The following is a 278,302-nucleotide window of genomic DNA, read 5'->3' as shown; positions in this document are numbered from 1 at the left end:
CGGGACCCTCGTTGCTCCGCCATATTGGAGATACTCACTGTAAACAATGGGAGACGCCAGTGTTTACAAACCGTGACGTCACGAAGTCACGTGATTACCGCGCAGGGTTGGCAAAAGGAACCAGAGGAACAATGGCGGCTGATAACAATGCGAACTATCCTTCCGTGAAATTGTCCGATTATGCTCAATCCTTATCACCTGAGGCCCGACAAATATACGTGAGTAAGCTGAGATATCAGGGAAACGGTAAAACCTTGCCAGATCCCTACAATTTGAAGACTGAGTGGGTTGACGATCCTTCATTGTGGCCGGACATTTCCTTCACCGACATTTATTTTTACTTGATTGACACCGCTGGGCAGTTCACCCACCCAAAAATATATAATTATGAATTAAAAATAATATATCTTCTGTTAATCTTCAACAAGATGTCAAAGAAACGTCACGACGTTGCTGTATTTTTTGTCTGCAGTATGGCTTCTATGTAACAGTAACAGACCCACAGCATTGGTGATCGAAAATAGGACAATTCTAAAAAACGATGGCTAGACGCATAAAGAAACAAATATGGTTACAAATAGGAGGCTGCTGGCTTAAGGAGATGTTATTGAATATGCTTCATTGGACTTTAGTATACTTTCATCGCCTAAAAAGCGATCGGTAACACATGACAACACTGAACCAAACCGAAAGTGTAGAGACCGCTTCACGTGAAGGATGCGACACTAAATATCTTTTGGTAAATAAGCTCAAAGTTGGACATACTAAACATGCTAAACTGTTGAATAGTTTACCTGAAGAAAAGTGGGGGCCACAAACACGATCTCTGCTGCTTACTGGGGTACAATTTTTCCCGTTGATGGCTGAAGCCACCGCCATCTTCTCTCTCCTGACATCGGTATTCGGTGAAATTTCAAGCCTGATCCCTTCTCAAAACGCTTCGTACAACCAACAACTACACATGATATTACCATTGTGGTAAATACATGTGCAATTTCATTCATGAAAAGTGATAACTTTACGTATTTGTTTCAAACCCGATACCGTTCTCGTAGCAAGCCGTTATGTTACTGCCGGTGTTCTTGCCAACCAGCAGCGGTCTTGTACCACGTGACCATAGCAAATGACGACACGTTAGCGTCTCCCATAGTACTGAAAGCAGTGGCGACTTGTAGTTTTTGGGAAACGTTTTAGTGCGTAATGCCATGTCAAAAAGACTCAAAAGCTCGGCAAAACGCATCGAAGATGCATTGGAATATCGGGAAGGACTTGGATCGCTCGAGAAATCTCGATATTTCGAGAAGTTGCGGTTTATTTGTGGCGCAGATCCGCACGAGTTGGCTCCCTCCTCCTGGACCCACGACGACCCGGCCATTCTTCCTTCAATCACGTATCCCAATATAGTCAACTACTTAGTTTTTTCACCGAGTCCATACACATCGGAAGACCTAAAATCTTATAAAGGTTTGGAGGCCTACAACCAGATGGTGTGTGGATGGGTGAGGGAGACCCAGTACCAGGTCATCAACGACCATTGTGTTGTGAAAGCAAAGGTAAGTGACGTTAACGTTATTTCATTGTTAGTTATCAATCTAGCCTGAACTGCATGCTATGATTACGATATTCAAAGTACAGCCTAGGGACTGTTAATCTTCTTTATATATATATATATATATATATATATATATATATATATATATATATATATATATATATATATATATATAAGACCCCCAGTTTGCTATCCGCACTGTAGGCTACACCATCGGAGTTCATTTCATAGTGTTTTAATTTAGTTTATTCACTTACCCATGCCCAGAAAAGCTAAACAAAATTCTTTTACGCTACATGTCACACACGCGTTGTTCTTGACCAATAAACATCCTTGTGTAAGCACTGTTAGATGGGAAAAAGAAAGTCCTAACAAACACTTTTTTAAATCTTATGTTTTGTTTTCTTGTCTTTTATTCAGGTACTCCATTCTCAATCAATCAAAGAGAAACCACTGGAACCCTGGATCATTGCAGAGAAGTCTGGACGTGTACTTGGAGCCCACTGCACATGTATGGCAGGCCTTGGAGAGACATGCTCGCATGTTGCTGCATTACTGTTTCTTATCGAAGAAACAGTAAAGTTAAGGGACTCAAAGACAGTGACACAAGAAAAGGCTTACTGGTTGCGGCCTACTGCAATGTCAAAGGTGGACTATAAGGAATGCCAGAAAATTGACTTCACTGTCAAGAAGAGGAGTCATTTAAACGAGTAGGCTATATGAATTGTGCCACTCATGGACAGTCACTTGGAGAATCTTCTAGTGTTCATTCAAGTGTTCCAGTTAGGAAAACAAAACAGCCAACAAGTGATGAGATCTCATCACTTTTTATTGCTCTTCACAAAAGCGGATCCAAGCCTGCTATTTTGTCCCTGATTGAGCCTTATTCTGACAGTTTTGTACCCAAAGTGATTGGAGAAAACTTTCCTCCTGTGTTGACTGAACTGAGAAAGGATGAGGCAATTCTCATGGACTATAAAGATCTACTGGCCATGTGCAAAGGCATTGACATTACATTCTCAGAGGAGCAAGCAAAGGCAGTTGAGGCTGCAACAAGGGGCCAAGCTTCCTCTAAACTGTGGTTTCGATTTCGTGCCGGTCGAATTACAGCATCTAAAATGAAAACTGCATGTTGCACTGATCCAAAACAACCAGCACAGAGCTTAGTCAAAAGTGTGTGCTATCCTGAGTCCTACAAGTTCACATCAAAAGCCACTACTTGGAGATGTAATCATGAAAAATTTGCTCGTGACATGTTCATAGATGTGCATAAGAAATCTCATGAAAATGTGAAAGTACATGACACAGGTTTTTTCATTAATCCAAGTGTGCCGTTCTTGGGTGCTTCGCCAGATGGCTTTGTTTCTTGTGATTGTTGTGGTGTCAGTGTACTAGAAGTCAAATGTCCATCTGTGTGAGAAATGACTCAAAGTTAGACAACTTAATATATTTGGATAAGGACAGTGAAGGGAAACGGACTCTTAACAGAAACCACCAGTATTTCTACCAAGTGCAAACTCAACTTGGAGTGTGCAAAATGGAGTCAGCTTATTTTGTTGTTTGGACTGAGAAGGACTTGCATTTTGAGCAAATTTTTTTTGATGAAGAATTCTGGGGCATGACGTGTGAGAAGATCAAGAACATTTTTGAAACAGCCATTTTGCCTGAGTTGGTTGGCAAGTTTTACACAAGGCTTTCTTCAACCTGTGCCGATGCCTCCGCACAACCTGGAACATCTGTTTCAGATAATTCACATGACTTCAATTGTGCTGCAAGTGCCACTGCACAAGATCAAACTTGGTGTTTCTGTGGCCAAATTGAGTTTGGAAGACTGATTCAATGTGACAGTGATAAATGTCATATTAAGTGGTTTCACTATTCCTGCATCAATTTAAAGGTTGCACCAAAGGGAAAATGGTTTTGTCCTCAGTGCCGAAAGCTACCTCAGTTTATTACAAAAAAAGCAAAGAAATCCCCAAAGTAAAAAACAGAAAAAATATACACATTTTGGTTAGCTGCTGTGAAGTTTTGCTCATCAGACTAACATTGTATGTTAAATTATTTATAATTATATTGTTGTGCATTTGTTTTGGTAAATGCATCATGTTCTGTACTATTTTTGATATTGAATTTAAAGTTAGATTTTTGTAAACCTCTTCCAGTTTTACTGTGACTTCAGTTTATGACACATTAATGTTTAAAAGTGTGATAAATTTTCTTTCCTTAAATAAATATGTGCAGTGATGACAGTGATATTCTGTGTGTTCTTTTCCAAAACAATGACTTAATGACAGTAAAAATAACAATCATGTATTGATAATTTTAGGTTAGAAACTTTTGGCTTGTATAGACACAATCTTGAAATGGACATTATTGGATACTTTTATTGACAAGGTTAATATAAAAATACACTTTAGTCATAGTCAACTACTGATGGACAAAGGTTCACCAGAGCACAACAAACAGGTCCAATCTTATCTATGGTACAATAACCATCACTGTCTTTGCACATCAAGAAGTCAATCGGTAATACCCCTCCAAAATAGTATATTTCTGACGCACACAGCCAATTACACGTTCAACATGAATCCTGATGTGGGCAATTTTCCTTGTGGTTTCTAAGTCAACAGGAGCCAACTGTGACTTTCCACGCGTGAAGGCTGGAATTTTTACATGAGCCATCCTACAAGCTAAAGTGGTCTGAATATTAAAACCACGGTCAGCTAGGATTAGATCACCAGGAAGTATTTTTTCCAGAAAGCCACAGTTTTCCGTAATGTATTTGTCACTTGCTCTTCCTCCCCATGCATTTGAAATGTAGGAAACTGTGCCCTGAGGTGTAATACCAATCAAGAATTTAATTGTGTTATGGTGCTTGTAGGATGACCAGGTTTCTGCTCTCGCTACAAGGTTTGACGGGCGTTCTATGAAAACCTCAAAACAGTCGATAATAACAACACATTTTGTTCCAAAATGTTTCCTGAATTGCATTGGCATGGTTTTTTGTAATTGCTCTCTTTCTGGCCATACAATAAGTGGCTTCATGCGAATAAACATGACATCAGTGACATCACTGACCACTCTTGAAGCAGTAGCTATTGACACGTTAAATGCATATGACAGGAAGGTGGTGGAAACATTAAGTCTAAGGCGCATCAATGTCAGAATCAACTGCTGGCGTCAGCGTCGTCGTCATCATCAGCAGCAGCAGCAGCAGCAGCTTCAGTCTTCTGTTTCTGCTGGGTACGAGCCATACGACGTTTGTAGCGTGAGTTCCTGGTTTCTCCGGTTGATTCAGGAGAACCTCCTTGCTGCCCTATCAGTCCAACAGATGGCACCCAGTCTGGGTCATCCTTTTGGTAAAGGTCAGTCTTTTTACCTGAAATAATATGAGAAATACAACACATTTTAACTAAAGTCAGTCATGAGCTTGATATGAATTATAATGAATCAACGTCAGCTTCATTTATATACTACAATCAGAATAGCTAATGTCCTGACAAAGTGCCTGACAGTATTTAGAATCAAAATATAATTATCATTACATAAGAAAATTTGTTTGGAACTGATGCACTCTGTTACACTTACCCGACAAGAAATGTGCCGAACAAAGCCTGATGTCCAGATTTTTCCCTCATAGATCTTGGTTAAGCTTCGCTAACCACAAGCACCTCCGTTCCTCTGATAGTTTCTGGCTGTCAGGGCTCCCTCCTCACCCCCGTCCTTCCCACCCGACATCCCCAATACCCCCTTTCCCATCTGGTTCCTCTCTTCGGTCTCCTGTCCACTCCTCTTCCCCTGTCTCTCTCTGTCTCCCATCCACTCCTCTTCCCCTGTCTCTCTCTCTGTCTCCCATCCACTCCTCTTCCCCTGTCTCTCCCCCTACAGCTCGGTGCCTGAGTGGAGTCCAGCTTCCCAGCTGACTCCACTCAGGCAATCAACCACCTCTACGGCTCCCGGACAGCTGAGGGACATCACACTGATTACTCACCTCAGCAATAAGAACCGGCTCATCCTTCCACTCCCTGCCAGATTGTTGAACAAAGACCCCACAGTCAGTTCGCTCTCTAGCCTCCTGTTAAATCTGTTGAGTTTTGCCTTACGTTGTTTTCTCCTGCTCCTCGCCCACAGTTCAGCTGTCCGGGATCCCCGCCATCCTCCTTCCCCTCCGGCTCTCCCCAACCCATTTGTCACCGGTTTCCCCCTCACTGGACCCCCTGTTCCTGCCTGGACCCCCCGACCTGCTTCCCTCCCAACCTCCCGGAGCCTCCAGACCCACCTAGCCAAGCCCCCTCCACTACATCAGCTGCTCCCCGCTCCTGCACTCTGGTTTTCCCCCCTCCGAGCCACTATTCAGCCCCGACAATAAAGCACTTTCATTCCAGCCAGCCTTGGTAGTGTGGCTCTCTGCTCGGGTCCAACCTGCTAAGCCGTGACACTGGCATTCCTCTCCCTGATTTTTTTATAACTTTTGGAAGTCTGTAGAATTCCAAATGTTTTTCTCGGTCTGACCAATTGGTACAACCGAAGAAACGGCAATAATTAACCATTTCTCTAGACGACGATCGGGATCTTCCCAGGACTTGCTTTGTTGTGGTACAGAATATCGCCAAGATGGCGACTTCCGGTCCGATGACGCGCTTGATGATGCATCGTGAAAACCCTCAATTCTGGAGCTAAGTTATGGGTTTTTCTAGTTATTCTGGCGTTGGCAACGGCCCACAGTAGCCTGTGCGAAGGTTCAATAAACCAGCAGAGAACCAGATAAAGTTTCACTCATTCATCATAGAGGGTCGTCATTGAACTAACCGTGGAGGGAGGCTTCAGAATGGCTGCATTCAGGGTGTGGGAGAAATAGAGATAAACTAAAACAAAACAAGCTAATGTTAGGTTTTATTATTTTTAAAGGCACTGCTAGCCTAAAGCTGAAATTGGTATCACATATGAGTATTACAAAATTGATATTAATAATCATTTATTGTGCAATTAATGCATGAATTATGCTTGGTCTGTCAAGGCAGAGATGTGGATTCAGGTATTAACCCTATCTGTTCACTCACACACACACACACACACACACACACACACACACACACACACACACACACACACACACACACACTGAAACACACACACACACACACACACACACACACACACACACACACACACACACACACTGAAACACACACACACACACACACACACACAGTGTTTTCCTATCCTTGTGGGGACATACCACTGACTCCCATTCATATCTAACCCCTAACCCTAACTAGCCTAGCCGCGCTAGACAGCCCACAGCAACGAATTTAATTCTCTGCCAGGGTGGGTCTAGTTACCCTCCATAAGGCTTGAGGCTGGATTCTCCTAAAACTGGCCGGACCAATCACCATGAAGTGTAGAGTCAGAAGGCGGGCGTAACTAAGTGACGACAGAGGCGCGACGATTCTGACAGAAACAACCAGAAACAACTAGCCTAGCCGCGCTAGACAACCCACGGCAACGAATTTAATTCTCTGTCAGGGTCGACAACAAAAACGACAACAGTGGTTGAGCTCCATTAGCACCGACTCTGAATAATCTTTCTGTTAACATGTCTGTAATATACTTGAGCTTCACCCATTGACTGTATAAATAAGGCTTCACTGAACTACCGCATCCTCTGATTTCCGGCGCTCTAGGAGCCTATTCGTTGCGCTGATTGGTTGTATACCTACCCAATTGCTGCAGAGTGATTTGATAGGCAATCTTTTAGCCCGCCTCCCTCCCTGTCGAGTGTGCCTAGACCCTTGCGTCTTCAGAGCATGGGTCTAGCGCAGCTAGACTAAACCCTAACCTTAACCCAGACCAAAACAATGGCTAACCCTAAAGAAACGTTTTTGCACTTTTACTTTTTTCAGTAACAACAACATGGCCAAGAAAACACTGTTTCCCCTCATGTTAACCCAAATGAGGTACCCACAAATGACATTTCTTTTGGTTTTCCCACAACAATAGCCACCACCTGATCACACACACACACACACACACACACACACACACACACACACACACACACACACACACACACACACACACACACACACACACACACACACACACACACAGAGCGGCTTCCAGACTATAGGAGATGATCGGGATGCCGTAGCGTGCGGTAAGAGGAGAGGTGGAGGACTTGCTTTGCTTGTGAATGACAGATGGTGTAACCCTGCACATGTTACCATCAAAGAACAGATCTGTAGCAGGGACATTGAACTGTTAGCAGTTAGTCTGAGACCATACTATTTGCCATGGGAGTTCACTCATCGTTGCAATTGTTGTTTACCTTCCTCCTACTGCGCATGCTGAAACTGGAGAGACCAGGTCGACCATCTCCTCCCACCCTCATCTGTCAACCCAAACTTCTATTTTCATCCTTTCAAGCTTACCCCTCTTTCCTCTCCCACTAGCTCTGGTGACCTTCAACAGCTCAGTCCCCTCTCTCCTCCTTCTCTGTTGTCTCGGTTGTCTGTGTTAACATGCTGCTGTTAAAAATAATTTCCTTAAGGATCAATAAAATATATCTTACCTTTATCCTTTTTCCTTAAATAATCCATTTCCCCCTCCTTAGCCTATAGATAAGTTGCTTCTGATGTTGTCCCTGGTTCAGAAATGGCTTGATATGGCTTGGTGGCTCTTGATGCACTGACACCAGCATCAGTCCACTCCTTCTGAAGCTCCTCCAATGTCTTGAATCAATCAACAATCCTCAATTAATTAGTTGATCTACATTCCAAACCTCACCAATGGTCATGAGCTCTGGGTAGTGACCAAAAAATTATATCAAAAAGTGGTTAAAAAATTCCTTAGAGATAGGGTAAGGCGCTTGGACATCCAGAGAGATCTCAGATTCACTTTTCCTTTGGCTTGAAAGGGCTTTGTAAAGGTAGTTTGGACACCTGATTAGGATGTCTTCTGGGCAACTTTCTTTGAAGGTATTCCCGGCACATCCAGCTGTGAGGAAGTATCTGGGCAGACCCAGAACTGGCTGGAGGAATTATATATCTCATCTGGCCTAGAAACACCTTTGGATCCACCAGCAGTAATTGGAAAGTGTGGTTGGGGAAACGAATATCTGGAATGACCTCCTACACCATAAGATGTCAACAGCTACAGCAAAACTGGAGGTATGAGAAACAATTGGCTCTTTTTCATTAACAACTACTCCACTCGACTCAGTTTGTGTTGTTTTCCATTACAATTGAGTACCACCACATTGTGGATGGAGTCATCATCGCACTGCAGTTAACGTTGATGGCTAACTAACTAGCTTATTGTTTGCATACAGGAGACACTGACGTTACTTTCAAAATATACTTGTTTGTTTAAAGTGAGCTTGCCACCAATGGGATAAGTAATGTAAAAATTTCTGGGAGTCACAAATTACTCACCGGTTGTCGTGAAGAACCAGTGTGTCATCACTCCCTGTCCAATCAGATGTCACAATATCGGCTCAACTCAGCTCGCTTGGAACCCCGGCTGAGTAGGTACTAAAATACTACCTGGTACCAGGTACTACGTCCTAATGGAGTAGAGTCAAGCCAAGTCGAGCCGAGTAGGTGCTAATGGAAAAGCATCAATGAGTGTTACTATCTCACCATAAAGCATACCTTCACATCTTGTATTTTTGTATCATATGGGTACATATATATATATATATATATATATATATATATATATGTATGTATATATTTTTATTTATATAATTTTCTTTTATTAACATTACTTTATAGAAATCTGTTTTCACTTTGACATTAAAGCATTTTTTCCAATAAATTTTTGTGTTAAGAGAGCCAAATTTTCTTGACCATGATTGATTTATGAAAGCAATAAAAGGGTAAACCATCAAAGGGGGTGAATACTTATGATAGGCACTGTATGTTTCTTTTTCATGTGCTTGGGTTTATATTTTAAAATTCAATTCAATTCAATTCAATTTTATTTATATAGCGTCAATTACAGTCAACTCGTCTCAAGACGCTTTACAGAACCCAAATGCCTGGCCTGAAATGTATAGAGTGTAGTATTTCTGTTAGGTAGATCATATCATAGACTGTTCTACTCTATTCATTATCACCTGTTCTTCCACAGTCCTGCTGTGGTCTCCTCCTGCTTAACCTCCTGCAACGCAGTTCTCCAGGGGCCTCACCTGTCAGGATGGATGTGGATGTCAATGTATAGCAGATCTGCTAAATGCATCTAGCCACTCTGATATCTGCCTCTAACTACTCCCACCCCTCTGCCCCTCATCCCCCTGCTGCCACTATTCACACTTTCATCCCTCCTGAGGGCCATCAATAATGCAACATGGAGCTTCTCAAGCAGTGTATGCACACACACCAAGTATATCAAGCCACACAAACAAGCCAAAACACGCAGTAGGCTGAGTTTGCTCTGTGCCCCCTGTGTGATTTATAGACGGACACTGTTAGGGACTCCTACAGTGGAGGCCATTATCATGCAGGCAGGCACATCTGCAGACATCAATAAGTAAGGCAGGGGGTTGAAAGGGTCCCAGGGTCACCGTGGGGTGCCCCTGGTGTCAGCAGGATTCTCCTCAGTCCGCAACAGCCTTTCACGAAGGACTCCAACAACAAATAGCGCCTCCTCGTCGTTGTTCTGCTATGGCTGTCAGTCACTTGGTTGGCGGTTGAAGAAAAGAGCAAGGGGCCTCTCTAGGACATGAGTATTAACAGGAGAGAGGCCAAAGAGCAGCTTCAAAACATGTGCACCAAGGCGTAGAATGGAGCTGAAAACTAGTCTTCCATGTGATTCAAACACTACAACTTAGACTCATCAGAAAAAATAGCTGAAAATCATGAGCTGCATGGCTCCTCAGGTTGTCTCCTACGCCAGACTAGTTAGATTCTACACTTAAAGACAACTTAGCTTTAATGTCTCTGTAAGCAGATGTTTTGAACTCAACTTTGCGTTCAGACATTGAAACATCATTAAACATCTACAGTTCCATGTTAACTGAGCAAACTCCATCTGCTCAATAAGGCCATGTGATGCAGTGTCTTGCAGATTCTAAGTTCAAGACGAAAACTGGTGCCAAGTAATCAAATCAAAATTAAAGTCAAAATCGAAAATTTGTTTAATGTTAGAATCATGTTAGATGCAAGTTTATTGGAAAACTATATTCAGATGGAAACTAGTTTGGATTCAGGCTGCAGGCAATAAAACCCAGTGAAGCAGATCTGGGTTTGGTCTACCTTGTTCCAGAAACAATATTTTCACTTTTCACATTGTGTAGTCTGTCAGTTATTCAGAGTAGAACACAAATTTTGGGAAGACTCTTTGCTGTTGTGAATTTTAAGTGAAATGCTTTCATATGCGGCGCACAAATGAACTTCAGCAAAGTAAGTCAGTACATAGATAACATTAGGGTTACTGTAATTAGAAATTAAATTTTGATTTGGGTCAAAGAATGTACAAATTTATAGAGGTGTGAAGGTGAAAACATATTTGAGGAGGGAGGAGGGCACTGACCTGGTAATGTAACTCAACACTCCCTGTTAAATTGTTGTGATTACTATTGAAGGCTGAGCAGCAAAACTCTGCCTTGCTGAACTGGATGAATGGCAGTAGTTGTTGGGATGGCATTAGTTGCCATGGCAACAGCAGTACTACTAGTAAAAACAAGGTTTCTAGGGAGAGTAACGAACACATTGATGCACATCACCTTTCAGCCTCCCGATCATCCCTAGAATTAGATATGGCCCAATTCTTGTCTGGTATTCTGTCTTTCTTATGGAGAGAACTGAAACAAAAATGTGGCTATTATACACTCATTTACATATGGTCTATAATTGAGCAGACTGCAGACTGTGACGAAGAGGAGAATACGTGCTAGCTTAGCGCAGCTGTCAGGAGCTGACTGCCACCAAATCAATACTGCTCTTTTCCTCCTCCACGTCTCTGGGTCTCTCATGCCTCTACCCCCCTTCAGCCATCAGATTCTCCTGCCGCCGCTAAATCAATGCGTCCTGAAGCTGATTAGCAGGTTCAAGTGCAGGTCATTTCACACAGCTGGAGGACATTTTTTACCAGTAAATACTGTATAATCATATTTACTGTAACTGCACACTGCAAGCACAAAGATATTGACATCTGGAACTTCTGAGAATTTGGTGACTAAAAGTTCATTCAAACCCTCAACTGTAGGCCTATATACAGTCTATGATTCAAACACACATTTCTTCCCTTTTTAGCTTGCAGAGCAGACAGAGATTCATCTCCTTAGGGTGAAGTACCAACAGTAAATTCACATGGATAAAAAGTTTGGTTTCCTGTGTGTTATTGGGTTAGACAAAAAAGAAAAAAACACAATATCCCTGTTGTGTGAGGAAAAATCATTCAGGATTAGATAATACAAAGGATCTACTGTACTCTATTTATTTTGTAGGCCTGGCCCATATTCTTATCGACATTTGTGGAGACTTGCAAGGCCATGATTTTTATTATTTTATACTTTTTTGACCCGTTTAGCTCTTAGTTTCAGTGTCCAAAAGCTACATTCACATACTGAGCAGAGAAGCTGTTTTTTTATATAAAACCTTACTTTTAACTGATATTAAGTGCCAACAGTGTCAATTAAACAGAATTAAACAGACCTTTTAAATGACAAAACTCACAGTATCTTTATTGTTTTGATCCTGCATTTGTACTATAAACTTTCATCATAATGTCCTAAAACTACGTCATGTTTACCTGTTAAATACAAACATATCATTTTCAGGTACATAATTTGGTGTTCATGATAAAGGAACTCCAGAAATGATGAGTTACAAGAGAAACTGTTTGGACTCCAACGTCTATAGAATGTTCATCTGTAATAAAAGGTGCTCCTTAACCAAAACTCTGGTCTGCATCATATACATTTATTAAATGTGTGCTCTTATGTTTCAGAAATACAACAGTCCAACTATTGTTTTCCATTAACAGTTCTACAGTGCTGACATTGGAATTGATTAAGCATTAAGTAGAAAATTATAAGATTCAGTTGTATGCAAATTAATAATGGTTAACAAACTAGGTTGTTGCTAGAGGTACGGACCCGTACCCGTAGCCTGTGGACTACGGATACGGCACTTGCCATTTGCCAATCAGATACACGAGATCTGGTCACGTGACTCCCGGTAGACGCTATCAGTACGGACCCGTAGCATCGGTACTACAGGTATGGACCCTAAACCTAACCCTCTAACTAACCCTAACCTTAACCTTTGCTTACCTTTCAACAGTTTGCAGTGGTTAGCAGCTTCTTGACTCGCGAGACTCGCGTACGGGTCCGTATCTGTCTGGCAAATGGAAAGTGCCGCATCCGTAGCCCACAGGCTACGGGTACGGTCCGTATCTGTAGACACTACCAAACTAACCTTCAGAATTTCCTGTTCTTAATTTCTGGGGGGATTTTGAGCTGTGATACTTTATAGATCAGCTCAGTCTCTAAATATTCATTTAGCTGATGTTGATGCTGCTTGTTGGTTGAATTGCATTTTTATCGATGAACTCATAAAACAAACTTTGTTGAGTTTTTTTTATGAAAGTTTTGCTCTTAAATTTCGGCCACTCATTTCTTGGTTACTTACAAATGGAACTCCACCACCATTTTCACATACCAGACCTCTACTGTACAGATTGTCAGTTATTGTATTTGTTCATTTCTCCAGGAAACTGATGATACTGATGTTTGTTTAAGGATTACTTTTTAATTCAAACTTTCATATTTTTCTTCTTCAAAACTTTACAAGCAGCGAGCAACAACAACTAACCAGCACTCCCTTTCTTTTACAGTGAACACTAAACTGTGTAGGGGTTTCTTGAAAATATCCCTTTAACAGTTTTTTTAGGAAATTACAAAGAATTCCTACAAGAAATTGCATAGAATATGTGTTGCTGTTACCACATATTCTTTGTTATAAACTATAAAAATATGTTCACGCTCCCATTATTTGACTTAATCCAATGATCAAGAACAGACCTTTGATATAGAAAATATCTGAGAGGAAACTTTAAATCAGAATTTGGCACCATTGTTAAGTCACTCCAGCAAGCCTTAATCTAGCGAGCAGTGATCTTTGTACAACTGATATCATTTCTTCAATAATGTGTTTTTCATTTCACATGTTTTTCCAGCTGATTATGCACCATGTAGAATACAGGATCTGCTAAACACCAGCAGCGCATATTTCCAAACAGATCTTAAATTAATCAAACTTCCACAAAGAAACTGACATATGAATCAGGGGCCTTTGGGGCCTTTGGGGCCTTTGGGGCCCTGCGCACTCTCCTGTTTTGCATTAATGTTCATTAAGTTCACCTTTCCTTTTATTTACTCCAACATGAGCTTTGCAGCAACTAGTGAATAATATTAGCTCTACAGCTCATGTGCAGATCATCTTATTTTTGTCTGAATGTTCAGCAGAATGATTTAATCTAACAGTGCTGCTGGGAGTCCACTTGATGCATACTAAGTTGCTGTTCATTGCCCCACAGTACAAGTCAGTGAAGAAAACCCAAGTCAAACCTATTTAGCTTCACACTAATAGAAATCCTATAGCACCTCCGAGTGGTCATATGGGTACACAACAAGCATTACAACGAAAGGTGAGGCTGACAAAGCAGAAAGAGTGAATCAATGTCTGTATTCAGTGCTTATTATTATTAATTCTCCAGGTTTACTTTCCAGCTGTAAATCTAGAATATACAGACTTAGACTACTGCTACTGTAGAGGAGAGTTTCCACACTCTGTTGTCCTCTACTACACAAATTCTTAACCCATTCATGGCCCCATCAAGACCACTACTTGTCCACTTTGCTCCTTTAAGCAGGTTAATAGAGACAATCTTCAGCACATAAACATTACCACTGTCCAACCAGTAGCCACTGATTCCCCATCGGTTATGGCTTCTTGCTAAATTGTGCTTAAAATGGCTTTTTTGTTTTAACTTGACGTGTCCAAATAACTTACATAAAAAAAGATTGATCTTATTTTCCAGGATCACTGCCAGCTTGGTGCACTATGATAAGAACTGTCATGGTGGTGGCTTTGTGAGTGTCTTACCAGCTTTAAACGAGGCGATCTCCACCTGATCTTGTTTGGTTTATTATATGATTTTAAACAATCAATCATATTTTTTAAAGCACAATTCCCAGAACTTTGTGTTTTGAAATATGATATATTGGTTGTTTGCGGTGATTTTAATATCCACATAGATAATTTCTCAAATAGTCACACTACTGACTTTTAAACATTACTACATCCTGTTTAATTTTAAGCAGTTCATTTGTGGACCAACCCATAATTAAGCCACACTGGGCACCAGTTTGGGCGACATTCAAAACTGAACATATATAATCACTCGTTAGAAAAGCTGTGATCACTGAAACAAGGCTGAGTGCTATGATTTCCAGTTACATGAACGAGGTTATAACATGATCTGCAAACACCAGAATTTTTCACAGTTTTGTTCAACAGCTTGTTGAGTCTGTTCTGTCCTGGCAGTGGAGCTGGAGTCTGTGGTGGAGGATGCTGAGGACACTGCTCAGTGTTATGAACAAAACCTGCCATCCATGGTACGTTACACTGTTATCACATCAGAGCAGCTTCAGACGTGGACTGAGACCACTGAAAGACAGCACAGAATACTTTCCTAGCTGTGGCCATCACACTGCAGAACTTTACGTTCTGCAGAAATGACAGCTAAATGACTGGACACGTAGAGCTAAACAATAATTAAATATTGCTTCTCAATAGCGACAGTGCAGTATTTGTTTCTGTATCGTGTTCAGCCTTTCATTTCATGTCCAATATGCAACGTGCAATATTTCACATTTTCATTTCTCAGTTAGAATTGTTCATTATCATGTGTAATTCCATTTTCATTTGCAAATTTCCCTTTCATGTACAGGATTGTCAATATGTGCCATATTTAATTTTTATTACATTATCATGTATGCAAGGGCATCAGTTTGTTTTTAAAAGTGGGGGCGATGGAGACCACAGCACTTTGAGAAAATGTCGAAGAACGGCGGCAAAATGCCACAAACTGGACTCAAACTCACAACCACTGCACCAAAGGCAGAGACTCAACCTGTTGAGCTATCGGTACATGTGGGTAGAGGGGTCTGTGGGCCGCTATAGTACTAATTCTCCCGGGCCGAAATTTTGCCCCTGCACGCCTCTGGTCGGAGCTTCCACTTGGCACGGGCGCAAATTTAGCATCTGCACGTTTTTTTTTAACCTCACGAAGGTGTGCTGCATGTCTGTGCAACTCTCGGCCGAGTGCGGATGGTGCGTTCAGGAGCGTCGGAATTTTCTATACTGCTGAAAATAACTGGGTTTACAACGGCTTACATGTGAAGAATTTGAATGTGTTGGAGACAAAATGACCCCTGACAAAAAGTGGGGGGGGGACATATCCCCACTGCCCCCCCCCTAAACTGACGCCTATGAATGTATGACATTAGGGGCTGTACCGTGGCTCGATGGTTAGCACTTTGGCAGCATGTTCTCTCTGTGCATGCGTGGGTTTTCTCCGGGTACTCCGGCTTCCTCCCACAGTCCAAAAACATGCTGAGGTTAATTGGTTACTCTAAATTGTCCGTAGGTGTGAATGTGAGTGTGATTGTGTGTCTGTATATGTAGCCCTGTGACAGACTGGTGACCTGTCCAGGGTGTCCCCTGCCTTCACCCGAGTCAGCTGGGATAGACTCCAGCACCCCCCATGACCCAAGTGAGGATAAAGCGGTGTATAGAGAATGGATGGATGGATGGAATTATTCATTACCCCAGTATAATTGCCATGATTACTTTTTACTGTTCTATTCTAGCCTTATTTTTGCTGACTTACTTTATTTCAGTAATGTATTGTACTTATATCTTACTGCTTTTTACTTTTATACATTGCTTGTCTTATCTTGCTCTGTTGAACTTTGAAAAAAAAATTTGTATTCTAAAAAAGAGAACAGGTGCAGTATTGGCAAATTTATTTGGAATATACAAGCAAATGAAAACTGTTAAAACCATTGTCGCTCAAGTACAGTGTATGTTATTCAGGAGAGGATATACGAGAACATACAACACCAACCAGTAAACAAAGCTCAGTGATTAGTATTACAAGTATGACGATCTACATTCCTTGGATTGTTTATTATACTGAAAGAATAAAAAACACATTAAACAACAATGTATAGAAATGTGGAAAGTCGGTGTGACTGATGAAGAGGACAGAGGCTTTCAGCTTTTTCTTTTCGCTGACACCGTCTTCACAAATCCTGACATGTAAATATTTCCTTTAAGCTTTGCTTTTGTCAGAGCCGTCTTGCTCGGTGCTCTCTGCTCTGCTGCCAAACCTCTGCTTCAGCTCTGACGTCAGCACTGAGCAACAGGATTTCTGTAAAAGAACAGACAAAATTTACAAAGGACAAGAAAAAATAAGAATGAAATACTTAATGGCATAATTACACCATGTGATACTCTGCCCTACCATGCCATCCTTCGCCTGATGACGGGCCGTGGATAGGAGCTCTAGCAGCGCCAGCAGGAGCCCAACACCCAGTCCCACTCCCAGCAGGAGGAAGAGACTACGAAGGTCATAGGGCAGCAGGGCCTCCGAGACATGAGCCCCATCAGCACTCATGCAGCTGCTGGCCCACCATTTGTCCCGCAGGTACGTTAGTTCACCTGACTCACTGAGCTGGAGGATAGCATTGGTTAGGTTCTTCACCAGCGGGGAACCTGGTGGAGCACAGACACTCAGTGTGACAAGAGAAGGAGGCTGTTGGACATCTCTCCTCAAAACCACAACCTGCATACTTCATTCTTCTGGTATCAGACTATCCATCACATGTTGATCTGCTACAGAGGTTCGGATCTCTCACCGCTTTCAGTTTAAATTTTCAGTATGAAAAAGTAGTTTCTCCCCACATGTGAGGCTGCTCCAGGTGACCAAGTATACTGACAGTCAGTAGAAACTTTGAGGTAGAACTGTAGGCAGAATTCTACTTGTAGGGGGGTTGTAATTATTCATGGTGGATTTACTGATGATCTAGTGCCCTGGTAGTTGAGATAATGATGAGTTGTCATTTTGTCACGATTCATTGCACATGGGTTGGTCACTTTGCAAAAGTGAACCAAATACACACCAAGCAATACTCAGTGAGTATCTGCACAATGTGAGAATGGGTTTGAAGGCCTATATAAAGGCCCAAAAAAGGCCACCATTGTTAGTCCAGTGAACAGCATCATGCCGCGTCTATCACATGAACAACGTCTCCGGGCACTGGGTATGGTGGAGGCCGCTTTGAGCTACAGTGATGTAGCCAGGCGTATGGGCTGTTCCCAACCCACAATCAGAAGCCTGGTCCAAAGCATGCGCCGACGGATTGCTGCCTGCATCCAAGCAGATGGAGGCCATACTCGGTATTGACTGTTGTGACTTTGTGTTTGGCAGGTGCCGTTTTCTTTTGTGAAATTCTTTATTTTGAAATCATTCTTGAAACTTTAGATTTTTGTTTCTGTATGCCAATATGCTAAACAAATGATTCATATGAAGAAAATCCAGTTTGGGGCTTCAAAATAAAAATTATGTTGAAAAATATGGTTTCAAAGTTTCTATTGACTGTCAGTTTACAAAGGATTAATACTGAATTTGACATTAGAATTTAGGTTTTATCATTAGGAAAAGAAACAACAAAATCCTGAGGAATGAAAGCCACTCACCCAGAGGCGCTGCAATGGAGTAAGCTCTCATAGAGATGACTTCCTGTGAACGGGTCAGTTTGCAGTGTCGAGCCACTGCCAAGTCCAAGGACACTGCTTCACCGATAAAGGCAAAGTTTCCCTCCTGGGTGCGGCGAATGCCCTCCTCCATGCTGGACACGTAGCTTTTCTTACGCTCCATGTGCTCGTAGATTCGGCGGTACACAGGGTTGTTAGAATTCTGTGAAATAAAATGATGAAAAACACACAACATTTATTCCTACATACATTTACCTCAGAGATGATTGAGCAGCTGTACTGATCTTTGGCTCTACTTAGGTGACACTGATCGTGCCTTAAAGAAGAGCATGGTCGATCCTGCCTCAACCGTGCCATAATCGATTACATCCTGGTTCGCAAGGTCTTCAAAGCTCTTGATGGAGATGCGTTTGCTGTTGGAGTGCAACATGGAGTGGAAATTGCCAAAGTAACAGGCCAGCAGCAGCACAGCGAAGACCCACCAGATGGCGCTGACAACACGTCCAGAGAGGGCTTTGGGGTGAGGACCAGCACCTGAGAGAATAAACACACCAGAGGAGCTGCAGCTGAAGAACAAAGTAACCAGAGTGCAGTTTGTTTTCTGCATGCATATGGGATGACATCCTAAAACAGAATACAAAAAAAAAATGTGTGTAGTTCATAAAGTGAGGCATAAATAAGGAAAGATGCAAGAACTAGAGAAGTGACATTCACTCCAACATCATTTCCCGGTCAGTTCTGCAGTAACTAATGATTATTTACTAGATAGTCCTGGCTGAGCGGCCACACATCATTAGTGAAATATATCCTGATTCATCTCCTCCTTTAGTTACTGCACACGTTTTGGTTTATTCAATTTTAAGCTGTTACTTCATGTATTCTGAGAGCATGCAGAAAGCACGTGGGTTTCTGTGCCTGTGGTTCCGTTTAGCTGACTGCTGCATTACCTTGCAGGGTTAGAGCTCCTGTGATGTACCAGAAGCTGTGCAGCAACGTGAAGCTGTGCTCGTCTGTGTCTGGCTCAGCCCATTCAGTGGGACTGATCCTGCAGAAAAACAAACGGCTTCATAACCAGTCGTTAAAAAGCTGCAATTGAAGCAAGGTTCATTTTTAAGCTTTACTGGGTGAAATGCAATACTCATTTCTGAAGATTTATTAACAGGAAATCTGACAAATAGGAGTCTCTGTGAAGGCAACACATTATTCCGTATTTCGTATTAAAATGAAATGAATAAAAACAGAACATTTTACATTTTGTACTACATACACTACAGCTCAAAAGTCTGGGCTCACTTAGAAATGTCCTCATTTTTGAAGGAAAAGCATTTTTTCCCCAATGCAGATAACATTAAATGAATCAGAAATATGGTCTCAACATTGTTAATGTGATAAATGACTATTCTAGCTGGAAATGGCTGATTCTTAATGGAATATCTACATAGTGGTACAGAGGCCCATTTCCAGCTTTCTAATGTTGCATTGTGTTAGCTCATGGTGTTGAAAGGCTCATTGATGATTAGAAAGCCCTTGTTTAATTATATTAGCACATGAATAAAAGTGTGAGTTTTCATAATTACTTGGTGACCCCAAACCTTTGAACGGCCGTGTATGACAACATGGATTTGTGTATGCACATATATATAAGGCCCACAGTCCTCCTATACACAGAAGGAGCAATAACTCAGACCAAAAACCTCAAAACAATTAGAAGAGCATGGCTGTGTGATTTGTAGCCAGTTATTGTCTGGATTTATGGTAAGGTTGCATGTTGTTTTTTGGGTTATTTTTCCCCACTTGTTTTTGCTAATTTTTGCACATATGGAGATCAAATCCAAATGAGATTTCATTTGAACTCAGCCACATGTAAAAAATTCCCTGCTGCTCTGCTCATATATGTGACTGCAGTTTGTGCTGGTATTCACAGGTTACATGCAAATCAGGGTCAGTCCTGATCCGGTCCACAAAGAGGTGGTGCAGCTGAGACTAACTGACAGAAAATAACTTCTGCACTTCAGCAGTTATGTTACAACAATAATTGCCTTCCAGTTTTACAAAGGCTATCTTGCTCATGTAAACCTTCTGTTTATCTCAGCAAACCTCCTACAGTCCAATCTATGAACCTCTTTTGTTGGGCTGGGGGCCAACAGTGCTTTTCAGAAGGAGGATATCACTGAAGAAGACCCACTACCGTTACATCAGGGTATTTTTACTGGAACTTTATTTGGTGTCACAAGAATAGAGCTGGAAGATCATGCATGTATTTAGAAAATCACACACAAAGTTATTTGTTATATATCATTATGTATTTACACTGACATACTGTTGTGTAAATGTGAAAGTAAAGATTATAAATGTGTCTTGGAGGACGGATAAATTATGTATTTTCAGCAAATGACTTGAATGTTTTCCAGACGCGCTTGTGAGAGGTTTGAGAAATATGGTTTCAGTTGGTCTTGAATACTTTTTTGATATACAGAGACTTTTTTGGGATGAAATAGTTACCTGACCTGAGATACACAGTCACCCAGTGTGGTTGTTATGCATTTCTTGGTTCTCTAACAAAAATCTTAACTGACACTGCATACTGAGTTAGGCGTGCTCAGCAGGCTACTCCATCCTAATGAGTCTGCTGCTACTACTGTCTGGTCTTACAATGTTATGTTCTGCAGAACAGACTGGTGTGGCATACGATCATGCTATACAGGGAAAAAAACACTTCAATCACACCATTCACAGTCGTTGTGGGCAGAGGTAAGCTACAGATGTGCCTTCAGTGTTCCCTGAAAGTAGTGACAAGTGGAATTGTTTTGTTGAAGTATCTGCATGCAGGGAGATGAGCAATGAGTTTAAAAGGAGAACTAGCAGGGCTGCCTGAGGTTGTAGCTCAGAGGTTGGTGTTATTGTTGTTCTCTGCAGTGAAAAAAATGGTAACATGCAGATAGTGGAAGGAAGGGCAAAGCTGTATAAAAATGACTGGTGGCTTATACCTGCATGCCACATCCAGTGAGTCCCACTAATTACTTTGTGACTGTAGTTGGGGTGGGAGGAAAAGAGATTGACAGAGGGCCAAGCCAACACCAACCACCCCTCTGGCTTGGCCTCTGCTTGTGACCATTGAGTTATGGCCTTTTAAGTTTGTTGCTTTGAGTTAAAGTTCATTTGTGCCATCCCAGTGTAACACTGCACAGTGTGCTCCAGAGCTGTGAAACTAAGAGGCAACAATTTCAGTGACTCATATGATGAGTCCTTCTCTTTTAGGTTCAAGATAATTTGACAGGTGCATGAAACTAAAGTGTTAATCCTAGTTTCATGCTCTAACAATCCAACTAGTATCAGTTGTTTGAGTTAACGATATCAAGCTGTGCTCCATTTGTGATTTCATTTTATTTAACTGCCTAAAAACACTTAAAAGCAAACACAAACCATTGTGTGCAGGTGAGGTTCTGTTTCTATCATACATTGCAATAAAAACAGCTGTTGTGAAAGTATCAGCCAGTAGTTTTTGGGGAGGGCGTGTTTAACCTTGAACTTACCTGCCCACCAGGTATATGCATAGGCCCGTTAGCAGAAACGCAATGAGGACACCAATCCACATTTCTGTGGAGAAAGGTGACAGGAAGCTAAAAGCACTCTCTTCAGAGGGCGCGTCTTTATGCAGGATGAAGGCGATTCCCGTTTGCATGAAGGGAGTAGTCATGTCCACAAACTGTTCTCTGACTGCAGTGAGGGTCAGTGGGGCCACGGCCAGGTCAGCCTCCTGATGAACGACACAGGCAAACATATCATGGGCATGAACAGCCACATGGACACAGAGCAAAATGAATACACATAGGAGACAAATTAAAGGAAAAAGAATGGTGGTCATTTTAATTTACATATTCTATTAATTCCGCAAAAGAAAATCTCTCTTCACATATCCTAGATTGTAAGGAAACTGTGGTCAAAGCACAGGATCAGCCGCACTGAGGCATCCCTGGAGCAGTGAGAGTTAAAGGCCTTGCCCAAGGGTACAACAGTGGCCGCTTGGCAACGACCTCTGCCTATCTGATCAGTAGCCCATATCCACCACTAATATGATGACTCCAGCAGAGAACCAGAGATGTGGAGAATCAAAGCCCAGATTCACTAAAGCTGTTGTAGAAGCATGTGGTGGCCCAACATCTAAAAAAGGTGCTTTATTTTAAGTTTTCATTTAATTTGTCACAGGTCAGTAGCTCATGCAACAAGCAGAAAGATGCAGAAAAGATCCCGGGAAGGCCAGGACATGAACTGGGGATCTTCTAACTGCAAGGTGAAAGTGGTAATCAGCACACCACTATAGCCCACCTCATAATATGAGAACTGAAATATACTTTTTATTTCAAACTTTTCAGCTCGCTTACTGATAAGATTGAAGAATTTTAGGGCTTAAAAAGCTTACGGTTGAGAAAAGACGAGTAAACGCAGTGAAAAAAGATACATTACGCTGTTTGTCACAAAACACATGTTGCATTGCATTGAGGTAATACTGGTGTATTAGATACTCAGTGACTTACCCCTCTGATGACCTCACCAATCATGCCGTTCCAGTTGCCACTGGAGTCGATGGATCCGTATCGGTTGTCCTTCACCTGGTGTAGTTTGTACTTGAAGCCCAGCTTCCTGGAGAGCTCTGAGATCAGGTCAATGCAGTAACCCTCCAGTTCAGAGCCCTTGCTCATGGTGTACGGCTCTTGCTGAGTAAACAGACGGGGTTTAAAGATGAACAGAATACATATTTAAAAAGAGTGAGAAAGAGGATTTGATTGTGAAATAAAATTGCTGCATTTGGGTGTAAATCTTGTATTTCAAATGTTGGTCATGAACAATGGAAAAGGTCAAAAACGTGAAAGACTGTGCAATGTGTGCTAAAGACAGCTCATGTGTCATGGTGTATAAAGGAAAATTCTGCTTTGTACTCCTTAAACATATTTTGATATTGTTGACTGTAGACATGATAGAAACCAACAGCTTATCCAGAGATCTACATCACTTTATCTGGAGGTCAAACTTAGGATAGGAGAATCTAAAATGCTTGTGTCTGCATTGTGCAAACAGTGATTATTATAGTAATGTAAAGGTTTCAGTGAAGAACTGTCTGACAACTGTGAAAATGTCCACAGAGCCACAGTTTTCTAAAAAAAATATATAGATTTTATTCTGAGCTGGGGAAACCAAGGGATAGTTAAACTGTGCTGACAGCTACACTGTCAAATCTACTTTTTGGTTGCAAACCTATTCTGTTTGATTGCATGATGAAGAAGTAAAACCAACTCCATAATTTCATACCTCAGAACAAAGTGTAACATGAGTCAGTTTGTCTTTAATTATTACTGACAGCATGCATCATTTTTAAGGGCCATATTTCAAAAACAAGCCCTAAAAATGTGAAAAATGTATTCATTTCTGTATTTCTTTTCTTTGCTCTGCTACGCTGCAAATATGCTACAGTATGAATTTTGTGTACTGCCACACCTTTGAGCGTAAAATGAAAAATGTTTATCGAGGAGAGTCTGGGTAACATTTTACTGTAAGCTTTTGGTGGCTCATTGAACATCTCTTCAAATTATCCTCCAAAGTTTAGTTAACGAGGAGGTTTGTTTCCGTCCTCTCTGACTGTCTGGCTACTTGTGTTTGTTTACTCCTTGAAAGTTTTGTGTGACGTTGACAGCTAACTTTGTGAGAATAACTTCATCACTCCTAATAGAAATTGTGGATAAACTACCAAATAATGCCTTTGTTGTATTTAGGGCTGTGCACCTTGGACGTCTAGCCTGGGAAGAGACACAAAGCAAGAATACCTTTATAGTGGTGATGGATAACTCCTTGGCATCTAGAATGGAAAACAACAAACACAACAATGCATTTTTCAATCCAGTAATGAAGCAACTGAACACAATCCAGCATGAGCACCAGCACAAAAAGAGAGGATTTAGTCGAAGTCAGTTCTTTGCCTAATTACTGTTCCAGATAATTATGCAAATGTGATTTTTCCTTATTGTGAAGAGGCTTTTTGCTTAATTTTTTTTTACTAAAATTGCTTTTTTACTATTGCAAAGGCCTATTGTGAGAATTATTTGGTAGTTATGGAATATTTTTATCGTTTAGAGGTGTAATAATCCAATTTTCTAGAATATGACTGTTCCAGATAATTATGCAAGTCAAATATAAAATAAACAAAGTTCAGTTTTAAAAGTAAACAACACATTTATTTTATACCAACAAGTATATAACATTATAATCTTTATTTTTAAAACAATATTCAACAATGGTATAATAAAAAATAACAATTTTAAACAATATTTAATTGGTCAGTGAGGTTCCCTTGGTGGCAAGAGAAAAATAGCTTTACCTATATCTGTTGCAATAAATATGCCATGGGCGTAACGGACGCGGGGTAGCGTGGGACATGTCCCCCGCACTTTTTTCAGCCGTTACAACAGCTAAACCCGTTATTAGCATCCAGTAACGTGTTTTCCCGAGCCGTCTTTGAATGCACCATGAGCGCATGCTAACGCAGGTGTTCCACAGGAGACGTGCTGCTGTGCTGAGCAGTGCTGAACGTGAGTCTGGAGTAATGTTTAGCAAACCAGCCAGAGCCAGCAAGAAGCAAAAAAACTTTACACAGTTCTTTCCAAACAAACCGTGTAAGTTGTGTGACCTTGTTGGATGCAAACAATGTTAAACTTGTTAGCTAAATGATGACAAGGTAAAACGTGGCAATATATCAATATGTTAAGCTAGTTAATTATTTAAATGTTGTTGCCTCTGTTACATTACTGCTAATTAGTTTATTCTTGGAATAAACCCAGTCCTCTTTCATTTCTGGGCAGAAGATGTGCTCACAATTGCTCTCCATGTATTGAAGTCTTTTGGTCCCAAAAGAGGAGTCAGGGAGGAGAAAAAAGAATAGGCTATCTATGGTATAAATTTACAACTATTTTCACTGCTTCTCTTTCTAATTCTATCTCAGAATTTTGATTTTCAGATTTTTTTAATGATTATTTCCATAACAAAGAGCAGAGTCAGGCAGGAGATGGACCAGAGGCAGCAGTAATGTGACCATGCAGGGTCTGCAGAGGTGAAAAAAATATATAAGTGGCTGAGAAAAAAAATACGTATCTATGGGTTAAAGTGATTTTGAGGTTAAATTCTTCTGCAATTTTAACTCTTCCTAATGCTATTTCAGAATTTTTCTTACCACATTTTTTATGTTTATTGCCATAACAGAAAGAGCAGAGTCAGGGAGGAGATGGATCAGAGGCCAGCAGCAGGGACAAGGATGTAGGGTCTTTACAGGTAAGGAGAGATTATAACTTCCTGAAAATAAGATATCTATTGCAGAGAGAAACCAGGCAGTACTGATCATTTCATGTTCAGTGTTTGGCTCCTTTGGCTACTCGTCCAGTAGATGTTCAAGGGGCATTGTTGTCAACTCAACTAGAGTTTGGCCACTAAAACTTTAGATTTTATAGTTTTATACTTTATAGTTTAAAGAACTAGCCTAGTTGGTCCCCTGGTATTGTACTGTGGCTGTTAGGGATTATGTGGTTCTTTAGCCACTAAGGACGGTGCAATTAAATGTTAGAGAATGATAAATCGCTCTGAAAAATTTGTCCCCCTCACTTCTGAGATGGTGGTTACGCCCATGAAATATGCTGTGGCCTTCTTAAACAAACTGCGAGCAAAGCACTGTAGGCACGTTGCACTTATTAGTCTTACCTGCAATGACGACCCATGCAGTCAGGGCAGCCACACAGGACAGCAAACCCATATAGACTGCCATGTTAACACAACCTTGAAAGTGACACGGATGAAATTGGATTATTCTATACCTGATAACTGACATTAATGATCTTGACATAGAACATTTACAGTAACTGCAGGGATGATTGTTTTGCTATTATAGGGTTATTTTACTCCGTGCAAAATTTTGCAGAAAATACTAAAAAAAAATGCAATCAAGTTTCTTACCTCAGTTATATCAGGAATACTGTAGATTAAAACCTTGATTTATGTAAAAGGTATGACTCCAAGAAAATGTGGAAGCTGTAATGTGAAGAAATTCACAACAAGTCTTGTCTTGGGTAGTGGGACGGACTGTACAGCAGAATGTAGAGGGGGTTTATATGGGGAGCACAGGGAGGGAGGAGAGAGGACCTCTCAGGGATTGGTGGGAATGTGTTCTGTCAGGATAAGGTCTGAAAACAGAGGATATCAAATTTCTGGAGCTGGAGAATATTTTTCTAGTGTAGAATAATTTCAACATATTCATGTCCACACAGGTTCTGAGGCAAAATGTGTTTTCTTTGACTGTGCCAACAAACACACTGAAGTAAATAAATTCCAATACACTCCTGTCTCAGGTAGCAGACATATTTGGAAAGAGTGGTCAGATTTAGCCTGCTACTTCTGGACTTTAGCATAATTACCTAACATGCATCATGGTAGGTTTTGCAAAGTTATATAAGGATCTTTGAAAAAGTGGGGAGGCGTTGGGTTGTTGTGAAAACCTTGGCATTTGACAAGGTAGGCTGGGGCAGGGCTGCAATGAGATTACAGATGGATAGAGATCCCAGATATCCACAGGAAGAGATCATTATGGAATACATTTCTATTCCTCCTGACTAACCACGAGGGACTCATATTTTTCACGTGTCCTGTAATGCAGTAACTGTTCAAAGATCTGATCATCACAGAAAGGGACCGAAAAAAATGTTGTTGCCAACTGTCTTTCAATTTAAGATCAGATTGATAAATAAAAATAAAGCACAAGCTATTAATACTATATTTGGCATCTTGACTTCATGCTGCTGAACTCAAAACTCAAACTTCAAAAATATTTTAGTGACTCCAAAGGGGTTTTATAATCTACAATAAAATTCACATTTTCAAAGTAGAATTCACAAAAGTCTATTCGGTCTCTAGCCTAGCCGCGCTAGACGACCCACGGCAACTAATTTAATTCTCTGCCAGGGTGGGTCTAGTTACCCTCCATAAGGCTCGAGGTTGGATGCTCCTAAAACTGGCCGGACCAATCACCATGAAGTGTAGAGTCAGAAGGCGGGCGTAACGAAGTGACGACAGAGGCGCAATGATTCTGACAAAAACAACCGGCGCACAATAAACAGTTATCTTTCGACTCGGCTTTGGCCACAGCCCTTAAAGATTTGAAGCTAAAATTCAACTTGAAAGATAAACAAAGGACGGCACTGAAGTGTTTCATTGAGAAGAAAGACGTATTTGGACTTATGCCGACGGGATATGGCAAATCCTTAATATACCAGTTGGCTCCGCTGGTTGGGAAGCTAATGGGACTTAGCCACAATCCGCCGGTGCTCTCGGAACTACGTCAGCCTATTCGTTGCACTGATTGGTTGTATACCTACCCAATTGCTGCAGAGGGATTTGAAAGACAACCTTTTAGCCCGCCTCCCTCCCTGTCGAGCGGCCCTAGACCCTTGTGCCTTCAGAACATGGGTCTAGCGCAGCTAGGCTATTCGGTCTCATTATCTTAGAAAGATTTTTACACCACAGGTATACCAACCAAATTAATTCATTTGAACAAAACCTTTGAAAACAGGCTGCATTCACTATTTGTCAAGTTAGTTCTCTCCAGCCTGCTCTTCCTAACTTGAAAAGGAAGCTTTGTTTTAAGGGTCCAGGGTCATGCAGGAATTCACTCAGGCTAGGCAGTCTTCTTCCATTTTTTTTTTCTTCTTTTTATTGGAATTAAAAATATTTCATTTCATTTAGTTATGGCTGCTTATCAGCCGCTCAGGTGAAAAACCTGAAGAAACACAAAGCACATGTGTAAGCAACAAACCAACAGAATAAAACATGCAAATAATACAACATTTCACCGTGTTAAATACACTAATTTCATTTTAAATAAAGATAATCATCTTAGCAAAAATATTTTGAATCCTACCATCCAAGCACATGCATACATGACTTCCACAGCAATCAATTAACATTTAAATTTACATCTGTGCATAAACTCTGTCAATCTGACTCAATCCATTCACTGAGCATAACAAGAACTACGGGACAAAACCACAAATCCATTCATTCAAAGACAGATGCTGTGTGCCACACAAACATTTAAACACTCACGCAAACAATCAGAAAACTAACACCAACCTCAGCTTCACACCGCAAAACCCGACTTGCTAAAAGAGAGTGATTAAACTCTTACCGGCTGCCTCTCCAGACTCTCAGCAGGCTTAGCAGGTTATGCGACTGAGTGCTGTTTCTTTGTGTGCCGCTAATCAACCAACATTTAAAACACCTGTGAAATGAAGCCGCGCTGTGAGGTGATCAACTCACCTGTGCCCATGAGTGCCGTCAATCACCACTAACACCGACAGCCACACCCACACATTCAAGTTTGACTTCACACTATTTGAGGCAAAAACATTCTTTCAGGCCTGAAGTGCTAGACAGAGCCTGGAGGTTTCAGCTGAGAGGCCAAGACTTGCCAAACTGTCTGGATAAATACGCCTTTAACCCATAAGACCCCAGACTCGTTTTTCCTTAAAGGACTTAATGAGTTAAGGTCAGACATGAAACTTTACAGGAAGAGCCTTTGGCACTCAAAGTGCTTGTTACACTGGTGTCACCGTGGTTTTCTTGGAATCCTAATGAAGCTGTCTTTTGTGTTTGTGTGCTGGCTGGAGCAGAGTCTGTGGCGCTAAAATGAGCATGTCAGGCTTCACAAAGTCTTACAGAGCTGAAGAAGAGGCCTGGCAGTGTCGGACAGCTCGACAGAGGTGGCTGTCAGCTTTGGAAACCACAGGCCTGACAATGGACGAACCTTTGACTGACAAAACGGTGTCCTGAGAAACCACGGAAGGGCTACACAGATTCTTAGATCTCAAGATCCTGGTTTTGGGTTTGAAGAGCTTTAGAATCAAAGGACATTAGGCTAAGGGTGAATCCAGTATGCATAATTCCCTAATTATTCTTAAAATTATAATCAGGTTGCAATCGATGTCTGAAGCTGTTCTGAATAACATTCATTTTTTATGAAGCAATCACTGAATACTTTAGTATATATTCATTAAGAAAAAACTAAGTACGTTTGGATTTCATTCCAAATTATAATCTCTAGCGACTAAGAACGTTTTAATAAATAGTTTTGCAGCCCTAAAAATCCAATCTTGGTTGGCAAGTGATGCTGAAAAGATGTTTTTCCATCCCTGAATGACTGGTTGAACTTGTCTCTTGTTCAGACTCTTTGTTCTGGAACATTCCCCCTTCCTGCAGGGGGGTTTGCAGATTTTTTCTTTTTTGCTAAGAGAGGTGATGGCTGGTAAACACAGACTCAAGCAGGGTCCATAATTAGAGCAGCAAGCAGACCCTGCCAAAACCAAGGCCAAAGGCTTTTACATGTCAGTTTGTATAAAGCTCAGTTTAATTGGTTTGTTAATCGGCTGTCTTTGTCTCTGAACTAATACAGCTACAGACAAAGAGCAGATAAAATAAATGAGCTGTTAAAGATGCAATAATGTTCACTTGAGATTTATTCACATCACAATTATACAATTTTTGAATAAAATATTGTACTTAAAATTTTGCACAAAGAGCTGGCATGACAGGGAAAACAATACAGCAGGTCGACAATAAACGTGCTTCGATACAGATCATTTCTGTTAGGATGGTCGGGGTGGAGAACCCAAGCGCAGGCAAAAGGTGGTAATGAAAAAGGGTTTTATGTAACAAAAACTCCAAAAACACGACTACAGCAACTAGAACAGGGGCAGCAGGGCAAAAACAGACTGAAGTAATCCAAGCGACCGGGTCCAAAAGGGAGGGGTAATCCACAAAGGGAAGAAGCAGCAAAGGTCCAGAAACAAAAGTAGTCCATGGATGGGGAACAGAGGCTGTGGCAACATAGTGAAGGCGACCAATGATCCGGCGAAGACTGAGGGAAGCAGAGGATTTATATAGCTGAGGGAACAGGTGAGAGGAATTGACTGATTGCCTGCAGCTGAAGCTCATGCAGCAATCAGGTGGCTGAGTGCAGGGAGACAGGGGCGAGCAACTGGGAGAGAGAGACTAGAGGGAAGGATGGCATAAGGAGACACAAAAGCCAAAAAACACACACAAAGGGCAATAATGGGGAAGAGAAGGAAAAGGGGAGAAAAAGGGCAGAAGAAGGACCTTACTCTGAGGCCCGCCAAGAAACAACAAGTCCAAAACTAAAAAACCATGCCAATGACTGGTGCAAAACAAAACAAAGTATATTCCACAGGTTCCAGTCTGGGGGCCGTCGGAGACGGTGGCGAAGACGCTCTGGGGGCCGTCGGAGACGGCAGCTGAAGGCCGTCGGGAACGACGGTGGTGAAGGTGCTCTGGAGGCCATCGGGGACGACGGCAGCGTAGAAGCTCTGGAGGCCTTTGGGGACGACGGCGCAGACGCTTAGGAGGCCGTTGGTGGCGAAACCACTCTGGAGGCCGTCGGCGGCGAAACCACTCTGGAGGCCGTCGGCGGCGAAACCACTCTGGAGGCCGGCGGCGGCGAAACCACTCTGGAGGCCGGCGGCGGTGAAACCACTCTGGAGGCCGTCGTCAGTGGCAGACGAGACGAGGAACCTCTGGCGGACAGCAGCGGCGGACGAGACGAGGACCCTCACGAGGCCGGCAGCGGCAGACGAGACGTGGACCCTCGGGAGGCCAGGCTGGAGGCCGGCTGCAACGTACGAGACGAGGACCCCTGGGCAGCCGGGCTGGAGACCAGTTGCGACAGGGCCTCGCTGTAGGCTCAGAAACAGGGGGAGCCGCTGCAGTCAGGAAGATGTTCTTGTCTACTGACTCCAGTGGCACAGTCTCTAGTCCAAGGAATTGGTCAGCAGTCCCAGGCAAGGCATGCTTTTGCCTGAGGGGTTTGTCAGCCATTACTGGCTCTATTGTCCCGGGGTCGTGGATTCAATCAGCTGACCCAGGCTCAACAGTCTCTGGGCAGGGGGATTTGACAGCTGACTCGGGCCTGACCGTTTCTTGGTCAGGGAATGGTCCCGTTGACTCCAGCTTACGTCCTCTACTGGGAGGGTCATCAGCAGGGTTTGGCCGGTTGGAGGTGGAGCCGACCCCCTTGGGAACTGAGGCGTCAGAGGCTGTGGCGACAGTGTCGACCCGCTCGGAGACGTGGGCTGTGGAGGCGGAGTTGGCATCGTCGATCCGCTCGGAGACGTGGGCTGTGGAGGTGGAGTTGGCATCGTCGATCCGCTCGGAGACGTGGGCTGTGGAGGCGGAGGCGGCATCGTCGACCCGCTCGGAGACGTGGGCTGTGGAGGCGGAATCGGAATCGTCGATCCGCTTGGAGATGTGGGCTGTGTAGGCGGAGTCGGCATCGTCGATCCGCTCGGAGACGTGGGCTGTGGAGGCGGAGGCAGCATCGTCGACCCGCTCGGAGACGTGGGCTGTGGAGGCGGAATCGGAATCGTCGATCCGCTCGGAGACGTGGGCTGTGGAGGCGGAATCGGAATCGTCGATCCGCTCGGAGACGTGGGCTGTGGAGGCGGAATCGGAATCGTCGATCCGCTCGGAGACGTGGGCTGTGGAGGCGGAGTCGGCATCGTCGATCCGCTCGGAGACGTGGGCTGTGGAGGCGGAATCGGAATCGTCGATCCGCTCGGAGACGTGGGCTGTGTAGGCGGAGTCGGCATCGTCGATCCGCTCGGAGACGTGGGCTGTGGAGGCGGAATCGGCATCGTCGACCCGCTCGGAGACGTGGGCTGTGGAGGCAGAGTTGACAGCGTCGACCCGCTCAGAGACATGGGCTGCGGAGGCGGAGATGACAGTGTCGACCCGCTCAGAGGCGAAGGTGTCAGAAGCGGAGGCGAAGGCGTCTGAGGCGGAGGCGGTGTCGACCCGCCCTGGAGCGTAGGCGTCGGAGGCAGTGTCAACCCGCCATGGAGCGTAGGCATCGGAGGCGGTGTCGATCCGCCCCGGAGCGTAGGCGTGGGAGGCGGTGTCGACCCGCTCTGGAGCGTAAGCGTAGGCGTCGGAGGTGGTGTCGACCCGCTCTGGAGCGTAAGCATTGGAGGCGGTGTCGACCCGCTCTGGAGCGTAGGCATCGGAGGCGGTGTCGACCCGCTCTGGAGCTGTGACTGGGGCAGCGTCGGCGATTACTATATGATTTTGAGAAACCACGTTGTTAACTGTCTTGTCTTTTCACTTTTAGAAACCTTTCCCAGTCCATACATCCTGGACCGTGGAAAGAGCCAACTGGTTTGGACATACAGGTAATAGCATGCAGCATTTGGAATCTACATTAAACAGCTGTATAAAATCAGTGACTGACTTTTTTTCTTTGTCCTCAAAGGGTTTTCTGAGGCAGCTGTACAGGAATGACTGTGGCATCTTCATGTTGATGGTGGAAACATTATTGATCATTGGTTATCGGCTATTTACATGTGTACTTAAAAGATATTAACGTAAAAATGTGTTTTTTTCATAGTATGCCCTATACACCGTACTAGATGCCCCTTTTGATTTCACTGTGGTAAGCTGATCTGCATATTCTAAGTAAACTGTAAAAAGACCTGGTAGCATTTACTCTGGCTTTCAGTGCTCATCATTTCTTTTCAGATGGACATGCCATCTTTACCAAAGTGGTGGTGTGTCATGCTGATGGAGAACTCTGACCTTGGAAGGTGAGAGGACAAAAAAGTTTGACATTTGATTGATTGTCTTGGAAATATGAACACCTTATTTACCACCTTCTTTGTTATACCTATAAACCACTTTTTATGTGACCTATGACAAAATGTTTGCCCACTGGACAGACAATGCAAAGGCCCTCCTGCAACCAGTGTTCCACCTGAAGAAGAGGAAGATGGATGACATCGCTGAGGTCAGATTTTAGTTAGCTTTAGTGTAGATTCTCCTCCCCCTTTAAATTACACAGGGGGACAGAAGGGCTTTTTGATGAGTTCCAACAATAGCGCATGTTATACTCGGTCAAGGATAGACAAAGCTTAAAACTAAGGACACAGGGATAAACAAAGCTGGGTTTGTTTTTATTTGAATATATATAAAAAAAAAAAAGGAGTCGTGTTTTTTTTCCTCTCCCCCATTTCAGACCGAAGAACAACAACCTGCTGCACAGCCTCACCAAGTGAGTGTTGTAAAAGATGTTGAGATGACAATGGAAGTGGTTTGCATGCTTACCTGTTTTACACTGAAGTTATTCTGACTAAAAGCTCCTTTGGAAGTGTCCTTTTGCTATTTTCTATGTGCTGTAATTTGTACATTATCAACTTATGGCACTGTTGCTATAGGAAGACTAATCGTTTTCTCTCCGTCTTTTCCGTAGGACAAAGACGAGGCCAGGGTAATCTCAGAATGCAGACAAACAGCAGCTTGGGTTTTAGAAAACCAGCACTTGTTTGCAGACAAGGTGGAGTTGCCCTGTGCCCTGACAATGGCAGAAGAGGAAGTGGCAGAGGCTGTGCAGCAGTACCAGAGACTTTGGTCTGAGGATGAAGGCTCCATTATTGATGACCAGGAGAAGGAAGAAATCTTGGAGACATTTAAATTCACTTTCTGTAAAGTGGAGGACCTATGGATCTTCTGCGAAGAGCTTGCAGACCGACGGAATTTTTTGATATATGCCGAATGCAAAACTGAGGAATAATTCAATAATCTGTACAATTAAAAGCAGAAAAAAAAAAATGTCTTTTCATTTTCATTATTCTTAGATCATGCACACATAATTTGTTTCTTATATCATGAACACAGACAGGTTAGTGTGTTTTAAGAAAATCAATACAGTTTTAGCTAGAACTATGCTGACATTTTTAAATGTAATAAAATCTGATTGGCTTCTATGTCTTCCATCTTCAGGTGTAAAGTGTGACATACAAGACATAGCTGGAATCATTTAATGTGATAGTAGACTAAATAATATAGTGTCTAATATATATTAGCATGTTATACATTATATACATGAGATGTTGAGGCTATGAAAAAAGCTTTATTCATTATGTTGATGATTTAATTTAACTACACTTCAAAAGAGCGTTAGGTTCACAATGTAAACAGATGCATAAGCACATTTAGTTCAAATCTTTACAATAAAACAAACTATTCAATTATAAATTAATTATAAATGACAGGCATCCAATCAACAAGCGTTATTTTTCTGTATGAAATAGGCACTAGCTGTATTGACGGAGTTGTAGTGCAGATGTAGGCTCATGCAATAATGTTGCTGGCAAACATCTAACCATGCTAAATGCTACGTATACAGAATAGGCTACATCAACATGCATTCTACATTTAATAAACAGGCTTTTCACATTACACTGTTGAGTCATCAAATATAAATCCACGACAAAACCGCTTTCTTCGAAGTTGTCAACATGATCTTATTTTGAAGTTCCTGCCATGCACTTCCTGTCCTGAGCAAGGAGCCTGCAGCATAGCGTTCTCAGGCGGGAGGTCTGCAGCCAGACTCTCTTGACAAGAAGTGTAAGTGGCAGAAATAGGATGGGACATGCATTTCAATGGAGTGTTCAAAAATTCCAGTATGTGATCTGGCAGGTGGCTCATTAGCCAGGACATCTGGGAGGCCACCCTGCAGCCCCGAGAAGCCAGATCTTCTAAATGGTTTTGACCCAAGGCTTTGGTCCACTCGCACCATAATTTAAACAATGTATGATAATATTCATTGTTCTCCTCAGATGAAAAGAAAACGGCGAGGGATTCTGGGGAAGGGACAGTAATTGTCTGTTTGCCTGCTGGGTTCAGGTCGGGCCGGATCATTCTGTTAGGATTGTGGGGGTGGAGAACCCAAGCGCAGGCAAACAGACAGGCAAAAGGTGGTAATGAAAAAGGGTTTTATTTAACAAGAACTCCAAAAACACGACTACAGCAACTAGAACAGGGGCAGCAGGGCAAAAACCAAATTACCTAATGCTGTGGCACTACAAGGCTCCATACAACAAAGCAGAGGGGAAGTACTCACACTGCAGAGGAACTCAAACGAGGGAGCAAAAAACAGACGGAAGTAATCAAGCAACCGGGTCCAAAAGGGAGGGGTAATCCACAAAGGGAAGAAGCAGCAAAGGTCCAGAAACAAAAGCAGTCCATGGATGGGGAACAGAGGCTGTGGCAACACAGTGAAGGCAAATACTGAGGGAGGCAGAGGGTTTATATAGCTGAGGGAACAGGTGAGAGGAATTGACTGATTGCCTGCAGCTGAAGCTCATGCAGCAATCAGGTGGCTGAGTGCAGGGAGACAGGGGCGAGCAACTGGGAGAGAGAGACAAGAGGGAAGGATGGCAGACAGAGGTAGACAGAGACATCCATCCATCATCTATACACCGCTTTATCCTCACAAGGGTCATGGGGGGTGCTGGAGTCTATCCCAGCTGACTCGGGTGAAGGCAGGGGACACCCTGGACAGGTCACCAGTCTGTCACAGGGCTACATATACAGACAAACAATCACACTCACATTCACACCTACGGACAATTTAGAGTAACCAATTAACCTCAGCATATTTTTGGACTGTGGGAGGAAGCCGGAGTACCCGGAGAAAACCCACACATGAACAGGGAGAACATGCAAACTCCATGCAGAAAGATCCCAGGCCCACCCCAGGATTCAAACCGGGGATCTTCTTGCTGCAAGTGCTAACTACTTACTCCACTGTGCAGCCCGAGATAGAGACACACAAGTCAAAAAACACACACAAAGGGCAATAATGGGGAAGAGAAGGAAAAGGAGAGAAAAAGGGCAGGAGCAGGACCATAACTATAACAATTTCCATCTTATTTTAGTACTGTGGACCAGTGAGAACACAGGGTTTCAGACATGATGCTCTATTGACCATGAGACAAGCCAACAAAGTTTGGAATATTAAATCTTCATATAAAAACTCTTGTTAAAACAAAGCACAGCTCCAGGATAAACATTGCAGTGCATAAAAGACATGCAGTTGACATAAAAGAGCTAAACTTGGTATGGAGTAATCTATCACTGCTTTAAAGTATAAGATCTCAGTGCTGTGACATGCCACAGATTGGGAAGTTAGCAACATATTGGCAACTTAGTCAAATTACAATGCAACTACTACACAAAAAATACTAAAAAATGAGAGCGGTAATCCTAGCCTAGCCGCGCTAGACAAAGTATATTGTAAAGTCTCTTGAGATATGCAAAAAAAATTTCATAGTTGCAAATGTGTAAAGCTGTCTGAAAATTACATTTGTACAGCAAAGGAAACAGTTTTTCATCCATTTCCTGCTGGCTTCATTAGCAGTACCTACCTTACCAGTGATGTCATTCACAGCCACATGAACAAAGATGGAAGCCTCCTGCATACCTTCCAAGTACACATGGTGATAACCTAAATAAAAACACATCACAGAGACAGCCACAATTATCATTGTGTGAATCAAACTTATTATTTGTTGCAGTTGCATTCTACTTTAAGCACAGACACCATCTTAAGCTGCACATATGGATGGTAACTCCATTATTCAAAATCAAATCTACTAAGGGAGTCTATAATATAGACCTTGAGTAGTGTACATCCTGTCTATCATACATCACCAGATAACAGGCCATCATATTATTGAAAGGTATGCTGTATCTGAAGGTTGGGCACTTCAACCAGGATTATTCTGTATGATTCTGTTGGACAGTCAGATTTGTTGTTTCAGCAAACATTTTCACTTCTACACAGATGACATTCAGCTTTCCATTTCCAATCATGCAATTTTAACATTCAATGTACTCGTGTCGCTGTAAAAAGCTGGTATGACTAACAACTTTCCTGTGAATGTAAATAATAATCAAATACAAATCTCTCGAGAGGCTATACAGAACCTTGATCCAGTTTACTATATAATAAAAGCAGTCAGTATCCTTATAGAGTTGGTGTGAAAATTGCAGTGTGTTGTTGTCTGTAAAGTGCATATTTTTAAGTAACAATTTGTCCAATCAATCATCAGTCATATATCGATAGTCACATAGTTTATGCTTTGACTTCAGGGAAACAGAACTACAAATAAAGACAGAGGTTTTGGATGGATGTTATTTTATTTGCTGTGTTTGACAAACAGAGGTTTTGGTTGTTTTTTTTTTTTTACAGATAAGTATGTAGTAGTGTTTGCAAAAGTTGGAGACGCTATAAAAATTGCCGAGCAAACGGATAAGTTGTTGATTTTCACAAACCTGCATCAGTTTTTTGACCCAAATGTGAGTTTTGAAAGACCCCCTTTGGCAATAATTCTTTTTTTTTTACCTTGTTAATATGGTGATATGGTAGTTTCCATATGTTAGAGGACACATCATGAGAAAAAAAACTGAGAAAAGCAGTCAGTGCCATGGCTGAGCACTTCAACTTTGAAGCTGCTTTGTATTGATAACAGTCTAAAAAAAACACAGATTAAGACTTCTAGGGTTTCATATGTGACAGACCGAAGGAAACAATCCTTTCAACTTGCAGGGCTGGCTTTATGTATCATAGAAAACGCAAAAGTGGCGTCTTGTCATTTCACGTTTAGACGAGCGGTTTTGAAGGAAATCTGCGTATATACGGTGACTCTATAGTGTGTGGAATTCGATTGGATATGCATGCCAGGCAGCTGGGTGGCGCTGTGATAACCCGTCAACGGGCCATGTCTACGCGCATGCGTACTATCTCCCTTTTCGGATCTCCGCCGCGGTAAATGTTCATGAATGGAATCTGTACAGATTCTGTACGTTTGTTCGTACGACTCCTGTAGTGTACATAGAGCTGCCAGAGTTGCTTGAAGGTACGAAGGATGGAAATAATCACACATCTTTGTTTACTTCCTTGTACCGGCCGGCAAACCAAAACACCGGCGCACGTATGTGACGTAATCGCGTACGCGACGTGGTCAGATCTCAGCAAAGTTTTGCGTTTTGCTGTTTAGACGGAAACGTAACGGCGGAGAGTTTTCTACTTTTCCACTCTGGAGGCCGGTTTCAAATTTTTGTGTTTTTAAGCCCCCAAAACGCCGTCCTCGTATAAACTATAGGATGTTTCGTTGAAACATTTTGACGCTTCTACCTGCAAGCATCCTTGTGTAAATGGCTGCTGTATGTGTTTTTACTGTTACCAGGGTTCAGTTTAGCATTCAACATTAATTGTGTGTTTAAATATCTGAAGACCTTACCCAGCAGTGTGCACAGCAGCTACGCCCAACATGGGGCTTGAACCCACAACCCTGAGATTAAGAGTCTCATGCTCTAAAGATTGAGCTAGCCGGGCTACTGAAGCATGTGGAAAATGTCTTTAAAAAATTCTTATAGCAGCAAACGGTTACTACGATTAAAGGGAGCTGGGAGGAACTGATAAAGCATTTAAAGGCTTGACAAATGTCATAGCGTCACACAGTGGTTTGGAATACTTGTACACATTTATCTATGGTTCTGTAAAGTTATCAAGGCAGCAAAGCATCTCCACTTTTTTCTCCATCATGCCACTGGGACTGCAGCATTTTTTTTACCTGGTTGAAAAACAATCAAACTGTAGGTCTGGCTAGCTCAGTTGGTACAGCATGAGACTCTTAATCTCAGGGTTGTGGGTTCAAGCCCCACGTTGGGTGTGCTAAACTGCATGTAATATCAGATAGTGGAAGTCTTCTCTAAGGGATGATGTAGTATGTAACTTGACTTGTCATAGCTGTTAGTTTTGCATGCCCAACGTGGGTCTCAAACCCATCACCCTGTGTGTGTGTGTGTGTGTGTGTGTGTGTGTGTGGGTGCATAACAAGCTCCTCCCTGTATTTCTTACCATCAAACTTCTTCTGGTTCACAGTCAGAGTTCTCCTGCTTCTTTTTCTGCTTGTTTGCATCTGACCATTTGTCTGTTCATCGACAGATTCGTCCCCTCACGCCATTGCACACGTAACCAGACAAACAAATGACCAGAAACTTTTCACATGTTGACCCAGCTCCCCCCAAAAGAAAACAAACCCAGAAAATGTCTAAAGGTAATGTTTGGCTGACACTCAGCGGTCAGCTGACCCCTTTGACTTTGTTCAGTTTTAAAACCAGAGATGTTTCTCAGTGTTCACCTAGAGAATTAGCATTTGGAAAAAGTTTTACATTGGAAACACATATGTATTGTGATATTCTGAAACTCTCACAAATATTTCAGCAAAATGTGGTTTTGTGTTTCTCCATTCAGCAGCAAAATATGTACTTAGGGATGTGTTTTGAATGCTCTTTTTATCTCTGTTTTGGTCTTAACCAGGGAAACAGGAACATTTTTGTCTCTTTTAGGTGCTAAATGCTTCACTTTGCTCGTCATTTCCTGCCATTTGGTGCTGGACAGAGGGTGTAAAATGTGTTTTAGACCTTTTCACCAAAGGCTGGAAACAACTTTAGGAGCAGTAAGGTGTGAGCTTTAAAACCAAAACTATGAGCAGAAAGATGGGCCTGAGTTTACACATGGTCTAATGATTCATGCTTCATATAAAATTAATGAATAGTGCAGCTTTAAATAGATAGATTAAACCTTTATTAATCCTATAGCGGGGAAATTTACAAAGGTCTGTGTCAGGAGTGGGATTTGAACCCACGCCTCCATTTGGAGACCAGAAGTCCCATCATGTAGGAAGGAGATTACCTTAAGTCTGGCACCTTAGACCGCTCGGCCATCCTGACAACTGTCTTTGAGGATTGGGCCTTGTGGAGCCTCTGCAGAGTTATGAGACGACAGGCATTGGTTCGTTTGTCTTTTAACAGCATCACTCAAAAACAGACCAATGGATTTGGATGAAATTTTCAGGGAAGATCAGAAATGACTCAAGGACCAAGTGATTAGGTTCTGGCAGTGATGCGGCTTATTGTCTGGATCCACGGATTTGTTAAAGATTTCTGTATCATTGTGAGATAGCAGCACAGCGTCACTGTAACCATGACAACAACGGAACACTACATGATCATCAATAACTCATAAACAAATGCTGCATTTCCACAAAAAAAATGCTGCATTTCTGACAATGCCATATGAGGGAATGAACAGCCTTTGTGGAGTGCTATGCTCTCTGAGTGCTTTGGTTTTGGCTGTTATTTCTGCTGGTAAGAGTCGGTGTGTTTATTTATTTTTAAAAATCTATGACTAGACTTTCATTAAAGTAAGAGTGAAGGCACCAAACACACCTACAGTATCCATTCTGACATGAATGTAACAGAAGAAGAATAGTCACTGGAGTATGAATGCTTTCCACTGAACACATTTTACCATACTATACATAAAGTACGCCAGAAAAAGATTTATAATATAATATCCCGACACATACTGTGTCAAATACAGTATGCCAAAACAGGAGGATGTCCAGAGGGACAAAATCGATTTCGCCCCAAGCCAAGTGAGCATGCGTGAGTGCGGTGGATAACTGTGACCATAGACATATATACGTAGACGCCTCATTGACTGCGGCTGCCCACTCGAGCGATGTGCCTGCAGCGCCGCCATCTTGGACCGGGGCCAGCCGAGGCAGCGGTGCATAGAAATCTATGGTGGAGAGAGGTACTGCTGAATCTAAAAGTGGAATTATTCACCGAATTTTGAACCGATTGCCAAACTGTTTGATTTTTAGAAACGTCACACGTGTAGCTACGATACAAGGTGCTCGGATATTTTTTACAATGCAGGTTTTGCCATACTGCTATTATTACTACTGTTAATAATAATAATTATTATTATTACTACTCTTAATATTATATCAATTATTACTATTATTACTATTATTTTATCATTATTATTACTGTTATTATTACTATTATATCACGTGTATAAATCACGTTCTTTGGGAAAGCTTAAACATGTGAGAAAAGTAGCTAGAGATAAAGAATTGTCTCCAACAAAAATAGTTCCATCATAAATCAGGGCTATTAGATCAATCAGATGCTGTATTCTAACCCACAAATTACTGCAGTAAGTTGCTAGGAACGCTAGATTCATAACATCGAATTTTAAACAAAAAATGGTCTCAGATTAGTTATTTCACCGGTAAGCAGCTGAGTAATACACAGGATGATGTAGAGAGCTGTTAGATCATGGGTAGTAGAAGCCAGACACGGAGCTGAGGGGTTCTATCCGTCTTCTCGGCGTTTATTTCACTCTAGCTATGACAACCTGCTAACAATGTATTATTCCTTACATACATCTTACATGTGAAAAGTAATCCCACATGCTCTTGTTCCCTTACAGCGCTCATTAGAGCATCCATAGGCTGAACAGAAGTCCGGCATCTAAGTGTTGAGTGGCAAAATGCATTGTAAAAAAATATCCGAGCACCTTGTATAGTAGCTACACGTGTGACGTTTCTAAAAATCAAACAGTTTGGCAATCGGTTCAAAATTCGGTGAATAATTCCACTTTTAGATTCAGCAGTACCTCTCTCCTCCATAGACTTCTATGCACCGCTGCCTCCGCTGGCCCCGAAGCAAGATGGCGGCGCTGTAAGCACGTCTCTCGACAGCCTATGAGGCGTCTACCTATGGGAGACGCCAGTGTTTACAAACAGTGACGTCACAAAGTCACGTGATTACCGCGCTGGTTGACAAGAGGAACCAGAGGAACAATGGCTGATGATAACAATGCGAACTATCCTTCCGTGAAATTGTCCGATTATGCTCAATCCTTATCACCTGCGGCCCGACAAATATACGTGAGTAAGCTGAGATATCAGGGAAACAGTAAAACCTTGGCAGATCCCTACAATTTGAAGACTGGGTGGGTTGACGATCCTTCATTGTGGCCGGACATTTCCTTCACCAACATTTATTTTTAATTGATTGACACCGCTGGGCAGTTCACCCATCCAAAAATATATAATTATGAATTAAAAATAATATATCTTCTGTTAATCTTCAACAAGATGTCAAAGAAACGTCAAGAAGTTGCTGTATTTTTTGTCTGCAGTATGGCTTCTATGTAACAGTAACAGACCCACAGCATTGGTGATCGAAAATAGGACAATTCTAAAAAACGATCGCTAGACGCATACAGAAACAAATGTGGTTACAAATAGGAGGCTGCTGGCTTAAGGAGATGTTATTGAATATGCTTCATTTGACTTTAGTATACTTTCATCGCCTAAAAAGCGATCAGTAACACATGACAACACTGAACCAAACCGAAAGTGTAGAGATCGCTTCACGCGAAGGATGCGACACTAAATCAATATCTTTTGGTAAATAAGCTCAAAGTTGGACATACTAAACATGCTAAACTGTTGAATAGTTTACCTGAAGAAAAGTGGGAGCCACAAACACGATCTCTGCTGCTTACTGGGGTACAATTTTTCCTGTTGATGGCTGAAGCCACCGCCATCTTCTCTCTCCTGACATCAGTATTCGGTGAAATTTCAAGCCTGATACCTTCTCAAAACGCTTCGTACAACCAACAACTACACACGATATTACCATTGTGGTAAATACATGTGCAATTTCATTCATGAAAAGCGATAACTTTGCGTATTTGTTTCAAACCCGATACCGTTCTCGTAGCAAGCCGTTATGTTACTGCCGGTTCTTGCCAACCAGTAGCAGTCTTGTACCACGTGACCACAGCAAATGACGACACGCTGGCGTCTCCCATATATGTCTACAGTCACAGTGACAAGAGGAAGGCTTGGCTAGCTGGATCTAGTCATGCAAATGCTTTATATTGCTTCCCGTGTTTGCTCTATAAAACGGCTGGGACAGACACAGCGTGGACTGTTTCAGGAGTAAGAGATATGAAACATTTATCTGAGAAAATAAAGAAACACGACAGTAGGAGGGCACATATGGAGAACACCGTTAAGCTAACGATGCTAGGCAAGGCTAACATTGCGACGCAGCTAGATGAAGAGATGAAGAGTGACACACAGTTACACACTGAACTGTTCTGAAGTGGCCTCCAATGAGCCCTGATCTGAATTCTACTGAACATCTGTGGAAGCAGCTGAAACATGCAGTCTGGAGAAGGACAGCCTTCACACCTGAGACAGCTGGAGCAGTTGTTCACCAGGAGTCCACAGGTGCAGAAGTCTCACTGAGAGTTACACAAATCACCTGACTGCAGTGACTGGTTTAAAAGGGTGTACAACAAAATATTAAGTTAAGGGTACCATCATTTCTGTCCAGGCCTGTTTCATATTCATGCAAAGTAATCTTCAACAGCAGAGTACTGTCTGTCTGTATACACACATTTATTCCCTTGACCAGATTTTTCTTTGTATAAAGTTGACTTTAGCACATCATCCATAATGTATTGCAGTGAGAAATTTGTGGATATTTTGTCTCAATAGTATGTGTTTGCTTATGTAATCTGCTCATCATTTTCTGGCTTGTTCACTGAAATGTTGAAATCATTAAAATTGTTGCAGATTGTATTTTTCTTTGTCTGCTAATTGAAAAATCACTTAATTGTTGCAGTTCTGATCAGTTAGTAACATTTAGCTTTATCATAAATTACTGTACAGTATTTTTCTGTTCTAGTATTAACTCCAGTTGTTTCTGTAAGACCAGTGTTTACGGCCAAACCATGTAAATTGATAATGTGGGGACCAGTATTCCAAGTAAACATTTGGAATACTTTGTGAGAAACAATTTTGCTAATGTAATGTTAGTTACACAATGAATCAATGTGCAGAACTTACAGCTATGACAAGTGGAACTAGATACTATGTTATCTCTTAGAAGAGACTTTCACTTTTTGTTGCCAGGGTTCAATTTAGCATTCAACATTATTGCTGACACATTAATTGTGCATTTAGATATCTGAAGACCTTACCCAGCAGTGTGCACAGCAGCTACGCCCAACGTGGGGCTTGAACCCACAACCCTGAGATTAAGAGTCTCATGCTCTACCGACTGAGCTAGCCGGGCTACTGAAGCATGTGGAAAATGTCTTTAAAAAATTCTTATAGCAGCAAACGGTTACTACGATTAAAGGGAGCTGGGAGGAACTGATAAAGCATTTAAAGGCTTGACAAATGTCATAGCGTCACACAGTGGTTTGGAATACTTGTACACATTTATCTATGGTTCTGTAAAGTTATCAAGGCAGCAAAGCATCTCCACTTTTTTCTCCATCATGCCACTGGGACTGCAGCATTTTTTTTACCTGGCTGAAAAACAATCAAACGGTGGGTCTGGCTAGCTCAGTTGGTACAGCATGAGACTCTTAATCTCAGGGTTGAGGGTTTGAGCCCCATGTTGGTTGTACTAAACTGCATGTAACATCGGATAGTGAAAGCTTTCTCTAAGAGATGTTGTAGTATGTAAGCTTCACTTGTCACAGCTGTCAGTTTTGCATGCCCAACGTGGGTCTCAAACCCATCACCCTGTGTGTGTGTGTGTGTGTGTGTGTGGGTGTATAACAAGCTCCTCCCTGTATTTCTTACCATCAGACTTCTTCTGGTTCACAGTCAGAGTTCTCCTGCTTCTTTTTCTGCTTGTTTGCATCTGACCATTTGTCTGTTCATCGACAGATTCGTCCCCTCACGCCATTGCACACGTAACCAGACAAACAAATGACCAGAAACTTTTCACATGTTGACCCAGCTCCCCCCAAAAGAAAACAAACCCAGAAAATGTCTAAAGGTAATATTTGGCTGACACTCAGCGGTCAGCTGACCCCTTGCTGACTTTGTTCAGTTTTAAAACCAGAGATGTTTCTCAGTGTTCACCTAAAGAATTAGCATTTGGAAAAAGTTTTACATTTGAAACACATATGTATTGTGATATTCTGAAACTGTCACAAATATTTCAGCAAAATGTGGTTTTGTGTTTCTCCATTCAGCAGCAAAATATGTACTTAGGGATGTGTTTTGAATGCTCTTTTTATCTCTGTTTTGGTCTTAACCAGGGAAACAGGAACATTTTTGTCTCTTTTAGGTGCTAAATGCTTCACTTTGCTCGTCATTTCCTGCCATTTGGTGCTGGACAGAGGGTGTAAAATGTGTTTTAGGCCTTTTCACCAAAGGCTGGAAACAACTTTAGGAGCAGTAAGGTGTGAGCTTTAAAACCAAAACTATGAGCAGAAAGATGGGCCTGAGTTTACACATGGTCTAATGATTCATGCTTCATATAAAATTAATGAATAGTGCAGCTTTAAATAGATAGATTAAACCTTTATTAATCCTATAGCGGGGAAATTTACAAAGGTCTGTGTCAGGAGTGGGATTTGAACCCACGCCTCCATTTGGAGACCAGAAGTCCCATCATGTAGGAAGGAGATTACCTTAAGTCTGGCACCTTAGACCGCTCGGCCATCCTGACAACTGTCTTTGAGGATTGGGCCTTGTGGAGCCTCTGCAGAGTTATGAGACGACAGGCATTGGTTCGTTTGTCTTTTAACAGCATCACTCAAAAACAGACCAATGGATTTGGATGAAATTTTCAGGGAAGATCAGAAATGACTCAAGGACCAAGTGATTAGGTTCTGGCAGTGATGCGGCTTATTGTCTGGATCCACGGATTTGTTAAAGATTTCTGTATCATTGTGAGATAGCAGCACAGCGTCACTGTAACCATGACAACAACGGAACACTACATGATCATCAATAACTCATAAACAAATGCTGCATTTCTACAAAAAAAATGCTGCATTTCTGACAATGCCATATGAGGGAATGAACAGCCTTTGTGGAGTGCTATGCTCTCTGAGTGCTTTGGTTTTGGCTGTTATTTCTGCTGGTAAGAGTCGGTGTGTTTATTTATTTTTAAAAATCTATGACTAGACTTTCATTCAAGTAAGAGTGAAGGCACCAAACACACCTACAGTATCCATTCTGACATGAATGTAACAGAAGAAGAATAGTCACTGGAGTATGAATGCTTTCCACTGAACACATTTTACCATACTATACATAAAGTACGCCAGAAAAAGATTTATAATATAATATCCCGACACATACTGTGTCAAATACAGTATGCCAAAACAGGAGGATGTCCTGGTGCTGTTTTGCAACATGAAAGTAAAACCAACATGCTTTTCTAACCATTCTGACCTACAAACCCTGCAAGAGGAAGATAAATCAGCATCTCACCCAAATAACGAGCTTGCACAACTTTCACACTGCAGACTAGGATAGATATATGAGCAAAGCAGTGAAAGCTTAAGGTGCTATGTTATAATGAGCTACTATGTTCGAATTAGACTTTTTAAAGGCAGCTGCAACATGTACCGAATGGAAAAAGAAGATGTTTGCAATCCGAAGTGCGGGGTACGTTTTTAGTGCGGCCTAGCAAGCTGCAAGCTGCAAATACTCACTTAGCACCTCTCGATTCAAGTCAGTGATATCACCCAACACCAACATGTCTCCTACATCACATATGTGCTTTGTTTCTACTAAATAGATTTGTGTATGTAGGTGGTATCTCATGTAACTCTGTTGTTAGTGGCTGCAGTGTCAGCTGCCAGCTGACAAAAATGTAAAAATCTGTGTTATTTTAAACAAACCATAGATGTTACCAAATAATAAGTTTCATGTGGCAAGTTTTCTCTGCTGCCTGCTTCCAGTTTTATAGAAAAAGACAAGTTTACAGCCAAAATTATTGGAGTAAGCAGTAACTGCACACGCTGGTCTGCTGCCGTTAAGTCAGCAAAAGAGAACTCATCTCTCTGTCGCTGCCTTCCTGCTGACTCTTCCTCTCTGTGTCGCTATCTGTTTCTCTTCATCTGCTTTTCTGCTTTCTTCCTCTACTCACCCTAAATGGCAGTTACATAAAAACAAACAGAAAGATGATGCCTTTAGGCAGAGAGGGCTTTGGAAAAATGCAGGAAGAGAGAGAGAAAAAAAAGAGGAGTCAAATACACTAGCAGTGAGTGAAACAGACAGACAGACGGACAGTAAAAATAAGATGCTAAAAGAAAACCAGAGCTCCACTCCTAGTTGGGCTTCCCTTCCCATTGGCTATTAAAGTGACCAATCAGAGTCCAGGGGAGGAGCACTTCCTGTTAAGTTGAAGGGGGCCCTCCCATGTGGTCTCATGTGTGTGTAGTAACATGTTTTTGTCTATATTATTGGGGCAACTCCAACACACATGGAGCAACATTCTGTATGTGCCTCATAAAGACACACAGCAGCCATGAGTGTCTGTGGGTTGTCGGGGTCGGTGTGTGTAGGTGTGCGTTGTGTACATTGTGTGCTATGGCTCTGAGCCCACAGTTGGAGATCAGAGAATTTCAGGAATGGCACTTTTACAAGGACTCTGCATTTCTAGGAAAAGTTGGCTGTATAAATACAAACCATGAAAGCCAGTCAGAAGGAAAATAGACTTCTGTGTACAGAAGCACGGTTTACCTGCTGTGCAATGTAAACAGCCACATTATGTGTAGGAATACGATCCCTGTAATGGACTGTTAGTCTAAGATGCTGTACGTTGTTATTGTGCGCCTCTGTTTGCAAAGCTAGATGGCGACACTGAGACACTTTGGTCTAGATCAAATATGAACTGAGTGGATGGTTATGAGATTTCATACACACATGCATAGTTCAGAAAAATATCTATCATAAAGACTCGGGTGACCCCAGGATGTTTTTTCTAGAACCATCATGGATTTGACTTTTTTTTAGCTGAATTGTCCCATCACATATTGACCCAATTAAGTTCCATACATCCATGATCTATACACTGCTAAACTGAGATGAGATGAACTTTATTATCCCCGAGGGGAAATTAAGACGTTCCAGCAGCACAATGCAATAGTGTCAATAGCAATAAGCATAAAAACATAAAAACTGAGCTAAAATCAACAAGGACACAAGAAACACAGCGTACATCACACAGAAGACCAGGGCCAAAAACAAGGACAACATTGCACTTCGGGAGAGAGTTCTTAAGAGTTGTACAGTTTTATGGCGGTGGGTAAAAAGCAGGCGTGAACTAACCGTGACGTCACCCGTTGGTTTCAACGCCGAGAAAATGAAGCCCGGATTTGCTACTTCCTGGTCGCCATTTTGGATTTTTTGGAGCCAGTGACGTAAAAAGCGTCATCAAACAGACTGGACCGGAGAGCAACTAGGGGCAGGATTGGTCAATGGGACTGTCTATCAAGTATAGCCACGCCCCCTGGCTCCGCCAACTTTAACGATTTATTTAAAATTCAGTATTGATTTATTTTAAGATCGGCCACCTGATCTCTCATTTTGACCATGAAAACTAACGGGAAAAAAATCCTGAGCTGTAGAACATCAGTCTATCAAATTTTATTTTTTCTGGTGATGAATTGGGGTCTATGGAGCAAAAGCTTTTTGGAGCCAACCCTAGCGGACGGCGTGATATTGCAAGTTTTTGACACTTCCGGGTGGGCTTCAATTCTGGAGCCAGATGCTACGTCCATCTTCATATACAGTCTGGTAAAAAGGAAAGTCTGTAGCGCTCCATTTTAATGTTCGTTTAATATTCTCACACCTATGGACAATTTAGAATCACCAGTTAACCGCATATACATGCGTGCATGTGAGGATTATCTCTACACATGCACAGGGACACCATGCAAACTCCATACAGACAGACCCCAGGCCCAGGATCTTCTTGCTGCAAGGCGACAGTGCTAACCACTGAGTCACTGTACAGGCCCCATTCAACTTTGCTACAGATATTTATGTCCATTAAAGGACAAATTATGACTTTGGTGATCCCCAGACCTTTCTTGTATTGTCATGTGCAGGTAAATTATCCCATTAAATCTGTTGGCATCTACAAGATGAGTTGTTTTTAGTCATCATGAGGTTGACAATATGTGCTTTAAGTGAAATGTCATCACATTATGTCCAAACATTGATGTATTTCTCGGTGTACATTGTAATAACTTTGACCTTTCATCAAATCAAGATTATATTTTCTTCATTACTGTGATTTATAACCCAACACCTGTCCAGCAAAAGACATCCCCAAAAGCCTCAAATGTACTTTATGTAATGTGCTAATCAGCAGATGTTAATACAAACTAAGATAGAGATCATGGTAACAATATACCTGACATTACAGTAGAACTCTGTTGATAACATTCAGTTTTAAAGGGGACAAAATCACAGTGCAAAAAAAATACTTCTTTAAAATACAACCCTGCTCTGGTGTGCTTTCTTCAGTCTCGAAGACTGAACGCTATTAAACACTATTGAAGACTGATGTTTAGTCCCTAAATCATGACCAAAGACTCAGCTCTCATTAACATTGATCCTCGACATTAATGCTGCCTCACTTTGACACAGAATTTGATGTTTGCTTTCTGTGTAAACTTGAGGTCCACAGTTAAACTGCATATGTGCCCCTGCAAGTGGTGAAAACATAACCTCCAGGGCACATTCCCAATGTGGCAGGAGCACTGGGGGCAGAGTATCACTGCACAAGAAGACTATGTTAAACAGAGTAACATCCATCTATGATCTATACACCAGTTAATGCTCATTAGAGTCGCAGGGGTGCTGGAGTCTATCCCAGCTGACTTAGGGTGAAGGCAGGGGACACCCTGGACAGGTCACCAGTCTATCATGGGGTTACACATACCCTAAACAGGGTAACAACTAAATTTAAAAGAGGTGCAGATTTTACGTTTTTATCAGCGCGGTCGTAGAACTTTTTGATTGCGCGTTGTAAAACTAAAGAGGATACTTTCAAAAAGAATTTCAAGAATAGTTTGTATTTATCATTTAGCTTCATACAAAGTGCAGACAACAGCAAAAATGTCAGGATTCCCCTCTCACCCCACTCCTTCCTGACACCCCAAATCCCCTTCCCCTATCTAGTTTTCTGCCTCTCTTCCTTTCTCATTCTCTCTCCTCTCTGCAGGACTCGGAGTGGAGCAGGTCACAGCTGATTCCTGTTGCTAATCAGCAACCTCCTCGGAGCCTGGGCAGCTGTGTTGAATTCCATCAATCACTCCTCTGCAATAAAGACTGGCTGAACTCTCCACACCCTGCCAGATTGTTGTACTCGACTCCTGCAGTCAGTGCCTCTCTAGCCTTCTCACCTTCTTTGAGAAAAGATGCCTTTGCTAATTTTTGCCTGTCTTCTTTGCCTTGCCAGAACCAGCTGCCCAGAACCACCTGCCAAGCCCAACCGGACCCGCTGCTGACCTCGCCGCCCTCCGAGTTCCTGTCCAGAACCCCTTTTCCCCTCCGAGACACCTCCAGAACCCTCCAAGGACCTAGCCCCCCTCTGAGCCCACCTGGACCCATTTCCCTCTTCCCAAGGACGTTCCCCCCCCCCCCTCTGGCTCCTTCACAGCCGGGCTTGGAACTCCAAGAGTTCTGAACCACCCCCGGATCGCCCCAGCTCTGAACCCTTTCTTCCCAGAACCATCTCCTCTCCTCCCGGTTTCCTAGCCGCCGGGGGTTTCCAGTCTCCCTGCTCCACACTCTGCTCCCCCCGCCTCGCTGAGTGTGAGCCTCCCCAGTCCCCAAGGACTCTGTGAACTGGACTCCTCCATTTCCCCTCAGATTCATCTCCCTTCCCCGGCTCACTCTCATACAAATTCATTCCTCCCTGTGCAATAAATCCTCATTCTCCTCACTCCTGCCTCAGTAGTGTGGTTCTCTGCACGAGTCCAACCTAGTTCTGTGACAAAAAACTCATCAACATTTGGTGTTACCATCTTTTGCTTTAATAACAGCGAAACCAGATGGTGCTGCGTGATGAATAAAATGTAAACATCTGAAGTGTTCAGTTCTTAATAGGCACTCCTTTCTCATGTTTTTCTGCAGGGGTTCTGACATGATAGATGCTTTTTAAGAAGTCTGCATGATGGAAATCCTTTCTTAATAGTAGGTCACATTCCATCCATGAGGCTGAGGTGAACACTGCACAGTCTGGACTCTCCACATCAATCTCCTGATGCATATGCTGATCAATGAAAGCTCTAAACGTCCTAGGACGGACCGACTGCAGGAGTTTATTTTTCATCTTTCACATCAGAATGCATTAGAAATTGAATTCTGTTTTAGGAGATACGCAATAAAAGTCTTTTTTTCAGGAGCATTTTATTGATGCCTCCTTAAAAGCAGCGTAATAAAATGAAGAGGAAGCATTTTCCCATTCCTCAAAAGCAAACATGGAGTTGCCGTTGAGTCAAGCAGTCACCCCAAACCCTCATGATGGAGCAGCTCTGAGGCCGTCTGGTTGTAATTCAAAGCTTTGGAGGGTAACTGTGCGCTAATCTGCTGACCTCCTGCCACTAATTCTAAAAAATGCTGCTGCAAATAAGGACCTATCTCAACCCCCCGCGTATCTGATGAAACAAAAGGCCAAAATCATAATTTAAGACCATATTTGAATAAATCAAGGTAAGTGCAGATAAAGCATGATAAAAGCACAGTCAGTACATTTAGAGAGACATTACACTGTGAACACACATGGCCCGTAAAACTGTGTCGGCCATTCCAGTGTATTGGTTGTGGTGTGTGTGTGTGTGAGATTGTGTGTTTTGGCAGTGGGCCCAAGACTGATGTTGATAAAGTGTGACCACGAGTCCCCAAAGGAGAAGCGATGGAAAGATGCCAGTATATATACATATTTTTTCTCCCGTCTCTCTATTTCTAACGTCGTCCTTTTTCCCCCCTCTCTGTGTTTCTTCCTCTTTTCATTCTTCCCCTCTTTTTCGTTCTCTCTCACATACTCAGAAAAAACATACAAAAAGTCACGGTACACTTGTTCACATGTGCTCTGACAGTCTCACAGTTCTAGGAATTGCTGAATCGTTTCTGGGAGATCTATCCATGTCTGGTTCAAACTGTACTATAACAGCAGCTTTACGGGGGATGAAATCAAGACTTCCAGCGCTAAAATACATGACGTGTGGTGGTTTGATGGGATTAACAGATTTAGGACAGCTAAACCGTCCACCACAGAAAGGTGTTTAATTAGATTTCAATTACCGTGGGATTAGTAAACATCTGAATAAAGTGCAAGGTGCAGATTACACTAAAGTCCCAGCGGAAGAAAGAAAAAACACCTTTCCTGTTCGGTAAAAGGGGCGGTACGTTTTGTGAAGCAGAGCCTTAAACCAACATCTGAAAATGTCAGCATCAACAGCTTGATCCAGAAATTGGATCATAGTTATGACAAGCAACAGATCTCATATGAACAGTGTCAGTGAAAACTATTTGTTAGCAGAGAGCACCTGGCAACCCACGCAGAGGGAAGAGTGCCACGACTCCTGAGTGAAAGGGAGAGAAGTGGATGTAAACACAGTCACTGAGCTGCTTTTGTGGTAAAACAATTGTCTGGAGCGTGTGGAAGACACCAAAGTACATGATCTCAGCCCTTAAGAACGCCGTGTTTACATCCTCCATGATGTGCATGAATACCTCGCCCATGAGAACTTAAGGGATTCCATGTGTGCACAGATAGCAAACTGGAGAAATGGATGTGCTGCAAACATGAAGATTTGACTTGTAGCTGTCATACAGATCTGAGCCAGAGGGGACCAATGGTTATTTATTATGTGATGAAGAGATAAGCTACCTGAAGAAGGAGAGAAGAGCGACTGAGAGAGAGAAGTTGCTGCTTACATACGTACCAGTGGTATTTACAAAGTTACACTAATTTGGTTCAAAAGCCAAATTTTAAAGCAACAAGAGTTCAACCAAAGTGCTGCACAACAAAATAGCAAGTTACTGAACACAAAAAAACTCAATGGCTAGCAGACATATATATATATATATATATATATATATATATATATATATATATATATATATATATATATATAAAGACAAACAAATAAGGAGAATAAAGTCTTCCAGGCCAAAAAGAGATGGTCCCAGGATGCAAAGGAGAAAATATGGGTCTTGAGCAGGAACTTACAAGTTTCTAAAGCCTGAGCAGGTCTTATATGACTAGATAGACTCTCCTAAAGAATAAAAGTAGCTACTGGAGAGGCCTGACCACTTCTGTTTTTGTGCCTTGATCTTGGAACATTGATATATATCTGACTTGTTCATCTCAGTGTAAGTGATGGAGCAAGAGTTCTGCTAAATAAAGTGCCAAAAGCCCATTTAACAGCTTAAAAATTCAATATAAAATCTTAAAATGAACTATGAAACAGACAGGTTGCTACTGCAGACAGACAGACTCACGGCTCTGCTTGAGAATACAAGCCCCTAAAATAAGAAAAAACCTCACGGGCTTCAAAGAAAATGTTCAGGTTCGCTGCAGCAGGAGGGCGTGACAGATAGATAGATAGATAGATAGATAGATAGATAGATAGATAGATAGATAGATAGATAGATAGATAGATAGATAGATAGATAGATAGATAGATAGATAGATAGATAGATAGATAATAGAATAGAGTAGTAGAAAAGTTCAAAAAAGTACAATCTGAAGGTAGACCTACTATAGGAAAGCAGCATATAGGACATGCATGGGTCTTGGTGGGCCAGGATTATTGGGTTCATTGCACAACTGATTTGAGTAGTTGAGTTGAAAAGATGACTGCACATACAAGGAATTACAAAAATCAAACCACGCAGCATCAAGGCAAGAATAATTTTGTCAAACTTTTTGGGAGAGAAATTGGCCTTCACTTTGCCTAATAGACTGAACTTCAAAAAAACAAACAACTGAGCTCTTCTGTCAGATTTGAAGAAACTGCTGAAGATCACTCCAAGGTTTTTCACAACAGATCGATACTCTGAAGCCAAAGGCCCAAGAATCTGACTGACCAAACATCTTCTTTTATTGAAGATCAACATCCATCCAGATCTTTCCAGTTGTTGTCAAGGTTGCAAAAACAAGCAGGTGGTTGGGTTCATGGAATCATCATGATCCTGCTTCAAAAGACCAACAATGTTGATTGACCGTTTAAAATGGGAGTTAAAGTCTAGCATCTCATGAGGACTCGGTCACGAATAAAAACAACACTGTCAGCTGCTACACTCAGTTTCTAGAGAATAGCACAGCATTATTCAAGTCCTTCATCCCATCCATCAATTTTCTCTTCCACTGCTTCTTGCATCTCTTCTGGGAGATCTCACCACTAAGTCCTTATTTTTTGCTGAGTCTTTTTCCAGTTGGGCATGCCCTAAACACCACTTGAGACTGGACTGCTTGCAACTAATATTCCATGCAAACACGGCTTGATTTGTGCAAAAATAATGCTCCAGTGAAACTAAATGTAACAGGCTGTAACAGTCTGGTTTGCTTATGATGCAAACGTAAGAGCCAATATTCTGTCAATGCAGCCAAGTGCTGTTTTCTCATTTTCAAAGCCAACCAGACTGTGTTTAGACTCAATTAGTTCCAATGTCTTCTTTCTTTTTGGCAGTGCATTGTAGTCAATAGTTCCACATTCATTGGCTCCAACATCAAGACGATCTGCTTTTTTTTCAGCCGCTATCGTTTAAAGTACACAAAGAAACTCCACTGCTAACTGGCATTTTGATGGTGGAACTGTAGTGCAAGACAGACATCAGTGCACAAGTATGAATCCTCATAAAAGCATAGGTAACGTGCACGGACTGCATGGATTCATTACAAGAGTATAGATGAAATTTAAGGGTGAGCACAGACACTTTGGACAAACTATTTTTGATGTTATTCTTTCTGTTACTGTCGGAGCTTAGATCAACCAACAGTCAATCATTCTAAAATATATGTATAGTTATGGTAAGTTTTTGTGCCAACAAATGATATAATTCAAATTAAAACCTGCTCGGCCCATGCATATGCTGTAGTAATACCTGATAGACAAAAGCCATAATATTTGAAACTGTTAATTTACAGTAGCTTTAAAGGTGTACGTTTTTTTGCAGAAATAAAATATAATATTTGCATTTATGTTGATGTAAAATGCTGAAAATATGAATGAATGTGTTTTCACTACCTTTAGATGAGCTTTTCATAAGTTTTTAATGGCCATCATTGGCTTGAAAAAGTTGCAATATTCAACCTCACCACTAGATGTCTCTAAATCCCGCACACTGGACCTTTAAAGAAGTGAAGCGGCTGTAAAGTTCTGCTAAAATGTTGGAATTATATTAATATATTTTATTGGGACATTTGTCATGTCAGTATTTTTGCACCATGTTTGTCACTTGGCCAATGCCATGCAACATTCATTAGAACCAATTACAGTACAGTGATGTTTGCTTGTATCGTGCTAAAATGGAGGGGTGTACTGGGGCTTGGTGGTTAGCAATTTCGTCTTGCATTTTGCGTCTCAGCTTTCCAGGATCTTTCTGCATGGAGTTTGCATGTTCTCCCTGTGCATGTATGGGTTTTCTCTGGTTCCTCCCACAGTCCAAAACATGCTGAGGTTAACTGGTAATTGGTGATTCTAAATTGTTTGCAGGTTCAATATGAGTGTGATTGTTTGTCTGTATATGTAGCCCTGCAACAGACTGGCAATCTGTCCAGGGTGTCCCCTGCCTTCACCCTAAGTCAGCTGGGATAGGCTCCAACCACCCTATTGAGGATTGAGCGGTGTATGAATAATAGATGGATGGATGGATGTTAAAATTGTGATATAATTCATCCATCCTCTATACACCACTTTATCCTCATTAGGGTTGCGGGGGGTGCTGGAGTCTATCCCAGCTGACTCGGGTGAAGACAGGGGACACCCTGGACAGGTCACCAGTCTGTCACAGGGCTACATACAAAGACGAACAATCACACTCACATTCACACCTACGGACAATTTAGAGTAACCAATTAACCTCAGCATGTTTTTGGACTGTGGGAGGAAGCCGGAGTACCCGGAGAAAACCCACACATGCACAGGGAGAACATGCAAACTCCATGCAGAAAGATCCCAGGACCACCCCAGGATTCGAACCAGGGATCTTCTTGTTGCAAGGCAAAAGTGCTAACCACTACGCCACTGAGCAGCCAACATAATTTATATTTATCACAATAAACCATGTTTACATTTCTGCCATTTCATTTGAGTAATTGGTCCTGAAAACATGTTGGTTTGTGACTCAAGACATCACGACACAGTTACTGACCCCAAAACATGAAAGTGTCAAAGTTTACTGTTTGTGGTTTAAAGTGATTTATTTGTGCATATGTGGAGCAGCAGTGACTCAGGAAGACATGAATACAAGGGACTTCACAGAATATAAAATATAAAAGCAGACGCACAGCGAGGCTGCAGGGTCAAACAATTACTGTACATGTACAATGTCAACATTATGTTTATTTTGGAGCTGCAAAGCACATTACAGCACAATGAGGTCGTAAAGACTCGTGTGTCCCTTGTGTTTACATGATTGACTTCATGTATGTGATATATGTCTTCCCTAAGTACATCTCTGTTTCTGTGCAGACGAAAGAAAAACAGACAGATTACAGTTTCACTGACACAGCCTGAGGAAAAACGATCCATTTGTGGACAGAATACTTTCATCTATAGCTCAGTCTTAAGTAATCCAATATGTGTATCTGCAGTCGGAGTGCTGTAACAGGATGATAATTAGATTTAGAGAATTTTAGTCCCTGACATGTGCCATGAGTCATACAATAAGACCTTATGTAATGATGTTGAATGTTTTCTTTTCCCTGTCATCTCTCCACACATACACACATGTCTGGTTCTTATATCGCTGTGGGGACTTACCATTGACTCCCATTCATATCTAACCCCTAACCCTAACCTTAACCTTAACCAACACCAAAACAATGCCTAACCCTAAAGAAACTTTTTTGCACTTTTACTTTTTTCAGTAACAACAACATGGCCAAGAAAACACTTTTTCCCCTCGTGGGGACCTCATTTTTGATCCCCACCGTGATGCGAGTCCCCACTGAGATAGCTTGGAGTCAGGCCAAAGTCCCCACCGGTATAGATAAACACGTACACACACACACACACACACACACACACACACACACACACCACAGCATGGAGTGGTTCTACACACACATTACAAAAACACACAGAGGTTTTGCTATGCCTCACAGCAGGGGCGGATTGAATGTTATTTCATTTGGTCGTTTGACCGAAGGGCCGGTCCACATCTGAGCCGGTGCACTGGTATTTATTACATAATTTTGTTTATTGCCCATATATCTCATCGGGTTAAGCAGGCCACCCATGTACAGGGACTGGTCTCTAGCACAGTGGCCCGGGTTTGATTCCTGCCTGCGGCCCTTTGCTGCATGTCTTCTCCCCATTTCCTGTCACTCTTCACTGTGACTATCACAATAAAAGGCCAAAAAAATAAATAATTTTGTTTGTTTATTTATCCATATGCGGCCGAATGGGATGAACGTTCAACCATTAATCAGCCCTGTACAGGCACACAGGCTCACATGCTTCACACCACAACCACACTCAGCCCCGCCCTCAGGTGACAGCTCTGGGCTGAGTAGAGTTTAGACTTGATATCGTGGTGTTTGCAGTAAAGCCCAGCCAGGCAGTTGGAGATGGAGAAGAACGTCAAAAAACGTAAAGGAGGGGCTGAAAAGCTCAGAGAAAAGAGAAGAAAAGCTCTCGAAGCGTCGGCCGGACAGAGTACAACCATAACAGAAATGTTTGCTGTAGCCGCTGCCGGTCCATCACAGGCACAGGGGCCACCTGTTGATGAAGAGGCTGAGCCAACAAGCGAGGATGAGGATGCAGATCGATGTGAAGAAAGCGAGGCTGGAGTGGTGAGCATGAAAGAATCCTGCATTTCACTATATCTTAGAGGATGTCTGAATATGTTGCCTTTAGTAGAGAAATATCAAGCTGTTAGCATCGGTGGTGTAAACTCTCAGCCTAAGCTAAAGGTCTATCCACGGTAGCCTTAGAAGCTAATTGGCTAGTTAGCCAAATGTAGCTGTCTCCTGCAATACAAACGCAGCTCGTATTGGGTGTGTGTGTGTGTGTGTTTGGAGGGGGTGGGGGGTCGATTGCACAGGTGGGCTGGTCTGGTCCAAAAAGTCCCAGGCTGAATTAGACTCCCAATCCTGCCCTGCCTCACAGTATATTCCTATTCCCCTAAAAGGAAACACCAAGCTGCACTGAAACTGTTTATTTAAGGTGGGGAACCATAACAATCCTTCCTATGGGATATCATCAGTACATCAGTAGCTGCATCACATCACTGCTAACAAATTCGAGGAAATGACAGGTAGAGTTCTTCTTACAGGGTGCAGCTCTTGCGTATTGAATGGATCGTATGCCAAGAGACATGGACATATCTGTGCACCAACCATAGGGAGAACTGAGTCTAACCATGGTTCATCCCCACCTCCTAGCCATTCACATTTCATCATTTGAATTCTATGTGTAGGCCTTAGCCAATCACATTTCACCATGGAGAATAAAATGTTATGTTCACGTTCAAACTTCATCCTTTCTGGGGGGCTGTTCCGAACAGAAGAGGTCCTTGTACAAGATTTTTTGAGACACTGATATTAGAAAATAAACAGCTTAATTTGGGAGAAGTAGTTTGTCTTCTGTCTCAAATAAACACATGATCCCACACTAACAGCCGCACAGAAGTAGTTAGCTATAGACTGCATTCTGATTATTAGTGTCGAAGATGTTGGTCAGACCAACGAATGGCGTCAGTATGCGCCTCAGCCTGCATCACTGGAAGGTTTTTAGTGTGACGACATAAACCAGGACGAGAGTCCCCGATACAGAGTTAGAGTCTGACCCACGGCCATTTGAGATTCTCCCCATGATTCCTGTCACTCTCCAGTGTCCGATCATAGACTGTATATAAATATAATAAGCTTTATGTACAGTCTATGGATATAACAAATCCTAAAAAGGTAAAAAAAAAAAGCAGTCCAAACATGGACTTCACAGACTAAAAAATCTTCTGCGATCAGTCCCAGTTGTGTTCTTTTTCACCTCACTAACAGGGACAGCTGCTGTTGAACATAGACTGATGACTGGTTCTGCTGCTCCCTGATGAAAGAAAGATGTTTCTGCTGGTACCAGAGAAAAAATAAGAATACATATCTATAAATGTTAACTTGCTGTTGCTGGAAGGGTTCTTGTTATAAGGTTTTATCGTGGCTTGAATCTGAGGTAACTATGTGTGTATATATATATATATATATATATATATATATATATATATATATATATATATATGTCACATGGCAGTTGGGACTGGTTGTATTGTTGTTTTAGAGATGAATTTTGCATGTTGCATGTTTTGTGTGGTTTGAATTATTGGTGGTTTAAGTTGTACTGCATGTTTTTAGATATCCCACAGCCAGTGAATGCCTCTTATGAGAAAATCTGTTGCACCTGCCAGGTTCTCCCTTCCTCCTTACAGGAGCCAATGGACGGTGGAGAAAGAGGCTCTGGGCTGGAAGGAGAGAGATATAAACGAGCCTGTGGAGGACGATGGGGGGACGGCAGCTGGAAAGAGTGGATGAGAGGAGAGAGCACGAGGCTGGGAATGGAGGCAGAGAGGGACGCCGAGGCGAAGCAGAAAAGAGACCCAGAACGTTACAACGCGACACACTTGCAGCTGCAGGTAGTGATGGTGAAATCGAAGCTTCATGAAGCAATGAACCACTTAGACACATTGCTTCGAAGCATTTGACACAACCAGAAGAGTGACATCTGCTGGTCCTGTGTCAGAACTGCATCCAAGTGGAAAAAAATGGAAAAAGCCTCAGGACTGCTTGTCACACTGCTTTGTACTTGCAATAAATGTTTTAAAATGTTATATATGTATGTTTGTGTGCATATATTTATAGTGTTTCTATGAATGAATATGTGTTGTGTATGAGTGAATCTATGTGTATGTATCTGTATGTTATTTAATGTATGAAATGCAACTAGATATATCTAAACTAAATTCTAACTAAATGTATACACTCCCTAACTTCTCTCAAAATGGCAAATGCACTAGCACAGTGGTTCTCAACCCTGTTCCTCAGGACCCCATGTCCTGCATGTTTTAGATGTTTCCTGCTCCAACACACCTGATTCAAATGATCAGCTCGTCATCAAGCCTCTGCAGAAGCCTGATGACGAGCTGATCATTTGAGTCAGGTGTGTTGGAGCAGGAAACATCTAAAACATGCAGGACATGGGGTCCTGAGGAACAGGGTTGAGAACCACTGTACTAGTGTGATCTCCTCTTCTCAAAAAACCCATAATTTGAGGAGTGAATCAGACCCCTTTGCCTTTTAAGACCTGGACAGATTGAAATGTCCAACCCCTTCAAAGTTCGCGCGAAGCACCGCGACACGTAATGAGGCCTCGTTCTCGATAGTCGCGTGATTGTGGGCGTGCTGAAGCAGGGATCGAAACACCGTCTCGGAACACTTTCGCTTCAAAAGCTCGGCACTCTGTCGAGCAAACTGGCTCGAGTGTAACATCACTAGCGGCAGGGCGATCAGCTCTGCCTGGCGTGCGAGTATCCCTTTGGGGCTTTCCAGTAACGTTCGGGGGTGATTACATCTTCGTGGGAAGGTTGGCGGTGTGCGACTTCCGTACTGGCAGTGGGTCTGTGTCTTACAGGTGGTATCCCCGCAGACGAGTCCAGGCCCAGGAAGAAGGTCACTGGACCCCGCAACTGCTGAACCGTATGGCAAGCCATTTTACCATTTAATGCCCAGACTGGATATTTGCTACAGATATCTGTAATTCAGTTCTTCCTAGTCGAAAAGAACGTTAGAGATATCAACAACTCTATTTCTCCTATCTGTAATTATCATTTCAGATATCCACAAATACATTCATCCTAAGAGAAATGTCACTTTTGCCATTGATGTGTATGGGTTATTTCATTGCGCCTATCCGTAATTTAGTTGTAGATATCCGCAATATGAGTTACGGATATCTACAACTGAATTACGGATAGTCAAAATTCCAATTCGAGATATCGCCAACCCCTCCTCAATTACAGATATCTATATGTTCCTTTGTGGATATCCATAACTCAGTTTTGACTAGGCGGAGTCTGTTGTAGATATCTTAAATTAAAGTAACGCCTAGTCAAAATGGCATTGTAGATATCTCAAATGGGAATTACGGATAGGCAAAACTTGATTGTAGATATCTAAAATTACATTAGAAATATCTTTATTGAATTTTGATAGATATCTAAAACTGGAGATATCTGTAATTACAATTCTGCCTAGGCGAAATGTAATTAAAGATATCTTGAATGACAGTTTTGACTAGACGAAATGACGTTGCAGATATCTGTAATGTCGTGCTGTTAGTCCTCTCACTTTCAGGCGGAAATGCTGATTTGAACTTTTGACGCGCCCATGGCCTCCCGGCTGGACAACGTTTCCCTTTTTGACAGATTTTTCAGTACAACTACCCGTGCTTGACAGGAACTGGCAGCAAGAGAAACGGATGATATTGTGGATGCAACGAGACGGCTATTTCGCCGTCAACCCCAACTCCTTCAGAGTAAGTGTTGCTAGCATAGGCTACATACACCGAACTAGCAAAGTAGCAAAAGCGTGGTTAAATACATTTCATTTTCTGGCTATAATTGATTCAATAAATGGCAATCAAAGTTCTCCATCTCTGCTCTCTGCTCTTTATCTCAGGTCTCTGTTTCTGCGGTTGCCTAGGTGCTGCGTCTAGCGTCTTAAAGGGACAGTAACATGCGTTCTATGAGTTGCTGGTTTACTGTGTGGGTTGCATTCACATCTATATAAATGTCTTTTAATGGTGTACAAACTGCCCTTTGCACCACCGTATGGTGCACACTGTCACTATGCACATCTTCAATGTATAGGAAATGTAAGTTTTGTATTTCTATTTTGCTTTATATTGTACTCTATATCTTCATGTAGTTTAAAACTTACATGCCTCTTTACCATACTTATCTCTCCCCTTTTGAGCTACAGTAAATGCCAATTTCTCTTGGAGATCAATAAAGTATCAACCTGATCGACAGGTTTGATTGATCAATGTATCATGTCTTGTTTTCATTTTTACCTTTACCTAACACTGCAATCTCCCCATGGGATGAGCGTTGTTGTGGTTTGACACGTGGGCCTGCATGCCTGTACAGGTCTGATGAATGGTTGGACGCTCATCCCATTCGGCCGCATATGGATGAGTAAACAATTATTTTTATTTTTTGCCTTTTTATTGTGATAGTTGCAGTGAAGAGTGACAGGAAAAGTAGGGGGAGGACATGCAGAAAAGGGCCACAGGCAGGAATTGAACCCAAGCCGCTGCGTCAGAGACCAGCCCCTGCACATTGAGCGCCTGATTAACCCGATGAACTATACGTGGAGCTACTGAGTGCCCCATAAACAAAATTATTTAATAAATACCAGCGCACCGACCCAGATGTGGACCGGTCCTTCGGTCAAACGACCGAATGAAATAACGTTCAATCCACCCTGCCTAAAATAAAGCAACGTCATTCCGACGAGTCATAGTGACGTTTAAGATATCTTTAACTTACATTTCGCCTAGTGGAAAGTGAATTATGGATATCAGTAATTTCATTTAGGATATGTGATGCGTTTCATGACGTTTCAGTTACGTCATTAGAGATATCCGTCATTAACTTTCGACTAGGCGAAACTGAGATGTAGATACACACGTGGACAAAATTGTTGGTACCCCTCAGTTAAAGAAGGAAAAACCCACAATTCTCACTGAAATCACTTGAAACTCACAAAAGTAACAATAAATAAAAATTTATTGAAAATTAAATAATCAAAACAGCCATTATTTTTGAATTGTTGATTAACATAATTATTTAAAAAAACAAACTAATGAAACAGGCCTGGACAAAAATGATGGTACCTCTATAAAAGATTGAAAACTATTTGACCAGAGTGACATGATTAACTCAGGTGTGTCATTTAATTGACATCACAGGTGTTTCCAAACTCATAATCAGTCAGTCTGCCTATTTAAAGGGAGACAAGTAGTCACCCTGCTGTTTGGTGAAAAGGTATGTACCACACTGAACATGGACAACAGAAAGCGAAGGAGAGAATTGTCCCAGGACATCCGAAAAAAAATGATAGACAAACATCTTAAAGGTAAAGGCTATAAGACCATCTCTAAACAGCTTGAAGTTCCTGTGACAACAGTGGCTCATATTATTCAGAAGTTCAAGACCACGGGACAGTAGCCAACCTCCCTGGACGTGGCCACAAGAGGAAATTGATGACAAATTGAAGAGACGGATCGTTGGAATTGTATCCAAAGAGCCCAGAGCAACCTCCAAAGAAATTAAAGGTGAACTGCAAGGCCAAGGTACATCAGTGTCAGATCGCACCCATTCGTCGTTGTTTGAGCCAAAGTGGACTTCATGGAGACGACCAAGGAGGACACCGCTGCTGAAAAAAACTCATAAAAAGCGAGACTGGAATTTGCAAAAATGCATGTTGACAAGCCACAAAGCTTCTGGGAGAATGTCCTTTGGACAGATGAGACCAAACTGGAGCTTTTTGGTAAGGCACATCAACTCTATGTTCATAGACTCAAAAACCAAGCATACGAAGAAAAGAACACTGTCCCTACGGTGAACATGGAGGAGGCTCAGTAATGTTTTGGGGCTGCTTTGCTGCATCTGGCACAGGGTGTCTTGAAAGTGTGCAAGGTACGATGAAATCTGAAGACTATCAAGGCATTCTGGAGAGAAATGTGCTGCCTAGTGTCAGAAAGCTTGGTCTCAGTCGCAGGTCATGGGTCTTCCAACAGGACAACGATCCAAAACACACAGCCAAAACACCCAAGAATGGCTGAGAGAAAGCGTTGGACTATTCTAAAGTGGCCTTCTATGAGCCCAGATCTGAATCCCATTGAACATATGTGGAAGGAGCTGAAACATGCCATTTGGAGAAGACACCCATCAAACCTGAGACAACTGGAGCTGTTTGCTCATGAGGAGTGGGCCAAAATACCTGTTGACAGCTGCAGAACGCTCATTGACAAATACAGAAATCGTTTAATTGCAGTGATTGCCTCAAAAGGTTGTGCAACAAAATATTAAGTTATGGGTACCATCATTTTTGTCCAGCCCTATTTCATTAGTTTGTTTTTTTAAATAATTATGTTAATCAACAATTCAAAAGTGATGGCTGATTTATGATTATTTAATTTTCAATAAATTTTATTTATTGTTACTTTTGTGATTTCAATGATTCATGAGAATTTGTGGTTTTCTTCAACTGAGAACAATTCCACTGTGTATTATTGTGAGAAGTTAGGATAGCAATGGGTAATAGAGCATTCCCTTGCCCTATGTTTTCCAAACGTTCAGATGTGTCTAGTGGGTTTGCGAGTGTTATTGAACATGTACACACGTGGACAAAATTGTTGGTACCCCTCAGTTAAAGAAGCCTCTCCGAAAAACCCACAATTCTCACTGAAATCACTTGAAACTCACAAAAGTAACAATAAATAAAAATTTATTGAAAATTAAATAATCAAAATCAGCCATCACTTTTGAATTGTTGATTAACATAATTATTTAAAAAAACAAACTAATGAAATAGGGCTGGACAAAATGATGGTACCCATAACTTAATATTTTGTTGCACAACCTTTTGAGGCAATCACTGCAATTAAACGATTTCTGTATTTGTCAATGAGCGTTCTGCAGCTGTCAACAGGTATTTTGGCCCACTCCTCATGAGCAAACAGCTCCAGTTGTCTCAGGTTTGATGGGTGTCTTCTCCAAATGGCATGTTTCAGCTCCTTCCACATATGTTCAATGGGATTCAGATCTGGGCTCATAGAAGGCCACTTTAGAATAGTCCAACGCTTTTCTCTCAGCCATTCTTGGGTGTTTTTGGCTGTGTGTTTTGGATCGTTGTCCTGTTGGAAGACCCATGACCTGCGACTGAGACCAAGCTTTCTGACACTAGGCAGCACATTTCTCTCCAGAATGCTTGATAGTCTTCAGATTTCATCGTACCTTGCACACTTTCAAGACACCCTGTGCCAGATGCAGCAAAGCAGCCCCAAAACATTACTGAGCCTCCTCCATGTTTCACCGTAGGGACAGTGTTCTTTTCTTCGTATGCTTGGTTTTTGAGTCTATGAACATAGAGTTGATGTGCCTTACCAAAAAGCTCCAGTTTGGTCTCATCTGTCCAAAGGACATTCTCCCAGAAGCTTTGTGGCTTGTCAACATGCATTTTTGCAAATTCCAGTCTGGCTTTTTTATGAGTTTTTTCAGCAGTGGTGTCCTCCTTGGTCGTCTCCCATGAAGTCCACTTGGCTCAAACAACGACGAATGGTGCGATCTGACACTGATGTACCTTGGCCTTGGAGTTCACCTTTAATTTCTTTGGAGGTTGCTCTGGGCTCTTTGGATACAATTCCAACGATCCGTCTCTTCAATTTGTCATCAATTTTCCTCTTGCGGCCACGTCCAGGGAGGTTGGCTACTGTCCCGTGGGTCTTGAACTTCTGAATAATATGAGCCACTGTTGTCACAGGAACTTCAAGCTGTTTAGAGATGGTCTTATAGCCTTTACCTTTAAGATGTTTGTCTATATTTTTTTCGGATGTCCTGGGACAATTCTCTCCTTCGCTTTCTGTTGTCCATGTTCAGTGTGGTACACACCTTTTCACCAAACAGCAGGGGTGACTACTTGTCTCCCTTTAAATAGGCAGACTGACTGATTATGAGTTTGGAAACACCTGTGATGTCAATTAAATGACACACCTGAGTTAATCATGTCACTCTGGTCAAATAGTTTTCAATCTTTTATAGAGGTACCATCATTTTTGTCCAGGCCTGTTTCATTAGTTGTTTTTAAATAATTATGTTAATCAACAATTCAAAAGTAATGGCTTGTTTTTGATTATTTAATTTTCAATAATTTTTATTTATTGTTACTTTTGTGAGTTTCAAGTGATTTCAGTGAGAATTGTGGGTTTTTCCTTCTTTAACTGAGGGTACCAACAATTTTGTCCACGTGTTATATATATAATATATATACGCACATAACAAACCAGATAAAATGTTAATGTCACTGCAGTGACAAATAGATTTGGTTTAATTTGATTGCATTAATGTTTAAGTTGAGATTTAGTAGAAATTTAATGGCTGCAGTGTGAAGGGAATACTGCTGTTAAAAAGCACTTTACTTGTTAAAGTGTTTGCAAAGCAAATGTTACTGTATTTTTGTTTATATAGCAGTACTTTAAAAAATAAAAGTGCAGAATACACTACTTTTAAACTCACTACTATTTAATTGTACACATAATCACAGAAAAACATGCAATTAAATATTTTAATCTTTGCCCAGCACTAGTTATTGTACAAATGTGTCTTACTAATAAATACAATCCAATGCTATATATTCATATAAATACAATTTTTACTATATATAAATTAAAATCAGCCTCTGCAATATTATTTATTATATAATTTTTCCTGAGTCATCACAAAATTGGCATTAGCAATAATATTTAAATTAGGCAATTCTATACATAACACTGTATGATATTAAGATCCCATAATAATATTAATTCTGCAAATTTGTCTGATTAATTTCAATATTAAGCTTTAGTCACTGTAATATCATCGATAATACAACATATTGAGATTAAAACATAAACAGAATGTTATTTATTATATAAATTAACCTGATAAACCTAAATATTGAGGCTAAGAAGCTTCAGCATTACATTTTTTTAAAAAGTATAATATTATTTTAATTATTTTGTGTTTAAAACCTGCTGTATGTGTTTTAGCTATACTTTGATCAAACTATTTGTGGATGTTTATGTTTTTCTTCCTCCTTTGACCTTCATGCTGGTTCGTCGTTTCATTTGACTCCGCCCTTTCGGAGAGCAACCAACCAAACAGGTAATATATCCTCCAATCAGTGACTTCCGAGACCTTCATCTCGTCCCTTCACCGCCGACCTCACTATGCTTAGCCAATAGTGTTTGAGTATGAGCGTTACATCATGAGCGCAAAGACACGCCTTCGACTGGTCGAGCGTTCGACATGACTGACAGATGACTCCACCAATCACTTATGCGAGTTTTGATTCGTTGTCCAATAACAACAGATTCTGGGAGAAATAGGCGGGCCGTAGCGTCACTCTTCTCTTTGGTGCTACAAGATTCAAGTTCCGGCTTCATCGTCCTCTGGAAACTACAACGTGAGTAGCACTGTTAGCTGACATTTATCAAACCCCAGCTTCCAGCAGACGGTCCGGTTGGTTTAGCGGTAGCTGCTGCTTCACACGGCGGACTATGGTTTCTCACTTTGGGCAGCGGCGGGTTGTTTTAACGCCGGGGAAGCTAGCTAGTACCATGCTAACCTGTGCACTGAGCGGTGCTAATGAGCTAGCTTAGCTAAACGTTCTCACACCTGAGGGTTCATTCAAAGTGTTAGCCTCATCTGGTTCAGGCAGCAACTCCAGAGCTCTGTTCTCTCTCCTCATTCAGTCATTTAGCTTCACGGTTACTTAAAGTCCTTCATCTGGTGTTGGTTTGAATGAGCTGTGAAAGGTTAAAGGGACACTCCACCACTTCTACTTGTTCTCTGATTAATGTGTTTCTCAGCTTGTGGTTCTTCTGGTTCATGTCTTCTTTTGCTCTAAATGAAGCTTTACAGTCCAAAAGAAAGAAAGAAGCCATCTCTGAACAGGGGTGGTGCTGCGATTTACAATCAGGTCCTTTCAAAACTCCCCAAAGGAACTACTCGGCAGACTCATGCTAATGACAACCATTAGCACACAAGGGCTCAGTCATTTCAACGACCCCCACCGATACTCACAACGACCATCGTTGAGTAGTCAGATGACTTTTGTTATCGGTCGTTGGAATAATAGCCCTGGACACACCTCACAGAGGTTTAAAAGCTGAGGCAACACCAGCCACCACCAGAACTGAAGAAGCCTCTTGGATGAGAGGTGAAACGTCTTCAAGGAACTTTCTTAAAGTCCAGTGGATTGATTTAAACTACTCTGGATTTGCAGTCCAAACTAAATAACCCTGATGCTGTCATCAGACTGTGCTGCCTTCTTCTTCTAACTTAATTTCCATAATTAAAAGTTTCTGATTTAGAAGTGACGTTAATGTTGACATCAGATCTCTCTGGTGGATCACATCTATCAGACCTGAAGGCTGAAATCTTTCTCTGGGCACTGATTCTGTCATAGTAACTTATGTATGTTTAAAGAAATTGGATATTTACATCTCAATATTCAAGGGGTCAATATTAAAATGACAAAAAATGAGACAAACGACACAAAACAAAAAAGGTACAAGCAACAAAAAATGGACCAACGAGACAAAAAGGAAACAAAGCGACGAAAACATGACACAAATGACAAAAGTCAGACAAAAAATAACAAAAACAAGACAAAATATTACAAAGATATTACAAAAATATTAAATAGACAACACAGGTGAGACAAAAAGGAAACGCAAAACTACAAAAATGAGAAACAGCACAACAAAAACATGAGACAAACAAAAAAAATCTGACAAAAAATGAGAAAAATGAACAATGTGGTATTTTGCTTTCTGATCCAAACAACTTGTCATGGTCTAGAAATGATTTTAAATTCATAGTTTTACTGCTTTACGATCTGCAGTTAATGTCTTCTCTGGAATTTTTACACTTTGAGGGCCGGATTGGACCCTCTGGAGGACCACTTTTGGACCATGGGCCTCATGTTGGACCCTCTGGAGGACCGCTTTTGGTCCACGGGCCTCATGTTGGACCCTCTGGAGGACCGCTTTTGGTCCACGGGCCTCATGTTGGACCCTCTGGAGGACCGCTTTTGGTCCACGGGCCTCATGTTGGACCCTCTGGAGGACCGCTTTTGGCCCACGGGCCTCATGTTGGACCCTCTGGAGGACCGCTTTTGGTCTATGACCTCATGTTGGACCCTCTGGAGGACCGCTTTTGGACCATGGGCCTCATGTTGGACACCAAATACTCTAGAATGTGCCGATCTCTCTGTCGACTCGCTGCAGCTCGATCACGCCAGCTCACCCACAGCTGTGCTCTACTGAAAAACTGGAATAATTCTGCCAAACACTGATTCTAAAAGCTAAACCCTGTACTCTAACAGGTTTGGTTCTTTGTGTTTGTTCTGTATTTTTGAGCTTCAGGATGGAAATCTACAACCAAGACTGTTTTTTAGCCTCCTAATGTGTCTTCTGCCACCTAAAAACTCCGTATCTCCCTGTACGCATGTTAAAAAGACTTGATTTTCACTCAAACGATTTTTAGAAACTTCATAAAAGCCTCAGAAGTGAGAAATAAAGGTGATTAAACTAGAGAAAACACAGCGTTATGGGTGGTGTGTGGTTTAACTTGGTGGTGTGAACGCTGAACTAGAGATGAGAAACTTTAGTGGAAGCAGAGCTGCAATAAATAGTTGATTAATCTTCATTAATAGTTCATTAAAGGCCCATCTAGTGCACATTAGCTATCTTCAGCTTTTTTAGAGAGCTAAATTAGGATTTCTTGTTTCTTAAAATGCGAATCGGAAGCTTTTCTTTGCTGACGCTGAACATCAGCTGAACTATTTGTGGCTGCTGCTCAGACTAAAGACACCTAAAGTGATTCTTTTGATCAGTAGAAAATTATATCAGACCTTTTCTATTTTACTGACAAGACAATGAAGTACAAAGTCTTCTGATAATGAAACGGAAAGCTGATAAAAGACCCGACTCCATTATTATTCTATAATAAACATCCAGAATGTTTGTGACTGAACTGGATGACAAACGTCAGAACATCTTGACATCTTCAGGTCTTTGTTTCTAGTCTTTTTGGCTTCACATCTAGATGCTGTCTCTCTGTTTAAATCTTCTGTCCTCCTCAGGATGGGCAGTGTTCTGGCTGCCAGTTCCCCCAACCCTCCACCTCCGGCCCCCGGCGCCGCTGCTGCCCCCGGGTTGACGGTGCCGCCGGCTTTGGGATGCCTCCAGTTTCCCCAGTTATACCCCCGACCGGGGCAACTTCTGGACAGCGACAGGAGGCAGAAAACCCTTTGCCGAACCCGGGAGCGTTTGATGAATGTCATCGCAAATGTAAAGGTATTCAGCAGAACTGACCGAAACGTATAAGAAGATAATTATATAATAAAACTAGAAAAGCACTCAGAGAGAGAGCAGTCCTCCTCCAAGGCTGCTCATTCCTCCACATGGCATTGTCAGTAATGCAGCATTGTTACTCTGCCAAGGAACACAGTGGAGTTATGTGATGATTGACGTCTGTCTGTCTGCAACATCACTCAAAAACAGACAAACGGATTTGAATGAATTTTTCATTGAAGCTCAGAAATGACACAAAGACCAAGTGATCAGATTCTGGCAGTGATGCAGCTTATAGTCTGGATCCATGGATTAGTTAAAGATTTCTGTATCGTTGCCAGATAGCAGCACGGCATCACTGTAACCATGACAACCAGTGAACACTACATCAGCTGATTGTGATCCTACTACAAATCCACCTCTGAGGACTTATCAGGACTTATCCATCAGAAATGATCCAAGGAACAGCTGATTAAACTGTGGGGGTGTTTCTGAGTCCCATCAGTTCCTGCTACATATTTAGGTCACATGATCCGGTATCCGTACATAACATACACATGCAGAACACACGCCTGTACTCAGAGGAAGGTCATTTAGTTTGTGGGTTCATCTGTGTTAAATGGACACATTCTATGTTGCTGTGATTTCTGATCATCAATCACTAATAAACAAATGCTGCATTTGACGTGGGGAATGAGCAGCTTTGGAGGAGGACTGAACTCTGAGGGCTTGTACGATATGTCATAATTTCCCTTGAATTCTATATAGATGGGTCCAGATTTATCACTTTTTAATGGACTTTTTCCATCATTTCTGAGCCTCAGAGCTTCATCAGTCCAGCAGATAGAACCAGGACATTTAGGAGGAGAAACGCATGACTTCTGGTAGAAACTGACACCAGATCAGTTTTGATCCATCCAGGAGTCTCAGTCTGAACACTAAATCTGGATTCTGTTTATTTTCTCAATAACCAGCTGTGATCATCAGTATTATGGGATGTATCAAAGTGTGAAAAGTTTAGAGTCCTTGAAGCAATCACTGGTTCATTGATGTGTTTCTGTTTTCTGATGATTCACCAGAGAAAACTGTAAAAAGGTCATTCTGGGTAAACTTTAAGGCTCATATCAGCATGTTGGTAGTTGGTTGGTCAAAACTATTAGAAGCCACGGAAGGATCATTTTACTTATATTTTGATCATTTTTGATAATTTTGGGTCCTTCTGGAGAAGTTTTTTCATTTTTGGTCAGAAATTTAGTGCTTTAGGACTCGTTTCTGATCATTTTGGGTGACTTTTGGCATCATTTTGGAGGTCTTTTGACTCATTTTGCACAGTTCTTGAGTCATTCTGCGCAAGTTTAGGGGGAAAAGGTCATTCTGGGTAAACTTTAAGGCTCTTAGCATGTGTGATGGTTGTGGTGGATGGTCAGCACTATTGGAGACGCTGGAAGAAGAAACCGGAATCATCTACTAGCTTCCTTTTAACGGAGCGCAAATGTGTTTTTCATCATGTCTTTCTTCTGTATTTCTGAAGTTCTGATGCTCTGAAATGAAAAAAACTCAAATTAAAAAGCATTAATTTGGACTCTCTGTGTAGCCATGTAATAAAGTTATAGTACAGAAATGATCAGCTGATTCTGAGGACGTCAGGGATGAAAAAATGTCTGAATGTTTTTCCTCCTCAGAGGTTTTTCCGATGCAGATGGAAGGCGTCCGGATGGTTGTCAACAAGGGAATCAGCAACCACTTCCAGGTGGGTAAACGCTCTTTTTAAACGCCACCTTTAAAGCTCAGGTTTTACTGTAAATGAGTCGGGTTCGTGCTTTGTGTTTTGTTGTCTCCAGGTGAATCACACGGTTCTCCTCAGCACCTCCGGAGACTCCAGCTACAGGTTCGGTTCTACGTACGTCGGCTCCAAGCAGACGGGTCCAGCAGAGGTGAGAAGCAGTGAAGTCCACGTGAACTATGGGATGTTTGCTCTTTTATCCTCTGAGCCGTAACATTAACAAACGCTGCTGTTCAGTTCTTCCCCGTCATGGTTGGAGACATGGACAACAGCGGCAGCCTCAACGCCCAGATCATCCACCAGATCTCCAGCAGGATACGATCCAAAGTGGCCTTCCAGGTGAACTCTCATCACAGATTTAGTCAGCAACGTCCCGATCCAGCCTTCAAAAACAGAATCGGAGTAGAGATGTGACGTTTGAATCAGTCGTTTGAAGGGCTCTTTATATTGGCGACAGGAAAAAAAACACAAATGAGACGCTCAGTGGCTAAAATGAAACAAGAAAAAAAACAAGAAGACTTTGTTACAAACTAAGAAAAACATGAAACATAATTACCGCAATAAGACACAAGATGTGACAAACGAGATGCAAATTTTGGGAAAAAAAAACACAACCACAAAGAAAAAAATGACAGAAAACAGGACACCCCATGATCAAAGCAAGATGTTAAAGATAAAATAAGAAAAATCGAACACTAAATGGCCAAAACAAGACACCAAATGAGAAAAATGAGACACAAAATGGCTAAAATGAAACAAAAAATGATAAAATTTGCTCACAACAAAAAAAAAAGAAACCTTATTACTGCAATAAGACACAAGATGTGACAAACAAGATTCGGATTTAGGAAAAAATGTCAGAACACAACCACAAAGAATAAAAACGGCAGAAAACAGGACGTAAAATAAGAGACCCAACACAACCTATACGAGATGCAGGAGATAAAACAAGAAAAGTCAAACATGAAACGGCCAAAACAAGACACCAAATGAGAAAAATGAGACGTGAAATGGCTAAAATGAAACAAAAATCAAGAAAATTTGGTCGCGACTTACAAAAAACAAGAAACATTATTATCATAATAAGACACAAGACATTACAAGTCGAGGTCTGACAAACGAGTCAGTGGTTTAAAGTGAATGATGAGAACCAGTTCAGTTACGAGTAGTTCATATGTGCAAACGGCCCACGCTTTCTTCATGTGAACGCAGCTACACACTAACATTGAAAAGTTTGGGGTCATCCAGACAATCCCAGGTTTTCCAGTAAAACTCCCACTTTTATCCATGTGCTAACATAACTGCATAAGGGTTTTCTAACCATCAATGAGCCTTTCAGCACCATTAGCTAACACAATGTAGCATTAGAACACAGGAGTGATGATTGCTGGAAATGTTCCTCTGTACCCCTATGGAGATATTCCATTAAAAATGAGCTGTTTACAGCTACAATAGTCGTTTACCACATTAACTATGTCTACACTGGATTTACCATTCATTTAATGTGATCTTCAGTGGGAAAAAAAATGCTTCTCTTTGAAAAACAAGGACATTTCTGAGTGAACCCAAACTTTTGAATGGTAGTGTAGATTTTTACTTTGCTGATTTATTTCTACTTTATCGTTCTAAATTTACATCAACATCTGTCTTCAGACACAACAACACAAGTTTGTGAACTGGCAAGGTGACGCTGAGTTCAGGGGAGAAGATTTTACTGCGACCGTCACACTTGGAAACCCAGACGTCCTCGTGGGTTCTGGTAGGTCAACAGAGGATCCACTCACTGCTAAACCAAACCCTAACCCCCTAACACTACTCTCCTAACCCTACCCTACTAACCCTAACCGGATGTGCTTCCATTGACATCTACCAAAGCTTACTTCTGTCTTCATGTAATAGTTTTAACGGTTCCTAAAGCAGTGCATTAAAACCAGCCTGTTGTCGTCCCTGTCAGGTATCGTCGTCACTCACTACCTCCAGTCCATAACGCCGGCTCTGGCTCTGGGAGGGGAGCTGGTTTACCACCGCCGGCCGGGAGAGGAGGGCTCAGTGATGTCTTTAGTGGGCAGGTATACAGGTGAGACAGTAGTCTGGATTAAAGAGTCCGGCACATTCACGTCTTCATAACCAGTCCTGACCAGTTGGCTTTAATCTGCAGGCAATAACTACATCGCCACGCTGACCTTCGGCTCAGCGGGAGCTCATGCATCGTACTACCACAAAGCCAATGACCAGGTACAGTCTGCAGGTCAATAGACTCAGGATCAGCTGGGTTGGTTCATGTCATTTTACAGAAATGTTGGTAAATGTCGACCAAAGTTTGTATTTTAGTGCAAGTATGGACTCATCCTTTTATATGCACTTACAGGAACTCTCTGGGGCTCCAATAGCAAAAAAATTGCAATTTTTCTATTTTCAAGGTCCAGTATTCAGACTTTTGTCCTCTGCTGAAGCAGTTTGATCATTTAGATCTGCTGCAAACTATTTTGTCTGTCTTCACCAAATTTCATGACTGTAGGGGTTTAGTTCTGAAGATATTGAACCTTAAATTAGTTTCCAGGTTACATGTTTGAGGGTCAAAATAAAAAAAGTCTGAAAACATGGAAATTCTCAAAATTCAACCACAGTATTTTACATAACTTAGTTTTAGGTCCCAAATATCTCCCAGCTAAACTCTGAATAAATCTCAACGAGACATCAGAAACACCGTCAAGCACGTAGGTGGCAGCATCATGAGGATGTTTTATTCCATTTTCATGGACCAAGAAATACTCAGTTTGACCTTAACTGAAGCAATTTGACAATTTAGATCTTCTGGAAACTGTTCTGTCCGTGTCTTCACCTATTTTCATGGAAATGTGATTTTTGCTTCTGGACGTATTGAACGCTTAAAGTGGCTTCACAGGTAAGATGTTTGTTTAGAGTGAAAATACGAAAAGCTGAAAACATGAAATTCTTCAAATTCAGCCATGATATTGTACAGAATTTAATTTTGAGTCCCAAACGAACAATTAAATTCTTGACAAAGATGATAATTAATATAAACTAGAATTTCCCAGAAGGTACATGAGACACTCTGAAGTCAACTCCAACAAGATTCTTTGGTCAGATAAGACCAGCATTGAAACAAACATGCTGACCCCACTTTGAAGCATGGTGGTGGCAGCATCATTGGTCCTCTGCTGGGGCCATTCAGACATCTGAACACGCTGGAAACTATTTTATCCATGTCCTCACCTGATTTCATGGATGTGGGGGTTTTATTTCTGGAGAGATTGAAGCTTAAATTCAGCCTCCTTTTTTATTTACAGAACTTAGTTTCAGGTCTGAAATAAGCAAATGGAATACAATCTGAAATGGTGCAGCAACATATTTCTGTCTGAATTGACTGACTGACCTCATGTTGGCTAACGTAGCTTCCCCTTGTTTTAAATGTGATTTATTGTCTTCTGCTGCCTTCTTGGTAAATCTCTGCAGCTCTACTTGTAGGAAATGGGTTCCGCTGTGAGCCAGTAGTTCACGTTCTGCCTCCATCAGGATCTAACTGTCTTTGCTCTTCAACAGTTGCAGCTCGGAGTCGAGTTCGAGGCGAGTAGCCGAATGCAGGACACCAGCGTGTCGTTCGGCTACCAGCTAGATGTGCCTAAAGCTAATTTACAGTTTAAAGGTATGTATGATGGGAGCAGTTTGGTTTGTCTCTGGACACAAAAACTATTCCTGTTAGAATCATTCCAGTGGTTTGGTTGTATGTAAAGTAATGCTAACCAAATGTTTTCCAAGTGTACAATCTGCATGGCTTTTACCTCATCTCGCTTTTCAAATGCTTTTTCCTTTGTGAAATCAATTTTTCTGAATCAGTTTGTTTGTTGTTTGAATAGCTTTATTGTCATCATACACTGGAACATGATGAAAATATAAATAGCTGCAACTGGATGGTGCATTGATGACAAGCTAAATAAACAACAAGAAATAGTGAAATCAAATGTACATGTAAAACAAGACTATATTAAGAACTACAACATATGCAAAAGAGACAAGATATATACAATAGAGTGTGGGAGGTAAATGAGATACAAGAAAATCCAATAAAATAGAATAAATATAGGCACGGTGGTGAAGCACAGTGGTGGCAGCATCATGACTTGAAGCACGGCGGTGGCAGCATCATGACGTGAAGCATGGCGGTGGCAGCATCATGACTTGAATCATGGCGGTGGCAGCATCATGACGTGAAGCATGGCGGTGGCAGCATCATGACTTGAAGCACGGCGGTGGCAGCATCATGACTTGAATCATGGCGGTGGCAGCATCATGACTTGAAGCATGGTGGTGGCAGCATCATGACGTGAATCATGGCGGTGGCAGCATCATGACTTGAAGCATGGCGGTGGCAGCATCATGACTTGAAGCATGGCGGTGGCAGCATCATGACTTGAATCATGGTGGTGGCAGAATCATGACGTGAAGCACGGTGGTGGCAGCATCATGACGTGAAGCACGGTGGAGGCAGAATCATGACGTGAAGCACGGTGGTGGCAGCATCATGACGTGAAGCACGGTGGTGGCAGCATCATGACTTGAATCATGGCGGTGGCAGCATCATGACGTGAAGCATGGTGGTGGCAGCATCATGATGTGAAGCATGGTGGAGGCAGAATCATGATGTGAAGCACGGTGGAGGCAGAATCATGACGTGAAGCACGGTGGTGGCAGCATCATGATGTGAAGCACGGTGGTGGCAGCATCATGACTTGAATCATGGCGGTGGCAGCATCATGACGTGAAGCATGGTGGTGGCAGCATCATGATGTGAAGCATGGTGGAGGCAGAATCATGATGTGAAGCACGGTGGTGGCAGCATCATGATGTGAAGCACGGTGGAGGCAGAATCATGACGTGAAGCACGGTGGTGGCAGCATCATGACGTGAAGCACGGTGGAGGCAGAATCATGACGTGAAGCACGGTGGTGGCAGCATCATGATGTGAAGCACGGTGGTGGCAGCATCATGACGTGAAGCACGGTGGAGGCAGCATCATGACGTGAAGCACGGTGGTGGCAGCATCATGACGTGAAGCACGGTGGTGGCAGCATCATGACTTGAATCATGGCGGTGGCAGCATCATGACATGAAGCATGGTGGTGGCAGCATCATGACGTGAAGCACGGTGGTGGCAGCATCATGACGTGAAGCACGGTGGTGGCAGCATCATGATGTGAAGCAGGAGGTTGTATGTAAGCTGCATTAGAACCATTAAGGTGACACTTCCTGTTTTGAGCTCAGGAGTCTGATGAACCATTTATAAGGATCTGAGTCTCTTCCCAGGGTGGCTGCTGTCTGTCTACATCTTCTCGTTTGTTCTTTCACCCTCTAACTTCCTGTTCCTCCTCCAGGTTCGGTCGACAGTAACTGGATCGTCGGCGCGACGTTAGAAAAGAAGCTGCTGCCGTTGCCGCTCTCTCTGGTCCTCTGCTCTTTCCTCAACCATCGTAAAAACAAGTTCCAGTGCGGCTTCGGCGTCACCATCGGATAGATCCGGCTGAACGGCGAGTTGTCGGACCTGCAGACGGACGGACTCTCTGTGGACGAACGGACTGAAACACTCCGTCATCAGTCTGCCGTCTTTGGTTCCCAGATCATGTTTCATCTCATGTGGTGAACAGAAGCTGTTAATGTCAGTAAAGTGTAAAGTAGAGATGAACTCTGAGGACTCTTACAGGCAGGATGTTGGAGCTCTTTGTTTCTGAGTCCGGTGCCCGTCACGTTTGGGTTCCAGCTTTGATTTTATTCTTTTTTTTGTTTTTTTACTGTAAAGTCTGTCTCGATGTGCAGTGAATGAAATGGTCGTCATTTGCTTGTTAAACGGTGATTTATTGGTTCCAGACGAGTTGTTCTAAGGAGTGTACTGTATGTCCTGTTCACCACCCATCACTTGTTTCGTTGCCTTTTTTATGTTACGTACAAATGGAGCAGCATATATGACCTGTATATACCTCTGAGACACTGATAAATCCATTTCTTACTAAAACACCTCGGCTCAGTGCATTTCTTCAGTCCACCACATTAACTGACGTTTTTCTTCTTGATGTTTTGATCCCTAACATCCAGATTTTTTCATTGTTTCAGAGTGCTAATCCCTCTATTTCTGATGTTTGGTACTCTAGTATCCAGGTTTTTGATGTTATGACGTGTTAATATTCAGATTTTTGATGATATGGTGCAATAATAAGATTTTTGATGCACTAATGTTCAATGTTTTGATGATTTGGTGAATTCATATAGAGATTTTTGAAGATTTGATGCACTAATGTTCAATGTTTTGATGATTTGGTGCATTAATATTCAGACTTTTTTGCTTCAGTGCACTAATATCCAGACTTTTGATGATTTGGTGCCCTAATATTGAGATTTTTGATGTTTTGATGATTTAGCGTGCTGACATCTAGAATTTTGATGTTTTGGTGCAGCATTATACAGATTTTTGGATGATCTGGTGCGTTAATATCCAGATTTTGGATGTTTTTACATGCTAATATGCAGTTTTTTTGGTAAGATTTATGTTTTGTTACACTATTATCTAGATTTTTGATATTTTGCTATATTGATATCCAGATTTTAATGTCTAATTTGCTAGTATACAGACTTTTGATGATCTGGTGCATTAAAATCTAGATTTTTTTAAAATGTTTTAGTGCAATAAATAACAGAATTTTTATGTTTTGTTGCACTGTCATCTCGATCTTTTAATACTGGGGTGTGTTTATATCCAGATTTTAATGTTTTAATTTTCCAATACGCACATTTTTGATGTTTTGGTGCATTATTATTATTATCCAATTTTTTAATGTTTTGGTGCACTGATATCCTGATTTTTGATGATTTGCTGCATTAATATCCAGATTACTGATGTTTACATGCTAATATGCAGATTTTTCATATTTTGTTGCAATAAATAACAGAGTTTTTGTGTTCTGTTGCAGTATCATCTAGGTTTCTGATGTTTCAATGTGCTAATCCCTCTATCTCTGATGTTTGAGACACTCGTTTCCAGGTTTTTGATGTCATAGTGCATTAATATCCTGATTTTTTTTATGTTTCAGTGCAATAATATCCAGACTTTAGATGATCTGGTGCATTTTTAAATTTTTTTTGATGATCTGGTGCATTAATATTCAGATTTCTTTTATGTTTTTATATGCTACTATCCAGGCTTTTGATGATTTGGTGCATTGATATCCAGAGTTTTTATGTTTTGATGCAATAACTGACATTTCTTTGTGTTTATTGTGCTCTCATCTAGATTTTTGACGTTTCAGTGTGCTAATATTCAGATTTTTGATGATCTGGTGTGTTAATATCCAGATTCCTGATGTTTTTATATGCTAATGTGCAGATTTTGGAAGATTAGAATAGAATAGAATCTTTTTTTTCATACTCGAAGGGAAATTCAGTTTATGTTCTGATTGAGTAATATCTGGAGTTTTGATGATTTAATGCTTTAATATCCAGGGCTTTTTATGTTTTCACTGCGCTAATATGGCAGATTTTGAAGATTTGGTCCATACAGAATTTTATACTTTGTTGTACTATCATCTAGATTTTTTATTTTTTATTTGCTAATATCCAGATTTTCCGATATTTGATGTTTTACTTATTATTTATTTCACCTTTATTTTTAACAGGTAAGTTAGTTGAGAAACTGGTCTCGTTTTCAGAGGTGGTGTATAAATATATTGATGTTTTCATGGTTTAGAGTGCTAATATCCAAATTTATGATGTTTTGCTGTGATGATTTTAAAAATAATTTTGTGAGCTAATATCCAGTTTTTGATGTTTAGTGTATTAATTTCAGGTTTTGCTGTTTTTGCTGTAGTGGACACATCCTGGGATTAGTACAAATTACTTCTTCAAGGTTTACAGGACTGATTTTTGCTGCTTTGAACAGGATGAATCTCAGCACTGCTTTAAAGAACAAACTAATGTACAAATATGTACAAGACTTTTCTATTCAACTGCTTAGGCTTCTTTAGTGAAACAACTGACACAGCTCTTGTGTTGTAATCAGATTTTTATTTATTAAAATAAACACTGGTTGGGTGAGAATAAATACTTGATACATTGAGGCAGGTGGAGGTGAAGGTTGTGAGGTTGATGAAAGCTTTACTGGGTCATCTTGGTGAAGGTCTCCCACAGAGCGGTGAGCTGGGCCTGCATGTCCTGAGCGCTGGCGTCCAGCTTGGCCTTCAGCTCCTCCCGTATGGAGCCAGTCTCTGCTGGATCTCCTGGGTCTTCTGGACCAGCTGGGTCTCGAAGCTCTTGGCCAGGGGCATCATGCTCTTCTGGAACTCCTCCATGTGCTGCTCCACGTTCTTCCTCATCTCCTCAGTGTAGGGAACCATCTGGCTCTGCAGCTGGTTGACGCTCTGGTCCAGCTGAGCCTTCAGCTCCTTGCTCCTCTGCAGCAGGACGGTCTTCAGGGCCTCAGGGTCCATGGACTCGGCGTAGGGGGTGACCTCCTTCTTCAACTCCTCCACTTTGGCCTGCAGCTTGGCCAGCATCTCCTCGGCGTAGGGCTGCATGCTGGTGCCGGCGGCGGTCAGGTCCTTCTCCAGCTGGGCCTTCAGCAGCTCGGCCTGCTGGGTTAACTGGGTCAGGAAGTCCTCAGTGGCCGGAGCCACCTGGGCACGAAGGGCGACGATGTACTGGTTCACGGTGTCGGCGCTCTGGGCGATCTTAGTGCTAACAGACAGGAAGTCTCCGTTACTACACTGAAACACAACACAGGACATTTCTGATTCCTTCAGTCATTATTCTGAGTCTTACTTCACTTCCTGTCCCAGCTCGGACTGTCTAAGCTGCTTCAGGGAGTCCTCGGCTTTCAGCGTCGCCTTGGCAACGTAGTCCCAGAAGGCATCTTTCACCATGTCCAGGTTGGTCTTGGGCGGCTCCTGCCACAAGATGTTGGCATTGCAGACTGTGGACGAAACAGGAGATTAATGTCTGGGATTTTAAACGGAGCTAAAGTTTGATTCAAAGAGAAAATGAACTCACCGGAGAGAAGAGCGAGAAGCACGAGAACCTTCATGATCGATGCTGGTGGAAGAAGAGATTAAGAACATTAATGTACAGTTTGAGACTGGATGTAGTGAAGTGAAGGAAGTCTGGAATGGTAGAATATTTACCTTTCAGAGGCAGCTGCACTCTTCTTCGCTGGTGGTTGATTTGTGCTGTTTAGTCGTCGGAGCGGTGGTTTTATAGCCATGCTGAAGGGTAAAGTCCTCCTCCGGCTGCCCTGCTGGACACATTCTTGTCACTGCTGGCACTCCACGTCATAATGCCAGTGTCATCGCTTCTTCATCTCATGATTCATAGGCTCTGGTTTCTATTTGTTATGGTTTACAGACATAAAACTATCAAACAATGAAACAGTCACACGTAGCAGCTGAACAGAAAACAATCACTAATGGGGACAACTGCTTTCAGATCCTTTAAAGAAGTTAATCAATTTAATTTTCAAACCAATCAAAGAAAGTTCAAGATTCCTTCAATAAGGTCATGGCCTTTGTGGGGAAGAAAAACCACCACAGGTCAGGGTTTTAAAATCAATCGTATCACTTAATCTGGTGGTGAAGTCTTTGTTATTTGGGACCCAACACTAAATATTGTGGTAAAATTACGAGAATTTCTGATGCTTTCAGACCTGGGAATTTCCCTTTTGTCTTTAAAAAACATCTGTAATCCCATTTTAAGAGTTCGGTATCTCCAGAAATAAAACTCCCACAGTCATGAAATCTGGTGAACAAACAGACAGAATAGTTTCCAGGAGATCAGAATGACTGAATGGATCCAGCAGAGGACTCATTTTAATCACTGACAGTGAAAATGTAAAATAAAACAACATCCCCATGTCATGATGCTGCCACCTCCATGCTTGTGTTTGTAAAGATGTGCAGTGTTTAGTGTTCACCAAATATAGCAGCTAGTCTGATGTTCAAAGAGCTTCATTTTGGTCTCCAAAGACCAAAGAACCTTCATCCAGGTGACTTCAGAGTCTCCATATGCTTTTAGGTCAAGATGCTGGTGTTCACAGGAGTCTAGATGTTGGTCTCCAGGTGTTTCCGAGAAGACACAGTAAATAGCTCAAACATATCGGGACAACAGGCTGAAACCGTCACGTCATCTTATCATCCATGGTTTTGGCTCCGAGTGTTTTAGGGTTTCAGCTCGTCACTGTCAGGAAAATTCATGTTTCTTGTTTTTTGCTGTTTCATTAAAACTAGAATCTTAGTAAAGGCGTTTCTCTTTCTAGATGTTGGTGTTCATAGAGGTTGATGGAGAAATAGCCCACTTATTGTCACTACTGTTACATGTCACCAGACTCCTCCTTTGTTACTGTCTGCCATACCCCGGTCTTACCTACTGTTATCACACCTTTACTATTTGCAAGTGTTCACCAGACTCATCCTTTGTTTGCGTCTGTTATACCCCCCCGTCTTACCTCCTGTTACCCAATTGCCCTTTTGTTCTGTTGTCTTACCCTCTATTGAACTATACACAAATTAACCACTGCCTACCTTAGTATTTACTTACAACTCCCCAACCCTTCCTCTGAGACGTTCCTTTTGTTTTACCCTCTGTATTTGCACACAGCCCCTCCCTACCCTCTGATCCACCCTCTGACATCCTTATAAAATGGGAAATCTCCAAATGTTCTGGGTCGGCTTACCTTCACAGGCTCATGCTCTGTGTTGGTAAGCCCACCGTATGCCGGAATACCAATAAACACCCCACTACAGCAAATTTTGCAGAACCAAGAGTGAAATTTCCTCAACAAGGTCTACATGTTGGTGTTCATAGAGGTCTACATGTTCATAGGAGTCTAGATGTTCACAGAGGTCTAGATGTTCATAGAGGTCTAGATGTTCATAGAGGTCTAGATGTTGGTGTTCACAGAGGTCTAGATGTTCACAGAGGTCTAGATGTTCACAGAGGTCTAGATGTTCACATAGGTCTAGATGTTCACAGAGGTCTAGATGTTCATAGAGGTCTAGATGTTGGTGTTCACAGAGGTCTGGATGTTCACAGAGGTCTAGATGTTCATAGAGGTCTAGATGTTGGTGTTCACAGAGGTCTAGATGTTCATAGAGGTCTAGATGTTCATAGCGGTCTAGATGTTGGTGTTCATAGAGGTCTTGGTGTTCATAGAGGTCTAGGTGTTCCTAGAGGTCTACATGTTCATAGAGGTCCAGATGTTCATAGGGGTCAAGATGTTCACAGAGGTCTAGATGTTCAGAGAGGTCTAGATGTTGGTGTTCATAGAGGTCTAGATGTTCATAGAGGTCTAGATGCTGGTGTTCAGAGAGGTCGAGATGTTGGTCTTAGATGTATGAAACTATCTCAGAGTGTTTGAACACGTCATGTGAAAACAAAGGCTTATCAGGAGTACGTTTATCAGGAGTTTGACGACTTCAGCTGCTCTGTTGTCAGCGTTTCAGGAGGGAACTGCTGTTCAAGAACCAGAGATAACTGGTTGGATGTCCCGGATCAAAGTCCTGCTGAGCTGCTCTGACTAATAAAACCCTGTTGGTCTCCAGATGTTTCCTGGAGGTCACAGTAAATAAATCAAACATTGAGGACAACAGGCTGAATCCGTCACGTCGTCTTATCATCCATGGTTTTGGCTCCAAGTGTTTTAGGGTTTCAGCTTGTCACTGTCAGGAAAATTCATGTTTCTTGTTTTTGCTGTTTCATTAAAACTAGAATCTTAGTTAATGTGTGTTTTCTTTCTTGTAAATTTACAGATTGTACAGATTTCACATTATAATACTGCCACCACCGTGCTTCATATTATAATACTGCCACCACCATGCTTCACATTATAATACTGCCACCACCGTGCTTCATATTATAATACTGCCACCAGCATGCTTCACATCATGATGCTGCCACCACCATACGTCATATTATAATACTGCCACCACCGTGCTTCATATTATAATGCTGCCACCACCGTGCGTCATATTATAATACTGCCACCACCATGCTTCACATTATAATGCTGCCACCACTATGCTTCATATTATAATACTGCCACCACCATGCTTCACATTATAATGCTGCCACCACCATGCTTCACATTATAATGCTGCCACCACTATGCTTCATATTATAATACTGCCACCACCGTGCTTCATATTATAATACTGCCACCAGCATGCTTCACATCATGATGCTGCCACCACCGTGCTTCATTTCATGATGCTGCCACCACCATGCGTCATATTATAATACTGCCACCACCGTGCTTCATATTATAATACTGCCACCAGCATGCTTCACATCATGATGCTGCCACCACCGTGCTTCATTTCATGATGCTGCCTCCACCATGCGTCATATTATAATACTGCCACCACCGTGCTTCATATTATAATGCTGCCACCACCGTGCTTCATATTATAATGCTGCCACCACCGTGCTTCACATTATAATGCTGCCACCACCGTGCGTCATATTATAATACTGCCACCACCGTGCTTCATATTATAATACTGCCACCAGCATGCTTCACATCATGATGCTGCCACCACCGTGCTTCATTTCATGATGCTGCCTCCACCATGCGTCATATTATAATACTGCCACCACCGTGCTTCATATTATAATGCTGCCACCACCGTGCTTCATATTATAATGCTGCCACCACCATGCTTCACATTATAATGCTGCCACCACCGTGCGTCATATTATAACACTGCCACCACCATGCTTCACATTATAATGCTGCCACCACTATGCTTCATATTATAATACTGCCACCACCGTGCTTCATATTATAATACTGCCACCACCGTGCTTCATTTCATGATGCTGCCTCCACCATGCATCATATTATAATACTGCCACCACCGTGCTTCATATTATAATGCTGCCACCACCGTGCTTCATATTATAATGCTGCCACCACCATGCTTCACATTATAATGCTGCCACCACCGTGCGTCATATTATAATACTGCCACCACCATGCTTCACATTATAATGCTGCCACCACTATGCTTCATATTATAATACTGCCACCACCGTGCTTCATATTATAATGCTGCCACCACCGTGCTTCATATTATAATACTGCCACCACCGTGCTTCATATTATAATGCTGCCACCACCGTGCTTCATATTATAATGCTGTCACCACCATGCTTCACATCATGATGCTGCCACCACCATGCTTCACATCATGATGCTGCCACCACCATGCTTCACATCATGATGCATGTTTGAAGCTTTTCAACAAGCTTTTCTCAGAGTTTCTTGCAGTGTTCTGTAGTCTTCATGGGGTAGTTCTATCCATAAGTATTGACCCATCAGAGGCTGGACCTTCCATATCCAGGAGTCTTTATATGACAATTGCTGAGATACATTCACTGACCTCAGATCATTTTTATTTTACTCACTCTGTGACTTCTATCACCGGCTGACTTCACTGAGTTCAGCTAGTTGAGTCACTTTAAAGGCTGTGACTGGTCTTTGTTCTAAATTCATGTCAAAAAGACAAATTAAACTGATTCAGTGTTGAAAAGCAGTAAAAGGTAAACTTCCAAAGGAGTGAGGGGTTTTATAGCCACAATAAGTACATCGATAGATATTATCCTGAACTGTACATGATTTTAGAAATGTATTTACAGTAGTAAACTTGATGGTTTTCTTCACTCAGAGGGCTGAACTCGTGTCCATGAGGCGTGGTAGAGGCTAGACGTGTCACCGATCACCCCCGTAGTGATGTGGAAGCTCCAGTTACAGCACGACACTCAGCGCTGGACTTTATCCTGCAGATGGCCAGACGCTTATAAAAACCAGTAAAGAGAGCAGACAGAATCAACAGCTGACCGAACAGGAAGATCATCCACACAGGTAGGACTCCACATTTTACACTGTTCAGGGCATAAAACAACCTGAATATTACATACTTTAAAAATAGTTCTCAGCTGACTGTCATTTTATAGAAGTTAATCTCAGAAAATAACTAGTAAAATCAGAAAAAAGTATTAATTTACAATGACAACATAAAATCATAAAATTAATTGTAAAAAAAGGATTATTGTTGTTAATAATAATAATAATAATAATAAAACAGTAAATAAAATCCGCATAAAAATTCAGTACTTTTATAAAAGGTAATATTATCTTTTATGTTTGAGCATAAAACTAAACAGTTTTATTATATTTTAATTGGCTAAAAACATTTTTTTTGCAAATACTGGCCGTTATTTATAAGAAGAATTCTGTATATTAACAGTTGAAAAATCATATATTGCTGATATTTACTATGATTTTAAAATAAAATTTTGTATATTATGAATTTAAAGTTAAATGTTCAATAACTGTTAAATTACAGATAAAACTAGTAAAATCAGAAACATATTTGCTTGTGAATAACATCCACATCAAAATTCTGATCCAGATTTTCTTCCTTTATATTTATCAGTAAATTAAAATATTTTTACTGTATTAAATCATCAATAAATATCCTTGTTTTTCAGAAATTTTCCGTTATTTGAAAGAAAAGTTATGTACAACAAGGACTGAAAATCTCTTTTTTGGCTGTTAGTTTACGGATTATTTACATGTTAAACCTTTTAATAAAATAAATCAAAACTGTAATCTGTGTGAAAAATCTGAATTTTCACAGTAATACGTCAATTTGTTCATTTTCAGTGTGAGACTGTAAAACTTGACTGTTTACCATCAGCTAAAAATAGGATTATTTTTCAGATATTTGCAGAGACTTTCATGATTTTTACAGTTTTTCAACATTGCAGTGATCCACAGCTTAGTTTCTGCCACCAGATTCTCACAGTATTTTTATGGTTTTTCTGGTTTTCAGCATCAAACATGAAGATCCTTGTGGTCCTTGTCGTTGCAGTTTTCACTGGTAAGATGATTTTAAACTCTTTAAACGTGATTTATTCTGCAGGAACGCGTCAGAATAACCTCTTTCCTTTGTTCTCTGTCAGCCGGCTGCAACGCCAACATCGAGCTTCAGACTCCATCCAAACAGCAGCTGGACATGGTCAAAGATGCATTCTGGGATCACGTCGCCAAGGCAACCGCCACCGCCGAGGACTCACTGAAGAAGATCAGAGAGTCGGAGCTTGGACAGGAGTTCAAGTAAGACCCAAGAAACCGATTAAAACATGTATTTACACTATGGTTCTAGAGTTTGGGGTCATCCAGACAATTCCATGTTTTCCATTAAACTCCCACTTTTATCCATGTGCTAACATAACTGTACAAGGGTTTTCTAACCATCAATGAGCCTTTCAGCACCATTAGCTAACACAATGTAGCATTAGAACAGGTTAAAATTGCTTTACATTAGCTAAAGTTGCTCGAAAATGAGTTAAAGTTCCTCTATACTAGTTAAAGTTGCTCTATATTAGTTAAAGTTGCTCTATATTAATTAAAGTTGCTCTATATTAGTTGAAGTTGCTCTAAATGAGCTAAAGTTGCTCTGTATTAGTTACAGTTGCTCTATATTAGTTAAAGTTGACCTGTATGTGTTTATCCTTTATTATTATGAATATTATTTTCATTTTTTCAATTAATTTTATTGTTTTTAAATGAGTAAAAAACTTCATTTTCTTACAAAAAATTCTTGCTTTTCTTTTTTTTAAAGAAAAGGTTTAGATATTTAGAGTTGAAATTTTTTATATTTTTGCTGTTTTTTTTTACAGATTATTTACAAACAAAACTTTTAAATAAATAAATAAACAGACCAAAAGTCAACATAATATCTGAATCAGAAATCTGTATTTTTGCAAATAGTAGTTTCTATTTTTTGTGTGTGAAACTGCAAAATGTCAGAATTAAATACATCCAGAGAATCCAACAATGAAAAACATAAAAATCTAAATATATACGATACTGTATGTTGAAGACTGGAGTGTTTGTGGTCTTCTTAAAGCCGTCTTGCTTCTCTGCAGCTCGCTCATCGCCTCCCAGGACCTGGTCTCCACCTTCTCCCAGGAAGCCGAGCAGCTCAAGGCCCGTTTGGAGAAAGGCCTGCAGCCCTACGCCCAGGAGATGCTGGACATGCTGCAGACCAAGCTGGAGGAGCTGAAGAAGGAGATGGAGACGTCGGACGCCGAGGCCCTGAAGGAGCTTATGCTGCAGAGGAGCCAGGAGCTGAAGCTGCAGCTGGACCAGAGCGTGGAGCAGCTGCAGACCAGGGTGGGTCCCTACGCCGAGGAGATGAAGCAGAAGCTGGACCAGGGCATGGAACAGCTGCAGACCAGGATGGTTCCCTACGCCGAGGAGATGAAGCAGAAGCTGCAGGAGAGTCTGGATGGCTTCCAGAGGAGCTTTGAGGTCCACGTGGCCCAGAAGGCCCAGGAGGTCCGGAAGCAGCTGGCCCCATACGAAGAAGAGCTGAAGGCCAAGCTGACCAGCGAGAACCTGAAGGCCCAGCTCGGTGCTCTGTGGGACGCCTTCAGCAAGCTGGCCCAGAAGACGGACTGAACGGGTTTAATTCAGAACATTTAATTTAAGTGCAATACGTCATTTCCTGTTTCCTGTTTCCTGTGTTTCGTCTGTTGTGTTACTGTTGACAAATAAAACATTAAAATATCTCCAACGTAGTCTGGACTCTGTCTGAAACAGAAAACAACCTGCAGCTGAACTAATATGATCCTGAGCACATTTAAAGTCTTTTACTCTGAAATTCCATTAAATGTTTAAGATCATCAAACAAATTTAAATATTATACAAAGGTAACCAAAGTAAGGACAAAATGTAGTTTTTCAATGATGATTTAATGCTTTCAGGGTAAAAAGCGATCCAAACCTGCCTGGCCATATGTGAAAAAGTAATTGCCCCCCCTGTTAAATCATGAACGAACTAAATGAACTAAAATGTGTCCAAAATAATTGGAAACCTGTCCAAAGTTACTCAAAAATATCCAAAATTAGTCAAAATCCTGTTTGAAAGAACTCCAAATTGAATTGAAGCCCGGCCAACATCACTCAGGTAGTCAAAAATGACATTACTGTATAATTATTGGATCTTGAAAATGGAATAAAAGTGCAAAATGTTTTATTGAGGCTGGTACTGTGTCTCCATAAAGTTCATGTAAGTGTATATAAATGGATGGATCCATATTTCTACTCTTGACTCTTTCGTCAAAATTGGTCAAAAACTTTTGAGGCTCTGACATCAGTAGAATCTGGTGTGTGGTTCCAGTTTCTTACTATTTTGACCTGAAACTCGTCCAAAATTAATCTAAATGGTCCAAAAATAAACCCAAAGACCTGTCCAAAATCAGTAAAAAAAATTGCCTGTAATTTGACCAAAATGACTCTATCTTTTTATCCCTCATTAAAGGCATTAGAGGAGATTTAATTTCTTACGACCTTGAACGTAGCATGCGCACATACAACCTCTCCCTCACCCCCCTCTAACCTCCCCCCTCTTAACATTTACGAAGAAACGCCCCCCTCCAGAAACTTGCGTAGGACTCGTGAAGTTGTCTTTTACGGCTGGGTCCCCCTGGATCTTTATCTGCCATTATGTAAAAAAAGATGAGCAAAACAAGTCGCCAGCTAACTACGAAGCTATACCAAAGCAACACATACAGAAAACACGCAAGTCCAAGGCGTACGTAATCTACGTAACGAGGCCTGAGCCGGAAGATTTTTGATTGACAGGAAAGGGAGCAAACCAAACGCCTCGGTCCGAGCGCAATGATTGGCTGATGTTTTTCAGGTCCTGCCATGTCCACAGTTATTTTTTTTAAATTTTTTATTCTTTTAGAGACCAGACATACAAGTCCACTAAAGGTCAGTATATTCATTTTATGTGAGTCAGACAAATTAAACATCCTCCATAATGCCTTTAATCCCACAAGGGGAAGTTTTAATTTTCGCATATCCCCCCATCTGGGGGGAATCAGAACATAGGGTCAGCCACAGCACACACACACACACACACACACACACACACACACACACACACACACACACACACTACGCCCCATCAGGAGCAATTAGGGGTTAGGTGTCTTGCTCAGGGACACCTCAACATGAGCACAACGGGCCAGGGGATTGAACCACAACCCTCTGGTTGTGAGACAGCTACTCTACCTACTGAGCTATGCCACCCCAACAACTTGATACATGTCCAAGGTTTATTACAAATATCCAGGATTTCTCGACTGAACAGGTCTGGAGGTGATCAGGTTAAGGTGTGAGACCAAAGTAGAACTTTTTCGAAGGCGTTTGTCTCGTTCCATCTAAACAGAACATCATCAACAGTCCAGCATGGTGGTGGTAGTGTGATGGTCTGAGGTCCTGGATGACTTGCTGTGATTGATGGAACCATGAATTCTGATCTCTAGCAGAAGATCCTGAAGGAGAACGTTCAGCCATCAGTTCCTGACCTCTAGCTGAAGCTCACTTTGGTTCTGGGTTGATGTTATTCGCTAAAGTTGCTCTAAATGAGTTAAAGTTGACCGAGGGCTGGGCGATATGGCCAAAAAATAAAATCTCGATTTTTTTTTTTTGTTTAGTCATCTTGGATGATTACGATTTTAATCCATTTTTGTTTCTTTGTGGTCTGTTTGCTATGGCTAGTGCTAGCCATGCCGCACTCCCGTAGCCGCCAGCACTCTTCCCATTCTTTAGGATGCCTCTGCTGGAGGTGCTGAAAGAGGTTAGTTGTGCTGAACCACTTCCATATAATCGATGGAACATGAGGCCCTTTTCTCGCGACCAACTCTTCGTCTGCTGTTCTGTCCGCCATGACAGGGGGGGTTTGGTGGAAGGAGATGAGTGGCAGAACAAACGCCAGTGCACAAGTCATGAAAGGCAGAAGAAGAATCTGTATTGTTATATATTTAAGCTCGCCTCAATTTTACGATTTGGCAAATTTTCAATTGTCAGGTTTTAAAAACGCAAATTAATCGAATTAATTCGATTTATCGCCCAGCCCTAAGTTGACCTATATTAGCTAAAGTTGCTCTAAATGAGTTAAAGTTGCTCTATATTAGTTGAAGTTGACCTATATTAAAGTTGCTCTACATTAGTTAAAGTTGCTCTAAATCCATAACAGATCTCTGCTGCCTGACGTCAGGTAAAGTTATTGATTGATTGATTGTTCTGTGTGAGAGGTGATTGATTGTATAAATGTCATTAACAGAGACTCTGAACCCCAGCTGATGGACAGTGAAGTGATCAGAGTGACTCTTGACCTTTAATCAGCTCTAAACTCTGAAGAACTTCTGCTGAATAAAGGCTGAGTTCAGATCATTTCATACCTGAGAGGGAAACGGTTGGAACTAAACTTCATTCAGGTTCATGGGAGTTTAATCTTTTGTTTTTGGTTTTTCCACAGCCTGGACTCTGTCTGAACATCTGCAACGTGGAGCTAAAACTACTCAGCAATAAAAGAGTTCAAGCTGTAAAGGTCAGAAAAGCTGCTGACTTTTATTGGATCGGATCAGTGATACGTGGAGATTATAAATACTGAGCTCATCAGCTGCTCAGACATCACAGATCTGATCACCGAGGTGAGATTGGACTCTTCTACAAACCTCCAGCAGCTCGTCTAATCTGAATTATTCACATTTTATTCGACTTTAACTCAGGGAAATTACAAAAAACTGGATGCATGTGGGGAAAAAGTCACATTAACGACTGAGGAGTGGGAAAATATTGACTAAAATCAACAGAAAAGGTTTTTAATCCGAACTAGCAGTGAGTAAATGTTTTAATTCTTCTATTCTGTTTAATTTTACAGACGTATTCATCATGAGGGTGTTTGCAGTAATCCTGGTGCTGGCCGTCCTCTCAGGTGAGTTCTACATTTCATTAATTAATTAAATGTAAAAGAAAATACAAAGTTAAATGTCAGGTTATTGTCCAAAAACTTCTGGAAAACAATTGGAAAATGACATATTTTTAAAATAATTCATTAAAATGCAGTTTCCAGGGTTAATTTTACATAATTGCTATTTAAAATCCCATTTAATGAAGGATATTTATAATGAATTTCCCATAAATTTCATTGAATAATGTTATAAATCCAAATATTAATGCAGAAAAATGCCATTATTACTTTTTAATTGGGTTTTGTTATAGAACTTGTGAAACAAATCTTGTAAAACTGTCAAAATGCAGTCATAAGACTAAATATTTGGTTTGGTTTGAGATTAAATCAAGTAAGAATCTGCTTTTCTTATGCTAAAAACATAAAATTAATGGATTTACTAATAATAATGATGATAAAAACGGTGATTAACTTGAAATTTGTATCATATCAAGGATAATAAGAGTTTTTACACATAAATGTCCATTAACAGCTTTGTGAACAAAGTGTGAAAGTAATGGATTTACTTTAAAATAAAATAGCAAAACAGACATTTTTAAACAAATTTTTATATTCAATATATGTAATAACAGTTGACATTAAATACAATAATTCATTAATTGTTAATTTTAGGTCATATCAAGGATAATATAAGTTTTTTTTTACATTTAATTTTATAATCAAACCTTGTTATGAATCTTTAATGTTAAAAATATATCTGTCTGCCTGTAAAATAATGGATTTAGATTAGAAAACTTACCACTGCTATTTAAAAATATATTTATTCCAATAATGAGGTGTGTTTTATGTGTTTTAACTCAATAGAAAAGTTGTATATTCCACAGATTTTTAGTTTTTTAAATGTGTCTACTTTCCAAAATGAACAGATTTGTTCCTGTTCTAGCTTTTTCTATAAACTGATTCAATCATCATCCAGTCTGATTCCTTAAATCTTCCATCTAACAGTTTGAAAAGTGACTCTTTGTGCTGTTTTTCTGCTGAACCAGGCTGCAGCGCTCGCAGTATTCCTCCTCAAGACTTCCTCAACTGGGAGGCTCCTCTGGCCAAGTTCACCGCTTACTTCTCCGACATGAACGATAAAACCGACGATCTGCTGGAGAAAATCAGGAGCTCCGAGATCAGCAGAGAACTGGAGTGAGTCCACAAAAGATTTCAGTCGTTCAGCTGCATTTAAACCAGTAAAACCTGCAGCTAAACTGGTTCCAGTTCAGCGCTGTAGCCGAAAACTTTAATTTAAACCTTTTAATCTTCAAGTTTAATGTAGAATTTGCTGTCATGGTCTCCATAAACAAAATAATCCCACTTCTGTGCTACAAAAAATACAAAATGCAGGTCAAATAATAAGATTTTCAAAATTCTGAACATCAAATTCCTGCACTTTTGCTGTAATATCTCAGATTTAAGGATCAAAAGTCAAACTTTCTCTGTAAAAACAGAGCTGGTAACAAACATATTTATATAAAAACAGCAAGAGCTCAAAGTACTGCCTGATTAAACCATAAAAACACAATAAAACAAACACGGTGACGTGGATGCACAGAGAAGTAATACGATAAGAACTGCAAGAATGTGCTTTGAATTTTCAAATCATATCAAGTATAATAGGAGATTTTAAATGTAAATCTTGTATTTGAAAGATATTTAATGTTAAAACACCACGTTCACCTATAGATGAATGGATTTATATCAGTTACTAAGATTAGAATTACAATAACGCACTTTAAATCTGATATAACATCAAGTATAATTACAGTTTGTACGTTTAGATACATTTTAATACATTAAATACATTTGTTGTAATATTTCATATTTAAAGATAAAAATGCAAACTTTTCTCCAAAAAAAAGTTGGCAACGAGACCGGGACTCACAAAGACCCAGTCGTATTTATTTATATGAAGACAACAAGAGGTCACCGTGTTCTGAATGATTAAACCATAAAACACCATAAAACCCAAAGACTGGGACACAAACGTGGACATGGGAAGACAATAAAGATAAAGACAGAACTTTATGGAAGGTTATGGTTATCTTGTGTCAGATGTTGCTCAGAAAAAGCAGAGTAACATGATAATAAGTTCAGTCCAACAGAAGGATAACATCACAGAACAAGAGCAGAAAAATTCCACTCAAATCGAATTCAAACAAAAAGATGAACATCATCTGCATAGAAACGCATACGGATGGAATTTCTGTTTCCTTCTCTTTCCTGTCGTGAAACCAATGCAAAAAATGAACGAATGACACACTGAGTTGTACATAATAATAATAATAATAATAATAATAATACACAACAACACAATGGTAGAATGAGACAATAACAAGAAATAAAGTGATAAAAGGTCAAATAAACTGAATAAAACGTAGAAATAAATTAAGAAAATTGATTAAAAGTTGTACTGAGATTGTAGGTCTTTAATTTTATATAATAATAATAATAATAATAACTTTATTTATATAGAAGCTTTTTGAAAAATGGTTTACAAACTGCTTTACAGATAGGACAAAAAAGAAAAGGACACTGACGTCTGTTCAAACACGTGTGCGTTATGTACGGATACCGGATCACGTGACCTAAACATGTAGCAGGAACTGATGGGACTCAGAAACACCCCCACAGTTTAATCAGTTGTTCCTTGGATCATTTCTGATGGATCAGTCCTGATAAGTCCTCAGAGGTGGATTTGTAGTAGGATCACAATCAGCTGATGTAGTGTTCACTGGTTGTCATGGTTACAGTGACGACGTGCCGTTATCTGGTAATGATACAGAAATCTTTAACTAATCCATGGATCCAGACAATAAGCTGCATCACTGCCAGAATCTGATCACTTGGTCCTTGAGTCATTTCTGAACTTCAAGGAAAATTTCATTTTCGCTTTTTTGAGCAATGTCGCTGACAGACAGACAGACGGGCAGGTGGACATACAGACGGATGGACGGATGGACAGGCAGACAGACAGACAGATGGACAGATACAGGCAGACAGACAGACAGGCAGACAGATACAGGCAGACAGATGTACGTCGATCATCACTGAACTCCACCACATTCCTTGGTGAAGTAATAATACGTATACATGACGGGTGTTTGGAGGACTTTTATCTCACAACTGATTCAGTCCAAACAGAGTTTACAGACGAAGGAGCTGCAGGAAAACCCAGAAGGACAAACTTTAATGTTGTGAATAATTAGCTCTGATTGCATTTTTTCCATTTCTGGAGCCTGAATTCTTTTAAAAAACATCAACTAAACCTCTGTTGTTCCCTCTGAGCAGCACCCTGATCCAGGACAGCATGTCAGAGTTGGCCATGTACCGAGACGACCTGCAGACCAAGCTGGCTCCGTACACCCAGGAGGCAGCTGAACGTCTGGGCAAGGACCTGAAGAAGATGGCCGACAAGCTGGGGGAGCACATGAAGGAGGCCCGGGACCAGATGGAGAAGTACGGCAGCGAGCTGCAGACCATGATGGAGCAGAACAGCGACGATGTTCGGGGCCGAGTGTCGGCCTACAGCCGCAAGATGAAGAAACGCCTCAACAAGGACTCCGAGGAGATCAAGAGGTGAGACTGGAGCAGCGAGCAGGAAAACCAGGAAGAGTTTATTAACTGATCATAACTCAGTAAGACATCAGCGTTTAACCCTCGTGTCGTCCTGCGGGTCAAATTAACACGTTTTAAAGTTTGAAAATGTGGAGAAAAAAATATTTTCACAGTGAAACTTCTGATGTCCACATTTTCAACATTTTTGGGAAATTTTTGAACATTTTTTGGTGGAAAAAAAGAAATGTTAAAAATGCTTCCTAAGAACATTCACATAAAAATCAACCAAAATGCAGCAAATTTCACTGGATTTTGGTTGATTTTTTGTGAATGTTCTCATAGAAAATATTAGAAGTTTTACTGATATTTATGTAATCACTTCAGATATTTTTAGGATTTTTTTTGGAAGATTTTTACTCATTTTGTGAAAATATTTACAAGAATCTTCTTGCCAAATTTTGGGGATTTTTTTTTTTTACATAAAACTTTGAAGAGAAACTTTTAGGAAATTATTGGAGTTTTCTTCCTGAAGGTTTTGCAAATTTTCAGAAATTTGGAGATTTTTTTGCTGCATTTTTGGATTTTTTTTCAGACAAGGAAACAATATTTTTTGGTGCCCATAAATGAGGACAACAGGAGGGTTAATGATTGATAAAGTCTACATATCTAGATTTATCCATATTTTATACCAAAACTCCAGTCTTTGTTCCACATTTCACCAACTTTTAAGGCCTCTAACATCAGTACAATTTGATCTGTGGCAAAATTTAAAAAAAAAAAAATTTTATTTTGCTGTTTTGACATCAAACTACATTTTAACCGTCAAATGTGGTGTGGATACAGTCTTGATAGTTTCCAGTCGGTATGTGGCTCCAGCTGAAGTTGAATTTTACATTTTTGAGCACTGAAAATTGAAAAAGTGCAAAAATTTCAAACGGACATTAGTGTCAGAGAAGGTTTTTATAAGTCTACATATCTACATTTATCCATATTTTATACCAAAAATACAAACTTTGTTCCACGTTTAAGGCCTCTAACATCAGTACGATTTGATCTGTGGCAAATTTTGTAAGAAAAAAAAAATTTTTCTTGCTGTTTTGACATCAAACTGCATTTTGTTTGGATACAGACTTGATAGTTTCCAGTTGGATCCAGCTGAAGTTGAATTTTAGATTTTTGACCATTGAAATTCTAAAAAGTGCAAAAATTTGAAATGAGGTTTAAATTAATGTCCGTTAGAGTTTAATAAAAACTGAACTAACAGAGACTCTGGATGGTTTTAGTGATTTATTTATTTATTCCTTCTGACAGAGAATCTCTTGTATCATTTATGTTTTCATACTAAACTACATTTTAATTGTTTTATTGCTTGTTTTTTATTATGAAATCAGAACTGAACTGTAAAAACGGAGTGCTTTTTTTTTTTACAACTTTCAAACATTTTAAAACAATTTACTGTTAGATAAAATACAGATTTAACACGTTTCGTTAAACTATAGATGGAAACGAAATGACAGAAGATAAGCATTAATTTACACATCAATCATAAAAAAGGTTAAATTTGTAAATAAATGTAGTTTTGCAAATAATATTTATTTGTTTTCTTTTCTCACCCTGAAAAACTATAATTATTTTACAGATATTTGACGTTGTTGCAAACTTTATACTGTTTTTGAATTTTCTTAAATCGTGTTTTAGTAAACTTTTGTATATTTTTAAGACAAATAATCTAAGCATTAATTAAGAACATACAATCAAAACCTCATATTAATATTTTTTTAAATTCAGCTGTTTTTTAAATTTTCTATTTTAATATTTATTCTATCCGTAGAACCAAAAGATAGATCAGTAAATGTTTCTATGCAGACGATGTTCGTCTTTTTGTTTGAATTCAATTAGAGCAGAACTTTTTTATTATTATTTGATTTTATCATTTTAGAGACTGAATTTATTTTATTTATGTTATTATGTTTTTTTCTGAGCAACATCTGGCACAAGAATAACCTTCAGGATGAAAAACGTTGTGTCTTTGTTGTGTTTTTTATTTATTAAATTCCAAAAAGTAAATTAGTAAATGAATACAGATGGTTTCATGCTGTATTTGCTTTAACACATTTTATGAGCCGATGACAGATTTCTGTTTAAAAAATTTAATTAAAATCTGACTTTCTCTGTCAGATAAACGGGTTGAGTACAGTTGAATCATTTAGTCAAATATTTTATTATAAACTATCTAAGGATAAATGAAGAACTCATCCAAGTCCGTCAGGAGAATATTTCCTTTAATTATTGAAGAATTTAAAAGGAATCTGATCTATTAGGTGTTTAAAGTCACTTGTAACCGGCTCTGTTTCATCTCAGACGCGTATCCGAGTATCTGGAGGAGCTTCAGACCAGGAGCTCGGAGAACATGGAGGAGATGAGGACTCGCCTGGACCCCTACTTTGCTCAGGTCCGAACCAACGCCCAGGCCAAGATCACCACCCTGAACGACCTGCTGAAGGCTCAGGTGGAGAACGTGAAGAACAAGATCCAGAAAGCCGCCGACGACATCAAGGACCGGTGGGAGGACACCGCCGAGGACCTGCGATCCACCCTGAAGGAGAAGATGACGGAGCTGCGCACCTGGTTCCAGCCCTACATGTCCATGTTTAGAGAAGAGTAAACATCATCAGTCCAGATTCCTGTTCTTCTGTTTGATTTATGGAAAGAGTTTGAAGAATGATCACCAATAAAAACGTCTCCTTACAGAACAGATGTTGTTTCTTCATGTCATTGCACATACTCCACCATTTCATACATGTGTTCTTCTGATATTTTTTTACCTTATTTTAAGTCATGTTAAGGGTCAAATATCTCCAGAAATAAAACTTTCCCAGTAGAGAAATTTGTTGAGGAAATAGAAAAAAATGGCTCCAATAGATCCAAATTACTCCAAAAGACAGTAAATATTTAATTACTAGACCCTCCACTCCATCCATTCTCTATACACCGCTTTATCCTCACTAGGGTCATGGGGGGGTGCTGGAGCCTATCCCAGCTGACTCGGGTGAAGGCAGGGGACACCCTGGACAGGTCACCAGTCTGTCACAGGGCTACATATACAGACACACAATCACACTCACATTCACACCTATGAGCAATTTAGAGTAACCAATTAACCTCAGCATGTTTTTGGACTGTGGGAGGAAGCCGGAGTACCCGGAGAAAACCCATGCATGCACAGGGAGAACATGCAAACTCCATGCAGAAAGATCCCAGGCCAGGATTTGAACCGGGGATCTTCTTGCTGCAAGGCCAAAGTGCTAACCAGTACGTCACTGTGCAGCCCCATTACGAGACCCTGAAAATGGAAAAAAAAAAAAAGCATCGCTACACCATGATGCTGCCACCACCATGCTTAATATTATGATGCTGCCACCACCATGCTTGATTTTATAATACTGCCACCACCATGCATCACATCATGATGCTGCCACCACGTTTTACATTATGATGCTGCCACCGCCATGCAACACAACTAGTGTTTAACTAGTCTCTCTACAATATATAATGATAATGGAATTACTAATTTAACCATGTAAATTAGTCTCTAATTAGCCCTTCAACCACTCTCTAACTGGTCTTTAAGTCTTTAATTTATCTCTAACTTGTCTTTAACCAGTCTCTCTACAATATACAATAGATAATGATGATACAGTTCAGAATTTAACCATGTAAACTAGTCTCTAAATAGTCTCTCTACAGCTAAACACAACAGCACGATCTGGCCGCACGTGAAACTACGGCACGGTGAAACCAAACTACCGCGCTACGTCATTTGCACAGCCAATCATTTGTCGTCTCCTATCTCTGTCAGCCAATAGGACGCGGCTCTTTTCTTCGGCTTCCTCCCCTGGTTAGCTCGTCTCGGCTCAGTGTTGTCGCCTCCAAACATCATCCATGATGCTCCTGGTGCTCCCAGCAGCGACTCCCAGCTCCTCTCCTGCCCGCTGACAGCGCCACCATGAGCGGCCTCTGCAGAGAAGTCATCACTCTCCAGCTCGGACATTATTCCAACTTTGTGGGGACCCACTGGTGGAATTTACAGGTGAGAAATACACAGCAGCGGCGGCTAGGCTAAAGCTGGGCTAGGCTAGCTAGCGTTAGCATGTGCTGTCAAACTTGGCAGACTGGAGTTAGCTCGAGTTAGCCGCAGCAGGGATGCTCATTTAATGTTCAGTTTAACTCACTAATAAGACGAGAGATAATTAATGTAACATACAGGAGCTAAACCCGGAGCTAACGCCTACATTTATGGTGCTAAAGATGCTAATTATCAAGTCCAGGTTCAGCAGTCTGTGGATGAGATTCTGCAGTAGAAGAATCTGATTCAGCACTTTAATAAAATCATCTAATTTGTACTGTACAGTTAGTTTTTGTCCAGCCTCCATTAAACATGAAACTAATTGTCAGAAAACAACACAGCTCATTTCCTTCCATTATTTTGTCAACACAACTCAACAAAACTTAGAATATTTATCAATAAATCTTAAATGAGTATGTTGCAGCCATGCATTTAATTAAGTCATGGTGATAGAGTGTGATTTGTCCAAAGGTGTCAAAAGTATTTGCATTCATTACTTAAGTAGAAGTATAGATAATAACGTTCAAAAAGACTTTTGTAGAAGTTGAAGTATCAACTCCAGCTTTTTACTCAAGTAAAAGTACAAAAGTACTGATTTTAAAACTACTTAAAAGTATAAAAGTAAAAGTAATGTGAGGGAAAAAATGGCTAGAGTGCAATCATAAAACACATTTTCTAAAAGGTTATAACGACTAATGTTGAAAAATTTGGAATGCACTAGAATAGGCTATCTGTTTCCACCTCATATATGTCCATTGAAAAGGAATGCATTTTAGTAAATATATATTACAGAATCATGTGTGTGTACTACTGACAATTAACACGTGTTTCATGGAGCAGCAAATATGATGACTAGTTGTTGGAATGGTGCAAATAGTAAATCATCAGACGCATATTATCAATTAACCTTTATTGTGCCACATTCTTGGTCATGCCCATTTCTGTAGGTAATCGCAACGATTCAAATTTAAGGAGATGTAACAGGCACTTTTAACATAAAGACTGACATCAGTCAAGCAAAGGACAAGCAACAAAGAGTTACCAATAGTCTTTGTTCAGCCGCAAAAGTAGCTGGTTCTCAAAGTTTACTGAGCCAATGCACGCTCTTCTTGGCCTGAAGATCAGCCCTGCAACACTGAACAGTCTTTCACAGGCTGCTGAGGCAGGGAGTGCCGTATTAAGCTTCAGTGATAGGTGGCACACAGCTGGGAAGGACTTCATCACCTCTGTCATGTCTCCTGGGCACCCCAGGTATGCATCCAGCTGCTGGGTCTTTTCAAGGGGGCCAGTCTTCTTTAAGGAGGAAAAGAAGTCCTCTTCCTCAGATGACAGGGAGCCCTCAGAGACAGGATTCCTTTCCTGACAGCTCAAGTGGCTTTTTATGTAGTCAAGGCCTGTGGAATAAAAACAAAAATCCAAACAATTTACATTATATTACAGTGTAGTAATTGTGCCATTGATTGTTCTGTGCGTGTGTCGTTAAATGTCATTTCAAACTCATTTCACTGTCCCCAAAGAAATTACACATATTAAGAGCAAGTTGAGAGGTGAGATACTTACCAAGTTTCAAGATGTTTTCATCACTTGTCCAGCAGGTTTTAAATTTGGGAACCAGAATGGCTGCGGCTATCAGCTCTGGATCTGCAAGCATTTCTCCGAAGCGTTTTTCAATGCCAGAAAGAAGTGCAGCAATCAAAGGCTCACAAAACTTGGAGGTGACCTGAAGGTTCTGGAGCTTGGTCTTTAGTAGAGTTATGGTGGGGAGCAGCCATCCCATCTGCACACTGGTTTCTCCCTGAAGAACATCCACTGCCTTGGCCACTGGGCTCATTGTCTTCACATATTCTGCAAGAAATGCAAGTTCCACTGGAGTAAACCTGCACAAATAAAAGAAAAATACAACATGGAACATTTAGCTTACTTGATATAGAACCTTTAACTGAAGGAACTGATAATTAAAAAGGAAAATACTGTCATCTGAGACTTTCAGAAATTTAGTTATGTTGCTACAAATAACATCCAGAGTAAACATGGGGACTGCATATTGTGCATTCAAAAGAATAAAATTGTGACAGTGATTGGGTAATCTCTTTATTAAAGGCAGAAGACAGAAAAACAAACACTTACTTTTGTATATCCAGCTTACTGCAGACAGCTGCAAGTGCTCCTTCACCTTGTTCTCTTGTTATTCTCACAAGTCTTTCCGCAGCGGAGAAGAATGAATTCCACCTTGTAGCAACAGGCCTTATCAGTTGGAGTGTGCAGTGGTCTTTAACCCTTTAAGCTTCAGTGTACCGCCGGCGGTACACCTACTAATTTGCATAGGAATTTAAAGAATGTCCGACGGGTGCAAACGCGATTATACAAACACTATACGCCGATGGAAAGCTTAGATTCTCATGAATCCGCCGGTATAAACCACTTTCAGATGCGATTACCACAGCGGGTGAGAAAAACACATTTGTCCGACAAAAACAAATATTCATCCATCAGTTCTCTATACACGGCTTCAACGCACACAGCGCGACTCACATTTCCGGGTTTATTATTACACACACAAAAAAAGATTCCACAAAAAACGGCCATAATCCAACCTTTCACATCAGATGACACAAGCCAGTAAACTATTTTGTCCAAAACATGTCCTGAAGTCGGTATAAAATCCCCGAATCGGTCGTTTTCAAGGAAATGCACCTCCCGATGCACGTTCAATATTCCCCGTATTTTTCGTAATTTTTTTTATTTAAAAATAGAATATTAGCGATTTTTTTGTACTGAAAACGGCTGGAATTGACTGAAGCTTAAAGGGTTAATCACTTCAGATGCGATGGTTGTTCTTGAACTTTTGTTCCACAGGCTAGAGCATTTGGCAAATGTGGACCTTGATATGCGCTTGTACAATGGGTTGTCCTCTGCTTTTGAAGCATCAACTGTGGACACCAGATTGAGGAGGTGGCAGGCGCAGCGATGGTGCTTGGGTAGTTGATATTCCAAGTAGTCATCTTTGTCCAAAAGGGCTCCAGTATCAACAAATTCAACACCCTCAATGTTTTCTTCTTCTTCATCAGTATCATCATTTTGGCCACCATCGTCCTCTTCTTCAGCACGCTCTCCTACAGGTTCAGGATTGTTGTTCTTGTCAGTCTTCCCATAAACTCTGAAGGCTTTCAGGAAGTTCGATCCATTGTCAGTTGTAGTGCGAATGATCTTGTCTCTGATATTGAATTCTGTGTGAATTTCATTTAGGGCACTAGCCAGTGCAGAAAATGTGTGTGACCCTTTAAGTTGCTTGCATCCCAGGGCAGCACAGAATCTCTGCATGGTCTGGGAGTTAAACCAGTGCGCTGTGACACCAATGAAACTGCGACAGTGTGCTGTCCAGCAGTCTGTTGTTGTTGCTATGAACTCAATTTCACTAAGGGCCGCTTTCAGTTTGCTTTTCATTTCAACAGCGGCATTTGTGACTTTGTTGACAACAGTATTGCGTGTCATGACATTTGTATTTGGCTGAAGATGTTTCACAAGATCAGTGAAGCCCTGTTGCTGAACAATGTGCGGTGGGTGCAAGCCTTGGACAATGAATTTGAGAACTAATTTGTCCACACTTGCCTGGGAAACTTTACGAGTCTCCCACAGCTTGGTTTGTTTGGAGGGTGGGGCCAAAGAATCTTCAGCTGATGTCTTCCTTTTGAGGGATGCTGAAGTGAGTTGCTTGTACCTCTCCAGATGAGTAGGGTGTTTCTTCTGTGGAGAAAATGAATGCACAGGCACAGATTGAGATTCACATCATTGAACTCAAACCACAAACTCAGACTGTATGGGACCTCTGTTGTATTAAATGTCATTCTTGAAGTTCATGAATGAAGGTTAGACTACAAGTTAGGGAGTAGTTTCACTTGTCTATGTAATTATGTTAAGCAGACCAAACTCTCTTAGGACCACAGGCAGGTGCTGGCATTGCTGAGATAATGGGACTTTAATTAGTTTTAAACATTTTAAACACATCAGCATTTGGCTGAAAGTTGGGCCTCTTTACAATGACCCATATGACATGTCCAACACAGGCACGCGCACGTTCAAACACAGACAGAACTAGAAAAGCACTCGGAGAGCGCATACCTCCGCCATGCCATCTGTCTGTCTGTCTGTCTGTCTATCTGTGTGTGTCTGTTTGTCTGTTAACAGCATAACTCAAAAAGTCATAGACGGATTTTCACCAAATTTTTACAGGATGTCCGGAAGAGCAAGAGTAAGAATCGATTAGATTTTGGAGGTGATCCGAATCACCGTCTGGATCCAGGAATCTCTGTCAAATTGAGAGATGGCCTGGCGGCCATCTCTCAATTGTCCTTCGACCTTCAAAAAATTCCTGGATCCAGACGGTGATTCGGATCACCTCCAAAATCTAATCGATTCTTACTCTTGCTCTTCCGGACATCCTGTAAAAATTTGGTGAAAATCCGTCTATGACTTTTTGAGTTATGCTGTTAACAGACACAGACACAGACACACACAGACACACACAGACACACACAGACACACACACACACACACACACACACACACACACACACACACACACACGGACGGACAGAGAGACAAACTCTGGTGATTACATAACCTCCTGGCAGAGGTAATAATTATGCAGATTCTTGTAAACTGCCTGCCTTATTTACCAGCTGCGGAATAGCTCCGCACAGTTACCCCTTTACGCTTCAGTGTACCGCCGGCGGTACACCTACTAATTTGCATAGGAATTTCAAGAATGTCCGACGGCTGTAAACACGATTATACAAACACTATACGCCGATGGAAAGCTTAGATTCTCATGAATCCGCCGGTATAAACCACTTTCAGATGTGATTACCACAGCGGGTGAGAAAAACACATTTGTCCGACAAAAACGAATATTCATCCATCCGTTCTCTATACACGGCTTCAACGCACACAGCGCGACTCACATTTCCGGGTTTATTATTACACACAAAAAAAAGATTCCACAAAAAACGGCCATAATCCAACCTTTTACATCCAGATGACACAAGCCAGTAAACTATTTTGTCCAAAACATGTCCTGAAGTCGGTATAAAATCCCCGAATCGGTCGTTTTCAAGGAAATGCACCTCGCGATGCCCGTCCAATATTCCCTGTATTTTTCGTAATTTTTTTAATTTAAAAATAGAATATTAGCGATTTTTTTGTACTGAAAACAGCTGGAATTGACTGAAGCTTAAAGGGTTAACTTACAAATATTGCATATAACAACAATACAAGCTCAGAAAACATTTGGCTAACGTCGAATTTTAAACCTTACACGGAGCCCACCAAACAAACTTGCAACATTGAATCATAAGCTAGCATGCAAAGCATGGCATGTCTTAGCATTTACCCAGCCATAGCAAACATTGCAATTTTACTATTAGCAGATCACGACTGAATCTTAGAACTTACCTCAATATGCTTCTTTAAATTTGATGGTGAGTTTTTGAAAGCCATTAGCTCGTGGTACTTCGGTGCGCACAGTTTGCATTGCATGCGAAAAGAGTTGTTTTTGCATCCTGTTATATCAAAAAAATCCTCCAGATAAGGCCAGGGATGAACAAGGGTTGGTTGGTCTTCCTTGCCTGCACCCTCCTCACTGGTGCTTGGTTGGGAAAGCTCCTCGTCTGCCGCCATGGACATTTTCTCTTCCACCATTTACTGTATTAACGCTTCTACATTCTGCTCCGGTGTGCGGGTGTGTAATGCGCAAGCGCGTTGCATCGCTTTGAAACCAATGGGGTATAGGAATGGTGTCACGTTGAGACTTCTCATCCAACCACAATTAAATTAATTCTATTCGGATGGCGGATTTTATCTGGATAGCCGGAATAAAAACAAGTCGAAATGAAGTAACGAGGCAATTTTTAAAATGTAAGGAGTAGAAAGTACAGATAATTACATGAAAATGTAAGGAGTAGAAGTAAAAAGTGGTCCAAAAAATAATTACTCCAGTAAAGTATAGATAACCAAAATATCTACTTAAGTAAGGTAACGAAGTATTTGTACTTCGTTACTTGACAGCTCTGGATTTGTCTGCACTGGTACCACTTTTTTCTATTATATTTGCTTTTATTCCTTTGACTAATGTGTTGTTAAATTACTTTTTGCTTCAAAGATGCAACACAAACAGATTTAAAGTGGAAACTGGCACCAGAATCTGCTAACATGTTATTTTTAGCAGCTCTGCAAGTTAAAATGTGAGAGTTTGCATTTATTTATGGCAGCACTAATTTAAATAAACGGCAGTTACTCCCAGAGATGAAGCAGAATCTGTGGAAATCGGAGTGAATTCACCTCCATAGATGCTGACCGGATGAAAGAGAATCAGCATCTGGAATCATGTCGGGAACCTTTTATAACAAAAATAAAGTTTAACTTCACATTATAATGCTGCCACCACCATGCTTGATATTATAATGCTGCCACCACCATGCTTCACATAAATAAATATAATAATAAAATAAATCGGCGTCACACTAAATCAAGCACTGTTCCAGCTCAGATCTGTCATCAACAAATGTTAAGAACTTGACAGAATTAAAGGTTATAAAACAGCTGTATTCTGGATAAAATCAGTTACTTCAGAATTAAGAGCGAGTACGGATTACTTAAATATTTTCGACTTATTTAGTTTTTATTTAATATTAAATTAGAATTCTGTTAACTAAACTGGATTTAAAATTTTGATGTTTCCGTTCTTTCGTACACTTTCCAGCTCCTCTGTCTCTCTGGTTTTGAATATTTCATTTTAGTTTCTTCGTGGATGAATGCTTCAGTGTTTTTGTCTGTTTTCCTGCAGATAAAAGCAGCTGATCTTCTTTTCTCTGTTTCCAGGATGCGTCTTTGTCGTACGATCCCGAGTCGCCTGCCGGTGAGATCCAGAGCGATGTGGTGTTCCGTGAAGGTCAGACTCTGGGAGGACACGTCACCTACACGCCTCGGCTCATCGCCATGGACCTCAAAGGTAAGTCCTGTCCTCCAGGTGTCTTACTCTAGTCTGCTTCAATAGAACGTTCCCCAGGGTGTGATTTAGTTCAAACTGATTCATGTTTTGTCATTTAAATCCCTGAAGCGAAGATGCAACAAAACGTGAATAAAAAGTCTTCATCTTTCAATCAAATGTTGTTTCTTCAATTATTTTGTCAAGAAAAACCACAAGACTCACATTTTCAGAGGCTTTAAAAGATAATTTTGAAACAAAACCAAAAAAGATGTTCAAAAAATGCTAGAAAATATCATTTTTGCTGCATTTAATGGTCCTAATATTTGAGATTTACTTTTTCTGAATTTGATCCAACAAGTTTTTATCCTGTTTTGCCTGTTTTAAGACATTAAATTATCAGAAAGGACAATAAAACTTTTCAAAAGCCTCAGTAAAACATTAGAAGTGGCAATAAAATATTAGAAAATAAAGTTTTTGCTCCTCTTAATGACCTAATATTTTTTATGTCTCCTGTTTTGCTGCTGCGGTCTTTTATTCTGTTTCTTTTTTTGTGTGTTTTCTTGTCTTGATGTTTTGCACATAGTTTTGTTGCTGCCTCTCTGATAGCTTCAGTCAACTCGTGTTGTTTTAAACATGATTATAAATGTGAATTTAATTAGATTTAAACTGTTTGTAGGAAGTCTTCGGACTCTGCGGCAGGAGGGGAGTCTGTATGATGCCGGCAAAGACACTTCCGCTGTCACCTGGTAAATAAATAAGAATAATTCTGAGTTTTTTCACCAGGTAGTGCTGCAGCTTTCAGACCAAATAGTAGTTTACATGTTTGTGTTTTACTATGAAAGAAACAGTCTGGTGTTTGCTCAGAAACGTCTCTCACATATTTGTTCTTTGGTAGAATTAAAACCAAGAAATGTTCATTATTAATTTTACATTGTTTTAGTAGAAAGCTCTGTAACATAATAGTATATGTTGATAATAACATTACAAAATGTATTTGAAATAGAGAGTAAAGGTTGTTGGTGTTAAAAATGGTGGAAAATATGAAATAATTTCTCTTTATATGGAAAAAAATAACCCATGAAACATTCAGTGTGTCTTTAAAAAATACACAACAAATTCAAAATGCAGCCGTTTCAAATGTAAGAAATGTGAATTTATCTTATATTTGTCGGACAGTTTTTAAAATATTTTTGGACCAATTTTGAGTCCCCTTTTTCTGAGTAATTTATGACAAGTTTGAAGTCATCTGGATTAGACCTAAGATCTAATCCAGAACCCTGGACAAAGTTTGAGTCATTTTGAGACTTTTTTTTTTTTTTTACAATTCTTTGTAATTTTGGACAAATTTCAAGTCATTTGGGATATATATAATGTATGTAATGTATATAAAGTGTATTTGAGGTGTAAATGTTCTCCATCCTGCAGGGACGGAAGCCTCCTGATGCACAAAGAAAGTCCTCCTGCGAAGAACTCGTTTCTAGAAGATCTGGACAAGCTGGACGTGAGTATTTATAGCAGAAATAAAAAGTTATTTATATTATTCATATCTTATTTTTTATATTAATGCTGAAAATACAGCAGCAGCTAAATAATATTCTTCACACAGAAATACATTGAAAACATGAATTCATAACATTAAAAAGGGAAACCATCTGTTTTTAAAGACTTATAAACTGAGACAGTAACTTCTAGAACGTAGAAAAACGCTCCAAGGCTGTTTAATAATTTACATTATTGATAAAAACCAGCCAGAATTCTCCCACACAGAGACATCAGATCTTCTAATATTTTTCTAGAAATAAACACTGTAGTTTAATGTTTGTTTAGATCCAGAAAACTCCTCCAAAGCTAAAACCTCTATTCATCCTGATGTTTCTGCCTCTAGAAGGGGGAAATCCTGGCCGAGGTGGATTTCTCCTGCAGCTCTCAGCCTCAGTGTTCAGGTGAGAAACTCTGGAGAACCTTTTAATGAGAGTCCAGATTCAGGCTGAAGATCCACAGAACTGACTCTGATGTTCTCCCAGCAGCAGCAGCCGGCGGCTCGATGAGCGTCGAGTCGGTCAACAGTCGACTGTCTCGGGTCCAGAGGGGCTACCGGCTGGAGGGCAGCGTCAAAGTGTGGTCCGACTTCCTGAGGATCCACCTCCACCCCAGAACCATCTCAGTCATCCACCAGTACAACCACGATGGGTAAAGATCAGAGCTGGAGCCCTGAGATCTGATCTAGAACCATAAATTCAGCTCCAGAAGACCTGAGATCTAATCCAGAACCATAAATTCAGCTCCAGAAAAGATTAGATCTAATCCAGAACCATAGATTCAGCTCTAGAGGACCTTAGATCTAATCCAAAACTATAGATTCAGCTCTAGAGGACCTTAGATCTAATCCAGAGCCATAGATTCAGCTCTAGAGGACCTTAGATCTAATCCAGAACCATAGATTCAGCTCTCGAGGACCTTAGATCTAATCCAGAACCATAAATTCAGCTCTAGAGGACCTTAGATCTAATCCAGAACCATAAATTCAGCTCTAGAGGACCTTAGATCTAATCCAGCGCCATAGATTCAGCTCTAAAAGACCTTAGATCTAATCCAGAACCATAGATTCAGCTCTAGAGGACCTTAGATCTAATCCAAAACTATAGATTCAGCTCTCGAGGACCTTAGATCTAATCCAGAACCATAGATTCAGCTCTAGAGGACCTTAGATCTAATCCAGCGCCATAGATTCAGCTCTTGAGGACCTTAGATCTAATCCAGAACCATAAATTCAGCTCTAAAAGACCTTAGATCTAATCCAGAACCATAGATTCAGCTCTAGAGGACCTTAGATCTAATCCAGAACCATAAATTCAGCTCAAAAAGACCTTAGATCTAATCCAGAACCATAGATTCAGCTCTAGAGGACCTTAGATCTAATCCAGAACCATAGATTCAGCTCTAGAGGACCTTAGATCTAATCCAGAACCATAGATTCAGCTCTAGAGGACCTTAGATCTAATCCAGAACCATAAATTCAGCTCTAGAGGACCTTAGATCTAATCCAGAACCATAAATTCAGCTCTAGAGGACCTTGGATCTAATCCAGAACCATAAATTCAGCTCTAGAGGACCTTAGATCTAATCCAGAACCATAAATTCAGCTCTAGAGGACCTTAGAGCTAATCCAGAACCATAAATTCAGCTCTAGAGGACCTTAGAGCTAATCCAGAACCATAGATTCAGCTCTAGAGGACCTTGGATCTAATCCAGAACCATAGATTCAGCTCTAGAGGACCTTAGATCTAATCCAGAACCATAGATTCAGCTCTAGAGGACCTTAGATCTAATCCAGAACCATAAATTCAGCTCCAGAGGACCTTAGATCTAATCCAGAACCATAGATTCAGCTCTAGAGGACCTTAGATCTAATCCAGAGCCATAGATTCAGCTCTAAAAGACCTTAGATCTAATCCAGAACCATAGATTCAGCTCTAGAGGACCTTAGATCTAATCCAGAACCATAAATTCAGCTCTAAAAGACCTTAGATCTAATCCAGAACCATAGATTCAGCTCTCGAGGACCTTAGATCTAATCCAGAACCATAGATTCAGCTCTAAAAGACCTTAGATCTAATCCAGAACCATAGATTCAGCTCTTGAGGACCTTAGATCTAATCCAGAACCATAAATTCAGCTCTTGAGGACCTTAGATCTAATCCAGAACCATAGATTCAGCTCTAGAGGACCTTAGATCTAATCCAGAACCATAAATTCAGCTGTAAAAGACCTTAGATCTAATCCAGAACCATAGATTCAGCTCTAGAGGACCTTAGAACTAATCCAGAACCATAAATTCAGCTCAAAAAGACCTTAGATCTAATCCAGAACCATAGATTCAGCTCTAGAGGACCTTAGATCTAATCCAGAACCATAGATTCAGCTCTAGAGGACCTTAGATCTAATCCAGAACCATAGATTCAGCTCTAGAGGACCTTAGATCTAATCCAGAACCATAAATTCAGCTCTAGAGGACCTTAGATCTAATCCAGAACCATAAATTCAGCTCTAGAGGACCTTGGATCTAATCCAGAACCATAAATTCAGCTCTAGAGGACCTTAGATCTAATCCAGAACCATAAATTCAGCTCTAGAGGACCTTAGAGCTAATCCAGAACCATAAATTCAGCTCTAGAGGACCTTAGAGCTAATCCAGAACCATAGATTCAGCTCTAGAGACCTTGGATCTAATCCAGAACCATAGATTCAGCTCTAGAGGACCTTAGATCTAATCCAGAACCATAGATTCAGCTCTAGAGGACCTTAGATCTAATCCAGAACCATAGATTCAGCTCTAGAGGACCTTAGAGCTAATCCAGAACCATAAATTCAGCTCAAAAAGACCTTGGATCTAATCCAGAACCATAATTCAGCTCTAGAGGACTTAGATCTAATCCAGAACCATAAATTCAGCTCTAGAGGACCTTAGAGCTAATCCAGAACCATAAATTCAGCTCTAGAGGACCTTGGATCTAATCCAGAACCATAGATTCAGCTCTAGAGGACCTTAGATCTAATCCAGAACCATAGATTCAGCTCGAGAGGACCTTAGATCTAATCCAGAACCATAGATTCAGCTCTAGAGGACCTTAGATCTAACCCAGAACCATAAATTCAGCTCTAAAAGACCTTAGATCTAATCCAGAACCATAGATTCAGCTCTAAGAGACCTTAGATCTAATCCAGAACCATAGATTCAGCTCTTGAGGACCTTAGATCTAATCCAGAACCATAAATTCAGCTCTTGAGGACCTTAGATCTAATCCAGAACCATAAATTCAGCTCTAAAAGACCTTAGATCTAATCCAGAACCATAAATTCAGCTCTAAAAGACCTTAGATCTAATCCAGAACCACAAATTCAGCTCTAAGAGACCTTAGATCTAATCCAGAACCATAAATTCAGCTCTAAGAGACCTTACATCTAATCCAGAACCAGGTTTTCATCTTGATGTTTAAACATAAATCCAGTTAAACCCAAAATCTGTCAGTGAAAGTCCACTAAACTTCTCATGTTCATCCATGAAATAGCCCCAATATGATGCAACCACCTTTGTTTTTCCACCACAGTGCCACCTACTGGAGTGGTCTGTTTCATCTAAAATGCTCCGTTCTAACCATGTATTTAAGGTTTTAAAGGTTTATTCCTCTCAAATAATAATTTCTAACACATCTTATGGATTTTTTCAGCCAAAACACGACTTTCTGTCCAAGTATTTCTAGTTTTCAGGGTTTATTCCAGCCATAATATTATAATACGCTCTAACAAACAAGTTAATTCTACCAATAACACGAGTTTCTAACCAGGTGCTTCTGGTTTTAAAGGTTAGATGTTCTTTGTGTGGAGTTAGCTGCTTTGAGTTTCTTCATTTAGTCTCATGTGTCTTCAGAGAGGCTCATCGTCTGGAGGCCTTCGGTCAGGGAGAATCTCTGCTGCAGGGCTCGGTGTTGGAGGATCTGGAGGACAAACTGCACTTCTTTGTGGAGGAATGTGATTATCTCCAGGTAACGCTTCATTCTCCTCATTAAGATTTATAGGCACCGTAGTGTCAGGATTATCCCACATGAAATCTGAAAGAAGTTCTCCCAGAACCTCCTCAGAACATCTGGTTCTTCATCTCCAGTAACTTTAATGATCAGAGTTCTACCTTCATACTGGGAATATTTCCAGTGTTCCAGGTCCTTGAAGTCCATAGAGCTGGGTCCAGATTTATCACTTTTTAATGGACTTTTTCCATCATTTCTGAGCCTCAGAACTTCATCAGTCCAGCAGATAGAACAATGACATTTAGGAGGAGAAACATCTGAGTTCTGAGAAAACTGACACCAGATCAGTTTAAATCCATCCAAGTGTCACAGTCTGAACACTGGATCTGTTGGTTGTTAAACACCATTTTTTCTGTAACTTTGGACTTTTTGGAGTCATTTTGGACAATTATTGGAAGAAATTAAGAATAATTGTGGACATTTTTGTAGCTGGTTTTGACCATTTTTGAGTAATTCTAGACTATTTCTGTGTCATTCTGGACAAATGTTGGTTCCTTTTGGACAAGTTTTATCACATTAGACACATTTTGAGTTATTCAGGACGACTTTTGTGTCATTTAGGACGACTTTTGAAACATTTTGAACAAGTTTCTGTCAAACTGAACGATCAAAATCTGTGTAAAACACTCCTTTCATTGTCTAGAACTTTTCTGACCACCTACAACATGCTGATATGAGCCTTAAAGTTTACCCACAATGACCCTTTTCAAGTTTTCTCTGGTGAATCATCAGAAAACAGAAACGCATCCAATGAAGCAGTGATTGTTTCTGGGACTCTAAACTGTTCACACCAGGATACATCCCATAATACTGATGATCACAGTTGATTCTAGAGGAAATAAACAGAATCCAGATTTAGTCTTTAGTCTGTGACACCTGGATGGATTTAAACTGATCTGGTGTCAGTTTTTACCAGAACTCAGATGTGTTTCTCCTCCTAAATGTCATGGTTCTATCTGCTGGACTGATGAAGGTCTGAGGCTCAGAAATGATGGAAAAAGTCCATTAAAAAGTGATAAATCTGGACCCACGTCTACGGACTTCAAGGACCTGGAACTCTGGAAATATTCATGAAGGTAGAACTGTGATCATTGCTAAAGTTACTGGAGATGAAGAACCAGATGTTCTGAGGAGGATCTGATTGTTTTTTTTCTCGTCTTTGAACTCACTGTTCCTAAAAGTCTGTACTTTCTCTGAATCCCGTCTCCTCTCAGGGCTTCCAGGTTCTCTGTGACTTGGCTGATGGTTTCTCAGGTCTTGGATCGAAGGTCACAGAGATGCTTCAGGACTCTTACGGAGGTCGAGGCATCCTGACGTGGGGTGTAGCTCCCGTTAGCCACCCGGACTCGGTCAGTAGAGCTCAGCAGGTCCTCTCTGGATGTTTGTGTGAAAGCAGATGTTTGGTGAACCCGTCTCTCTGTTGGTCCAGACTCCAGTGAAGGACCTCTACCACCTCCTGAACTGCACCTTAGGGACCGTCCACCTGGCCAATCACAGCTCTTTCTTCTGCCCGCTGACGCTTCGTGGAGGTTTGGGCAGAAGACCTTCTTCTCCCACCACGTTCAGCCACCTCAGTTATGACGTAAGACCTTCAGATCCACTAATATCATCATCTGGCTTCAGTTTAGACTCTACTCTGGTCACAGTTAGATGTTTCAACCCTCTGAACTCCAATTTTTTAAATTTTCTTCACTGTCACTCAGATATGTTCCTGTCAGCAGGACTCCTTTACTCAAATCAACTGGAAATTAGCTTAAAATGACAAAATCCGGTCTAAAATGGCTTGAACTGTGTTTAAATCGACTTAAAAATGATAGAAAATTACACAAAAGTTACTTAAAACATCAAAATGTTGTCAAAAAATACTAGAAATGTCTAAAATGGCAAAAGAAAATCATCCAAAATGTCTAATAGATTGTCTGAAGCGACTCAAAATTAGTTTCAAATGAATTTAGTTTGCTTGTTTTGGTTACTTACCTGTTAATAATAGTAATAATAATAATAATAGGGCTGCAGCTAACGAAGCCTCGACTAATCGTCTGAGCACGATACGTCATCAAAAGTGGGCATCCACGATCTATCGTAAACACGGATGTCAGCGTTTACTATACAGCTGTATCTAAACACGGACATCCGCGCTGCATCATGCGTACATAATACATGAACGATGCAGCGCCGATGTCCGTCCGTGTTCCGCGCTCCGGTCGGACGGTGATTTCTGTTGCATTGCGCGCTCACTTCCGCTTTTGATGATGTATCGCGCTCAGACGATTCGTCGAGGCTTCGTTAGCTGCAGCCCTAAATAATAATAATACATTTTATTTGGCAGCACCTTTCATAACACCCAAGGTCACTTTACAGAGGATAAAAAACACAGTAAAACAAATAAAACAAAACACACAAGTTACACAACGGTTAAAAAACAATGAATGAATTACAATGAATATGCAGATTTAAACAGATGAGTTTTGAGTCGTGACTTAAAAGTTTGGTTTTAAATGCACAAAACTGACACAAAATACCACAAAAATACCATCAAGAGACAAAATGGTCAAAATTAAAAAAAAAAACCCAACAAACTGGAATCAACATGTAAATTTGTTCCAAATGCTTCACAGTTCCAAAGAGAGAGCACAAAATTTATGTTGTTTTAGAAAATCTGACCACTTCCAACAGTTTATTTTTATTATTCATTATAAGTGACTGATGAAATGTGATTTTAAGCAAAGATTTGGTTAATTTTCCTCATAGAACGTCACATTAGAAGTGAGTAGTTCAAGGACCGTCAGAAACCTGAAGTCTTAGTCACTCTTGTTTTTACAGTTTGTTTCTCTGATGGATGCTGTCATTTTAAAATATGTAGATTATTATTTATCTTTCTTTAAAGATTGGATGGAGATTAACTGCCTGATTTCACCGTTTGTTTTATAATCAATACGGACAAAAAAATCAAAGACACAGAACTGGGACTAAATCGTGTCATCAGACTTTTCAAAGTAGATGAAAGGTTTATGTCTTAGCTCTGACTGAGGACATGCTTTTTGTGTGTGTTTGCAGCCGTCGCTCTGGTACCACTCCAGCTCCGTCCTGGCTCTGGCCCTGGATGCCCTCACAGCGCCGTACCGGCTGAGGAACAACAGCGCCCCCATGTGGCAGCTGGCCGACACGCTGGCCGTGTCCGGGAGGAAGGTACGATGGTCTGGTTTTATTAGTACAGAGCGCCGAACAGAGGAAAAAGGAGGAAAAGAACGTATAAAAAAATGATCTCCCCCCCTCCCCCCCCACAGATAGGATGTAGGGCTGTAGTGGTATTTATGGTGAGATTTGACCTGAAATATTTACATACTAGATTTTAAAACACAACTTTACCTGAATATAATACATTATAAATGAAGAAAAATATTCTAATCAACATTAAGTGTTGCCCTGAAGACTTGCAGTGTAATTTATGGTGAGATTTGACCTGAATATTGGAACTTAAAACAACATAAAACACATTATGATGACTACAAAGCATATTAATGCTGTAGTCTCATTATTTATGGGTCCTTCCATCTGAAATCATCACATTTTCAGAACTATTTCTGCTCCGATTGGTCTGAAACATATCTTGCAAGGTATTTGATTTATGGAGCTACAGTTTCACACCTTTTCAGAAATATAAATATTTGATGCTCTTAAAGTTTCAAGTAAATTTAGAAATGGTTTAAGATGGAATAAAGTCACAGTTAATGGGATTTCTTGAGTTTTTTTTCTGAAGTGTTTTAAAGCGTCATATTTAGTTTTATAATATTCTGCTCGTGCACAGATTTGTTCTGCTTTTGATGAAATCTACTCTGGAATATTCTGTGAAACTTACAGTTTTCTATCTTTAATATTTCCTCAGATGTTCAAACAGACCCAGATTTTAAATAAACCTGCTGAAAGTTGGTCAATGATCATTTTCTTCATCGTGTTTTGTTTCCTTCTATCTAAACGCTCTACTCTTGCTGTTTTTTAATAAATAAATGTGCATTTTCTGCGACTCTGATCTGAATCCAGGTGGTGGCTGCGTACGGCGCCGTCCCCTTTCCCATGATGCACGGCGGCTCCCTGCCTGACGCTCTGAGCGCGTGCAGTGAGGCTCCGCCCTGGAGGCCGCTGTCGGCCTGTCCTGAGGCGGCCGACGGTCGATGCTACGGCCAGTGGACGACGCTGAAAGGCTTCGAGGGCCAGAAACTGATCAGGTCAGAGCTCTGAAACAAACCATGAGTACTGCAAAGTAACACTGCAGTACAAGTACACAGTATTTACATCTGTTAGCAGTTATACACTGGATCAGTCGAGTTGTTTGACCTGTAAAATATCAGAAAATCATGATCTATCATGACTATCATGAATGTTTTGTCCAATATAGTGTCACAGAGGAAGAAAAAAATAGAAAATATTCACTTTGAAGAAGCTGAAATCAGACATTAGGCTGTTTATGTTATAAACTACTTCAAGTAATGAATTATCAAAATGTTGATGAATAATTTAGTAGTCAAGAGATAAATGATTAACTGATAAGAAAATGCATCTGCATAAATAAATGTCTTTAAATATCATGTAGAGACCAACAGACTTTGTTTCTCTGGTTTACAGTGCTTAGAATGTTGTGTTTTTGTTGCATTTCTAATTTTTTAGCTGTAATTTGACAAACAAAATGACAAAATATTGTTTCAGAAGTTCTACAATCACATTTTGAGTGATTGTCACTGGAGATTTATAGACTTTTTAGGGTCTTCTGTCATTTTTTTTTCTCAGATTTTGGCAGTTTTATATTTTGGTAAATTGAAAATAATAATTCTGGAGTATCAGTCACATAGGTTACAGTGCTAAATGTGTAAATTAAGTGAGTTTAGCTTCATTTCTGAGTTAGAATGTGAGTTTCATGAAGTCATTTCCGTTTAAATTAAAGCTGCAGCAGCATTGAACGGGTCAGTGAATCCAAACATGTCCACCAGGTGGCGCTGTGACTGAATGTGTGTTTCAGTGTTTGTATGTCATCAGGGCCAGACTCTAAACATACATGTAAAGTTTGAGGCAGATTGGAGCATGTACAGTCTGGTTTGACAGCACTTCCTGTTTCATGGCGAACTGTCGAAATTCTGCCAACCGCCATGTCCACGCCCTCGGACTTTTGCGGGGTATTTTGCTAACTTTTGATCATCCATTCCTCACGCAGCAAATTTCTAGGTTTTGAAAATGTGCAAAGAATGGTCCAAAATAAGTAACATAATTCAAAATGGCTGACTTCCTGTTGTGTTTTAGGTATGGGTGTCGGTTACGTTTTCGTGCATCTTGACCAGTTCTGTATTCCTACCACAATGCATAGCTGTAGCTGTAGTGGCTGTAGTTCGTTATTGAACTTTCCCAAGTAGTGCTATTGAGCTGTTTTGGATCACACGTTTACAATTGGCCTAAAATATCACATTTTCTGCCTGTCCTGATGTGTGTGCAAAGTTTCACGCATTTTGAGGCCTTTGAGGACAGAAGACTGATAAAAAATAACAATTAAAGCTGCAAGTAGCGTTGGTTGGGTCCTCGCATTTGGCTGCTGGATGTGATGAAGGCCGGACTGTGATCACACATGTACAGGTAGAGGCAGATTGGAGCATGTTCAGGGACCTTCATTTATCCAATGTTCCTTTAATATGTTGGTTTTTTCCAGCTCTCTGGCTCCAGGGATCAAACCTCCCACTCCCCTCCACAGCCTCCACAGCGGTGAAGACGTCCTGTCCTCCTACGTCAGATCTTTCTACCCTTCAGCTCCTCTGTGAGGCTCCACACCGACACCTTTAAACCGATCCACGTTTCTGCTCGTCTTCTTCCTCCTCATCTCTTCTTCTTCTCTCCTCAGAGCTCTTCAGCTGGTGTCCTCTCCCAGTAAGCTCACACCTCCGTTCCCTCAGATCTTCAGCCCGTCGCTTGGAGCTCAAGGTTTCCTGCAGAACGAAGTGCCTCCGCCCGGCTGTGAGTGGATTTCTGGTTTTAGATTTTAGATTTAGGGCCACAAAAAACCCTCATAACGTATAAATAAAAACAAGCTCATTCCTAGAGAAGATCCAGGGAATCCTTGGATCTGAATGGGGTATTTCCAGTCCAGTCGGGTTAATCATAATTAATTAATGATTGTTTGAACAACATCTGAGGAATTATTAAAGATTAAAAAAAACCTGAAAGTTTCTTCAATGTCTTTTAAATATCCAGATTTTATTCCATAAAGATTTCAGACCAATTGGAGCAGAAATGGTTCTAAAAATGTGATGATTTCAGGGAAAATCTCAATATTTTTGATTCTGATTATAATCTTTTCTGAATTGATTATGTATTATACTCAGATAGTGTTTTCTGTTATTTTTGTTGGGTTTTGACCTCTAATATGTAAATGATTTTGGTAAAATCCCACCATAATTGACACTACAGGGTCTAAACTCCAACATGTAACGCTGGTTATAATCTTTTCTTAAATTATTATGTATTATAGTCAGGTGACGTAGTGTTTTATGTTATTTTTTGTTGGGTTTTAACCTCTAATATATAAATAATTCAGGTAAAATCTCACCATAATTTGCACTACAGGGTCTAAACTCCAACATTTAATGCTGATTATTATCTTTTCTTCATTTAAAAGCAGTCTTATGACGTATTATAATGAGGTAAATTAGTGTTTTATGTCATTTTTGTCAGGTTTTAACCTCCAATAAGTAAATAATTCTGGTAAAATCTCACCATAAATTGTCACTCCAGTGTCTAAACTCACCATTTCCTCCTTTTAGGTGTTTTCTAGCTCTGCTAATGATGTTTTTTCTTCCCTGGAGGACCAGCTGTGACTTAGAATCATTTTTATTTCCTGCATTAATCATTAAACCTGTTTTTCCTCTCCAGGTCCGGCTCCCCTCGTCTCCTCGGTTCCCGTCCTGACGTCCCTCCAGTCGGGTCCGGCCCTCGGCTCCTGGCTGTCGGATCTCCATCGTGGTGCCGGATCCTTCGACATCCGCCGTGTGGCCCCCAGCTTCCTGTCCCAGGGGCCCGAACTGGCCGACTACCAGGAGACCCTGGAGCAGCTCCGCCTGCTGGCTCGCTGTTACCGTGACGACAGCGGCGGCGTGATGAGGTCGTCGTCTGAGGAGGACGATGACGACTGACCCGAACAGACTGTAATCAGCAGAGACGTAACGGACTCTGGGGACTGTTTCTGTGTAATAAATGTATTTTTTACCGACTACATGACATAAACGAGTGTATTTACTGAAAAACACGTCTCCTGTCTGCTCCATTCAACTACAAATATCAGCCTTTAAACAAAACATTATTAGAGTTTATACTGTATAATTAAGACAGCTGACACTTTTCTGATTCTCAAGTAAATCAGCAGATCTGTCCTCACATTCTGGTGTTTCAGCTCGTTTTCTAGCATCTACAGAAACTTCATACTTTAGATCAGGGATGTCAAACTCAAAGCACACTTTAGGTCGTGGGCCGAACAGGAGAAACATTCACTGAACACACTAAAAGTAAATGTTTTTGGAACATGAATAGGAATAAAAACAGGAGTATTATTCCACAATAAATAAACTTAAACTTTATATAACTTGAAATACTTTGTTCTCTATCAAAATGTCTCTTGTCAAAACTATAAAAGTTACAACTATGAACATGAAAATGAACACGAAAAAATGAAATAAAAGTGATGCTTTTCCACAAAAGTAAAAAAAAAAAAAAAAAATCAAAACAGTTTTCTTTGCTCTTGGGCCATTTATAAAAATATACTTAAACTTAAAATACCTCCTTAAATTTAAGGCCCATGAGCTGGATTTGAACCCCTGACCACTACTTATTGCTCCTGTTTATAAGTTGTCTGTTTAACCTGCTGAGCTTCAGGGGACGGTAACTGTTGTAGGTCAAGGGAAAGTAAGCATGAAGACTTGCTGCTGCTGTGCATTCTGGGAAGGTTGTTGCTAGAGTGCCGTATGTGGGCTACGGGTACGGGTCCGTATCTGTAGACACTACCTTTGTGGTTTAGTTCTCAGCATTTATTAGTTATTGCCTCCTTTTTATTTTTGTTTGCACAATTTTATTATTTGTTAATAAAAATCTTCAACGCCGTTAACAGCTGGCTTCTTATGTTACTTCTCCTACCCCCACAACGAGCTGGGGTTGTAACGTACCAACAACAAATTACATTTTCAGTTTATTCACAATTACAAATTTAGACATATTATGTAATGAAGGTCAAACTGGAGTTGACTTCTTTATACAGATTCTGTGTTTAAATCGGTTTGGGACAATTTATAAGGAAGCCAAGGAAAAAAATACAAGCGTGAGTCCTTGTGATTTAAACGAGGGTAAAAACACATAGCTTCTGCTTTAGCAAACAGCCTGAGAAAGACAAACACAAAAGAAGCAAAAATGACACAAAAAGAAGCAAAAATGACTAAAAAACACAAAAAGAGCAAAAACGACAGTAAAGACATAAATATGACACAAACAGAAGCAAAAACGGTAAAAATGACACAAAAATAACACAAAAAGATGCAATTAGGACACAAAAAGAAGCAAAAATGACAGCAAATGACACAAAAAGATACAATAATGTCACTAAGACACTAAAATGCCAGTGTGTGAAGTGTGTTTTTAACACCGTCCTCCAGCAGGGACCGTTCCTGAACTGCTTTGTGGAGCCGAGAGGTTCCATCAGTGAACTCTTCATTTACACATTTAAATAACTCCTTTATTTTGGTGTTCCTGAGCCGGGGCAGGTTCCGTGGTGAGAAAGGGCAGGAGGGCAACAAAAGGAGGCAATAAGAGGATCAGGTGACGAGGAGGAGCCGGCGGTGGAGAGGCTCATTCCAGTGTCAGGATCACTTAGAAGTCCTCAGAGTTTCCTTTCTGCAGCTGTCTGAATATTCCAGAGGTTAGACTCGTCCCTCTGCAGCTCAACAGCGCCCCCAAAACAACCCAACAACCAGTCTGGAGGAGTTCAAAACTATTACTATTTGTTAGAAGAATTATGTTTAGAATACTTATAGTAGATGTCTGTGTAGGTTCTCATTCATCCAGGTCATGGTTATCCAAAGTAGTTTAAATCAATCCACTGGAATTTAATACTTATAGTACTTATGTAAGAAGAAATACACTTAGGATATTTACAATAGAATACTTGCTTTTAGATGATCATTAATTTATCATTGAGTGACTGAGAAACATATGTGCCTTTGAACCATGATTCTACGTGAACTTTATGGCAGAAACATGTAGACACAGCACATACCGAGAGGCGACCAGAACTAGGCCTTCTAGGTGATGAAGACAAAGAAAGCAGACATGAAGACCACATGTCTGCCTCTGAAGGTCTTTCTGTTAATATCTTACTGCTTGTGAAGAAGGTTTCTTCCATTGTCATCTCATGCTGAGTCATGGTACCATCCTCTGTGTTACATTCCTGTCTGAAGCAAATAAAAAGACGCAGGGAGACACAGGCTCTTTGGAGTTGTGTGTCTGATGCTACGGTGTGTACAGCCGGTCTCTCTCCCCTTGCAGCAAGTAAAATACAAGAGTTTGAGTTCTGTCTCTGCTTCTCTGTGCTGTTTCTGTGTTTTTCAGGGTTTGAACCCAACACTATTACTATTAGTCTATTACAGAATCTTATGACTGCAAACGGTTTATATTTGGAGGATTTTGAAAGGAGTCAGGTAGAATTTAGTGAATATAAAATTTTACGCTTAAATTTGGTGAATTTTCCTGATGGAACTAAACTTCACATGTTTAGTTCAAGGACCATCGGAGAGCTGAAAATCTAAATATTTATCTGTTGTTACAACTTCTGGCTCTGATATATGTATACACACGTGGACAAAATTGTTGGTACCCCTCAGTTAAAGAAGGAAAAACCCACAATTCTCACTGAAATCACTTGAAACTCACAAAAGTAACAATAAATAAAAATTTATTGAAAATTAAATAATCAAAAACAGCCATTACTTTTGAATTGTTGATTAACATAATTATTTAAAAAAACAAACTAATGAAACAGGCCTGGACAAAAATGATGGTACCTCTATAAAAGATTGAAAACTATTTGACCAGAGTGACATGATTAACTCAGGTGTGTCATTTAATTGACATCACAGGTGTTTCCAAACTCATAATCAGTCAGTCTGCCTATTTAAAGGGAGACAAGTAGTCACCCTGCTGTTTGGTGAAAAGGTGTGTACCACACTGAACATGGACAACAGAAAGCGAAGGAGAGAATTGTCCCAGGACATCCGAAAAAAATTATAGACAAACATCTTAAAGGTAAAGGCTATAAGACCATCTCTAAACAGCTTGAAGTTCCTGTGACAACAGTGGCTCATATTATTCAGAAGTTCAAGACCCACGGGACAGTAGCCAACCTCCCTGGACGTGGCCGCAAGAGGAAAATTGATGACAAATTGAAGAGACGGATCGTTGGAATTGTATCCAAAGAGCCCAGAGCAACCTCCAAAGAAATTAAAGGTGAACTCCAAGGCCAAGGTACATCAGTGTCAGATCGCACCATTCGTCGTTGTTTGAGCCAAAGTGGACTTCATGGGAGACGACCAAGGAGGACACCACTGCTGAAAAAAACTCATAAAAAAGCCAGACTGGAATTTGCAAAAATGCATGTTGACAAGCCACAAAGCTTCTGGGAGAATGTCCTTTGGACAGATGAGACCAAACTGGAGCTTTTTGGTAAGGCACATCAACTCTATGTTCATAGACTCAAAAACCAAGCATACGAAGAAAAGAACACTGTCCCTACGGTGAAACATGGAGGAGGCTCAGTAATGTTTTGGGGCTGCTTTGCTGCATCTGGCACAGGGTGTCTTGAAAGTGTGCAAGGTACGATGAAATCTGAAGACTATCAAGGCATTCTGGAGAGAAATGTGCTGCCTAGTGTCAGAAAGCTTGGTCTCAGTCGCAGGTCATGGGTCTTCCAACAGGACAACGATCCAAAACACACAGCCAAAAACACCCAAGAATGGCTGAGAGAAAAGCGTTGGACTATTCTAAAGTGGCCTTCTATGAGCCCAGATCTGAATCCCATTGAACATATGTGGAAGGAGCTGAAACATGCCATTTGGAGAAGACACCCATCAAACCTGAGACAACTGGAGCTGTTTGCTCATGAGGAGTGGGCCAAAATACCTGTTGACAGCTGCAGAACGCTCATTGACAAATACAGAAATCGTTTAATTGCAGTGATTGCCTCAAAAGGTTGTGCAACAAAATATTAAGTTATGGGTACCATCATTTTTGTCCAGCCCTATTTCATTAGTTTGTTTTTTTAAATAATTATGTTAATCAACAATTCAAAAGTGATGGCTGATTTTGATTATTTAATTTTCAATAAATTTTTATTTATTGTTACTTTTGTGAGTTTCAAGTGATTTCAATGAGAATTGTGGGTTTTTCCTTCTTTAACTGAGGGGTACCAACAATTTTGTCCACGTGTGTACATGCAATTTTGGGATTTTTATTTTGCAAAACAGAGACAAAAACACAACATGCCTTTTTTTTTTTTTTTTTTACAGAATCTGGTTGGTGCAAATGGTTTATATTTGAAGGATTATTAAAGGACTTGTGTAGAATTATATGAATTTGATAAAAATATAAAAATTTAAGCTTAAATTTGGTTAATTCGTCTAAAGGGAACTAAACATCACACGTATTGTTCAGGGACTGTCAGAGAGTTGGAAATTCAGTGATTTTTCAGATTTTCTGGCATTTAGGAAAAAAAACATACAAATAAACACAAAGCAGGCCTGTGAAACTCAACAACAGCCATTTTTTTGTGTCTCAGTTGCAGCTATAATCCCCAACTTTTATTTATTTATTTTTTTACACAAACTGATTGGTCAAACAACCAACAGTCTTAACATTTAGTTCCTCGTTAATTACACATTTAAACATAAAAAAAGCTGTAAAATTACATAAAAGTTGACATCTTTAAACATTCTGTCAGCATTCAACCCTAAAAACACTAGTAAAATTGAACTTGTTTTGGTTGCAAAACTCCTTCAATACTGATAGAAATTAAAATTTTTAAACAACAAAAAGTGATTTTTTTTTTGTAAACACAACAGAAATACGTCAAGTTGTTCCTTCAGCAGACGTTTCCACCTCGTTGGTATCTGCAGCCTTCATTACCGGCTTCAACATGGAGAATTAAGGCTCTGTTAATGCTGCTCAAGTACAAAAAAAGGGTCATTCCAGGTGAAATGACCAGATATTCCTTGGGGGTGTTGCCACACCATTTTCAAATCAGTCCTAAATTTGCATGTCACTAGATAGTCACAAAAGTACTTTCTATGCAAAATTGTAGGCCTGTAGCTCAAATAGTTTTTGAGTTGTGGGGGTCGGAAATTTTCAGAATTTGGGCTATAAAAAGCCTCGCCAGGGTTTTTTGCATCTTTAAGTGGTTAATTATCAGCCTCATGCAGGTAAACAAGGCCTCTGCATGTAGCTAGTGCCCCACAAACATCCCCAGGTGTTTCCCTACACTCTGCAGGCCGTGGGGGCTTGCTAAAAATTCTAAAAATTAAGAAAAACCTACTTGCGAGTGGGGTTCGGGACTTTAAAAGTACTAGAAATACTGCACAGAAGTGTTCTAACACCCCTGGGTTCCATTCTACACAAACCTGTGTGATAACTTAGCAAACTGGAGCTTTCTAGGTACCTCAGTTTGGAAAATATGAGCTCCCAAAGTTGGACGAGATTTTTAATTGGCTATTTTTGGTGGCAAAAATCTCAGTGTGGGACAGGTACCAGAGACCCCAAATTTTTCTACAAGACAGTTCCATCTGTCTTTTATCACTGTACAAAAAGCAGCAGGGTTATATTTGTAGTTACTGAGATATTCTTACTCAAAACGGCATGGGTAATGTCAAAATCGTTTTTTGCTTTTCAGTACTTTAAATAGACCCCTTTCACATGACGTATGCATACTTAATTAGGCAGCTGTGCGCGCAGACCCGGTTCAACACAAAGCCTGTTTACCTGGCCAAGACGTGACATTGCAAGCACATATTACGCTAAATATGCCTTCTTGTTGTGCTGTCGGCTGTCAGAATCGTAGTAAAGCAGATGATATGGCAGCTGTGACAGCGACCAGGTGGAACTTGCTTTGTTACCGCGGCTAAACGTTTGGTTTACTTAACACTGATTTCCGTGTTCTCCGGAGCAGTCGTTACGTTGATATCGCAGTTCCTGCTGATGTACCGGAGAAGCCGTGAGCCCGTTAGCAGGACAGTGCAGTATGTCAAAGTAGTGCCTGATAACGCATTGAAGGATTACTTTAATACCCAACATGCCGAACCAGGCCAGCAGCAACAGGACAGCACACCGTCTGCTGCATCCGTGTCCGGCAGGTAGCAGGAGGCGGCTGTCGGCGGCAGTAGCCCCAAACAACAGCCGCCACCACCTTCTCAAAGCGAGCCCATTGATGCGGCCAAAGCCGAGACGTGCAATTTCCTAAACGCTATCTTTCTGTTCTTGTTCAGGGAACTCCGAGACACCCCAGTCATCAGACACTGGCTCACCCATTAAATTAAAGTGGAATGTGGAAGAGCTCCTGCACCGGGTCTGCGCACGCATACCTTGTGTTAGTAAACACTGCAAGGGGTCTATTGGGATACAAGTATTAGTAGTCATTCCAATGGTAGTATTATGCATGTTTTGTTCTTTTTGAAATGTTAGTTGTTAAAGGTGACTACCTTCAAAAAGTGTAATGCCCTTTTTGTGTCACCAGGTCTAGTTTAGAGCCATACCTGTAGATATCATGACATGTTGGCACCCATTTGCAATGCATCCATGTAATTATAACATACACATACAAATTACATGTACTAACTTGAATTCAGGGAGCTCTGTAGTAGTTTATGGTTGATTAATTTAAAAATACAACAATAATGTTGAATTTTACAGTATCAGTGCAGTGGGATTTAACATGTTAAATTTAATTGTACAATGCCATGTTACAAGCAAAAGAACCTATACCTAAGTTATAACTTAGGTATACCTAAGTTATGTAATTTGTATGTGTATGTTATAATTACATGCATTCATTGCAAATGGGTGTCAACATGTCATGATATCTACAGGTATGGCTCTAAACTCGACCTTGTGACACAAAAAGGGCATTACACTTTTTGAAGGTAGTCACCTTTAACAAAGAACCAAACATACATAATACTACCATTGGAATGACTACTAATACTTGTATCCCAATTTAAAGTACTGAAAAGCAAAAAACCATTTTGACATCACCCATGCCATTTTGAGTAAGAATATCTCAGTGACTACAAATATAACCCTGCTGCTTTTTTGTACAGTGATAGACGACAGATGGAACTGTCTTGTAGAAAAATTTGGGGTCTCTGGTACCTGTCCCACACTGAGATTTTTGCCACCAAAAATAGCCAATTAAAAATCTCGTCCAACTTTGGGAGCTCATATTTTCCAAACTGAGGTACCTAGAAAGCTCCAGTTTGCTAAGTTATCACACAGGTTTGTGTAGAATGGAACCCAGGGGTGTTAGAACACTTCTGTGCAGTATTTCTAGTACTTTTAAAGTCCCGAACCCCACTCGCAAGTAGGTTTTTCTTAATTTTTAGAATTTTTAGCAAGCCCCCACGGCCTGCAAAGTGTAGGGAAACACCTGGGGATGTTTGTGGGGCACTAGCTACATGCAGAGGCCTTGTTTACCAACTCACAGCTCTCTGGTATGTCTAGAAGCTGAGAAATAACCACTTAAAGATGCAAAAAACCCTGGCGAGGCTTTTTATAGCACAAATTCTGAAAATTTCAGACCCCCACAACTCAGAAACTATTTGAGCTACAGGCCTACAATTTTGCATACAAAGTACTTTTGTAACTATCTAGTGACATGCAAATTTAGGACTAATTTGAAAATGGTGTGGCAACCACCATCTGGTGAAACCACATGGAATGACCCAAAAGACTCACCGATCATCAAGGAAAACTGCCTTCTTACTCTTAAACCGAAGAGCCACAACATTAAATCCACCAGCCTGATGTTGGGTTGTTTACTTCTTCATGTTCCGACTTCAAGAACCTTCAATTAGAACCTCTTCCAGTGAAGTTTCCAGTGTTTACGCTCCTGAATAACTCATGAGGTCTTGACGCTGGTTGGTTAAAGTCAAACAGCCATTCTTCTTTCTTCTGGTCCAGTATCTTTGTTTAAAAAATGTAAAATTCAACATGCAGGCCAACAAAACAAACCTCTAATTGTTCCATTTCCTACTTAGAACTGGAGTTAAGTCCAGTAACTGTTCAGTTTGGTTCAGCTGGGGTTGTTGCTGTGGTCTAACTGATTGGATGTTACAACAAAATGGACACAAAAAGGTGGATTTTGGGACTTTTTCCACGGCGTTAAAAGACCTCCAAGGCACGAAGATGGAACTTCTGGAGCTGGAGGTTGGCGGTGGATCCCTTGGGTCCTGTGGTGGAGCCTCCATAGATCCAATTTGGGAAGTCTGGAAGTCATCAATCAACAGTTTGGGGCTCTTGGTCGTGTTCCTTGAGCCATTTTTCAAGTTGTGTTGAAGTCCCATAACAGGGAGAGAAACTTTATGTGGTGGAGGCGGTGAATGCTTGTCCAACCAGTAAACAGCATGTGCAGACAAACTGTGGCTCTGTGATCTCAGTGAGGCATTAAAATTTCACAAAAAAACAGCAATTTTATCAAAACTATTTACACTTCAGGCCAAGGGAGGAGCTGATCCTTTAAAGTTTGTGGACGACATCAGGAACTTGGACTGAACTCGGCGTAGGAAAGTCTTCTTGGCAGGCGTTCAGGTTGTGTTCAGTGTGCAGATCTGTGCCGCTCTGCTTGGAAAACAAACACAGTGGAAGTCAAGCTTTTCTGCAGCATTGAACAACTGATGCCTTGCCTGAAATACAGAGCAACACTGCTGACATCTGAAGACACTTTGACCTCTTGTAATTTAACATTTAGTTGTCTGAGCTTCCACAAAGATTAACACTCATATAGAAAGAAAATTGCTGCAGGGGATTAAAGTAGGGACGCCTCCATAAAGTACTTTTGGCTCACCATTCAAGGTGAGTCATTAAATACTTAGCATCTGCTCATAACATATCCCTCCATAATACAGACATCAGTTATTGTAGATGAGCTGCAGTACCTAGTTGCACCATAGGGTGGAGCTTCTTGCCAGACCCTCAAGACTATTCTGTGCTGGAAAGCACAAAGCATTGTGGAACCTTAGCTAACAAAGGAGCGCTGTGACAGAGACTTACATGAGGCTCACCGTCAAATCAAACAGGAAGAAGCTGAAAACTCAAATCAAACAGGAAGGAGCTGAAAACTCAAAGAAAGAGAAGCATTTATACACAGGTGCTACACTCAGATGGGGCGGAACCAATCTATCGCTGCAGGCTTGCCACCTGCGACGTAAAAAGGGACCCACAGCACTGAGGAGGAACTGAGAATGAATGACCTCGCTCAAACAAAGTGGCTGTGAGCTTCTGTTGGGAAAAGCGTCAAGATCTAAGACACACTGTGCAGAACTGCTTTCATCTACAAAATCCGGGTTGCAGCCGGTAAGAGCAGAATTATGAAGACTCTAAGAGACCGTTTAAGCTGCCGATGTGTGCCACTGCAGTATGCGTTAGCATTAGCCATGAAGATTGGCATCTGCCACGAGCGACTTGCTGTCAACTTTCTTATGTCTATATGCCAATAATTGCCATGTGGTTTGTAATCGCTCAGTTGAAAATAAGATTGCAGGCTAAATGGTGATAATTCGAGGATTTCCAGCTAAGATTAAAAGATCAGTTAATTCTGCTGTAATGCGGGTTTGTACTATGCACTTTATTTATTTATTGGATCTGGAAAGGATTGCACTTAAAAAGTCACTTTATGCACTTTAATTAATTTCAAAAATATGAATTAAAAGTATAAAAACAGTTACTTTTTGGATAAAATGTTGAGTAAATCTGTTAAAATGTGACTTAAAATTAACTCTTTAAAATGCAGGTAAATTCATGTGTGGTATAGTATTGGGTTGAATATTGCTCATGCCATGGTTTGTTGCCTCAGTTTATGTGGTGTTGAGGTTGACAAACATAAATTGAGTGGAACAGCATTTGCCAATGTGGTGAAAATGCACAGAAGGAATGGCTGTTACTATTTGCTGAATGCAGTAATATGAACATTGTTCTTTTGTGTTTTGTTTAAAGGCTTTTGACCTTACCCTATCAACTAAACGTATCAACTAGGGATGCACGATATATTGGCGATGGCATCGGCCGATATCAGGGTTTTTCCCTGTATATCGGTATGGGACCGATAAGAAAAAAAACAATCATTTTCTCTATCATTAGTGCCTTCATATCTCTCTCTCTCTCTCTCTCGACCGCACTGAGTTTGTTTGAGTTGCACAGAAGTGAGTCAAGTCATGCAGCAAAGTATTGTGGGAATATTGGTTACATGTAAACAGGAAGACATGGCTGCAGTCTGGGAGTATTACACTTTGTCCAAGGAAGATGCACGAATTGCAAAATGTAATACTTGCAAAAGTGACGTTATGAGAGGAGGATGCCATGCCAAATCGTTTAATACCAACAATTTAATTACCCATTTAAAAAACAACCACCCGGATGTATACGCACAGTACAGAGGGCGAGCGTTAGCCGCTAACCTTCAGAAGCTGCAAAAAAAAAAACAAGCGCCATGGATGGTACGTCCATACAGCAAACTCTGAACTAGACACGGGAATTTGCCAAGGACAGTACAAAAGCTGAGGACATACCAAACAAAGTAATGGAGATGATTGCTCTGGACGACCAGCTGTTTACATTCGTGGAAAATCAAGGCTTTCGACAGTTAACGGAGCACACTGAACCCCGCTACGACCTTCCAAGCTGGCGGTACTTTTCAGATGTCGCTCTTCCTGCTCTACATGACGTGGTAGCCGCACACATCCACGAGATGTTGGATCGCATAAGCTTTACTACGGACATCTGGAGCTCCGACGTCAGTCAGATGAGTACCGTATTTTCACGACTATAAGGCGCACATAAAAGTCTTAGATTTTCTTCAAATTGTGCAGCACGCCCTATGGTGCAGTGCGTCCTGTGTTGTTGTTGTAAGGCGGACGTAGACCAGGTGGTTTTTTCCACGCATCACCATCGCTGTTGATCTGTGACTCTATGCGTGCCCATCTCACAGCCGATGTGAAAAAACAAGTGAAGCAAATGAACTCTGAGCTTGCTGTCATTCCGGGAGGCCTGACAAAGGAACTCCAACCGCTGGACATCGGTGTGAACCGGCCGTTCAAAGTAAGGCTGCGAGCGGCGTGGGAGCGATGGATGACCGATGGGGACTACAGTTTCACTAAGAGTGGAAGGCAGCGCCGGGCGAGTTACGCCACAATTTGCGAATGGATTGTAGATGCTTGGGCTAACGTGTCTGCTGGCACTGTTGTTCGAGCTTTCGCAAAAGCCGGCATCATTTCCGAGGCGCCGCACGGCACGGAAAGTGACTCTGACAGTGAAGAAAGTGAACCTGGCATGTTTGATGGAGGTTTAGCGCAGCTGTTCAATTCAGAAACAGAGGATGAGGACTTCCATGGGTTTGATTGATGACGATTACCGGTAAAAAAAAATGTGCGGTAAAAAAAAATGTGAATACCAAACTCAGTTTTGCTCCCGCTCTATTTTTAAATACGCACACTTGTGTGCTTGTTTTATCCGTGTGTTTTACCATGCCCGCGACTATTGATGATTAAAAAAATGTTAGTACTTTGTAATCAATACTTAAATAAAGCACAACCAAACTCAGTTTTGCTCCCGCTCTATTTTTAAATACGCACACTTGTATGCTTGTGTGTGTGTTGTTGTTGTAAGGCCGACGTAGTAGAGGACACCATGAGAACGTTAAAAGGGGAAGTGTGGGCGTGGATTGTATATAAAACCCTCGCCATATAATCAGGTGCGCCTTATGTGTGTGTTAAATACAGTAATGGCACACATAACTGAGAATGCGCCTTTTGGTACAGTGCGCCTTTTGGTCGTGAAAATACGGTATGTTAAGCCTCACTGCTCAATGGATCAATGACGACTTCAGAATTAAAAGAGTTGTGCTGAATGCAAAAGAATTCCCTGGTTCACAAAGAGGGACTGCCATCACTAATGCATTTGACAGTATGTTAGCCCAATGGAAAATACCGAAAGAGAAGGTGCACGTCATGCTTCGTGACAATGCACAGAATATGAAGAAGGCTATGGACGAGTGTGGTGTTACTAGCTTGGGCTGCATGGCTCACACGTTAGAGCTAGTGATACATGACGGAGTATTTAACCAGCGAAGCATCTCTGACTGTGTTGCTATCGGACGGAGAATAATCGGGCACTTTAAGCACTCCTCTTGCTACCTCCAGGCTCAAACACATACAGAAAGAGCTGGGCATGACTACCAAGATGCTTCAACAAGACGTCGCGACGCGATGGAATAGTACTTTTTATATGATGAGAAGTCTGCTGGATCAGAAGCGTGCACTTAGCATGTATGCAGCAGAACACGAGCTCCCGTCGTCTTTCAGCACACACCAGTGGGGCCTCGCTGAAAACATGGTCACACTTCTGGCACCTTTTCAACAGTTGATGAGAGAAATAAGTTCTCATCGGGCTTCTGCTGCCGACATGATTCCCTCTGTTGTGGCTCTGAAGCGGCTGCTTAGCAGGGAAGCTGAAACAGACAGTGGGGTCCTCACTGTAAAACGTACTCTGCTCGAAACTGTGAATGACCGCTTTGAAAATGCCTTCTCTGAACCGCTTTACTACTTGGCAACAATACTGAACCCAAGGTACAAAGACCGCTATTTTGACACAAACACCAAGCAGGTGGCAATAAACATGCTACAGAAGGAAGTGGAAAGGATGATGTGCAGCAACAGTGACACTGCCACAGAGAAACCTAAACAGGAAGACACAGGTGAACAGCCACAACAAAAGAAGACGCATGCAGAAAGGGATGGGGGTGAGCATTCGCTGCTGGACATGTTTGATGAAACTCTGGAGGAGGAGGAGGAGGAGGAGGAAGATAAAGGAGGACAGGCAGGCCTGACAAGCCCAACAGTTGTACAAGTATGTTAATACCCAAATTTGTATTCAAATAATAAAGTCTTTAAATTGTGTGTGTGAAACATTCATCCTCTAGATTTATTGTCTTTAATGTTATAATGTCCTAATGACATCATCTTCATGATCTGTATAGTTATATACATCTCAATATGTGCACAGTTATCTGAGTGAGCGTCCCATCACTAGAACCAAGAGCCCACTGCAATACTGGAGGGTCAACATGTCCCGCTTCCCTTCTCTGGCCCGGGCAGCATGCAAGTACCTCTCAGCTCCATGTACAAGTGTGGACAACGAACGCCTCTTCTCTGCTGCATCAAATGTCGTAGATGAAAAAAGAATTAGGCTCACATGCGAGAAAGCTGAAATGCTGCTCTTTGTTAAGAAAAACCTACCTCTCCTTAAGTAGGCCAAGATTAAGCAGTCCCCTTACAGTAGGGAGAAGTATAACTGTTTCAGTGTTTGGGACATTTCCAATGGTTTGACAATGTTAGGCACATGCAGCTTGAGAAATGTGCACAGATTGTAGCACAAAATTTGCACATCCCTTCTTAAAATATAGTCAGGGCCTATTTCCTTTACATTTTATACTGCTGCCATTTCACAGATGGTTTTACCGAAATGATCCCGCACTTGATGTTTAATATGTTAAAACATGTTGAAATATGTTTTACATTTGTTACATAATAAAGAAGACTATGTGATCTAATTTGGAATGGGCTTCTTTTGACTAGTTTTCAGGTTCTCACAGTGCTTACTAGGGGTGTAACGGTACACGTATTCGTACCGAAGCGTTCGGTACAGAGGTGTACCATGGTCTGAACATTTTAAGTCTATTAAGAATATACACAATTGTTTTAATTGCGAAACCTAAAACTCCATAGTGCCCACGGCTGCGGTGGACCTTCTCTGGCTCACAGTCGCACAGTATTGCGGAACTAAAAACAAGTAGGAGTTTCCAGGGAACCACAGGATGTGAGGGATCGTTTATTCTCCTGCCGGTGTTGTGCCGAGTCGTGCCTGCCCGCCAAGATCTGCATGCAGGTCGGGGAAGCGCACCCGCTCCGCTAAAACGGAAACTATGAGACACCAAACTGTTTTCTACGGCACAGTACTTCTTGATAATGAAAAGATACTACATGAAAGCTTGGACCTACATGCAATTCTCGATGGGCAGGCACGATTTGGCACAACACCGGCGCTTCATGGCTAATGCTAGCAACAACGAGAAGAAGCTAGAGCTGGAAGACGCTCTGTCGTCATTAAAATCACCCGTTTGGGATCACTTTGGTTTCCCAGTGAAGTACGAAAAAGTAGAAAAACAAGTGGACAAGACGAAAGATGTATGCCGACACTGTGAAGCGGTCCTCAGCTATGCATCCAGCAATACGTCAAATTAAGACACACATTAGAAAAAGCACCATCCAAGCGTAACTATCCCCGCTGCTAGGAAAAAACAGCAAACTGTACAAACAATGCTCCCAACATCATTTCATCAAACTCTGCCTAGCAATTCAGAACGGGCGAAAGCAATGACCAAGTCCATGGTGCTTTCATAGCAGCAGATCTACGGCCATGCTCTGTTGTTGAGAACTGAGGTTTAAAACTTATGAAGGTCAGCTTACATTAACTTTACATTATTGCTGTGCTCTTCGCTACAGATAAATGACTAGATTGTGTATTTTTTTTTAGCCTACTAGTATATTTATGCTGTAAACAAGAGCCTAACTAAATAGTATTTTTTTTTTTTTAAAAAGCAATCACATTTTAGGTGATAGAGCCCCGTTATGAAGTTCCTTCTCATCCCACATTTCAGCAGAAAGTTATACATACATGAATATCGACATTGGTAATATCAGTTATCGGCGATATCAGAAACATTAATATCAGATATCAGTATCGGCCAGAAATTTTAATATCGTGCATCACAAGTACCAACTTATGGAAGTCACCACCTTTGCAACCCATGACTTTGCGACTACTGCAAAATAAAAGAGGGAAAAAAAGAGAGCAACTGCCTGATTTATGAGTGGAGTCTTGCTCAAACCCTGGGTACATGACACATCCTTTTTCAAGTGGGGAAACTGCACACAAACTCTGAGAACAAACCATCAGTGGTAATCACCCGTCATTGAAAGTGGGAGAACACTTGACACTCATTGACGTGAGGCCAGCAAGCAACTGACCAGTTAAGCTGGGTTTATATTGGCTAAATATCAAACATCCAAGTCGAAGATTTAACACTGATGTCATGTCTTTTCAACATTATGTGGTGAGAACAAGTTTGTGCTGATGCTGATCACGTCACAATTCCCAATCTTACCTACATCTCCAGATTAACTTGGACCAAATTTCTGTGTCAAGACTGGCCACAGTTGTTCAAAACAGTATCCCACTAAAGTTCATAACAATATCCAAAATATCCAATGCACAATTGTGTGCACACTGTTGCTGAGACAACCTTTACATACCTTACTGTGACGCTGATTGAATGCTTTCTTTCTGCTGTGGATCTGCTGGTGTTGTTTCAAGGAACCCAAAGTTGTAAAAGTCTTCTTACACTTGTCACATCTGTATGGTCTCTTCCCAGTGTGGACACATTGGTGAGCTTTGAGGTGTTGAATGTAGCGGTAGCCTTTCCCACACTGGTCACAAAGGTATGGTTTAACCCCGGTGTGGGTCACTTCATGGGCTTTTAACTGTGCATACTGTACAAATGGTTTGCCACAGTAATCACATACGAACACATCATATCCAGTGTGGAGTTGGCGTTGGTGAAATTTTAGGCTCGATTGGTGCTTGAAAGTTTTTTCACAGTAGTCACAGTGGTACCGCTTTCTACCAGAGTGGGGGCATTGATGGATCAACAACTGTTCATGTCCAGTAACGGTTTTCACACACTGATCACAGTGGAATGGTTCACCTCCACTGTGAATGAGTTGATGTGATGTTAAATTACTCTTGGTAGTAAAAGTCTTCCCACACTGGTCACAGCTAAATGGTTTAACTCCACTGTGAATGAGTTGGTGTGTTGTTAAATTCCTCTTGTGAGTAAAAGTCTTCTCACACTGGTCACACCTGAATGGTTTAACTCCACTGTGAATGAGTTGATGGGTTGTTAAACTACTCTTGTGAGTAAAAGTCTTCCCACACTGGTCACAGCTGAACGTTTTAACTCCACGGTGAATGAGTTGATGTGTTGCTAAACTACTCTTCTGAGTAAAAGTCTTGCCACACTGGTCACAGCTGAATGGTTTAACTCCACTGTGAATGAGTTGATGTGTGGCTAAATGACTCTTTTGAGTAAAAGTCTTCTCACACTGGTCACAGCTGAATGGTTTAACTCCACTGTGAACGAATTGGTGTGTTGTTAAATGAGTCTTGTGAGTAAAAGTCCTCCCACACTGATCACAGCTGAATGCTCTAACTCCACTGTGAATGAGTTCATGTGTTGTTAAACTACTCTTGGTAGTAAAAGTCTTCCCACATTGGTCACAGCTGAATGGTTTAACTCCTCTGTGAACGAATTGGTGTGTTGTTAAATGAGTCTTGTGAGTAAAAGTCTTCCCACACTGGTCACAGCTGAATGGTTTCACTCCACTGTGAACGAGTTGATGTTTTGTTAAATTACTCTTGTGAGTAAAAGTCTTCCCACACTGGTCACAGCTGAATGGTTTCACTCCACTGTGAAGGAGTTGATGTGTTGTTAAACTACTCTTGTGAGTAAAAGTCTTCTCACACTGGTCACAGCTGAATGTTTTAACTCCACTGTGAATGAGTTGATGTGTTGTTAAACTACTCTTGTGAGTAAAAGTCTTCTCACACTGGTCACAGCTGAATGGTTTAACTCCACTGTGAATGAGTTGATGTGTTGCTAAACGACTCTTGTGAGTAAAAGTCTTCTCACACTGGTCACAGCTGAATGGTTTAACTCCACTGTGAATGAGTTGATGTGTTACTAAATTATTCTTGTGAGTAAAAGTCTTCCCACACTGGTCACAGCTGAATGCTCTAACTCCACTGTGAATGAGTTGATGTGTTGTTAAATGAGTCTTTTGAGTAAAAGTCTTCCCACACTGATCACAAGTGAATGCTCTAACTCCACTGTGAACGCGTTTGTGAATTCTTAGCTTTGTTGCTGTGATAAAAGTCTTGCTGCATTGCTCACAACTGAGTGATTCATCTCTGGTTGTTGTTGTTGGGGACCCATTGTTTTCCTCTGCATATTTCTGATGTCTCACTTCATTCCCCTTTTCATGTTTCTGTAGAAACAGACAAAGACACAAACAGAGGCAGTGATTTAAATGCAGCTGTGAAACAAGAAAAGCACTCCGAGAGTACAGTACTTCGCCAAGGAAGCTCAGTCATCGTATCATTTCCGACAGATGAATTTTTTCATAAAAATTTACCTTGGGCTGAGCACAGGCGTGTGTTGTGCATGTGTACATTTTGTACAGATACCGAATGGCGTGACATAAATGTAGCAGACGGCAGGAATTGATGGGCCTTGGAAACACACCCACACCCTTTAACCAACTGTTCTTTGGATGGTTTCCGACTGATAAGTCCCGATAGGTCCGCAGCGGTCCATTTTTAGAAGGATCGCATGACTCTCTTTTGTTATTCTGGCATTTAGAAAATAGATATTTTGTCAATCCTAAATTACCTAAAACAGGAGGAGCGTCGTTTGATTTTATGTCAGACATTGTTGGGAAAAAAAACAAGGTTATGTGCCATTTTATACAGTGTAAGTAAACTTCTGGTTTCAATTATCTGAATGTCTTGAGAAGGAAAAAGGCCTGCAAACTCACAATGCTCAAAAGTACTATTCTCAACCAAAGAATATGCTGCTCCTTACCTTCCTGAACACCTGGCTTGAAAAACAAGACTTTGTGTGTGTTACTTATCTTCGTCACCATGCAACACATTTGCGTAATGTTTTACTAGCAATTAGTTTGGCCTCAAACCAAAGAGAAACAGCTTCTTAGTAGGGAGGATAAGCCCAAAAAATAGGCTTTTGACTTCAAGTCATGATGCAAAGGTCCCCTTTAGTATGGAAGTATGTTAGGGTCATACAAATAAATTTATCCAAAGACACAAGTGAGATCACCCTTTGTATTTGAAATAAACACATTTTTCCAAAAATGGCCGCCAATGTGTTGAAAATTCTCTAGAGCCCATATCTTTGCTTCTGTTATAGATATAATGACAACTTTGGTGTCAAAGTGTAAATTTTTGGGGTTAGGGTTAGGGATATTTAAGCCGCAGTAGTGGCGGCGGCTTGTGGCACAGACGGGCCGAAAATTCGGTTCCTTTTTCATTTTTAGAAAGTTTTCGCCAGTTCTTGTGTTTACGCAACGAAGTGAAGCGCGACGTCAGAGTCGCAGCCACCCGGCCATTCGGGTGGTGTTTACAAACACGAATGGAGGAGCCGAAATGAGCCAAAGAACACGACGGGATGAGCTGAAGTGGGCCGAAGACGCAGGGACGAGACGAGCTCCGAATATTTTTGTCTGGGGGGAGGAGGGAGTGATCACATAGACATATGCGTATATGTTATAGACATATGTGTATATGTTTATGTGATCACATGATGAGATGAGCCGATAAGTGCCGACGTGGGCTGAAGGTGGAGGGAAGACAGTAACGCGGCATATTCTTTCCGCCCGGTAACGTCCAACGGGGGGGGGGGGGGGGGGGGCGGTGAATATTTGGATACCAAATTAATATCCGGATAGTTGGGATATTCGGGTCCAGCCCTAGTTGACACTGAGGTTTTCTCATTGAATAGAAAATATTTTTAAGGTTTGATAAGTAATAACTAGCTAGTTAATAAATACTTAGCTACTTTATAGCTAGCTGGCTACCAACTACTGAGCTTCACTATTGAAGCAAGCACATAGCCTACATTTTGCTAGCTAGTTAGTTAGCTTCATTATTATACATATATACACAAATAAATTGCAATTTAGCTTATGGCATATGATAGTTTGCTCACTGTTATGAAGTGAGTGTGTGTGATCTGTTGGAAAGTCTAAAACCAGCATGAAGGAAGGACCCGTGGTAACGCTCCTTCACACACCTGGGATAATCAGTCTGTCACTAAAGGAGCTGTCCAGTGCACTCAGTGTCATGCATGGGGTGGGAGATGCTGTCCAGCAGGGATGTTAGCTTGGCTAACATCCTCCTTTCTCCCACTACCTACACTGGATCCAGGGGGGTACCCAGGAAAGAGCAGGCTGTCTTGCTCAGCCAACCAAGTCTCCTTTTGTCAGCAGCTGTTATGCTGCTGCACCAGCAGAGCACTCCATAAAAGATGGCCGATGCCATCACGGAGTCATAGAAAGTCTTCAGGAGTGTCCCCTACACCCCAAAAGACAGCCGTCTCCTAATTAGACAGAGTCTGCTTTGACCCTTCTTCTAAAGTACTGTGGTGTGGTCTGACCAGTCCAGTTTATTGTTCAGGTGCACACCCAGGTACTTGTATGAATCCACTCTCTCCATGTTCATGCCCTGGATGTTCACCAATGGTGGGTGTGTGTGACTGTGCCTGTGGAAGTCCACCACCAGTTCTCTGGTCTTTCCTAAGTTGATCTGGAGGCAGTTCCACTGGCACCAGTCCTCAAAGTCCTGGTTCAGTTCTCTGTACTCCCAATCATCATCATCTGAGATGAGAACGACAACTGCAGTCATCAGAGAACTTCTGCAGATGACAGCTGGATGAGAGGTCCATGAAGTCTGCAGTGTACCGGGTGAAAAGAAACGGAGCCAAGACCATTCCCTGTGGGGCCCCTGTGATGCAGACCACCACGTCAGACTCACAGTCCTGTGTCCTCACAACCTGTGGTCTGTCTGTGAGGTAGTCCATTATCCTACCCAAGAGGTGGTGATCCACCCCTGTGACCTCCAGCGTGTCCCTCAGAAGAACCGGCTGAATCGTATTACAAACACTGGAGAAATCAAAGAACATGATTCTAGCAGTACTTGCAGGCTTCTCCAAATGGGACAGAGCTCTATCCAGGGGGAAGATGACAGTTATCGCAATCATGTCAAACATCCATAATAATATTAATGATATTAATAAATAAATAACACTACAACAAACTATGGTATATTCTAACAATATAGTCTAGTACAGTGGGTCGTGATTCTGAAAAATTAACATGAAATTGTTAAATTTTTAGCCAGTTTTCTATCTAGTCTGTTATTTTCATTGCACAACATACTTGTTGAGAATATATTTTTGAAGAAACATTTCATTTGTAAAAGTTGTTTATAAGTTAATATTGATGTAAAGTTAATGAGGTAAATATTTACTTAGAAGAAGACTGTACATTTCATTTGAATATTTGATTTTAAAGCTGTAAGCACAAAGGAAGACGTATTTGACAGCAGCATTACTATTGCAATAACATATCATCAGTAGGCTAAAACCTGTCTCACAACGGTTAAGTTTTAGAAAAAAAAAGGTCAACTCGCTTCTATAAAGCTACTCCTCGTTAACTTATGTATCTTTTAACCTGATGTTTGATTTTAAGTCCAGGACCTATTCTCTTCATTTTTTTTTAAGGTTGTAAGACGGAGATGCAACAACATATGTACAACCGAATATTAATTAACAACGTCAACATTTTTATACGTGAACTGTCTGCTCTGCTCCTCTCCGACACTTTGAAGGCAGCGATATTTAAGACTTGTACAATGTAGTGTCATCACACTAACCACTTAATCAACACACATTAGGGGGATTCATACTCACCGATAGCCAGGTGTAGTCTGTGCCCGAAACATTGCAGTCTAAACCAGTGATTGATCTCTGCAGCCAGGCTTATGTTGGCAGCATTGTCTGTTGTGATACAGAGTAGCTTCTCCTCATTCAGTCCCCATGCCGCTACAGCTTCCTTCAGTCCACTGGCGATGTTTTGCCCCGTATGGTCCTCAGGAATAAAGGACGTTTGGAGACATCTCGCTTTCAAATTGAAATCAGCGTCGATGTAATGAATGGTGAGGCTGATATATGGCTCCATGGTGCGGCTAGACCAAAGGTCTGATGTGATGGCAAACTCTGCTGCTTTCCTCACCTCTTCTGCCACTTTTGCTCGGCATTTTTCATACATAGCTGGCAGAACAACTCTGCTAAAATGGTGACAAGGTGGCACAACATAACGCTTATCCAAAGTATTGACCAACTTCTTGAAGCCTTCGCCTTCCACTGTGCTAATGGGGAACATGTCTTTAGCTAAAAAGTATCCAATGTCATCTGTTATTTTTTTGTGCCTTTCGGAACTTGACAGATAAGGAGTTGCACTGTACAGTGCGTCTTTGATAGACGCCTGCGTCGATGTGGGAGTTGTGCTCTTGTCTTTCTGCCTTTTCACGAGTTGGTTATAAATTACCTTATGGTTGAGTTGGAGGTGGTTGAAGAGGTTGGTCGTGTTGTTTTGCGATGCAGACACCACGCTGAAGCAGATTTTACAAAATATGCATTACTGCTACACATCGTCTTGTTCGAATCCAAAATGTTCCCACACTAACGAAGTAGTTCTGGCTTTTTTATCAACTAAGCACCGCTGTTCAGACTCCCCCTCTGCCATCTTCATGAGTACTTAAATCACCTGGCTGGATCTCCACACACGTGGGGGCGGGGGCGACGCGGTTGAGTTTCGCATGCGTGTCCAATAGCGGAAAACACCAAATAATCGTTTTTCCTCGATTACATTAATTTTGAGATAGCCTGGAGCCATAATCGTAATGGTGATTAAAATTCGATTAATTGAGCAGCCCTAGGAAGAAGACTGTTTTCTAGAGTAGTGCTGTACATGACCTGGTTCATTGACCCTGTTGCACCCAGACTGAAACTACCCCAGATGGTCTCTGATCCACCCCCATGTTTTACTATATGGGCAGACAGTCTGGTTTGTAGCTTCTACAGGCCAGGAAGTTGTCTGGAGTGAGCATCAAGTGAAAATTGGAGTCATCATTGAAGAGAACTTTAGTCCAATCATCAACAGTCAAGTCCTATTTCTCCAGTGTCCACTCATTTTAAGGTCCCTGGAGGTCTGAGGACGATTCCTGACACAGGAATAGATGAGTGACGGTCATCTGGTGGGTAGAAAGACGTTACCTGCCGTGACCAGCTAGCAGTTAGGTAGAACCATGTCGGGCTTGTTTTTTCTTGGTGTAATGAACGGCTGTCTTGGAGATCTTCAGTTTCTTCGCTGCTTGTCTCTCACTCATGCCAATTTCCAGAAGGACCAAGATGGCTGCCTTTGTGGCTCTACATAATTCTTCAGTTTTATGAGTTATGCGAGAGCTATGCCAGACTTCTGAGTTGTGCTACGGCTTGAATGTCAGCAGGAAACCACTCTAGACCTTTGCATGTGCAGTGCTGCTGATGACATGAAATGTCCTCTTAGATACCCTGGGAATACAATGAAGCTTAAGCATGTCAGATAAGACATAAAATACTCTGATATACCAGGGAATACAATGAAGCCGGAGGATGTCAAATAAGATATAGTAAAACAAGTATTATAGAATCAGTTGCATTTTTTTGTCAAGTTCATTGCGTTCTTCAGTTAATGAACTTTTTGTTGTACCAGGCATTAAAATGAACAAGAAACTGAAGAAAACAAGGGAGGTCTAATAATTTTTTCTATGACTGCAGTTATGAACTTGTCTCACTACTCAGTTTCTTAGCATCCATAATACACATACTGTATTCAACACTTTAAGTTGTATTTATTAAATTACTGAGTTTTAATTCAACTGTGTTTTTGGTATGTGTTTTTTAATAAATTGCATATTTTAGCTTCAGTTGTCATGGTGAGGAGAATATCTTTTTTTTAGTCTTGAAATCTATTTTATTTAATTCCTTGACCATAAAAATGTACACTTTGACAACAAGTTTGCCATTACAGCTATAACAGAAGCAAAGACATGGGCCACTCAAGGATGGTCGGTGGCCATTTTAAAAATGGCCGCCAAAGCGTGATCTCACTTGTGTCTTGGGATAAATTTTACTTGTATGACCCTAAGGTACTTCAATACCAAAGGGGACCTTTGCATCATGATTTGAAGTCAAAAGTCACTTAACCTCCCTACTTTCTGAGCCGTCCACCACTTTATCCTCAGTTCAGCTGCCTCTGCAGAGCTGCATCTCTGCAGCCAATGTTACCTGGCTTTGCTTGGATCATCTGTCCAACTGGAGCAACTTCACACATTTCAAATAAGAAATTAATGACTGATATTACAGTCATATGTTTCTCACTTTTTGTGAAGATTTCATTGTTTTTCTTTTCCTCCTCAGCTCCTCCATCAGACTCTCCTCCTGCCGATCACCTGTAACATCAAACATCTTCATTAGGATACCACTCTATACACAAGTGCCAGAGTGTCCTATATGTTCATCAGCCAACACAGAGGACACATTTCAACTCAATAGTTCACTTTTAGCTCTTTTCAATTTCACCTAAAATTCATACAAATGAACTTAAACCGTTAAAAATATGGAACACAGACAGAAAACAGGCATGGAAAAAGAGAATAAAGAGAATATAAAGATGCTGCTGCAGGTGATTCAAGGCAGAAATGCCGGTAGAAAACTGTTCATGTTGTAAGTTCCTGTATGCATTTTACTGCTCAGTTACCCTCAATAAAGCCATTTATTTCTGGTTCAGTATATAGACAGCTCTCACTCTGTTCTTTGTATTCTCCCATAGACTGCTTTGCACTCTGCGTCACCTGTACCTTCAGAGCTCTGAAGAAAAGAACAACAGACAACTTGGATTCCTCTGATTTATTGCAAAGAACAAAAAGGTTTTGCCTCCAACAGCTTGTTATGAAAATGATTGAATTAGATGATTGAATGTTTTTATTTATTGTAATACTGTGACTGTTACGGCCACCAGTATTGGTGTGCCGTTTGATTCTTGAGGTGGTGTTCCTGTTGGGCCTTTGTGTGGGGGAAGAGTTACATGTGTGGGTTCAGCTGTGGTTGTTTCAGAGTCTCTAGGAACTCATCTGCCAGCCATTCCAGCTGATGACACCACAGCTGACGACCTGCCCTGCAATCCGGGTCTCTCCGCCCTCCGGCCGTCCTGATTGGGCCACCCTCCAGCTCACCTCCACCTCTGATCCAACCAGATGCAGCTTTCACCACACCTGCAACCTATATAGCTGCCACCATGCCATTAGTTTAGGTGGCTGGTACTTTGACCAGTCCACCCTGGTGCCTCTTTGTGTGTGTTTCGGTCTGCAGGTACGGTGGAGGGTTGGCGGGTACCGCAGACACTTCGGTCGGTAGATACTCGTGGTGAGATCTGCCGACACTCTGGGTTTCTGTTGGCAGCTGCTATCTTGGTGTGGAACTTGCTGTCGAGAGGAGACTGAGGCTCAAATTAGCAGCCTGCCACTTTAGTGAGGAAGTCACTCTGTCTTGGAGTCTTTGAACTGTGAAATCAATGAGTGTGAGGCACCAGTTTTGTTTAGTTTGTTTTTCATTGTCACTTTTACGTTCCTTTGCTACGAAGCAATAAATCCCTTACCTAAACCAATAACATCTGGTTATTTTGTTGCATCCAGCCAACCCCTAGAGGTTGGATCGTTACGAGGTGGTAATACTGTGTGACGTATGCTAAAAGAGGAACGAGGAGACGAGCTGCTTGCACAGGAATTAGACGGATAACAAACCAGTGTGAACCCACTGCCTGTAGCGACCTAGAGAGAACACGTACCAAGATGTGGTTGGATTATTGCAATGTCCTTTTATGGGCTCTGCCAATGAAGAGTTTTCGTAGCCTGCAGACGTTCCAGAACCAGCAGCTCGCGTTCTGACCAGAACAAGTAAATACGAGCATATTACTCCAGTGCTGGCCTCTCTGCTCTGGCTACCTGTTCATGTTAGAGCACACTTTAAGGTGCTGCTACTAACCTAGAAAACTGTTCATGGAACTACCCCGTCTTATCTATCCAGCCTGCTGAACCCGTATGTCCCCACTCGGGTTCTCCGTTCCCAGGGGACGGGACTTCTGTATCTTCCAAAGGTCCGTAAAAAGACGGTTGGGGAACGGGCTTTCTCATTCCAGGCACCAACATTGTGGAACAGTCTGCCTGCTGAAATCAGGCAGGCATCCTCCATTAATGTATTTAAAACTAAGCTGAAGACCCACTTGTTTTCTCTTACATATGAATCCTAAATGGTTTGTTTTATTGATGTCTTTGTATTGTTCTGTTTTACCTGTTTTTATTTTTGTGTACAGCACTTTGACGGAAAGAGCTTCATAAATAAAGTTATTATTAACTCATGTTTAAGTGTCCGTACAAAGCTGTGCTATTTTCACCCTTTGCCAGTCACTTGTTCACACTGTGTTCTGTGCATGTTGATTCCTTGTGGCAAGTAAAACTTTGCTTTGACTTGAGACGACTCTGGGGATTAATTTGGAGCGGTCAGGACTGCACTAAAGAATTTTCCTGACACAGCCGTACATCAGAGCTCTGAAACTTTAAACTTCATTTATTTACACGTGATATTGAGGAAGTGCATGGAGGTCTGTTACCGTCCCACAGTGAAGGAGACGTGGAAATCTCTTTTCCTTCTTGGGCCAAATAAAAGTGGAATTAATGTTACTGACTAAATGTTCTCTGAGTTACATACCAACAGAATAATCCATTTTCAAATCAGTGTTCCACCAACTGCAGCACCAGCAGTGGAAACAGACTGGGCAGCAAATCAGGAACGAGGACACAAACATACTGATGGTTTCTCTGCATCACCAAATGAATGCATGTAGGTTCCCATGGCAACACAACTCAGACAGCGTGTGACACGGTAACTGCACGGCTTCAATCAGTGGGACAGCTCACAGTGATCTAGCTGTGCACCATCTGTTACCATGGTGACGTACTGTAAAACATTTTAAGCCAGTTAAACTTAGAAACGGAAGTTCACCTGCTGCCTTAAAAATGTCAGTAAACGCAACTTGAAAGTAACCATTGTTTCAACTCACTCTGAACTTATACAAGTTGTTTAACTAATAATAGTTTGTATTTTCAACTTAAGTCTCAAAGTTAAGTCGACTTTAGGGCTGCAACTAATGATTATTTTGATAATTGATTAATCGGTATATTATTTTCTTTGATTAATCGGTTTATTCACTTATATTTTAGTTTTGCCTTTATTTTCCAATGTAACATATTAATAAAGGGCCGATGTCATTCAACCTACATTTTAAGAGCTTTTAACCATGTTACGTCCTAATTCTTCAAAAACTTATCCAGAGTTGTATTTTAGTATGTCTCAATGAGCAGCAATCAAACACTGACTCATCAACACATACATACTCATACAACCATCCAACGTCACAAGATCTTAAATGAAGTTCCACCAAGGCAACATTTATACTTTAAAAACATCTTTCCTGTAGAGAAGCATTTTCTGGGCACCATGTATTTTAAGCTGTACTACAATAACATCACAAGTAAGGGCTCCAAAAGTAGTGAACTAAATTTAAGGTAGTAATTTGAAAACAGAAAAAATAGAAACTATTTTGTTGTTAACTGCATTTCATTCCCCCCCCAAAAAAACACAGATTTCACTGAGAACGAGTTTTACAGCTTATTAACATGCTGTGAAACTGTAAACAAAACTCAAAATAAAGTGTCATTTCAGGATCCTAAATGGAAGTCACATTTTTAACAGTTTATAAAAACTGAATATTTAGAGAAAACAAGTGCATTTTACAAACAATGTAAACATTCGTCTAATGAATGAATCATGAACTTTGCATTGCAGTGCAAAAATGTTAGCATGTCCACATGCTCTGGGCTAAGGCTAGCTCTCTTTTTAGAGGCTATATTCCCTGCTGCAGAAAACAGCCGCTCTGCTGGTGTAGTGGTGCTTGGTATACAGAGGTAGGACTTTGCTCACCTTGACAAAAAGGGGTACTTCACCTCATTTGACTTCCACCACTGTCATGGATTTTGTCCCTTGGAAACTGGCTTCTCACCGAAGTACGTGAGGACCTCCTGTCGGACTTTCCCAGTGAGCACACAGCCGCTGAGTGTGAGTCTCTGACGTTGAGTGAACATCACGTGACCTAAAGCAAGGCAACCTATTGGTTGTTTCCTTCTTCTCCTGTAGTTCTGGTTGCGTAAAACCTACACTGGCTCATTACTGCCCCACCTGGTCACCGCGATTACAGGCTGGCTTAAAATATGCGTGAAACATGACGCTTACGGTAAAAATAGACTTATTAACCAACTAATCGATGACCAAAATAGTTGACAACTATTTTAATAATCGTTTTTAATCGATTAAATCGGTGAGTTGTTTCAGCTCTAGTCGACTTACTACAAATTCACACCATACATACCTCTTTAACAAGGCACTGCATACCACTTTGAAGGGTCAACCTCCTGCTTGATGAAATGGCTGCTTTATACAACCACAAGAGAAAAAACCTAAACTGAGCTGCATGTTTTCAGAAGGATAATGTGAATCAGTTTTTAACCTGTCTCCATCATCTAATATATCACACAAGTGAGTAAGAGTGTGAGAAAGAGGTATTTTGGGTCCTTCTACTTGAAATTCCATTTACGCATTTATAGAAAGAACCAAAAAGTCTCGTACAATATTTAAAAAAGACACAGGGATTGGATCTAACAAACACTTCCTATTATTAGATAAGTCATATAGAAAGAAAATTCCAGTGTCTCAATTAATACAAATAAAGAAAATTAATTTCCCCAAATTTCCCTCGTACAAGCTTCCAAATTTAAAGAATTTGCTCAATTGGTCTGAAGTAGTCCACTGCTGTTTTCTCTATTGTTTCATCAAGCTGCTATTGAAATACTATCGTTTGCCAAATTTAGAGAACTTGTGAGCATGATAGTTCTTAGATATCGTAGCTTTACAGCTTTATTTTTGACTAATTCCAAAATTCTGGTGTTTCTTCAGCAGGAGCCTCCTCCCCTCCCCCCAGCACCCCGTTTCTTTTTTCAACGTATAACTTACAGAAATAAGTTAAATCAACACTGGCAGTCCTGATAAAACTTACAAATAGTCAAGACAATTAATTACTTTAACTTGAATTTATTTATTTATTCTTTTATTTATTCCTCTTAATATTTACTGATTTATTTACTTATTTTTGAACAGACTTATATTTTATATTTATATATATCCCGTGACTCCATAGAAATGAACCACGTTTAGGAAAATAAAACACAGTGAAAGATCTCTGAATGTCTGCTGAGCTTCAGTAATAATTAGATAAACCTTAAACATAATGAAATTGTTGTCAAAACATGTCATTCAAAAGCATTTATTTGTTTATGAAATCTGAGACTGGGAATCCAAAACACCACAAAGCAGAGATTAAAGCCTCCAGCTCTCTGTTCCATCTTCATTTCTTAGTGGATCTGCTGTCTGCTATATTTTTACTGTCATTCTTTAATATATTTTGGTTTATTTTCATGTCAGACACATGAGAGCTCTGTTGATTATTAGTAAAGTCACCCTCATTCATACAACACATACAATTAAAACGGACGTGGTGCCAAAGTGCTTTAATGCAGACAAATCAGATCAGTTTGACAAATGAAATGAAGCAGTTTAAAACCCCTTGAGCTGTAGCGGGCCTGAATACGGGCCCACGAAGTTTATCTGGGAAAGCATTTTTAGCTGCAAACGCAATGATTCAAACACTATACATCCATGGAAAGCTTAGAGTCTCATGAATCCGCCGGTATAAACCACTTTCAGATGTGATTACCACAGCGGGTGAGAAAAACACATTTCTCCAACAAACAACAAAAGTTTAAAGGGACACATAAAGGGCATAACTCACCTTTGGACGCTTTTACTGGTCAAAGATGAAAATAATCCACAAAAACCCGCCATGATCAAAGCGTAGTCATCCAGACAATACTAGCAAGTATCATATTTTGCCCAAAACATGTCTAGAAATAAGTAAATAATCCACAAATAGCTCGGCTCCGTGCGCGTCCACGTGGCGCTGCGCATTCCATTATTCACTGCATTTTTATCCATATTTTTATGAAGCATACACAAATCCACGTGGTCTTGGACTGAAAATGGCGACTGAAGCCTAAGCTTTCGATTCCAACTGCATTTCAACCAATCAAGTGACTCATCGCTGCCTCCGAAGCCTAAACAGCCAACCGTTGCCGAGACTGATGGATCTGGACCTACCTCATTTCGTCAGTAAATTCTGAGCAAATCACGTCGGAGGAAACATTTGACTGACAGGGCTTGTAGCCAATGAGCTTGCTGAATAGCCGAGAGGCCTCTTTTATAGGCCTGTGTGATTTTTCACACCTCTGCGGCGGGCAGCAGCTGCAGCCTTTCTCTGTCAGTACGTTTATATGCAGTCAGTATTCGGGTTAAGGTCAATATTCCGGTTTCTGAAACGTTTGGAATAACCCGTTTACATGCATAAACAGACAGAGTTATTTCTGTTGTGTGACGCTGTGCTGACGCCGTGTGGCGCTGTGGTGCCGCGTGTGGGTTTCGCCATGTCTGTTTACCTCTCTTTGTGTATTTCCGGTGGGTCGTGTGCCAGACACGGATACAACATGTATACAAGTAGTTGTCGGACTCAAGACCAAGATTCCTTTCGGATGAAACATGCGCAGAACGCAAACTAATGTCTTTTTCTATCGGGATATTCCGATGCGCGTTTATATGATGAGATATTCGGGTTAGAAAAGGAGTAACCCAGGGGTCTTATTCGGGTTTTTAAAAACCCAAATATGAGCATATTCGGGTTTTTGCAGGTGTTTACATGGCCGTACGCAACCGGGTTATTGCTAATATTCCGGTTAAGAAAGGGTTTTTGACTGCATATAAACTCACTCAGTGTCCCTCTGTGCCTCTGATACTGATCAAGATCCACACTGAAGCTTATCTGAAGTGATTTTTTGAGTTCTTTGTGAGTTTTTGGAGTGAAAATAATGTGAAAACAGGCTGATAAACGAACATATACCATTTTTGCCCAGGGTGTACAGAGGGTGTCCAAAATTGACAGCGCCGGGCCATAGCAGTACAAATACATGTGTGAAACACTCATTTCTTGTAGTATTGCTCTGAAATTTTGACCTGAACTATGTAAGACCCCAGGTTGTTGCCTTTTTGTGTTTTCAAGCTCTCACAGTGCTGCCACACTGATTTTCAGGTGTTTTATTAGGGAAAAAATTTAGGCGAGAATAAAATTCCTCCTAATTCAGTGTGTTCCAACATAAATAACTCTGTGCCAGTAGCACCTAGAGTAATTCTGACTGCACTGGGTGGAAATTCAGGTTGTCAGCTTTCAAAGGACACCTCAATCATGCCTGTACTCCAAACAGTTCAAGAACAGCATTCAATTTACTTTCTGTACAACTTCAGTAGAAATTTCAGGCGAAAATTGACTGAAGCTTATATATGTTGAGTGTCACGGATTCTGAGAGCGGACCAGAGCAGAGAGCCACACTACCAAGACCGTAGGAACTGAGAAGGATTTTTATTATACGGGGATGAGTAATGGTTGGGGTGGGGTGACCAGGATGCAGGAGCGGGGAGCGGATGGTGGAGTGGGGTTTTGGCCGGGTGGGTCTGGAGCCGGGGATCGACGGTCGTCGGCGGTCCAGGGAGGACCAGAGTGTCACAGATGGAGGTGGGAGATCCCTGGCAGCCAGACGTTGGTGGGGCACGGTATCCAGCGGGTGACGGGGTTTTGGAGGAGGTGGGACGTTGGACTCTGACGATCCAGGGGGCCGAGGTGTTTGTTTTGGCCGGGCAGAGGGAGACGTCTTACGGGTGATATTCCAGGAGGCTCCAGGAGGCGACGTGCAGCTGGTTGCTGCTGTGGGTCCCAAGCGACCAGGAGGAAAGCAGGTCGGGGTTCCAGGGACATTGAGGTTCAGACCCTACAGTATTACTGATCATAGAGAGAAACTAACATGTTGAAATATGAAGGTTTAGACCCAACACTGTTAGAAATGATGGAGATGAATCAGACTCATTTAAACATGAAGGCAAAGAGCCTCCAGTATTGTGAACTATAACGATGAACACATTTAGAAATAAAGGATTTATGAACCCCGAGGCATCAAGTTTAAAAGTTACACTTTAAAGACTAAATGTTCCAGGAAGGAAAACGCTACATGAAGAGAATTTGGTTTTTTGTGGAATGCAAATATTCTAGATTCATTTTGTTCCTCCACTTTCACTGAGTTACGTCACGACTAAACATCCATTAATGGTCAGGATTAGGGTCCTTTAACTGGCTGTTGTTTTACCTGCAGGGGACGCTGCTGGTTTTCTCCACAATCATTTTAAAAGTGAAATATTGTGACGTGCTAAAAGGTAAAATCCCAACATTTCCTGCTGTGAAAATGATTGTGGATCAGTGTTGAGTCAGTAATGATGGGTTGCTTCTCCACATTACAAGGAGCCAGCTGAGGAGCTTCAGGATCTGTAGAGGATGTGGTCTTCATGCCTCCCAGTTCAGGGCTTTGAGGCTCCTACAACTGAAACCAGACCTTGGAGCAAACCCAGGACCATTGGAGAGATGATGTGTCTCGCTGGGTTGGACTCGACTCTGTGTCCTTGAAGAAGTGGAGGTGGTTCCAGGGGAGAAGCAGATGTGAGCCATGTAAAGACTGCTGAAGATACGACCCAGATGCAGGGACAGGAAATGAACGCTTGGACGGATATTCAACCAGTGTTGTTGTTGTGAGCAAAGGAAAACGGCTCTGATATGAACCACAAAGATGAAGGCTGAGTGAAGGACAGAGACCATGTTTCAGCTCTTGGTCCTCCTTGAAACGTCCTCTCCAGACCTCTGCAGCGTGGATCCAACATCTGGGTTGATCTGAACAAACTACACTGAGTTATAGCTCATTTAAAGGCTTTGATTTTTCAATCATATCAGAGGTGACTTTACCAAAATAAAATCCTTTAAACTCTCTGATGAAATCAGAAAATTCTGACAGTTTGACTGTTTTGGTTCATAATGAGTCCATTCAGTCTGATGAGGGTCAGATTATTGATCAGTTGATAATGTGCCAGTATCATTATTGATTATTGATGGGTTGCAGGGACAGAGATTTGTGCCTGAGTCACTGCTGCCATCTAGTGGTCAATCAACAACATGGCAAACTCTTTCACTCGTGACTTTTCCTTCTATTTAACAGAAGTATGTGTCTGTGTAGGCTGCACAGTGACGTAGTGGTTAGCACTTTTGCCTTGCAGCAAGACGATCCCCGGTTCAAATCCCGGCCTGGGCCTGGGATCTTTCTGCATGGAGTTTGCATGTTCTCCCTGTGCATGCGTGGGTTTTCTCCGGGTACTCCGGCTTCCTCCCACAGTCCAAAAATATGCTGAGGTTAATTGAGTACTCTAAATTGCCCATAGGTGTGAATGTGAGTGTGATTGTTCGTCTGTGTCCAAAAACATGCTGAGGTTAATTGGTTACTCTAAATTGTCCGTAGGTGTGAATGTGAGAGTGATTGTGTGTCTGTATATGTAGCCCTGTGACAGACTGGTGACCTGTCCAGGGTGTCCCCTGTCTTCACCCGAGTCAGCTGGGATAGACTCCAGCACCACCCATGACCCTAGTGAGGATAAAGCGGTGGATAGAGAATGGATGGATGTTTTGTCAGGCCACATTTGATGACTATGATGGACTCACTGGATTTGTCAATGAAGGAAATGTTCACTGGAAGTTTGTGGTAAGCATAAAACTATGCGTCATTAAGGGATTTATATGTTGGTCATTGTTTGTACATTCAAAGGTAATGAACCTTAGTTTGCTAAAATGATTTATAGTTATCTAACATTTAGTAAACACGACTTAATATACACAACAATATATTCATTTAAAAAAAAAGTTTGTTCCTTTTTAAAAAAACTGATAATTATTCAAGTCATAGTACTGTAATAGATATAATCTGACATTATCATCTCATGCAGCCATATTTTGTACGTGCTGTAACTAATTATTCATGCCTCACAATTGATTGTTATTCTACAAATGATATGTTTTTGTTTAAACGTCGTCTTCATCCATCACTTCGTGAAATCATTTAAGATTATTGTCCAAACAAAGCCCTCCTTCTAGCACGACTACTTTCTTATTAATTTGAGTCTGCTTTCAATAACCAACACTTCCAACTGTAACTCATGTGTGAAACTTCATTTCAACAGATGTGACAGCTGTGAAGTCTCTTTATACCAAGTGGAATGCCAAAACATGTTGTCGTGCTGTTGTTGTTAACATATTTAAAGATGCCATCAGTTTACTTTTTCAAACAGAATCTTCATGCTTTGTCAAACCACATTTTTGTGGTTGATCCTCTGAAAGGGTCAAATGAAGCTGAGGACACCAAAAAGGCTGGCTACAGATTTGGGTAGAGATTTGGCGAGATAAGCCGCAGCTTCCAGAAAGATAACACTAGCTGTGGCATCCTTGTGATGCAGGTGATAAAAGACAAAACAAAACACAAAATTAGATTAGTTTTTAGATTAGATTAGGCTGTATTCATCCCAGGGAGATTGTTTGTTGCCGCAGCAGAGATGTAGGAAAAGCAATAACATAGACAACATACACTGTACATTCAGATAAGCGTAATGCATAAAGTCTTACTGAGTGATGTCATATACAGAAAATGTACTGTTTGCTATCTGTGCAGATGGCCAAGATGACGGTGATGGAGTTTCCTAACATCCTGCAGTCATTTAACATTGACTCATCAACGCCGTCTCTTCAAAGAAGGAACATGGCAGAGGAAATTCTCCAAGGATCAGCTATTGTTCTAAATATTACATTCATATGTTCAGCACCTGCTACCATAAATAAAAATGTATTTATTGCTTAACTATTTACATTTTTTTTTCACTTTCAAAGGATGATTTCTGCTCTTTCTGTGGAAGTGAGCACCTATCTGTTTGGGTGAAGCTACTTTAACATTTTCAAATAATGAATAGCCTGAATCATGGAATAACATTAAATAAATGAAATATTGAATACTTTGCATTCCAGGTTTCCAAATGTTAACAGTTTTCTATCTGGTTAACATTTATCCCGATTCAGTGTGGAATGTGTACAAGACGGTTTCACACCCTTTGCCTTAGAATGACAACAGAGAGAGGCGACTTTTTCTTTCTCAATTTTGCTCATTCTGGGCGTCTTCACCTGCTTGTATCGCTACCTGTTGCTACCCGAGGACAATGAAAGAGCCTACTCTCCAGCGGTGCGTATCCAATTTCTCCTTTACTCAAATTTTTTGGACAAGGAACATCCACGCGTACATGGACCACACCCGAGGGAAAACAGGTTACGGAATGCTAGGACTGCTTTATTGCACTATTTAGTGTTGATCCTACTAGCAGGTGATGTTGAATTAAACCCTGGGCCATATGGGCGTGCAGGAGTGCCCGATAGCCTAATGCCAGAGCTACCACCATTAGCAGCCGGGTTTGCCGGGCTAGCGCCTGAGCTATTATCACTAGCAGCGGGGTTTGCCGGGCTAGCACCAGAGTTACCATCACTAGCAGAGGAGTTTTCCAGGCCAGCATCTGAGCCACCACCACTGGCGGGGTTTGCCAGACAAGCACCGGAGCTAATACCTTCAGCAGCGGACCGCGGGCTTGGACCGGAGTCATCACCATCTGAAGGGGGCTGCAGGTTAGCGCCGAGGTTTACAACATCAGCGGCGGGTCATGGGCTAGCGCCGTGGCTAGCACCACCAGCAGCGGGTCAAGGGCGAGCGCTGGAGCTGGCACCGTCAGTAGCAGGGTCTGTCGAGCCAGTTCTGGGGCTGACACTGCCAGAGGCCGGCTGTGGGCTAGCACTGGGGACACGTCCTTCAGCGGGCCACACGCTAGCATCCGAAGTAACAACTCCAGCTTCGGGGTCGGAGCTGAAACGACCTCCACCATTTAAAGTTACTTCCATCAAGGTAACAAACAAACAACTGCAAACTAAACTGCTACAGACTGTGAACCATGCAAAAATACTTTGGGATCCACAAGTTAAACCGAAGGGGATTTTTGGAGGCCATATTAATATCAGAAGTCTCCTGTCTAAAACGGAACAACTGGAAAAACTTTTACATGACTCTAATCTGGACTACTTGGGGCTGTCGGAAACCTGGTTAACAAAAAATACCCCAGTAGGCTCTTACACTATTCCAAACTATAATTTATTTAGAAGAGACCGACCAAATAAAAAAGGTGGTGGTGTATTATTGTATGTAAAAAGTAATATCCAGTGTGCACAGATTGATCTTCCTAAAAATGACCTGGAATGTGTGGGAGTCACGATCTGTCTATCGTCCGAAATGTCTTTTAATGTTATTGTGTTGTACAGGCCCCCTAATGAGGAGGATGTTTTTTATGATATGTTGAAAGAGATTCTGAAAGCCTGTAACAATAAGGAAATTATTTTAATGGGTGATTTTAATTTAAATTGGTTCGATAAAACACGCTCTAATAAGCTACGGCTTTTAACTAAACAATTCAACTTAACTCAAATTATTAAAAATCCAACGAGAATAACTAGGTCCACCAAAACATTGTTGGACTTGATTTTTACTAATAAATGGGATCGTGTAAATAGAACTTATAACTTAATAACAGGTCTATCGGACCACAATTTAACTCTGGTATCGAGAAAACTTTCAAGGTTTCGGTATCGAAATCAAAATAGAGATAAAGTATACATATCACATATTCCAAAACGCGATATAGAGCTGTTTGATATTGAAATTACAAATACTGTTCAAAAAGATCTAGTTTGTGGGCAGGACACTGAGCAGGCTTGCAGCACTCTTAAAAATTATATTTTTCAAACTCTCTCCAAATTTACAAAAACCCAGGTGTGGAAATTTAAAAGTAAAAAAATGCTCCCATGGTTAAGTGAGAGGCTATGGTTTTTAATGAAGGAAAGAGATGCTGCCCTGAAAAGGTATCTTAAATCAAGGCTCAACACTGACCAGCTGCTCTTTAAAAGCCTACGAAACAAAGTCACAGGACAGCTGAAAAAAGCAAAAGCTGACTTTTTTCTAGAAATGATACAACAGGCCAAAGGGAACAGTAAACTGATATGGAGGTGTATTGATAAACTATCTGGGAAAGAGCAGACTAGAAAAGGAACCATTGAACTTGATGTAAACTCAAAATAGTGGAGCATCTGCTCCTGCTATACAAACAACTGTAAAGGACAGCTTGACGGTTGCAAATATGTTTAATGATTATTTTATCACCTCCATCTCAGAGCTATGTGGTCCCTCTAACATCGAGGCACCAACAACATCACTATCAGCCTCTGTAGGGTCTGTAGCTTGTGGTTTTACTAGAGGGTCACTTCCCTCTCTGTTGGATGTTCTGAATTTAGAATATGTGAATGAAGAAAAGGTCAGCAAAGTTATTTTATCACTCTCTAATTCCAGAGTTAAGGATTCATGGGGACTTGACCCGTCGTTTGTAAAGAAATATAAAGATGTTTTAGCAGCACCACTTGTGCATATAACAAATCAGTCTTTCAGTGAAGGTGTTTTTCCCTCCTCTCTTAAAACAGCAATTGTAACACCTATTTTCAAGTCAGGTAGCAGAAAGGATATTAAGAACTATAGACCCATTAGTATACTGCCTGCGGTCTCTAAAGTTATCGAAAAAATTGTTGCAGAACAGCTGATTGAGCACCTTGATAATAGCAATATTTTACATCCCATGCAATTTGGTTTTCGTTCAAAACACTCTACCGACACGGCATGTTGTTATTTCCTCGAGGTGATCAAATCCAGCCTTGATAAGGGAGGGGTAGTTGGGGCCATTTTCCTGGATCTTCGTAAGGCATTCGATACAGTGAACCACTCTGTGCTGCTGAAAAAACTGCAAAATTTTAACCTTTCCGCAAACACTATCAGTTGGTTTCAGTCATATCTAGCAAATCGCCAACAGTGCGTAAGAATAAATGACAAAACTTCGCCGTTCACAACCTGTTTTACAGGTGTGCCCCAAGGGTCTATTCTGGGGCCGTTACTCTTCAGTCTGTACATCAATGACCTACCTTCCATCTGTGATGATGTGGAGGTCTTGATGTATGCTGATGACACGGTTTTCTTTGCACACGGCTCTGATGCAAATTCTGTCGCATCTAAGCTTTCAGTGACAATGGGAAAAGCACTTGAATGGCTTAATGAGTCATGCCTTAAGTTGAACATAGATAAAACCGTTACAATGTATTTCTCCAACAAGCAAAATCTAAATGTCCCCCCAAATATCTATGTCGGTAGTCATATGATCAAAAACGTAGAGGAAGTAAAATACTTAGGTGTTATATTGGATCCTACGATTAATTTTAAAAAGCACGTCAAAAAGATCTGTCAGGTTCTAAAATTTAACATTGCGAACTTCCAGCACATTAGGAGCTCTTTGTCGCTGGAAGCTGCAAAAACTTATTTCAATGCTATAATTATATCCCATATGTTGTATTGTATGTCAACATGGTCTCAAGCTAAATTGACAGTTCTAAACCCTCTTAGGGCACGACATAATCAGGCCTTGAAAATCCGAGATAAAAAGCCCCGGTGGTACCACCATTGCAACATATTGGAAAAATACAAAATTTTAAGTTTTGACAACCTGATCAGGTACTCTGATATCCGCCTGGTACATAAAATCTTACATGACGCGGCTCCACCCCCTCTAAAGACCTATGTACAGCTACGCTCTCAACTAACCAGTAGAGTGCTTAGGTCGGCGTCCAGGGGTGACTGCCACATTCCCAAAAGAAAGTCTGCCTTCTCTCAGTCAGCCTTTTCTTACAAAGCCATCAAGGAATGGAATGGGCTGCCTGATAATTTTAAGAACATGGCAGATTTCCACAGCTTTTCTCGGGCTGTTAAAAACTGGCTGTTTGATCATCAGTCCTGTTCGCATTAATAATACCAGACGGGTATTTGGCCATCAGATGATACCCTCGTGGGTACCATCTGATGGCTGCCAGATTATCAGTGTAAAAATAGTACAGTGTGTATTTACAGTACCAATCTGGTATAGAGCTATCAGATGCTACCCTCGTCAGTACCATCTGATAGCTTTAGGATCTACGAAACTATTGTTTCGCATACAACTCTGCACTTTAACTTTGTACTTTTGCACTCTGTTTTTGTCATTTAAATGCACTTTAAATATATTGTAATTGGTTTGAATACAGTCTTCCTCGTTATACTTTTGCATTTTGATAATTGTTCTATAAACCAACAACGTTGCATACATATTTGTAAATATTTTAAGATTGATTTTGATTTTGATTTTGTTTTGCATTAAGGTAATGCGTTTTATATGCGTTGTTTTAAATAATGAATTTTTTTATGGACCAAGGACTACAGATGGAAATTAGCTTGAAGCTAAATCTGGTGCAGCCATCTTTTTAATGTAACTGCACGCTGTCCTTTTTCAAATAAACTTGAAAGAAAGAAAGAATCACATCAAAGACTCTGTTCTGCAGCAACCAGACGTGAAACTCCTCACCGAGGTCTGAACTCTGCAGCAGGAGGTCAACTCAGGCTCAGCTTCAGCTTCAGCTTCAGCTAGAGGTTCAGCTTCAGCTTAGTATTTTAGTAATTATTAAAATTTTGTAAAATCACAGGAACCTGAGCAGGAGTGTCAGGCCCAGGCTGCCCAGATTAAAGCTCCAGCAGGCCTCCAGATGCTGACCTCCATACTGGGATGAGTCTGGATCAGCTGATCTGCCCTTAGTCAGACCTTTGTTCCCCTCAGATGGACTCCAGCAGCCCGTCTGGTTCCAGTTCTGCTGCTCTGGAAACATTTAAATCTGCCGGTTTCAAACATCTGGCTGCTGCTGGAGCCATAACTGTGTTTTCATCGTCGCCTTTCAAACATCTGCCTGGTTGGTGTGGAGTCTGAAAGCTCAGTGAGGCGTTTGGTGGAGATGGACTGTCACTGACAGCAGGAGAGTCGAAATCATCTTCGTTCAGTCCAGTCTGATCTCCAGCAAAACCAGTAAAACCACAGCAGAATAACCTGTAAATAACCACAACTCCTAATGGTTCCTTTGTTTTACTGCAGAAATGTTCACATTTAAGGAATTATCTTTTTACTAAACATCATGAACAACCTGAAATTTATGGAGAAAAATAAATTCAACTCCTTAACATTCAGCCTCAGTTTATCATTTCCACATTACTACTTCCAGATCACAGAGTGTCTACAAAGGAACACAACATTTAATCACCCGGAACTGAAGCAGAGAGGATTTACTGGAGGATCACAACCACAAAAGAAGACAAAAAGGACAAAAAACAAGACAAAATATTACTAAAAAGACAAAAAAACAACAAAAACAAGACCCATAACAACAAAAATGAGACAAATGACACAGAATAAAACAAAAAATGAGACAAAAAAGTTACAAAGTAATAAAATAATAGACAAATGACAAAAACGAGACACAAAACAACGAGTAAGGAAAACACAAAATGACCTAAATAAGACAAAAAAAACACGAGATAAAAAAGGAAACAAAAGGACAAAAGTCAGGCAAAGGAAGACACAAAACATCAAAAACAAGACAAAATATTACAATTTACAGATTTAACACTGATGTCATGTCTTTTCAACATTATGTGGTGAGAACAAGTTTGTGCTGATGCTGATCACATCACAATTCCCAATCTTACCTACATCTCCAGATTAACTTGGACCAAATTTCTGTGTCAAGACTGGCCCCAGTTGTTCAAAACAGTATCCCACTAAATTTCATAACAATATCCAAAATATCCAATGCATAATTGTGTGCACACTGTTGCTGAGACAACCTTTACATACCTTACTGTGACACTGATTGAATGCTTTCTTTCTGCTGTGGATCTGCTCGTGTTGATTCAGGGAACCCAAAGTTGCAAAAGTCTTCTTACACTCATCACATCTGTATGGTCTCTTCCCAGTGTGGACACATTGGTGAGCTTTGAGGTGTTGAATGTAGCTGTAGCCTTTCCCACACTGGTCACAAAGGTATGGTTTAACCCCGGTGTGGGTCACTTCATGGGCTTTTAACTGTGCATACTGTACAAATGGTTTGCCACAGTAATCATATACAAACACATCATATCCAGTGTGGAGTTGGCTTTGGTGATATTTGAGGCTCCCTTGGTGCTTGAAAGTTTTTTTCACAGTAGTCACAGTGGTACCGCTTTCTACCAGAGTGGGTTCATTGATGGATCAACAACTGTTCATGTCCAGTAACGGTTTTCACACACTGATCACAGTGGAATGGTTCACCGCCACTGTGAATGAGTTGATGTAATGTTAAATTACTCTTGGCAGTAAAAGTCTTCCCACACTGGTCACAGCGAAATGGTTTAACTCCACTGTGAATGAATTGGTGTGTTGTTAAAATACTCTTTTGAGTAAAAGTCTTCCCACACTGGTAACACCTGAATGGTTTAACTCCACTGTGAATGAGTTGATGTTTTGTTAAATTACTCTTGGTAATAAAAGTCTTCCCACACTGGTCACAGCTGAATGGTTTAACTCCTCTGTGAATGAGTTGGTGTCTTGTTAAATGACTCTTTTGAGTAAAAGTCTTCCCACACTGATCACAGCCGAATGGTTTCACTCCACTGTGAATGAGTTGGTGTGCTGTTAAATGAGTCTTGTGAGTAAAAGTCTTCCCACACTGGTCACAGATGAATGGTTTAACTCCACTGTGACTGAATTGGTGTGTTGTTAAATTAGTCTTGTGAGTAAATGTCTTCTCACACTGGTCACAGCTGAATGGTTTAACTCCACTGTGAATGAGTTGATGTGTTGTTAAACTACTCTTGGTAGTAAAAGTCTTCTCACACTGGTCACAGCTGAATGGTTTAACTCCACTGTGAATGAGTTGATGTGTTGTTAAACTACTCTTTTGAGTAAAAGTCTTCCCACACTGGTCACAGCTGAATGGTTTAACTCCACTGTGAATGTGTTGATGTGTTGTTAAATGACTCCTGTGAGTAAAAGTCTTCTCACAGTCGTCACAGCTGAACGTTTTAACTCCACTGTGAATGAGTTGGTGTGTTGTTAAACTCCTCTTGTGAGTAAAAGTCTTCCCACACTGGTCACAGCTGAATGTTTTAACTCCACTGTGAATGAGTTGGTGTGTTGTTAAATTAGTCTTTTGAGTAAAAGTCTTCCCACACTGGTCACAGCTAAATGTTTTAACTCCACTGTGAATGAGTTGGTGTGTTGTTAAATTACTCTTGTGAGTAAAAGTCTTCCCACACTGGTCACAGCTGAATGGTTTTACTCCACTGTGAATGAGTTGGTGTGTTGATAAATGACTCTTTTGAGTAAAAGTCTTCCCACACTGGTCACAGCTGAATGGTTTTAGTCCACTGTGAATGAGTTGGTGTGTTGATAAATGACTCTTGTGAGTAAAAGTCTTCTCACACTGGTCACAGCTGAATGCTCTAACTCCACTGTGAATGCGTTTGTGAATTCTTAGCTTTCTAGCTGTGATAAAAGTCTTGCTGCATTGCTCACAACTGAGTGATTCATCTCTGGTTGTTGTTGTTGGGGACCCATTGTTTTCCTCTGCATATTTCTGATGTCTCACTTCATTACCCTTTTCACGTTTCTGTAGAAACAAAGACACAAACAGAGGCAGTGATTTAAATGCAGCTGTGAAACACGAAAAGCACTCAGAGAGCGCAGTACTTCGCCAAGGCAGCTCAGTCGTCGTATCATTTCCAACAGATGAAATTTTTCATAAAAATTTACATTGGGCTGAGCACAGGCGTGTGTTGTGCATGTGTACATTCTGTACAGATACCGAATGGCATGATATAAATGTAAATGTAGCAGACAGCAGGAATTGATGGGACTTGGAAACACACCCACACCCTTTACCCAACTGTTCTTTGGATGGTTTCTGACTGATAAGTCCCGATAAGTCCGCAGCGGTCCATTTTTAGAAAGATCGCATGACTCTCTTTTGTTATTCCGGCATTTAGCAAATAGATATAATTTTGGCAGTCCTAAATTACCTAAAACTGGAGGAGCCTCGTTTGATTTTATGTCAGACGTTAAAAAAATAAACAAAAAAAACAAGGATATGTTCCATTTTATACAGTGTAAGTAAACTTCTGGTTTCAACTGTCTGAATGTCTTGAGAAGGGAAAAAGGCCTGCAAACTCACAATGCTCAAGTACTATCCTCAACCAAAAAATATGCTGCTCCTTACCTTCCTGAACACCTGGCTTGAAAAACAAGACTTTGTGTGTGTTACTTATCTTCGTCACCATGCAACACATTTGCGTAATGTTTTACTAGCAATTAGTTTGGCCTCAAACAAAAAAGAAACCGCTTCTTAGTAGGGAGGTTAAGCCCAAAAAATAGGCTTTTGACTTCAAGTCATGATGCATGATGGTATGGAAGTACACTGACAGTCATTAAAAACTTTGAGACCATATTTTTCCAACATAATTTTTATTTTGAAGCCCGAAACTGGATTTTCTTCATATGAATCATTTGTTTAGCATATTGGCATACAGAAACAAAAATCTAAAATTTCAAGATTGATTTCAAAATAAAGAATTTCACAAAAGAAAACGGCACCTGCCAAAAACACAAAGTCACAACAGTCAATACCGAGTATGGCCTCCATGTGCTTGGATGCAGGCAGCAATCCGTCGGCGCATGCTTTGGACCAGGCTTCTGATTGTGGGTTGGGAACAGCCCATATGCCTGGCTACATCACTGTAGCTCAAGGTTGATGCTACGGGTACGGACCCGTACCCGTAGCATCTGTACTAGAGGTACGGACCCGTTAAGGTCACTGAAGAGCTGGCGCCGGTTAACTACTATTTGTTGCACATTACAGGCAGTTTATATGAATGACTTTGACGGCGAACATTGTATAATTTAACCAAAAATACACTGTCTCCTCTCACACTTTAGACATTGCAGTTTTTACGCTTTTAGATGCCGTGTCTAAATTGTTTGAAGTCCAGTTCCTATTAATTAGTTTACTGCGTTCAGTGGTGGAAGCGGCTGACGAACTCCATTGTAAATGTTCCCATTTAATTTCGGACGCTAATTTACAAGATAAAGTTAAGGATGTCGAATATGAAACAAACACTCGTGAATGGTGAGGAGCAGCTCTTTAATTCGGCATGAATTAAAAAAACCCACAAACTCGATTTACTGTGATATTGTGAGATTTGTTTGTGGTGATGTAAATTAGCCATTCAACAGAGTCCGCTAACATTAAAGTGACTGTGACAGTGTCTGTGTTGACAGACGTAGAAAATACGTCAGGGTTTTGTTTAGGTTGTTATTATGTAATAGTCTGTCTCTACTTTTGAAGGTAAAAAAATACTTGTAGTTTGCTGGCTGTTAGTTCCGCCATTTGTTTTGTTTGCTGTTTGTGCTTTATTAGAACAGGGTCACGTGAATAAAAAGTTTTGCTATTTTTAATAGTAGTGCCGATTTCAACCCCCAAATCGCTGTCCGTGAAAAAGTCAGATAATGATATTTATAAGACATTATGCATGATAGAAAAGAGAACAGCAGATGACTGACATGACAGGCTCGGCACGCAGATTCACCTCGAATCACGGAAGCGCCTTCATCACTCGGATTACCAAGCCGGCTCATTAATATTTATGTACGTCGGATTACCAGCCAATCACAAAGCGCGTTCATCAGCCGGCTCATTAATATTCATATCCGTCTCATTAATATTTATGGTAAGGGAAAGTGCCGTATCCGTAGGCCACAGGCTACGGGTACGTATCTGTAGACCCTACCGTAGCTCAAACCGGCCTCCACCATACCCAGTGCCCGGAGACGTTGTTCATGTGATAGACACGGCATGATGCTGTTCACTGGACTAACAATGGTGGCCTTTTTTGGGCCTTTATATAGGCCTTCAAAACCCATTCTCACATTGTGCAGATACTCACTGAGTATTGCTTGGTGTGTATTTGGTTCACTTTTGCAAAGTGACCAACCCATGTGCAATGAATCATGACAAAATGACAACTCATCATTATCTCAACTACCAGGGCACTAGATCATCAGTAAATCCACAATGAATCATTACAACCCCCCTACAAGTAGAATTCGGTGTACATTTCTACCTCAAAGTTTCTATTGACTGTCAGTATACTTTAGGGTCATACAAATAAATTTACCCTAAGACATTTATCAAAGACATACAGAAAGAGCTGGGCATTACCACTAAAGGTACATTTGTTTGGACAAATAAGACAACAACAAAAATAACTCATGAGTTTAATTTCAGAGCTGATATCAGACATTTTCCATGATTTTCTTGATAATAACCAAAATCACTTCAGTTCTTCCATCAATAGCTATAGTACTGTTCTGCCAAAAACAGCTTTTAGGGTTCCATGTTTTCTTTTCTGTCTGTTTTAGTCCCATGATCCACATGGGAGTTAGTACTGATCCATAGCCATTGTTTGTGATGACTGCAGCATGCATCTTGGCATGCTCTCTACCAACTTCTGACATTGTTCTGCTGTCACAGCAACCCATTCCTGTTGCATGAATTCTAACTAATCTGCTTTGTTTGTGGGCTTGTGGTTCTCCATTTTGCGTTTGATGATTTTCCACAAGTTTTCAGTTAGATCTGGTGATTGAACAGCCAAGGCATGGTTCCAATGTTCTGGTTCTCCATCCAGGCTTTAACTGACCTTGTCGTGTGGCAAGGGGCATTGTCTTGTTGGAAAATCCAGTCATTGCAGTGTTTCCCCTCCCATATAACCGACGAGGCATGCCGCCTCGCTGGTATAGGCCACCGCCTCATTAAAATTGTGCGGACATTGCCGCTTCACTGGTCCGCGGCAAAAAAAAAAAAAAAAAAAAAAAAGGTGCAGCGCAAAACCCGCCGGACCGATGAGACCGTTTGCGGGGGGGTGCGCGGCTGCGGCGGAGATGGCCCGATACGATAGTATATATAATTCCTTCCTCCCCCCCCCCCGTCAACAACTTTCAGCTGAAAGTGACCCCACCACCTCACAGCCATTTCAACCCAGGGGAAACACTGCATTGGAAGCAGGAAAGAGTTTTCCAGCTGATGGAAGAAGACGGTTTTCTAGAGTAGTGCTGTACATGACCTGGTTCATTGACCCTGTTGCACCCAGACTGAAACTACCCCAGATGGTCACTGATCCACCCCCATGTTTTACTGTAGAGACAGACAGTCTGATTTGTAGCTTCTCCAGGCCAGGAAGTTGTCTGGATTGGGCATCAAGTGAAAATTGGAGTCATCATTGAAGAGAACTTTAGTCCAATCATCAACAGTCAAGTCCTATTTCTCCTCATTTTAAGGTCCCTGGAGGTCTGAGGATGATTCCTGACACAGGAACAGATGAGTGACGGTCATCTGGTGGGTAGAAAGACATTTCCTGCCGTGACCAGCTCGCAGTTAGGTAGAACCATGTCGGGCTTGTTTTTTCTTGGTGTAATGAACGGCTGTCTTGGAGATCTTCAGTTTCTTCGCTGCTTGTCTCTCACTCATGCCAATTTCCAGAAGGACCAAGATAGCTGCCTTTGTGGGTTTACATAATTCTTCAGTTTTAGGCATTATGTGAGAGCTGACGACTTCTGAGTTGTGCTACGGTTTGAATGTCAGCAGGAAACCACTCCAGACCTTTGCATGTGCAGTGCTGCTGATGACATGAAATGTCCTCTTAGATACCCTGGGAAAACAATGAAGCTTAAACATGTCAGATAAGACATAAAATACTCTGATATACCAGGGAATACAATGAAGCCGGAGGATGTCAAATAAGACATAGTAAAACAAGTATTATGGAATCAGTTGCATTTTTTGTCATGTTCATTGCGTTCTTCAGGTAATGAATCTTTAGTTGTACCAGGCATTAAAATGAACAAGAAACTGAAGAAAACAAGGGAGGTCTAATCATTTTTTTCTATGACTGCAGTTATGAACTTGTCTCACTACTCAGTTTCTTAGCATCCATAATACACATACTGTATTCAACACTTTAAGTTGTATTTATCAAATTATTGAGTTTTAATTTGCCTGTGTTTTTGGTATGTGTTTTTTTAAATAAATTGCATATTTTACCTTCAATTGTCATGGTGAGGAGAGTATCATTTTTTTTAGTCTTGAAATAAATCTATTTTATTTAATTCCTTGACCATAAAAATGTGCACTTTGACACCAAGTTTGCCATTACAGCTATAACAGAAGTAAAGATATGGGCCTCTCAAGGATGGTCGGTGGCCATTTTAAAAATGGCTGCCAAAGCGTGAGCTCACTTGTGTCTTGGGATAAATTTTACTTGTATGACCCTAAGGTACTTCAATACCAAAGGGGGCCTTTGCATCATGATTTGAAGTCAAAAGTCACTTAACCTCCCTACTTTCTGAGCCGTCCACCACTTTATCCTCAGTTCAGCTGCCTCTGCAGAGCTGCATCTCTCCAGCCAATGTTACCTGGCTTTGCTTGGATCATCTGTCCAACTGGAGCAACTTCACACATTTCAAATAAGAAATTAATGACTGATATTACAGTCATATGTTTCTCACTTTTTGTGAAGATTTCATTGTTCCTCTTTTCCTCCTCAGCTCCTCCATCAGACTCTCCTCCTGCCGATCACCTGTAACATCAAACACATCTTCATTAGGATACCACTCTATACACAAGTGCCAGAGTGTCCTATATGTTCATCAGCCAACACAGAGGACACATTTCAACTCAATAGTTGACTTTTAGCTCTTTTCAATTTCACCTAAAAGTCATACAAATGAACTTAAACCGTTAAAAATATGGAACACAGACAGAAAACAGGCATGGAAAAAGAGAATAAAGAGAATATAAAAATGCTGCTGCAGGTGATTCAAGGCAGAAATGCTGGTAGAAAACTGTTCATGTTGTAAGTTCCTGTATGCATTTTACTGCTCAGTTACCCTCAATAAAGCCATTTATTTCTAGTTCAGTATATAGACAGCTCTCACTCTGTTCTTTGTATTCTCCCATAGACTGCTTTGCACTCTGTGTCACCTGTACCTTCAGAGCTCTGAAGAAAAGGACAGACAACTTGGATTCCTCTGATTTATTGCAAAGAACAAAAAGGTTTTGCCTCCAACAGCTTGTTATGAAAATGATTGAATTAGATGATTGAATGTTTTTATTTATTGTAATACTGTGACTGTTACGGCCACCAGTATTGGTGTGCCGTTTGATTCTTGAGGTGGTGTTCCTGTTGGACCTTTGTGTGGGGGAAGAGTTACATGTGTGGGTTCAGCTGTGGTTGTTTCAGAGTCTCGAGGAACTCATCTGCCAGCCATTCCAGCTGATGACACCACAGCTGACGACCTGCCCTGCAATCCGGGTCTCTCCGCCCTCCGGCCGTCCTGATTGGGCCACCCTCCAGCTCACCTCCACCTCTGATCCAACCAGATGCAGCTTTCACCACACCTGCAACCTATATAGCTGCCACCATGCCATTAGTTTAGGTGGCTGGTACTTTGACCAGTCCACCCTGGTGCCTCTTTGTGTGTGTTTCGGTCTGCAGGTACGGTGGAGGGTTGGCGGGTACTGCAGACACTTCGATCGGTAGATACTCGTGGTGAGATCTGCCGACACTCTGGGTTTCTGTTGGCAGCTGCTATCTTGGTGTGGAGCCTACTGTCGAGAGGAGACTGAGGCTCAAATTAGCAGCCTGCCACTTTAGTGAGGAAGCCACTCTGTCTTGGAGTCTTTGAACTGTGAAATCAATGAGTGTGAGGCACCAGTTTTGTTTAGTTTGTTTTTCATTGTCACTTTTACGTTCCTTTGCTACGAAGCAATAAATCCCTTACCTAAACCAATAACATCTGGTTATTTTGTTGCATCCAGCCAACCCCTAGAGGTTGGATCGTTACGAGGTGGTAATACTGTGTGACGTATGCTAAAAGAGGAACGAGGAGACGAGCTGCTTGCACAGGAATTAGACGGATAACAAACCAGTGTGAACCCACTGCCTGTAGCGACCTAGAGAGAACACGTACCAAGATGTGGTTGGATTATTGCAATGTCCTTTTATGGGCTCTGCCAATGAAGAGTTTTCGTAGCCTGCAGACGTTCCAGAACCAGCAGCTCGCGTTCTGACCAGAACAAGTAAATACGAGCATATTACTCCAGTGCTGGCCTCTCTGCTCTGGCTACCTGTTCATGTTAGAGCACACTTTAAGGTGCTGCTACTAACCTAGAAAACTGTTCATGGAACTACCCCGTCTTATCTATCCAGCCTGCTGAACCCGTATGTCCCCACTCGGGTTCTCCGTTCCCAGGGGACGGGACTTCTGTATCTTCCAAAGGTCCGTAAAAAGACGGTTGGGGAACGGGCTTTCTCATTCCAGGCACCAACATTGTGGAACAGTCTGCCTGCTGAAATCAGGCAGGCATCCTCCATTAATGTATTTAAAACTAAGCTGAAGACCCACTTGTTTTCTCTTACATATGAATCCTAAATGGTTTGTTTTATTGATGTCTTTGTATTGTTCTGTTTAACTGTTTTTATTTTTGTGCACTTTGACGGAAAGAGCTTCATAAATAAAGTTATTATTAACTCATGTTTAAGTGTCCGTACAAAGCTGTGCTATTTTCACCCTTTGCCAGTCACTTGTTCACACTGTGTTCTGTGCATGTTGATTCCTTGCGGCAAGTAAAACTTTGCTTTGACTTGAGACGACTCTGGGGATTAATTTGGAGCGGTCAGGACTGCACTAAAGAATTTTCCTGACACAGCCGTACATCAGAGCTCTGAAACTTTAAACTTCATTTATTTACACGTGATATTGAGGAAGTGCATGGAGGTCTGTTACCGTCCCACAGTGAAGGAGACGTGGAAATCTCTTTTCCTTCTTGGGCCAAATAAAAGTGGAATTAATGTTACTGACTAAATGTTCTCTGAGTTACATACCAACAGAATAATCCATTTTCAAATCAGTGTTCCACCAACTGCAGCACCAGCAGTGGAAACAGACTGGGCAGCAAATCAGGAACGAGGACACAAACATACTGATGGTTTCTCTGCATCACCAAATGAATGCATGTAGGTTCCCATGGCAACACAACTCAGACAGCGTGTGACACGGTAACTGCACGGCTTCAATCAGTGGGACAGCTCACAGTGATCTAGCTGTGCACCATCTGTTACCATGGTGACGTACTGTAAAACATTTTAAGCCAGTTAAACTTAGAAACGGAAGTTCACCTGCTGCCTTAAAAATGTCAGTAAACGCAACTTGAAAGTAACCATTGTTTCAACTCACTCTGAACTTATACAAGTTGTTTAACTAATAATAGTTTGTATTTTCAACTTAAGTCTCAAAGTTAAGTCGACTTTAGGGCTGCAACTAATGATTATCCAGAGTTGTATTTTAGTATGTCTCAATGAGCAGCAATCAAACACTGACTCATCAACACATACATACTCATACAACCATCCAACGTCACAAGATCTTAAATGAAGTTCCACCAAGGCAACATTTATACTTTAAAAACATCTTTCCTGTAGAGAAGCATTTTCTGGGCACCATTTATTTTAAGCTGTACTACAATATCACAAGTAAGGGCTCCAAAAGTAGTGAACTAAATTTAAGGTAGTAATTTGAAAACAGAAAGAAAATAGAAACAATTTTACTGTTAACTGTATTTTATTTTTTCCAAATAAAAACACAGAATTCACTGAGAACGAGTTTTACAGCTTATTAACATGCTGTGAAACTGTAAACAAAACTCAAAATAAAGTGTCATTTCAGGATCCTAAATGGAAGTCACATTTTTAACAGTTTATAAAAACTGAATATTTAGAGAAAACAAGTGCATTTTACAAATAATGTAAACATTAGTCTAATGAATGAATCATGAACTTTGCATTGCAGTGCAAAAATGTTAGCATGTCCACATGCTCTGGGCTAAGGCTAGCTCTCTTTTAGAGGCTATATTCCCTGCTGCAGAAAACAGCCGCTCTGCTGGTGTAGTAGTGCTTGGTATACAGAGGTAGGACTTTGCTCACCTTGACAAAAAGGGGTACTTCACCTCATTTGACTTCCACCACTGTAACGACTTTTCTCCCTTTGAAACTGGCTTCTCCTTGTCACTACCCGATCCGTCCCGGAAACCTGATTTGTACTGCGCATGTGCGCAAACACGTCACTTCCGCTACTCGTTTTTCGACGCATTTTATGGTATTTTAACCTTTAACCCGAAAAAAATTGAATTTTCTGTCAATTACTTAATGATTCAAGAATTATAGGGTTAAGCTAGTAGTAGGAACCTTTAGTAGTGAAACTGGGCGCCATCCTCCTCACTCTACGGTGATCTGCTTCTGTCGGAGGAAGCACTCCGTTAAACTGCGGTCAAGTGAGCCGCCCGCACTCTGGGCGTTGCGTGGCTATTCTGCGTAATACGGTAATATTATCACAGGCGCTGAGCAGCCAGGCTGAGAGACGTCCGCTGCAAATACATGCTGTTATTCAGATTTTGACTTTCGTTATCTCCAAATCCTGAGGCAGTGACAAAGATCTCTCACCGTGGCCTTGTCAGGGGTCATCCCAGCTACCACCTGCACAATATCACCTGATTTTACTGTAAAATTTTAGAGAAAATTAACGTCAAAGTATGCTGAAATTTCAGTTGTGTTGATGCATAATGGCTGATACTCAATTCAATTCACTTCAATTTAGTTTTATTTATATAGCACCAATTACAATTAAAATGTTTCAAGACGCTTTACAAACCCTTATGGCCTGAAACCCCCAGAGCAAGCCCTCAGACGAAAGTGGCAATGAAAAACTCCTTTTTAACAGGGACAAACCTTAAGCAGAACCTCTCTCATACGGGAGGCCCATCTGCCGTTGGCCAGTCGGACGATTGAAATTTCAGCATACTTTGACATTAATTTTCTCACCCCCTAACCCAACAACCTGCTCCCCCCAACACTTGGGGGGAGCAGTGTAATGTTCTGAGTTAATCATGTTTTGCGCCTTTAAGACAGACTGGCAGCTGTCGGTCACAAGGGACTTTTAGACAAGTTTGTGTTGGGCCTGAGGCTGGTAACGTTCCAGCCGGTTCCAGCCAGAACAGCAGCCCGTTCTGTAACTGTGCTTCAGTAAATGAATGTGAAGGTCAAGTCACTGGAAGCGTGATTATTTCACACCAGCAAAATATTAGACTATATATCTATGGTCTGACCAATCACTGCTCTCTGGCTGTTGTCGTTTGGCTCCACCCTTGCTGATGACCACTTCCGGTCTCCAGAATACCCTTGCTCTACTGGATTTCATTTTTTTCCAACTTGCCAACAAGTTTGTACAGGTCTCTAAAGATGTTCTTGAATTTTTGTTCTGAAATCCAACCTTTCTGTCAGTTTTTGTCCTCGCATTCAAAAATTAGTGCTTGATTCAGTCAATCGATGATGTTGTGGGCCAAAAATGCCAGGGGTCATTTTTGGCCCCAGGACACCCCTGTGTACAGTACAAGTACTTCTGCTGACCTACAAGTACTTCTGCTGACCTACAAGTACTTCTGCTGACCTACAAGTACCTCTGCTGACCTACAAGTACCTCTGCTGACCTACAAGTACTTCTGCTGACCTTCAAATACTTCTGCTGACCTTCAAGTACTTCTGCTGACCTTCAAGTACTTCTGCTGACCTACAAGTACTTCTGCTGACCTACAAGTACTTCTGCTGACCTTCAAGTACTTCTGCTGACCTTCAAGTACTTCTGCTGACCTTCAAATACTTCTGCTGACCTTCAAGTACTTCTGCTGACCTTCAAATACTTCTGCTGACCTTCAAGTACTTCTGCTGACCTTCAAGTACTTCTGCTGACCTACAAGTACTTCTGCTGACCTACAAGTACCTCTGCTGACCTTCAAATACTTCTGCTGACCTTCAAGTACTTCTGCTGACCTTCAAATACTTCTGCTGACCTTCAAGTACTTCTGCTGACCTTCAAATACTTCTGCTGACCTTCAAGTACTTCTGCTGACCTTCAAGTACTTCTGCTGACCTACAAGTACTTCTGCTGACCTTCAAATACTTCTGCTGACCTACAAGTACTTCTACTGATCTGTACTTCTCTTTTAATGGTACTTTATCCTCCTTCTCCACCTGACAGCTTTAAAAAAAAATCAAGAGTTTTTCAAAGAAAACACACGAAAAACTTAAAAAATCCAAAGTTTAGTCACATATTTTACTATTTTGATCATTTAAATCTTAAATGTTTTACAAATGAAGCTTCTCAGATTTGAAGATCTTCATTATTTTTATTTATTTTAATAGTTTTACTTAATTTTCTCCTCAAAACACTTGAAGAGCTGACAGAATATCATGTTTTGTTATGAATTAAGTTGTTTTAATCATCATTGTTCATTTAAAATTGCCGCATTTTTCACATATTCAGCTTCTCAGATGTGAGGAGCTTCAGTATTTTAGTTGATTTATAAAGGTTTTGCAGTTTGGACTGATTAGTTGATTAAAAAGGCTGTTTAGGTATAAAATTGGACTTTTTTTCTTCTAAACAAACCAAGTGACCTAATGTGAGGAATATTCATTTTTTCATATCTATTAAACTATCAAATGCTTTAAATACTCTTTTACTTATTACTTATAATCATCATTAATCTTCATTTAATCATATCATGTAATCAATCATATATTAATGTGCTTGCAACTTGTATTAACCCTATAATCAAATATATTAAAGTGCTTATGAATGCAAGTTTGAGCTTTAGCTCGTAACCTGAAGAAGAAGTGCTGATCTAAGCAGGTTGTGCAAGTTTCAACGTCTAACCTAAAGGAAAATGTGTTTAAGGTAAATACTTCACGCTCCACTGAGCTAAAAGCCTGTGGTTACAACTGACCTTTAAAAAGCTGAGGGGAAAATTCTCCCCCTCGCTTCAAACTGACGAGCTGAATAAGAATAACATCCAGGATGGCAGTTTGACGAGGACAGGTGACAGTTTTTAAAGAAAAATATAGAACATCCGTTAAACCAAATGCAACACCCGGAAGAAGAAGGGGGGTCTGTGGTTTCAGAGATGCGCTGAGTTGTCACGTACGCGCAGCAGGACAAAGAAAGGGCAGAAAGGTTCAAACAAAGCCCAGATGTTCAAACAAGAATAAAAGTTAAAGTATTAAACCATAAAACAATATTGGGAATTAAGGTTAAAATATTAAGTTCGTGAGAAAAATACTTAAGAGGAATCTAGATTAGCAACGTCTTAAATTAACAATAAAATGGGGAAGAACATAGAAATCTTATATTAATTAATAAGGATTAAAGTAAATCAATAAAGGGGATGGGATCATTCAAATCTGCCATATAGGTGTGATTAAATTACTAAATTGTTATTCAAAGTTAAATTGAATGAAACTGAATCAGTAAAATGTTTAATTCAGCACAGAATGGAACAGAATCTGCAGATCACAGAAGAGCTGGGCTCTTAACCCTTAGGGCCTGGGGGGGAGGTTCGGTCCGTTTTTGACTAATTCTGATTTTACCTCTATATTTCACCTTAAAAGCTGTTGATCTTGCTTTGCTTGGTATCTTTTTTTTTCTGCACAACCTCACCTGTGTGATTCTATAATTATTTAGACATTTTGATATAATGTATGGACACACTTGACCTAAAATAGCAGAAAAAATACAAAATCCGAGTAGAAAAAAGTTAGATTTTTTGCTGTGGACACCATAAACATGTGTAATGAATCTTTTTCAGAACTTATAATGTAAATATAAATTGTTTGTAATAAAATAATGTACAAATTTAGCAGTTAACACTGTTATATACCACTATTTGCACTAAAATGCAAGAATTTTTTTAGGTGTTTTTGCACAACTATTTACAAAATCATGAGGAGTCACAATAAAATTTTACATAAATGAATTTGTACCATTCCAAAAAGCTTTTTCTGTCCACCATAATCTCTACAATGACAAAAGCAATTAAACAGGCTTTAGGACCACAGGGAGAATCCAGAGTCCTGGTGTTCTCCATTGCTAGAATATGTTTATTATGAATGTTATTATTATTGTTGTTTTATTATTATTATTATTTTATTTTTATTATAATTAATAATTATTTTTATTATTATTATTATTATTAGTAGTAGCAGTAATATATTACATCTGAAACAAAATCTTCATTTTCTGTGCATCTTTGGTGTCTAGCAGAGAGTGATCTGTGGCCAAAGCCAGTGAAGGACGTGCTGCTCTCCCAAAGAGTGATAACTATCCCCTGACTAAAAAAAAAAGTGTCTGTGGGCGTGTCTGTACTGCCACTCCCTGTCAGAGCGTCTCTGTCACTCAGCTCCAAGTTTCTCAGTCACCTTTGGGGAAATCTAGTTCGTTTTTACTCCAGAGAACGCCAGGTTTGTGAAAATCTGGTCCACATTTTCCTTCCTACACCAAGCATAACTCCAAAGGTCTGTGTTTCTCGCCAGATGCTTTCAGCAGAGAGGACTCTCCGCTGAGTCCAAAGTTCAAAGTTTCGCCGCGCATAAAAGACGCTGGAAATAGCGTAATTTTCTAAAATCACAGGAACCTGAGTAGGAGCGTCAGGCCCAGTCTGCCCAGATTAAAGCTCCAGCAGGCCTCCAGATGCTGACCTCCATACTGGGATAAGTCTAGATCAGCTGATCTGCTCTCAGTCAGACCTTTGTTCCCCTCAGATGGACTCCAGCAGCCCGTCTGGTTCCAGTTCTGTTTAAATCTGCCGGTATCAAACATCTGGCTGCTGCTGCTGGATCCATAACCGTGTTTTCATCGTGGCCTTTCAAACATCTGCCTGGTTGGTGTGGAGTCTGAAAGCTCAGTGAGGCGTTTGGTGGAGATGGACTGTCACTGACAGCAGGAGAGTCGAAATCATCTTAGTTCAGTCCAGTCTGATCTCCAGTGGACCAGACCAGTAAAACCAGTAAAACCACAGCAGAATAACCTCTAAATAACCACAACTCCTCATGGTTCCTTTGTTTTACTGCACAAATGTTCACATTTAAGGAATTATCTTTTTACTAAACATCATGAACAACCTGAAATTTATGGAGAAAAATAAACTTAGTTTCATCCACATTCATCCTCAGTTTATCATTTCCACATTACTACTTCCAGATCACAGAGTGTCTACAAAGGAACACAACATTTAGTCACCTGGAACTGAAGCATGGAGGATTTACTGAAGGATCACAACCACAGAAGAAGACAAAGAAAGACAAAAAACAAGACAAAATATTACTAAAAAGACAAAAAATAACAAAAACGAGACCCATAATGACAAAAAATGAGACAAATGACACAGAACAAAACAAAAAAAGAGAAAAAAGTTACAAAGTAATAAAATAATAGACAAATGACAAAAATGAGACACAAAACAACGAGTAAGGAAAACACAAAATGACCTAAATAAGACAAAAACACAAGAGAGACAAAAAGGAAACAAAAGGACAAAAGTCAGGCAAAGGACGACACAAAACATCAAAAACAAGACAAAATATTACAAAGAATGAGACAAATGACACAAAACAAAACGAAAAAGAGACAAAAAATGAACTCAATGACAAAACGAGACAAACGACAAAAGTCAGATTTTAAAAAGATGAAAAACAACAAAAACAAAACAAAATATTATAAAAATGACACACAAAACGGGCTACAGGGTGGACACTCCTGGTTTACTCTATATTCACACGGGAAAATGTAGGCAGGTTTCAATTTAATGATAAAAATAATAGTAGGGAAACTTTAAAAGTAGATTTTTAATGAGTTTGTTTTCTTTTTTGTTAACTTTACATCTGTGTTTCCTGTTTCAGAAAAACACCCTCAGCTAACGTTGATGTCCTGTCTGATGGTCGTAGCGTCCCAAAAAAAACAACAATTTTATCAAAACTATTTACACTTCAGGCCAAGGGAGGAGCTGATCCTTTAAAGTTTGTGGACGACATCAGGAACTTGGACTGAACTCGGCGTAGGGGAATCTTCTCGGCAGGCGTTCAGGTTGTGTCCAGTGTGCAGATCTGTGCCGCTCTGCTTGGAAAACAAACACAGTGGAAGTCAAGCTTTCCTGCAGGATTGAACAACTGATGCCTTACCTGAAATGCAGAGCAAGACTGCTGACATCTGAACACTCTGACCCCACTTCGAAGGGGAAAAACTTCTAAGTGGGGTGAATACTCTTTACAGGCACTGTACTTGCTGGTCCTTTATTTTTACTTTGTAGGAGAAATAAGGAAACCTCATCAGAAAATAGAACTAGAGAGATGATGAAAACATGACTGATGGAGTGTAACTTTAACAAAGACACCGAACAAGAGATCACACCTGAATTCTGTGGAGCCTGATCTCAAGGACTTTAAGTTTGTGGACGACTTCAGGAACTTGGACTGAACCCGGCGTAGGGAAATCTTCTTGGCAGGTGTTCAGGTTGTTTCCAGTGTGCAGATCTGTGCCGCTCTGCTTGGAAAACAAACACAGTGGAAGTCAAGCTTTTCTCTTCTTGCCAGACCCTCAAGAATGACTTGATTGTGTATTTTTTTAAGCCTACTAGTATATTTTGCTGGTAAACAAGAGCCTAACTAAATAGTAGTGTTTTTTTTTTTAAAAGCAATCACATTAAAATATATTTCCTATTTTAGGTGATAAAGCCCCATTATGAAGTTCCTTCTCATCCACATTTCAGCAGAAAGTTATACATACACACGTGGACAAAATTGTTGGTACCCCTCAGTTAAAGAAGGAAAAACCCACAATTCTCACTGAAATCACTTGAAACTCACAAAAGTAACAATAAATAAAAATTTATTGAAAATTAAATAATCAAAATCAGCCATCACTTTTGAATTGTTGATTAACATAATTATTTAAAAAAACAAACTAATGAAATAGGGCTGGACAAAAATGATGGTACCCATAACTTAATATTTTGTTGCACAACCTTTTGAGGCAATCACTGCAATTAAACGATTTCTGTATTTGTCAATGAGCGTTCTGCAGCTGTCAACAGGTATTTTGGCCCACTCCTCATGAGCAAACAGCTCCAGTTGTCTCAGGTTTGATGGGTGTCTTCTCCAAATGGCATGTTTCAGCTCCTTCCACACATGTTCAATGGGATTCAGATCTGGGCTCATAGAAGGCCACTTTAGAAAAGTCCAACGCTTTTCTCTCAGCCATTCTTGGGTGTTTTTGGCTGTGTGTTTTGGATCGTTGTCCTGTTGGAAGACCCATGACCTGCGACTGAGACCAAGCTTTCTGACACTAGGCAGCACATTTCTCTCCAGAATGCCTTGATAGTCTTCAGATTTCATCGTACCTTGCACACTTTCAAGACACCCTGTGCCAGATGCAGCAAAGCAGCCCCAAAACATTACTGAGCCTCCTCCATGTTTCACCGTAGGGACAGTGTTCTTTTCTTCGTATGCTTGGTTTTTGAGTCTATGAACATAGAGTTGATGTGCCTTACCAAAAAGCTCCAGTTTGGTCTCATCTGTCCAAAGGACATTCTCCCAGAAGCTTTGTGGCTTGTCAACATGCATTTTTGCAAATTCCAGTCTCGTTTTTTAAGCAATGGTGTCCTCCTTGGTCGTCTCCCATGAAGTCCACTTTGGCTCAAACAACGACGAATGGTGCGATCTGACACTGATGTACCTTGGCCTTGGAGTTCACCTTTAATTTCTTTGGAGGTTGCTCTGGGCTCTTTGCATACAATTCCAACGATCCGTCTCTTCAATTTGTCATCAATTTTCCTCTTGCGGCCACGTCCAGGGAGGTTGGCTACTGTCCCGTGGGTCTTGAACTTCTGAATAATATGAGCCACTGTTGTCACAGGAACTTCAAGCTGTTTAGAGATGGTCTTATAGCCTTTACCTTTAAGATGTTTGTCTATCATTTTTTTTCGGATGTCCTGGGACAATTCTCTCCTTCGCTTTCTGTTGTCCATGTTCAGTGTGGTACACACCTTTTCACCAAACAGCAGGGTGACTACTTGTCTCCCTTTAAATAGGCAGACTGACTGATGATGAGTTTGGAAACACCTGTGATGTCAATTAAATGACACACCTGAGTTAATCATGTCACTCTGGTCAAATAGTTTTCAATCTTTTATAGAGGTACCATCATTTTTGTCCAGGCCTGTTTCATTAGTTTGTTTTTTTAAATAATTATGTTAATCAACAATTCAAAAGTGATGGCTGATTTTGATTATTTAATTTTCAATACATTTTTATTTATTGTTACTTTTGTGAGTTTCAAGTGATTTCAGTGAGAATTGTGGGTTTTTCCTTCTTTAACTGAGGGGTACCAACAATTTTGTCCACGTGTGTACATGAATATCGACATCAGTAATATCAGTTATCGGCGATATCAGAAACATTAATATCGGTATCGGCCAGAAATTTTATTATCGTGCATCACTAGTATCAACTTATGGAAGCTGCCATCTTTGTAACCCATGACTTTGCGACCACTGCAAAGTAAAAGAGGGGAAAAAAAAGAGAGCAACTGCCTGATTTATGAGTGGAGTCCTGCTCAAACCCTGGGTACATGAAACATCCTTTTTCAAGTGGGGAAACTGCACACAAACTCTAAGAACAAACCATCAGTGATAATCACCCATCATTGAAAGTGGGAGAACACTTGACACTCATTGACGTGAGGCCAGCAAGCAACTGACCAGTTAAAGCTGCTGTCAGGAGTTTGAATCGCAACGTCTCCCAGAACACTGTTGGTCCCTCCCTCTGATTTCACCCCTTTATTTGTGCACGCGTGCAGTACATGAGAGGAGTGCCCGGAGTGCTGCAGCATCTCGCCTGTTTTGCTGTTTTCCCCTCTTCTACATTTAGTACATTTAGTAAATAATAAAGGAATTACGTTAGAATGCTGTATTGAGTCGAACTTGTCCTAATACCAAAATAACATGAATCTGCTAGGACTAACGAGTAAAGTTTCAATATGTGATTACACTCGTGTATCCCTCTCGATGACGTTGTTTATCAAACTTAGTGCATTTACGCGTGTATATGTGTTACATTGTTTATTTATTTCTATCTAGAGTTCAGAATTGCATGACTCCTCTGACGAAGAGTATGTCCCAGACGCCCCAACATCTTCCTCCAGAGGTCGGGCATCTAAACGAAGCCGTCTGGCGGGCTATGGAGGCCGTGGTCGGGGAGCGAGGTGAGCACCCCGACCACGGCATCTAAACGAAGCCGTCAGCCGGGCTATGGAGAACGTGGTCGGGGAGCGAGGTGAGCACCCCGACCATGGCATCTAAACGAAGCCGTCAGCCGGGCTATGGAGGCCGTGGTCGGGGAGCGAGGCGAGCACCCCGAGCCAAAAAACGTCCTGCAGTCTCTTGGCCTGACAAGCCGTGGGATTGGTAACTTTTCTGGAAGTTGCTGAGCCCTGATGCTCTCTCCTCCACAAGCAAAACAAATGTGCGCGCGGTTGCGTAGTGCGTAGCTCGCCCACCTCTGCATGGGCTTGCTTGCTGTGCGCGTAACCGTTGATTGACAGCATGACAAAGCTGAAGCTTGAACTTGATTGGTCGGCAGCAACCGGCGCTTTTTGGAATAACATGGGGGTCTATGAGAGGAAGGCGGAGCTCAGGAATAAATTTTCATATCGCGTTATACTAACTTTATATTATAGTATCGAACTAGACTGACACATTTAAGCTTTGTTAAAAAATGATACATAAATTGAAAACAAACGGAAACTCCGGACAGCAGCTTTAAGCTGGGTTTATATTGGCTAAATATCCAGCATCCCAGTATAAGATTTAACACTGATGTCATGTCTTTTCAACATTATGCGGTGAGAACAAGTTTGTGCTGATGCTGATCACGTCACAATTCCCAATCTTACCTACATCTCCAGATTAACTTGGACCAAATTTCTGTGTCAGGACTGGCCACAGTTGTTCAAAACAGTATCCCACTAAATTTCATAACAATATCCAAAATATCCAATGTAGAATTTAGGGCTGGACCCAAATATCCCGAATATCCGAATATTTGTTCGCTACGGCACTATCCGGATATTAATTTGGTATCCGAATATTCGCCCCCCCCCCCCTCCCCCACCCGCACGTCACCGGGCAGAAAGAATATGCAGCATTACTGTCTTCCCTCCGCCTTCTGCCCACATCGGCTCCTCTCGTCCTGTGATCACATAAACATATACACATATGTCTATAACATATACAAATATGTTGATGTGATCACCCCCTCCTCCCCCCAGACGAAAATATTCGGAGCTCGTCTCTTTCCTGCGCCTTCGGTCCATTTCGGCTCATTCCGCTGTGTTCTTCGGCTCATTTCGGCTCCTCCATTCGCGTTTGTAAACACCACCCGAATGGCTGGGTTGCTGCTGACTCTGAAGTCACGCTTCACTTCGTTGCATAAACACAAGACAAGATGCTGAAGACCGGTGTTTGGGAATTCTTCAGTTTAAAGACTAAACGAGGGCAAAATGTGGAACGAATATCCGAATATTCGTCTTTAATAGGGCCCGAATATTCGGAGGCCAGAAACCACTGTTCGGGCCAGCCCTAGTAGAATTGTGTGCACACTGTTGCTGAAACAACCTTTACATACCTCACTGTGACACTGATTGAATGCTTTCTTTCTGCTGTGGCTCTGCTGGTGTTGTTTCAGGGAGCCCAAAGTTGTAAAAGTCTTCTTACACTCATCACATCTGTATGGTCTCTTCCCAGTGTGGACACATTGGTGAGCTTTGAGGTGTTGAATGTAGCTGTAGCCTTTCCCACACTGGTCACAAAGGTATGGTTTAACCCCGGTGTGGGTCACTTCATGGGCTTTTAACTGTGCGTAATGTACAAATGGTTTCCCACAGTAATCACATACAAACACATCATATCCAGTGTGGAATTGGCGTTGGTGACATTTTAGGCTGTATTGGCGCTTGAAAGTTTTTTCACAGTAGTCACAGTGGTACCGCTTTCTACCAGAGTGGGGGCATTGATGGATTGACAACTGTTCATGTCCAGTAACGGTTTTCAAACACTGGTCACAGTTGAATGGTTTAACTCCACTGTGAATGAGTTGATGTGTCGTTAAATTACTCTTGGCAGTAAAAGTCTTCCCACACTGGTCACAGCTGAATGGTTTAACTCCACTGTGAATCAATTTATGTATTGTTAAACTACTCTTGTGAGTAAAAGTCTTTCCACACTGGTCACAGCTGAATGGTTTAACTCCACTGTGAATGAGTTGGTGAGTTGTTAAACTACTCTTGTGAGTAAAAGTCTTCCCACACTGGTCACAGCTGAATGGTTTAACTCCACTATGAATGAGCTGGTGTGTTATTGAACGCCTCTTGGTCGTAAAAGTCGTCCCACACTGGTCACAGCTGAATGGTTTAACTCCACTATGAATGACTTGATGTGTTGTTAACGCCCTCTTGTGAGTAAAAGTCTTCCCACACTGGTCACAGCTGAATGGTTTAACTCCACTGTAGATGAATTGATGTGTTGTTAAACTACTCTTTTGAGTAAAAGTCTTCCCACACTGGTAACACCTGAATGGTTTAACTCCACTGTGAATGAGTTGGTGTGTTGTTAAACGACTCTTGTGAGTAAAAGTCTTCCCACACTGGTCACAGCTGAATGGTTTAACTCCACAATGAATGAGTTGGTGTGTTGTGAAATTACTCTTGGTAGTAAAAGTCTTCCCACACTGGTGACAGCTGAATGGTTTAACTCCACCGTGAATGAGTTGGTGTGTTGTCAAACTACTCTTTTGAGTAAAAGTCTTCCCACACTGGTCACAGCTGAATGGTTTTACTCCACTGTGAATGAGTTGGTGTGTTGTTAAATTACTCTTGGTAGTAAAAGTCGTCCCACACTGGTCACAGATGAATGGTTTAATTCCACAATGAATGAGTTGGTGTGTTGTTAAATTACTCTTGGTAGTAAAAGTCTTCCCACACTGATCACAGCTGAATGGTTTAACTCCACTGTGAATTAATTGATGCGTTGTTAAACTACTCTTGCGAGTAAAAGTCTTCTCACACTGGTCACAGCTGAATGGTTTAACGCCACTGTGAATGAGTTGGTGTGTTGTTAAATTACTCTTGTGAGTAAAAGTCTTCCCACACTGGTCACAGATGAATGGTTTAACTCCACTGTGAATGACTTGATGTTTTGTTAAATCACTCTTTTGAGTAAAAGTCTTCCCACACTGATCACAGCTGAATGGTTTAACTCCACTGTGAATGAATTGATGCGTTGTTAAACTACTCTTGCGAGTAAAAGACTTCTCACACTGGTCACAGCTGAATGGTTTAACTTCATTGTGAATGAGTTGATGTGTTGTTAAATTACTCTTGTGAGTAAAAGTCTTCCCACACTGGTCACAGCTGAATGGTTTAACTCCACTGTGAATGAGTTGGTGTGTTGTTAAATGACTCTTGTGAGGAAAAGTCTTCTCACACTGGTCACAGCTGAATGGTTTAACTCCACTGTGAATGAATTGATGCGTTGTTAAACTACTCTTGCGAGTAAAAGTCTTCCCACACTGGTCACAACTGAATGGTTTAACTTCATTGTGAATGAGTTGATGTGTTATTAAATTACTCTTGTGAGTAAAAGACTTCTCACACTGGTCACAGCTGAATGGTTTAACTCCACTATGAATGAGTTGATGTGTTGTTAAATTGCTCTTGTGAGTAAAAATCTTCTCACACTGATCACAAGTGAATGCTCTTACTCCACTGTGAACGCGTTTGTGAATTCTTAGCTTTGTTGCTGTGATAAAAGTCTTGCTGCATTGCTCACAACTGAGTGATTCATCTCTGGTTGTTGTTGTTGGGGACCCATTGTTTTCCTTTGCAGATTTCTGATGTCTCACTTCATTCCCCTTTTCATGTTTCTGTAGAAACAGACAAAGACACAAACAGAGGCAGTGATTTAAATGCAGCTGTGAAACAAGAAAAGCACTCGGAGAGTACAGTACTTCGCCAAGGCAGCTCAGTCGTATCATTTCCGACAGATGAAATTTTTCCTAAAAATTTACCTTGGGCTGAGCACAGGCATGTGTTGTGCATGTGTACATTATGTACAGATACCGAATGGCGTGACGTAAATGTAAATGTAGCAGACGGCAGAAATTGATGGGACTTGGAAACACCCCCACACAAAAAAAATTAACCAAAAAACCCCCCAAGGTTATGTGCCATTTTATACAGTGTAAGTAAACTTCTGGTTTCAACTGTCGGAATGTCTTGAGAAGGAAAAAGGCCAACAACAAACTCACAATGCTCAAAAGTACTATCCTCAACCAAAAAATATGCTGCTCCTTACCTTCCTGAACACCTGACTTGAAAAACAAGACTTTCTGTGTGTTACTCATCTTCGTCACCATGCAACACATTTGCGTAATGTTTTACTAAAAATTAGTTTGGCCTCAAACAAAAAAGAAACGGCTTCTTAGTAGGGAGGTTAAGCCCAAAAAATAGGCTTTTGACTTCAAGTCATGTTCCAAAGGTCCCCTTTGGTATGGAAGTACTTCAGGGTCATACAAATAAATTTATCCGAAGACAGAAGTGAGATCGCCCTTTGTATTGGAAATAAACACATTTTTCCAATAATGGCCACCAATGTGCTGAAAGTCCTCTAGAGCCCATATCTTTGCTTCTGTTATAGATATAATGACAACCTTGGTGTCAAAGTGTAAATTTTTGGGGTCAAGGAATCCAATAAAATAGGTTTCAAGTTTAAAATACCAACAGCTTTCCCTTTACCATGACAACTGGGGGTAAAGATACACATTTTACATAAAAATTGTGTCATCAGAGTGACTTTACTTATCGTTTCCTTCAAAAAGTTTTTTATTTAAGCAGTGCGACTACTTTTGTACATTACATTTGTCCTAAGTAGCATGAGATTTCAGTTAGTCAGAAGTAGCATATGCTCAGATGCACTAGGGATTGTAACAGCTGTAGCAGCTGTTGAAGGTCCAAAGTGACAGGTTGACACTGAGGTTTGTATGCCTTTCTCATTGAATAGAAAATATTTTTAAGGTTTGATAATTAATAACTAGCTAGTTAAGAAATAGTTACCTACATTATAGCTAGCGAGCTACGAACTACTTATCTTAATTATTGAAGCAAGTATATAGCCTACATTTTGCTAGCTAGTTCGTCAGCTTCATTTTTTTGCAGTTTAGCTTATTGCATATGACAGTTTGCTAACTGTTATTAAGTGAGTGTGTGTCGTCTGTTGGAAAGTCTGATAACAGCATGAAGGAAGGACCTGTGGTAACGCTCCTTCACACACCTGGGATAATCAGTCTGTCATTAAAGGAGCTGTCCAGTGCACTCAGAGTGTGTCATGCAAGGGGTGGGAGATGCTGTCCAACAGGGATCTTTCTCCCACCACCTACACTGGATCCAGGGGAGTACCCAGGACAGGGCAAGCCATCTTGATCAGCCGATCAAGTGTCCTTTTCCCCAGCAGCTGTGATGCTGCTGCACCAGCAGACTACTCTGTAAAAGATGGCTGATGCCACCACAGAGTCATAAAAAGTCTTCAGGAGTGTCCCCTACACCCCAAAAGACAGCAGTCTCCTCATTAGACAGAGTCTGCTTTGACCCTTCTTCTAAAGTGCTGTGGTGTGGTCTGACCAGTCCAGTTTATTGTTCAGGTGCACACCCAGGTACTTGTATGAGTCCATTCTCTCCATGTTCATGCCCTGGATGTTCACCAATGGTGGGTGTGTGTTACTGCGCCTGTGGAAGTCCACCACCAGTTCTCTGGTCTTTCCTGAGTTGATCTGGAGGCAGTTCCGCTGGCACCAGTCCTCAAAGTCCTGGTTCAGTTCTCTGTACTCCCAATCATCATCATCTGAGATGAGAACGACAACTGCAGTCATCAGAGAACTTCTGCTGATGACAGCTGGCTGAGTGGTCCATGAGGTCTGCAGTGTACGGGGTGAAAAGAAACAGAGCCAAGACCATTCCCTGTGGGGCCCCTGTGCTGCAGACCACCACGTCAGACTCACAGTCCTGTGTCCTCACAACCTGTGGTCTGTCTGTGAGGTAGTCCATTATCCTACCCAAGAGGTGGTGATCCACCCCTGTGACCTCCAGCTTGTCCCTCAAAAGAACCAGCTGAATCGTATTAAAAACACTGGAGAAATCAAAGAACATGATTCTAGCAGTACTTGCAGGCTTCTCCAAATGGGACAGAGCTCTATCCAGGGGGAAGATGACAGTGATTGCAATCATGTTTAAAAAAAAAAGCTGGAGATAAGATCCAGGGCGAGTCACTATGTAGTGCAGGTGAGGAGTTAAAATCCTGCCATGGAGCACAAAAGCTGCAGACATGCTATTGCATCACAGAGGTTACTTCACCCATCAAAATCATACATGTTGCATACAGAGTTGCCTACCATCCCCACTATAGCTTAGCATGTAATGAAAGTCCTCACACAAACAATCAGCTACCGTAGTCCAGGTCAGACACCCATGCTCAAGAGATTTGTCCCGATGCTCTGTGGTGTATCTGAGGACAACATCACAACTGTGGATGCTGCACAACTCTCCCTCTTCTTTCACAAAGGAAAAGATTTTCACCACATTCCACCAAGCAGTGATGCACTCCATCAGCACCTCCTTCAAGTACCTTATCAGATAAGAAAAATTTGTGTAGGGACATGATATAAATATGGCTAAGAATAATGGAGGGCCTTGGTATCACAAATCATGTTTCTCTTTAGAGTGGACATGTATGGGGCAAGGCACCTGTCCAACACCATGTGACATTTTTGCTGTCTCTATGAGGATGGCAGCAGGGTTCCCCAGACTCTCCACCAACTCCTGTCTACACTACAACTGCCACTACTTCAAAGGACTTGCCAGATCTTGTCATGTGCAAGTTTAAGACAAGCTGTAAGGCACCTTGCAATTGCTGCATGCAGAGGCTGCTTTGCATGTCTTTCTGTAGATGTCATGGCTCATGTTCCCACAGTTGTGCAGACATCTAAATAAAATCACCTTTGTGATGTATTTATACCAAGCTATTAGTTGTCATCAGTAAAAAAATGTAGGTATGGCATTGCCTACTTCTAAAATGCAAACATACACTCATGGAAATAAATGTTAGACCACCCTTGTTTTCCTCAATGTCTTGTTCATTTTAATTCCTGGTACCACTAAAGATACATTTGTTTGGACAAATATAATGACAACAACAAAAATAACTCATGAGAGTTTAATTTCAGAACTGATATCAGATATTTTCCATGGTTTTCTTGATAATAACCAAAATCACTTCAGTTCTTCAATGCTATGGCATTGTTCTGCCAAAAAAAAAAAAAACACAGCTTTTAGGATTCCATGTTTCCTTTTCTGTCTGTTTTAGTCCCATGATCCACACAGGAGTAAGTACTGATCCATAACCATTGTTTGTGATGACTGCAGCCATAGGCGTCAGTTTAGGGGGGGACGGTGGGGACGTGTCCCCCCCACTTTTTATCAGGGGTCCCCCCCCCCACACACACACACACACACACTTTTAAAAACAAACTGACGCCCTTGACTGCAGCAATGCAGTCATCACAAACAATGTTGCCTTGGTGAAACTTCATGTACGATCTTGTGACGCTGGATGGTTGTATGAGTATGTATGTGTTGATGAGTCAGTGTTTGATTGCTGCTAATTGACATATACTAAAATCCAATTCTGGATCGGTTTTTGAAGAATTTAGGACATTGTAACATGGTTAAAAGCTCTTAAAATGTACGTTGAATGACATAGGCCCTTTATTAATATTTTACATTCGAAAATAAAGGCAAAACTAAAATGTAAGTGAATAAACCGATTAATAAAAAATAATAATGGACCGATTAATCGATTATCAAAATAAACATTAGTTGCAGCCCTACTGTAGTTATGAACTTGTCTCACTACTCAGTTTCTTAGCATCCATAATACACATATTCAACACTTTAAGTTGTATTAAACTATTGAGTTTTAATTTGACTGTGTTTTTGTATGTGTTTTTTTAAATAAATTGCATATTTTACCTTCAGTTGTCATGGTGAGGATAATATCTTTTTTTGGCCTTGAAATCTATTTTATTGAATTCCTTGACCCCAAAAATGTTATAGCTAACAGAAGCAAAGATATGGGCCTCTCCATAGATATACATAGAAAGGCTAGATAGCTTACAGACGCTGTGAGCCAATGAAGGCTGAAGTCGCTATGCGGCAGCCATCTTACCTACAGGGATGACAACAGGAAATTTGGATTTCAGCTGAAAATTATTGAGTGGGGGGTGGATTTATAGCAAAATAGTAGGGCTGGCCCGAATAGTGGTTTCTGGCCTCCGAATATTCCGGCAGTGGCAGTGGAGACGGCCCGAATATTCGGATCCGTTCGTCTGGTCTCCCGGGTCCACATTTTGCCCTCGTTTAGTCTTTAGTTAAACTGAAGAATTCCCAAACACCGGTCTTCAGCATCTTGTCTTGTGTTTATGCAACAAAGTGAAGCGTGACTTCAGAGTCTGCAGCAACCCGGCCATTCGGGTGGTGTTTACAAACACGAATGGAGGAGCCGAGATGAGCCGAAGAACACGGCGGAATGAGCCGAAATGGGCCGAAGGCGCAGGGAAGAGACGAGCTCCGATATTTTCGTCTGGGGGGAGGAAGGGGTGATAACATGGACATATGTGTATATGTTATAGACATATGTGTATACACACGTGGACAAAATTGTTGGTACCCCTCAGTTAAAGAAGGAAAAACCCACAATTCTCACTGAAATCACTTGAAACTCACAAAAGTAACAATAAATAAAAATTTATTGAAAATTAAATAATCAAAAACAGCCATTACTTTTGAATTGTTGATTAACATAATTATTTAAAAAAACAAACTAATGAAACAGGCCTGGACAAAAATGATGGTACCTCTATAAAAGATTGAAAACTATTTGACCAGAGTGACATGATTAACTCAGGTGTGTCATTTAATTGACATCACAGGTGTTTCCAAACTCATAATCAGTCAGTCTGCCTATTTAAAGGGAGACAAGTAGTCACCCTGCTGTTTGGTGAAAAGGTGTGTACCACACTGAACATGGACAACAGAAAGCGAAGGAGAGAATTGTCCCAGGACATCCGAAAAACAATTATAGACAAACATCTTAAAGGTAAAGGCTATAAGACCATCTCTAAACAGCTTGAAGTTCCTGTGACAGCAGTGGCTCATATTATTCAGAAGTTCAAGACCCACGGGACAGTAGCCAACCTCCCTGGACGTGGCCGCAAGAGGAAAATTGATGACAAATTGAAGAGACGGATCGTTGGAATTGTATCCAAAGAGCCCAGAGCAACCTCCAAAGAAATTAAAGGTGAACTCCAAGGCCAAGGTACATCAGTGTCAGATCGCACCATTTGTCGTTGTTTGAGCCAAAGTGGACTTCATGGGAGACGACCAAGGAGGACACCACTGCTGAAAAAAACTCATAAAAAAGCCAGACTGGAATTTGCAAAAATGCATGTTGACAAGCCACAAAGCTTCTGGGAGAATGTCCTTTGGACAGATGAGACCAAACTGGAGCTTTTCGGTAAGGCACATCAACTCTATGTTCATAGACTCAAAAACCAAGCATACGAAGAAAAGAACACTGTCCCTACGGTGAAACATGGAGGAGGCTCAGTAATGTTTTGGGGCTGCTTTGCTGCATCTGGCACAGGGTGTCTTGAAAGTGTGCAAGGTACGATGAAATCTGAAGACTATCAAGGCATTCTGGAGAGAAATGTGCTGCCTAGTGTCAGAAAGCTTGGTCTCAGTCGCAGGTCATGGGTCTTCCAACAGGACAACGATCCAAAACACACAGCCAAAAACACCCAAGAATGGCTGAGAGAAAAGCGTTGGACTTTTCTAAAGTGGCCTTCTATGAGCCCAGATCTGAATCCCATTGAACATGTGTGGAAGGAGCTGAAACATGCCATTTGGAGAAGACACCCATCAAACCTGAGACAACTGGAGCTGTTTGCTCATGAGGAGTGGGCCAAAATACCTGTTGACAGCTGCAGAACGCTCATTGACAAATACAGAAATCGTTTAATTGCAGTGATTGCCTCAAAAGGTTGTGCAACAAAATATTAAGTTATGGGTACCATCGTGTGTATGTTTATGTGATCACAGGACAAGATGAGCCGATGTGGGCAGAAGACGGAGGGAAGACAGTAATACTGCATATTCTTTCTGCCCGGTGACGTCTGACGGCGGCGGTGGCGTGGGGGGCGAATATTCGGATACCAAATTAATATCCAGATAGTGCCGTAGTGAACGAATATTCGGATATTCGGGTCCAGCCCTATAAAATAGAAGTCATTTAGACTGATAAAAATGATCAAAACCATAATAATACTAGACTTAAATAAGTCAGTAAATTCAATGAAAAGTTAACTTACTTGTTCTTCAATCTTTTCTCACTATCTTCAGTTCAAAAATATTTCAGCAATCTATGAGTTCTATACTACTATGTACACTATATACAAGTCAGTTCACTGCAACACTCCTATTTTGCCAATTTTCTTCTCTTTGCAGCAAGCTGTGTAAGTCTCTGGACAGCCTTCCTTTTCAACTGCTGCTGGTGCCATTCCCATTGGAACTTATTTTTGACACTTTTGTCCATTTCTGCGACTAATGACTCCTGATCCTTCGTTAAAAATCTCATTATTCCACTGAAGACGATACCAAATCTCCAAATATCCGAGTCGAACACGCCACCATAAATTTGTGACAAAGAATGCTACTGTGGTGGGTTTACATAATTCACCCACAGAACGTTGGTTGTTGTCGTGGTTCCGCACGGACTGTTTTTTACGTGGTTGTACTTCCTGGTTCTGGTTTTCTCGCGTGTGCTGTGTTGTTGGGACAGTGATTTGTTTAATGTCAGTAAAGAAGTTAGCTCCTGTGTTCGACACTAAGCCTCCGTTTCTTCAGCGCTACACTACGAGCAATTTGACTGGTCCAAGCTTCAAGCTATCCAATCGCTGGGCCGTTTACAATCAAACGATAGCTTCAGTGAAAATCTAGCTTCAGGATTTCGCGGGAGTGAGGCTTGAGTTTCGTTAACATCGGCGACAATAAAGTACCTAACCCCCCCTAAAATTTTCTCAACGGATTTAGACGATTCACAGAAATGTTCAAATTTGAAATTAAATCGGTGGAAACCCCGCGGATCCGCGGAAAATTGCCATCCATGTACCTAGAGGCTGCTGGCTCACTGATAACATTAATGCCTATGGAGCATGTACTATTTAATTAACCATAGCTTGCTCAATTTTCAACCGATTTTTAAACGGTTTGATTTGTTATAAACGCCAGAGATGTAGTTATGTTGTTGCATATTTACGGATAATTATAACCATGGACTTCAATATTAAATTAAATAAGATACCAAGATATATGAATTATTGATAACATTTTACACCCTTCTTACCTTTAACGTTAATGGTAAGGGCAAAAATACTGAGCTAAGTTATGATATTGTTGGGGTAATTCATGTAGCCTTTGCTTGAATGCCATTATGAAAACCTAAACAACAGTAACATGTTCAAAGAAATGTGAAAAAGAAATATTCAATGATTATTATGTAAACAAATGGTAGAAACATTTCTAAAACGTCAAGGTCAAAATAACTTGTATTATACAAGTACAAATCCACTAAGTCAGTAACAATTATCCTAAATATGTCCCTCAAGTCATTTCTTACGAGTGAAAAGTGATTCCACGGGCTCTTGTTTTGAAGGAAAGTTCATTTGAGCATCCATATGCTGCACAAAAGTGTGGCATCTTGGACTGTCGGGGGGTATTTTTGCAAACACAAAGCCAGCCAGTTACTGTATCACAATTAATCTAAATCTAGGATATATTTCACTAATGAAACAGCTTGGGAATCATGTTAAAACGAAGGAGTAATTACGCGTTTCCCACCTGTATAGAATTAAGTCCAGGTTACTTTGTAATAGTCCAAGTGGCTCACATGTCTCATTCACAACCTCTTGTTTCTTTGCTAGCTAATGCCCAACTGCATCCACACAAACTGTCATTTAGACAAAATATGTTGTCACAAAATTATAATTGGTCTCACGGAAACCTATATAATAATTGAAACTCCCAGATTGCAGCCTTTCAAATGGCTGCAACAAACACACAACTATGCAGCAATTTTCGAAAAGAAAAACTGCAATTTCAACAGGTCTGCGCGGCCTGAATCATAGCCATGTTATTAAGGTTTTTAATAAACCAAACCGTTTGTAAATCCGTCAAGAATTCAGCAAGTTAAGTGTATTTTTATTTTGTGTAGGTCGCTCACCTTCCATCCACTACTGTAGAGCGCTCCGGAAAAGTCCCCCGAGGTAAGATGGCCGACCGGTGATGTCGCCGGCAAAAGTCCCATCAGCCATCTAAGCCTTTCTATGTATGTCTATGGGCCTCTCAAGGACGGTCGGCGACTATTTTTAAAACGACCGCCAAAGCGTGATCTCACTTGTGTCTTGGGATAAATTTTACTTCTATGACCCTAAGGTACTTCCATACCAAAGGGGGCCATTGCATCATGATTTGAAATCAAAAGCTACTTAACCTCCCTACTTTCTGAGCCATCCACCACTTTATCCTCAGTTCAGCTGCCTCTGCAGAGCTGCATCTCTCCAGCCAATGTTACCTGGCTTTGCTTGGATCATCTGTCCAACTGGAGCAACTTCACACATTTCAAATAAGAAATTAATGACTGATATTACAGTCATATGTTTCTCACTTTTTGTGAAGATTTCATTGTTCCTCTTCTCCTCCTCAGCTCCTCCATCAGACTCTCCTCCTGCCGATCACCTGTAACATCAAACACATCTTCATTAGGATACCACTCTATACACAAGTGCCAGAGTGTCCTATATGTTCATCAGCCAACACAGAGGACACATTTCAACTCAATAGTTGACTTTTAGCTCTTTTCAATTTCACCTAAAATTCATACAAATGAACTTAAACCGTTAAAAATATGGAACACAGACAGAAAACAGGCATGGAAAAAGAGAATAAAGAGAATATAAAGATGCTGCTGCAGGTGATTCAAGGCAGAAATGCTGGTAGAAAACTGTTCATGTTGTAAGTTCCTGTATGCATTTTACTGCTCAGTTACCCTCAATAAAGCCATTTATTTCTGGTTCAGTATATAGACAGCTCTCACTCTGTTCTTTGTATTCTCCCATAGACTGCTTTGCACTCTGCGTCACCTGTACCTTCAGAGCTCTGAAGAAAAGAACAACAGACAACTTGGATTCCTCTGATTTATTGCAAAGAACAAAAAGGTTTTGCCTCCAACAGCTTGTTATGAAAATGATTGAATTAGATGATTGAATGTTTTTTTTATTGTAATACTGTGACTGTTACGGCCACCAGTATTGGTGTGCCGTTTGATTCTTGAGGTGGTGTTCCTGTTGGACCTTTGTGTGGGGGAAGAGTTACATGTGTGGGTTCAGCTGTGGTTGTTTCAGAGTCTCTAGGAACTCATCTGCCAGCCATTCCAGCTGATGACACCACAGCTGACGACCTGCCCTGCAATCCGGTTCTCTCCGCCCTCCGGCCGTCCTGATTGGGCCACCCTCCAGCTCACCTCCACCTCTGATCCAACCAGATGCAGCTTTCACCACACCTGCAACCTATATAGCTGCCACCATGCCATTAGTTTAGGTGGCTGGTACTTTGACCAGTCCACCCTGGTGCCTCTTTGTGTGTGTTTCGGTCTGCAGGTACGGTGGAGGGTTGGCGGGTACTGCAGACACTTCGATCGGTAGATACTCGTGGTGAGATCTGCCGACACTCTGGGTTTCTGTTGGCAGCTGCTATCTTGGTGTGGAACTTGCTGTCGAGAGGAGACTGAGGCTCAAATTAGCAGCCTGCCACTTTAGTGAGGAAGTCACTCTGTCTTGGAGTCTTTTAACTGTGAAATCAATGAGTGTGAGGCACCAGTTTTGTTTAGTTTGTTTTTCATTGTCACTTTTACGTTCCTTTGCTACGAAGCAATAAATCCCTTACCTAAACCAATAACATCTGGTTATTTTGTTGCATCCAGCCAACCCCTAGAGGTTGGATCGTTACGAGGTGGTAATACTGTGTGACGTATGCTAAAAGAGGAACGAGGAGACGAGCTGCTTGCACAGGAATTTGACGGATAACAAACCAGTGTGAACCCACTGCCTGTAGCGACCTAGAGAGAACACGTACCAAGATGTGGTTGGATTATTGCAATGTCCTTTTATGGGCTCTGCCAATGAAGAGTTTTCGTAGCCTGCAGACGTTCCAGAACCAGCAGCTCGCGTTCTGACCAGAACAAGTAAATACGAGCATATTACTCCAGTGCTGGCCTCTCTGCTCTGGCTACCTGTTCATGTTAGAGCACACTTTAAGGTGCTGCTACTAACCTAGAAAACTGTTCATGGAACTACCCCGTCTTATCTATCCAGCCTGCTGAACCCGTATGTCCCCACTCGGGTTCTCCGTTCCCAGGGGACGGGACTTCTGTATCTTCCAAAGGTCTGTAAAAAGACGGTTGGGGAACGGGCTTTCTCATTCCAGGCACCAACATTGTGGAACAGTCTGCCTGCTGAAATCAGGCAGGCATCCTCCATTAATGTATTTAAAACTAAGCTGAAGACCCACTTGTTTTCTCTTACATATGAATCCTAAATGGTTTGTTTTACTGATGTCTTTGTATTGTTCTGTTTTACCTGTTTTTATTTTTGTGTACAGCACTTTGACGGAAAGAGCTTCATAAATAAAGTTATTATTAACTCATGTTTAAGTGTCCGTACAAAGCTGTGCTATTTTCACCCTTTGCCAGTCACTTGTTCACACTGTGTTCTGTGCATGTTGATTCCTTGTGGCAAGTAAAACTTTGCTTTGACTTGAGACGACTCTGGGGATTAATTTGGAGCGGTCAGGACTGCACTAAAGAATTTTCCTGACACAGCCGTACATCAGAGCTCTGAAACTTTAAACTTCATTTATTTACACGTGATATTGAGGAAGTGCATGGAGGTCTGTTACCGTCCCACAGTGAAGGAGACGTGGAAATCTCTTTTCCTTCTTGGGCCAAATAAAAGTGGAATTAATGTTACTGACTAAATGTTCTCTGAGTTACATACCAACAGAATAATCCATTTTCAAATCAGTGTTCCACCAACTGCAGCACCAGCAGTGGAAACAGACTGGGCAGCAAATCAGGAACGAGGACACAAACATACTGATGGTTTCTCTGCATCACCAAATGAATGCATGTAGGTTCCCATGGCAACACAACTCAGACAGCGTGTGACACGGTAACTGCACGGCTTCAATCAGTGGGACAGCTAACATACAGCTCACAGTGATCTAGCTGTGCACCATCTGTTACCATGGTGACGTACTGTAAAACATTTTAAGCCAGTTAAACTTAGAAACAGAAGTTCACCTGCTGCCTTAAAAATGTCAGTAAACGCAACTTGAAAGTAACCATTGTTTCAACTCACTCTGAACTTATACAAGTTGTTTAACTAATAATAGTTTGTATTTTCAACTTAAGTCTCAAAGTTAAGTCGACTTTAGGGCTGCAACTAATGATTATTTTGATAATCGATTAATCGGTATATTATTTTCTTTGATTAATCGGTTTATTCACTTATATTTTAGTTTTGCCTTTATTTTCCAATGTAACATATTAATAAAGGGCCGATGTCATTCAACGTACATTTTAAGAGCTTTTAACCATGTTACGTCCTAATTCTTCAAAAACTTATCCAGAGTTGTATTTTAGTATGTCTCAATGAGCAGCAATCAAACACTGACTCATCAACACACACATACTCATACAACCATCCAACGTCACAAGATCTTAAATGAAGTTCCACCAAGGCAACATTTATACTTTAAAAACATCTTTCCTGTAGAGAAGCATTTTCTGGGCACCATTTATTTTAAGCTGTACTACAATAATATCACAAGTAAGGGCTCCAAAAGTAGTGAACTAAATTTAAGGTAGTAATTTGAAAATAGAAAGAAAACAGAAACAATTTTGCTGTTAACTGTATTTTATTTTTTCCAAATAAAAACACAAATTTCACTGAGAACGAGTTTTACAGCTTATTAACATGCTGTGAAACTGTAAACAAAACTCAAAATAAAGTGTCATTTCAGGATCCTAAATGGAAGTCACATTTTTAAGAGTTTATAAAAACTGAATATTTAGAGAAAACAAGTGCATTTTACAAATAATGTAAACATTAGTCTAATGAATGAATCATGAACTTTGCATTGCAGTGCAAAAATGTTAGCATGTCCACATGCTCTGGGCTAAGGCTAGCTCTCTTTTTAGAGGCTATATTCCCTGCTGCAGAAAACAGCCGCTCTGCTGGTGTAGTAGTGCTTGGTATACAGAGGTAGGACTTTGCTCACCTTGACAAAAAGGGGTACTTCACCTCATTTGACTTCCACCACTGTCATGGATTTTCTCCCTTGGAAACTGGCTTCTCACCGAAGTATGTGAGGACCTCCTGTCAGACTTTCCCAGTGAGCACACAGCCGCTGAGCGTGAGTCTATGACGTTGAGTGAATATCACGTGATCTAAAGCAAGGCAACCTATTGGTTGTTTGCTTCTTCTCCTGTAGTTCTGGTTGCGTAAAACCTACACTGGCTCATTACTGCCCCACCTGGTCACCGCGATTACAGGCTGGCTTAAAATATGCGTGAAACACGGCGCTTACGGTAAAAATAGACTTATTACTGGAGTGACAGCCTGTGCTTTGGGACGGGGAGAAGCTCACAGCTAGTGATGGCTGATCGAGGCTTTGTTGAAGCTTCAACACTTTATCCAATACATGCTTCATTACTCGAGGCTTCACTGACACTCAGTGCTCGAGTCGGACATCTAGTGGTCAATACAATGAAGCGCAATTGATTCATGTTTCTGATTGGTTCATGGATTGTTCTGGATTTGATTCGCCATGCACGTTCCTGTTCCACTACATTAGATGATTGTATCTGTTCTAGTGGCTACAATAATAATAATAATATTACCAGTAATAATAATGACAATAACTACTGAAGAGCCTGTTTCTTATTTGCCATGTCTGTCTGTAACCCTATATACTCTTCACTGATATTCTGTGTTATGAAACATTTAAACGGTGCTGCTACATTCATGAGATGTGCTCTATAAGTACAGACTGATGCAATTTTCACATGAGGCTGGTGCAAATACAGATGATATTATGGATTTTGGCAAAGTATGTCTTGGGTTAATTGGTAAAGAGGGTGTGCTTGTGTAACTGAATATGATTTTTTTGAACAATGTATTAACAGTTTTGTATGCAGGTACATATATGCATTGCAGTATACCTTACAAGACTTACTCAGTTATGCAAATATTTTTAACCATAATGTGGTACTTGCATATTAAACAGATCCTCATAAAATAAGGAAATGAAGAGAAAGAGATGGGGGAAAAAAAGAAATAAACATGTTCCCATACATGCAAATGCATAAATACAGTACTTTATACAGAACAGCAGGTAATCCTGTCATTCCTCTCATTATGGCACTTCCACGAGGTTTACATCACAACTGTTCATTCCACCTCATCACTTTCATCTGTTAAATTCATGGATTTCAAAAAAGCAATAAAGGGTCCCCACGCTTTCTCAAGCAAATCCTGTCTCCCTTTTCGTACATGTGCCACTCTTTCCAGAGGAAAGGTTATTAACATCTGCCTCACCCAGTCTACTAATCTTGGTATGCAAGTTTTTTCCAAAAAAATTCAAGTCATTTTTTAGAATGCAGGAGGCTTGAATCTATTATTATACGCTCACTCTTGGTGTACTTATGTCACCTTGGATAAAGTCCCAAAATAAAGTGAGCAGGGTTCATTGTAATATTTTTAGAAATAATATTTTCTATTGTTTGTTAAATCTTCCCCCAGAATTTTTTAACCTTTGGGCAATCCCACATACAATGGTATAAAGTTCCCTTTGCCTCATTACATTTAACACATAAATCTGGGATGTTGCTGTTAAATTAATTTAATTTAAATGGTGTAATTTATGTTCTAAACCATTTGTATTATAGCAATTTAAATCAGGTATTGATTGATTGAGTGTGGGCTTTGGTGCAAATCAGTTCCCAGTCCTCTGATGTTATGTCCATCTTTAGATCTTCTTTCCACTCTTTTCGTTTTTTTAACAGTCGTAGTTACCTTGATATCAGGCAGCAAATGGAAATTATGCCATACACAGGACCTTTTCCTGATTGGCTCCTGCTGCAGATCTATCTATCTATCTAGCTAGCTATCTATCTATACACTACTAACTGTCAAAGCAACGAACGGCAGCAACAAAACCAACCTACTCTGCGGAAAATCATTCAAATAAACGACACTATGGGATCTCCTATCCCGGAACACACTCAATCCCGCCAAGTGATTCACAAAACAAACCGAACCAATCAGGTGATACGAAGCAGTTGAGTGATTCAAACGTCACTGAAGTGATTCAAACGTCACGAGTCACATGACCAAATCAAGCGTTGGCACAGTGGCTCGATACATTACTTCATGAGCTACCGCGCATGTGTTGAAGCCTCGGGTAGCAAAGGACCATCACAACTCACAGCAGCACCTGCTGCTCGTTGAAAACAGTAACTGCAGAATGATCCGAGTTTTCCCGTCAGAGTCTTCAAAACAGCAGAAAAAATTGCTGGATTTGTCGCTAGGACGCTTTGGAAAGTCTCTAGATTTAGCGAGAAAGTCGCTAAGTTGGCAACACTGACTTTTAAAAGATAACTTACCTCCTCTCCGTGTGTGTTCTCCGAGCAGAATGTCGTGTTCCTCCGCCTGTCAGTTACACTCAGCCTGCGTGACATCGCAGCTAGCTTGAAAAGTGTGTCCCTCCGCAGCTGGAAGTAGTCCACTGCTGTTTTCTCTATCGTTTCGTCAAGCTGCTATTGAAATACTATAATTTGCCAAATTTAGAGAACTTGTGAGCATGATAGTTCTTAGATATCGTAGCTTTACAGTTTTATTTTTGACTAATTCCAAAATTGTGGCATTTCTTCAGCAGGACCCTCCTCCCCTCCCCCCAGCACCCCGTTTCTTTTTTCAAGGTTGAACTTGTTTTTGTTGTTTCCTGTCTCGTTTCGGGATTTTCTGTCTTGCTTTAGTCGTTTTGTGTATCATTTTTGCCGTTTTATGTGTTTTTTGTGATTTTGTCTCTCAGTTCTGTCATTTTCTGTCTTGTTTTTGTCATTTTGATCCTCCAACAGTGTTCCTACAGAATGTGTAGATCAAAGCTATGTCCTCTCTTCTATTGTCCATCTTTTCATCCATTGTCAGCCTTGATTGAATGTCTCTCTCTACCTCATTATCAGGATCAGACTCATTCTTTGGACTGTTTTCCATCAGTGGTCAGCAGTAACAGCTAGCTAAATATCTAGCTTCTACTGCTGAGAAAAAGATCACATTAGCATGGATTAGAGTAGGGTTAGCAACAACACAGAAAACATGGAATAAAATGAGCCAATCAATACCTATTATTGATCAATATGGAGCAGAAAACTGGAAAAGAGAAGGTTGATTTTTCAAACATTTTGAACCCAGATGTCCTCCAGATCTGGAATGACCCAGATATCAACTTAAATTTCTGAATTACGTTTAGAAGTATCCCAAACAGTTTCCTCTGTTTAGTTTCAGCTCTAGTAAATGAACTCGGTGAATCCAGAAACAGAACACAGATCCGGCTCCAAGTCCCGAACAGACATTTTTATTCTGAAACAAAAACGGTACAAGGATCTCACAAAAGGCGGCAGACGTGGGATCTGGCTCCACCCGGCATATTGACAAAAACAGTATGCTTCTACGTCGATTAAAAAAGGCTAAGACACATACCAGAGCATCGGTGAAACTTATAAAACTCAGACTGCACCCTGTTCTCTTACAAACACCTCTAATGAAAAGTATGTCAAAGTCAAATGAAGTGGAGCGGCGTGTGCATAAAAGACGGGGAGCAGAGCGCTGCTTTCTACGGCTACTTATCAAAACCAGGAGGCGGGCGGCGCTGGGGGAATGTAGATACAGAACGGGGCCACGGACAGTCCACCACTAGGAGCGGGAACGGGAGCGGGAACGAGACTGGGAGCGGGATTTGGAGCGGGACTCTGAGCGGGAAGCGGACCGGGACTGGGAGCGGGCTTTGGCCGGGGACGGGGAGCGGGACTTTGACTTGGATTTGGACCTGGCTCTGGACTTGGACTCGGCCGGGGAGCCAGACCGGGAGCGGGAGCCCCTCTCCGGCTCGCCACCCTCGTCGTCGCTCTTCGCCGGCTCCTTGGAGACGGACTTCCTGGAACGATCCTTGTTGCCTGACCTGGAGCGTGACCTGGAGCCGGAGCGAGACCTGGACCTGGAGTCGTCCTTCTTCATCTTCTTCCCGTCCTTCTTGATCTTTTTGCTCTTGGGGCTGCGGCTTCGGCTGCGATCTTTTCCCTTGTCGGCTCCGTTGCTTCGCTCCTCTTCCTCCTTCTTATTTTTGCCCTTATTCTTCTTGCTGCGGGATCGACTGCGGGAACGAGACGCCGCTCTGTGGGCCAAAAAAAAAACAAGAGTTAAAGTGAGTCTAGCTTAGCTAAAACTGATATTATTAGTTACAGTTGCTCTAAAGGAGTTAAAGTTGCGAAACATCCAACTTCTGCCAGCCACCATTTCCATTTCCACACCCTCAGACTTTTGCGGAACATTCTGATAACTTTTAATCAACCATGCCTGGAGAACATCCTGGCCAAATTTGAGCTGTCGGGGTTACCGTGTTTGAGTTTATAGCTTTTGAAAACGTGCAAAAAGGCCAACTTCTTGTTGCATGTTTCAGGTATGGTTGTCAGAATCTGATGATTACATCAGAAGACTGAGCCTATGCAAAATGTGTCAAAATATCAACTGAAAAATAAATAAAACTGCAGCTTTTGCAGGGTTGAAACTTTTCCATATGATTTAGAACAATTCGACAAAAAGTTAGAAAACAAAAAAACTGACCAAACTACAAAAATTAGACACAAAAAGACAAAAACGTGAAACAGAAAAACCAACAAAGCAAAACACAAAATGACAAAAGATTAACACGAGCGACACAAAAAGGAAACTAAACTTTAAAAAACACGAGACAAACGACAAAAGTCAGATAAAAAAAAGATAACACAGCAAGACAAAACATTACAAAAACAAGACAGAAGAAGAAAAGAGCAATGTAGCATTTTACTAATTATTATATTTTACAGAAATCATTTAAAAAGGGAGAAAAAAACAAGAAAATGTCAAATCTTTCAAAAAAAAGAAGAAAATACGAAATGAAACACAAAAAAAATTAAGAGAAAAAATTTACAAAACAACAAAAATGAGAAAACAACAAAGCAAAATCACAAAAATAAGACAACACAAGCGGGACAAAAAAACACACTAAATGACAAAAACAAGACAAAATACCACAAAAATGAGACAAAGCTGCAAAAGCAAGAAACAAAATGACCAAAAGTTAAACAAACGACACGAAACAAAAAAAGACAAAAAATTCAACAGGAAAGTTACAAAGCGTTAAATAAATGGACAAATGCCAAAAACGAGACATCAAAAAATGACCAAAATGAGAAATAAACAATGAAAAAAATCGAACACAAAATTACAAAAATAAGACAAAAAACACAAGCGAGATAAAAAGCACAAAACCACAAAAACGACAAGTCAGACAAAAACAACAAAAACAAGACAAATCACAAAAATGAGGCACAAAACAACAAAAGAACAATACAAACAATCTAGTATTTTATTTTATGATCCAAACAACTTGTCATGGTCCAGAAATGATTTTAAATTTATACTTTTACTAATTTACAATCTGCAGTTAATGTCTTCTCTGGAATTTTTACACTTTGAGGGCCGGATTGGACCCTCTGGAGGACCACTTTTGGTCCACGGGCCTCATGTTGGACCCTCTGGAGGACCGCTTTTGGTCCACGGGCCTCATGTTGGACCCTCTGGAGGACCGCTTTTGGTCCACGGGCCTCATGTTGGACCCTCTGGAGGACCGCTTTTGGTCCACGGGCCTCATGTTGGACCCTCTGGAGGACCGCTTTTGGTCCACGGGCCTCATGTTGGACCCTCTGGAGGACCGCTTTTGGTCCACGGGCCTCATGTTGGACCCTCTGGAGGACCGCTTTTGGTCCACGGGCCTCATGTTGGACCCTCTGGAGGACCGCTTTTGGTCCACGGGCCTCATGTTGGACCCTCTGGAGGACCGCTTTTGGTCCACGGGCCTCATGTTGGACCCTCTGGAGGACCGCTTTTGGTCCACGGGCCTCATGTTGGACCCTCTGGAGGACCGCTTTTGGTCCACGGGCCTCATGTTGGACCCTCTGGAGGACCACTTTTGGACCACAGGCCTCATGTTGGACCCTCTGGAGGACCGCTTTTGGACCACAGGCCTCATGTTGGACCCCCTGGAGGACCGCTTTTGGACCACAGGCCTCATGTTGGACCCCCTGGAGGACCGCTTTTGGACCACAGGCCTCATGTTGGACCCCCTGGAGGACCGCTTTTGGACCACAGGCCTCATGTTGGACCCCCTGGAGGACCGCTTTTGGACCACAGGCCTCATGTTGGACCCCCTGGAGGACCACTTTTGGACCACGGGCCTCATGTTGGACCCCCTGGAGGACCATTTTTGGTCCACGGGCCTCATGTTGGACCCTCTGGAGGACCACTTTTGGTCCACGGACCTCATGTTGGACCCCCTGGAGGACCACTTTTGGACCACGGGCCTCATGTTGGACCCCCTGGAGGACCGCTTTTGGTCCACGGGCCTCATGTTGGACCCCCTGGAGGACCACTTTTGGGCCACGGACCTCATGTTGGACCCTATGAAGGACCACTTTTGGCCCACGGGCCTCATGTTGGACCCTCTGGAGGACCGCTTTTGGTCCACGGACCTCATGTTGGACCCCCTGGAGGACCACTTTTGGTCCACGGGCCTCATGTTGGACCCTATGAAGGACCACTTTTGGTCCACGGGCCTCATGTTGGACCCCCTGGAGGACCACTTTTGGTCCACGGACCTCATGTTGGACCCTATGAAGGACCACTTTTGGCCCACGGGCCTCATGTTGGACCCTCTGGAGGACCGCTTTTGGCCCACGGACCTCATGTTGGACACCCCTGGTTTAGGCGAACCTTCTGATCCCTTTGTTGGTCAATCACCCTGACATGCTGATGAACATTTCTCTTTTTATACTCTAGTTTTACATTAACATAATGCTTAGGTAGTGATTTTAGCTACAGTTTACTGATGTTTCCTGAACACATTGCTATGGTGCATTCAAATGAAGCATACATCAAACGGTGGTTTCTCACCTGGAGTGTGAGCGGCTGCGGCTGCTGCTTTCACTGCGGCTGCGACTCTTGCGAGATCTGCGGCTCCTGGAGCGAGACCTGAAAAACAAAAAAAGAAGACAGATTAGCACAGTTAGCATGAAGCTAACAAGCCGCTGTAACCTCAGACATGGTGAAAAACACCTCTGACCTGGAGCGGCTGCGACTGCGGGAATACGAGCGGCGGCGGCGGGCACCGGGACGGTCCTCGATGAGCCGGATCTTTCTGCCATTCACCTCGGTGCCGTCGAGCTTCTCCAGAGCCCTCTTCATGTCCGAGTAGAGCCTGAACTCGATCACGCCCTCGTTCCTGCGACCCTTGTGGGTGTCGGCGTAAGTCACCTCCCCCGCCTGCCTCATGTAGTCCTGGGGAAATGGAAGAACACGTGATCACCTCATTTGTCCAACTTACTTCTCTGGATTCCCTCTCGTAGGTTCTTGAAGAAGTTCTGTCTCTGATCTTGGATGAGAGGCGGAACATCTTGTCTGTCTGTCAGCAACATTACTCAGAATTACTCAGACTTAAATTTTGATATGATTTTGGACCCTTTTTTTCCCATGTTTTGAATTTTTTTCGTGTAATTTTGGACAAATCTTTAAACATAATAGATGTAGTTTGGATTTGGATGGCTTTCGAGTCATTTTGGGCTAAACTTCACTAGTTTTGGACTAATTTCAGTTCATTTTACCAGTTATTTTAGACAGATTTAGAGTCATTAAGGGCAATATTTACCTGTTTGGAAAAGCTGAACCATTATTGACAAATTTAGAGTTCTTCGGGACTCGTTGAGGGTCATTTATGACAATGTTTAACAGATTCTGGACAAGTTTCAAGTGATTTAGGAAGATTTTTAACTTGTTTTGAGGTGTTTTCATGCCATTTTGGACAAGTGTTTACACATAATGCAGCTTAAAAGCTTAATTTCAGGTCATTTTACAAGTTATTTTACACAGACTTTGAGTCACTGTGGCCGTATTTAACTCGTTGGGACAAATTGAATAATTTCTGACTCATTTTAAGTTCTTTGACACTCATTCTGAATCGTCTGCGTGATCCCAAACTATTGAACAGTCGTGTGGATTAAACGCCCATGAAACATTTCTGATCATCATTAGTTAAAACAAACGCTGCATTGCTGACATATGGGGGAATGAATGCGCAGCATTGGAGGAGGACGGTCAGAAGGTATGAGACAAATCAACAGTCGTACCTTCAAGTCCTGCCAGCTACAGCGGCTGGAAAGATTCTCAACAATAAGCCGATAATCCGTCCTCATCGGCGGACCGTATCTGTCTCTTCCCCAGCGTCCATATCCACCTTTCAGGGTAACAAGGAAACAACAGGAACAATGAGGCCTGGAAAGCGACTGAGATGGTGCAAATATGCTAAACTCCAAAAGCTACACGCTACAAAAATATCTCAATATTCACTTGGGAAAGGAAACAAAGAAGGGGTAAAGCAAAAGGTGAAAAAGATTTACAAAAAGAAAGAAAAAAAAACATCTAATCCTAAAAAGATCCTAGTTATTTCTCTCTACAAGATCTTAATTCAAAAGCTTAAGCCAAAATAACAGAGTTTTGGTAGAAGTCCAATCAGTCTACTGTTAATAAGAACAAAAAAAGAAAAATCATAGCTGATCCAGGAAGTACTTACGGTGAACTAAAGCATGTTTCTAAGCTAGCCTATCTAACAACATTTCACTGATACAAACATGTTCTGTTTTCAGGCACCTATGAGAGCTGAACCCACATCTCTTCCTAACCCCATGGCATCCTCACCACCCGGCCTGGGCCTAATGGGAAAAGCGGTCTTCATTCACAATGGCTCCCTTTTTTGGTCTGCCCAGGGGCCCAGAATGGTCAAACCACACTCTTGGAAAGGGGGGACACCATGGCCAGCAATAGGGGCAGGCAGTCAGCAAAGGACTCTTTCAATTAAAACATTGAGGTTCTTTGTTAAATCTTTACCTTTAAATTGACAATCATTTTAAATGAAATAAAAAAATGGAATAAGACATCAATAGATTACAAGATATATTTAACAATAACAATATTCAAGAAATGAATACAGTTTATATTCCTTGTCTTATGTTAAGCCATTTCCCCATCACACATTCACATGATCATAACAAGTCTTAACTTCATCACATGAAAGACATTTGTCAAGTCATTGGTGGCTCTGGTGCACACAAATTTAATCATGTTACGAGCTGATAAAGAAGCTTCCTCCCAGAAAGAGGAACCGTTTATTAGCAGGACAAAAGGAAACTAAAGGAGACACGTCTGTATGTCAAACAGTGGACACCACTCGCTTTTATAGCTATTTTCTTTATTTAAGTAGATTTTTATTTTTACTATTAATGTTAGTAAAGGTGCTGTGTGGGTCTAAACATTATTTACTGAGCAAGAGACAGTATTTGTCCTATCCTAAGGAGGACCGGAAATGTGAAGAAAGTAGCTTTAACCCACCTGTTGTCGTCATTTACGGGGAACAAAAAAATACAGTTTTTATGTCTGAAAAAAACCCAAAAATTCAGCAAAAAAATTCACCAAATTTTTGAAAATTTTCAAAATCTTCAAGAAGAAAATTCTAATAATTCCTTAAAAGTTATATATATATATATATATAAATAATCCCCCAAATTTGGGAAGAAAATTCTTGGAAATATTTTCACAATATGGGTAAAAATCTTGAAAAAAAATTCCTAACAATATCTAAAGCGTTTACATACCGCTCAGTAAAACTTCTAATATTTTCTTTAAGAACATTCACAGAATAAATCAACCAAAATCCAGTTGGAAATGTGGACATCAGACGCTTCACTGAGACAATATTTTCAAACTTTAAAACGGGTCAATTTGAAATTAAAATATCCTAAAACTCAGGAAAAAAATTCCCCAAATTTCTGAAAATCTGCAAAACTTTCAGGAAGAAAACTCCAATAATTCCTGAAACGTTTCCCTTAAAAAATAATAACCATCCAAATTCGGCAAGAAAATTCTTGTAAATATTTTCAAATAAATAAAAAAATCTTCCAAAACATCCTAAAATATCTAAAGTGATTACATACAGATCAGTAAAACTTCAAATATTTTCTTTAAGAACATTCACACAAAAAAAAAATCAACTGAATTCACTGGATTTTGGTTGATTTTTACGTCAATGTTCTTAAAGAAACATTTTTTTCCACCAAGAAATGTTCAAAAATTTCCCAAAAATGTTGAAAATGTGGACATCAGAAGTTATACTGCGAAATTAAAGATTTTTCCCCAAAATTTTCAAACTTTAAAACGCAGGACGACACGAGGGTTAAACACAGCGGGGAAATCCAGACATTCACAAAGTGTGCGATGTATGGACAGGCTGTTTCTTCAAGGCAAAAAGATTTTGGGTTGAAAATTCAACTAAACTGTTTTATTTTAGAGGCTCAGTGGGGAGTGAACAGGATGATAAGACAACAGGAGGGTTAAAAAGGGCCGCTGAAACCCTGAAAGGCTCACTGAGGACAGGACAATGGAGGGAACTGATGGGAGGAATGAAAGCTGGAAAACAAGCACAATAGGATTCAGGAGCAAAAAGCTGATTTTCTATGTTTTAAACCCTCATCCCCCAGCTCTAGACTCCATCTACAGAAGGAATGATGATATAAATTGGATGCACATCAGCCACCAAGGACAAGCTCAACAAATTTTGCCCCTTTTTTTGACATTAACCTGCGATGAACGAAACCCCTCATCAACGACACATTACTGAAAGAGGAAGGAGAACTCTGCCGGACACTTACTCCTTCCTCCTCCTCCTCCTCCGTAGCCTCCGTCCCTCCGGGGCCCCTTGGTGTGCTCCACTATCACCCGCTCTCCGCACAGCTCTTTGCCGTTCAGGTCGTAAACCGCATCGTCGGCGTCGCGGGGGTCGTCGAATTCAACAAACCCGTACCTACAGACGGGAGGAGGACAGGATTACATCACACAGCAGAGGGCAGGCGTGTACAAACTGGTACAGCGCTTCAGTACATCATGTACATTTAGACACGGATAATTAAAACCAGGACTTCCTCATGAATATTCACACAGGTGTACTCCTACTACCTGATGCTGAACAGCTATATGTTGTGAACAAACAACATTTAGCTTTCTGTGACGATTACTGTGACTGTTGATTAATGTGTTGATTATTTACTAAGTTAATCAATTAGTCGTTTGAGCTTTAAAGCATCAGAAAATGTTGAAAAATGTCTCAAAATGATCTGAAACGTCTCATCCAAAAAATTCAAACATATGTAAAGTCACTGAGCAGGAAAGAAACTAGAGAATATTTAAATTTCAGTAACTAACTTCACTTAAACATCAAAATATATTTGTATTTTTTTATTTAGGAATTAATGACCACTAATCAATTAGTCACACAGCTGGAACCACTTCTTTGAATGAAGAACCAATTGGATCAGAGAAATGTATCAAAATAATAATTTTAGCACTTTGAAACACAAATGTAATAAATTTAACACTTTCTCCTCCCAAGCATGTACGACAAAAAGGCTAATTTGTCTGTGAAATGTCTCGTTTGGTCCGAAGATCTCCAGTTTTCTGTCACAGAGGAAAGAAACCATAACATTCACACTTAAAAGTCACAAAATTTAGACAGTTTTTTTCAAACTACAGGACATAATTTACACAGGAAGATCAAAAATATTAAGTAGTTTCCAGAGAAACGGGGATTTATACGTATAAAACACATTTTAGAACAGAAATAATGCACTGGAGCTGCAGGTTTTATGATTTCTGCATCATCAGACTGTATTTCATGCTTTATTTGACAGAAAAGCAATATACAAATAAAATATATCATAATAATTATAATTTTCTTTGTTTTAATCGTGGTGAACTGAAACAAGCTGGGATCTGTGGGGTGTAGATGGACGGACTGAACAAATAATCTGCTCTAAATGAAAGGTGATGATGCAAATATCAAATTGCAAAGGCTGCAGGTTTTAATCTACATCATGCAACACATCTGACTCAGGGATATTTTTTATCATTATTAATTTATTACCCTGAATGACCTGCTTCAATGCCACATCCTGTTTATACAAATATCTGAATAAAATTGTAATTTTTTTTATTAATATTACTACCTTGTGCATTTAGGCAGTCACAGCTTTGTTCCATCTGCAAATATTAGTTAAAATACCAGCTAAACATGTAATAAACACAAACTGGAAGCCACTGATGTCCTCAAGTTCTGATCTTTGCATGAGGAAATCCTGTATTTGTTTCGGTGGTATTTAATCTAATAATGGTCCAACACACGCTTTACAGAGATTGCAATGAAGCTAGACTTTAAATGAAAATCACAAGCTAAAGTAAATTTGAAATTTTCCCACAAATTTCTAGACTCAAAATTCCGATTGACCTGTAATAAAAATTTAAACAGTTTAGAAGGAGGCTAATTAATGCAGCTGGATGCAGAAGCTGTCTGAACACTAGTGTTTAACTCATGAGAAACGTGTGTGTGTGTGTGGTTTAAACTGTTCTTATCTGGAGCTCCACATGGGTGTGACTGAACTTTAAGTTGTGTTTTGCGGTTCGTCTTTTAAACTCAGCCGCCTTTGACTTTGCCACGTCTAACATTAGCCAGCCTGCTAACAGTCACGGACAGATCACACAACAAAAAACTATCCTGAAGCTCTTAAACATCAAACTTTAGCTTCCTGTTAAAAAAAAAAACAATCAGCTAATGGAAGCTAAATCGTCGCTGTAAATCACAATCGACGCTAAACGCTGCTTGTATTATTAGCCTGTTAGCATTAGCAGGCCGGGCCTGCTGCACACAACAAGGCCCGGGTGTGCGCTCGGCGGCCTGTGCGGACGTTCAGCTCCAACAGACGTCGACCTAGAGCCTCCTCTACGTTACCCGTTTTTCAAGTCGACTTCGAGGATCTTCCCATAGCCTTTGAAAAACCTCTCCACGTCCTTCTCTCTGGCTCGGTAGCTCAGCCTTCCGATATAAACCCGCGACATTTTTCTCCACTTCTCCGTTCCGCCGAAATGCGCGACCGACCGAATAACAAGGAGCGAGGCACACGGAGCATGCGCGGAGCTGCCCACAGACGTGACGGGCTCCTTTCATGCGATTGGCCGAGCGGCTGCAGGGGGGCGTGTCTTCCTCGGACCCCTTTTCATTAATAACTTTATTGAGAATAGATGAGAACAGAACACAATACAATACAATACAATAACTTTATTAATCCTCGATAGGAAAATCAATAATAGAAGAGAATATAAATTATAAATTACATATTATATAAATTATGTATTTTAAATTGAATTATTTTAGTGCAGTCACAGAAATTGATAAATTCAAACTATGTGATTCAGTTCATCAGTTTTCTACCTGTTTAGAGTTTTAAATTGTGTGCTGTTTCTGCAAAAATAAACTGTAAAATAATATTAATATATAATATCATAATAAAAGTGCAGAAAGTTTTTGATAAAATTGTGCCAGATTTAGCAGATGAAAAGCCAGAGAATGAGCCTTTATTGCTCTCAAAAACTGGTTTCTGAAATGTGAAGAACTGAATCTTTATCAGGAAACTGTCAGGAAAATTCCTCAGTGGAGTGTGTTGCGTGTAGATGTTGCTGCCACGGTAACAGGAGGTTCAAACATGAGTCACACCTCAGCTTGCTGTTTCACATGATGACGATTATTATTAGACCAGAGTTCCTCATTTTCAAGCTAAAATACCAAAGGAGTCACAGTAAGGTTCCTAAACAACACAAACCTCTGGATTATTTTTATTCTGAATTATTCTGAGGATTATTGTCCACCTTAATCGATCAAGAAAATTGTAGTATCAGCCCCAATTTACAAAATCAGCCGAATATATTGATAAAAGGTCAGAAAAACTGCGAAAAATGACTAAAAACTTACAAAAATTTGGTGTTTTTGCTTCAAAATGAGTCAAATATTTGGCTTTTGGGAACCTTTAGTGACATTTTTCAGCATTTTCTGACATTTTATCAAGCTGCGATCTGGTGTTCAACAGGTCCTTTAACCCTCCTGTTGTCTTCATTTATGGGCACCCAAAAATTTAGTTTGCTTGTCTGAAAAAAAAAATCTGCAAAAAATTCACCAAATTTCTGAAAATTTGCAAAACCTTCAGGAAGAAAAATCCACCTGAGAATGACCAGTTCTTGTGTGTTTTTCTTAATAAAAGTCTGAAATAATGATCACAAAACCAGAAATGCTGAAAACAAATTTCCTGTGGAATCGATTAATGATTGATTATGGACGTATTTAGGTCTACCTTCGACCTCCAGGTGGTGCGCTCCCAGTCCTCACCTTCCCCTCCCGGCTGTCAGGGCGGCGGTGGGCGGGATTGAGGTTCACAATGGCGGGGTCTTTACGGCGGCGGTTCCCCAGAGGTTGTCCCGCCGTCTGACCGAATATTTTCCCTCCAAACCGGCCCGGCGGGTTCTCGGTTCGTCGGGGAGAAGAGTCGGGGCGGTGCTCAGATGCTGGAGTCCGGGACAGTTGTTGTGTCGGTGGCGGTGAGCAGGGAGGAGAATAACAGACCGTTAGCCGGATGCTAGCTTCCCGGGCCGGTAGCCGACGCCATGGACCGCGGGTCCTTCTCCCGGTACTCCTGGATCGACTTCGCCTTCTCGGTGGTCGGGGTGTGCACCTTTCTGGTGGACTGGGGCTCCGACGTGTGGGTGGCCACCGAGCTGTACCTGCGGGGGGAGCTGCTCTGGTTCGGGCTGCTGGTCGGCCTCATGGGGCTCTCCTCCGTGGTGGTCCAGATTTTCAGCTGGTTCTGGTTCCGCTACGACCGGGAGCTGCCGGGCTTCGGGGGACAGACCGGGGCCGGGACGGTGCTGTTCGGGGACCGGGTGAAGCTGTTCTGCCTGCTGCACGTGCTGCAGCTGGGCTTCCTGTGCAGGTAAACTCACCTGGACGAAACCGGAACCGACCGGATGGGGGTATCATGGTAGTATTTTTATGGTATGATTATAGCATGTTTTATGGTACTATTATGGCATCATTGTGATATTTTTATGGTATTATGATGGTATTTTATGGTATTATTATGGAATATTTTTATGGTATTTACATGGTATTTTTATAGTACTATTGTAGTATTATGATGGCATTGCTGTGGCATTGTTCATGAGATTTTTATATTATTATTGTGGTATTATTATTTGATATTATCATTGTATGATTATAGTATTTTTATGGTGTTTTTATATTATTGTGGTATGATTATTTTATTTTTTCAGTATTATTGTGGTATATTTATAGTATTTTTATAGTACTATTATGGCATTATTGTGGTGTTTTCATCGCATTTTTATGTATTTTCATGATATTATGATGGTATTATTGTGGTTTTTTTTTTTAAATGGCATCCTTAGCGGTTTGTGTCGTCATCGGCTGGTTCCTGGTGGAAGTTTCTCAACAAACAGTGATAAAAACAAACTTTAGAGACTGAAAGGAAGTAACAGTTCCTCAACTAAGTAGAGCACTTTGTCTCTAGAATAACAACAATAATAATAAAGTTTACTTATATAGCAGCTTCCAAAACTGAAGTCATTTACTAAACATTAAAGTACAGAAAGCATGACATTAGAACAGTAAAATAAATAAAACATTATTATAAATCAGAGGATATAGATTTTTATCTTAAAAAATGGCATAAACTGATGAATCTGTAATAAAAATGGAAAACTACTCCATGAACTCATTCTTTATGCTTGTAATTTAGTCAATAAAAGTCTTGTATTATCCAAAAATGTTCAGTTTACTGTCATAGACCAGGAAAAAAAACAGAAAATATTCACATTTGTTTCCCAAGGCCAAGTATTTGAATCATTTTTAAAGCAACATGTTGTTGGTTCTGGCCTGCGTTTGCTGTTTTTCTCTGTTCTTTATGAATTTTCTTGGGTTTTAGGACATTTTTCACAGTTTTAAAGACAAATTCAGACCTTTTTTCTTTAAAGAAAATACTAAAACCAGTAAATAACTGATGAAAACAATTGTAGATTCTTTTATTAGTCGACAACTGATTGATGAATTTGTTGTAAACGTGTTTAATGTCGTGCTTTCTATCTGAAGATATTCAGTTTACTGTGGATTACTGACAGTCAAAGGCAGATGATTTCCCAGAATAAGTGAAGCCGTGTAAATGTCAGGTGTGGTAACCAGTAAAACCAGTAACTCAGAGGAGAAATGAACTCTAGAAATAAACGGTTTAATGAAGGATGAACAGCTGAAGACGCATAATTCAACATGACGGCTGTTTTCACGTTTAATCACACAACTGAACGCATCCGTCTGGAAAGAATATTCTAGAGTAGTCGGTGGTTTATTTATGGTATATTTGAAGTATTATGATGGTCATTTCTAGTGTATTATTATGGTATTATTTTGGTATTATGATGCTAATTTTTAGTGTATTATTTTGGTATTATGATGATAATTTTTAGTGTATTATTTTGGTATTATGATGATAATTTTTAGTGTATTGTTTTGGTATTATGATGATAATTTTTAGTGTATTATTTTGGTATTATGGTGGTCATTTTTAGTGTATTATTTTGGTATCATAATGGTAATTTTTTTGGCATTTTCGTAATGTGTTCCCGTGTTTCCATTGCGGTATATTCATGGTATTTACGTAGTATTTCTATGCCATTATCGTGGTATTTTTTGGTATATATGTAGTATCTTCTTGCTATATCTCTGCTATTTTTCTGACAGCCTTGTGCGTTTGTCTCGTTCCTCTCAGGCACATCTCGGCCATCCGTCAGGGCTTCAAAGTGTGGTGGAGGAAACAGGAAGGGTCGGAGTACGCCGTCTACCTGAGCCACGATCTGAGCATGCTCCGTCTGATCGAGACCTTCTGTGAAAGCGCTCCTCAGCTCACCCTGATGATCTACGTCATGCTGAGGACCAACAAGGCCCGCACCGTGCAGTGTGAGTTTAGACAAGCACAATAATATAAAAAACACAGGGAAGGTTTTACTGAGCTGGGAGGTGATAGGGCTTTGTGTTTGTTTTCAGTCTTTTTGTGGTGGTTTTATGTCTTCATATTTGTTTTTCTGTTTCTTTTTTGTCTTTTTGTGGTTGTTTCGCGTTGTTTCATGATCATTTTGAGTCTCTATGCTTATTTTGTATGTTTTGTGTCTTTTTATGTTAATTTTGTGTCTTTTTGTGTTTGTTTTGAGTCTTTTTATGTTAATTTTGTGTCTCTCTGTTTTGTATCTTTTCTTGTGTTAAATTGTGTCTCTTTCTGTTTTGTGTGTCTTTATGTTAATTTTGTGTCTCTTTATGTTTCTATTTGTCTCTGTGCTCATTTTGTGTGTTTTTGTGTTTGTTTTGAGTCTCTTTGTGTCTGTTTTCTGTCTTTTTGTCACCGTTTCTAACAGCCTGACTTCCTGTGTGTAGTTGTGAGCGTGGCGGCGTCGGCTACGTCCATCGCCTGGATGGTGGTGGACTACCACCGCTCTCTGCGCTCCTTCCTCCCTGATAAGGCCAAGCAGGGCTGGGGTTCTTCGCTGGTCTACTTCCTGTGGAACCTGCTGCTCATCGCCCCCCGGGTGGCGGCCCTCGCCCTCTTCTCGGCGGCGCTGCCCGGTTTCGTGGCCGTCCACTTCCTGCTGCTGTGGTCGGCCTTCCTGCTGTGGGCCTGGAAGCAGCGCACCGACTTCATGGACAGCGCCGGCGGGGAGTGGCTGTACCGGGCCACCGTGGGCCTCATCTGGTACTTCAGCTGGTTCAACGTGGCCGAGGGCCGGACCAGGGGGCGGAGCCTCATCTACCACGCCTTCATGACGGTGGACGGCGGGCTGCTGCTGGGGACCTGGTGGTTCTACCGGGACCCGGTGCAGACGGAGGCGTACGGCCCGGTGCTGCTGCTGGTTCTGCCCCTCACCTCTCTGCTGGGGCTGCTCTTCAAAGCCCTGTACTACTGCTGCTTCCACCCCCGGCTCTGGAGGCCCCCGTTTAGGGACCCGGCCCGGGACCTGCCCGACGCCGAGGTCACCTTCAGGGACTTCTCCATCCAGGACGACTCGCTGTCCTCTCAGCTGACCAACCGACGGATGGCTCACAACGCCGCACACTTCTACTCTGACGGAAGAACATCTGGAGGAACCGACGGAGGAACCGATGGAGCCGAGACGTCGCAGCTGTGACCTGGATTATTGTTGCATTGTTATTAGTTCTGCTGTTCTGCAGCTGTTGGGTCTGAAAAATGTCAGGAGACGGAGAAAAATGTCTGTCAAACCAAAACTGGAGACATTTTTAAAGCGAAAACCACCATTTTTCATTATTTTCTGACATTTTAATCCACAGATGAAGCTGCTAATGAACACTTCTGAGAACTAGAGCTAAAAATGTCATTTTCTTGAATAACTATTTGGTAAAACCAGTTTTCCTCATTAATCCAGTCGTTGTTTGGTCTGTAAAATGTCAGAAAACAATGTCCATCAGTGTTCACTAAAGCCAAAGATTGGGGACATTTTTCAAGCAAAAATACCAAAAACTATTTTTTTAATTGTTTGTCTTTGTTCTTCAGGAATGTACTTGATCTTTGGTGGATGTAAAGGCGCAATCTTTGTAATTCTCTAACATTTTATAGACAGAAATGAGCTCAAACTGATGATTATTTTCAAAAGACAGCTGAAACTAAGGAGAAAATTCATCCTCTAGAACAGCATAATGGCTGTCACAGTGTCTGTCTTTTATTTTGAAAATACAGTACAAACAATAGAATTTCTGTCCTGGAGGAGGAAAATGGCATGAATAAATAGAAAATGTAAATTTTTTCCTTTAAAAAAAATATGTATTTTAGTTACAGTTTCTGGCTTTTATTTTGAAAATACAATAGAAAAACAACAACAACAACTTGTTTTTGTGTAAAACAACAAAAATCTGAATATTTTGGTCAATATTAAATTGGGAACATTTAGATTAATTGGTTACAATGACAGATCTGTGGTTTTGTGCTAATTTTATACAAAATTATAGTTTCTAAATGATTTTAATATGAAAAAAAATCTCAGGATTCAAAACAAATCATCACATTTCTCTGCCTTAATTTGGGATATTTTAATATTTTAAGCTAGTTTCTAAGCCCAACGTTGGTGCTTTTTCCATAAAGCAAATCGTATTTTATTACTTTAGGTACATAGTTCTATTTTTACTTCTTAAAATGGGGAGAAAAGTTTTTAGATATTTTAGTTACAGTACAGTACAGCCTTTTATTTTGAAAAAAACAACAACTACCTGGTTTTGTGTAACTCAGATAATGAACATTTGGCTATTTTGGACAACTTTAAACCTGGAACATTTAGATTATTGGTTAAAATTACCGATTTCTAGTTTTATACGACAGTAAAAATTTCTGAATTATTTTATTTTGTTAAACCTCTGAATGTAAATTCCTCTTTTTTACTTCCTGTTTGTGTTGTAAACTCTAATCAGTATTTGTTTACTTCAGAGTCTGAATCTAGTTTTTAAAGCTAAATTAGCAGGTGAATCACCTGATAAATGCAGGAAGTTAGTGGAATGAATGTAAGTGGAAATATTAGAAGTATGAAAAAATCTTCACATTTCTCTGCCTTAATCTGGGATATTTTGATATTTTAAGCTCAGTTATAAAACAAACATTTGGTGCTTTTTCAATGAAATAAATCACATTTTATTACTTTAGGTATGTAGTTCTATTTTTACTTGATAAATGAGAAGAAAAAAACTATTTTTTTTAGAAATTTTAGTTACAGTTTCTGCCTTTTATTTTGAAAATACAGTAAAAGAAAATCCAACCTGGTTTTGTGTAACTATTAAATTTAATAGTTAATGATGAAAAATGACAAAAATCTGAGTATTTTGGTCCATTTTAAACCTGGACCATTTAGATAAACTGGTGAAAATGTCAGATTTGTGGTTTTATATGAAAGTAAAATTTCTAAGTGATTTTATTTTGTTAAACCTCTGAATGTAAATTTACCAATAAGTTCCTCTTCCTGTTCTGTTACAGTTGAACGATGATGTTTACTTCCTGTTTGTAAACTCTAATCAATGTTTGGTTCATTTAAACCTGAATCTTCTACTTTTCTGTTTTTACCTCGTCTGTTCTGTAAAGTTATTAAAGCTGTTGTTGTTTATCTGTTTTTGTTGTTGTTGTTTTTGCTGATTTACATGGTTTTTACAGTGAAGTTGTCGGTCAATAAAACGGTGAAAAGTTTTGATCAGAAAAGATTTTAGGCGAAGTAAAGGAGACTTTTTATCATTATGGTATTTTTATTATTGTGGTATGATAGTATTTTCATGGTACTATATGGTATTTTTATGGTATTTTCATGATATATTTAATGGTAATATTGTGGTATTTTTTGGTATATTTCATGGTATTATGGTATTGTGTTATTTTCATGGTATTTTTATGGTATTATTGTGGTATTTTATGGTGTTATTGTGGTATTCTTATGGTATTTTTATGGTATTTTCATGGTATATTTCATGGTATTTTATGGTATTTTTATGGTATATTTCATGGTATTTTTATGGTATTTTCATCGTATATTTAATGGTATTTTCATGGTATATTTCATGGTATTTTTATGGTATTATTGTGGTATTTTATGGTGTTATTGTGGTATTCTTATTGTATTATGATGGTATATTCCATGGTATTTTTATGGTATTTTAATGGTATATTTCATGGTATTTTATGGTATTTTCATGGTATATTTCATGGTATTTTATGGTATTTTCATCGTATATTTAATGGTATTTTCATGGTATATTTCATGGCATACTTGGACTTTAGTGAAGATAAAGGGTCAGATTGGACATTTTTCATTATTTTCTGTCTTATTTTCATTTTTTCTTAGAGTTGTTTGAGCTACAGCATGACAGAAAAAGTGTCTCTGAGTGTTTTTCTGCTGCCTGACTCAGTGTTGCTATGGTTACACATCCTCTAGTGCAGTGGCCGGCAACTGGCGGCCCGCGGGCCAAAACTGGCCTGTCAGGAATAATATCTGGCCCGCCAGATGATTTTGAAAATTTGATTTGGCACGGAGCCAAGCCAGTCCGTCACCGCAACACGAAACTCTCGTGGTCGGCTGCTGCCGGGCATTTCCGCGTTTGCGCTACTGCTCGGACGGTTGTACCAGCCAGATTTCACTGAGCAACAGTGTGTGTAAAACGTGTGTGTGTCTCCGGAGTCATTTTTAATACATCTGTGATCAGAACTGAGACGTGTGTCCCAAGCAGCAGCGATCAGCTGGAGAAGCTCCGCTGCTCGCGGCATCGCCCCGCGCCCCCCCGCAGGTTGACCCGCTGTTCGATTGTTTACAAACATTTTGGCGCGAAGCCACATCTACTTGCCGAACCCTGCTCTAATGTCTGAACAGGAAGTGATTTCATAGTAAAAGCCTGTTGCTTCAGGCTGCAGCTGTTCCTTTAAGAGCAGCAGGAGGCGTGTTTCAGACTCTGAACTTTGTCTCAGCTTGAAAAGTTTCAGTTGTGTTTCTGCCCGCCGTGTTTCTGAAGCATGAGCAGCTTCAAATTCTCCCGTCTGGACTTCCTGTTCACCTGTGTGGGTCTACCTGTGTTCCTGCTGGATGTGGGCCTGGACATCTGGGCTGCTGTCAGCTTCTACCGGGCCGGGGCCTACTGGAGTCTGGGGATTCTGGTGGTGCTGCTGGTGGGCTCCTCGGTGCTGGTCCAGGTCTACAGCTGGTTCTGGTACCGCTACGAGGACTTCAGGAGGGAAACCAAGGTGGAGAGAAGCCTGAGCCAGAACCAGCTGAGACTGGTCCACCTGCTGCAGCTGGGGATCTACCTGAGGTGGGTCAGAGCCGGGATGGTGCGTTCAAGGACCTCGGGACGTTTGAATGAGTCTGTTTACAGCAGTGAGAGTTTAAATTATCATCATCATCTTCATTATTTCAGGCAAAATTACTAAATTGTTTAGTGTTTGGGCATTTATTTGCAGTTTTTCAGTCACTTTATATGGAAAAAGTACTAAAAATTATTTTATTTTCAGTTTTTTTGTCACTTTCTACAACAAAAGTACAAAGAATTACTTTTATTTGCAGTTTTTTAGTCACTTTCTACAGCAAAATTACTAAAAATTACTTTTATTTGCAGTTTTTAGTCACTTTCTATGGCCAAAGCACTTAAAATTACAGTGTTTTGACATTTAGGCAGCCAAAAGTGACTAAAAAACCTGCAAATAAAAGTTAAAACAGTAGTTTTTGGTAGTTTTACTTTAAAAAATGGAACTGATCATCCAACTAAGTTGATATTTTCAGATTAAGAGCTTTATTTAAACTCAAACTGCTAGAAACAACTTAATTTTAAACAATTAATCAAATAAATAACAGCTATTTGCAGCTAATGTTATCTATAAAATGGCAGAAATGAATGAAAAATGCGCCAAAAGTAAAATCTTTTCATTAAGGGCTCAGGAAAACAACAAATAAGAGTTAAAAAAAATGACATTTTGGTGTTTTCTCTCTAAAAATGACTCAAATAAAGCTTCTTACATATGAATATTTTCTTATTTTTCCCCCTCTGTGACACCAGAACTATAGTCATCCAGCATTTTGAAAAGAAAACCAGATGCAGCTCATTTTGTCCAGAAAATGTCAGAAAATAGTGACAAATGTCCAAGATGGTGCCTTTATAGACCAAAACCCACATAGATTCAGAAAAGACTGAGAAAATAAAAGTCTAAACACGTTCATTTTTAGTACTTTGGCTTCAGAAAGTGGAATTGATCATCCAGCTAGTTTTTTTTAGAAGCTTAATTTAAAGTCAAACTACGAGAAATAACTTAATTTTAGACATTTAGTCATGAAAGTAAGAGTTACTTGCAGCTAATTCCATCTATAAAATGAGAGAAAATAGTGGAAAATGTCCAAGATGAAAAGAAAAACTGCAAATAAAAGTCTAAACAGTCATTTTTAGTGAAAACACAGTAATTTTTAGTACTTTTGTCATCAAAAGTGGGAGATTTGACTCATTTTTAAACTGAAAATACCAACATTGTTTACATTTTGACTCTTATTTACAGTCTTTCTTTGTCCTTTAGTCATTTATTTGGGATTTTTTCCATGTAAAGATGCCGTCTTTGCATGTTTCTCATACGTTTTAGATGGTTTTGGCTGCATCCTAGCAGAGTTTTGCCTTGTAGAAGTCTAAACCTTTGCACAGGTTTCCAGTAGTTTCACTTAAGCTTGAAGCTCTTGGATTTCCTGGAAACATTCCTCAGTTCACTGGAAACGCAGACAAGAGTTATTCTGCAGCTGAACTGTTCAGACAAGATTACAAAACTAAACGAGATTCTGAACTAATGCTTCACGACTGACTGAAATATTCTCATCAGACTCCGATATTAGCCGTGAAACAGAAAGTAAAACATGTTATGTCAATGAGCTGTTTTGTTTCCTTTAAATTCAACCTTTGTTCTCACCGAGTCATGCTTTATGTACAGATGTTGTTGCCGCGGCGACAGGAAGTTCAAACACGCCTCAGCTTCCTGTTTCACATGACGACATTACTACAACATCAGAGTTCCTCATTTTCAAGCTAAAATACCGACAGAGTCACAGGACGGTTCCCAAAGAACAGAAACCGCATCGAGCCTTCAGGCTATTTTTATTCTGAGGATTATTTTCCACATTAATCGGTCAAGAAAATGATCATTTCAGCCCTAATTTACAAAATAATCCTCAGATGCAGCAGAATGTGTTGATAAAATGCTGAAAAATGTCACTAAAGGTTTCCTAAAACCACATATTTGAGTCATTTTAAAGAAAAAATATCAAAATTTTACTGTTTTTTTTGTTGCTGTTTTTGTGAATATATTTGGGTTATGGTCAATGTAAAGGTGTCATCTTGAATATTTTTCATTTTTGTCATTTTATAGACCACATTAGATGCAACTAATGATTATTTAAAATTTTTATTATCAATTAATCTTTGGATTATTTTCCACATTAATTATTTAGATTGTTTTTTTTACTTTTTAATTTTTTTTACTGTATTTTAAAAAAGCAAAAAAATCTTTTTTATACAGATATTTGCTGTTTTGAAATAAAATTAATAATTTTTTTACTCTTATTTTTCCCGTTGAGTTAAACACAGATAATAAGTGATTAACTCACAGATAAAGTATTAATTTACATGTTCTTAATTTACAGGTTAACTTTAAGAGAGAAAACAGGATTGAAAAGTAGGAAATACATTATTTAACTGTTATTTTTTTCCCCCGTTTTGTTAAATTTCAGATAATATCTGGTAAAATCACAGAAAATAATAATAATTATTGTAATCCACAATGAAACACAGAATAACTGTAAATAGTTTTGTCTTTTTAAACAATGTTTTACTGTAAAATTTCACTTTTTACTGTCTGTAAATCAGCAGAACACAAAACTATTTAACAGTTATTTAATAAAATGGTTATCTTAAGGACTGAAAGATGGTAAATATATTTTTTAACAGTTGTAGAATGTTTTCAGATCTGTCTGCATGAGGAGATTTCTGGCATTAACCTGCTGAGTCGTGGTTCTGTTGACCCGGTCCGACTGGTTCTGCTTCATTCTGTCCTCAGACATGCCAGCGTTCTGGAACTTTCTGTCCTCAACTGTTACTTGAAGAACAATAACGGCTTCGTGGTGTATCTGACCCACGATCTGAGCATGCTGAAGATCATAGAGACATTCACAGAGAGCGCCCCCCAGCTGGTCCTGATGCTGACCATCATCCTGCAGGAGGGTCGGCTGGACACCTTCACCGGTCAGGTTCTAGTCAGGTTCTGGTCAGGTTCAGCAGTCAGGCCTGTCTCAGTGGTTTTACTGATCGAAGAAATGTTCCAGAAAGATCTCAGAACTTCATTATTTACCTCCATACTGGGAAAATTTCCAGAGTTCCATAGAGGTGGGTCCAGATTTATCACTTTTTAATGGACTTTTTCCATCATTTCTGAGCCTCAGAACTTCATCAGTCCAGCAGATAGAACCAGGACATTTAGGAGGAGAAACAAAGGGAGCTGGAACTCTGGAAATATTCCCAGTATGAAGGTAGAAATCTGATCATTGATAAAGTTACTGGAGATGAAGAACCAGATGTTCTGAGGAGGTTAGGGTAGATGTTTTTTTAGATGTTTCTGGACTGATTCAGTACCTTACAGCTTTTTACATTGATTTAGTTTGTATATGTGGACTTCAACGGTCTTCTCCTTCTTCTCCTCCTCAGTTCTAAAGGCGGTGGGTTCAGCATCGGCCATAGCATTCTGTGTGACCACCTACCATCGTTCTCTTCGTTCCTTCCTCCCTGACAAACAAAATCAGTGCTTCGGTTCGTCTCTGGTCTACTTCCTGTGGAACCTCCTCCTGATCGCGTCCCGCCTCACCGCCGTCGCCCTCTTCGCCTCCGTGCTGCCCTGCTTTGTCTTCACCCACCTCATCTGCTCCTGGATGGTCTTCTTCTTCTTCGCCTGGAGGTCCCAGACCGACTTCATGGACAGCGCTGGTGGGGAGTGGCTGTACCGGGCCACGGTGGGCCTCATCTGGTACTTCGACTGGTTCAATGTGACCGAGGGTCGGACCAGGTACCGGACTCTGGTGTACCACAGCTTCATGCTGGTGGACATCTCTGTCCTCTGTGGTGTCTGGTGCTGGAAGATGATCACGGATCCTCCTTACGCCGCGGTTCCTCCCTTGAACGCCGCCGTCACCGCTGCTGGTGTGATTTCAGTCTACGTCCTCGGCCTCCTGCTGAAGATCCTCTACTACAAATGCTGTCATCCCAACCTGAACAAAGAGGAGCTGAAGGGGGATGACTCGGAGTACCAGACTGCTCCAGAGGATCAGGTGGATGCTCTGATGTTCAGGATGGCACCAGTCCAGCAGAAACCATCTCCACCACTTCCTTACAGCAATAAGAGGATGAGGAAGCTGGCAGAGAACTTCTACTCCTGATCGGATGACAAGAAGTCATGGAGGAAGTCATGGGGGAAGTCCTGCAGATGCTGTTTTAAAAGATCATGAGTCTGGGGGATCATATGAGGATTTGAGGTTATTCAAGAGATCTACCAAGATCTAATAATCTTGGAGGAAGATCTACCTTCCTAAAGGTATTCAAAAGGTAGATCTTTTGAATAACCTCAGATCCTCTTACAAGGCCACCAGGAAGCTCATTGATCACTGGCATCAGAGAATCTGAAGTCAAGAGGATCTGAGGTCATTCAAGAGGTAGATCTCAAAGATCTACCTTTTGAATAATCATCTTGGTGGAAGATGTACAGGGTGACACAAAAAAACAGGAACATTTTAACAATCCAATAAAACCAAGAGTGATGGAAGAAAAATATTTTATTCTACAATTTCATTTAGCAGACGCTTTTGTCCAAAGCGACGTACAACACAAGCAAGAATTCAGAAATAAGGAAAAACCTGTAGTAAGTGCAAAAAGTGCTTCAAGTGCGATTGGTCAAAGGTGTTGTCATCAAGTTGCAAAAGAATTGCCAACCACCACCCCTTTTTTTTTTTTCAACTTTGTCAGCCCTAAATAAGTGCTGGGTTTTGGACCACCTGACTTATTCTACCCCTAAGGTGGAGTCAGATTAAGTGCGTAGGTGTTCTCTGAACAATGGAGTCTTCAATTGTCTCTTAAAAGTAGAAAGGGACTCAGCAGAACGCACAGAGTTTTGTAGTTTGTTCCACCATTTGGGAACAACAGAGGAGAAGAGTCTGGCTAGAGATTTAGAGCCGTGCTGGGCTGGAAGCACCAGGCGTCTCTCATAGTAATTGAAACAATACAACATGCCATTTAAGAAATAATGATGGAATTTTCATTTCTTAAAAATGACTTCCTGTAGATGGCGTCCTCCTGTACGAATGCCTTCTTGAAATCTGCTGTTGAGATTCCTCATTGACCGCTGCAACATCTCAGCTGGGATACTGTGAATTTATCCTGAATTCTCTGTTTTAACTCATCCAGAGTTCTTGGTCGAGTCGTGTGGACTTTACTCTTGAGATAGCCCCACGTAGATTTCAAGAATGCATTCGTACAGGAGGACGCCATCTACAGGAAGTAATTTTTAAACAATGAAAATTCCATCATTGTTTCTTAAATTGCATGTTTTAAGGTTTCAATTAGTATGAATAAAATATTTTTCTTCCATCACTATTGGCTTTATTGGATTGTTAAAAGGTTCCCATTTTTTGTGTCACCCTGTACCTCTTGAATAAAGGTATTCAAGAAGCAGATCGCAGTAATAACCTCATGTCCTCTTACAAGGCCTTCAGGAAGCTCAGTGATCCTTAGTGTGGGAAGATCTGAGATTAAGAGGATCTGAGGCTATTCAAGAAGTAGATCTTCCACCACCGATACTCATACAACTATCGGTGATGGAAGATCTACCTCTTGAATACCTCTATTAAAGAAGTAGATCTTCCACCTCCAGATCTACCTCTTGAAAAACCTCAGATATGTTTTTACAATGCCTTCAGGAAGCTCATTGATCCCTGACATCAGAGGATCTGAGGTTATTCAAGATGCAAATCTTAAAGATCTACCTCTGGAATACCTCATTCAAGAGATAGATCTTCCATTAGCGATACTTGTACAGCTATCTGTGATGGAAGATCTCTTGACTGAGGTGGATGATCTGCCTCTTGCATAACCTCAGATCCTCTTACAAGGTCTTCAGGAAGCTCAGTGATCCCAGATGTCACCCCACTGTTCAGATTGCTGCCTAAAACTCAAAACTCTGACACTTGGATTGAAAACTAGAATGAAAACAGCCCCGTCCTACCTGAACTCTCTCATCCAGGTCTACACAGCTAAGACTTTAACTGTCTTCTCTGCCACAACAGGGCTGGTCCATAGCTGGACTCTCCTCCTCTGTGGTTCCTGATGGTGGAACGAGTTGCCAAACTCTGTTCATTCAAGACAAGACTAGAAACCAGCTCTTCCCTGAACACCTTTAACTTGACAGACTTCCTGTCGATACTACGGTCCTGTTATCACACTAGACCGTGTTTAATGGCTCTTATCCAGGTTGTTTTCTCTTGATTAGATCTTTGCTGGTGTTATATCTACTCTCAGATAGACGTCGCTTTAGATAAAAACATCTGATAAATAAAACTGCAGATTGTACTCGTGCAATTCTACTGGGAGAAACAACCAAATGTAAGCTAATTACCGTGATATTTAAGTCACCTTTTTCTATGAGTTTCGTTTAAAAAAAGTCAAAAATCAACTGTTTACACTGAACAGATTCTGTCAAAAACTAAAAATTCTGCATTTTGGAATGCAACCATAAAACTATTCATGACTCAGTTGGAACCAACAGTCACATGACAAAAATTCGGGGATTTTCAGCTGAACTGCAGGATGTTTCCACAGAGCAGAGAGACAGATAATAAACTAATTAAAAATGTAAATAGTAAATATTTATAGTAAAATATCTACAGTATGTACAGTTAGTTTGTATTTCCAGTGTTTGTCAGACATGTGGGCACTTGAAAATATCTTGTACATGCTGATTCCAGTTGTTTTTTTCCATTTTTGTTTTGTAGGCGATTAGTCATTTTTTCAACATGTTTCGTTGAAAAATTGGCCAAAAGTTAACTGTTTACACTAAACAGATTCTGTAAAAAGCTAAAAATTCTGCAATCCTCAACGCAACCATAAAACTATTCACGACTCAGCTGGAGCCAGCAGTCACATGACAAAAATTATGAGATTTTTCGACTGAACTGCAGGTTGTGTTTCCACAGAGGAAACAGATAAATTAAAAATGTAAATGGTAAATATTTTAGAGCTTGTAGAGTCACACCTGTAAAATTGTGTACATGTTGATTCCAGACTTATTTAATTTCTGTAAAATAAAAATGTATTTTTTACGTCTTCTGTCTTTAGAACTGTTTTATACTGACTGAGTTCTCTCTTCATGTTCTTCTGGTTCCACAGAGCTGCAGGACTTTAGACTGAAAAAAGGAGCAAAAAACCCATTTGAGGGTCAGAGGATTCATTAAAATAAATTCGTTAAGCTGCTGCCGTCCAAATAAAACACACCAGAGATGATTGACTTCAGCTACTGGACGTGCTCACCAAGCAGGTCTTCTGTTCAAAGTTCTACAGAAGTTTAATATTTAATAAAATAACAGATTTTATTCCACTTTGTTTTATAGTTTCACCTGGGGCCTGAATTCTGTGTTTTACTTCACATAAAGAGACATTTTTACCATAAACTGGTGCATAAAAGTCCACCAGAACACAGAATGAAAGAATCAAAGAGCCGGTTAAACGTTCACCGGGCGATTCACTGACGGCTGCAGGAGACGAAAGAAAGAAAATTACAGAAATAATAGAACTCTAAATGATCCTTTTTGTCTCTTTTCAGTCTCCAAAGCTACAGAAGAGGCTTCAGCAGTCAGTTTTATTCAGTTGAAGCAGGTTTGTGCTGCTTAAAGAGAATTCTGCACTGAAATCCTGCAGCAGTAGAAGATTAAGAGTTGGTTTCAGTTTGTCAGACTAATACTATTTGGATTTATGACCTTCTGGCTGCTTTACTAAGGAGAGAAACCAGCAGCTCACCAGTATTTCAACATTCCTCATCCAGAACTTGACTTCTCTGGAACTGAAACATGCAGTCATGTGAAAAAAATAGGACACCCTGTAAAAGGCTGCGTGTTTTTGTTTGTTTTTTTAAAATACATTTGACCATATGGATAGTTAAACTTCGTGTCGTCCTGCGGGTCAAATTTACACATTTTAAAGTTCGAAAATGTGGAAAAAAAAAATGTTCACAGTGAAACTTCTGATGTCCACATTTTCAAAATTTTTGGGAAATTTTTGAACATTTTTTGGTGAAAAAAAAAGAAATGTTAAAAATGTTTCTTCAGAACATTCACATAAAAATCAACCAACATCGAGCGAACTTTGCTGGATTTTGGTTGATTTTTATGTGAATGTTCTTAACCCTCCTGCTGTCTTCATTTACAGGCACCAAAATATATTGTTTCCTTGTCTGAAAACAAATTCCAAAACTTCAGTAAAAACATTCTTCAAACTTCTGAAAATTTGCAACACTTTTAGGAAGAAAATTCCAGTAATTCCTTAAAATTCTCCCTATAAAGTTTTATTTTAGAAAAATCCCCCAAATTTGGCAATAAAATTCTTGTAAATATTTTCAAAAAATGAGTAAAAATCTTCCAAAGAAAAAACAACAAAACTTAAAAATATCTAAAGGGATTCCACATGTATATCAGCAAAATTTCTAATTTTTTTAAAGAACATTCACATAAAAATCAACCAAAATCCAGCGAATTTCGCTGGATTTTGGTTGATTTTTATGTGAATGTTCTTGAGAAACATTTTTAACATTTCTTTTTTCCACCAGAAAATGTTCAAAGATTTCCTGAAAATGTGGACATCAGAAGTTTCACTGTGAGAATATTTTTTTTATCTCCACATTTTCAAACTTTAAAGCCGGTCAATTTTGACCCCCAGGACAACACGAGGGAGTAAAACAAGGCAAATATTTGTCGTTTACCTACAATTAAATCACAAGATTAGACATCGACATGTGAACATTTTTAATAAAGACCTGGACATTTAAGGAGGTGTCCCAACTTTTTCACACGACTGCAGATGTGAGTTCGACAAGCAAATAAACACAAAGTGGAGTCTGAAAGTTTTTAAAATGTATTTACATGTTCTTGGGCGTACACAGGAGAACCTTACAGGACTGTGGAGGGAACGTAGTGATTACTGGAATTAAATTAGCTGTGATTATTAGAGTAAGTGTTCAGTTTACAGGCGTCTACGCGACCCTAGATCGCTTCGAAAATGAGATGAAACGCGTAAAAAAAAAAAAAAGAAAACAGACAGAATTTGAACAACAACAACAGTATTTGGCATCGGAAAGAATAAAAACCGAAAGAGGACTCATCTACTGAAGGCCCTTTAACGTTTCACGGACACTTTCCATGAGATTTACTTCAAAACAGACAAAACATGCAGGTAAAGAAATAAACATTCAATAAGATGAAAAGATTCAAAAGGTCTTAACTTTTCTTGGGTTTCTTTAGGTAGTACAACACTGAGCGATCAGAAGCAGCTTCGTGTAAAGCCGCTTCTCACTTCCGCCTTAAAAACACCGGGTCATGATTGTCTCTGAGCGTTTCACAGCCGCTCAATAAACCAGATCTCCATTCAAAAGGAGCAAAACGGACGAGAAACGAGAATGAAAAGTGGAGTTCTGGAGGAGACCTTTACAGTGCAGACAGAACAAATCAAGAAAACTGAGTAACAAAAGAAAATCTTTTAAAAAAAATAAAACAAGCGCTAAAAAGGTAAAATAACACTTTGGATAATAGAAGGATGCAGCGATATACGGATCAAACAAAACACAAACGTACATATTTCCCTTTGAGATTATGATGATGATGGTTAAAGGCACAATATAAATATGCACAGTCACACAAAGTAATTACACAGAAGAACACATTCGTAACGGTCAAGCTGCATGTGTGGAAATATCTTCTTCAGGCTCAGTATTGTTCAGTCGTAAATCTCTTCCTGCTGCTTCCACCGCCCAGAAAAGCCTCCAGATAGAGTCAAAGTAGAGAGTAGGAATCTATTGCACAGTCCTTGCTTTTGGTTTTTCCTCCTCAGATACGACTCAGAAAGGTGTGGATGAAGATTCAACCATTCATCTGGAACCATTTAATAATAATCAGCCATTTTTCAAGCAAAAACACCAGGATTTTATTTAGTTTGACTCTTTGTTTTGCCGTCTTAGTTCTTTATGGAGTTCTGGTCGATATAAAGGCGTCACACTTTCACTCTTTTCTACCATGTTATAAACAATCTTAACTGATGATAGAATCAGAAACTATCAAGATTAAATGAAAAGTTTGGGATCACCCAGGCAATTTCATGTTTTCCATGAAAACTAAGACAATATACAACTAAGATAGCTTTGACTGTTTTTACCATCTTTTGCATGACTTTCTGTCCAGGAAGGTATAAACAGTCAAAAATCTCTTAGTTTTATATTATATCTTACATACAACTATATTTTTGACTGTTTATTTTGTATCTTACATGTAACCAAGATATTTTTGACTGTTTGCACCGTCTTTGGCATGACTTCCTGGACATGAGGTCATGCCAAAGACGGTATAAACAGTCAGATATATCTTACCTATATATTATATTTTATATACAACTAAGACATTTTCGACTGTTTACACCATCTTTTGCATGGTTTCCTGTTGTTGCTGAAGATAATCTTTTTGCTATTTATGTAGAATTATCAGATCAAATGATGAGATGCTTCCCTGATTGTACGTATGATTGAGAAGACAATCAACTTCTAAAATGAAAAAATGAATATTTGTGAAGTCCAGCAATGAGGAAACCAACGATATCTACGGTACCGTTCAAAAGTTTGGGGTTGTCCAGGTACTTTCATGTTTTCAAAATGTTTTTCTTTCAAAAGTGTCGATACTTGATGTACACTACCGTTCAAACGTTTGGGCTTTGATGTCCATAAGGGCATTTCTGAATGACCCCAAACCTTTGACCGGTCGTGTCGATCAAGCATCAACAGACACTAAATGACTTGGATCGGATTGGGTGCAAATAAAACTTGATCTGGACATCCATATTTAAAAGCTTAACCTTCTGCCGCCAAAGTTTCACTTTCAGAATTCAACATATTTTTGAAAACTTAAGCGTCACCAATGTGCAAGGAATCTTGGGATAGTCTGGACCACAAAGGATCCATCCGTTGGATCGCTGGGCCTCAACTTAAGGAGATACTTTTCACTGGGCCTGTATGACACATTTATTGGGCTAAGAAATTAAAACTGGAATAATTGGACATGAATTCTGGGTAATTTAAGACATTTTCTTCAAACTGAAAAACATGGCAGTCCAAACAACTGCATCAAACTACTAACTTCTATTCGCTCCAGCAGAAAAATTTAGTGAAGAATGTCCGATGACAAGAAAAAAAAAGTTCTCCAGCAGATTTCTCTTTGCTTGAGCAACATTGTTCTGCAAATTACAAATCACTCACCACTGAAGCAAAGATCTTCGCTCAAAATCAGCCTGACGGTCAGACGGTTAACTTCTGACCTTAAAATGAGCAGATATATATGGCTGGGAAACCGTTCTGCTTCAATCAAAACAAACTTTAGACTGGTCGACATACATGTCAGGTCATTCAGAGCCTTTACCGTGCAATGGAAATATCCTTTAAAAAGGATGTAGAAAGTTTGCAAAAAGCAACTTTTAACTGCTTCATCGTACAGGGAAAAAAGTCCATATGTGCATGTATGGCAGGTCATAATAAAAATTTAAAAACTTTGAAAGAAATTGGGTTGTAGGATGTCGTTATATAGATCCTGGTTGAACGTACACTAGCAATAGACAAACCGTGCCACTGGTCAGCTCTTTCTGAGATGTTTCTGACGGACATTTTATTTGGTTTCAAGGACACTTAGGACTGTGCTCTGAAAAAGTATTGATCACATGTAGGTCAGCTGCAGTACCTGGTTGTTCCACCAGGTGGAACTTCTTCCCGTTTAGCGGAAGTTCATGTTGACAAGCAGAGAGCATTGTGGGAGCTTAGTTAGCCACGGGCACCATGACAAGGACGTCTGTGGAGGTTAATGACCTCCGACTTGAGCTAATAAAGTGATCGTATGCCTGGATCAACTACAACCTTGTGGTATCTAAGGGTAATATAACTACAGTTACTACAACGTCTACTGCACTCAGTATTGATTACTGATTGATAACGCTGACGGTTATCGGTTGATTAAATTATTCTAAACGTACAGCCCTCATGTCAACTAAAGGACGGATCGTTGCAGCTCTAATGTCCTTCAGCCAAAGTGACGTCTTCAACATGTTTGTTTTCAAAAACCTAAAGATCGTCCGCTTTTGGTATTTTTGCTTGAAAAATTATGAAATAGTTTTAGTTCTACCTTGAGGAAATAAAACAATTGGGTCAAAATAAACACCATTTTAGCATCCAGGCTTTCTACTGAATTCTGTGACTTTCCAACCATAAACACTGACGTCAAACAGAAATCCAGCCGAGGGCGTTGGACCAGAAAACACTGAACATTCAGAAAACATGGATCAGTTCGCTTTGTCCTTTTTCACGCCATTAAACAACAGGAACCATCTAAACGTGAAAACTCCACTGTTTCAAAGACAAACCAGTCAACTCTTTCCGAGAGGTTTTTGACGGACGTTTTATGGGGTTTCAAGGACACTTAGGACTGTGCTCTGAGGAGCCTGAAGGTCAGGCTGCAGGAAAATACAAAGATCAGCGTCGCACTACGGTGAAAACCAAGAATCTCCAACATGTCAAGCTGCAAAAAGCTGATTTGTGATCGTGCTTCTGTGGAGTGATTCTTCTCAACTATAAAATAAAACCTCAACATCTGTTGGGAAGATTTACTGAGAAATAACCTCCAGACAACAAGAGGACTGAAGAAAATTGAACCAAAAGTGTTTTTCTTTGAAATACTGCCAAAACTTCATCATTTATCAGAACCAGAAAATGTACAAACATACACCACTGTTCAACAGTTTGGGGTCATTCAGACAATTCCATGTTTTCCATGAAAACTCCCACTTTTATCCATGTGCTAACAGAACTACAAGGGTTTTCTAATCATCAATGAGCCTTTCAGCACCATTAGCTAACACAATGTAGCATTAGAACACAGGAGTGATGGTTGCTGGAAATGTTCCTCTGTACCCCTATGGAGATATTCCATTAAAAATCAGCTGTTTACAGCTAGAATAGTCATTTAGCACATTAACTATGTCTACACTGGATTTATCATTTATTTAATGTCTTCATTGAAAAAAAAAAGATTTTCTTTCAAAAAAAATAAAAAAGATGTTTCTAAGTGACCCCAAAGTTTTGAATGGCGGTGTACAAACATAAATCATCGTTTGGTTTTCATCTTTCTGACGGATCCTAATCAGGTCTAACCTACGGTTCTTTGAGAAGTTTAACCAAATCGAATGTCTTGTTTAAAAATTCAACAAAAAATAAACCGTTTGCATTGAAAAGATTCTGCAAAAAAGCAAAAATTCTGCTCTGTTCTGCTCTACTATGGAGCTTTTATCGACTCAGCTGCTGCCAACAGTCATGAGATAAAATGAGGAACTTTCTGGTTGAACTGCAGGCCGTGTAAAAGCCTGGGAACAAACTAAAGATCTGAAGTAGTAAAATATCTATCATATGTGGAGCCAACATTTATATCCAAGTGTTGACAGAACCCGTGAAAAAATGTTGTAACTTTCTGTTTCCATAGAGCTGCAGGACTTTATATTACCGTGGGAAAAAAAACGCCCAGAAACTACTCAGAGTTTAAGAAACTAATTCACAACCTTTAGCTGTTTCAAGTCTCTGATGGGGAGACGGTGGTGTTGAAACGTTCCTCTGTTTGCTCAAGTAAAGGCTTTAAATTAATCTGTGAGCTTCAGTCTGGACATTTCAGGTCATCAAGCTCAGAAGCAGCAGATCCAGATCCAGTCAGCTGTTTTCAGTGGATACTGTTTAAAGCACTTTCTTTGTTTGGAGCTAAACAGAAACAAGATTCACTTCAGTTAAAATGCAGCTGATTTAAGGATCAGGTTTTGACGAGAAAGAAGGACAAACGTGGAGAGGAATGATTTTCACTGGACTGCGACGCTGTTCTAAAACCCTGTTCACTGATAATAATACTTAAACTACTGGGGCAGAAACTCCAAACCACAGAGCAGCTTCTTCCACAGGTCTGTGGTCACAGCACAGCATGGTGGATGTTTCATGACACGTCTGATGTTCTGCACACGCTCAGCGACCACGGATCACTCCACCCACATGTCTGCTGATCGGCTGACGGAGGCTGTGGTCTGCTCAGGATGAAGTCACGCCATTGAGAACCGGCTTCAGCTTAACGGCGACACAAAGAACATCAGATGAAGCAGAGATCAATGGAGGTTTGATGACTAAAAAAACGACAAGTCTTCTGAAAAGCTTCTACAGAGAACAGAAAGACAGGGATGAAGTCGGCTGCAGGACGTTTTCTGAAGAGGAAATAAAAATAAAGGCCGTGGAGAAGGAAAAATAAAAAATAAAGTCATCCCTTCTGTGTCCAGATCAGTGCCAGTCAGGTGGAGAGGTTAGCTGCCGTAAAGGAGGAGCAGGACAGAACCTAAATCCAGGCCGTCCCTCAGAGAGAGCGGCTTTCTATCAGCTGTGGAGGATTCGTTTCTCTAAAAGTCTCCCACGTTCTTCCCTTTTAGCCACATTCAGCTCCTTTACAAGAAGTCCAGTTCCAGCGCTTGGTGAAGAGACACCAGGTCGCCGTGAGTGGAGATCCTCCAGAAAGGCATGTTGTGCTGCACAAAGACGAGACGACAGACGATTCAGACTGAGAGAAGGTCAGGAAGGGATGTAGGATGGAGGCAGTCAGTACGTTTATATGCAGTCAATATTCGGGTTAAGGTCAATATTCCGGTTTCTGAAACATTTGGAATAACCCGTTTACATGGATAAACAGACAGAGTTAGTCCTGTTTACATGGTCAGCGTAATCAATTGGGATATTGACAATGGCATGACGCAAATTGCGGTCGGTATCTCAATACTTTCTGCCGTCAATGAAAGACATTATATTCATGTCTTTCACAATGCTAATACAGTAGTCCGTTTCCTCCTCGCTCCAAAAGTGTGGCGCTGTGCTGCTGCGTGTGGGTTTCACCATGTCTGTTTACCTCTCCTTGTGTATTTCCGGTGGGTCGGGCACCAGAGGCGGCATACAAGTAGTTGCAGTACTCAAAAGACCAAGATTCCTTTCGGATGAAACATGCGCAGAACGCAAATTACTTTTCCTTTCTATCGGGATATTCCGATGCGCGTTTATATGATGAGATATTCGGGTTAGAAAAGGAGTAACCCAGGGGTCTTATTCGGGTTTTTAAAAACCCGAATATGAGCATATTCGGGTTTTTGCGGGTGTTTACATGGCCGTACGCAACCGTGTTATTGCTAATATTCCGGTTAAGAAAGGGTTTTGACTGCATATAAACGTACTGAGTGATTCTGGAACAAACGGGTTGAAAACATGCTGCAGTGTTTAGAAAAACCAAACCTCAACTCAACCACCAAACTACACTACCGGTCCAAAGTCTGGACACACCTTCTCTTTTAACGGTTTCTGCTTCGTCTCATGACTATTTCCACTGTAGATTCTCACTGAAGGCATCAAAACTACGAATGAACACAGATGGAATTATGGAATAAAAAAAGTGTGAAATAAATCCAAACATGCTTTATATTTTAGATTCCTCACTTTGATTGCTGCTTTCACACTCTGGATGAGCTTCATGGGGTGGATTTGATTACAGAAACAAGTCTTGCTTTTCTTTTTTGTGTGAAACAGGAATCGGTGGAAGCAACCTTTGTGCCTGTTACTGACCATGGAGAGGAGTTGTTCTGAAGGCTTCTGCTCGTTGTCTTATGCTGGACAGTGTTCACCATGGGGAGCTCAGATTCATTATCTAATGTGCTCTATTCTAAAGTTAACTGGACATCTTTAAGTGTCAACGTCTCAGTCATTGGTGTTCATTTACAGAACCATTCTGGGTTTTGTTCCTTCCTATTTGTCTTGACTTTTAACAAGGAAACAAGGAAGTAATAATCTCCCATCTAAGGATACTCTGCAATTTGTCCCTAAAGTAAAACCTGAACTGGCCAAGAAGGTTTTCTGCACCTGATGCTTGGAATTAATTCTATCTAAACGTCAAGCCCTTGTTCCACTGAATGAGTTGAAAGCTCTGGTGTCTACCCTGACAGTCTACCTGGTCTGTGAGCAAGTTTTCATTATATCTGCTGTTTTTAATGTGACTATGCTGATGTTTAGTTGGCTTCACTGTTTGTGTGCAGACAGACAGAAACTGACCTAAAACTCTGTTTGACTTTGCTGGAAAAACACACAAAGACGTCAGAAGCGAGCAAACATTCACCTGTTTTGCTGCGAACTCCTCGTCTCTGCCGTCACCGATCACCACATACGTCACTTTTTTACCGAAGCGAGAGACGATCCTCTCAAAGCAGCTCTCCTTCCCTGCATTAAAGGAACCCATCAGAAGAAGTATTAATATTAATCATAACAACTAGAAAAGCCCTCAGAGAGATCAGTCCTCCTCCAAGGCTGCTCATTCCCCCATATGTCAGAAATGCAGCTTTAGTTTATTAGTTATTGATGATCAGAAATCACAGCAACATAGAATGTGTCCCTTTAACACAGATGAACCCACAAACTAAATGACCTTCCTCTGAGTACAGGCGTGTGTTCTGCATGTGTACGTTATGTACGGATACCGGATCACGTGACCTAAATATGTAGCAGGAACTGATGGGACTCAGAAACACCCCCACAGTTTAATCAGCTGTTCCTTGGATCATTTCTGATGGATTAGTCCTGATAAGTCCTCAGAGGTGGATTTGTAGTAGGATCACAATCAGCTGATGTAGTGTTCACTGGTTGTCATGGTTACAGTGACGCCGTGCTGCTATCTGGTAATGATACAGAAATCTTTAACTAATCCATGGATCCAGACTATAAGCTGCATCACTGCCAGAATCTGATCACTTGGTCCTTGAGTCATTTCTGAGCTTCACTGAACATTTCATCTGAATCTGTTATTCTGTTTTTGAGTGATGTTGCTGACAGACAGACAGACAGACAGACAGACCAATAAAGAACAGATTTAAATGCTGTCAGTGTACCTATTTTTGTGGCGCTGAAGATGTTCTCGATGGGGAAGACATCTCCCAGACCGTACAGCAGAACTTTGGCCAGAGCAGGAACCAGCTGAGTGGTGGTGACCAACACGTTCATACACTTCCCCCTGGTGGTGGGAGTCAGCATTACACTCTGATAGAACTTTGTTTATACTATACTACATATAAACAGGCAGAAATACAGACTCAAACATGAAAACATTAAAGGTTCATCGGTAAAAAAGCCTTTTTAGAGCCTTGTTTAACCCTCCTGTTGTCCTCATTTACAGGCACCAAAACATATTGTTTATTTGCCTGAAAAAAATCCAAAAATTCAGCGAAAAAATTCCCCAAATTTTTGAAAATTGGTGAAACCTTCAGGAAGAAAACTCCAATAATTCCTTAAAAGTTGTTTTTTTTTAAATCCCCCAGATTTGGCAAGAAAATTCTTGTAAATATTTTCAAAAAATGAGTAAATGTCTTCCAAAAAAATCCTAAAAGTAGCTAAAGAGATTCCATATATAAAGAACATTCACGTAAAAATCAACCCAAATCCAGACAAATTCATTTTTTTTGTGAATGTTCTTAAACATTTTTAACATTTCTTTTTTTTCCCACCAAAATGTTCAAAGATTTCCCAAAAATGTGGACATCAGAGGTTTCACGGTGAAAATATATTCTTTCCCACATTTTCAAACTTTAAAACGAGTCAATCTTGACCTACAGGATGACAGGAGGGTTAAACATCCGTGTAGATGTGACACAGATCTGTCGGCCTGTGAGGTGCAGAGGAGAGCATTTCATTTATCCTGCCTGCTGGTTTGAGGTTAAAGAATAATAAGTGTTGCTGGAACCTGGACTGGATGAGCAGCAGACTCTTCAGCGCTGTGCTGAGCCAGGCGTCGGTGACGTTCTCGATCTCAGACTGAAGCCTGATGAGCAGCTCCCTCTTCATGGGACTCAACAGGCCTGAAGAACGACAGCAGGAAGTCATGCAGAAGCTCCATACAGCTAGGTTTGGGCTCACATCTGCTGCTGCCGACGGTTCCACCCGACGACGGAGGTAAACATTTAGCTTGGTCCAAACTCACCCCCAACGTTCCTTTTGTAGCTGTTGTAGATCTCTTTTAGCCGGCGGTAGCGGAAGGCCAGTTTGCGCATCCACTCCACGCCTCCCTGGACTCCTGTGGTGGTCCCTGAAGCTCCTCCACCACTGGGACCATTAAAACCGTCCGCCAGGAAGTTGTAGTTACTGAAGAGCAGACGAACAAACCTGAGATCAGTCTGAGGCTGATGAAGCTGGAGGACGACATGAAGAAATCAGAGGACAGTTTGAAACCCACCTCAGGTCCTGTCCGTTGTCGTCAGAAGCTACATCCTCCACATGGACCTGATCGCACTCCTGGAAGGAAAAATAAACAGAAGTATGATACATGTTTAAAAACCAAACATTCACAGCAACACCTACTGAGTGTCTTCTGAACAGCTGTGAACGGTGTTGAATACAGATACTATGAAAGTACGGAAACACCCAGCAGTTAAAAAATAGATTTCTGACGATTCTCTTCGTATTACCACCGTGTTCCTCTACGTCAGGGGAGTCAAACTCATTGTAGCTCAGCTCATACAAGCACAACTCCTAATGGTTCCTTTCTTTTAGTGCAAAAAAGAACATTCTGAAAAGGTTCACATTTTAAGAAATTATCTTTTTACATTCATCCTCAGTTTATCATTTCCACATTACAACTTCCAGATCACAGAGTGTCTACAAAGAAACACAACATTTAGTCACCTGGAACTGAACCATGGAGGATCAGAACCACAGAAGAAGATTTAAAAAAGCAACAAAAACCAGACAAACTTACAAAAATGAGACACACAACGACAAAAGAGAGAAATAAAAATGAGACAAATGACATGAAACAAGACAAAAAAGACAAAGTTTTACAAAAAAAGTTACAAAGTGACAAAAAATGAAAAAATGACAAATAAAGCAAATCACAAAATGAAAAATATGAGGCAAAATCTAAATGACAAAAACCAGAAACAAAAGGAAATCAAAGCATGAGGCAAATGACAAGTCCGACAAAACAACAAAAAAGACAAACTATTACAAAAAATGAGACACAAAACGACAATAGAACAAAGAACAATCCAGTATTTTACTTTCTGATCTAAACAACTTGTCATGATCTGGAAATGATTTTAAATTTATAGTTTTACTAATTTACAATCTGCAGTTAATGTCTTCTCTGTAATTTTTACACTTTGAGGGCCGGATTGGACCCTCTGGAGGACCACTTTTGGTCCATGGGCCTCATGTTGGACCCTCTGGAGGACCGAAACCTGTCAAACTTGAGGAGTTCTGAGGAAAATCAAACCAACAATCTGAGAAAAATGACAGCTGCTTCAGCAACAGTTTCAGCATTAATGTGGTTTTACTTTTTTATTTGGATTTCTCCAGAACTCTGAGGATCAGCAGCTGCTCTGACTAAAACTGAAAGCTGGAATCTAAACGTTCTTCACCGTACCTCCAGGTCGTTGAAGAACAGATGAGTGTCGGCCAGCTCGAAGATCAGCTCCTCCATCTGCAGGCCCAGATTCAGCACCGTGGCCGGATCCTGGAAAACCAGACCCAGAGTCAGCTTAAACCCAACAGACCCAGAGTCAGCTTAAACCCAACAGACCCAGAGTCAGTTTAAAACCAACAGACCCAGAGTCAGTTTAAAACCAACAGACCCAGAGTCAGTTTAAACCCAACAGACCCAGAGTCAGTTTAAGACCAACAGACCCAGAGTCAGTTTAAGACCAACAGACCCAGTCAGCTTAAACCCAACAGACCCAGAGTCAGCTTAAACCCAACAGACCCAGAGTCAGCTTAAGACCAACAGACCCAGAGTCAGTTTAAGACCAACAGACCCAGAGTCAGTTTAAGACCAACAGACCCACAGTCAGTTTAAGACCAACAGACCCAGTCAGCTTAAACCCAACAGACCCAGAGTTAGTTTAAGACCAACAGACCCAGAGTCAGTTTAAGACCAACAGACTCAGAGTCAGTTTAAGACCAACAGACCCAGAGTCAGCTTAAACCCAACAGACCCAGAGTTAGTTTAAGACCAACAGACCCAGAGTCAGTTTAAGACCAACAGACTCAGAGTCAGTTTAAGACCAACAGACCCAGAGTCAGCTTAAACCCAACAGACCCAGAGTCAGTTTAAGACCAACAGACCCAGAGTCAGTTTAAGACCAACAGACCCAGAGTCAGTTTAAGACCAACAGACCCAGAGTCAGTTTAAGACCAACAGACCCAGAGTCAGTTTAAGACCAACAGACCCAGAGTTAGTTTAAGACCAACAGACCCAGAGTTAGTTTAAGACCAACAGACCCAGAGTCAGTTTAAGACCAACAGACCCAGAGTCAGTTTAAGACCAACAGACCCAGAGTCAGTTTAAACCCAACAGACCCAGAGTCAGTTTAAACCCAACAGACTCAGAGTCAGTTTAAGACCAACAGACCCAGAGTCAGTTTAAGACCAACAGACCCAGAGTCAGTTTAAGACCAACAGACCCAGAGTCAGCTTAAACCCAACAGACCCAGAGTCAGTTTAAGACCAACAGACCCAGAGTCAGTTTAAGACCAACAGACCCAGAGTCAGTTTAAGACCAACAGACCCAGAGTCAGTTTAAGACCAACAGACCCAGAGTCAGCTTAAACCCAACAGACCCAGAGTCAGCTTAAACCCAACAGACCCAGAGTCAGTTTAAACCCAACAGACCCAGAGTCAGTTTAAGACCAACAGACCCACAGTCAGTTTAAGACCAACAGACCCAGAGTCAGTTTAAGACCAACAGACCCAGAGTCAGCTTAAACCCAACAGACCCAGAGTCAGCTTAAACCCAACAGACCCAGAGTCAGTTTAAACCCAACAGACCCAGAGTCAGTTTAAGACCAACAGACCCACAGTCAGTTTAAGACCAACAGACCCACAGTCAGTTTAAGACCAACAGACCCAGTCAGCTTAAACCCAACAGACCCAGAGTTAGTTTAAGACCAACAGACCCAGAGTCAGTTTAAACCCAACAGACCCAGAGTCAGCTTAAACCCAACAGACCCAGAGTCAGCTTAAGACCAACAGACCCAGAGTCAGTTTAAACCCAACAGACCCAGAGTCAGCTTAAACCCAACAGACCCAGAGTCAGTTTAAAACCAACAGACCCAGAGTCAGTTTAAACCCAACAGACACAGAGTCAGTTTAAACCCAACAGACCCAGAGTCAGTTTAAGACCAACAGACCCAGAGTCCGTTTAAGACCAACAGACCCAGAGTCAGTTTAAGACCAACAGACCCAGAGTCAGTTTAAGACCAACAGACCCAGAGTCAGTTTAAACCCAACAGACCCAGAGTCAGCTTAAGACCAACAGACCCAGAGTCAGTTTAAACCCAACAGACCCAGAGTCAGCTTAAGACCAGCAGACCCAGAGTCAGTTTAAACCCAACAGACACAGAGTCAGTTTAAACCCAATAGACCCAGAGTCAGTTTAAACCCAACAGACCCAGAGTCAGCTTAAACCCAACAGACCCAGAGTCAGCTTAAACCCAACAGACCCAGAGTCAGCTTAAGACCAACAGACCCAGAGTCAGTTTAAACCCAACAGACCCAGAGTCAGTTTAAAACCAACAGACCCAGAGTCAGTTTAAACCCAACAGACACAGAGTCAGTTTAAGACCAACAGACCCAGAGTCAGTTTAAGACCAACAGACCCAGAGTCAGTTTAAGACCAACAGACCCAGAGTCAGTTTAAACCCAACAGACCCAGAGTCAGTTTAAAGCCAACAGACCCAGAGTCAGTTTAAGACAAACTGCTTGTATGTTGTGTGTTCAGAGGAAAACAAACCTTTCCAAACTTCTGAGCGTAAGAGCCGGTGAGCAGCGAGTGAAAAATAATGATGGTCTCATCCAGATCCCACAGGAAAATACGCTAAAAGTGAAAACATTACATCCTCATTAGCACATTTAACTTCCATTTTTAGCTTCCAGTCTTATGAACATTTCATTGTAGGACCATGACAATGAAAACAACCAAAACCATGAACATTTAGCAGCAGAAGGTGCCAGAATAAAAAGTTGGAGCTGCTGGTTACCTCGAGGTCAGTGTCGGTCGGTGGGCTGCTGTCCGACTTCTTGCCCTTCCCTTTGGATTTTCCCACAGAGTTCCTGCGACCGACCTCGTCCTGATCTCGAGCTCCAGCCGGCACAGCCACGTTGGTGGGAAGAGCTGCTCCTGCCGGGAGGTTCTCAGGCGGAGACGCATCTAAACACAAGACAGGAGTCACAAATTAAACATCTAGTAGCTTAGATCCTCCTCTGACACAGTAAGGAGGGTCTACCATAAACAGTTTAACATTTAACAGCTCAGTTTGATGAACCAGAAGTAAAATTAGAGACATCACCCAGGGCTGAAACGATTCCTTGAGTTCTTCGAATACTAAAATTCCTTGAGGCAAAGTACTGAAATGAGGCTTTGTTTAATCCACTCCATACTAGACCCCAGGTATGTACAGATGTCTGACTAAACACTGGAAATGCATATTAACGCTACATACAACAGATTCTGGTGCAACTACAGACTACAGGTGAAGCTACGCTCTCAACTAACCAGTAGAGTGCTTAGGTCGGCGTCCAGGGGTGACTGCCACATTCCCAAAAGAAAGTCTGCCTTCTCTCAGTCAGCCTTTTCTTACAAAGCCATCAAGGAATGGAATGGGCTGCCTGATAATTTTAAGAACATGGCAGATTTCCACAGCTTTTCTCGGGCTGTTAAAAACTGGCTGTTTGATCATCAGTCCTGTTCGCATTAATAATACCAGACGGGTATTTGGCCATCAGATGATACCCTCGTGGGTACCATCTGATGGCTGCCAGACTATCAGTGTAAAAATAGTACAGTGTGTATTTACAGTACCAATCTGGTATAGAGCTATCAGATGCTACCCTCGTCTGTACCATCTGACAGCTACCACCTTTAGGATCTACGAAACTATTGTTTCGCATACAACTCTGCACTTTAACTTTGTACTTTTGCACTCTGTTTTTGTCATTTAAATGCACTTTAAATATATTGTAATTGGTTTGAACACAGTCTTCCTCGTTATATTTTTGCATTTTGATAATTGTTCTATAAACCAACAACGTTGCATACATATTTGTAAATATTTTAAGATTGATTTTGATTTTGTTTTGCTTTGTTAATGTAATGCGTTTTATATGCGTTGTTTTAAATAATGAATGTTTTTTATGGACCAAGGACTACAGATGGAAATTCGCTTGAAGCTAAATCTGGTGCAGCCATCTTTTTAATGTAACTGCACGCTGTCCTTTTTCAAATAAACTTGAAAGAAAGAAAGAAAGAAAGAAAAATCTGCCCAACAAACACTGATCAGAAGTGATCACAGGTTGGTTCTGCAACAGCGTCATGACGTGCAGATAAAGAACAAAAACCACCTCTGGGAGGAAGTCCAGCTGAAGCCGCCTCCTCCGACTTCACCGCTGAATATCCGGCCGCTCCGACACCAGCGCTGTGCTCATCGCTGCTGGGCAGACCGGCAGGAACGTAACTGGGAGGCAGACTGTAGTACTGGGAGAACTGGCTCTGACCCAGAGAGTTATAGCTGCTGAACTCCTGCAGGGGGACAGATGATTACTGGTAGCGGTGGCAGACATCCTGCACAAATAATCCCATCATTAGGGTTCTGTGTCAGAATCAGATTAACCTGGAAAAGCATCGACTTCGTTGTTAGACCCGGAACTCTTAAACTTCTGCACACATTAAATATATTTCAGCACCATTTATCTGATCTTATTTTGTGCATCACTATCATGGTCTAATCTCCTGTTAGGATGACAGAGGTTGGACCTACACTCCTCCATAAGTGGGTTAAAAATGACCTTTATAAGAATCATTGTGGGGTTTTTGCATTTTTTTTGCCATTTTGGTTCAGAATAATATTTGTGTTATTATTTGTATTATATTTTTGAATGATTTCATGTTTAAAATATGCTTATTTTCCCCTTTATAACAGATTTGGAATATTTTGGCGATTGAAAATAATGAATTTTGCACAGAACAGCAACAGAAGAATGTATATTCAGTTATTATGATCACAGGTTTATTTTCACCGTTTCACAAAATTAATCTGCCAACCAGCTTGCATCAATAACCTTACATACTACGGCTAAAAATATTAGATAATTAACAGATTTTCATTTGTAAAGTTCTATTTATGCTGCTGGTGTTGATTTAGTTTGAACATGGAGCATTAAAAACTCAAATTCCTGCACAGTGGTGAATTTTATGCACCAATATTTGCCTTTTCTACATCAACATGAGATGAAAATGTCTTTATTTATGTATGTTTTAACAGATCATACGTGTTTCAGTAACGTTCAAAACTTTTTGCACATTCAAGACAGATCAGACAAACATTTTCACCATAAATGGATGCAAAAGAAAGGCAGAAATTTGTGCCAAAAACCTGTAAAACCAGTTTAGAGATAACTTAAATCAGTTTGATGGTGACTTAAACCATTGTTTAGGTAAGTAAGCGCTCTCCCGTTCAGTGCTGTGTGTGGTTGAGTGTAGGTCAGATATATCACTGTGCATCGTTACTGTGTTGATCTAACGAGATCTACAGCTGACAGCAAGTCCTACAAATAGATCTACACAGCGAGCGGACTGTCTCGGTTGAGTTTCCCCGCTTCCACCACATCCCAGCAGACATCCTGAGGCCCACTAACTAACTATCTAACCAACCTGGTGTGCTGCTGCTGTGGAGGCCGTGGTGACGGCTGTAGCTGACGGGATGTTGGAGTAGACGCTGGATGTTGTAAAGCTGGAGCCTGAAACAGAGACACTCTTTACAACGGAGCCAAAGATCACAGAAAAAGAATGTTTTCATGTTTTCTGAAGAGAAGGAAGCTGCTGCAAGTCCTCCGCTGTGCCTGTAGCTGAGGAACTTGCAGCAGGGTGCAGCAGTATCTGGTGAGGCAGGGTGCAGCTTGCCTTGGCTGGGGTATGAGTAGTGCAGCTGGCCGGGCTGGGTTGAGGTATATGCGGTGCTGAAGCTGAGAAACCCAGGCTGGCCACCAGAGGGCGCCTCAGGCAGCCCTGTCTCTGTTTTTATGCCTGGCCACATAGCACCTGAAGACAGGAAGAGAGCAACGGGAGCAGAAAGTAAAGAGGCGGCGACAGGAGAAGTTAAAGAAACCTCCGGTGTGTCAGAGCAGAGGTAAGCCGAAGCACAGTGAGGCATGAGAAGCAGAGTAACGGAGGTGTGCTGCTGGTTTTAGTGGACAGGCCGTTAGAGAGGAGGAGGAAGCACTGACCGAACGGTGGGAGGCCGTAAGTCTGTCCGGTCTGAGGGAAGGCCGAGTAGACGGTGGACTGAGCCAGAGGAGGGAAGGAGACCTGGCCGGTGTAAGACGTCACCGCTGGGCTGGAGGAGAGGAGCTGAGGGTTAGAGGCTGCTGCTGAACCAGAGAAAACATGGAAACCTGGAGAGTCACTGCACAGCTTTTTCTAAACACAGGAAGTTTATGGAACTCTGAACCCTGTGCTTTGAAAGGCAGAGTGTGGATTTGAGGTCCTGCATCTTCATGGAAACAACACAACCTTGTTCCCACTGACATTAGCAACACTGAAGAAAATGCTGACTGTAGACATTTTTAAACCCAATACAAACTGTGTGCTTTGCATAACTCTGTTCATCAGCTGTAGAAGATGTTTCACCACACTGAATGGATCTAAACAAAACAACCTGCTCCTGTGTTCACTGTTTCTGAACCATGATGCATTTATTTATTCATCCAGTACCTTCATTTTACCGTCTCCGGTCATCTCCATTTTGTATCTCGTTGTTTTGCATCTCGTTCTAGTCGTTTTGTGTCTCACTTTTGCCGTTCTGCGTCTCATTCTTGTCGTTTTCCGTCTCATATTTGCCGTTCTGTGTCTTGCATTTGTGGTTTTGTGTCTTGTCGTTCCGTGTCTCGTATTTGCCGTTCTGTGTCTCATCTTTGTCACTTTGTGTCTTGTTTTGATATTTTCAACACATTTGGAGTAATTCTCCATGTTTCCTCTCTACTCTGCTCATCATCAGTAGAAAGATGTTTCACCTTGCTGGATGGATCTCCAACAACCTCCTCCTCTGTTTCTGAGCCATGCTGCATTTATTTATTCATCCAGTAGCTCTGATTTTACTCTCAGTCTGTTTGTGGAAACGCTGCCTAGCTAGCTCTGATAAATGGAGTCATTCTCGCTATTTTTTTAAAGATAACGCTGCTTTTAAACCTGCTGGTGTGTTTAGAGCTCAGAGGGTTAAACTGCTTCACACTAGAACACGATAAATGAGAAGAAGTGAACCTACCTGCTTCCCTGATAAACCTGCTGGGTGTATTCAGACGTGGCTGTTGTGCCAGAGGCTGGAATAAAAATAAAACAGCTTCAGTTTTAGTGTTTAGTTTTATTTACAGAGCTGTTCAGACCGTCTGTGTTTGTACCTGAATGAGCGTACGAGCTAACGGAGTCGCCACATGTTTGAGACGCTGCTCCTCTGTCTGCGCTGGACTGCTCATGTTCACCTGCGACCAGAGATAAATCAACACCACAGCAGCATTCGGGAGGTTTTATTTAACGTTTTCCACTCACCTGGATCGAGCTGTGCAGAGGACAGAGCAGAATACGAGCCGTCCTGCTCCGATGAAGCTAAAACTGCAGCCGGACTCCCATCGTCACCCAAATTACTGAAAGAGAAACAAGAAGCCACTGGAATTAGAGAATTTCTGCACCTAATCTGTGGCCGTCTGAGGAATAAACAAACATCGTGGAGGAATAATTTCTTCAATAATCCCATCAAAAGTCTAGATTTTCCTCTCAGCATCAGCTTAACCCTTTAAGCTTCAGTGTACCGCCGGCGGTACACCTACTAATTTGCATAGGAATTTCAAGAATGTCCGACGGCCGCAAACGCGCTTATACAAACACTATACGCCGATGGAAAGCTTAGAATCTCATGAATCCGCCGGTATAAACCACTTTCAGATGTGATTACCACAGCGGGTGAGAAAAACACATTTGTCCGACAAAAACGAATATTCATCCATCCGTTCTCTATACACGGCTTCAACGCACACAGCGCAACTCACATTTCCGGGTTTATTATTACACACAGAAAAAAAGATTCCACAAAAAACGGCCATAATCCAACCTTTTACATCAGACGACACAAGCCAGTAAACTATTTTGTCCAAAACATGTCCTGAAGTCGGTATAAAATCCCCGAATCGGTCGTTTTCAAGTTAATGCACCTCCCGATGCGCGTCCAATATTCCCCGTATTTTTCGTAATTTTTTTATTTAAAAATAGAATATTAGCGATTTTTTTGTACTGAAAACGGCTGGAATTGACTGAAGCTTAAAGGGTTAACAGATGAAAACCAACCTCTGCTCCTTCTCCAGTCCACTGTCGAGCTCAATCTTGGCCTTCTTTGCCTGGAAATGCACAAATTTACAGAAAAGGTTTTGATTCTATCTTGTCTGCTGCTGCACAGATATGACACACATTTTATTTTCTCTTAATATTGGAGCTAAACTAAGTCATATGAAACTAAAAACGATGGTCAAATTAGCTTTATATGAACCAGACGGCAAAAACTGTCCGTGTAAAACACGAATGCAAAAATAATTCAAGAACACAGACTGTACTTGGTCCAAACTACAAATGATAAAAACATTAATAATGTGTTGTGTAAACGTCTGCTCTCAGAGTTATATAAAACATAAAATGAGCAGTAAACAGGTCAGACACAAATATGAAAGTCTGGCACAATCTGATGTGCTTTCATGCACTTTTTCTGCTTTTCTTTCCAAATTAAAAACTGATTACAGATCAGCAGCCTTTAATATTTCATTATTTTTATTATTAACCAACTCAAAGGGATTTTACAGTTTGCCACAATGAAAACATAACGTCTGAAAGATGCTTTTTATGGAGTAAACTATTTATAAATGCGTGCAAAAATGGCTGCTTTCATGCAATTACCCTTAGCTTCTCTAAAAGAAAAGTCATTGAGACACAGACTGGAAAGCTTTGCACAACGTGATGTGTTGCAAACAGTTAAATTACTTCTTTTTTTGCACCTTTTCTGCTTCATTTTCCAAATTAAAAAGTAAAATCAGATGACAAATCACCAATATTTTACTGCTTCTATTATTTAACCAGCTCATTTGGATTTTGCTTCTTGCCAAAATCAAAACAGAACGTGTTAAAGATGTTTATTATGGAGTAAAATATTAAGAATTGTGTGCAATCCCCCAGCTTTAGTTTCTCTGAGAGAAAAGTGACTGAGACGCAGATTGGACACAAATTTAGAAGCTTTGCACGACCTGCTGTGCTGCAACATTACAGATAAACTACTCATTTTTGCACATTTTCTACTTTCCAGAGCTTTACTTTGACCAATACTAATTTACCAGGCATTTCTATTCTATACTTTCTATTATTTAACCAACTCTTTTGGATTTTGCAATTTGCCACAACAGAATATAACGTCGTAAAGATGCCTTAGGTGAATTTGAGCCAACTGTAGGCAATACTCTGAAACATTTTTGAAGGGTTTCTGTCATTTTAAAAATATATCTCCATGTTTTCAGACTTTTTCCTCTCTACTAATTCTGTGTCTGTTTCTACAAATAGTGACTTTGAATATGAGTACTTCCATGTTTCCATCCTCTACTCTGCTCATCAGTAGTAGAAAGATGTTTCACCATGCTGAAAGGAACTCCAACCACTTACTCCTCTGTTCACTGTTTCTGAGCCGTGCTGACTTTATTCATCTTTTGTCATCTCTGTTTTGTGTCTTATTTGTGTTGCTGTGTCTCATTCTTGTCATACTGCGTCTCGTTTTTGTCATTTTGTTTCTCTTTTTGGTCATTTCGTGTCTCATTGAGATCATTTTGAATCATTTTTAAGTCACTATTGACTATTTTATGTGACTTTATATGAGTTTAAGCCTTAAGCAATATTTTGAAACATTTTTGGACACATTTTGAAAATATATAACCACGGTTACAGCCTCTGTTCTGCTTATCATCTGTAGAAAGATGTTTCAGCATGCTGATTTTGCATTTTGCCACAACCAAATGTAACGTCTTAAAGATGCTTTTTATGGAGTAAACTATTTAGAAATGTGTGCAAAAACAGCTACTTTCACTCAGTTGTCCTTGAAACTTTAGCTGCTGTAAAAGAAAAGTGAATGAGATGCGATATCTGCATCACCGTGCAACAAACAACTCTTTTCCAAATGCAGCACAGATTAGAATTTGGTGTAGCAGTAAACATGCACAGTTTGCCGTCTGGACTCACCGGCAGCTCCTGCGAGTCGTCCATCTCTGCAGCAGAGCGGCCCGACATGTTTGCACGCTCAGCCTACTCTCTGCAGCCGGAGAGCCTGTCAGGACCCTGCAGACACAAACAGCAGGGAAATAATGGCAGGAGAGCGGCCTTATGTAGCTTCCTGCTGCCCCAAAAAAAAATCGATGGACCCCTCCCCTGCCATGGGCTGACCAGAGGAAGTGGGCCAACCTGGTCTAATCTCCGGCACGAGACCCTGCAGGTGAGGCACGTGTGGCGTTATCCAATGTCCCGGCGCTCTTTGTGTTGGCCGTGGGATTAAGGCTGCGTGCCGCCTTACATATGACCTAACCTACATTCTAGGAAAACATACTCTCCTGAAGCTTTAGCTGCTCAGGTGCAAGCTGTCATATCAATAGATGCCCCTGGGGGATAAGATCTAATCTCGTTGTGTCCGCTGCTCACTCGGCCGGCCTTTCCACCACAGCTGGAGGGACGGAGCATTTATCTGACTGACATAATGTAGACACAGAGGGAGAAAATAGGTCAGACGGCAAACTTAAAACCACCACCCATGCGCCACTTGGTTGCTAATCAGAAGCGTGCCACCTCGGCTGGTCGGATCCTTCAAGCACTTGCATGCAAGATTCATATCAGTGAACTCAAAATGAAGTATCAAATTTGAAGCAAAATAGGTTCTTCTGACAGCAAATTAACCCACAGAATTTTAGATATTTCAACCAAAGTGTGCGCCACTTTAAGACGCGAGAACATCTTCGACTCTTAGACTGCAGCTTGTTTTTAAATTAGTAATCATTGATCAAACCAGAGAATCACAGATCACTGCTGCTACTGCTTATTTCTGCTCATTTAACACACTAGAAATTCTTGAAATGATCAGTAACCGAGCTGAGGCTGCACCACGAAGCAAAATTCACGTTAGCAGGTTTGTTGAGCCAAAAGTCATAGTTTTCTTCTTTTTTAAACCATCTCGGTCTCCATGGTAACTGATGCTGCAGAGCTAGGTCTCCACGGTAACTGATGCTGCAGAGCTAGGTCTCCATGGTAACTGATGCTGCAGAGCTAGATCTCCATGGTAACTGATGCTGCAGAGCTAGATCTCCACAGTAACTGATGCTGCAGAGCTAGATCTCCACAGTAACTGATGCTGCAGAGCTAGATCTCCACAGTAACTGATGCTGCAGAGCTAGATCTCCACAGTAACTGATGCTGCAGAGCTAGATCTCCACGGTAACTGATGCTGCAGAGCTAGGTCTCCACGATAACTGATGCTGCAGAGCTAGGTCTCCACAGTAACTGATGCTGCAGAGCTAGGTCTCCACAGTAACTGATGCTGCAGAGCTAGGTCTCCATGGTAACTGATGCTGCAGAGCTAGGTCTCCATGGTAACTGATGCTGCGAAGCTAGATCGCCACGGTAACTGATGCTGCAGAGCTAGATCTCTACAGTAACTGATGTTGTGGAGCTAGAGCTCCATGGTAACTGATGCTGCAGAGCTAGATCTCTACAGTAACTGATGCTGCAAAGCGAGATCGCCATGGTAACTGATGGTGCAGAGCTAACCTGCTCTGGAGAAGGTTCTGTTCAGAGCTTGGGATTTAATTCACGTTTCTTGCAGCAGTTTGTTTCCTGATGATTCATTGTGGTTTCATCTGAGCTGTAGGTTATTAATCTGTACGGTTACAGTGATGTGTGTTTCTGGGAGCACATTTTGTCTAATTAATACTTGAAGCAATGACGCAGCAACATTCTGTTTGCAGTCAATTCAGAATTCAACAGCGAGATGAAACGCCTCCTGTCTCACCTAATTCCATTTAAAATGCTCTGGATGCATTTTAAAATTCTCCACAGTCTGCCTCTGCTTCACATTTTGGAACTTTAAACCCTCATTCTGCACCTACAAACCTCAGATCAGAGTATTAGCTGCTGATAAGTCTCTCAGTCCAGGTTTAAAACAAACAAGACCACGTTTTTAACATTTTTATCCCAAAACTCTGGAAAAGGCAGTCAGTGTGTCAGTTCTAAGAGCTGTTCAAAGCCCACATGGACAGAAAAAAAAATTATTTCTCCTGTTTCAGAAAGCTGATTGTAACTCCAGTTTTGAAAGGTGCTCCAGGAATACAGTTAATAATTTTTAGCATTAATCATTGTTTTTGGGGGTATTGTGTGGGATTTTATGCGCCTGCTCCTTTTCTCCTGGAATAGCTGGTAGTCAAAACTGGCAACTCTAGTTTGGCTCAGTGGTTGGAAAAAATGTTTTGCCAGTTTAAAAGATAATTACAGCTGTAAACCAGAGGAGTCCAACTGATCCTAGTCCAGGTTCCACATCCATCCAGTCTGATCTCCAGTGGACCGGACCAGTAAAACCACAGCATAATAACCACAACTCCTAATGGTTCCTTTGTTTTACTGCACAAATGTTCACATTTAAGGAATTCTCTTTTTACTAAACATCATGAACAACCTGAAATTTATGAAGAAAAACAAATTCAGTTTCATCAACATTCATCCTCAGTTTATCATTTCCACATTACAACTTCCAGATCACAGAGTGTCTACAAAGGAACACAACATTTAGTCACCTGGAACCACAGAGGACTTTACATTTAAAAAGACAAACACAAAAACAAGAGAAAATATTACAAAAATGAGACACAAAATGACAAAAAAAATTAGACCGAGGACATAAAGCAAAACAAAAACAAGACAATAAATGACACAAGAGAGACAAAAAAAAGACAAAACAAAAATGAGACAAAAACCAATGAATAAAGCAAAACAAAATGACAAAAACAAGACAAAAACACACGCAAAACAAAAAGAAAACACAGAACGACAAAAACGAGAAACAAAATGACAAAAACACGAGACAAACAACAAAATTCAGTCACAAACAAGATTAAAAAAACAACAGAAACTATATTATAAAAAAATATTATAAAAATGAGAACACCAAAAAAGAGACAAAACAGTGACAAAACAATGGACAATTGACAAAAACTACATAAAAAATTACACAAACAAAACAACAACCTGAGACAAATGACAAAAAAAGACAAAATAAAACAACAAAAACAAGACAAAATATTACAAAAACGAGACAAAACAACAGAAGAACAAAGAACAATCTAGTATTTCACTTTATGATCAAGCAACTTGTCATGGTCTAAAGGTTATTTTAAATTTATAGTTTTACTAATTTACAATCTGCAGTTAATGTCTTTTCTGGAATTTTTACACTTTGAGGGCCGGATTGGACCCTCTGGAGGACCACTTTTGGTCCACGGGCCTCATGTTGGACACCTCTGATCTAAAGCGCACAAGCACGACTTTTCACATGATTCTGACTCTGCAAACTGTCATCAATAATATTATTTCTAAGACATGGTTTGGTTCAGATATCCTGCATTCAGTGGGGCAAAAATGTAGAATACAAAGAAAATGGGATGACCTCACATTTTGTATTCATTTTGTTCTGAAACAACATAAAAAGGTGCAACTAAGAGCTCAAAATCTACCTATCCGGATCCTAAGACCTCTGCAGACCGCATTAGCTCAGGTAAAGGTGTGTCTGTGTCACCAGCTAGCCCACCACCGTTAGGTTAGCCGCATCCAGCAAATAGCCGGGGACGGGACTGCTGTGAAGGTGAAGCCAGCCAACAGACTACTTCCTGGAGAGCGATGGCTTCAGTTTAAACGCCCTGAGCATTATTAACCTCAACATACAAACACAAACAACTAGTTAACTCTGACTACCAACTGAAGAGGGCATAAACAGAGCGCACAGGACCAGCATTTAGACGCCACCATGTGAGCTCCTAAGCTAACTAAGCTAGCTAGCCGTTACGACTTCCCCTCACCTGGGTAACTATTCTTAAAAAAAAAAAGAGAGTCCAGTCCGCTGTCGACTAGGTAAAGTTCACAGGTCTGGAACCAGCTTAGGTGGACGGAGTTTGGCCCGGCCCTGAAAGTTTCCCGCTCCAGAGATTAGTCGGGGCCCAGCAGCCTTTGAAGTGGATACAGAAACGGCAGTGTGTGGAAGAATCGACCGAGCCGCTGACCCGAACCCAGAACCGAACCGTCCGGACACACAGAGAGGATCAGAACCGGTCTTACCATTGAAGGAGGGAAGCAGGAGCGCCGTTACGGAGGTTTTCTTCACCGGGATCCACTCTGACAAGCTTTGTCTGTTGTTAGGGACCACTATTTGGCAGGAAGCGCTCTAGTTGCGGGGCCTACCCCGCATGCGCGAACCGTGGTTTCACAGTAAGCTATTTTGTTTGGCGCCACGAGAGGCGACAGGTGCGACAGGTGAGGGGGAAAACTGCACGCATTTGTCTTATGGACAGGCCAGCCCGCTTTTTAGAGCTGTCAAGTTTCTCTCAAGGTTTATATCTGCCAGTAACTGCCCTGTAATGTCCAACAACTACTTGAAAATGAGTACAAAATGGTTGCTTGTGAATTAGTTGCTTTACCTAATTTCACACAAGTTTAGGCTAAGATTCAATTTCACCTTCATCTTTAATAAAATTAATTAATAATAAAATTAATACTAAAAAAATAAGAATAAATACAACGTAAAAGAAATACAAGATACATTTAAAAATGTTATACTTAAAAATAGAAAACACAAGCATACATCAGATAATGTGTGAGATTAATTGCATTTCAGACTGAAATAATAAAAATAAAGAAAAAAACATGTAAGAAATAGATAGATAGATAGATAGATAGATAGATAGATAGATAGATAGATAGATAGATAGATCTTTTTAAATCATAGAAAATACTGTTACATAAAAGTAATATTTTCATTACTCAGGTGACTCAAAATTAATCCGTTCTTTGTTTTTTGTAATTGCTTCTTTCTTGTTTATAAAGTTTTTATATGTTCTGTTGTCCCTGTTTTCTTGTAGAGCGACTTTGGGTGTCAAAAAAGGCACTTAGAAATAAAATCTACTTTTAATATTATGAACATTTTCTTGGGCCCTGAGAAAATTTAAGTGCTATATAGTAAAAAAATACACAAAACAACTGGATAAAAACATAAAACTGTGGTAGAGGCTAAACGTTAATTTGTGCCACTACAAACTTGACAATGTGATAGGAAAGAAATGCAAATATTTTTAACTTCTAATAACCAAACAAATACTAGACAGATTGTAAATGTTAACCTAGCCTAAACTGGGCCAATTGTTATTTTCAATAGCAGAAAATATTGTTAATTGAAGTTAAAGAAATATTCCTTTGGGATCAAATGACATTAAAGTGCAATACAGTGGGGAAAAAACAGCAAATAAAACAACAGAATAAAAACATAAAACCTGTTGTAGTGACTAATCGTCAAGCATTTATTTTTGTTTTTATGTAGGCTAACTTCAGACTAGCTGAGTTAAAGCTAATTAGTCATTTTTAATCACAGAAAATACTGTTAAATGAAACATTTTTTGGAACACACCTTCTCATTTAATGTTTTTTTTTCTTTATTTTCATGACTATTTCCATTGTAGATTCTCACTGAAGGTATCAAAACTACGAATGAACACATTATGGAATTATAGAGTAACATAAAAGTGTGAAATAAATCAAAATATGTTTTAGATTTTAGATTTTTTTCCTTGATTCCTGCTTTACACACTCTTGGCTGTCGGCCTGTTATGTAAAAGTTGCATTAGAGCAAAAACAGAACAAACAAGCTGATTTTAGAGATTTTATTTGTCATTTCTGACACAGATTACAGTTCAGTATTTCAGATGATCGTGTAGAATTTCTTATTCATACAGTAGCAGTGGCATGAAAATAAATACACATAAAAAATACAAAACAGAAAATGAACGCTTCCAAATGTGGAAGAAAACGATTAGAACTGTGTGTTATGTTGTTGTTTTCTTTAAGCTTTCAGCAGGCTGGAAAATTCATTTATTTACTGTTGTTTTTCTGAGACACGATGCAGCAAAACAAAGACAATCCTCTCTTAATAATTTAATGAACATCAGAGCATGAATTACTTTAATTATTCTTTCCGTCTTAACATTTTATTGCACTTTCCAGAACCGTACAACGCAGCAGGACAGCGGCTAAACTGCTCCACCTAGTGGTTCCTCACCGAAGCACTTTATTTTACAGATTACCTTCTAGAAAAAGGACCAGGAGGTTTGGGGAAGAGCGATATGTACAATAAACACGGATCAGGCCGCCTTGGACAGGCACGAGACATTCACAGTTCTTCTCTACATGATGCATGAACACACACAGACTTCTGTAATCATTTATCTAGAGTCTTTTCTGGAGTGCTTGCAATAAAACAGCAATCACTTTAATTTAAATCAGATGGATATACAGGCTGGATGTGCTATCACTGACGTGGGCCAATTATTGCTGGTTGAACTGTTGCACTCTCCGGATCAGTCCGAGAACTCCTACATCAAGTTTGCTAACAGCAGATAAAGATGAACTAGCAGTTAGACGACAAGAAAAAATAAATTTATTGCCATAGATGAAATCTAAGTTCCATAAATGTATTTAAACGTATATACATACATGAGGAAACATTTAGAACTTATTTACACTAAACGCAGAACCTTCTTAAGAGTAAACAGTGAATGTTTGCGGTTACTAAAATACAATAAAATATGTGTAACTTTTTTTTCTACACAGTACAGTAAAGTTTGATTTTCAGTTTACGAGGACAAACAGGTCAAAATAAAGTGAGTTTTGGTCCGAGTGTCACTAGTAGCGTAGATTACAGGGGGTCCTCGGTGTACGACGTCCTCGACATACGGCGTTTCGTTGTTATGTCAGAACTGGTTACAGGCGAGTCCTTGGTTTATGACTTATGGAGTTTGGTCGTTACGTCAGAACTGCTCATGGACGAATACTTGGTTTATGATGCACGGAGTTTCGAAGTTACGTTGGAACTAGTTACTGGCCAGTCCTCAATTTATGACGTACAGTGGTTCGTCTTTAGGTTGGAACTGGTTACATGGAACTAGTTGGAGCAGAAAATGCGTCGAGTGAATGAATACAGGCTGGGCTATGCTTTCCGCACAAATGTGACGCTTGGAAATCCGCTAGAGAGAACTCCGTGTGGCGTCTGCTCCCAAACTCGCAAACACACGTCTACCACGGTACTAAACTAGAGTAGAAGAAGTTTGCCATCGATTACACCTCTTACAACATGGGATTTTACCGAATAGTTGCATTCAGCAGTTAGTTTTAATTTCACGCCATGAATCTGTCCATAACCCGGTTACCACAGTGATGAATCGTATAAATGCCTGGATTTCTGAACTTCTACTCCTGTTCTTCCACCAGTTTTCTGCATGTCTCCGTCTGCACTGTTGGAAAAATTTGGAGGTGCATGATGCGAAAATTTTCCGCTTGAGAAGAATTCGTCTGCACGGATCTCAGGGACGCGTCAAGCATGAAACAAGCTTACGACGTCACGCAGCGCGATCAGACGGCTTTGTTTCCATTCTCTGGTTGTACTCCACCTTGGATTGTGCTACATTCACTAACTTTTTGCCCTTCATTATGGCTCCCAAGCATAAATCAGACTCTTCTGATGGCAGTGCTTCGGAGCCAAGTCTCGTAAAATGACTCAACCATGCATGAAAGTCATTGGTATTCATGACTTTTCATCAGAACTGACAGATATCGTGATGCACATAACGATTTTGATTACATTTTCGCTGGAGTTCCGACTTAGAGAAACGTCGAAAAGTGGAGGACCCCCTGTACTGACATGCCGTTGTTCTTTTGTCCAAACAGGAGATATGAGATAAAGTGGAAAGATATGCAGCGGTCTAATCCAAAGTTGTTGATGCTTGAAGCAAAATGTTTCACTTCTCTGACCCTCGTTTCCTCAAGTGCAATCGAGCAAAAACAAAATGCATCGAACTTTAACAAAAACACACAAACAGCTTGAACATGAAGGCATCACCCGTAACGGCTAGCGCTCTGGTCAAAAGTCCAAACAACGGAAACAGGTTTTGTGTTTTTTTTACTTCTTTTTTTGATAAATCTGGCTCCTGCCAACGCTGCTGCTGCTGCCGTCCAAACTGCCTTTTGAACCTCAGGCACTTCCTCCTGGCGTCGCTCTGCCGGCAGCTGTGAGCCATGTTTCCTGACCCCACGCTGCATCCAGACTTGGCACACATGTTTTGTAGTTGTGGATGGTTGAGGCAGAAGTGTAGCGCCGGCGGTGTTGAAACATGAGAGTCCTCTGTCTGTACATGAGCTCCCTCTAAGCTGTTAGATCCTCTCATTCATCGACAGGCTGCTCCGCTGTGGTCCATGTGTCCAGACCAACCAGTGCCCTAGTCCTGTTCATGTTGTTGTTCTGACAGGATGAAGGCGTTCACATGAAGGAGTGGTCCGCCGGAGGTCCGTAGGAGAAGCCGGGAAAAGCTCCAGCCGCCTCCTTGATGCTGCTGGTCACCGTCAGGGTGTCGGTGCACAGAGAGGAGGAAACCGGCAGGTGGGTGAACTCTGGATCGAAGTGTCGGAGATCAGTGGGACCACTCTGAGAAGAAAAGAGGAGGAAGGGTTAGACGTTTCGTCTACAAAAAGTTCTACCCTCATAGGTTCATTCATATCAACACAACAAACTATTGAACGCTAGTGGAGGTCAACTTAGAGCAACTTTAACAAATAAAGAGCAACTTTAGTTCATTTTTTAACCAACTTTAACTCATTTTAGAGCAATTTTAATGAATATAGAGCAACTTTAGCTCATTTTTAAGCAACTTTAACTCATTTTAGAGCAACTTTAGCTAATATAGAGCAACTTTAGCTCAGTTTTAAGCAACTTTAACTAATTTAAAGCAACTTTAATTTATTTCTGACCCGCTTTAACTCAACTTAGAGCAACTTTAACGAATGTAGAGCGGTTTTAATTAATATAGAGTAACTTTAATTAATATGGAGCATCTTTATTCATTTTTTGAGCAACTTTAACTCATTTAAAGCAACTTTAACTAAGTTTAGAGAAACTTTAACTTATTTTAGAGCAACTTTAATGTAGAGCAACTTTAACTTATATAGAGCAACTTAAACTCATTTAGAGCAACTTTACTTCATTTTTTGAGCAACTTTAAATCATTTGAAGCACCTTCAACTAATATAGAGCAACTTTATCTAATTTACAGCAACTTTAACTCTTTTAGAGCAACTTTAATTCATCTACACTACCGTTCACTTAAAAATGTCCTTATTTTTGAAAGAAAACCTTTTTTTTTTCAATGAGGATAACATTAAATTAATCATAAATCCAGTCTATTTTTAATGTGGTAAATGACTCTTATAGCTGGAAACATCTGGTGTTTGTAGATACCGAGTAAAAACAAGACAGGATTTGGACTACAGAGTGTTCATGAATAAAAACGTGAGTTGAAATCGGCGTCTCAACGTACCACTGAGGGGATGAATGGAGGTGTGATCTTCTTGGCCATCAGGTCGTCCCAGTTGATGGGAGAGAAGAAGGAATGATACTTGAGCTCCAGCTGAAGGAAAACAGAAACTAGATGAGCATTCTGACACCAGACTGATAGAACGGATCTTCAGGTTTGTCTGCGTCTCTTACAAAGTCGTCCTTGACCCCCAGCCTCTTGGTCCGGTCCTTCTGCAGCAGCCCTTCCAGCAGCTCCCTGCCGGCGTTGGACACGTTGGGCTTCAGCACCGGGGACTTGTGGAGGATGTTGTTGTACATCTCAGCGGTGTTACGGCTGTAGAACGGGGGCTGTTGGAGGGAAAAACACACCGTTACAAACAGGTTTCAACTCTAAATGTTTGCACAGTTGACTGTTAGTTTACAGATTCTCTCCGCTTTGTTATGGATAATAAGTGGTAAAATCACAGAAAATACGTATTAATTTATGAGATGGCTAAAAAAAACAGACGGAGGCTATAAATAATGTCTAAGACAAACATCCTCAACATCTCTGAATGATTCTCAGCTTGTTTCTGCGCTTTTATTGAGGTCAGTGTTGCTGAAAAAGAAGAAAATTCATCAAGAAAGCTGAAAGTTTTGCTGCTAAATTCAGAAAATGGTTGATAAAAATAGATTTTTCTGACATTTTCTGAGGCTTTAAATTACCCTCAAACCTGTGCACATAGCAAACAGGAGCGTGCACGTGACGTGAGCTCAGAGCAGAAAACCATTTTACTGCATTTAAACACATTTTCAGAAGGAGAAATGAGGTTTACTAAAGATTTTAAAACGGTAAATGTTTTTAAGCTGTTATTTTACATAGTTAACAGTTTTGTTTTTGTTACAGATCATATCTAGTAAAATTATACTGTATTAAATTGTATTTAAATCAATAAAATATTTTAGTTCCTTCGATATTTGCAGGTATAAAGAGTAAAATGATGTAAAAGGACTGATATTTTTTTAATTGTCATTTTACTGATTTTTCCTTGTTTTCTTAAAATACAATTAATAACTCAAAGGAATAAAAGTAGTAATTTCTTAATTTTTGTTGACTGTTTATTAAAAACACCCAAAACTGTCAATAACATCCACATATATTTCTGTAAATGGTAATCTGACTCTAAAATCACACAATTTTACTGCATTGAAATACATTTTTGGAAGGAGAAATCATCTTTACTGAAGACTTTGAAATGATAAAAATGATTTAATCTGTCATTTTAGATCATATCCAGTAATATCACAGAGAAAAGCATTAACTTGTGTGTTGACAGCAGGTTAAAAAGTCCTCATTTTACAGATATTTGCCGTTATTTTCACCATTTTTACTGCTGAAACATCACAGTACCCCATCATGACCTGGTACTATTGCTGCCCCGGTTTTACTATTTATCTACAGATTTGTTTTTCTTCTACAACTAGCAGAGTTAAGAGGAGATTCATTTTAAGTTGTAGATTTCCTCACCAGTCCGTAGAGCATCTCGTAGAGCACCGATCCCAGACACCACCAGTCCACGGTGCGATCGTACGCCTGCTTCTGGAGAACCTCAGGAGCCAGATACTGAGGAGCACAACAAGGAAACATCGGTTTTTAAAACTTCTCCCTGATTGTTTCTGAATTTCTACCAAGGAAGTGTCAACGTCTAAACCAGGGGTGTCCAACATGAGGCCCGTGGACCAAAAGCGGTCCTCCAGAGGGTCCAATCCGGTCCTCAAAGTGTAAAAATTCCAGAGAAGACATTAACTGCAGATTTTAAATTAGTAAAACTATAAATTTAGAATCATTTCTAGACCATGACAAGTTGTTTGGATCAGAAAGTAAAATACCAGATTGTTCTTTTGTTGTTTTGTTTCATTTTTGTAATATTTTGTCTCCTGTTTTTGTCGTTTTGTGTTTCCTTTTTGTCTCGCCTGTGTTTTCTGTCCATGTTTTTGTCGCTTTGTAACTTCTTTCTGAAATTTTTGTCTCTGTTATTGTTTTGTTTTATGTCGTTTGTCTCTTTTTTGTTAATTTGTGTCTAATTTTTTTGATATTTTGTCTTACGTTTGTTGTTTTTGTCTTTTTTGTCTGAGGTTTGTCATTTGTCTCATGTTTTTGTCATTTTGTTTCTCATTTTTGTCATTTTGTCTCGCTTGTGTTTTTTGTACATTTTTTTGTTGTTTTGTAACTTTTTTGGCTAATTTTTTGTCTATTGTTTTCTTTTGTGTTGCTCGTCTCATGTTTTGTCATTTTGTGTCTCATTTTTGTTGTCGTTTTGTCTGTTTTTGTCTTGTTTTTGTTTTTTTTGTGGTTGTGATCCTCCAGTAAATCCTCTCTGCTTCAGTTCCAGGTGACTAAATGTTGTGTTCCTTTGTAGACACTCTGTGATCTGGAAGTTGTAATGTGGAAATGATAAACTGAGGATGAATGTGGATGAAACTGAATTTATTTTTCTTCATAAATTTCAGGTTGTTCATGATGTTTAGTAAAAAGATAATTCCTTAAATGTGAACATTTGTGCAGTAAAACAAAGGAACCATTAGGAGTTGTGGTTATTTCTAGGTTATTGTGCTGTGGTTTTACTGGTTCTACTGGTTCTACTGGAGATCAGACTGGATGGATGTAGAACTAACCTGAACTAGAATTCGTTTGACACCCCTGACCTAAAGCTTAGTTTTGTACCTCTGGTGTCCCACAGAAGGTGGTGGTGGTCCCAGTGGGCTCCAGACCTTCCTTGCAGAGGCCAAAGTCTGTCAGGACGATGTGGCCCTGAGAGTCCAACAGGATGTTCTCAGGCTTCAGGTCCCTGTCAAGAAGAAGAACAAAGGATGATTCAGAATGCAGCAGATCCAAAGTGTTCCCTCCATGTCATGTCTACAGATGTCCACCGGGGGGCGCTGCAGGACCATCATTACCTGTACACAATGTGCAGAGAGTGCAGGTAGCCAAGTGCACTTGCGATCTCGGCGGCGTAGAACCGAGCTCTGGGCTCCAGGAAGATCCTCTCTCTCTGGAGGTGGTAGAACAGCTGGACGGAAACAAAACATCTGTCAGCATCTGCTCCGATTAGACCCTCGTTCTGACCGGATTCTGAATCCAGAGGCCTCACCTCTCCACCGTTGACGTAGTCCAGCACGAAGTACAGCTTGTCGGTGGTCTGGAAGGAGTAGTGCAGCCCCACCAGGAAGGGATGTTTGATGTTCTTCATCAGCACGCTGCGCTCAGCCATGATATGCTTTTGCTGGAGGTCAGGTAGAAGACGAGTTAGACTTTGTTCTCACGGCTTTATGCTAAACCAGCAGCTGGGTTTAGTTCCTCACCTCTTTCTTCTTCAGGATGATTTTCTTCTGCAGCACTTTGACAGCGTAGTATTTGGTGGACTCCTTGTGCCGAGCCAGCAGGACCTGTATCCGGGCAGACTGCCGTTAGCATCGCTGTCACGGAGAGGATGTTACATAAAAGGTGAAGAGACACACTCACCTTCCCAAAGCTGCCTTTACCGATGATTTTCAGGTAGTCAAATCACAGGGTTTGATCCTGAAGCAGGGAAGCGGACAGAAAATTAGGATTTCTACCAACACGAGCTGATATTTGAGCTAAAACTGCAGCTTAAAATGAAGAGAATAAACAAGTGTACTCACTGAGTGTCCTCAGCCAGGGAACTTCGTGAATTTAGGCACAACTGAAATGTGAAATGGAGAAATTTATAAGCATGCTGACTTATTTTTAAACCTCCTGCTGTCTGAATTTATGGGCACCAACAAATATTGCTTCCTTTCTCAAAAAAGAAAAAAAAATTCTGCAAAAACATATCCCCAAATTTCTGAAAATTTGCAAAACCTTCAGGAAGAAAATTCCAATAATTCCTTAAAAGTCTCCTTTAAAAGTTTTATCTTAGAAATTGCAAATTTTCAGAAATTTGGGGGATTTTTTTGCAGAATTTTCGGATTTTTCAGACAAGAAAACAATATTTTAGGTGCCCATAAATGAGGACAACAGAAGGGTTAAAGGAACATTTTTTTTACATTTCTATTTTTTCCCCCACCAGAAAATGCTCAAAAATTTCCCAAAAATGTTGAAAATGTGGAAGTTTTCACTGTGAAAAATATATGTTTTCCCCCACATTTTCAAACTTTAAAACGGGTCAGTTTTGACCTGCAGCACGACATGAGGGCTAAAAAGAAAGGACGGACACATCGAGGAGACGTTGTGTTCTCACCGACTATCAGGAAGCTGATCGGTTTCAGAGTCCTCCTCGTTCTGGTTCTCGTCTATCTTCAGGAAGTTGTTGACTTCAGCACTGGAAGAAAACACACAGAGGAACGTCTGAGCAGCTGTTCGGTTTGTTCAGCCGGTCTGATTCCTCGTCTGGTTCTGAATGAAGGTTGGATTAAGGTTCTGTCTGACCGTCTGAAACCTACAGGTCAAGTTTACGGCTCAGCCTCCTAACCTGTCTGAGAAAAGACTAAGCCGCTGACCGAAGGTTCAGTCGGCTCTGGGACTACAGCTCGACTGACCTCCTGGATCGTACCAGAACCGGAACCCTGAGAGGCCCAGAGTTCAGGACGGCATCATGGAATAATTGAGTTACAGGTTTATCTTCGTCTAGGGAACAGAAGGGATTTGCTCTGGAGGTGATTATGCAGTGGAGGATTGTTAACGGGCTCGTCATGAAACAACTATTCTTAGATGATTGTCCTGCTGGAACGTCCTGCAGGAGCTGATTGGATTTGGCCGAATGGACTGATGATCAGAAATAAATACCGGATCGACCAGAGCAGGAAGCAGATTTCCATCCCAGATTTAACATCACCCCCCGTTAATAGATGAACTCACTGTTGGCAGATATGTGGAGTGGACACCAGCTTCTGGATGAAGTCATTCAGACCCATTTTCCTCTCCTTGATGAAAGCTGCAGACACGAAAAGAGTTTAGTCAGCATCATAGATCTGTGTCTCTGTTGGTACTAAATGCTCAGATCTTATCTCCAGATGTCTCATATTGACCGACCAACGCTCCCAAACCCAAAGATTATCAGTTTACTGTCAAACTGAACAAAGAACCCATCACATTTTCACATTTGAGAAGTAATTATTTAACATTTAACCACAAAATCAAAAAGCCTTCATAATGTCCAGCAGCACAAATCTCCAGATGTCTTGAGTTGACCGACGAACACTCCTAAACCCAAAGATCAGGAGTTTACAGCCAAGAAACCATCAAATGTCAATTTGAGAAGTAATTATCTCACATTTTTGCTAAGAAAAGTACCAAAACTTTACTTCGATGATCAAAATAATGATTATTTTTAGTAGATTTCTTTTTCCAGCACAAATCTCTGGATGTCTTGTGTTGACACTCCCAAACCCCACAACAGTCAGATTAGTCTCAAATTTTACAACGTAACCCATCAAATTTTCACACTTGAGCACTAATTGTGTAACATTTTGCTGAAAAAAATACTGGAACTATCATTTGATTGTCAACATAATGATTTGTTTTGTAGATTTTTTTGTCATCAAAATGAAAAACGCTCTTTAGCGTCCCATGGCAGAAGTCTCCAGATGTCTTCTTGTGTTGACTGGCTAACACTCTTAAACCCAGAGACAATCAGTTTGCAGCAAAATTTTACCAAGTAACCCATCAAATGTCACACATGAGCACTAATTATTTAATATTTTGCCACAAAATGAAAAATACTCTTTACAATGTCCAGCAGCACAAATCTCCAGATGTTTTGTGTTGATCTACTAACACTCCTAAGCCCAAAGATAATCAGTTTGCTGTCAAAACTGAACAACATAAACCATCAAATTGACACAGCTGAACCCTGATAGTTCTTGGAAACACTTCATTTTGCTTTTTCAGTAATAACTGCTGGATAAACATCTTATAAATGTATTATAAAGTCCTGCAGCAAAAATCTCCAGATGTCTCGTGTTGATCTACTCACAATCCAACGCCCATAGATGATCAGTTTGATGTCAAAGTTGGTAAAGAAACTCATCAGATTGTTACATTTGAGCAGGGTTTTACTTTAGATTGACTAAAGACATCATTTGATTATCAAATATCATGACATAATGAAGACCTAAAATGTGCTGCATCCTTCCTGAGATCATTAAATTCTAACAGGATCTGCAGAAACGTGTCTGCATAGATCTATTTATCTATTTATCCACATTATCTAATCAGCACAAACAGTCTTATTTAGAGGAAGCTTGTCAGAGCTGTAATCTCCCCAAACATCCCTCTATAGTCCAGATCTGCTGTCGTGCACAGACCTGCTATGCTGCAGCTTATAGGTTATGCAACCAGAGGGTCACAGATCCAGAAACCAGCAGAGCAGCTCAGCGTTTCAATCCTCAGCCTCATGACCGCAGCACGAAAACCGCTTTTACATTTTTAGGATTCATTCTTAAAGTTTTCCGCATTGATTCAACAAATCCAGAGAATTAATCCACCTGTGTCCACCTGTCCGCTCCCCTCCTCACCCAGGTGTTCCTTTAGGGTCTAATTTGCATATTAATTGATGAATGGATGAATTAATTGTGTGATTTATTTCTCACCGGTCAGAACGGCTACGATCCCCCTCATCTTGCAGTAAGTCAGATCACATCCGGCTTCGGTCACGGCCATGTCGACGCACGAGCAGGTATAAACAAAAACACACACCGGGGAAAAATGTGAGAAGTAGATCCGATCGGTGATCAATGAGCCGCTGATCGATCCCCGCAGAGCCCTGCACGCCGCTCCGATCAGCTCCACTCCGCTCTCAGACTGCCGCTGTTCGCGTCAACGGCCCGTTTTTATACGGAGCACGTGGTCACCGGGAGGAGACACGCCCACACCGCTCCGTCACCGCCGTTACCACGGCAACACGGCTGCGGGGCGTGACGTCACGGGATTCCGCCGCAGCCGTGTTCTGCCCGTAGGAGGAGGAGGGATGACGGAGAGCTTCACCGCAGAGGAGGTGGAGGAGGAGGATGGAGGACTCCCACCTCTTCCTCCTCTGATTCTCTCAATGGAAAATCTCCACCAGAACACAAGAGAAGAAGAAAGTCTGCTGTCATGAGAGGAGGAGGAGGAGGAAGAAACCAAAGCTGCTGCTTCTGCCTACCATCAGGAGAAGCTCACTGCAGAAATGTGTCAGGACTGGCTTCAAACAGGACAAAATCCAGCATTTAATTATCAAACATCAGCATGAACACTAGAATCTGTTGGACCGTCCCACTGTTATGTAATTCACCCGAGATCTGCAGAAATGTGTCACGACTCCTGATTTCAGCTGCAGCCTCTCATCCTCATAACCCACATATCAGCCACAAACCATGATCACACCACTCTGAGATGCAGACAAAGCACCACCAAGCAGGGAAAAATGCTCAGACCTCATACCCGATACAGTATTTTACTGTTTAAAAGACAAAATCAACAAAAACAAGACAAGAATGAGACACAAATGACGAAAGCGAGAAACTAAATGAGACAAACAACATGAAACTAAACAAAAGCCCAGCAAAAACAATGAATGCAAAACACAAAATGACAAAAATAAGACAAAAACACACACAAACCACAAATGTCACACAAAAAGACAAAAAACAACTAAAACAACATAAAATATTGCAAAAATGAGACACAAACGACAACAGCAAGAAACAAAATGACAAAACATGAGAAAACCGAGGTGAAACAAAACAAAAACAGAGACAAAAAATAGACAATAAAGCTCCAAAGCAACAAAAAGCAGACAAACAAGACAAAAAATGACAAAGCATGAAACAAAACTGCATAAACGATACACAAAACAATGAACAAAGTGAACCACAAAATGACAAAAAAAGTGAGACAAAAAGAAACCGAAAACGACAAAAACACAACAAAATATTACAAAATGAGACACAAAGGGACAAAAGCAAGAAACAAAAGGGCCAGAAGTTCGACAAATAACACGAAACGAGACAAAAAATTTGACAAAAAATTCGACAAAAAAGTTACAAAATGTCAAAATATATGGACAAACGACAAAAACGAGACAAAAAAATGACAAAAATGAGAAAAACAATCAATAGAGCGAAAAACAAAATAAAAAGAAGACAAAAACATAAGCGAGATAAAAAAGGAAACAGAAAACGACAGTACTTGAGACAAACAACAAAAGTCTGACAAAAAAATCTGTAGATCTGTCTGTGGTTCAGTCTGTGGATCTGTCAGTGGTTCAGTCTGTAGATCTGTCAGTGGTTCAGTCTGTACATCTATCAGTGGTTCAGTCTGTAGATCTATCAGTGGTTCAGTCTGTAGATCTGTCAGTGGTTCAGTCTGTAGATCTATCTTTGGTTCAGTCTGTAAATCTATCAGTGGTTCAGTCTGTAGATCTGTCAGTGGTTTAGTCTGTAGATCTGTCAGTGGTTCAGTCTGTAGATCTATCAGTGGTTCAGTCTGTAGATCTATCAGTGGTTCAGTCTGTAGATCTGTCAGTGGTTCAGTCTGTAGATCTGTCAGTGGTTCAGTCTGTAGATCTGTCAGTGGTTCAGTCTGTACATCTATCAGTGGTTCAGTCTGTAGATCTGTCAGTGGTTCAGTCTGTAGATCTGTCAGTGGTTCAGTCTGTAGATCTATCAGTGGTTCAGTCTGTACATCTATCAGTGGTTCAGTCTGTAGATCTATCTTTGGTTCAGTCTGTAGATCTGTCAGTGGTTCAGTCTGTGGATCTGTCAGTGGTTCAGTCTGTAGATCTATCAGTGGTTCAGTCTGTAGATCTGTCAGTGGTTCAGTCTGTACATCTATCAGTGGTTCAGTCTGTAGATCGATCTTTGGTTCAGTCTGTAGATCGATCTTTGGTTCAGTCTGTGGATCTATCAGTGGTTCAGTCTGTACATCTATCAGTGGTTCAGTCTGTACATCTATCAGTGGTTCAGTCTGTAGATCGATCTTTGGTTCAGTCTGTGGATCTGTCAGTGGTTCAGTCTGTAGATCTGTCAGTGGTTCAGTCTGTAGATCTATCTTTGGTTCAGTCTGTAGATCTGTCAGTGGTTCAGTCTGTACATCTATCAGTGGTTCAGTCTGTAGATCTATCAGTGGTTCAGTCTGTAGATCTATCAGTGGTTCAGTCTGTGGATCTGTCAGTGGTTCAGTCTGTAGATCTGTCAGTGGTTCAATCTGTAAATCTATCAGCGGTTCAGTCTGTGGATCTGTCAGTGGTTCAGTCTGTGGATCTGTCAGTGGTTCAGTCTGTAGATCTATCAGTGGTTCAGTCTGTAGATCTATCAGTGGTTCAGTCTGTAGATCTGTCAGTGGTTCAGTCTGTAGATCTATCAGTGGTTCAGTCTGTACATCTATCAGTGGTTCAGTCTGTACATCTATCAGTGGTTCAGTCTGTACATCTATCAGTGGTTCAGTCTGTACATCTATCAGTGGTTCAGTCTGTAGATCGATCTTTGGTTCAGTCTGTGGATCTGTCAGTGGTTCAGTCTGTAGATCTGTCAGTGGTTCAGTCTGTAGATCTATCTTTGGTTCAGTCTGTAGATCTGTCAGTGGTTCAGTCTGTACATCTATCAGTGGTTCAGTCTGTAGATCTATCAGTGGTTCAGTCTGTAGATCTATCAGTGGTTCAGTCTGTGGATCTGTCAGTGGTTCAGTCTGTAGATCTGTCAGTGGTTCAATCTGTAAATCTATCAGCGGTTCAGTCTGTGGATCTGTCAGTGGTTCAGTCTGTGGATCTGTCAGTGGTTCAGTCTGTAGATCTATCAGTGGTTCAGTCTGTAGATCTATCAGTGGTTCAGTCTGTAGATCTATCAGTGGTTCAGTCTGTAGATCTATCAGTGGTTCAGTCTGTAGATCTGTCAGTGGTTCAGTCTGTAGATCTATCAGTGGTTCAGTCTGTAGATCTATCTTTGGATCAGTCTGTGGATCTATCAGTGGTTCAGTCTGTGGATCTGTCAGTGGTTCAGTCTGTAGATCTGTCAGTGGTTCAGTCTGTGGATCTATCAGTGGTTCAGTCTGTAGATCTGTCAGTGGTTCAGTCTGTAAATCTATCAGTGGTTCAGTCTGTAGATCTATCAGTGGTTCAGTCTGTAGATCTATCAGTGGTTCAGTCTTTAGATCTGTCAGTGGTTCAGTCTGTAGATCTGTCAGTGGTTCAGTCTGTAGATCTATCAGTGGTTCAGTCTGTAGATCTGTCAGTGGTTCAGTCTGTAGATCTGTCAGTGGTTCAGTCTGTAGATCTGTCAGTGGTTCAGTCTGTAGATCTATCAGTGGTTCAGTCTGTAGATCTGTCAGTGGTTCAGTCTGTAGATCTGTCAGTGGTTCAGTCTGTAGATCTATCAGTGGTTCAGTCTGTACATCTATCAGTGGTTCAGATCTGTCAGTGGTTCAGTCTGTAGATCTGTCAGTGGTTCAGTCCGTCCTGAGGCTCTCCAACCATCTGATCACTGCTCCGTTATGTAACTCAGAAGGTCAGTGGACCAACATCTCTGACAGCTGGACGGAGCTCAGCGATATGATCTGCATTTTCTCTGAATTTATGTAATTGTGTCGGGTCAAGTCACCTTCACAACCTCGACCTCATCAGCCACTGAAATCCACTAATCATTTAAAACTTCTGTGAAATGCTGCTTATTATGGTCTGGTTGCTTTAAACAGCTGAACCAATGGATCTGTTCATGTTCTGCTCTGCACTCTGCCTGATATTCAGCATTTATATCGTATATTTGTATATTTATCCGACTGATTATTGGGTGTGTTGTTGTGTACAGAGCTGGCAGTGACAGTAAGTGTTTCTCATTCTGAAAATGAAAGAAAGATTTCTGGAAACTGCACAGTCATTACAGTTTTCTCACTGTTTACTTCCTGATTTTTGTGACTATTTTGTGGGTTTTTGGGATGAAAATACAGCAGACTGACACACATTTTGGCAGATTCAGTGAATTTAATGATGATGGAAAGGGAAATTGTTATCATTTTATTGTATCTGTAAACAGCTGATTTTTAATGGAATATCTCCATAGGGGTACAGAGGAACATTTCCAGCAACCATCACTCCTGTGTTCTAATGCTACATTGTGTTAGCTAATGGTGCTGAAAGGCTCATTGATGATTAGAAAACCCTTGTAGTTATGTTAGCACATGGATAAAAGTGGGAGTTTTCATGGAAAACATGGAATTGTCTGCTTGACCCCATTGAACGGTAGTGTATTTATGTTTTATATTTGTGAGTCGACGTTTAACCTGTTTGGTTCGATTAAAAGGAATTCAGATCTGTTTGGACTATTTCTAGAGGTCATTTGGGGCTTCAGCAGACGCTCCCACAGCATTTCAGAGAAAAGAACAGTGCTTATTTTTCACCATTTTACATACTTGGTAATTTCTGTAATGGCTCCAGTTTGGCTGGTCGGTTAATTACAGGTTTCTGTGGTGTGATAAACTCAGAACACATGTTTTGGAGAACTGAGCAGCTAAGTCAACAGTGGAGGCTTCATTCAGCTGACGGGGAACTCCTCCGTTCTGCTCTCAGGTTGACATGTGACGGTCATGCTCGGTTTAGAGGAAGTGAGGCTGCACAGAGCCGATGAAACGGGAAGTTAGGTGCTGTATCTGAGGCTGGTTTAGAGCCAGCTGGATGTATTTCATAGCAAGCACTCAGCAGCAGCTCTGTTTACACACAGAAACACTCCGGATCCTGTTCCCTGACAACGACACCTCTCCTGGGCTTCCACTGAGGCTCCATCCACACCTCATGGAGTGTTTCTGTGAATTATCCGGCCGTATCATGCTGTCGTCTCATCAGGATGGATGTTTCTGGATGTTTCTGTATCTCAGGACCAGCTCTGGGTCACATGACTGATTAATCAGGTTTTATTTAGCAGCTTCACAAAAGCTTCCCGTCACTCTGTCCACTCGTGTGAATGATGCAGGCAACGTTTCCGCTTGCTGACAGCTCGCCATGTTAGTCAGCTGTTGGTCTGAAATCCTCCCAGCTCTCAGGCTTCATCCAGCAGAACCAAAGCTGCATCCAAACGTTGCTCCAGTTTGGGCCGAAATGAAACCAGAAATGACTAAAAACTCAAGATCAGCCATAAATCCTGCCTTAAGCATGAACTTATTCAGCTGTTAGCGGGGTTTACAACCAGAAGCCCGCAGGTTTCATTTGCTTCAGCCTTTATCCTTATTTTCATTTTTATTATTTATTTATGTTTTGAACGGTAGTGTACATGAATTAAAGTTGCTCTATATGAGTTAAAGATGACCTACAAAAAAGGTCAATAATTGTCCATTTAGAAAAAAATTAAACATTTATTTGTAATGTTCTGATTATTTTTCTCGCCCAGCTCCACTGATGGTGTTTGTTCTTTGTTTATTTTTGTATAAACAACACATAATTAAAAATTATCACACCAGAGTGAGCTAGCAGCTAGTTTACATCTGTTGTCCCCAGAAAGTAAAATAAACAACAAATACACAAAATAATTCAAAATGAAAGTGTAAAATCAGTAAGTAACGACCAATGAACACTGTGTGAAGTGATTTACTGCAGTTATAAGCATCATTATTCTGCAAATCTGAGTCGGTGCCCGTTTCTTTCTCACCTCTCTGGAAATTCACCAACAGCTAATAAATAAAACAAGATGAGTGTTTTATACTGAGGCATGTTTGTGTGTCTGCGTGGGAAATTTAATCAGCTGCTGAGTTCTACGTAGATAATTCAGGTCACGTTTTTCCAGTTTGCAATCAGACAATGAAGTAAAATCAGTAAATACTGAGTGAATAAAAGTTCTCAAAACGTTATATTCTAATATGATAAAGCGTAAATTCTGACAATTAGAATCCAATAATTTATTTTACTAGTATGTCAATAAGAAAAGAAAGTATGGTTTTGGAACAGTTCTGACCATCTTTAAAAATCACTTTTTTCCAATTATTTACTTTCTCACATAATAAATATTCAGAATAACTGTTATAGACTTTCATCTTCACATCACTCTGTGACTTTTAAATGCATTTTCTTTTAAATGCATTTTCTCAAAGTGCTGTGGAGACCACAGCACTTTGAGAAAATGTCGAAGAACGGCGGCAAAATGCCACAAGCTGGGCTCCAACTCACAACCACCGCACCAAAGGCGGAGGTTCAAGCTGCAGAGCTATGCTGGTAAAGGGGTCTGTGGGCCGCTATAGTACTAATTCTCCAGGGCCGAAATTTTGCCCCTGCACGCCTCTGGTCAGAGCTTCCACTTGGACCAGGCGCAAATTTAGCATCTGCGCGTTTTTTTGGGTTTTTTTTTTTAACCTCACGAAGGTGTGCTGTGTGTTTGTGCAACTCTCGGCGAGTGCGGATGGTGCGTTCAGGAGCGTCGGAATTTTCTATACTACTGAAAATAACTGGGTTTACAACGGCTTACATGTGAAAAATTTGAATGTGTTGGAGACAAAATGACCCCTGACAAAAAGTGGGGGGGACACGTCCCCACCGTCCCCCCCTAAACTGACGCCTATGCTCACAGCCCCTACATAGAGCAAAATGTTATTGTAAAACCTAAAATTTATGAGATTCCACCTTTTCCTGACTGTCTTGTTGTTTTTAAGCCTCCGTCTGCATCTCTAAATGGGAAAAAAGCCGATGTTGGACCACGGATCGACATCCTGACCTCCAGAGATTCAGATCAGCTCAACAGAGGTGGTTCTCTGATTTGGACTTTAAACTTCTGAACGGTGGTGTATAACTGTTCTGATGCATATAGTTCAAAAATATTACAAAGCAAATACAAAAAACACTGGACTGAGTTGGATAATAGACCCAAAAATGTCAGCATAATGAGCAATTAAACCACTACAGCAGGTAAAAGAAAAGAGTTGAGGAAATACAGCTGGTGCCTGTGACGATTGGCTGACAGTAGACAGGATCAGTGTGCCTCTGTAAAGACATGGACTATTAATTCTTCTGCTATTTCTGACCATTTGATAAACAAAAATGTCATCTATGTAAATGTCCTCATCTGGTCTTTGAGAAAGTGAATCAGCAGTTAGAAAATTCATTCTCAGCTCTGATTATTTTCCTTTGAGACGACAGGAAAATAGATTGTCTGCAGCCGTAGTGATAAATCCTGTTTATCTTGTTTATTTTTCATAAAAGCGGCAGCCCTCTGGATGTCATAGTAACACCTGCGCAGCAGACTTGTACCTGCTCCCAGCGTAGGAGGCAGCAGAAGGCGGATGAGTCATGGGTTGGCAGCGAGGCTGGCGGCTAACGAGGATGGAGGCTCTCTAATTACCATCCGAGCCTCGCTGACCGGCTCTGAGCAGCATCTCGGCCTCTCGTGTTTGTACTCCCACTCGGTTCAGAAATCTGTTGAGAAATCCTGCGTTCTCTGCTCGTATTCTGGCGTTCTCGTTGCATTAGTCACATCTGCGGCGTCGCAGTGCAGCCTCGGGCCTCGCCGAGTGGGAGCAGGTTTGGGCTGATGAAACCGGAGTTAGAATCGTCTTTGTTTCCCTGCTGAATTCCCAGGCAGCAGATGAAATGTGTTCGCCTTTCTTTCCTCTGCTCTCCACGGGGGATTAGATGGCTGCTCTTCATCAGATAACGGCAGGGAAGAATCGGTTGCTCTCTTTACGCCGTGACTCACGCTGCTTCCAAACCACTCCATAATATATTGCTTTAATTTGCTGCCAAGTAAGTGGGATGATCCTGGCCATTTAGAAGCAGCAAAGCCTCTATTAATTCTATTAATGTGACTGCTGGTGCTGCTATAATTACCACTTTCCCACCGTGTTCTTTATCTGCAGTCTAACATGTGTTTGGTTTGTCGGAGGTTATTCCAACGCTATATGTGACACCATACAGAAACCCAGAGGGGAAGGAAGCAACAAAAAGAGACATAGAAACCATTTTCATTCAAAACAGCATGAATCAGAGGACAGTGGTGACTTCTGCTATTTAAACAGTTCCTTTTTCTTTGTTCGTGACCCTCGCTGTGACAGTACACTGCCTATCCAAACAATAGTCAACACTTGGATTTAACTATTTCCTTCCATTCTCATTTCTTAAACAACCATGTTGGAAGACAAATCCTGTGGTCATGAAAATATGTTAATCTGTCTCAGAGGGTCAAATGATTGGCCTGCATCAAGCAAAGAAAACAACTAAGGAGATGAAACGACTAAAATCAGGTTAAGAACCGTCCAACGCATCATTAGAACCTGAAGGACAGTGGAGAACCATCATCTTCAGGAACAAACTCTTAGATGATTGTAGGAAACCAACAGTGGAACTCACAGCTGTTTAATAGTGAAAGGAAGAACATTTCCACATGAAGGGAACTCAAAGGATTGGAACTAAACAGCTGTAGCTCTAAGAAAACCACTGATCAGTGAGAATGATCAGGAAAAAAAGGCTTCAGTTTGCTGTGGAGCATAAAGACTGGACTCTGGATCAATGGAAGAAGGTCATGAGGTCTGATGAGTCCAGATTTACCCTGTTCCAGAGCAATGGGGCAGAGGTTTAGGTTTGGTTCTGGTCCCAACTTTGTGCTGGTTTTAGACTTTTTTAGGACTGGTTTCAGACTGGATTCTGAACATTTTTTTGGACTGGTTTAGGTTTGGTTTTGGTCCTTTTTTTAGATTTTTTAAAGTACTACTTTCAGACTGTCTTTGGCAAGTCTTGGACATTATATTTTTAACCCCAAGAACACCAAACCTACCATCAAGCATGGTGGTGGCAGTATCATGCTCCACGGAACTGGAGCTTTACACAAAGTCAATGGAATAATGAAGAAAGAGGATCACCTCCACGTTCTTCAGCAAAACCTAAAACCATCAGCAGAAGGTTGATCTTGGACACAATTGGATGTTTCAACCAGACAATGAGTGCAAACACACATCAGACGTGGTAAAGAAATGGTTCCATCAGGCTGGAATGAAGGTTCTAGACTGGTCTCCCCAAAGTCCTGACTTAGACCCATCAAGAACCTGAAGAATCAAATCAGAAAGACGACAAATTTAGTGAAATGGCAGCAGAATTGGTGCCGTTCTACTTAACTTGTCGTCTTTCTGTCTCAGACTTGAGTCAGTTAAATTGATAGTATAATGATACCGCCACCTCCATGCCTGATGGTAGGTATAGAGTCCAGAGGAGTTGAAGATAAACCAGCAGTTGGGGGCATCAGGGTAAGAAGAGAGGTGGATGAAGTGATGTCCTCATCATGGCTAGTGTCCACCAGCCTGTGGGGGTTAGGGTTATGATCTGGGGTTGGTCAGGTTCACCAACGTTATGCTCCCAAAGAATGAGGTCAGCTGATACCTGAAGATACTGAAGGACCAGGTCTTTCCATCAGTGAAGGTTTTCTTCATGTTCCAAGATGATGATGTCAGGATTCATGGGCTCACACTGAGAATGAGTGGATCAGGGAGATGAGATGGATTGTCCTCCACAGAGTCCAGACCTCAGCCCCACTGAGGATCTTTGGGATGTTCTGGAGAAGACTTTGGTCCGACTCTCCCTTCATCAACAGAAGATCTTGGTTGAAAACTAGTCCATCTCTGGACGTCCACAGCAGTTAGACATCAGTTGGACATCTCTGTGATATTACAGAAGCTTATTGAAACGATGCCACAGTGAATGTGTGTCATTCTGAAAGCTGAAGGCGGTCCAATGAAATACTAGAGTGCCACTTTTTTTGGACAGGCAGTGTAGAAGAAACCAGAAACTGCTGTCCTAAATAAGTCACCGTGCTATTCATCTGATCTGGTTTGTGGTGTGTCTTGGCGTAGAGAGGAATCCACTCTGAATCAATCAGCTGTGGAATTTTTAAATCAATTAATGGAACGTGTTTGAAGGGTTTCAGTGCAAATGCTGACGACAATAAGGGTCATTATAATACATGTTTGAACTGGTGCCAGTTCATGGTCTCACATCTCTGGAAATTTGTCAGCAGCTCTTAAAACAAGGCGTGATCTGTACTGAGGCATGTTCATGTGACTGCGTGGAATATTTCAAATTTAATCGGCTGCTGATTCCTGTGTAATAACAGAGGTGGGTTTTCCTAAACATGTTTTTCCGGTTTGTCAACAGGCAGTGAGAGATCAGTCAGCTTCTTCATTTATTCAGTCATGTGAAGGAAAATGTGTGAGAGCAGCTTTCAGTCTTTTGGAATTAATTTAGGCGTGCCTCGATTGACGAAGCTGATCCAGAACACAACAAGTCACGTTGAGTTATTTGCCTATCATGTGTGGCTAATTAGGACTCCAAAAACACAAACAATAAAACAACATAAATAGCCAAGTTAAGGGAATAATTTGACATTTTGAGACAAATACATATTTGCTTTTATGCAATGAATTAGATTAAAAAGATCTACTAAGATGCAGTCGAAAAGTTTCAAGACAGTGCCTATAAAACCAAAAACTAACCCTAAATATGGCTGACATCTCCATCGAAGTAGTCTCTTTGTTCAACATTACTCTGCATAGACACAAATGTTCAGTTGTTTACTGTGCTGTGACAAATCCTTCTGCAAGCAATCCACACAAAACTGGGTTCCTATTAACCAATAAATTTTGACTATACAGCTAATCCAGAACACAATTGCTTTGTGATGTTTTCTTTGCTTCAGTTTGAGATCCGTAGCTACCATTGGTCAGAAAAACCAATGAAAGTTGATAGAATAGTATTATGAAACAACCTGACTCATGACACTTATGAATATGAGTCATTCTGGTTAGCAGAACGTTTCAGCATTGGACACTGAATGTACAACTCATCAGGCTACAGTAGATCGATGACAGCTGCTCTTCAACAACCAGGCAAACACCGGCTGCACCTGATCAGACGAATGCTTCATTCATGGACCGCCTGCTCCTGGATTTCAAACCCGAACCAACATGGTGGTTTGGTTGGAAACTCCTGCTTATATTACCAAAACAGTTCCCCAGAATGTTTGTCTTAAAACATTTGGGCTGTAAAATCATCTCTTGGATCTGTTTTCATTTCAGATCAGCAAGGTCAGTTTAGAAGTTTCCAGAGACCACAGCTGGACGCCTCTGATTTACATAAAAAGCTTAACTTTATGCAAACAAGGAAGAGCAACATGACTCCTCCGTAGGCTGCTAACATAGACAATGAATGGGAAGAACTGCAGTGATGGATCCTGTTGCAGCTGCATGACCACAAACAGTACTAGAACTTTTTTTATCTCCTGTCTTCTACCACTCTGACGTCTGTACGTTTGATTTTAATCCACAGCACCTGGCAGGTTAGCTTAGCACAAAGGCTAGGATCAGGGTGAAACAAAGCGCCTGGCTACGTACCAAGCTAACGCCTGCTTGTGGTGTTTACAGGTGTTCATGTTCTGAATAGTTTTTGGCTTGGAGCAGTCACTTCCTTCTGTCATGTCTTTTTAATGTTAGGAAGCAACCAGTGGACTCCACAACCTGTCGATTTTGTACAGAACAAATAGTGAGCTTTAGAGGAGCTTAAAGTCACATTTTATTACGATTAGGACAGAGAAAGACTTGCTATCTCGCCCTGTTTTTTAGCTCTTCATGCTAAGCTAAGCTAACCTGCTGCTGCTTGCATCATCTCAGTTAGCAAAGTTAGTTGTATTAATCACCACAGTCTTGAAACAGAATGTGTGATAGCGACATACGTTCACACGGGAAAACCTTACTAGTTTCATAAGGCTGTAAAATAGTGAGAAGGCTGTTGTTTTTGTTTGTTGATTTGTCTATTTTTCCTCTGTTGGCCTTGTCATCATCAAATGAACTCCATAAGAACAGCAGTAAGGTCTGCATTAGGACACTTTAAGTTTGTTTCCAGTTGTTGGATCTGTTCATTGCGATACAAAAATACATTGGGGTCCTCGACTTACATCAGAATTCCGTTCCTATGGCGGGACGTAACATGATTTTCGCCATAAGTCAGAACTCTCCTACATACATCAGCACCTGTGTCACTCAGCCATGCTAACACCGTGGTAACTGCCATCGGAAGAGTCTGAATTAGGCTTGGGAGCCTTAATGAAGGGCAAAAAGTTTCTAATAAAACAACATAAAAGAAAAAAAGCAAATGCAGCACAATCCAGCGTGGCGTACAACCGGTGAGCATAAACAAAGCCGTCTTCCTCGTACAGCACCGCGTGACCACGTATTCGTCCTTTCTGCTTGGTGACTAGTTCCCGCAAAATCTCGAAATTAGTTTTAACGTCTCCAACAGCGTACATCGGAATGATGGAACAAGATTTTTTAATAAGTTTAGGTGAGATGGCGATGTAACCACGAAATGCCGTAGGTTGAGGACGTCGTAAACCGAGGACCTACCTCATTAGATATGAAGCCTGCATGGTTCAGGAAGAGATCCTGGTTTTGGCTTGAATAATTTTGTTGATTTTGTTTTATGAGTCTCTGTTTTCTGTCTTTTTCTGCGGCTGTTTGGTTTTGTTTGTTCACCAGAAATCCCTTGTTAAGTTTAGACACCAAAACTATTTGATTATGTTTGGGGTAAGATCGTGATTAGTGATCAGAGACACTAACCTTCAGTTGTTTTTTGGGTTGTGACAAATCCTGCACCAAGTAATCCATGCAAACATGCATGGGGAGAACATGCAAACTCCATGCAGAAAGATCCCAGGAATGCCGGGGATCTTGTAGCTGCAAGGCGACAGTGCTAACCACCGATCCAAAAACAGACATAGGAACCATTTTCATTCACAAACAGCTCGCATCAGAGGACAGTGGTGACTTTCGTTATTTAAACAGTTCCCTTTTCTTTGTTTGTGACCTCACTGTGACAATATAAGAAACCAGACACCCAGAACAGCAGCACTGAACGTCCCCGTTAACCTAAATAAGTCAGCGTGTTATTAATCTGATCTGGTTTGTGGTGAGCTTCTTGGCGTAGAAAGGAATCCACTCTGAGTCAATCAGCTGTGGAATCTTTAAACCAATTAATGGAATGTGTGTGAAGTGATTCAGTGCAGATGCTGACAACAGTAAGCATCATTATAGTGCATGTTTGAACTGATGCCAGTTCATGGACTGTTTGGTTTTGTTTGTGCTCCAGGAACACCTTGTTCAGTTTAACACCAAAACTACTCGGTTATGTTTGGGTTAAGATCATGGTTAGTGTTCAAAGACGCAAGCCTGCAGTTGTTTTCTGGGTTGCGACAAATCCTACCCAACTAATCCACGCAAAACTGTTTTCCTGTATGACTACATTTTTAAAGAAAACTCATTTTATCCAAACATTTCTCATCCGTTTTATTTCTTGGAAGCTAGAGCTACTTGTTAGCAGCTCGGCTAAGTGTAGGCACCGATATGGAGAGATTTAGGGTAATAGCTAGGTTTGGGTTGAAATACGATCCTTTCACTACATGTTGGAAGCTTCTCTTCCATTTGTTAATAAATGATTGAACAGTACAGCACTAATTAACAGGAAAGAAATGCAGACGACTCAAATCGGGAATAAAATTCCCTCAAAACACTGTCAAGAATGCAGTTTGGTTGTATGGAAACCATTTTTTCTAAATACCAGGCACTAAAAAGCCTTTTTCGTGAGAATAATGCATTTTGCACTGTGGACCAATGCAGCTAGTACATAATAATTAGTGAGATTGGGATATATAAGTCCAAAATAAATAGAAACATGTTCAAAAGGACTAGGGACATGTTTAAAATGATTAGGACCACGTCCAAAACGACTAGAAACACATCCAAAAGGACAAAAACATGTCCAGAATTTCTGGAAGCCCGTAAAAAAAGACCAGAAACATGTCAAAAAGACTAGAAACATGTCAAAAAGACTAGAAACATGTCAAAAAGACCAGAAACATGTCAAAAAGACTAGAAACATGTCCAAAATGACAAGCACATTTTCAAAATGTCTAGAAATATTTGCAAAACAACTAGAAACTAGGGCTGCAAGTAACGACGCGTCGACGAGTCGTCTGAGCACGATACGTCATCAAAAGCGGAAGTGAGCGCACAATGCAACAGAAATCAACTTCTGACCGGACCACGGAACACAGACGAACATCGGCGCGGCATCGTGCATGTATTATGTATGCACGATGCCGCGCCGATGTCCACGTTATATCGTAAACACGGATGCCAGCGTTTACTATACAGCTGTATCTAAACGTGGACGTCCGCGCTGCATCGTGCACCGATGTCCGTCCGTGTTCCGTGGTCCGGTCAGAAGTTGATTTCTGTTGCATTGTGCGCTCACTTACGCTTTTGATGACATATCGCGCTCAGACGACTCGTCGACGCGTCGTTACTTGCAGCCCTACTAGAAACATGTCAGAAATGACAAAAACATGTTCAGAATTACTAGAAACATGTCCAAGATGGATATATGGGATATATTTAGTGCATTTTCCTATCCCTCTCGGGTTTTAATCTGTGTTGGACTGAAACTGATCAGTGAGCACCGGAACCATCTGATCTCTGGTCCTGGTTTGAGGCCTGGCATCAGTTCTGTTGCAGCAGGGAGGAGGAGGAGGTGAGAACATTAAACAGAACAGAATGATGTCTCTGAATCTGATATCTGCTTTCCTGTGTAACCAAGAGGAGACGCTGACGTCAAAGCGTGCGAGGGGAATACAAAGAGGGGATCGAACGGTTGACAAACAGATAATTAAAAAAGCAAAACCAAGCCGAGGATTTGGACGCCTGGCGGTTAAAGTTGTCGTCTTTAGGTGCATCTTCCTGCTCTGTGCTGCTGAGAGGCTGCACGGCGTTCCCACATCCCCTCCCAACGCACACACAATGAAAGCAGCACCTACCGATGAAGGATTTCTTGCCGGTCTTCATGTCCTCCTCTGTGTTGGCTTATATTAGCCACCGGCTGCAGCGTCTCTGATGGATGAGCAGCTGTCTGCTGCTCAGGTGATGAAGATGCTGTAAATACGCCTCCTCTGCTTCTCCGTCTCCTTCTTCAGCGGCTCTCAGTCGCTGCTGCAGCTGAAAAAGTCTTCGATTCGCAGGCAAATAACTTTCCCCGCTGCACTTCCCCTCTCCTCTCTGTGCCGTTTCTTCCTCTTATCGCCCAGCCAAACAGCTGAAACCAAAGATGTGTGACGTACCTGCCTCCCCTCCTCCCCCGGCTGCTTTTTCATCCACCTGGAGAGCACCAACAACACAAAAGCAGGTGTCTGGTTACGGAGAGCGTGGGAGTCCCAGCGGAGAGGAAGCCGGTCTCCATGACGGGGAAACCACCTGAGGATCAGAGCAGGGGCGCTGAACGCTAATTAGAGGCGATGCTGCTCATCCTGCTTCGTTTGCAGCCTCTCAGGAGTGCAGAGAATCATCTGGTTAGTCACCCTGGTAGCTCTGGGCTGCAGGTCATCAGAGATAGGAGGTGTGACGTTCAGATGCAAAAACAGATGAGTAAGACTGGTGTTCACACAGCTGCTCTGAACCACAACCACACTGGAATCAGTCACAGAGATGACTAGAAATATGTCCAGTATGACATGAACATGTTCAAAGTGACTAGAAACAAGTGCAAAATGACTAGCTTACATCCAAAAAGAAAAAAAACTGTCCAAAATGTACAGAAACATGTCCAAAATGACTAAAAATATGTTAAAAATAACTAGGAACATGTTCAAAATGACATAAAAACATGTTCAAAATGGCACAAAACATGTTCAAAATGCCTAGAAACATGTTGAAAAGGACCAAAACCTGTCTAAAATAACTAGAAATATGTTCAAAATGATTAGAAAGATGTCCAAAATAACACAAAACATGTCCAAAA

General features: G+C 40.9%; 12 protein-coding genes, 4 long non-coding RNA genes and 5 other non-coding genes across 39 annotated transcripts; 10 read left to right on the top strand and 11 right to left on the bottom strand.

The window, feature by feature from the left end:
- Nucleotides 1-1,033: 1,033 nt before the first annotated feature.
- LOC127536210 (uncharacterized) lies at nucleotides 1,034-3,805 on the top strand. Its single transcript, XR_007945211.1, has 2 exons — nucleotides 1,034-1,553; nucleotides 1,973-3,805. It is a non-coding gene; the product is annotated as an uncharacterized LOC127536210 (long non-coding RNA).
- Nucleotides 3,806-16,574: 12,769 nt separating this feature from the next.
- LOC110971096 (probable glutamate receptor) lies at nucleotides 16,575-26,487 on the bottom strand. The gene is made up of 10 exons (XM_051955966.1): nucleotides 26,335-26,487; nucleotides 26,083-26,157; nucleotides 24,162-24,193; nucleotides 22,878-23,057; nucleotides 21,876-22,099; nucleotides 19,290-19,387; nucleotides 18,659-18,876; nucleotides 18,325-18,544; nucleotides 17,090-17,340; nucleotides 16,575-16,996 (listed from the first exon to the last, which is right to left on the bottom strand). The coding sequence occupies exons 2-10, from the start codon at nucleotides 26,144-26,146 to the stop codon at nucleotides 16,898-16,900; spliced, it is 1,386 nt and encodes a 461-aa protein (XP_051811926.1). The 5' UTR covers nucleotides 26,147-26,157; nucleotides 26,335-26,487; the 3' UTR covers nucleotides 16,575-16,897.
- Nucleotides 26,488-32,605: 6,118 nt separating this feature from the next.
- On the top strand, nucleotides 32,606-33,033 carry LOC110955401 (uncharacterized). Its single transcript, XR_002595990.2, has 3 exons — nucleotides 32,606-32,740; nucleotides 32,825-32,869; nucleotides 32,956-33,033. It is a non-coding gene; the product is annotated as an uncharacterized LOC110955401 (long non-coding RNA).
- Nucleotides 33,034-38,541: 5,508 nt separating this feature from the next.
- On the bottom strand, nucleotides 38,542-38,614 carry trnak-cuu (transfer RNA lysine (anticodon CUU)). The gene has a single exon. It is a non-coding gene; the product is annotated as a tRNA-Lys (tRNA).
- Nucleotides 38,615-38,878: 264 nt separating this feature from the next.
- trnak-cuu (transfer RNA lysine (anticodon CUU)) lies at nucleotides 38,879-38,951 on the top strand. Its single transcript has one exon. It is a non-coding gene; the product is annotated as a tRNA-Lys (tRNA).
- A 953-nt stretch (nucleotides 38,952-39,904) lies between these two features.
- On the bottom strand, nucleotides 39,905-40,014 carry trnal-uaa (transfer RNA leucine (anticodon UAA)). The gene is made up of 2 exons: nucleotides 39,977-40,014; nucleotides 39,905-39,950 (listed from the first exon to the last, which is right to left on the bottom strand). It is a non-coding gene; the product is annotated as a tRNA-Leu (tRNA).
- Nucleotides 40,015-44,159: 4,145 nt separating this feature from the next.
- On the bottom strand, nucleotides 44,160-44,232 carry trnak-cuu (transfer RNA lysine (anticodon CUU)). Its single transcript has one exon. It is a non-coding gene; the product is annotated as a tRNA-Lys (tRNA).
- A 1,285-nt stretch (nucleotides 44,233-45,517) lies between these two features.
- trnal-uaa (transfer RNA leucine (anticodon UAA)) lies at nucleotides 45,518-45,627 on the bottom strand. Its single transcript has 2 exons — nucleotides 45,590-45,627; nucleotides 45,518-45,563 (listed from the first exon to the last, which is right to left on the bottom strand). It is a non-coding gene; the product is annotated as a tRNA-Leu (tRNA).
- An 11,976-nt stretch (nucleotides 45,628-57,603) lies between these two features.
- LOC127536211 (uncharacterized) lies at nucleotides 57,604-62,138 on the top strand. Its single transcript, XR_007945212.1, has 3 exons — nucleotides 57,604-57,951; nucleotides 59,559-61,681; nucleotides 61,825-62,138. It is a non-coding gene; the product is annotated as an uncharacterized LOC127536211 (long non-coding RNA).
- A 7,922-nt stretch (nucleotides 62,139-70,060) lies between these two features.
- tomm40l (translocase of outer mitochondrial membrane 40 homolog, like) lies at nucleotides 70,061-78,081 on the top strand. The gene is given in 10 exon segments (XM_051955969.1): nucleotides 70,061-70,163; nucleotides 70,166-70,273; nucleotides 71,953-72,020; nucleotides 72,112-72,204; nucleotides 72,291-72,392; nucleotides 73,707-73,812; nucleotides 74,008-74,130; nucleotides 74,212-74,288; nucleotides 75,618-75,720; nucleotides 77,447-78,081. Coding segments are annotated over 10 exon segments (1,023 nt in total). The 3' UTR covers nucleotides 77,587-78,081.
- A 1,672-nt stretch (nucleotides 78,082-79,753) lies between these two features.
- On the bottom strand, nucleotides 79,754-81,283 carry apoa4a (apolipoprotein A-IV a). The gene is given in 5 exon segments (XM_022220312.2): nucleotides 79,754-80,305; nucleotides 80,308-80,792; nucleotides 80,877-81,027; nucleotides 81,105-81,146; nucleotides 81,236-81,283. Coding segments are annotated over 4 exon segments (762 nt in total). The 5' UTR covers nucleotides 81,139-81,146; nucleotides 81,236-81,283; the 3' UTR covers nucleotides 79,754-80,213.
- Nucleotides 81,284-85,721: 4,438 nt separating this feature from the next.
- apoea (apolipoprotein Ea) lies at nucleotides 85,722-98,241 on the top strand. Its single transcript, XM_051955490.1, has 9 exons — nucleotides 85,722-85,968; nucleotides 86,942-86,989; nucleotides 87,072-87,225; nucleotides 88,041-88,557; nucleotides 91,444-91,489; nucleotides 91,849-91,902; nucleotides 92,925-93,072; nucleotides 95,215-95,502; nucleotides 97,843-98,241. Exons 2-9 carry the CDS (start codon nucleotides 86,950-86,952, stop codon nucleotides 98,144-98,146), a joined length of 1,551 nt encoding a protein of 516 aa, XP_051811450.1. The 5' UTR covers nucleotides 85,722-85,968; nucleotides 86,942-86,949; the 3' UTR covers nucleotides 98,147-98,241.
- A 1,136-nt stretch (nucleotides 98,242-99,377) lies between these two features.
- Nucleotides 99,378-119,457, top strand: msto1 (misato mitochondrial distribution and morphology regulator 1). Of its 2 annotated transcripts, none has more exons than XM_022220315.2 (14): nucleotides 99,378-99,571; nucleotides 106,484-106,613; nucleotides 107,269-107,338; nucleotides 108,018-108,093; nucleotides 108,478-108,535; nucleotides 108,620-108,782; nucleotides 112,021-112,135; nucleotides 113,392-113,526; nucleotides 113,607-113,759; nucleotides 115,235-115,366; nucleotides 116,219-116,403; nucleotides 117,870-117,974; nucleotides 118,059-118,171; nucleotides 119,087-119,457. In XM_022220315.2, the coding sequence occupies exons 1-14, from the start codon at nucleotides 99,488-99,490 to the stop codon at nucleotides 119,344-119,346; spliced, it is 1,779 nt and encodes a 592-aa protein (XP_022076007.1). In that variant the 5' UTR covers nucleotides 99,378-99,487; the 3' UTR covers nucleotides 119,347-119,457. The 2 variants fall into 2 exon arrangements, with proteins under 2 accessions (XP_022076007.1, XP_022076006.1); XM_022220314.2 differs by having other exon boundaries at nucleotides 108,617-108,782.
- On the bottom strand, nucleotides 102,267-105,671 carry LOC127536209 (uncharacterized). The gene is made up of 2 exons (XM_051955968.1): nucleotides 105,059-105,671; nucleotides 102,267-103,351 (listed from the first exon to the last, which is right to left on the bottom strand). The coding sequence occupies exons 1-2, from the start codon at nucleotides 105,302-105,304 to the stop codon at nucleotides 102,365-102,367; spliced, it is 1,233 nt and encodes a 410-aa protein (XP_051811928.1). The 5' UTR covers nucleotides 105,305-105,671; the 3' UTR covers nucleotides 102,267-102,364.
- A 7,618-nt stretch (nucleotides 119,458-127,075) lies between the features above and the next one.
- Nucleotides 127,076-195,038, bottom strand: LOC110957345 (zinc finger protein 665-like). Of its 17 annotated transcripts, none has more exons than XM_051955949.1 (5): nucleotides 194,868-195,035; nucleotides 191,197-191,267; nucleotides 179,996-182,290; nucleotides 175,725-175,859; nucleotides 127,076-128,074 (listed from the first exon to the last, which is right to left on the bottom strand). In XM_051955949.1, exons 2-5 carry the CDS (start codon nucleotides 191,242-191,244, stop codon nucleotides 127,970-127,972), a joined length of 2,583 nt encoding a protein of 860 aa, XP_051811909.1. In that variant the 5' UTR covers nucleotides 191,245-191,267; nucleotides 194,868-195,035; the 3' UTR covers nucleotides 127,076-127,969. The 17 variants fall into 17 exon arrangements, 16 of the variants coding, with proteins under 16 accessions (XP_051811909.1, XP_051811921.1, XP_051811917.1 ...); XM_051955961.1 differs by lacking the exons at nucleotides 175,725-175,859; nucleotides 179,996-182,290; nucleotides 191,197-191,267 and adding exons at nucleotides 134,818-136,608; nucleotides 142,617-142,687; nucleotides 146,274-146,368 and having other exon boundaries at nucleotides 194,963-195,015; XM_051955951.1 differs by having other exon boundaries at nucleotides 127,077-128,071; nucleotides 194,868-195,034.
- Nucleotides 195,039-198,208: 3,170 nt separating this feature from the next.
- Nucleotides 198,209-207,976, bottom strand: srsf4 (serine and arginine rich splicing factor 4). Its single transcript, XM_022219913.2, has 6 exons — nucleotides 207,789-207,976; nucleotides 205,660-205,811; nucleotides 203,086-203,192; nucleotides 202,026-202,240; nucleotides 201,857-201,934; nucleotides 198,209-199,040 (listed from the first exon to the last, which is right to left on the bottom strand). Exons 1-6 carry the CDS (start codon nucleotides 207,893-207,895, stop codon nucleotides 198,563-198,565), a joined length of 1,137 nt encoding a protein of 378 aa, XP_022075605.1. The 5' UTR covers nucleotides 207,896-207,976; the 3' UTR covers nucleotides 198,209-198,562.
- A 1,271-nt stretch (nucleotides 207,977-209,247) lies between these two features.
- On the top strand, nucleotides 209,248-215,047 carry xkr8.3 (XK related 8, tandem duplicate 3). Its single transcript, XM_022219912.2, has 3 exons — nucleotides 209,248-209,817; nucleotides 211,666-211,853; nucleotides 212,325-215,047. The coding sequence occupies exons 1-3, from the start codon at nucleotides 209,492-209,494 to the stop codon at nucleotides 213,071-213,073; spliced, it is 1,263 nt and encodes a 420-aa protein (XP_022075604.2). The 5' UTR covers nucleotides 209,248-209,491; the 3' UTR covers nucleotides 213,074-215,047.
- A 1,314-nt stretch (nucleotides 215,048-216,361) lies between these two features.
- LOC110969758 (XK-related protein 8-like) lies at nucleotides 216,362-221,561 on the top strand. The gene is made up of 3 exons (XM_022219918.2): nucleotides 216,362-216,734; nucleotides 219,508-219,692; nucleotides 220,152-221,561. Exons 1-3 carry the CDS (start codon nucleotides 216,439-216,441, stop codon nucleotides 220,874-220,876), a joined length of 1,206 nt encoding a protein of 401 aa, XP_022075610.1. The 5' UTR covers nucleotides 216,362-216,438; the 3' UTR covers nucleotides 220,877-221,561.
- A 4,032-nt stretch (nucleotides 221,562-225,593) lies between these two features.
- eya3 (EYA transcriptional coactivator and phosphatase 3) lies at nucleotides 225,594-250,395 on the bottom strand. 2 transcript variants are annotated; one of them, XM_051955053.1, is made up of 19 exons: nucleotides 250,256-250,395; nucleotides 246,131-246,226; nucleotides 244,208-244,257; nucleotides 243,416-243,510; nucleotides 243,268-243,348; nucleotides 243,135-243,189; nucleotides 242,098-242,207; nucleotides 241,775-241,912; nucleotides 241,526-241,611; nucleotides 240,217-240,394; nucleotides 238,857-239,026; nucleotides 238,610-238,693; nucleotides 236,246-236,335; nucleotides 235,058-235,116; nucleotides 234,806-234,966; nucleotides 234,569-234,683; nucleotides 233,721-233,842; nucleotides 232,955-233,055; nucleotides 225,594-231,329 (listed from the first exon to the last, which is right to left on the bottom strand). In XM_051955053.1, exons 2-19 carry the CDS (start codon nucleotides 246,176-246,178, stop codon nucleotides 231,249-231,251), a joined length of 1,824 nt encoding a protein of 607 aa, XP_051811013.1. In that variant the 5' UTR covers nucleotides 246,179-246,226; nucleotides 250,256-250,395; the 3' UTR covers nucleotides 225,594-231,248. The 2 variants fall into 2 exon arrangements, with proteins under 2 accessions (XP_051811013.1, XP_051811014.1); XM_051955054.1 differs by lacking the exon at nucleotides 241,775-241,912.
- LOC127535987 (uncharacterized) lies at nucleotides 247,107-247,568 on the top strand. The gene is made up of 3 exons (XR_007944917.1): nucleotides 247,107-247,174; nucleotides 247,361-247,422; nucleotides 247,485-247,568. It is a non-coding gene; the product is annotated as an uncharacterized LOC127535987 (long non-coding RNA).
- Nucleotides 250,396-251,836: 1,441 nt separating the features above from the next.
- Nucleotides 251,837-262,351, bottom strand: si:ch211-195b13.1 (STKc_SGK domain-containing protein). Its single transcript, XM_051955055.1, is given in 14 exon segments — nucleotides 251,837-254,663; nucleotides 255,553-255,642; nucleotides 255,723-255,878; nucleotides 257,038-257,133; nucleotides 258,235-258,358; nucleotides 258,468-258,580; nucleotides 258,662-258,793; nucleotides 258,873-258,956; nucleotides 259,033-259,076; nucleotides 259,079-259,089; nucleotides 259,194-259,218; nucleotides 259,722-259,852; nucleotides 260,389-260,464; nucleotides 262,122-262,351. Coding segments are annotated over 14 exon segments (1,317 nt in total). The 5' UTR covers nucleotides 262,192-262,351; the 3' UTR covers nucleotides 251,837-254,498.
- Nucleotides 262,352-278,302: the final 15,951 nt, after the last annotated feature.

This window comes from Acanthochromis polyacanthus, chromosome 11 (assembly GCF_021347895.1).
Source record: "Acanthochromis polyacanthus isolate Apoly-LR-REF ecotype Palm Island chromosome 11, KAUST_Apoly_ChrSc, whole genome shotgun sequence".
NCBI lineage: Eukaryota > Metazoa > Chordata > Actinopteri > Pomacentridae > Acanthochromis > Acanthochromis polyacanthus.
This window is presented reverse-complemented; position numbering and strand designations above follow the sequence as displayed.

Bases quoted from the DNA above. Each gene is read 5' to 3' on its own strand.
- LOC110971096 (XM_051955966.1), bottom strand. From the start codon at position 26,146: ATGGCAGTCTATATGGGTTTGCTGTCCTGTGTGGCTGCCCTGACTGCA. The intron at 24,194-26,082 runs GTAAGACTAATA...TTTCCATTCTAG, and splicing joins TGCATGGGTCGTCATTGCAG to ATGCCAAGGAGTTATCCATC. The intron at 23,058-24,161 runs GTATTCTTGCTT...CTGTTTACTCAG, and splicing joins TATCCATCACCACTATAAAG to CAAGAGCCGTACACCATGAG.
- apoea (XM_051955490.1), top strand. From the start codon at position 86,950: ATGAAGATCCTTGTGGTCCTTGTCGTTGCAGTTTTCACTG. The intron at 91,490-91,848 runs GCAATAAAAGAG...TTAATTTTACAG, and splicing joins CGTGGAGCTAAAACTACTCA to ACGTATTCATCATGAGGGTG. The intron at 91,903-92,924 runs GTGAGTTCTACA...CTGCTGAACCAG, and splicing joins GGTGCTGGCCGTCCTCTCAG to GCTGCAGCGCTCGCAGTATT.
- msto1 (XM_022220314.2), top strand. From the start codon at position 99,488: ATGAGCGGCCTCTGCAGAGAAGTCATCACTCTCCAGCTCGGACATTAT. The intron at 108,783-112,020 runs GTAAAGATCAGA...ATGTGTCTTCAG, and splicing joins CACCAGTACAACCACGATGG to AGAGGCTCATCGTCTGGAGG. The intron at 113,760-115,234 runs GTAAGACCTTCA...GTGTGTTTGCAG, and splicing joins TCAGCCACCTCAGTTATGAC to CCGTCGCTCTGGTACCACTC.
- LOC127536209 (XM_051955968.1), bottom strand. From the start codon at position 105,304: ATGGTGGAAGAGAAAATGTCCATGGCGGCAGACGAGGAGCTTTCCCAA. The intron at 103,352-105,058 runs GTAAGTTCTAAG...TTTTCTCCACAG, and splicing joins ATTTAAAGAAGCATATTGAG to AAGAAACACCCTACTCATCT.
- LOC110957345 (XM_051955949.1), bottom strand. From the start codon at position 191,244: ATGGAGGAGCTGAGGAGGAGAAGAGGAACAATGAAATCTTCACAAAAA. The intron at 182,291-191,196 runs GTGAGAAACATA...CTGTTTCTACAG, and splicing joins CAATGAAATCTTCACAAAAA to AAACATGAAAAGGGGAATGA. The intron at 175,860-179,995 runs GTATGTAAAGGT...TTGTTTTCCAAG, and splicing joins TCAATCAGTGTCACAGTGAG to CAGAGCGGCACAGATCTGCA.
- srsf4 (XM_022219913.2), bottom strand. From the start codon at position 207,895: ATGTCGCGGGTTTATATCGGAAGGCTGAGCTACCGAGCCAGAGAGAAG. The intron at 205,812-207,788 runs GTAACGTAGAGG...TCCCGTCTGTAG, and splicing joins GAAGTCGACTTGAAAAACGG to GTACGGGTTTGTTGAATTCG. The intron at 203,193-205,659 runs GTAAGTGTCCGG...TTACCCTGAAAG, and splicing joins AGGAGGAGGAGGAGGAAGGA to GTGGATATGGACGCTGGGGA.
- xkr8.3 (XM_022219912.2), top strand. From the start codon at position 209,492: ATGGACCGCGGGTCCTTCTCCCGGTACTCCTGGATCGACTTCGCCTTC. The intron at 209,818-211,665 runs GTAAACTCACCT...CGTTCCTCTCAG, and splicing joins CAGCTGGGCTTCCTGTGCAG to GCACATCTCGGCCATCCGTC. The intron at 211,854-212,324 runs GTGAGTTTAGAC...TCCTGTGTGTAG, and splicing joins CAAGGCCCGCACCGTGCAGT to TTGTGAGCGTGGCGGCGTCG.
- LOC110969758 (XM_022219918.2), top strand. From the start codon at position 216,439: ATGAGCAGCTTCAAATTCTCCCGTCTGGACTTCCTGTTCACCTGTGTG. The intron at 216,735-219,507 runs GTGGGTCAGAGC...TTCTGTCCTCAG, and splicing joins CAGCTGGGGATCTACCTGAG to ACATGCCAGCGTTCTGGAAC. The intron at 219,693-220,151 runs GTCAGGTTCTAG...TCTCCTCCTCAG, and splicing joins TCGGCTGGACACCTTCACCG to TTCTAAAGGCGGTGGGTTCA.
- eya3 (XM_051955053.1), bottom strand. From the start codon at position 246,178: ATGTCGGGCCGCTCTGCTGCAGAGATGGACGACTCGCAGGAGCTGCCG. The intron at 243,511-244,207 runs GTTGGTTTTCAT...TTTCTCTTTCAG, and splicing joins GGACTGGAGAAGGAGCAGAG to TAATTTGGGTGACGATGGGA. The intron at 239,027-240,216 runs GTGGTTTTTGTT...TCTTGTGTTTAG, and splicing joins AGCTGGACTTCCTCCCAGAG to ATGCGTCTCCGCCTGAGAAC.